This window comes from Sphaeramia orbicularis, chromosome 12, assembly GCF_902148855.1.
Source record: "Sphaeramia orbicularis chromosome 12, fSphaOr1.1, whole genome shotgun sequence".
In the NCBI taxonomy this organism is placed as follows: domain Eukaryota; kingdom Metazoa; phylum Chordata; class Actinopteri; order Kurtiformes; family Apogonidae; genus Sphaeramia; species Sphaeramia orbicularis.
In genome coordinates this window covers 20362116-20650473 of record NC_043968.1, presented here as the reverse complement: position 1 = coordinate 20650473, position 288358 = coordinate 20362116, and the positions used below count along the sequence as shown (strand labels likewise).

Genomic DNA, 288358 nt, shown 5'->3' with positions numbered 1-288358 from the left:
CATCTTAAAGCACCAAATGCCAGACATGTTCGTTTAAATGGACAGATCTGTTTTCCATATGGGATTCCTTCACTGCAAAAATCTAAATCTTACCAAGTGTATTTTTCTCATTTCTAGTCAAAAATATCTCATCACACTTAAAATAAGACATAATCATCTAAAGAGTAATTAGTAAGTGAGATATAAGAACTTATTTTTAGACAATAGATCTGCAAAATCTTATTTCAAAAAATTTTACCAAGATAATTTTCACTTCTTCCATTGGCAGATTTTTTTTCTTAATTCAAGATTTTTTTTTTTTTTTTTGCTTAAATGGACAGATCTGTTTTCTGTATGGGACTCCTTCACTGCAAAAATCTAAATCTTACCAAGTGTATTTTTCTAATTTCTAGTCAAAATATCTCATCACACTTAAAATAAGACATAATCATCTAAAGAGTAATGAGTAAGTGAGACATAAGAACTTATTTTTAGACAACAGATCTGGAAAATCTTATTTCAAAAAATTTTACCAAGATAATTTTCACTTCTTCCACTGGCATTTTTTTTTTTTTTTTTTTGCATAATTCAAGAGGTTTTTTTGCTTAAATGGACAGATCTGTTTTCCGTACAGGACTCCTTCACTGCAAAAATCAAAATCTCACCAAGTGTATTTTTCTCATTTCTAGTCAAAATATCTCATCACACTTAAAGTAAGACATAATCACCTAAAGAATAACTTTTCAGTGAGATATAAGTAAGATTTTGATTTTTGCAGTGTTGGATTGTATTTCACATCTTTACTGGTACCTGAGTAGACACACCCACTGATTTGTAGTTTTATGGGTGAATTTATCCATTATCACACTCCAGTATGTCCTCAGAGATTGTAATTGCCATATGCACTTTGTAAATTTTGAAAAGCTTGAGTGTTTTTAGCAGCTAAAATAACTGGAGAGCTGTAAGAGAGGTCAGTAATAACAAACTTTGTATCTGAGTAAGACAACAAAGAACAAAGCTTTCCAAACTGATTTTGTCTCACTTTGTGTCCTTGTTTTGTCCTCATACATAAAGAAACTCACACTCATGGCAACAAAACACACGGTGCATTTGCTTCACATTGTCTCTGAGTGAAGGTTTGTTCTTACATAAGTAGCTGCTCTGAAAAACAAGGAAGCCTGAGCGAGTGCAGGAGATAGTGTGATTCAGGCTGAGGGGCATTTTTCAGAGACAGAGGGCTTTCAGCTCAGGGGCCCTCACTGATGTTTGTCTGTGGGGGTGGGGGCCTCTGATGGTCGGGTAATGAGGCCATCTAACCCCCAACTCAGCTGCAGGGGGAGCCATTTTCGTTCCATTTTCCTTTCCTTTCCTTTCCTTTCCTTTCCTTTCCTTTCCTTTCCTTTCCTTTCCTTTCCTTTCCTTTCCTTTCCTTTCCTTTCCTTTCCTTTCCTTTCCTTTCCTTTCCTTTCCTGCTTTATTGATGGTATCAGAGCCTTTCAGACCACATGAAACATGAATCTACTTTCTGTTCTCGCTGATACACACATTATTTTATTAATACACATGGACATAAACCACTTCCCAAAATGCAGATGTTATATTTTCATTGTTTGACATCAGATTTAAGAACCCACAGTAAATCTACAGCAGATGGATAATTTTGTTCTTGCAGTGACAATGGTTATCTTTATGTAACACACCTATTCTCCCTTAGCAATTGACAAGGTAAGTTTATTACATCCCACAAGGTTATATTTTTACCCACATTTGTCTGCTTGTTTTTCTGTCTTTTAGCAGTATCCACAATTTTGCCCAAACAGACTTTTTTTTTTTTTTTTTTTTTTTTACACTGAGTACAAATAATTACATTTTGTCCGATGTAGATCAATGGTCAAGGTCTAGAAAAATTCTTCAAATTCCAATTTTCTAACACTGGGTGATGTTTTTAAAAAAAAATCCTTTCTTGACCAAAACTCATCTCATTTTATTATAATTTACCACATGCTGTGACTGACCTTAAAAAAATTGAATGTCAAGATCATAGGCAGTTTTCTAAAAGTCACACCAACTCCACATTTTGTTCACAAGTTTGATTTAAGTTTTGTTGGACCACTTTCTCCCAGAATGTTGAATGAAATCCGGAGCACAAGTTTGTTCTGATGTTTAGTTCTTTTTAGTTAATATTTAAATATACTGTTGATGAATAGTCTGATTTCTAATGTGATGTTTATAGTGTCTACTCTTAGCTAACGTGAACATTTTTAGCCAGTTCTATACACTATATGGACAAGAATACTGGGACATGTCACACCTTCAGATTGTAGGACAGTTCAGTCCTGTTGATTTCAAATATTATCATGATAAACATGTTCATATCAGCCAAGTGGCCTCTGTGTGTGTGCAAGCGTGTAAGTGTGTCTTGAGATTCAGACAAAATCTGGAAAGAGCTGACTGCTGCAGTTTGGCATACTTATGTATTTTTGGTCAAGAAACAGACTATCGAAAACAGTAAGCTGATAGGACCAGTATTTGAGGAGGTCAAGGTTATAATAGTTTTGGATTTTTCATTACAGTTTAGTTTTATTTAGTTTTGACTTTTTTTTTCTCTAATTCAGTTAGTTTTAATTAGTTTTAGAGCAGGTTTGCTAGTTTTTATTAGTTTTCATTTTTTTTTCTAAATGCTTAGTTTAGTTTTAGTATTAATTTTAGTTTTGTTGAATCTTCAATCTTCCTCGCCGTTGTATTCAAATAAATCCCAGACAGGACTCTGCTGCTTTCTCCCAACTTTAGTCTCCATGTTTCCAGGTAGAGTGGGGACCAGAAGATGACTCTAAACGACAAGTGACGAGAAGTGATGGACCGTGAAGTACCGTATGGTGGAGCAGCTAAAATTGCTAGAGCGAAATAAATCGCTTTCGTATCAATCCGACATTGACAAAGACGAAAAAGAAGGACATTTTATCCGTAATATTTATATGTTTTAGTTAGGTTTTTAGGCACACAATACAGTTTCAGTTAATTATCATTTTTTCTTTTAATTATAGTTTTTATTTAATTCAGTTAACAAAAATGTTTTTTCAATTCTAGTTTTCGTCATTTCGTTAGTTTTCGTTAATGATAATAACCTTGTAGGAGATATTAGTAATTTTGGAATACAATAGCCTTACAATCACCCTGCTATACCCAGAACGCTTTGGCGATGACTGCTGGACAAATGCGGTACAGCATTAATACACAACAGCATAAAAACTACCACATCTAGAACCTGTGGATCCCCACAGGTCAACGCGCTACTTATCATGATAATAATAATGTCAAATCAATATTTCCTTTCAGTTTAAAGCTGATATTTCTTCAGTTGAAGAAACCAGATGTTAATTATGGGTTAAAATGAGCATCCAGAGGTAGAACATTTAAAACAATTATAACAAGAGAGACAAATGCAAAGTTGAAATTAACCCTAAAAATTAAATAAAAACATTTATTGCCATGATCCCTCTCACCATATAAAACTACATTATAATATTGTTCATCATTACTTTACTGTCCAGCCTACTGTTAAAACACCTGAATTCAATGTGTTCCCATACCTTTTCCATATAGTGTAACTTTAAAGCCACTTACAGTCGGGTCCACATATATTTGGACAGTGACACTCATTTTGTAATTTCCCCTCTGTATGCCCCCACAGTGGATGAGAAATGAAAGAGTCAAAAAGTAACTGAAGTGTGGAAATATATTACATTAACCCTTTTGGAATTATAACCATTTTACAGTTGACTGACATGCAGCTTCACAACCAGTTGTGGCCTGTTTGCTGGTTATTCTATGACAGATGAAGCAGATAAAAGCTTTGTAGTTGAGGTTTGCTGTCCAAATACTTATGCATCTGATGGCAGAAACTGTATGAGTGAGAGTAGTTTAATTTTACTGTGATTTTAAATTTGTAACCCATTAAACTAAAACTGTAAGTTAGATGCATTAACACTCACTAGAGAAGGTGAACTGTAAGTTTTTCGGTTCTGTTTCTGGTCTGAGGTGTTACATTGTGTTGTCTGTAGTTCAGATATTTCAGGCTAGACACACGGAACTGTTGACTCTGCTATACCAAACATGGTATAAAATTAATTAGTGGAACATCAAACATAACACTGGTTACACTGGTTAGAAAAGGCAGACGATGTACTGCACTTATGAGCATTAAAAGGGAAAAAGTTGAAGCAGAAAAAGGAGACGTGAGAAGTATCTTTGGACGAAGTTAAGAAGTGGGATGAAAGAAGATGTTACAAAAGAAAAAAGGAATAATTTGAGCAGGAGTTTGTGGTGTTGATTTAGAGAGGGAGATTAACTCTGTCAGGTGAAGGAAAGCTGCAAGCAGTGTTACCTTGGGAACAACTCTTTCCTGCTCTCCTCTTTTACCGCTGGTGGGGCTCCATGACTTTTAATCCCCTTAATCTCAGCACATCCCATTGGAGTCATTTCAAACTGTGTTTTGATCTTGTGAGCACGTGCATATGTGTGTGCATGTGTATGTGTTTGTGTGTGAGAGAGAGAGCTTTTTGTCTGCACGGCTGCGTATGTACATGCAAATGAGGGTAATTCTGAGATTATGATAAAAAAAAAAAAAACCTCAATTATATGGAAACAGTATCAGGCCAAAAACGATGCTGTTTACCTAAACTTACTCAGCAGCTCAGTGGCAGTGAAGCAGGCTTCAGGAAACTCTATCTTTTTTCACATCTTTTTCTCTGCTTGTCTTTTAACTGCTTTCCAGTTGCCTCTCCTGGGGCTAGAGCTAAAGAGAACATGAAGGATGCTCAGTAAAACTTCCCACAGATGAGATAGAGAAACACTGAAACACACACACACACCTACACACACACACACACACGCACGCACGCACACACACACACTCACAGAAATTCTTTCATCTTGACACATTTCTTTCAGATGTCCCCGCTATCTGTTTCTATGTTTTGTTGAAGTTGCAGCAAATAGCTCTTCATCAAATGTATTTTCCTGTCTACCTTCAATATTCAAGATTTTTTTGGAGACACTAAATGATGAATAAAAAACGTCAAAGTCGCTGTATGAAAGAGTAATTATCAGAGAATGTTAGAATAAGTGAAAATGTATCTGAATGGTTTAACATTCTAATTAGCAACACGTGCTATTCCAACCAAGTGTCATCTTGGATGCCATAATTAAATCACATATTCTGTTTTTAAATCTGTTTTCAAGATACCTGTGCCCGTCCTGTAGTGACGAAAAACACATTTGAATTCAGTGTCAGTTCATTTAGACACATTTACATAAGTGTAATTTCATTGATTAAATTCAGAATAAAGCGATGCCTAAACTTTGAGTCGAATATCTCAAGTTAGACATGGCTGTACAAGTTTGACTGGGATTAGTGAAAAATTGGTGTTATCTTTCTACCATACACTAAAACATTACACAGCATTTTGTAATACCACAGGGAATCTCAGCTCAGCTCTGGAAAGTACACCGACCAGCTGAAAACTTTAGAAACAGTTCAGAGCCTTCCACTGGATAATTACTACTGTGAGTCATATATTTCAGCTGTAACAAGTTATTTAACCCTAATTAAGTTTGACAGAGGGCATGAAGATTGGACTGTGTCTCAATGGAAAAAGATAATGTGGTCTGATGAGTCCAGACTGACCCTGTTCCAGAGTGATGGATGGATCCAAGTAACAAAAGAGGCAGATGAAGTGATTACCCATCATGCCTAGTGCCTACAGTACAAGCCTGTGGGGGCAGTGTTATGATTTAGGGTTGGTTCAGTAGGTCAGGTCTAGGTTCAGTAACATTATATGTCCATAAAATGAGGTCAGCTGAACCTGAAGAAACTGACTGACCAGGTCTGAACATCAGACTCAAACGGCTAAAGAAAGTTGGTTCAGGGAACATGAGCTTGAGTCCAGGCCTGAATCCCATCAAGAATCTTTCGGATGTGATGGAGAGGACTTTACGCAGCGATCCGACCCTCCAATAATCAATAAAAGACCTTGGAGAAAAATTAACCCTCTGAAAGGGAAGAAATATTGTGGCTGTTGTGATGTTACACAAGCATTGCTTAACATAAACAAGGCCACAGAAAAATAAGTCCTGTAATCAGGGTTAGAAAATATATTATGTGACTGTTTTTTGTGCCGTGTATCCAGTCTTTATTAATGTACCAGTTAGAAGTTGACTTATAATTAGAATAAACTAGGGCTACAACTAACTGTTTTGTAATTGAACATCTTGATTATTAACAATCAATCACTCAGGATAAAAAATATCCAGTGTGCAACTCTGTCTCTTAGAGATGTTTTGTAACAGTAGTTTTCAACATTTGTTTTGCTTTCCTCACTGACAAGAGCTCTGTGTTCTGAGCGTTTGCCAGCAAAGCTAATCAATCATAGACAACAGCTTCTCTGGCCTCTCGAGCAGGCAGATATTTCACAAGCTATTTGACTGTTTTTCATATCATCGTTTTTATTTATACTAGACACTCTCCTTCCCAACTCATCATATAGGGATGCTTGGTCAGCGTGTCACAGTTTGTTGCATAGGGTTTGGTTTGGAAAAAAGGGTCACGGGGACGACTAAAGTAAGGAAGACAAAGAGAGAAGATGCAAAAAATAAACAGAGCATAAAAAAGGTCTGTGTTGTCATGGAAGTTTTCTAGCACTCTGGACACAATTTGAAGCGAAAACACAAAAGTCACTGAATCGACATTAAAGCAAGAATATTTTTACCTCCGCCAAGTGTAACAGCAGAGGTTATGTTTGTCTGTCTGTCTGTTTGTGTGTTTGCCTGTTAGCAAAAAAGTTATGGACGGATTTTATGAAATTTTCAGGGAATGTTGACACAGGCAGAAGGAACAAATGATAAAATTTTGGTGGTGATGGATGAGGGGGGAGTGGCTGATCTGCCTTACAAATGTAAAGATATAGTGAGACTGCAGACTGTGCTTCCAGATTATTACCGCTGATGCCTCCTTGGCTAAGAAATGCCAGGGTTTTTAAACACTAGGTCATCATCATGAAAGGTCAAATTATCAGTGGCTGGTTTTAAATTCCACTTGTGCATGCATTTTCCTTTTGCAGTGAGGTTGTAGTGATCACAACAGGTGGATTGTTAAAATGAAAATCTTAACATGCATCGTTGCAATTTCCTTGTCAGTGTGTAAATCTTTAAAACTATGGAACTACCCTCACCACCTAAAATTAAACTTTCTTTTTTGTAATTTTTAATCAAATTTTGTCTATTTTGTTTATATCATAGGACTTAGATTGACAACGAAAAAGACTATAATAGATCCAAGGGATTGAAAACACACATCTAGCACTGATGCGATGACTTTGCTGTGACTGTGGGTTCAGTTCAACAGGATTTACGTCCTCTAACTCATAAAATTCTTCTTTGGTCATTTCCACACCTATTCGTTTCTTAACAAGTTGGTCAACTTCATCCTTTATCTGGGTCACTTGTTCCCACCTCTAATTAATCAGGTGATTTTGTGCAAAATTAAAAATAGAAAGTACGTCCTGAAGAAGGTTCAGTCTGCGTCAAAATGGCGACATACCCGTTATGTTCTTTTGTTTTTGTTTTTTTTTTTTTTTCTGTCAGACCTTGATACACCTTTAGCTTCTACCTGGTGATCTCATTTACACACAAACCCCTTTCAACACGACCTCTGGCTACAGGAGAAATTTAGCTCGAACCTGTGCACTAAGTTTGTAACTGAATGTGATGAAAGTCAGACCGTATTCCTGCAGCGAGTGATCTACCCCACAGCTTCACCAAACAGTCAGACTAACACTGTTTAGTCCAGATGAACTGCATGCGGTTTGTTTCCTCCATGGAGTAGATATGGAAAACAGAAATTAAGCCAAAACAGCAACACTAAGACCTTTTGGAGGAAATTGTCTCAGTCTGCTTCCTATGGAGAAGATTGAGGTAAACAGCTGCTGTAGCCAGGTGTGCTTTGCAGACAAGAAAGAACGATAACACCCAAACAACAACACTGTGTAAAGATGGTTTAGGAACGAATGAAAGTCTGATGAGGAATAGCAACACGGACAGTTATCGTCTTCTATCTTATTATTTCTATCAAATGAATCATAACAGGAAGTCATGTCCAGCGTTGTGCAAGTTACTTTCAAACTGTAATCCATTACTGATTACTTGTTACTGTTATTTAAAAGTAATCCCTTACCTTACAATGTTACTGTCTCAGAATTGTAATGTGTTACATGACTCCTGTATTACTTTGGAGTTACAGACTCTCATCATAAATAGTGCATGTGCAGTAGAACGCCCCCCCCCCCCCCCCCCCCCCCCCCCAGTACAAGCGACATGAGAGCCTTGAGATGTATACATTTGATAAATTTCGAAGTACATGTGGACAGATAGCTCAGTAAGTAACATTACTGTCTACGATGTTTGAATCCCAGCAGGAACGCTTGCATTTTTTTCAACATTTTACATCAGTGTTTTTCAACCTTGGGGTCGGGACCCCATGTGGGGTCACCTGGAATTCAAATGGGTTTGCCTGACATTTCTAGTTATTGATAAAAATTAAAAAAAAAACCAACAACTTACAAATAAAAAATATATGGTGAGTTGAAAGAGACAATCACAATCCATAAAATACGACACAAACTGTGCAGCTGAAACTGAAGCACTGTGGTACTGTTTATCTGTCAAATGTTCATTGTGGTCGGTTTCAGATGCTGCAGCTCTTTCATAATTCATAGTTTGAGTTGTTGTTTGTTCAGTATTAACTGTCAGCCTTGTAAATCCAAACTGGACTGACTGTACATATCCTGACCAACAAAAATCAAATTCTCACTTTGTGCAATAATCTACACCTGGCTTTTCTGCCTCCATCCATAATAATATACATTACATAGACCAATTGTTGTCTGAAATTAATGTTTATTTGCAACATAATATAGCAAACTATTACAGGATCCAAAACAACTTAATTTTAACAAAAAATTTTGAATGTCTGGAGTCGTCAGAAATTTGTGATGTTAAAATGGGGTCAAAAAAGGTTGGGAACCACTGTTTTACATGTTCAAACAGGGGGCGTGTTACTGAGGATGCCCATAGATAAATCCGTAATTGATAAAAAATTCTAACTAGTCATAGAACCGTTAGCTTACCTTGTCATTGCTGATCACAGGGATCATGCTAACTAGCTTCTTGAAATCAGGGTTAGGGTTAATAATGAACATACAAACTTAGAACATAGAAGTTTCCTGCCGTATTTTTGATTCCTTAAGGTCTCACAGTCTCGCTGTTTTTTTTTTTTTTTTACATTTGAGCAACGAAATTATTGGTGAAAAGTGTACCATGCTATTGAACATGTACCGAGTAAAATAGTACTGAAAATTAATTAGTAATGCCTTACACTACTGCGTTACAGTAAAAGTAATCAATTACTGTAATGCATTACTTTTGTAACATGTTACAACACTGATCATGTCATGTTCATGCTAACAGATGTTTTCTTAGTGATTATTTGTTTTTATTGTCATTAACACAAAATCAACTACAAATTGGTACACAAACTCAACCAAACCATTGTTTCTGGTGGATTTAATAACAGTGTCAACACAGTGGGGAATACTGGATGTAGCAGATGCAGAGGCTTTAATCTGTCATGAAGGTGAGCAGCAACAACAAGTTAACTTATAACATTAAGTTGCCTTAAGTATTGGTGTGGAAATGATTCAATCCCAATGGTAATACACACCCTGAATGCACTCAAATAACACACACATACTAATGAATACCATTGTGTAATATTTTCATGTACAACATTGTATTTTTCATCATGGTCTTTTATCGTGCTCTTATTTATTATTTATTGTATTTATTATTGAGTGAAGTACACTGAGGGTGTGAGATAAATCAGAGAATGTGACACCATACCACTTTATATTTCATTGTGTTATTTTTAACAAAGTAATCACAGTAAAGACACTTTCACTATGTGTTGTCGAAAGGCTTTCTTTACAATATGCAGATTTGTCCTCAATGTTGCTCTGGTCTGTCTCCTAAAGGTACATACATTGATTTATACACCTGCATTTGAGGTTTTATGTGCATGTGCACAAAATGAAGGGTGATGCCATTGTTCTCCAATTTTATTTTATTTTCTATTTTACCTTTATTTTTAACAGGTAGGTCAATTGAGAACCAGTTCTCATTTATAGTGAGAACCTGGCCAATCTCTCCATAATCCCTGTCCACATGGATACAAACAAACTGGAATTTTTTAAATCTGGAAAGTGTTTTTAAAACATAATTTTTGCTGCCTAAAATGCCATTTAAATGTGGATCAGAAACCCAAACGGTGAAAAAAAAAAAGATCCAACACACCATGTTTACCTGTTTATTGACTGATTTGAATCTGTGCAAACAAACTTCAGGTAATCAATAGCTTCCATTTTCTGTACTTCTTAGTCTTATACAAATGAATAACTGTCACTCCTCTATGTTAGAAAGTAGCATTTTAAAACTGTAATATTTATGCAAACATGAACAAATCTTAAGTTATACTATACCTAGGTTTCTGCAGGTATCAGTAAATGTAATTTAATGCTTTTTAATGCCACTTTAAACAAATCTAATGCCCATGTCCAACTGCAGACACAGTTTTTAAATATATTCTTCTGAATAGTTCCTCCTCTCAATCACTTCTGCTGTAACTTACATTTTCCCATTTTTCTGACATTTGCTAATATTCCCTCTGCTCTTTTGCCACAGCATGAGCACACTCACAGCATGTTGCATTCCAAGCATCTGGTGTTGTGACTTTGTGCACCGGCCATAAACAATAGACAATTAAAGGGTTCTACCTGTCAATCATCACACTATATTTACGATCAAAATTATTAAATGTTTATATAATCAAAATAAATCGTGAATGAAAATGTGTTTTTTCTCTATCAAGTGTATTTAATTTTTTAATGCCTCTGGACATCAAATTTAATGCTTTTTAATGCCATTTAAGGCCTTAATTTTCACAAAATCTATTTTATGACATTACTTTTTAATGACCTGCAGAAACCCTGTATACTGGCCCCATTCTGTACATAATGCACAGGTAATGTTCTGATGTTTTTTGATAATTATTATGTTTGCCAACATTTAGACCACTGATTCAAATCAAAGTAATTTAATTTCATTGCATTTTAACATGAATTGCTCTATTTTTAGACATAAGCATAAGTCATGCAGTCATAGCCATTTAATATTAAGCTGTTTTCAAGCTCAGCTAAAAAATGTCACAGCACTATCTAAACAGGTCTGAACATGACACTATTTTAGGTTCAAGTGAGAAATTAGACTCTAAAATTCTTTATTTCCACAAAGTAAGGTGCTCCACATTGTTCTTGTGTGTAGTGAGCGGTATGAAAAAGAAAGATAAACAGTAAGAAAAGAAAACATGGCGGCACCAAAGGACAAAGTTGTGCTTTCCTGAGGGGCTGCATTTCACTTCAGGCTCATTAGATGGTGTCTGATGGTTTTGATTGATAATTTTCTCCCACCTACTCTATCTCTTTCCCTCTCCCTCCCCCAGTTGTTTTGCCCCTCTCTTTTTCACACACACGCACGCACGCACGCACGCACGCACACACACACACACACATATGCAACAAACAGGTGTGTGGACGCATACAGTGTGTACGATAAGGGAGCAGCAGGTTGGTGTTGATTCAATAAGAAAGCTATTTTCTCTCCTTCTGCATCTGGGCTGGAAACAATCAGTCTTCAGGGTGATGTTCCTCTTACCCCTATTGATTTTGTGTGTGTGTATGTGTGTGTGTTTGTGTGCACATACAACCACCAAATAATCCTCATCCATCCCCTCATTCCTCCCTCACTGGTCCAGCTGAGTTAACCCATACAATTGCAGAGGGGGAAATCAATGGCTATCCCTACCAGCACACACACACACACACACACACGCACACACACACACACCTACACACACACACACACACACACACACACACACACACACACACACACACACACACACATGCATACTGTACTCACATGGTCTAAACTATCAGAACAATAAGCTCAGCTTTGTAATAGCTCAACAGAATTGAGAATGGTCAGTGCTTGTATGTACGCCGCTGCCTGCTGGGTGCTAAAGATTTATAGCTGATGTAGTTCAGTTTTCCAAGCTTCCTTCAACTAACAGGACTGCACGATTTACACTGGGTTATACTAACGTCAGCAGAAGAAACTGTGGACACATTTTAGACCTGCTTATGATTGATTTTCACGTGTGATCAAAATGTTAAGTTAACAGCAACTTTAATTTGTAGGCAACTGATGTCGAAAAAATAATAATATACTACAGACACGTCTAGACTCATTCTGCAGCAGGATGAAAGTGTGGTTGGAGGCTATGAGCACAAATCCAAAACTCAGCCAAATCTGCTTTTTATAATTTGAGGGAATAACCATTTTTAGCCCGGTATATAAGATCCATGATCTTCAAATGGAGCAGAGTTAGCTTTGCAGCATAACTGCATCATAATCCTTAAGATTATCATAAAGTGAATTTTTTTTTTCTGATTCAGTGTGTTTAAAATGTGTAATATAGCTGAGAAGTGGAAAGAACACACTCATAAGCCTGTGATTTGATAATATGTGATAGTATTACATGACTGACCGTATAACTAAAATCCCAGTTAAATGATGGATTTAAATATCAACAACACATTCAACAACAATAAAATATCCTTGTTCTTAAATTAAAAAGGGATGGTTAACTAAGTGAGGTAAGATTCACTGCAATGCCTGACGCCTAAGTGGCATCTCAACCAGAAACATCCAATTAAAGAGAAATTCAGAAAATGCTGAAAACCCAATTTGGCTGTCAGAAACTCAGTCTGTTAGTTTTAAGAATTCAGTCCATTTTTAGACTAAAAATATTTGGACAGTGTAGATGAGAAATAAGAATTCAAATTTTTTATTTTACGTCTAAGTCCTTGAGTTAATGATGTTTTAAACCGTGTATGTGCATCAGTGCATCTGCATAAGATGGTCTGTCCACCACATTAAAAACATTATATCTCAGGGAGAGTTTGACTAAATGCTCCAAAATTTTGCACAAAATTTGACTTGGACTCAAGTACAAATTCAGTACATTTTGGTGGTCAAAGGTCAAAAGGGGGCTGTGACCCTGCAGATTGTGTTTCTGGCTATAACTCAAGTCTATATATGGAAATTATGATAACATTTTCTTAAAAAAAAAAAAAAAAATGTGGCAATAGAACAATATGATGATGTGATGACTTTTTATTTCCAAAAGGTCAAGGATCAACATCTCGCCTTGAGGATTTTTTTTTTTTTTTTTTTTTTTTTTTACTTTTGACACAAATATTCACATGGGTTTAAAATGGATTTGGATGGACGGAATGGCTAAAGGTCAAAGGTTGTCGTGACCTCACAGAACCCAATTCTGACCATAACTACTAGTAAGTGAGAAAACTGAATGGACAGAATATGAAGCAGACGGAGGGTGTATCTGGTTGATTTCTGCTTTTGAATAATTCACAGTTTAAGGTCAGGTTATGTCCACACATTTACTTTTCAGTTTTTGTGTAAAGATAAAACTTCTCTGTGCAGGCACTTCACACTGAAACTGGATTTAAAATAAATGCTACACAACTGGCTGAAGCATCACAGCCTGATAAAGATTCCAATTAAGCAAATACATTGAAATATTATTTTTAGACAGTTGAAGTCTTAAATTTAATCACATATTAGTTAGTAGTTAATATTTTAAGATAGGATTCCTTCACTAGTTAGTGGTAAAGTTCTTAGGATAGGATAGTATGGGTCACATCTTAGTCAACACAGGACTTAGGTTTTACCTTAGGCACACTTTTAAATACACATTCCCACAGAGGATTGTAGATCACAGGAGATAAGATGTAAACACACTGTCAGTATAGGCTTAAATAGAGGTGGGGTATCACATCTGTTTGACTTTAGAGTCAGGTAACACCAGCCCATTTTTGGTGACCCAACCCACCCAGCCCACGGGATCAGCCCATAGTTTGAAGATCAGTTTACAAGGATTATAAAAGTGATGTGTGTTGGAATGTCTGGATCCATTTCCTCCTTGGTGTGGATCCTTAGTACTAAGTAATACTTTGTTTGTGATCAGATCAAGTCAAATTAAATTTCTAAAAATGAGGCTGAGACAAATCCGGACTTATTCTTGGAGCTTCCAACAAAATAACACGCTAACAACATATAATAAAACTTCTACATAACTTTTAACACTTGCTGTTCAATATAATACTCTACAAACAGTACATTCACACTATACAGGGTGTATCAAAAAAAAACTATACATTTTAAAAATTAACCCCAGTTCCGCATTTGATAATTTTTGGAATTTTCTTTTATGGACATTGATAGGTAGGGGATTGGTGGATATTTGTCCAAATTTACAGACCCAGGTTTTCATGCATGAGTGAGCAGGGGCAAATTGCGCAATCCAAGTTAAAACTGGTTTGAGCAAAGTAGCGGTGGGATTTAAATCCAATCGAAGGTCATGGGAGGGGACAACGGGCATCCATCTCGTTTTCCACAAAATTGCCAAGTTACAGCATTAACACTTTGGCCACCATGTCAATTTTATTTCTTTACCCATAGCAGCTGTTAGGGTTAGGTTTAGGGCTAGGGTTAGGGTTAACCCTAACCCTAACCCTAACCCTACCTTGACCTGCCCTCAGTGACATTTTTAGGCCTAAACAAGTTGAATTAACTTCGAAAGGCAGGAACAGCTGCCATGGGTAAATAAATGAAATTGACATGGTGTTAATGCTGTAAGCTGGCAATTTAGTGGAAAACGAGATGGATGTCCATTAGGCCTGTAACAGTACACAAAATTTTCGGTTCAGTACGTTTTCAGTTTTGAAAGCCACGGTTCAGTTTTTTTCGGTTCGGTACGGGAAAAAAGAAAACCCTTCAAAATGTCTTTAATACATTTATGAATTTTTGAAAATTTTTCCCCCAATTTTTGGACACAATAGAATATAGAAAAACAGGAATATAATTCTGCTTCTGTAAATCAATTAGAAAATAAAATGAATTATTATTATTACTAAATGTATTTTAAACATTAGTATTGCACTTTTCCCTGACAGGTAGTTTTGAACAAACAACAAAAATCAAATCACAGTTCTGTCAGTTCACAATCTGCAGAAGAATACCAAAAAAATTCCACATGAAGTGCAACATTAACAAGAGGACAAACTGGTATTCTCTTTAAACAAACTGAAGAGCAACTTTGACAACAAAAAATTAACCAAGTTATTTATTTTAGGACAGAGAACAAACTGTTTAGGCCACTTTGTGTATGTGCGCACGCGTGCAGGGTGCGATTTGTTGGGGGGATGTTTTTGTTTGTTTTTTTTTTTTTTGGTCGGAGCTGGGGGGGTGGGAGGTGGGGGGGTCCATAATTAATGTAACTAACACTGGCGTGAAACGAAAGTGAAACTTTATATACTTTCAACGTCCAACTCCGGGTTCTATTCCTCTGTTATACAGCATGTGTGAGAGACAGAGAGACAGACAGAGCTAGTGTAAGTGTGTAAGAACTACCGTAGTTCATAGGCAGTAAACAACGTCCGTCTTATTAACGTCTCTTTCCCTGTTGTTGTCTTTCACTGGGACCTGAACTGATCCCAAACAGGATTGTATTGATGGCGGAGGGTCTCCAGTCTCTTCCTTCCAGGTTCACATCATATTTGTTAGGGTTTTTTTTGTTTTGTTTTTTTTTTACCTTATATCAGCTGCTATTTCATATTTCGGGTCAATGTGCGTGTCCTTCAATATGTCCGTGTGGAACTTGCACATATATAAAGTTCCGCATCAAACAGCGTCTTTCGTTCCTTTTTCTTTTTCTCAACATACTGTGCCGTTTCGGTACAGCTGTGTACTGAACTGAACAGGTGTGTACCGAAACGGTTCGGTACGTGTACCGTTACAGGCCTAATGTCCGTTGTCCCCTCCCATGACCTTTGATTGGATTTAAATCCCACCGCTACTTTGCGCAAACCAGTTTTAACTTGGATTGCGCAATTTGCCCCTGCTCACTCATGCATGAAAACCTGGGTCTGTAAATTTGGACAAATATCCACCCTACCCATATATCCCTACCTACCGACGTCCATTAAAGAAAATTCCAAAAATTATCAAATGCGGAACTGGGGGTAATTTTTCAAAATGTATAGTTTTTTTTTTTTTGATACACCCTGTAGTAGTTAAAGTCAGTGTTGTTGGCATAAAAACTTCCACAGACCTGTGTGTGCACATGTCTGCCTGCATGCTTGTGTTCCACTTCAGCTCCCATGAGTAACTAAAGAGGTGAGCGACTATTTAGAAGGACAGCCCTCATTACGGTCAACTACTGAGATATGCACAGCGCTCTGATCCTCTCTGTAATTCACAGTTTTAATCAGTCCAATCAATCTTCACCCCTGTCCCTGCTCTCCATATTAAACATACTCACAAATGCATACGCGCACACACACACATTTTCCTTCGCTCCTCTCCGCTGTGTAGTAGAACATTTATTTGTGGGTACTTGACTCCCCCCTTCAGATGAGCTGGTCTACAAGCAGGCTAATAAAGCGGCTAATTGTCTGGTTGTCAGGGCGGGATTGATTTGTCTGTTTCAACACTGATAACACAAGCAATCATCTCTCTCTGTGAAGCCTCCACACACTATGTTGCTCTACCGTAACTACTGACATTTGACAGCCGGTAGGAGTGTGTGTGTGTGTGCATGCTCAGGAGAGAGAGAAAGAGCGAGGAGGACGGTACAAAGAGGACTTCTGCAACAAACTTACGACAACTACAAGGACAAATGAAGGTTTTCACTGCTTTTTGTTTGCTTCCCAATAGAATCAGCAACCGAATGACAGGCAGCGCGATGAGAAACCAGAAATAAACACATGGAAGAATCACGAAGAGAAGGATGAAAATGATAGTAAACAGCATAAACGGCAGAGGCAGGGACAAATGAGAGGGATGTTGTTTACTGAAGTATATTTGAGCTCATTTGGCAGCTGTAGATTGATCTACATTTGCAGAAAAAGGATTACTGACTGTTAAGAGAAAGCACATCCCACATGATACATTGTGAAGCCCCGTTCCATGTGTTCACCCCCACAGAGAAGGTGCTTGTTTGGTACCTTACCTATAGGCTGCTAGTGCAATGCATTCCCTCTCAGTAATATGAGCCTTAAACTAGACGATCCAGCGGGAAAAACTGAGTGGCAGCAGAACGTCTAGTTTACTGGAAGTGAGGCAGAGACATCCGCCCTCTGAGAAGGTCTCTGCCCTCAAGTAATGTTGGTGGTCAGGGTTATGACCTTGAAATCAAGCTCTTGGAAGCGATTGAGATATTTTGGCTTTGAGGTAACGCTTAGGATGTCAGTCCTTGTTGTAATAGCAGAATGATAGAGACCAACAATGGAAACAGCATGATATTTATGGTTTTTCTGTAAGAACACAAAAGGGGTTTTTTTGTGCTTATGATGCTATTAGTAAGACCAACAAACACAGTCCCCTGCAAAGGTTCTACATTTTTTAATTAATCAATTTGTGAAGTTGTCATATGGGTGCTTCTTTGAAACTTGGCCATGCCATGCCATGCCATGTCATGTCTGGATCTCCCTTGACCTTCTCCTGGTCCTCTGTGCTGCTTGTTACACTTTGTAAGTCTTTTGATTCCACGGTTGTGAAATTTTTTTGTTATATTTTTTGATACCTCGGCTGAGAAGATTTTTGTGTTAAATTTTTTTATACCATGTTTGTGAAGATCTTTTTGAAACCATGTTCGTGAAGATCTTTTTGTTAGAATTTTTGATACCTCGATTGAGAAGATTTTTTTTTTTTGTGTTAAATTTTTGATTCAACTGTTGTGAAGATATATTTTGTTGTTTCAATATTTTGAGTAAATAAATACTCAAACTAAATTGTTCTGTGTCAGTCTCGTGCATTTGGGTCCAAGCCTCTTGTATTCGTAACAAAAGCACCCAGGATATGTCTACCATTTCTTCTGTATCTACATGTTTTCTGTCTCATGGTGCCAGTTTGGGGCCTTAGTGGCCTGTTGCCCTTGAGGAGATCAGGCCATAGGGTAGGTGGGAGAAGTGTGCAAATGCAGTCACTACACCCATGCATCAGTGTTTTGGATACCTAAGCCAATGGTGAACTGGATCAACGTCATTATATTTGGACCAATGGTTGTATTATCCATTTTCTTTCATAAGAGCTTAGACTTCCTGGTGTTAGGCAGTCAACTGCTGCATCTTGTTGAATGTACTTGACTCAAAGTTCATGATCGTTACGCTCGGTCTAGGGGTTGCCGAGACGCAACATGTTGTGAGACTCCCCTCCCTCCATGTCCCTTAACAAACAGGAGCAAATTAACAAAATGACCAGCAACCACGCCACTGCAATATGAAGTATTTATTTACAAAAAAAGAAAAATTAAACCAGGTAGGGAATCATAATGGTCTACAAACACAAACGAAGGAAACCAAAATACATCAATCTTACCTAACAAAAAACTTAAAAAGATTCCCTCCTTCTATAGCTGATTTCACAACGTTCTAACAAATATTACATTAGGCTGGTCTGCACAGAGGGGAGGATGGAATGAGAGGAGTCTCTTTGGAGGAAGGAAGATCTGGTCTTTAAATTTCCCAGCTCATCTCTGAAGCGCCAATCAGTTGCAGCCAGCAGACCAACAGCACACCTGCAGCTCATCCTCCATTATCCACTATCTGTTGGAGGGAAAGACAGAACACACCCACCCAAGGAAGAGAACAGAAAAAAACTACAAAAATATAACAATCACAAATGACATAGCACACTACAGAATCAACAAAATACTAACCCTTAACAATGATCATCATGTATGCTCATTACTTTCCTACTCATTCTATTAAGTGATTAGACTGTGGTTAACGATAGAACACAAACATGTAACCTGTGTCCCAATAGCTCAGTCTTTGTCAAACATATCACTGGAAGTTGATGGTATTAGATCTCTGGTATTACCCAGTGTTCTCCTAATGTTTCCAGAAGGTCATCTTTAACAACAGACTAAATTTCTTATTCATGGTGGGTGTTGGTAGTGGACAGGACCCTTCTATTCTCATCCAAACCTTCAGTCACTGGACTCACAAATACTGCCTCCTGTCCAACCCCTCCAAGGCCAAACAAATAGCGGTGGATTTTCACTAGTCTAAACACCCTCTTCAGCCAGTGACCATTTATGTATCTACGGTACAAATATGTTTGTGTGCATCTGGACAACATGATGTACTGGTCCCTGGACACAATGCAGTCCATCTGAAAAGACTATTATTCTTAAGGAATCTCAAGTCTGCACTAAGATGCTACACATGTTTTACACATCAGTGGTGGCTAGTGTGCTGCTCAGTGCTGTCGTCTACTAGAGAGGCAGCACTGGATTATCGAACTGTATGGTGTGACCATTTTAAATGATGTATAATTTATATACATTATATTTTTATGCATGGTATGATCGTGTTAAATTAGGTATATTTTATACTTGGACTGCAATGTTGTGGGAGAGTCCAACCGGGGACTGGAGTTGAGAATTAGCACTAGCTATAAACTCTATATGCATCACATCAGCTGCAAACTTATAACTATGTTTGACTGCATTGTCCCTGTCAAATAAATAACACTGGGTTACAAAACAGTGTTTTTTGCAAGTTGTCTAGGTTTTTTCAACTGAATTAGGACCATTTTGCACCGCTAAATCCAAAAATGACATCTGTTTTTCTCAATCAGGTCAGGTTTTTTTGCTAATTTGATTTTGAAAAATTTGATCTTCTCACAATCTGCGCCCAAACTTTATCTTGGTCACCAAGTTTAATACCAAAATAAGATTGGTAAGCACACTTTATGAAACTTGTGACTTGATTCCTGTTAGGTACAATGGTGTATTCACCGCAGGCTTATTTTTGCAAGATCTTCTAGTCGAAGCCATTTCATTCAGCTGTAATATTAAAAAAACCATTAATCATAAATTGGCAAAAGTACAATCTTCAGAACTCATTTATTGCAAGAAATATGAAAGAATTTTGTATCATATGATGTGAAAATGCCCATAAATGTAAGCAAAAATGTTACAAAGGCAATATGTAGCATAGTTCAGAAAGTTGACCTGATTGAGCAAAATGAATGTGATTTTTGGATTCAGCACACCAAAATTATCCTTAATCAGCTCAAAAAACTTAAACAATAAATTTGTTGTTGATCTGTGTAATCAAACCAAAAGATGCAAGATGGCTACACAAAGTGGAGGAAAAAGTTGGCTCACCTTGTCAATAGAGGGCGCTAGGGTGCTGCCCCACCTGTCTCACATAAAGAAGATGATAGGAATCACCTAAAATAATTTTACAAAAACATTAATATTTAAATAAACGAGCTCTACATGATGCAGTCCATGAGTACCATGTATAATCTGCACCCAAGAGTAGTTTAAAAATGCTTTTGGTCGTTTAGTGAGCAGTCAAGTCACATGTTTCCTGTTTTGGCAGCGAAAATCTGTGTCCAAGGCTCTCCTTTTACCATAATACAGGCTGTTTCTCAATATGTGTTCTTGTCTGTTTTTCCATTCTCCGCCACCACTACTCAGTGATCAAAAAAATAATCTGGACAAACTCACTGGTGAAAAAATATGAGGACATCTTGGAGGACTTGGATCATATTCTTCACCCCATTCTGACCAGAGAAGCAGCTACAGGGGACGACTCACCTCACTGTGATGGAGGACTGGATGTTACAGAAGATCTGTCATCCATAGACTGTGCCATATTTATCAATGGAAAATCTGGAGACTAAGCTGATGGACTAAATGTTTTGTAATGTATTCACAGAGTAAGGTTTTTTTGGTGGAATTTTCTTTTCTTTTCTTTTCTTTTCCTTTCGCTGATGGACGATGAGTTTCCCCCCCAGGGATAAATAAAGTAAGTCTGTATCTGTGTTTTTCTGTGTTGGCCGATGTCCTACCCTTCCACCGAGTTTCATGAAAATGCAGTAGTGTTGCATCATCCAGTTTATGGACAGACAAATGAGGACGATCACATAATCCACTTGGCGGAGATAATAAGCATTGGAGTTGATGTATCCTCTATGCATCATTCTCAACATTTCTCAGACATCCTCAGATGCATGTGAGACTGAAGTCTTGTGTGTTCACAGGTAAGGCAATAGGTATATGTTCATAAATACCATTGGTTAACATGATGAAAATGTCTGTGTATGTGTGTCTGTTATGTGAGCCATTCACACTTCAGACTATGTCCTCTCACCCTGAAGTAATTATTCTTTATCACATCAATTCATCTTCCTTCTACTTACTATACAACACTTTTATTGATCACAATATGAGGCAAAGTGTACAGAAATGCCCTTGCCAATCTTTATTACTTCTCCTTTTCTCCATCTGTCTCTGTGTATTTTTGATTTCTTTCCTTTTTTCAGGCTTATCTAAGCTTGACAGGTGCTTCCACAGTACAACGCTAAATTGTTATGCGCCACAATCAAATAAATCACACTACAGTGTAAACAGCTTATGCACAGTCCCTCACTCTCACAGAGGAGCTCAAATATAGGAATGTTTTAGAACATTGTGTCAAATTTGTTAAAAGTATTGTAAAAGTAGGCAGGGTGAAGTGGAGACAAACACAAAGACAATCTTTTAATTAATTCATTTGTGAAAATCATGCATTCAGTAGTTCAAAAACTGATTTCATTCAGTACTTTTGAATATGTTGCTTTTGATTTTATTTGTGCCTGACTGGCCTATAATATGATTTTTGTTTGAAACTCTGGCTAATTAAATCAGAAGGAACCAGGAACCAACAAACTGCACTGACACAGAAATACTTGAAACACTTCAATTTCCTTTTTCATCCTTGAACAGTAATTAACCCTCAAAATCCCTTCATTACAGTGTTCAAAACATCAGATACACAGACATGTTCAACAAAAAAAGCTTGTCTTTTCTCTTCAAAAATTCCCAGGATCTGTGGATGTGTCTGTGGATGTAGCCAGACACATCAGGTGAAAAAACATGCACCCCCTGCTGCATAGCTTCCAGCATTTGGCGCAACTGTAGACTCTGAAGAGTCGGACCAGTGCCAAAGCTCAGACCCCAGTGGAAGATCTCAAACCCCATCAAGATAAATGCTTTACAGTTTGTCTGTGATAGTAGGTCTTTTGATCATTGTGATACATGGTAAATAATTGTAGCTCTGAGACAGACTCATCACTAGGATGAACTGTTTCCACATGTTTGACGTGGAGTTTGACGTGTGTGTTGCTGTTAATGAATATGATCAGTGTGATTTGGCTGAGAGTGTTGTGTTGACGTTGTGCCCTTACACACCTACCTTTAGCCTGGTGCTACATACAAGCCCAGGGATCTGCAACCCACAGCTGGTGAACCAGACACATCTATTGTCCTGTCTCCATTGGCTAGCGATGGCTGTGTGAACCCCCCACCCCCCAAAAAAAGGGAAAAAAAAAAAACACATTCAAAACATTTTACTGTACAGTTGTAGCTGTATAGTCATTCTTAAAGTCGCCCATCTGTAGAAATTTGCAGTTTATGCAAATCAGTTTAAATGTGTCTCCCCCCCCGCCTTTTTATTTTATTTTATTATTATTATTTTTTTTTAACAAACTCAATATGATAAACTCAGTAGTCAGCTTGTCACATTATCTGACATATGCCTGTGGATTTTTCTTCTCCATAATGCAATGAATTGGATCTGTGTTTTGGTTATTTAAACCATGGAAATGAAAAAATCTGGTTGTCTTTACTGTCTTTACTTACTAACATGGATTAATCCATCATCATGAATAATTCGATTAAAAATTTTAACACAATTAACCCATCTGCAGTGCACAATGACTCTGAATATTTCTAGCAATGCATTTGGGGTAGTTTGTCTAAGTAGAGTTACCGTCACACATGCACAAATGGGCAGATGATCCGGTAGTGACAGACAGCAGAACCAACCCAAAAAGATGGAAGACGCTAAACAGCACGTTTGCCCTCTGGATGGAAATATAAGGACAATAAAAACCAAGATGGAACAGCTGTTTCAAGTTGTTTTGTTGAAACTCTTGAAGATGTTTAATAAACACAAATGCATGCATATATATATATATATATATATATATATATATATATATATATATATATATATATATATATATTCCCCTCTGTCTTGAGTCTGTTCGCTCATGCAAAATGAAACGTGATTAATATAGATTAAAAATGAATGATATTTAATTGCGATTAATTGAAATGAATCCACAGCAACCCTGTGATTATTCTGATTGAAAATATTAATCGTTTGACAGCACTAATACTTTCATAAACATACATTATATTATTGTAATGGAAATGCATTGTGAAAGTACCAAATGATTAAATCAAATGATAGGCTATGCTACCACTGAGTAGTACTTATACTACTGAGGATGCAGTTCCCACAACAATATGCTGCTTTACCGATATCCACATCATCTTGGGCCATTACCTGCTGATGTCATATCCCTTACATAACAGACTGAATGTATGACTCACAGGATGTAGTCTGATGGAATAAACCTGATGATGCCAATTGATTCTCCTCCCTCTGTCCATGTCAAACTCTTTTAAAGCAATACAAGCAGGTCAGAGTCATTGGTCTTATGCTAGGATAAACACTGGTCCAGTCAGATCTTTTCAGCAGGTGGAAATGCAGGTCTAACTAACTCTTGAAAGCAGCGGGGTGTCTGGATGGTGGTGCTTTACAGACTGTATGGTCTTTACCTCATCATGCTGCTCTGATCACTACAGTCAACTAGACGCCTTCTTTCCATCAGCGCTACTTGTGAGTTGATGTCTCTGATCCCACTACATCTGGAGGTTAGTATGGACATGAGAGGCCCCCTGCTGTTCCACACCACACACTCTGCACCGTGGAGCTGTGAATCAATGTAAGGTGTATAACCGTGGCCACAGGAGGTTGTTGTAAGACCTTCTGACTGACAAGAGAGGTCAGTTCTGAACATGTCTCAGATTACAGAGTGTCTTTGTGGATAGTTTGTAACTCTATACACCCCTGGCTCTTCAAGTCATCTCACCTTGCATGCACAAAATACATGCTTAAGGCTCAACTGATACAGCAACCTCATTTGCACCTATAAAAAGCATCCTCTCATCCCCTCTGACATGGGTCACAATTCAAGTCCAATCTTCTGTCTACTAAGTCCCCCAAGACTGTGTAGGGACTGAAATAAAGCCCTGACTGTAAAGCCTTCACTGTTATACAGTCATTACATTACCGAGCCACACAGAAACAGATGGCTACATCACTGACTCATTAACTTTTCCAGCAAAGCATTGAAATCCAATTTTGATATGAGAGCCTTATTAGAAGAAGAAAGCATGCTATTCTGCTGGCAATTATTTGAAAGAGGACACAAATAGAGCCTGATGATGCTAAATCACATTTCAGCACAGAAAATAAAAGGAGCAAAATTAGTAAAGATATTAAAGACAGGGGAGAACAACAGCATCACAGCACACAGGCTTTGTAGCTCACATAACAAACCCTAAATCCTCTTTACAGTATTTGTGCTTGTGTATTTTGTCCGCAATCAGGAATCTCTTGCGGGATTCAGAGTTTGTGTTTTAATCTAGGTTTTCAATATCGGTGTTATTTTGAGATGATGGCAGACAGGGGATTTGAGCCCGAAATTTGGTCGGAGGCATTACTGCATAGCTCCGTAGTGAATGAAGAGTGTGTGTGTGTGTGTGTGTGTGTGTGTGTGTGTGTGTGAGGACCTTTTACTGCCTCTGCTACATAATCTCACTGCAGCACACCTGACACACCCTCCCTAAGCCAGTATTATACCTCCCATGGAGAGGAGAGGATGAGGATAGGAGGATGGAGAAGAGCGGAGAAGAAAGGAGATTTTGGCTGATACTGGCTCATGCAGACCCAGTCCCCTTGTATCTGCTTCAGCTCTTTTCTTCCCCTGAGTGGGATCTATATAAGTGCCCCAAATCTATTATTTTCTGCATGTATTCAACTGAAAGTCTAAGTAATAATTAGCTTCTTCTTCATAATTCTTCCTCTGGCCCATCTGTCCCTCCTCCTCCTCCTCCTTCCTATTTACCCACTCTGTTGGTTTCTTAACTCCCTGCGGAGGAGCCGAGCTCAAGGTAATCACACAGGTAAAGTAAATGTTTATTGAACAGCATCTTTTTCAAACCTCTGAGGAAGTGCCAGTGAGATTGACAGACTGCACCAACCATTTTCATGTTTCCTGAGGAACTTTGAAAGTGACATTCTTAAAAGCATTTCACCCTAACTGAGTATGGGAATTTCACATCTATTAAAACTGTTGCTAGGAAACAGCTTCATTCTCTTCTCATACATATGGCATCCGAGATATATTCAAGATGAATCGACAATGGCATTCCTGCGGAAATACCCAAGTATGGAATTATGGTAGCGTTTGGAAAGTGGCTGAGCTATATTCTCCAGAACGTATTTTGTGACAATGATACTTAAGAGGGAGATCTGATGTGAGGCTGAAGAAAGGAAATAGATCACTGCAAATGTAGTGGTAGATGAAAATAACACAGTCAGCACAATCTGCATAATTTCTCATATCGAATCCATGTTGTCCTCTAGTGACACTTAGAACCTACAACAGTTATGTATTCTCATGCTGTTCAGGCCCAGAGACGTCAAATACACAGCGACCTGTAACTGGTTGTGTATTTGGACCCAAGTGCAGACACACACATGAGTAACTGTTCCAAAAGTCTTCATTAGTTATTACACAGATCAATAACATGTTGAGGGAGGGCTCAGGTGACTGGATGCATGTACCAGACTCGAACACTGGTGACCCACATGGCAGGCTAGACAACTGCCACTAAGCCAACCTGGCAGGCTGGTTTGAGACTCTTGTAGAGCAGTCTTTGGACAAAGGCAAAGGCTGAGTACAGGATTTACCAAACAATCAGTCGGATGAGATCCAGGAAACAAAAAGACAGATCCCGTAGTCTGGGGCAGAATGTTGACTTTACCAGGGCAGGGATGAGAAGATGTGGTTGTGGCAGAGGGTCAGAAAAAACAGAAAGGTGAAGGAAGCAGGTAGCACTCTCACCGCGGGAATGTCAATGTAACAGAAGGCTTCGATGGCCACAGACGATACAGAGCTCACTCTTAAGGAAGCCAAGAGCGGGAAACCCCAAACAGCCACATTCGGATGAGTACCAGAGAACAAACAGGCAGGTATCAGTCAGAAACTAGTGATGTTACCTGTGACACCAAAGCTTCGAAGCATCTGTTGAAAAAACAAACCAATTTTCAGTGGAGCTTGTATCAGAGCTTGATTTTTTTTTTTTTTTTTTGCTGATCATGTGACCCATGACGTCTGAAGTTTCATTTGACTCATATACCATGTGAGTGGTTCGAACGCTGATCCAATGGTAGTGGTTCACACTCCACTGCTGATAAATCTGTATGGATGATTTGATAAGAACATGAACAAAACTAATTAATTAATTAATTAATGTATGATTTGTCCACATCACTAAAACCCAATGAAGTAAACGGATGTGAAATGGATGTAAATGTGTGTGTGTGTGTATATAGATATAAGTTGTTAGTATTTTAGCGTCTACCTGGACGTCAGACAGACAGATGAGGGTTTTCTCCACACTGGTCACTTTATTGGAAGAACAGTATTGGTTACTGTCAGCTGTATCCACGTCCAAACAACAGACAGAAAAATTACTGTGAACCTTAACTGATGGGTTGGTCTCACTCATCTGCACTCTCTCTGCTCACACCTCTTGCACACACTGGCTCCGCCCCCATACCTTTCTCATCCACTCACCTGTCCATCATAGTCCTGTACACACTCAATGCATTAGACCAGTGGTTCTCAAATCCAGTCCTTGAGGACCAGTGTCCTGTGTGTTTTAGATATTTCCCTCTTCTAGCACACCTGGAAGCCATTACATCATTATCAGGCTTCTACAGAGCTTAGTGATGAGCTGATCATCAGTTGAACCAGGTGTGCTGGAAGAAGGAAATATCTAAAACATATAGGATACTGGTCCTCGAAGACCGGATTTGAGAACCTCTGCATTAGACAATAACTGACAGACAATCAAACAGTAACATTAACAGAATAATTACTGCAGGGTCCATAATATTAATGTACTTCCTTGGTTTCAGCGATGTGTATAAATCATGCATTGATTTATTAATTCATTTATTTGTTTTATTCATGTTCTTGCCAAATCATCCATACAGATTTATCAGCAGTGAAGAGTGAACCACTACCATTGAATCAGCGTTTGAACCAGTAACATGGTGTATGTGTCAAATGAAACTTCAGACGTCATGGGTCACATGATTGAAACAAGCTTTGAGTAGTGAATTTTTTTCAATACAGTTGTGATGAAAAGGTTCATTGTTTCAGAAAGCTTCACTTCCCCCATCACTAACAGAAACAGGAGGCAGGTGGGTTTACTGGGGCAGAGACCAGGAGATGTCATCAGGACCAGACTGTGTCAAAACCAAGGACTCAAACCAAAGACAAATGTTCTACAAAATTCTCCGTGGGTCTGCTCCTGTCTACTTAGGTGCACTAATAAAAGCTTATGTTGCCCCACGACCACTCCGCTTGTCTGGGGAACGTAGTCTGGTGGTCCCCAGACCTTGTACAAGACAATCCAGGCTCTTTTCATGGGTCGTTCCATGTTGGTGGAACGCTCTACCAAGTGCTACAAGAACAGAGTCATCCCTGCCTATCTTCAAGAAGCTCCTGAAGACCCAGCTCTTCCGAGAGCACCTCCTGTCCTAGCACTTTCAAACATTCCATTTTAAATATTCTAATAAGGTTTTTCCCAGGATTATCACAGATTCTTTCACGATTATCTCTGGACCTGCTGCGGTGGTCCGGCCTCTTCCCTGCCCTCATCATCACCACTCACTTATCCTCAACCGCCTCCATGTGTCTCCCCCCTACTCCCCCCTTCTCCCCCTCTCCCCCAGTCCCTATCTCTATCGCTCTCTCTTTTTCCCCTTCTCTACTCTCTCTCTTTAACCCCAACTGGTCAAGGCAGACGGCCATCCTCCAGGAGTCTGGGTCTGCTCGAGGTTTCTGCCTGTTAAAGGGAAGTTTTTCCTCGCCACTGTCACCAGTCACAAGTGTTTGCTCCTGGAGGATTCTGTTGGGTTTCTGTAAATTGACTTAGAGTCTGGTTTTGACCAACTCTATATATAAAATGTCAAGAGATAACTTTCTTGTGATCTGGCGCTATATAAATAAAATTTGATTGATTGAGTGATTTAATTGGTTTTCCCCTGTAAGTCGCTTTGGAAAAAAGCGTCTGCCAAATGCGTAAACATAAACATAAATGTTAAAGTCAAACATACTGCTAGGACAATCTGGAAATGATCAACTGACCCAGAGCTGCTTCTATGCTGAGCAGCTGATTAGACACACCTGTGAGCAACAGGTGGACCTGATGTTCCTGATGAGGTGTGGAAAGGTGAGGGAGAGGGCAGCAGCTGGAAGACCGAGCAACGGAATCAGTTATTTACAACGCTTAAGAAACTGAGGCATTCATTACAGGGTCTTCTTGGGAAACTGGTTGGAAGTACTTACAGGTATATAATTAATTTAAGGGATGTAGGTATTGTAGGAAGGATTTAGGTTTTGTTTTTTGTTTTTTCCTGCCAAGCTTATGTTCCACACTCCAGTCCAGTTGGTGGCGATAATGCACCAATAAACTGGCTTGACAACCACCAATGAACTAAAAGAAGAAAAGGTTGGGAGTTCCAGGTGAAACTGATGTGGCTGATGAGGTGCAGCAAGGTGAGGAAGAGACAGCAGCGAAGCAAACTGAACCTAAAGTATGACCACCAGGAACATCTGAATGTGCCAGAAGTTAAACCCAAATACAACAGTTCCAGTTGGATGGACCACTGAACAAGAGGGATGGAAAACCCAGGTATGAACTTATTTTATTTATTTATTTAACCTTCATTTAACCCGGCCAAGAAGTCAGTAACACACATCATAATAATCAGTCCAAGTTAAAAAGACAGATTGGAGAATTGGAAGTGAAATAAACAATAGCCTCCTGAGACCCAGCAATGCATTTTTGTCCTCTGTAGGGGACGAGAGTTTCACAGTTTTTCTAAAAAAAAAAAAAAAAAAAAAAAGATGTCCACTGCAAAGGATATTCCATTAAAAAATACAAAAAAAAAAGTATTTGAAAAAATTGTTGCATCATATCATTTCCAATCGAGACAATTATTTAATGTAAAAAACCCAAAACTTTTAATCTGCTGGGTCTCAGGAGGATAGATTAGATTAAATTGTTCAGGTTGCAGTAACAATTAAAAACACATGAACTGTTCAACAGACTGTCGTGTGTAGTTTAAGGTTCAAGTGACATAAGTTCAGATGTTTTCAGTTCAGTTTTTCCTGTTTGTTTTGAATATAAGAAACAAACTAGTGGTAAGTGTCACAAAACTGTAATGCATAATGGCTGCTGGTTTATTGTAGAAGACAGCATAAATACGACAGAACCAGGCCAAGAAGAGCCTTATCTATCAGTGCCATCCAGTGAGTATATACTCAAAGAGAGACATTCAGCATTTAGAACAGTTCTCATATGTGGATGGAATATGTTTTGGAAACAAAAACAGATTGCAGTATGACAATAAGATCTCACTTCAGTTGTCTTTTTGTGAAATCTCTTGGATTTCACAAAAATAAGTAACAGAAAAAAACAAAACAATAAAAACTGAAATCAAGTTAGAAATTACAGTTAACTTGTCAAAATGAAATGGTCTTCTGACATCATTTTGCTGAAAATCATTCGTTGCTTCTTGTGTGGAGCCAAGCACACAGTGTTAACCCTTTAATTGCAACACTAACATATAATTAGATGGGACGGTCAAAGCCTTCGGTGCACATAAATTATTTCCACTCAACATGGTGCAGACTGATGTAACAAGGTCAGACTATACAGCACAATGCCACATAGTCACTTCTCATATTCCCTTTTTATTTTAAATATAATTTTTGCATGAAGTACTGCTGCTTGTTACTCTAATTTTGGGTGAAATATTAAACATCATGGTCATGGTTCATAGTCAGTACCCTTAAACATTCAAGGTCACTTCTACAAGAATATCTAAATGACATAATCTCAAAAATTCAGTCTTAAAAAGAATAATCGGGTGTGTAAAATTTTGGGCAAACTCATGAAAACCAAATGTTACTTTGAACAACACAAAAAACAAAACAAAAAAGTTAACAACCCCCACAATTTACCACTAAAACGGGATTATTGAGCGATTTTTGTCGGGAGGTGCCCAATTGTCAGAGCACCTTTTAGTCAGAAAATGGTTAGGGTTAGATTTATCAACTAAATCCAAACTAATTTTGTGACTAAAGGGCCTTCTGACAATGAGGTGGGCACCATTTTTGTCAACTAGTAGTAAAACGGACCATTTATGTCCACCATTAGATAACAACCATTACATACGTTCAAAAAATGTTCAACGTGCACAAGTAAGAGTCACTGTATTAAAAGAACTACAAAACTCTCATTATCGTTATTAAATGGAAAGTGAAACAGATATTATCCCTAAACCAGTCATGAAGTCTTCATCCTTAAAGTCCTTTTTTTTTTTTTTGTTTAAAACAGTGACAAATACATGTTGCATGTGAAGCCCATTCGATACTTTCCAGAGTACACTATGATGTGATGACTGGGTTTTTGATTTATTGGATTCACACTTGATCACTTCCTTTTTTTTTTTTTTTTATTTCCCAAAGCAAAACATACATGATTTTAGGAAAAGAATTGGTGATTTTATTTAAGAGTGACAGAGTGGGAAAGCTGTGAGACTTCTATTTTGTGCTTGACATTCTTTATGTTCTTATGGGAGGATACACTATGTTGATTAAGGATAAGAATCAGTATTGTAGAAATTCTTTTTGCAAATATCCATTATTAGCAAATATTAGTACACTGAAATGCTGCATTTGGATTGAATCAACTTGGAGCTCAGTTCAATGTCTTAATATTGATTTATGTCACACACATTTCTTCAGCAGTTTGAACTCTCCACCAGATTCAGTCTGATAAAGGTGACTCCGAAACAACTTGATGCAAGTTTGTATAGTTCCTTTCCCAGTGTTTCCTGTGAGGACTTTTTCTTGCCCTTTTATTTTTTTCCCCCAACTTTCTTATTTTTAATTTCAGATTCGGCAGACTCAAGCATAATGGCATATATTCCCTTGTTTCCCAGTTTGAGGGTGAAGAGAACTACATTATACATGATGTTAAATTATATATCGCAGTGTTTTGGCGATAGTGAAGTGGGTTAAAGCTGCAATCATAAGCAATTACTTCTTTTCTTTTTACAACGGAACCGTGACAGTAAAGATGGGGTTATTTAGAAATACCCACAGGAGTACATTGTTCTACATTTTGTTAAATATAAACCAGAGGGCATGGATGCAAAAAACATCTATCTAACATGACTATTACAGGCTTCCCCATTCCATTTCATTCTATTCCAAGAAATGGCATTTTCTTTTAAATTCTTAACTTATTTGTCATTGTTGCAAATGTCATATCATGCAGAAGTCAATATATTCCAATTACCTGTTGCAATTTTCAAAAATAGCAGGAATTTAAAGGTAATTTCATGGACCTTGAAAGATCATCACTTGTCATTTATTTGCGGGGTTGAATGTGCTTCACTATGACATTATGCATGTTATCGCAACACAAGTCAAAGAAAGAAAATATTTTGGTGAGATTGAGTTTAACTAGAACTACTGAATATTGTGACACGGTGGTGCAGTGGTTAGCACTCGTGCCTCACAGCAAGAAGGTCCTGGGTTCGATTCCAACACCAGTCGATTGGGGGGAGTTTGCATGTTCTCCCTGTGTCTGCGTGGGTTCTCTTCGGGTACTCCGGCTTCTTCCCACCATCCACACTGTAAGCCCGGATAAGTAGAGTTTACTCAAAAAATTTGAGGCAAGTGATCGCACTTAAATGATTTGAGTAATGGTCGACTAATCAGTTGGTTTAAGTAGGTTCAACTTTAATGCTAAAAGTATTTAACTTAAACTATTAAGTAGAAAACACTAAAAGACAAGTTATTTGTACTTTAAATCTGTTGTAAAATCAACCCCACTATCCAACCATTCAACTCAGCATTTTAGGTTACACTGACTAATTTTCTCAATTGCAGCCAGATTATTTTATCATTAATATAACAACTTTTTTTTAAGATAATCAAACTCAAAATCCTTTTCCTACTTAAAAAAAGTTATAAAATTATTCAACTTAATATATAGTGGCATGAATAGAAATTAGCTAAATTCCATTTACCAGTACAGGAAGCGCTTTTAATTTGTCGAGATATTAAGATTTCTATTGCATAATAATATTCATACATGAACAGGAAAGTCATTGTTCTTCCTATGGCTCTGACTCATGGTGCAGCTCTACAAAAATACAAAAACAAACACAAAAAGGCCAATAAACACTGCCATACACACATTAAATCCAAATTAACACTAACACCACAACCCCGCTGAACCCCTGCACATAAAAATAACACATTTTCAACAACATGCCCAATACCCACAATGCAATGTGAAGATAAAAAGGTGTGGTCATGACTAAAATTTAGTGATTTAATTCCATTCAACTTAAACTTTTTCGTACTTTCAACTATGTCTACAAATTAGTAGAATATACTTAACATTTTATAGTAACATCATAAAACTTAAATCATTTAAGTGCATTGTAATTAAAGCATTTTAGTAAATACAAATTCTGGGCTTACAGCGCAAAGACATGCACTGATAGATTAATTGGTTAATCTAAATTGTCCATAGGTGTGAATGTGAGAGTGATTGTCTCTATATGTCAGCCCTGCGATGAACTGGTGACATGTCCAGGGTGTACCCCGCCTTCGCCCATAAGTAGCCGGGATAGGCTCCAAATGACCCCTGTGACCCTAGTGAGGATAAAGCGGGTTCAGAAAATGAATAAATGAATGAATGATTATGTTTTAAAGCATGTTGTACTAACACTTCACATGATTATTTTTTACACATTTTTAAAACATGTAATACAACATTAACAGAGACAGGACTGGAGGATAAAAAATGTAGCGAAACCTGCAGGAAACACAGATGGATATTTTACTTGCATCAAATTAAATCTTTTTTTTTTTTTTACCCTTGGTGAATGTATGCCGCCAAGACTACTGTCTAATTTGTTTTGTTTTGCCCCTAAGTGTGGATTAATGTTAAGACTGAATGTCAATATGGCAGTTTACCTCAGCATTTGAATGTTTTTTGTTTTTGTTTTTCTCATCAGTTTATATAAACGAGGTTTGACATTAAACTGTTGGTTCTATTCAACTTAGCAGTAAGTATTATGGATCATTTCACTTACTTTCAAGAGTAACAATCAGTATTTACTGTGTGTCGCCCTTCTAACTTACAGCTAAATTCTGCGTCTAAAACGGCCTGTAAACTTAGTCGAATAAAACACAGCACGAGAAATGTATGATTACTTCTGGTACCCATTGGCAGGGCGGTAGGATAAAGAATAAACAATCCCTGTCTGCTGGGGGGATTATGTTCTCTGCTTCCGTCCTGTCGAAACATCAAAATAAATAAGTAAGTAAACAGCATATATTGCATTCCCTATCTAAAACAATGTGTCACATTTAGCCTTTGTGTACACAGGAATGCTAACATATGCTAAGAGATGCATGACGACCTTGCTCACAATGTGTGTCAGTGACATTGAGGAAGAAAAGAGTTGGTTAAAAGCAGCTGACTCAAATCCTATTAAAATTCACCAGGATGTCACTATTCTTTGTTTTCCTCTTTGTCTGTTTCTTTGATTTCTGCTGAGTTTCCTTTTGCAGAGTGGAAGTATTCTTCTTTGTTTGCTGCGTCGCCTCTAGTTCTAGTTTTATAAATGAAGGCCCGCCTACCCCTAAGTCCCATTTTGTTCTCTTTAAACAGGCAGCCGAGAATTGCTTTGAACATATCCAGACATATAGGCCATGAGCGCATCTGCTATTATTAACATGTGAGAGTTCTTCAAGCGAACACCCGTCCACAACAACACAACACAAAGGTCATTTCAGGACTTTCATTTTTAGACAGATTGTGTGAAAACTGGCATTTAAGTCAGGAATCAGTATTTATGAGTATGTATATACATGCATGAATGTGCATCAGAGAGCTGTAAGGTCAAACCGGGATCATCTTCCACTCAAGGAAAGACTTGATGTGCTGAGGGAAAAGGGCTCGTCCTGTGTAGCGATGGTATGTGTGTCTGTATGCGTCAGTATGTTCCTAATTTGAGTCAGTGGGGAGGTGGAAAGATGAAAGGAGAGTGCTGCTTCCAATTTCCTTCTCATGCAGAGATCTCGACATGACAAAATACAAAGTGTGTGCTCGCGGAAACCGTCGCTCAGTTGAAAGGATTGCAGACTTTCTGGAGTCCATTTTTGTTTACAGTTATTTAACTTAATGCACAAGGAATTGACTTAAGTCTTTAACAAAAATCTGTGTCAGGAAGCTAATAAGACAGAGTGAGAGGGGGAAATGGAATAGATGAGATGCTACGAAGAGACAAAAATACGTTTACCGGCTGTTTGATTGAGCACATCAGTATCCGCAGGTAGAAAAAACAGCTTCAGCAAAGTGGCAAAAGAATGGGAGGGATCTTAATCGCCACTTTCCGCCGCGCAAAGGACAAGTGTGCGGTGTTGTCAGGTTTTAAAACGAGAATGTAATATTTGGAAAGCGTTATCATCTTCAGACCACTATCTGTATACGTCCGGAGGGAGGGGAAATGTCTGACATTACGACAAAGACAAAGAAATGTCCGGGGATTTAAACGAAGGTCGTCATACACGCATGCACACTCAACCGGCTGCTATCTTCCTGCCATTTTCTAAAAGGAATGTAATTTCTCCAGAAATCAAAACAAAAGCCCAAACAAATCTCTTCTAAGGCAATTTCCAGCTATTTACTTGTCAGGCTGAGCTTTTAAAGATGCCAGGCTGATCAGACTCAAATGCAGGCAGCAGCTGACATTCACAGATGTAAACAAATTACAGATGGACACTTGGAGAGAGAGAGAGAGCAATGACAAACACGAGTACAAAGTATTCAGATACAAACCATCATATCTATCGCATCTTCAGCCAGAGTACGGACTATACTACACTCATGTTTCAATGATTGTTCTTATTTGTATTAAAAATAATACCTTTAACATGAAATCTTCAGATCTTACATCACATGACTGACAGGAACTTAACAGCTCTTAAGTCTTAATCCTGACTCTATCGTTGTCATAGTTAGGAAAGCAGAGTAAAGTCTTTTATATTTAGTCTTTTAATTTGGACTGAGAAGAGAGAGCTGCAGAAGGTGTGTATTCTCAGATTCTGATCATTTTTTTCTCCCTGGTTTCTGTTCTTGCAGCTTTAACCCTCATTCTACCAACATGCACTACAAACAAAAAGTTAAGGATATTTCGGTAACACTTGAAGGTCTAGCTTATAATGCATTAAGCGCACATTCATAAGACATTATAATGCATTATAAAAGTCATTACAACAGTTTATGATCATGTAAAACAACTTATACCAAGGTTAATAAAGTATTATAAATGTAGGCATAATGTATTATAAATTCAGCTTTCATAATGTTTTATACATCCATACCAAAGTGACAACAGTGTTTGTAGGAAGAATCTCAAGTCCTGGGATATATAACACATTATCAATTGTGTGATATTATAACACAAGTATGATGATGTATGAGCAGTATCTGCTGGCTCTAAGTAAAGTGTAACTAAAAAATTATACATCAAAGTGTTCTTAATAACTTTATTTTGCAAAAACAAAACATTAAAAGAGCAGAGACAGTAAATAGACGTGTCACATGTTGCTTTATACATAAATAAAAAATAATGTGGCAGCTCTAAATCTTTGTAAATTCAAACACACTTTTTTTTTTTTTTTAAATAAATATGAACTCCCTAAAATAGATGGGTATAGGGACCAGTGACAAAACCTAACAAAAGTTCCCCACCTAAAAAAAAAATATTCCTTCACACTGATTTGGTATGGATGTATAAAACATTATGAAAGCTGAATTTATAATACATTATGCCTACACTTATAATACTTTATTAACCTTGGTATAAGTTGTTGTACATGATCATAGACTGTTGTAATGACTTTTATAATGTATTATAAATGCATTATAATGTCTTATGAATGTGCACTTAATGTATTATAAACTAGACCTTCAGGTAAAGTGTTACTGATATATACAGTTAAGCCCAAAATTATTCATACCCCACGGAAAAATTGATTATTTCATAGTTTTTGTATGAAATGAAGGACAGAGAAAAGGTTTGTATAATTTCATTTTATTTATGGTAGATTACGAAGCAATACAGCAAATTTGGTTTCTTTGTTGTTGACCTATAGGTTACATAATCAACATTTTGGATTTGTATGCATGTCCATAATTATTCATACCCCTGAATGGTCATGGAATTTAGGCTTTTTTGGGTGCCAAAACTAGGGCTAATCATTATGAATGCCATCCCTGGAACTCACTAACCATGTGCAATCCCTCATGCAACCTGTCATGTAATAAACTGAAATAAATTCAGTGAGTGAGTGCATTCATTCTCACTTTATGGTCAACAGTCAAACCAATGGCATGGCAAAGACGAAAGAACTGAGTGAAGACCTTCGATCGCGTATTGTAAATGCACACAAGGATGGCAAAGGCTATAAAGCTATAGCAAAGCAATTTCATGTGCCAGTCGCCACTGTACAGAGCATTATCACCAAGTTCAAATGGTTCCACACTGTACAGAATCTCAAGGGGCGTGGCCGGAAGCCAAAGATGACGTCAAGACTATCACGAAAAGTTGTGAGAGAGGTCAGCAAAAACCCCCGGATCACCACCAAGGCTATCCTGAAAAATTTGAGTGAAACTGGAACCAACATATCGAGGCAGACACTGCAGCGGACATTGCACAAAGAGGGCTTCCGTGGATGCCGGCCAAGGAAGACTCCACTGCTCCAGCCCAGGCATGTAAAAGCCAGACTAGCCTTTGCAAAAGCACATCTAGACAAGGACCCAAGCTTTTGGTTATCAATGTTGTGGCCTGATGAGACAAAAATGGAGCTTTTTGGCCACAGGGATGTGGCCTTTGTTTGGAGAAGGAAAGGTGAAGCATTCCAACCCAAGAACACGGTTTCAACAGTCAAGCACAGCGGTGGAAGCATTATGCTTTGGGGATGCTTCTCTGCAAGTGGGCCTGGGAATCTCGTCAAAGTGAATGGCATCATGAGAAAGGAACAATACATTGAGATATTGGAAGAAAATATTAAGCAGTCGGCAGAAAAACTAGATCTGGGTCAGCAGCGGATGTTTCAACAGGACAACGATCCTAAACACACAGCGAAAGCTGTCAAGAAATGGTTCAAGGATAATGATGTGAATGTCTTGGAGTGGCCAAGCCAAAGCTCAGACCTGAACCCGATCGAAAATCTGTGGAGGGAGGTAAAGACACGAGTTTCGGCAAGAAGACCTTCTAACCTCAAGGATTTGGAACACCTTTGCAAAAGAGGAGTGGGCAAAAATCCCTGCTGGAGTCTGCAGAAACCTGATCAGCAACTATCGGAACCGTTTGCAAGCTGTTATAGCAAATAAAGGCTATGCCATTGATTATTAATCATGGGGTATGAATAATTATGGACATGCATACAAACCCAAAATGTTGATTATGTAACCTTTAGGTCAACAACAAAGAAAGCAAATTTGCTGTATTGCTTTGTAATCTACCATAAATTAAATTGCATTAAACAAGCGTTTTCTCTGTCCTTCATTCCATACCTAAAACTATGAAATAATCAATTTTTGCGTGGGGTATGAATAATTTTGGGCTTAACTGTATCTTTTTTTTTGTCATTTTTGCCTTTTGTAAATATAACTGTCTGGTCATTTAAAAAAATGTGTTTCAATTCACACACAAAAAAGTGAAAAGCACTGTGCAAGAATCCCAACTGAAAAAATAGCCCAAAAATTAAAAATATCCTTAACTTTTTGTTTGTAGTGTATTTGCCAACTGGGGTCCACTGTAAGAAGCAACTGTCAGGAATATATTAATGTATTTCTGCTTAAAATATTTGTACTTAAGGATTTTTGTCATCTGCAACAAAAATGAATTTACAATGACAATTACACTTGACTTGCGTATTATGTGTAAGAAAGGTGTAAGTTTTTCTTTCATACCAGTTTCACCTTTTTTTTTATTTAATGCAATCCACATGAAAACATAAATTCTTATCGAGTATCCTTTTGATTCTGGTATGGTTTTATTTTCAAAAGTTTCAAGTAAGCATTAGGGGAGTTATGTTCTTATGGTTAAAGTAAACAATGGTATTTTTATCGTGGGGGCCCTTGATACCAATTCTTACTTCAAAAGCTCTGAAAAAAAAAAAAAAGATCATAATGTGAAAGTTCCTATTAATTTCAGGAGATGTTGGAAAGGCTTTATGATGTCTTTAGGCTTTACTCCAAATCATTTTTAGTTGGAAATGTTTGGTTTGGTTCTTGAGCTAAATGCCATCATTAGTATTTGGTGCATTGGAGGCGTCACCAAAAAGTTTACTGGACTGGGTTAAAATTGCTGCTCATGAAGGCAGGATCATTTGCAACATGCATATTCATATTATTTATTTTTTCAGTATTTAAAATTTGTACATATTGATCATTGGTTGTAAGGTTGTGTCAGGTGGTTTTACATATTTGCACTTTGTGAAATCAGGTCTTATTTTGTAAAGTTATAACTTGGAATGTGTTTGTTGGTTTGTTCCATGTGCCTGGACAAAATAATAATCTTAAGTCATTCACTCAACACATGAAAATGAAGTAATTTCATCATCATCTAGTCGCTTTACGAAACAAGAAAGATATGTCTGAATGCCAGGTGAGTTGGTGCAGATCAATCTTTCATTATAAAGTAATTGAAATAAACCTACAAACAGTCAAATGTCAAAATTTTTTAATATGTCCCTTTCAACACCCTGTCAAATAAAGGCTGAAAACTGTAATTAAAACAGATTTTATACACAATGTAAAATAAATAATGTTTGACAGAACTGAGCATACACAACAGTCAGGTCTTGTAAATAATCTTGTTCATGCTATGCTCAGGGTATGTTGGCATGCTGTTGTGTAGTACTTTAAATCAGGACCCATGGTACATATGGACCCAGTAAATGGCTCTAGTCAAACTATACAAGCACAGTCGAGTGCTTTTCAGTTTGGTCCCTGATGACTAGAATATATTATTGTTCTTAAAAGCCACAAACTGCAAAACAAACAGACACAATGATATGAAACCATTAGGACCAAAATGATTGACAAAGTCATAAAAATAAGAGCAATAGGGATGGCTGTGGCTTAAAAGGCTGGAGAGTCGGTTGAGATTTTTTGGCTGGCGTACCCTTGAGCAAGGCACCTGAAATGGTGAGCCCTCTGCTCCTAGTATGCAGTGTGATGATCTAGTGATGGGTTGATTTTTGATTGATTTAGTGATTTATTCTAAACAAGCAAACAATACAAATATCAACAATCAAAACAATCTTACACAGAAGAACAGTACAATAGTTCCACTTACATGGCTGAAAAGGGGTGGGAAGAAGTGATGGGTGAAATGCAGAAGACCATTCTCGGTGTGTGGTGCATGTCTACGTGTGTGAACTGAACCCTACTGACAAATAAATCTTCTTAATTCTTAATCAATAAAGGTTCAATAATTGAGATTGACTTTTTGTTGAAATTAAGTTAACCAGTGACTGGGTCGAACCGTCAACACACAAGCCTGTGTGAATGTCACATGTTGTACCTTTACTGTAACAGTGTCATGCGTGTTATTAGTAATAGATTATAAGGACTATAGTCTATTAAAGTCTAATATTCTAAATGATCAGTCTTATTCACTCTCTGATTTAACTTTATTGTGCCCTGAGTAACAATGAAAAAAATTAACATGATTTTGGCGGAGTATCTCATTTTGTAGATATGCATTTCTAAATTTTATCATTTATATAACTAACTCTTGGCCATTGTTCATGAATGCCTAGTCTTACATCTCAGTGTATTCTGACATTGGTGTTTTTGTTCTGTTTTCATGTTTGTATGAATCACTTTGGTGCAACAGCTTAAACACTGAAAAGTACATGAACACAGACTGACAAACATCTGTAGACAATCTGATCAGTGCAGTCTATTTAGTTTTTTTTTTGGGCTACAGCTTTTGCCTGAGAACAGGAGAAAGTAGTACATCTGCAGCTTGTTCCTTCTCACTTTATACAATATGACTTCCTCTAATTTGGCTTCAGGTGTCAGAGACAGCTCTAATCAAAACAAAAATTACCTTCCATTAGTCCTGGCTCTGTGCCCCTTTATGTTCTCCTTCACTGACCTAAGTGCTGCCTTCAGTTACATGCCTTGTCTTTTGTAGACATATTTAGAAGGTGTTTAGAAGCTGCCATGATCCTGTTTCAAACACATTATAGATAATTTGTCTAAAGTAGAAAAAAATGTATTAAAGTTTTAAATCCTGGAGATGCACATACACCCTGAATTTTTACCCTGTGTACCAGTGAAGCATGGCATTGTTGTCATCATAATTCACAAACAAATGCATTGATATTTATGAAACTTATCCAGTATCTTGACTGAGTGAGGGGATGAAATGTTGGTGCAAGTTTAAGAATTAGCTAAACAGTGTGCAAAAAACTAGTTAAAAGATATGTTTTTCACTGTGCAGCTGGGTTTGCTTCCTCTCTCAAATGCATTTCATTTCAATTTAAATGACTCGATTCTCTGCACATCAGTAAGACACTATATAGACTGTAAACAAAAATGGATGGAAACAGCTCCCACACAGTGAATCTGAATTATTTCCATCACCTCCTGGTGACAGGCTGCCCTATAGGGCACAAAACCTGCCCCTCAATGTTAGTCAATGGGACTTGGGCCAAACTAAAAGGTAGACACCCAGGGGTTTTCTTCACCAAGGGTAATCTCAGTTATCAAGTGGAGTTTTTTTCTTCGCAGATTTCAGAGTTGGTAGGAAAGTAGGTAAATGTCCTTCTGTCACATCTCTGCATAGACCAGGGGTGTCAAAGTCATTTTAGTTCTGGGGCCACATACAGCGTAATATGAAATAAAGTGGGCCGGACCAGTAAAATAATGTAAATAATAGGATAAGAACTCAGAAATAAGATCAACTCCAAAGTTTTCTCTGTTTTTGAGTGAAAAAAGTAAAATTCCGTAAATAAAATGTTTACATCTATGAACCGTACTTGAATGTAACATGAAAAAATATGAACAACCTGAAAATTCTTAAGAAAAATAAGTGTAATTTTAACAATATTACACCTCAGTTTATCATTTATACACGTGCATCACAACTTACAGATCACAGTGGATCTACAAATACACAAAACATTTGATAATAGGCATTAAGACATTTCAGGTTGTTTATATTTTTTGTGAAAAGCCAGTCTGTAATTGTAAACATTTTTGTGTAATTTTACTTTTTTGACACTAAAACAAAAAGAAAAAAATTGTTTATTTTTCATTATTTATAGGTTATTATGATAATATTTTATGGGTCTGACCCACTTTAGATTGAACATCCTTGATTGATAATATCATCAGTGTAATTTTTACATTTCACAAATTCATCCCGGGGGCCGGATTGGACCCTTTGGTGGGCCGGTTTTGGCCCCCGGGCCGTGTGTTTGACACCTGTGGCATAGACTGTAGTTGGGTGCTTCTATGAAACTGGTCCTTTAAAAACAGGACATGGGGGCTAAAAATTCAAACCAGATGTAGACTAATGTTAGGAAACAAGTTGGAAGCACTTTGGGTCTGTTTTAAAAATAAATACTGAGATAAAAGAGAAACTATTTTTTAAGAAAAAACACATTTTTATTTTATTTTACATTATATTTAATATAAAAATCTGCATGTAACACAGTCAAAAGGACACGGAAATTATACACCACTAGTTTTTTAAATATCTCTGTTCTCACATTTTGGAAATTGAATGAATTATGCAAGGCAGAGTGTTTCACAAATATGACCGCTGTTGCAAAATCATTTGCCATTTATATGCGTTTAACTGGGCAGGTTCTGAATGTAACGCAAGTGGACACAATGGGTTACATATGAAACCTGGAATGAGACTGAGATTCATGAAAAACCTGCATGTCTGGATTAGAAAAATGCTCTTCTCAGTCTGTGCATTTAGATACAATCTGGATTTAAGAGAGTATTTAAGTATGCGCAGCAGTAAAAAATAAAGGTTTCAGGGAAAAAAAACAGCCTCTACAAACCAAAGTGGTAGTAGTGTGACCCACGTCTTTAACTCTTTTGTTCAGACAATATGAGATTTATTGCATTAATTTTCTGTTTTTTACCAGGTTTCATTTAACACGTATCAGATGTTTCTCACTGTGCTTCCTCTTGTCATGGAATCAGGGGTCACACTAAATAGTGACTTTAACATTTAGAACCCATTTAGTTGAGTTTATTGTGTGTGTTTGTGTGGGTTTTTTTTTTTTTTTTAAGGCGGGGCACATATTTCCTGTATTTTCTTGTTGTACATGGAGAAGAGAATGAAGAATAACAGTGTGCTCATTTCAACCCTATTAAAACAACAGCGTTAGAGGTGGCCTAAGGCTTTTACACAGTACTGTATGTAGCATTAGATAATGAGCTTTACACTTTATTCCATGGCTGATACAATCTGTGTGGATGTAGTGTTACTTCATTGATGGTTCTAGTAGCTGTAGGTGTGTTCTGGTACAAACTCCCCCCTGCTGTTGAGAGTTTGGAATACCAGTTCTATATATAACCCACTCAAGGGCTCCTGTAACAGTGATAGTGTGTCGAGACTGTCCGAAACATGAGGTATATTTATTATATTGTTGATTATATGCTTATGGACATGTTTTTATTTAACCCTATAATGCCAAACGTATCATATTTCATACATGAGTTTTGAAGCCCTCTACATGATCAGTGTGATATTTTTTTTTTCTTGAAAAACCTGATGTATACAATCAGATACATGTAATACACAGATAATCCACCAGGGGGGAGGAATTCGTTCATTAGAGGCCTTTCCAGTGACACTACAAGACTGTCATTAATGAGGAAGGGGGCAGAACTTTGGCAATTTTGAAAAGGAATTACCAATTTGTTAGACATGTTTGTGTTATATTCTGTTTTTTTTTTGTTTTTGTTCAGAGCATTGACACCTGATGTATCAAATATGATACAAAATTGAAACTCATACATGGAAATTGATATTTGAAGGAAAAAAAAAGGGTTGTTCAGCAGGATGAATAAAAGCTCTAGTTTCAAAGAACTGGAATTTTCTGTCAATAATTTAATGGTTCAGGCTTTACAGTGTTAATTTAAATTTTTTTAAAAATTATTTATTTATGCTAGTTTGTACTCTGTGCAGCACTTTGGAGGCTTTGTGTTGGTAAAATATGCTATACAAATAAAAGTGGTATGGTATGAAGTGATGATGAGAGATTCAAAGATGATGATAGTAGATGTAGATTATGCAGCCTCAGATCCTCAGGCAGGAAGGTTCAAAGCTGAAGGTTTGTGACTGGTCATCCTCACTCTTTAACAGGGATTTCAAAACAGCCTTGAGAAACCTACCTGAGGATCTGAGGCTCTGGATTACTGGTGAACAGCAGGTCAGGAATAGAGCGAACACATACCTTATTACGTGCTTTATCTTAAAATCCATTCTAAAGCCCACTGGTAACCGGTGCAGAGGGAGAGGAGAAGAGGTTTATTCTCTATACTTGTCTTATTTTAGAAAAAAAAAAAAGAAGCCAAAGACATAAATCTATTCTTGGCTTACACTGCATATAACAAATTACATATTATTATTGAAGCTATGAAAGCATATATTAAACAGCCTATGTAATGAAAACTTGTTTGAAAATTTTGAAAGAGCTCAACAGAGTCGGAGAGACATCCAAGAGAATAAACAAACTGCCATATGCCTCCCTATTAATTTAAAAAACTGCTTTCTGCCACAGATGCTCGGGCTGCTTTTCCTCCCACAGAGAAAGAATGTGACAATTTATTTGCCAAATATGACTTTAAGCAGCAATCACAAAAGCACCACAAAAATTTTAATGAAATGAACCTGCACATTAAGAAGCTGCAATTAATCATCAGTGTTTTCAACTCGGCTCTTTTAAACTGAGAATGCACTGATAACACTGCCTGCGTCGCTGTATTCGACTGCGGTGGGTAGTGTCACTGTGGAAGCTTAACGTGCCACATCAAGAAATAATCAAAAAGACTGCCACCAAGTCCTGTCCTTTCCTCGTTTCACAGCATTTTAAACCCACATTTTACAACCTATGTTTTGCTCTTTTTTTTTTTTTTTATCAGTTGGTTAGTTTGACTGGCTGTTACTATGGAAACAAAAGCCTAGTTTAATGCCCTGTCAACGCTAATGCAGATATTGGATATTTTTTCTCTACATTTTGGCCCCTCATCCATTCATAAACAGCATTTTAGGTCATAAAAGTAGATGTTTTAAAAAAATCCTTGACATGGAATTCATACACATCAGAAAATAATGGCAGCATGTCCCATGTTGTATGTGTCTATTATTGCTTTGCATAAACTCCTAAACCTGAAACATTACGAGGGCCGTTCAATAAGTTCATGGCCTCACCCAGAAATACTGGTTGTTATAATACAGGATGTTACATTCTTTCGTGATGGGATGGTGATGCTTGAACATCGATGGACCAAGTGCATTGCTGTAAATGGAGATTATGTTGAAAAATAAAATATAAATTATCAGTCTGTGTTGTTCTGTTCTGGGTGAGGCCATGAACTTATTGAACGGCCCTCGTACATCCAGGTGTTTACATCAGTGTATGAACTACGGGAGATGAACAAAATATACAACAAAGATCTAGTCTAGTTTAAAGTGGACCTGAAACACTGGAAAATATAGGTCTGGTTTATTTTCTTTGTACCTTATGAATGTGTTATTCACTTGCATTTATCATAACACTATATTGTTTTTCACTTTGTCACCACCAGTGCACAATTCTTATCTGCTGTTATCTTTTTCACCAGTAGGAGTCACTAAAGCAAACACATATTTATTGAGATCGCTGTAGGTCTTAATAACTCATATTACAGGGTGGGGAAGCAAAATTTACAATATTTTGAGGCAGCGATTGAAAGACAGTGTATGACCAATTAGTTTATTGAAAGTCATGAGAATTTATTTGCCACAAGAAAATGTACATAATAGAAAATGTTTTTATTCTATGTGTCCTCCTTCTTTCTCAATAACTGCCTTCACACGCTTCCTGAAACTTGCACAAGTGTTCCTCAAATATTCGGGTGACAACTTCTCCCATTCTTCTTTAATAGTATCTTCCAGACTTTCTCGTAATAGTTTTGCTCATAGTCATTCTCTTCTTTCCATTATAAACAGTCTTTATGGACACTCCAACTATTTTTGAAATCTCCTTTGGTGTGACGAGTGCATTCAGCAAATCACACACTCTTAGACGTTTGCTTTCCTGATTACTCATATGGGCAAAAGTTTCTGAAAAGGTATGGATAATAGTGTTAGGTATGATTATGACATCAACATCAATATATGTTTGGTTTCAAAGCAACTGACGTAGTGCCTGCTGAGAAAAAACAACTAAATGTTCATTATAAATTTTGCTTCCCCACCCTGTATATGGGTGCTTCTATGAAACTGGGTTCATTTTGGTCCCTGGCACTTTGGCAGATTTTTAGACCCAATAATAAAAGACAAATTTAGACATATTTCCCCCTAGGATGTACCTAATGATGTCAGATAAATGCAAAAAATTTATGTTCTTGCTCTGAGCCATCCCAAAATTAATGAATTTTTAATAAAATATGTTGGCCAAAAATAGGACCAAAATTGGGACAGGGAAAGCTACCTAGGTGTTAGTGCATTTAATCTGGAAAACATAGCTTGAAATGGTTTTATATACCGCTATAAATAAAGACACTGTGTTAAATTTGATGGTCCTAATGGTTTTTCTAACCCAGACATGCAGGTTTTTCATGAATCTCAGTCTCATTCCAGGTTTCTTGTGTAACCCTTTGTGTCCACTAGCGTTACATACAGATCCTGCCCATTTAAACACATATAAATTGTGAGTGATTTTGCAACTGTGGTAATTTTGTGAAACACTCTGCCTTGCATAATTAGTTTGATTCCCATAAGGTACCTGTGAGAGAATAACAAGATATTAAAAAAAATAGTAGCGCGTAATTTTCATGTCCTTTTTAACGTGTTATATACAGATTTTTATATAATTAAGAAAAAAGTTTTATCTGAAAAATAGTTTCTCTTTCATCTCAGTAAATATTTATTTGTAAAATAGACCCAAAGTGCTGAAGTACTGAAAGAGTAGTTCATAATTTTTGTGTCCTTTTTAAGGTGTTTCATGCAGATTTTTGTATAATAATAATAATATAAAAATCTATTTTATCTTAAAAATAGTTTCTCTTTTATCTCAGTAAATATTTATTTGTAAAATAGACCCAAAGTGCTTCCAAACTTGCTTCATAACATTAGTCTAGATCTTGTTTGAATCGTTAGCCCCTCTGTCCTGTTTTTAGGGACCAGTTTTATAGAAGCACCCATATGTCATTATAACATGCTCATAGTATAGGAGTGATACAACATTAAATATGATCACAGTTAATGTGACACATCTGAGCAGATCAGGTTTGGATTATCTAAACGCTGCCGTTTGATCACATTACAGCCTTTTTTATTTGGCCATTTGTGTGAAGATTTAAAAAAAACAAAAACAAAAACAAAAAAACAGTCTGTAACAGAGCAGGAAAGACGAGTCCTGAGAGAAGCCTGAGGTGTACCTGTGTGTAAAACTGTGTGTAAAAGAGCGAAATACAATCTAGTTTTCTAAAAGATCCATATGAATTGCTTGATTAATTGCAGTGCCATATATTACCCTAGACACAGAAAACCATAGTAATATTATTTATGGTTTCATGTCCTCTACATATTATCCGTTTTTATCTTGTTACCTTTACACTACTTACATAATTTTCTTGTTCATCATGTGCAATAACTTGATGGTTTATTGCACTCTGTGAGTAGATGAAGCATGCAAAACATGTTTCACTATATGCTCTTCGTTTAACTATTTTATGAGAGCACAAGAGAAATTGCGAGAGAGGCTGAAAAGGAGAGCGAGGTAAACATGGTTGGAAGCAGCAATAGGCCAGGAGGTTATTGAGTTAGTGAAGTGTGCAGACATCCTCCTCTACTAATGAGTACAGAACAGTGATTAGACTAATAGTTGATCTGCCCTGGTTAATGTAAATCAATTGACTGACATGTCAATGGGTCTTGCATGCACCGCTGCTCACGCATGCATCACTGCTTGCATACACACCGAGGAAACCCCCACACACAGCGCACACGCACACACATTTAGAGCACACTTGATCCCACTCCTCTTCCTCTGTGCTGACAAATAGCCTGGAGCTGCTCTTTTAAGCAAATACACCAGGGAGTGCAGTACCACTTATCAGTCGAACGGGACAGCTGCTATCCTACCGCACTGTCAGAGGGATTTGCAAATGTGTTTGTGAAATACTGTAATCATGAATGGCGGCAAGGACATAACGGGATAAGAGCCACATCCGGTGTGCACCAAAAAAGAAGTACATGTTCGTCGCTGTCGTTAAATTTCTACCTAATGATATACGTGAATGAACACATCCTCTAATAGTCCGACTATTTCAGCTGAGATATGGGTTCACGCAGCGTGCTCAGCCCTAAGCTCTGTCTGTATTTGTTTCTTTGAGAGAAAACGGATCTATTGTACTGTTCTGCTTGGGATCTTTGCCTTAGGTTCTGATGCTGTGTCTGGGCTGTGAAGGAGACAGGAGGGCAGCTGAGAAAGAGAGGTGCATCGTTCTGATGAGCTTTCAAGAAGCTGTGCTGGCCTCTCTCAGGTTGGCATCCTGCAGTGAAGCTATTAGAGTGCTTACTGCTCCCCACAGCAGCACTACAGTCACACTGGCTGCTTTCTTCTTCTGCGCTCCACTGCCCTACACTTTACCCTGCACCTTCTCCCTCTCCGTATTTTGCCTTTTTCTTGTCTTTTTTTTCTTTACCTTTTGACTGTGATTATCTTCTCTCTGGTGACATTGAGCATCTGAGAGCTGGATGTGTTTATAGCAGCAGTGCCGCCATCATCTGCCGTGGCCCCCCTGTGCCCCTGTGTTTAGACACAGTGGGAGCTGCTCTTTGGTATTCCGACGCGGTAGCTTCAGAAGTTTGGTCGGTGGGCTGGTCGCAGCTGTCATTTCACTTCAGTCACACTGGCTGTATCTTCCTCACAGAGGCACTGACCGCACAAACAGGGTGACATAGCTGACATGTATTAAGTTCACGGATAACGTTTGCAAGTAGGGGAACGTGGTGCAGAACTTACAGTGATTTATTTTTTATTTTTTGATTCATTGTGTGTGTACATGCTGACAGCAGGCACAGCGTTTGATGTGCAGCATGTTCTACAATATCAGCAGGGGGGAGAGAAGGCTTGCAGTGTTTGTTGAGTGCATGTGTGTGTCTGTCATGACATTGAAACAGGTGGAGACACTGGAGTAAAGCCACTGTCAGGTAAATTTAGTTTAAATGTTTCCAATACTATCATTATTATCTTGTTGCAGATATATAGTAAAGACTGATAACTGAAAATGGGTGCTTCTATGAAACTGGTCCATAAAAACAGAACAGAGGGGCTAACGATTCAAACAAGATGTAGACTGATGTTATAAAGCAAGTTTGGAAGCACTTTGGGTCTATTTTGAAAATAAATATTTACTGAGATAAAAGAGAAACTATTTTTAAGATAAAATAGATTTTTATATTATTTTTATATAAAAATCTGGACGTAACACCTTAAAAAGGACACAAAAATTATGTACTACTATTTCAGACGAATCAGAGTATCAGAGTCAGAATCGCCTTTACTGTCATTTGACAGTACAGAGTACATCAAACAAAATTGAGTTCGATGATTAGGGACATCGGGCCGCAGCTCCTAGTACAGAGTACAACTAGAGCGCTACCACAAAACCCTTCCTTCGAAAATTGCTGTGACGAACAGAAGATAATGCAAAGCTCAAATATAAGACGACATACAGTTTTCACACAGTACACGTGGACACATGCTGGAATTTTTTCATGGATTTGAAGGGAATTGGGGGACAGCATGAACATTAGGCAGATAGACGTGAAGACGTCTGAAAAATCACGTGAAGACGTGATTTTTTTTCTAGTATCTTTTTATTCTCTCACTGGTACATTTTGGGAATCAAACTAATTATGCAAGGCAGAGTGTTTCACAAATATGACCGCTGTTGCAAAATCACTTGCAATTTATTTGTGTTTAAATGGGCAGTTTCCGCATGTAACACAAGTGGACACAATGGGTTACATGCGAAACCTGGAATGAGACTGCCGATTCATGAAAAACCCACATGTCTGGATTAGAAAAACCACTAGGATCATCAAATTTAACACAGTGTCTTTATTTATAGTGGTATATAAGACCATTTCAAGCCATGTTTTCAAAATAAAACACACTGACACCTAGGTAGCTTTTCAAGTCCCAGTTTTGGTCCTATTTTTGGCCCCAGTATTTGACTAAAAATTCATACATTTTGGGAAGGCTCAGAGCAAGAGTATAATTTTTTTTGGCATTTATCTGAGGTCATCATTAGGTACATCCTGGGGGAAATATGTCTGAATTTCTCTTTTATTATCGGGTGTAAAAATGCTGGCATAGTGCTAGATATCAAAATAAATCCAATTTCATAAAAACACCCAGGTGGCAATGATTATTTGGACAGTTTTACAAGTAAAGGGGAGATAAATAGAAGATAAAATATTCTCTGTAGGACCTGATCATTCTAAAGGTTCAGTGTGTTTTGGAGGGTTGAGATTGTCAAGTGATATCAAGTGGTCATTGTGTCTAATACATCTACAGATAGTTTAGGAACTTACACAGGCTGTTGCATTAAATCACAGTGCTGCTTCTCTTTGTACAAAAATGAAAATAAAATGTCAGTTGCTATCACTTTTTTTCCCACTCCAAACCCTTAGGAATCAAGTGCTGCAGAAAGGAGTCTTAACACAAAGAGGTGACTAAGCATTTTCCATGTCTGGGTCGCTCCTCTCAAAGTCAGTGAATTTGTTGAATGAACACTTGAAATATGACCATTTTAGTGAAAGAAATGTTCACACTGTTCTATGACATATAATACACATGGTACAGGGGTGAATGCTCTGAACTTCCCCTAACATATCATGAAATGAATGGGCAGAATTGTACTGTTGAATATACAATAAAGATACGAAATACGTATACATTACAGTAAAATTCTGCAAGTATGAACTTCATTTTATGGCTATGTTGTTCTGGTCAGCTGTTTGTCATTTGCTTTACGTTGCAAATTCCCAGATACGTTCTCGTATTCAGTAGCCTTCACTGTTGAATTCCCCATTGATGTTGAGCATCAATGGGTCGTCCATGAGGCAGCACCGAGCTGTTTTTTTCTCTGCAGGGAAGCATGGTGGTTATTGGCTAAATGCATAAAATCATCCCACCCAAAACCCTCCCATGGACGTTCAGCATCTCTGGGGGTGAATGGGTCAGTAGGTGGGCCAGGACGCTGGACTTTGGACGTTGGATTGGATGAACTGTTGGAAAGAGTAAGTATTGGTCTGAAAGGCTGAACCTGTTTTGATGGACAGCGATGTTGAAACATACCAGCATCGGAGCCTGCGGATATCAGTGGAAGAGAGGTCATTTACAAAAAGTGCCGTGACTACATCAGCTGAAGAGAAAAAAGGTCAAGTCATACACTTGTAAGTGTGTGTTGCTGTGGCTTTATGGTATAGATGAAGCTTAACAGCCTAAGTTAAGCATTCCTTTTATTTTTAATTGCTTTGCTATAATACAAACATTTTTTATGATGGAGCCATAAGACAAGCTTCCCCTGTGTTAAAGATCAGCAGCTGCCACTGACATGGTAATACCCCATTTGGGGGGGGGGGGGGTTGCAAACATGGAGCAGGGTGTAGTGACTGTTCCAACCAAAATTCTACTGAGGGAGAACTTAATTTGTTGGGATATTTGCATGTGGGAATGGTGCCATGGTATTAAAATAACTAAATCCCTGTAAAAGAAAACACCACATGTCAAAATTTGTAGTTTTCAGCAAGTAGTAGCTGGAAGTCATGGGTTTATTTAATTTACACTTTATTTAAACACTTTTACAAATGAATTGATGTCAGAACTTAACTTTTTATAACACAGAATATGTGGTCAAACACAGATGAGTAATGATGCAGTAGAATCCTACTTCCTCCGGTATTTTTCACTAGTATTTCAGTTTACAGTATTTTTCTTTTCCAGGGTAAATAGTTGACAATCCCTATAAAGAGATCCTTCAAGCTATCATTCAGAGACAGCTGTTTTACTTGCAACCTGAAAAATCTTCAGAAGTCACATGTCTTTCATATGACACGTCTGTTTCAAAGCCCAAAAACCCTCAATATTAGATGCCCTACATTTTGACTGAAGGTTTGGATATGTGGATATCACCAAAATATGTGGGCACAGTCTACCTGTATTGATCCGCTTTCCCTCCAGCAAGGTTGTGAGTCCCATTTAATCTGGAATTCTGCTATGGTGTTACAAAGAATTGAATTAACCTCTTCCAACAAAAAGTCCCTTCAGGTCAATGAGGTAGTGGTGTTTCCCAGGCGTGTAGTCATTTGGATGACATTTGAAATGATATTGATCTGATATTTCTACTTTCATAGCTTTTCCCCAAAACTGCCTCACTGCTGAGTTTTGGTTCATTGAGGTGATGGTGCTGTTTAGCCTATCTATGCCTCTGACATGGATCCTGACCAATGTTCATCCAAAGGCAGGATTATTCCAACAGATGAGCCAGAAACTTTTTTTTTTTTTTTTTTTTTTAGCTTCCAAGGTTATTTGAATTATGTAATAATCCAAAATCTAATGGAAAAATCTTATTTTAGTTGAAAGAACTGGGGAGATGCTCACATCCTAGTTGGCCTGCCAGTGTCAGTGGAGCCTGACCACAGGTCATTCTGGTATAATGGTCAAAGTGGGATACTGCAGCTTCCATAGCTCTCAGGTACTGAACATTGACCCAGAAAACACATGTCCTGCACATCTGATAGTTTCGACAGTAGTCTGCCATGCCAAAGTGCACCATAATTATAATAAAGTCATCTGAAAACTACCCCAGAAGACACCTTTAAGGCCCATGGGTAAATGTTCCACAGACATATACACACTGAATATGAAAAAACCTTGACCATTTTAAGCTTTATCTGTTGTATTATCAAGTTGAAGTTTATTTGTTTCAAACAATTTAGACTCAAGCAAGATGCTCTTAATTATTAATGCTGACATATTTGCAATTATCCCACTGCCACTTAATTTTATGTGTTGAGGCCACTGTATATCCCAGAGCCAACTAATATTGAGTACAACCAATTAGTTTCTGCTGGTGGTGACGGTTTATTAGGTGATATGGACAATGTACCGTGTGTGTATTTGTGTTTGAGTGCTGAATTAGTGTGTATGACTATTGCATTAAAACCTTGGGGAGGTATGAAGTCATGAGGATCAATATGTGGGATTTTTGCCTGAAACCGTAAAACTACCTGAGAGTCACACGACTAATTGTCAGTATGTACAAAAGCAGATGCTTTTTAATTATGTTCTGGCAGTTGCTTTCATTTTCACCTCCGCACACCAGTAAATTTAGTATATTTACATGAAAACACACTGTAGCTGTCCTGGTTCTTGATGAAAGGACACAATTTTAATTGCTTTTGTTTTTATGCAGTTTTTCCTTTTTTGTCTCATTTGAGACTAAACACAAACACACTGTCAGATGTTTTGGCACAGTGTAGGTGTACCTTAAGAATACAGTACCTGCAAGAAATGAAAATTCAGATTTCTGTCTTTTTTTGTTTTTTATTTTTTCTAAGACAATATATTTTTGTAGAAAATGTAAAAGGCATCAGCATGTAAATCCATGTCTGTGTTTCAGTGTGGAGTTGACAGTTTGGAGATAAACAATGAATAATGTAGTCATGTAATGTAGTTGCAGTTGTAGGTCATGTTCAGATTTGCTTGATAATACAAATCCTCACCTAAAATCAAATCAGCGGTTTGGGTTTGCTTGTTCTTGAACAAATGACTCCTGAATTCCTTCACACTTTTTTGTAAATGAATACATTTAACCAACATCTTCCAGTTTTCTAACTACTTTTACAGTTTTGGTTGTAAAAGCTCATAAAGGGCACTGGCCTGCATATACTTTAACAAGAACCATACACTCAACCTCAGATGCCCCACCATCCATGATCCTTTTATCATCATCTTAAGCCTTGAATTATATCCCAAAAATATATTTTTGAGGTCAGAGCGACCTTGAGCTTTGACCAACTCATTCTAAGCAGTTTATCGTTGAGTCAATTATATTAAATGTGTAAAAATACCTCTGATTGTTCCTGTGGTACTGCACTGACAAGACAAGAAGCAAAGTTATAACCTCCTGGACATAAAATTCTCTTCACACATTAAAATCTTGAGTTGCAAACACAAATAGGATTTGTGACATTACAGCAGGTTTTATGACATTAGCGGCCAAAGTTTGACCATTGACCTTTGGCCAATACATTCCAATTACTTCAACCCTGAGTCCAAGTGAATATTTGTGCCAAATTCCTTGAGGTTGTTCCTCAGATGTTGAATTTGTAACAAAGTTATTCTGACTACACACGTGTATCACTGGGAACCGGTGTATTCAGGTGTCTGATATCACTGACTCTCCCCCTAGAAACACACCAGTTAGTTTTATGGTTCAGCAGAGTGGATTTCTTAGCCATAATGGAAGCAATTAGCTACATTTTTAGTCAGTTTTTAACTCTGGTTTTGATGATTATAAAGAAGAAAAGAGCAAGAAAAACACATATCACAATACCTCAAACTTCCACTTGTCTCACAAAATGATTTAATTTTCAATGTATGATCTTATCGGGGAGCATCATGGTTTTCTGGTCTGTGGATAAGACGTTAAAAACCAGCACATAGTTTTCTGTCTTGAAACAAACAGTTTTCAATAAATAGCTGTTTATTCTGTGAACAGTCACTTCTTTCAGACAGATCAGACTCTGGCTCCCCTTTGAAGATCCCAAGGCGATGACATTTCCACCTGGAGATTGGAATCGGTCTTCTTTAGTCAGGATGTCTTTGGTTCATAAGGTATGATTTTACAGTGACTTTGACCTTTGACCATTTAGTAAAAGTAAACATCTGTACCAAACTCTGACACATTCTATCAAGCCATTCTTGAGATGCATACTAAATACTACAACAGACAGACTGTCCTAAGAAAAGTCCCGTGGGAACATCTAAACACTGCTGGGTGTTGTAAATATGATTATCAAATGCTCCTGAATGAAATGCAACAATGAAATTAAGTAAAGTGAGTTTAACTAGAAATGAATAAGCAAACTGATGGTTGTGCGCTATTAATGGCTAAAGAAAAATCACAAGATAAAATCCATTCCACTTTCATTTGTTTTAGTACATTTTGACCTATTCTACACGTGGCATTAAAAGATCAGCAGCCAGAGAGGACTGTAGCTGTTGAAAGTAAAAAGGGTCCATTCATGACCAGCCTATAAACAGAGTAAACATGGTAAATGTTCTTCCAGCAGAACAACAGCGTTCGAACAATTCATGTTATATTACACTGTAAACATGGTGACATTTGCATTTGGCTAAAAGACCTGGTTATCTGCTTGGCTTTCATGGCTGCAGAACAGGTACTGTGTCTGATTCTTTGAGGGGAAAAAAAAAACTTTTTATAGTTAAATCTAGACTGATGTTTAATTTACAGTCTATTAAATTTTTTTACGATTATGTTAAATCTTGCATGTTTGCAGATTCAAGGGTTAAGAACCTCATTATCTGCAGCTCTACGAAGAGCCCACCTTTAATAAACTTTTTAACCTTTACAGCCGGATGCAGTGAGATACAGACTTTGACCCCATGAGGGTTCAGGTGCGCTTACCCCTATAGCTATTCTGACTAAAACTAAAGGTCTGAGAGTTCAGAATTATAGACTACTCAACTGAGGGAGGTCTCTTCAGAGATCTAGTGGATGTATTTGAAGTATTCATAGATAAAAGCCGTAGCACAGCAATTGCTTTTATTCCCTTCCAGTGTATGCCTCCTCTCTGTCAACTATAATTATATAGCAGTCATAGCATCAGTCCTGAGAGCTCAGAAACACATTTAAAAGCTGGACTGTATCCATAACTACCACACAGATGGCTACAAATATGTCAAGACACATTTGTGTGTGTGTGTGGTTATGATGTTCGCTGTTGTCGGAGCGAAATGGCTCCTGTCAGAACTAGGGTTGAGATAAAGGTGAAAAATAATGTGCATTTGAAGAAGAGACAGATAGATGACTAGACAGACTATCAATCAAAAAGATGGACATAGGGACAGGCAGACACAGTGATAAACCGATAGACAGTGAGACAGGTAGACAGTCTTCACAGGTCTAACTTTGCATAAATGCTGCAGGATTATAAGGGTAGCGTTAAAAAAGTTAAAAGAGAAAACCTAATTAATGTTATCTGAATGTCCCTGTGGAGGAGAGTTGAAATTAAATTAAATTAAATCACTGTCTGCTAGACAGTAGGAGTGAGAAAGTCCCCAATTACAGCTTTGAGCTTTGTTACCTAACTAACATGGCTCACATAGATTATGGCTCAGAGGTGTGTGTGTGTGTTTGCTTTATAATATGTGTGTACCTTAAGAAAATGACAAAAGAAGAAAAAAAAAAAACTAAAGGAAAGAATGCCAGGTTGTCAAGAAAAAGCTGTGAAGTTTGTTTCACATGGTAAAATTGTCACTGCTCTTGCAAATAAATAATTATGGAAAAGGTTTGTGTTACTGTGTGTGTGTGTGTGTGTGTGTGTGTGTGTGTGTGTGTTAAGCTGTTGTATGTGGTTGTGCTTTGTGGAATGAGCCTTGCAGTTGGTTAGTGGAGGTAAGATAAACCAATTAATGCTCGTCGGCAGCTGTGATTGCCAGGAGTCAAAACCACCTTAAGGCATCGATCAGCGCAGGTGACCTCCAGTCACCCACACACTGACCCTCCCACCCACAGGGGTCACAGGACTCGGAGCCTATTTAGACTCAATATGATAATGTTTAGCAAAACCAATCAGAGTTTGTCAAAGAGAGTGAAGCCTTCAGCTCTGACGGTATCTGTCTGGATAATGTAGGTGTGGAGGTAATTATGTTCATAGCTCAATCATGCTGAAACCTGTTTTTATAGCAATAGTCTGTGCATGCAATAGTAACTCCACTGTTAAGAAACACTGTGCATAATTAATCCACTCCTCTGCTGTATGGAGCTGGATGTCAGCTGAAGTACAACTGCCAGAGTCGGGTGAATTAAATGTAATACGCCTTACACTGTCGAACAAAGCCACCTACTAACACTAGAGCTATTTGCATATCACATCTGATTTTACCAGACATATCCACATCAAATTAAGCAGACATTTAAAGGTTTGTGTTGCTGTTGTTTCTTGCATGCAGACAAAGTGTGGTGTGACTAAAGCATAGAACATATGGCATTTTTTTCCCCCACAAAATTCATTTTTAGAACAAAAGCAAGTTTTTTTTCTTGTACAAGGACCTTAAATTACAACAAAGACAAAAATGCTGCAAACAGTGACTTTCCTCAGTGAACAGAACAACAAGGATTATCTGGACTTGACTATCTGAAGTGATCTAGATAAAAGGTATTTTACTGAAGAAACCTCTAGACCAGGGGTGCTCAGTCCTGGTCCTCAAGATCTACTATAGATGAGTTTCAATGTTTACTAACAACAGTGATGCGCGCGCAACTCGGAGCCAAAAACACAAGTACCAGCTACCAGCCACGTACACCTCCAGGCTCTGCCCCGGAACTCGTGAACGAGCCGATATGTTAGCTCTAAAACGGTCCATTAACTGTCTCTGTCCAAAAGCCGATCCCATCTTCTCTTTCACGGCCGCATAATTTGACTTGACCGCATGGGGAAGGCCGTCCCATAGTAGAAAAGCAGACTTGCACAGACGGGTGGGGAGTTTTCTCACCAGCTCCCCGCTGAACTCACCGGTGTTGCCCGCTGTAGCTCTGACTGCCACTTCCATCTGCTTCACCCAGCTGAGGAAACTCTGGCTGCCATCGCTGGCAAAGGGAGCAGGTACATCCACAGTCACTCTGTCTCTATTGGGTGGTAGGCCAGGGGAAGCCCTCCTGGTAGGTTTAAAGGGGTCTTCATCACCGTACCACATGATGACAATTCTTTTTTTCCACGTCGCTAAAGCGCAACAGGCACGCAGGCAAACTATACTGAGAAGCTACGCTAACTGCGGTAATAACTATAAACAGCGGTCGGCAGAACAGAACCACCGCTGACACCAGTGGAACCGAGCGGTCTTTCTGCCTAACTTATAATTGGTGAAAGCTAAGTAATAAACGGCACACAGGAGTTTAGCAGGTCCATTGTTTAACTCGGCATGACTTCCGCCTCCAAGACTTAATGTATGCATACGTCACATGAAACTCATCTATCCTGCATGTTTTAGATGTTTCCCTCTTCCTGCACAGCTGACGGTTGTTATCAGGCTTCTGCAGAGCTTGATGATAGGCTTATCATTTGAATCAGGTGTGCTGGAAGAGGGATACATCTAAAACATGCAGGATAGTAGCTCTCGAGGACCAGGATTGGGCACCCCTGCTCGAGACAGTGAACAACCAAACTCACTAAACTTGCATATTACACAATTGGTCAAAAGATGCATAAATTGAGGATTCAAATTTGATTTAACTTGATCCTAGATTTAATTTTAGTATTAATTTCAACATGATTTGATTTAGCCTGCCTGAGGGGATATGAGCGGATATTATGCCTGCAGAGAACTCCCCACTATGGTACTAGGTGAGATATAATCTCCCTATATAATTACATCATCTTTTTATGAACAGAATTGCAAGCAAATGGGACTGACATTTACTGTAGAAAAAAGGGCTTTTGCATGGATAGACATTCATGTCACCTGAAGTTGCTCTGTGATTTGTGGAGTAATCGTCTGAACCACAAGAACCATACCCTTTTGTTAAGTGTCAGCTACATTATGGTGATACAAGGTTCAATACATTATTAGTCTTGATAAGACAAAGGCAATTTGGAAAACCCCCTGCTGTAAAATAAGAGTTGGTTGAAGGTAGGAGGATGTGTGCATATGTGCCTGTAGCACTTTACTGAGAGTATAAGCTCTGACTTCTGTGCTTAAAGGAAAAAGCTTAAGGTAGCATTCTCCAGTAGAAATTCCATCATGCTGATGTATAGCAAATGATGTTTATCATTTACTTACATTCTTAATTTAACGTCAGCAGTTTGTCAGTTGGTAGCTGTAGGTGTGTTCTGGTACGTGGCTTCACTCTGCTGTTGAGAGTTTGGAATATCAGTGCCACATGTAACCCCATTAAACAGGAAGCAGATCTGAATCCAAAATGTTATCACTGCTGAATAACAATGTGTTCCTCCCATAGCAGCTGGTTTTGTGGAAACACAAACATGTGAACACTAAATGGAGTAACACTAGCCTGGCCAGCCATCCGTCTTTCTCAATGAGAAATCCATCAGAAATCGCTGAGCTTGAATCCAAATATGAAGGCGGGACAAACAGGCGCAGAGTAAACCAATCACAGATAAGATGGACGTGACGCTTTTGTCAGAGAAATTTAAGAATACAGAGTGTAATCTGTAATTCATCCTTATTTTTGAATCAAACAACCAACAACAGTTGAAAAGAGATTTGCAGACTTGGAAATGACTTTGTCTTCTGACAAAAAAAAAACAGTATGACGCTTTGCAAAACACCCGCCCCCAGACTTGTGACTGGTTCAGTATAGAATAGATCGGGCATATTTCACTGCGATCAGCCCAACTCCAGACTGTTTTCTCAGTGTTGAATACACTGAGAAACCCGGATGGTTGGTCAGGCTAGAGAAATACAGGAATGGCTACATATGTTGATAAAATGTACGAATAGTTCGGTTGTCAAAATAAATTCTGGTGAAGTTTAAACCAAAAAACAACTGACTATATTTAAGAGCTAGACATGTAGTCATCAAATTTCAAAAAGAAGAAAAAGAAAAAAAAATTTTTTTTTTTTTTTTTTCATTTTTGGAACATCAGACTTGTAGGTCTGATGAGGATCTAATTGATGAACTTTAATCTCCTCTTAAAATGGAGTGAGAGAATCAGTTCCATGGTGTTGAATGAATGCTATGTTGGCCAAACCACCAACCAGAACCACATCAACACCTTTTTGTTCAGTGAGGTCTATCTAGTCAGTTAATGTGAAAATATGTCCATCTGATGTACAAGTGTTAAAGCTTCATTAGGGAATATTTTTTAAGCATCATTGAGGGAAAAAAAATCAACATTTACCACTTTATCAGCATATTATAATTCAAGTGATTGAAGAGGAAAGGACTTCTGCACCTCTTCTTGACTCCTGAGGATGGAAGACTGTTGTAAGATGTTCAGTGTAGATAGGTGATCATAGGACTTTTCTAAGAAACAGGGGGTTAAATATGCAGTTGACAGCTTTAATTACAGCTTAGTTGACTCTGTGGATTAACGCAGACGTAAACAGAAACATGGCACCATATTTTGGCTTAATTTTTCTAGTGGAATGAAACTGCATTCGTCACCTATCTTTATATTTAGTCTTTTGATTTGGAAGCTGCAGAATGACAAGATGTGTTTTTAATTCGTTGTTTTGTTCGCTGATTTCTGCCTCTTGCAGTTCAAAGTACTCCTGTATGTAGCTGGGTTGTAAGCAGGCGGCTCAAATGACCTATGAGCACTTCTTCAACAGGTCAGACTCACTGTATCTGCTGGAAAGTTAATGTTTGCATGTATTTAGACACAAACCAAGGCAAAGATAAACTACAGAATTAAGTTGTTAACAGTAAAAATAGAACACTTTCTCCTAAGGAATTCAACAACTTCATGGTGCTGGATTTAAAGGGGTCTAAAAATGTTATTGGTGTTTATCACCTGAAAATTATCCCAGGATCCCAATTTGAATCAACTCATTCAATATAATAAAACATAATTTTGTTCTGCAGTGCATCTATGATGTAATGTCTGAATGACAACAAAGAAATCTGAATATAGCTAATAATAGAGATAATTATAAATGATAAAGTGAGTTATCCTTTAACCTTTACCTTTTCAGTGAGTTTTGATTTACCCCACTTTCACCTGCTTGCAGTGTGGTGTGTAATGAGTTATAAAGTAACACGTTACAGTAACGTAACTACTTTTTTCAGGTAAAAAGTAGTATAACGCATTACTACTGAACATTTTTAACAACATTGGTAATGAAAGGTAGTTCCTTTTTCAATTTGGCACAATGTCCCTTTTTTTAGGGACAGATTTGACAAGTGACATGTACAATTTTTTTCCCCAGAATTTTTTTTAAGCCCTGAGAATTATATGCATGCTCCAAACCATCACACATGTGCAAACGCATTCTTTTCAGTATAAACATCCAGTAGTGAAACAGCTGCACCTGCGCAATTGTCACGGGCTCTCATTTCACCTCGTTTCACTAGTTTAACTAAACAAGAGCTGGACAAAATGATAAGCCCTTATGTATTTTGTGTTCACCTCTATGCCCATAAGATGTGTGGAGGCTATGTTATTTCATATTGTTTGATAGGGCTTAGTGGTGGTGTTGAAGCCTACAGTAGTCCAATGTTTTCTTGTGAAGTGCTCTGTTTGTGGCATTTTTTTATAACAAAGAGCACAAAATAAACACCTGTTATGTCCTCAATAGTACAACTTTATGTAGCCCTACACATTTAGGAACAGATATGTGGTTCTGCCCAAAGTTCAGCAACATAAAAGTAATGTAGAAGTAACGAGTAACATAAAAAGTTACTTTCCATAAAGGGCAACTAAGTAAAGTAATAGATTACTTTTGACAACAGTAACAAGCAAATGTTACTTTTTAAACGTAACTTCCCCAACACTGCCTGATTGTTGCCCTGTATCCAATTCAATTCAACGTTATTTATAGAGCCCAACATCACAACAAAGTCTCCTCACAGGGTTTTACGGTATTAACAGGGGATATCAAAGTCATTAGGATTTTTCCTCCAGGGACCATCAATATCTTTACAAATTACATTTTAGAGCAACGAATGAAGAAGAGCCTGCATATTTAAATCTAAAATCTTGGAAGAATAGACTCATTAACCAACATAATCACCCTGAGAGCACAGCGGCTTCCAGTATGGTAAAAACAAATCTCACATATACACTCAGAGGTAGAATAAACAGTGAAAAACACCAGTGTAGGATTAAATGGGGCAGTAGTAGGGGGCTGTGTGGTAGTAAATGACACATGAATACAAGGTTACATAAAGTTCTTTCCTGACAAATTCATGAAGTTCATTATGAGCCGTCTTAGTCACTGCACCTCAGAGACACGTGAGTCGACTTTGTGAACAGAATGATGACTATAGATATTAAAAATATTCCCTACGTAGCCTTCAAATATATATTAAAATATATAAACTCTGCAATTTAATTTCCAGTCATTTGTGAATGCAGCATCTCAGCAAAGAAAATGTCATCAATAATCAAGCTTGTTCATTTTATTAGCTGTATTACTTTTATTTAGTGGTTAGTTTCCTCAGACAGAGAGAATATGCACCTGTCAGAGCACAAAAGTCAATATTCTATTTCTTTAGATGCCTGGAATGTCAGTTTAATAAAGTGAGCTCTATATCATTAGCAGTAGATTATAGTGTGAGAATATCTTTACCCTTTCTGTTAACTTTGTGGATGTTTTACTTTACTGAATATTACCTATTCAATAACATCATGTCCCTGCTGTTCAGTCCTTGACCTAAACATACTGTCCTTCATTTGCTGATGTTTTCTGTACTGACTGAACAAGAACTATGAGCCATATTTCATCTGCAAACTGGATTTAATGCAGCTATATCAAAGGGAGCCTATATGATTGTTAATGCAGCCTCTGTAGCCATGTACTTAGTAATGATAGGGTTTGGCTTTTGGTTGTCAGGAAAAGGCAGGGAAAGGACAGTTGACATTTTTTAATTCCATATCCATCAGTCACATACACAGTATTTGCTTGGACCAGCTATAGCCTTGATTATGGGATTCATATGCTGTTGTGTCATTTTTGCCATGCAACACTTACCTAATGTCTCAATAAATGTCCATCCAGAGTTGCACTAATTTTTCACCAAGATCTTGTGCGTCAATATATAATTGAGAGACTTTTTGAGTTACCTTTACAAGGTAACATAGTTGACAGGAATAGTTGACATTTTGGCTGTTTTCAGGCCTAAAATCAACATAACCATAACACCACATGGGATTTTTCCAGAAAGATTCTTCTAAATGTCATATATACAATTGAGTAAAATTGAAAGTTATTTGTAAAGATATTGTAGACACTGTTGACATGAGTATGGTAAATCCACATTTGACTCACACACTACTGTATATTAAATAACTAAGAAAGAGGAGAAAGAACATATCTTGGAGTCTTGCTAGTGTTTTCTTCAGGAGGAAATGACATCATGTGATTTGGAATAAACACACCTCCTTGAGAGGTGTTTTTGTAATGGGTAACTTAGGTGAAAGTGATTTCTCGAAAACATACAATTTATTTTCCAAATAAAATTAGATATATTGGCAAAAAAATAAATATGTTATTATTATCCCAACTTAATAAACAGAACACAATCAAAACCATTTTTAAACAAGCTCATTTTATTATTTTTTAGCTGATTAGAAGACAGAAGAAAATTCGGGTGATTATTTAGTTGATATTTTAGTATATCCAGTCATTTATTAATTATTTATTGATCATTTATTAATAAGTGATTGTTTCCATAATTAAATAATTATGGAATTTTTAAAGACATGATCATAATGAACATAAAAAAAAAATAGTTTTTTTTTTTTTTTTTTTTAACTTTTAATAAAGATGTAAGCAAGATATGTCCCATGGATTTCAAAAGTACCTGAATTATACAGGGTGGGGAAGCAAAATTTACAATATTTGGAGACAGGGATTGAAAGACAGTGTATGACCAATTCGTTTATTGAAAGTCATGAGAATTTATTTGCCACAAGAAAATGTACATAATAGAAAATGTTTTTATTCTATGTGTCCTCCTTCTTTCTCAATAACTGCCTTCACACGCTTCCTGAAACTTGCGCAAGTGTTCCTCAAATATTCGGGTGACAACTTCTCCCATTCTTCTTTAATAGTATCTTCCAGACTTTCTCGTAACAGTTTTGCTCATAGTCATTCTCTTCTTTCCATTATAAACAGTCTTTATGGACACTCCAGCTATTTTTGAAATCTCCTTTGGTGTGACGAGTGCATTCAGCAAATCACACACTCTTTGACGTTTGCTTTCCTGATTACTCATATGGGCAAAAGTTTCTGAAAAGGTATGGATAATAGTGTTAGGTATGAGTATGACATCAATATATGTTTGGTTTCAAAACAATTGACGTAGTGCCTGCTGAGAAAAAACAACTAAATGTTCATTGTAAATTTTGCTTCCCCACCCTGTATATTGACCCAAGTATTGATGACGGGAGAGTCGGACCTCTGTTTTCTACAGTGCATCCCAAAGATTCTCATTTGGGTTAAGGTCTGGACTCTGTGGTGGCCAATCCACAAGTGAAAATGATGTCTCATGCTCCCTGAACAACTATTTCACAATCTGATCCTGATGAATCCTGACATTTTCATCTTGGAATATATGTGTCATCAGCAAAGAAAAAAATATACTGATGTTCAGACCTCATTGTTCAGTATATTCAGGTTCAGATGACCTCATTTTATGGACCCATAGCATTCCTGAACCTAGACCTGACCCAATGAAACAACCAAACATCATAACACTGCCCCCACAGGCTTGTCCTGTAGGCACTAGGCATGATGGGTAATCACTTCATCCTCCTCTCTCCTCATCCAGATGCATCCATCATTCTAGAACGGAGTGAATCTGGACTCATCAGACCACATGACCTGTTCCCATTGAAACACAGTCCAGTCTTTATGCTACCTATAAAGTTGATGATTGTTTAAGAACTGAGAGTCTGCTAATTCCATCAGTTACAGTGAAGTTAGAGCTAGAACATATTAATCAGTGATGGAAGGCTTTTACCCAGTGGAGCCTCTTTTCTATAATATCACATCATTTTAAACCATTATTATTACTTCATTATAACACCATATTTGAGAAAAGACTAGAGCAGGTAATAAGTAAATAAATGAGGTCCAAAATGCTTCAAACACACTGCATCCATTTGATTTGGGAAAAAACAGTGTTAGTTTTTATGTTTATATGACATTCATTCAGTTTTGGTGTTGTCCAATATCTTAAGTACAGTGCTGAAGTCTTATAAGGATACAAAAAAAAAAAAAAAAAAAAAAAAAAAAATATATATATATATATATATATATATATATATATATGTGTTATACAATATAAAAAATGACTCATAGGACAGTGATAATTTCCAAATATAGGAGATATTGAAGGTTTTCGAATAAAATCTTACTCGTAATTCCTATTTTATGAACTTTGTGTTTGTGCTTTACGTTAAAAGGTTCATGTGGGTTGAGTTCAAAGAAGTGAACACACTAAAGTAATCACCCACTGTTATTCCTGTATTTATCTACTACTTTCCTTTCCATTAAGTCAGTGAGAGGTACTTCCTGCTGTAGCTCCCAGGTGTTTAGAGTCTACAAAGTGCTCTTTTTGGCTGAATTTAATGGGTCTTCGATGAAGCTATTCAGTCATAACAGGAAATCTTTGTCATTTACATTTATTAATAGTATTACATGAATTGCTCACTATTCTTTCATTCCATTTCCAGTTTTGCTTTTTTGCCACCATTAACTGGTAAATTTCATAAAACAAACATATTGCATTATTGTTTTCATTTTTCTGGCTGAAATAGACTTCCATAGATTATTGCATACAATATAACACACTAATGTTCATCTGAATGTTACATCTAAGGGTTTTACTGTGTGATTTATCTAAAGTATGGTGCACAAAATATCTTGCAGAGTTAAATTAAATTTCCACACACTTCCCTCAGACGTACTCCCACTGGTTCTGCTGAAAAGGCTGATACTTTTGACTTGATTTCGAGTGCCGTTTAGCAGAATTTTAACCTCTGGCCCATCTTTCCTTACAACGAGCACTGATTCCTCTAATGATTGTGGGTGTGATTCATTTCATTCCACAGCACAGTAATTGTCCCTGCCTAATGTTGTCCAATCACTCTATCACTGATGTATCCTCTGACTTCACCTCATTAATCAGTGTTAATTATAATTGCCTTTTCTAGTGGTTGTTGTAATTGAATTAGTGCTAAGAGACCAAGGTAAAAGAGGTCAGCTTTGCAGGAAGTTCAGGTTTGCGATAGATAAAGAGAGTAGGCGGAGAGAGAATAGTAATCAGGGAGGGGGATAAAGTCTGAACCAGAAATGGGACTGAAAGAGTGGACGTGCAGAGGACAAGTAACAGGGAGGATGATGAGAAGAAAAAAATCATGACAGACTAATCCTGGAGCTGTCTCACAGTCTGCTGTTCATTGTGTTGTAAAAGTGATTTCCCAGCAGACTGCATCTGCATTAACCTGACCTTTTTTTTTTTTTTTTTTTTCCAACTTAATTTTCACATTCAGAAAGAATTTCTAGGAAACATTCTGTTTTTTTTGGTCTCCATTTTATGCATTTCATTTTTTCCTTTAACATTCACTTGTGAATTTCAACCATGGCCTAATCTCTGTTTAGATACTGTAATAATGCTCTATGCTTTTCCATATTATTTCTATTTTCCCATGCAAAAATAAGACGTAAAGTGCTTTCTTAAGAGCTATTATCTCAAACGCTTTCTGTGTGCTTGTGATGTAGGCATGATTGTTTTACAGCCAAAGCACCGTGACTGTATCCGTCTCACAGTGTTTGCATTTGAAATCTGGCAACAGATGACACTGTGCTGCAGGCTACGATTTCAAGCAGACCCAGGCAGAATATGCAGAAAACTTATATAAACCAGCTTTTAAAACACACTGAATTATAATGAGCTCACATGTTCGTGCCAGTTGGTTGCTTTAGGTGCAGCTGTTAATTAAGCCAAATGCATGTGCTGCAAATGGTAAATATGAAAATTCACTCCAACACATATAGGAACAAATATGGACAGGTTATATGAATTATTCTTTTGGATCAAGTAAGTACATTTGTCACAGCTTGTATCAATGCCACTACCAGTACACCACTGCTAACGCATGTTCCATCAATCGCTTTTATATAACCAACATTATTTTGCATGAAACTTTTGCAACATAACATAGATCAAATAGACATGTGCACATTTCCTGAAGGAAATGTAGTCCTGTGTGTTTGCCTACTGCATATATTTTGATGAAAGTTATGTTGCTCCACATTGCATTTGTACGTACAAGTTATTTATCACAAAAAACATTTGCTATAACTGTAGCAGCACAACAGGAAAGAGAAACATATGGATCAGCTGAATTATGAACACTGTTTTTCAACACCTGAATTTACAAATCACAAAAGATTAACAGCAGAATTTGTAAATTGCATGAAAAAATTTGAAAAGATTAATGTAATGTTACATTTCTCCCATAATAGTACCTTGTGCCTTGCATTGGATGCAAGCAGTAAATATGCCGTTGCACCATTCATAAAAATTCATCAGTTTCTCCACTGTTGACAGTGTTGATTTTAATTGGTCTGTGACACAAGAGTGTCTCAAAAGTTGAATGATTTACAACTCAATGCTCCATGAGTACAGCTGGAAAAAACGCTGTATGCTGTGGGTATATACACTTTCGAGGCTTGATCAACCTCCATTGCTGCAGAACTGCTTTAAGTTTTTAACCCATTTCTTGTTCACCTTTTTGTATAATTCTGAAATGTACATTATTTTTCAGTTTTGTTTAACCTTACCTTTTTTTTTTCTTTTTTTTTTAACCTCTGGCAGTTCATCGCTTACCTTTGTACCATTTCAAGCTGTTCATTGGACTTGAACTGCTTGAATTTCAATACAAAACTGGAAAAATTGGGGTGTTCTAAAACTTTTGACCGGTAGTGTATGTGCTGAGGACGCTGACCATGTCAATGCTGAACTTCAATGGATTTGCACAGAAAATAGACGCCGCCAGTAGAAAAACAGCTGCCTCTGGACACAAGCCCCAAAGCTCATAACAACAAAAAAATGAGTTTAAAGCTGCATCAGCCAATATAATGATATATTTTTAAAGGAGCTCATTATTAGACTGGGAATCCAATGTCTGGTCTCTGATATGATTCTTTCCATACAATATTTCTTATTTCTTGCCATTTATTCACTCATTTAAGCTCTACGCTGGCAGATACATTTTGTGTGTCTTAATGGCTCATTGCCCAGGGGTTCCTGACCATTAGTGGCCTTGTTCTCTCATTGGCTGCCTTCATTAGCCCCATCAGTAATCAATCTTTGACCATCAGCCAGGACAACTGGACTGACAAACTCTGATTCTGATTAACAGAACCTCTCCCACTGAGAGCCCCTTTAAGATTTTCCCTCCTGCCATGACCACTTCTGAATGAGTCAGTTTGTATTGATGGTTTTACAGTTGTTCATCAGGAGGTACCTGATTACTGTTGAAAATGTGTCATACAGCATGGGTCCTTGTCATGCTCTGGTCTGTGTTTACAATCCTTCATTTGGTTTCTGACATATTGACTGAATGTGTGTGTCAACTTTATGCACAAAAAAACCAGAAAAGCCATGCACTTATTAATTAAATGACTTGTGTTTTATATTTTGTTATTCCATAACTCAACACAGTGTACATTACAATGTGCGTAAGATTTGAAGGCCAAACATGTCAGACTTGTAGATGGGATGCCAGTGATGTCACAGTCAGCAAAAGTCAACGCCAATGATGGACGCCAGATGCTGACAAAAAAACCTGGTTCTCAGCCACGTATTTTTCCAGTCTCTTTTTTTCTTATTTTATTTTGCACACTGTAATACATGATCTTGTGGTTCATCTTCAAGTTACTGCAAATTGTCTGCTTGTTAAATCTGACATCCTGGAGCTGTAAAACATGTTTCTGGGTAAAAACAGTAAATGATGTTTGTTTACTACAACTTCTTTCTTTAAGGTTCAGGGGGCGCAAAATTCATTTATTATTCATTTATTTAATTCAAGTACACTTATTAGTGTGATTTTCCGGATTCAGTGTTTTCAGTCCACAGGGACACATTTAGGAGACGGACGCAGCAGAATTACAAGTGAATAAAATTCTGAACATAACCTGAATATAGTGAGAAGTGAAAGACTGATTTTTTTTATTCTTTTTACGTGATTTAGAACACTACTTTAGCTCCTGGTCCATTTACACCAGTGCATCACCTCATTTTGTGCTCAGCTGTGAGTGGTAACATACATTTAGTTATTTTATTTACCCTCTGAACCATAGTACATACTGATCGAAGACTGAGAAGTGAAACATGATGTTACACATCCAGTGGGATCTAATGGTGTCTAACACTAATGTTAGCCTGTGCCAAGCTTCATTTTTTTCCTCTTTCATGTAAGAACTGTAACTTTACTTATCGGCTTCATCCAATTCCTCTGCTCTATATCATTACGTTGAAAGTACTAGAATGACATCAGAATGTGTTTTATTGACTCATGGACACAGAACTGCATCACAGGACACTGCATCTGTAAATGTCACTCATTTGCACTCTTATAAATGTCACCTATTGCACACTTGCTACTTTATTTTTATTTATATTATTTGTCACTTTTAGTCACTTTAACCTTTTTTTTTACATTTTCTATTGTATTTGATGCATATCATCTTGTGCTGCAGAACATTTGAATTTCCGTCTTGGGGGATCAATAAAGTATAGCTTATCTTAACTGCAGTAGATTGAATACAGACTAATGAACAGAAGTGGACAACAACACTAACAGTAAATGTAAAGTAACAGTAAATGATGTCCAGGTCAGCTGTGTCAGGGTTTGAATGACAGGTGTGATTGACAGATCTCTCGTGTGCAGAGTCTGACTTCCAGTTTCTCTGTTTATTGATGTATTTTTTTCCTGACAGATCACTCAACCGTAGTAATGGTTAATAAGTTACACTATCAAAGCTTTAGAATGACTATCAGAAACGTGGGTGTTCACTGGGGAATCTGCATTAGTTCTGATTGGCAGCACTGTATCCAGTTCTTGTGATGCATGTGTTTGTGCATCTAAAACATAATTTTACAGGTCAGGAAGGTCATAGTTTGTGGTGAATATAGTTATGTAACATTGAGTTTAGTGTGGAAACAGCTCAGTGAACTGCATCCCTTGTTGCATGTGATACAGACTGTGAACTCATCTTCACCTTGCTCTCAGAGAGGGAGATGGAAAAAGTGTTAAAGACGTTAAAATAAACACAATTCTGGTCATACTGAAGCTGCAGAGAAATCTTCAGTGACTTTGAGCAGACCGGGGAGACGGAGAGAGTTACGAAGACATCCCCTCCATGAGTTGCAGTTTATGTGCCAGACTGAAAATGCATAAATACAAAAACAGTTTCACAGCAAAATGCATCTTTTTTAACTTGCAAAATGTCTTTTAACTGACAAATGTCACATGTGTAAATAATAGCAGAATTCAAGTAAAAAAATATTTCTCTTTCATCACTGACTGTAAAGGGGTTTACACAGCAGGGGTGTAGTGAAAAAGCAACCTGAAAGAGTAAACTATCCAACCACAAATATTTAGCATCAAAACTATTCACACTTGCAGCAATACAAGCTTGTGACACTTGCAAAATATTTTCTTGCCAGGACATGTGACAGAAATAGTAATTAATTCAACATCACCTGGAACCTTAGCATGTGTGTCTCCATCTGTCTGATCCAGTGGTCCTCTGATCCTCTGGGTTCATGTCAGGTAAAAGACACACACCATGCTAACTGAATTTGATTCATTTGATTCTAACTCTACCAAAACTTCTCATTATCCTGATTGTCTAGTTGTTTGGTGATGTTGCTCCACATTCATTATCTTTATCATTTTCATCTTTCATACTAAACTACAAGAAGCTTGAAATCAACAGGTTCAGCTCCGTCATTGTCACATGACACCTGGTGAACACGAATGGTTTGTGTTGCTGCAAAATAATGCACATCCTGTGTGAAAACGTTCATAACTTAAACAACTGTTCAAAAAAAAAAAGGACATACAAATTATTTGGGCCTGTGTAAAGGCCTTAAAGCTATTTTTTTCTGACATAAAATTGAATGAGACACAGCCCAAAAGGAGCGAGTCATTGGCTCCCGATAGCTCCAGCCCTTTGTCCGAATATGGTCATCTCTAACACAAAGATGTCAGCAGATAAAATGCATCAACCCAAAAACCACCGAGACACTACAGTAGGGCTCTACAGCTGTCCACTTCTGAGTTAAACATACAGCTGCAGAAAAAATTATTAGACCACCCCTTGTTTTCTTCAATTTCTTGTTCATTTTAATGCCTGGTACAACTAAAGGTACCTTTATTTGGACAAATATAATGATAACAACAAAAGTAGCTCACAAGAGTTTAATTTCAGAGCTGATATCTATCCATTTTCCATGGTTTTTATGATAAAAACCAAAATCACTTCAGTTCTTACATCAATATCTATGGGATTGTACTGACAAAAACAGTGCTTTTAGGCATTCCATGTTTTCTTTTCTATCTGTTTTAGTCACATGATACACACAGGGGTTAGTACTTTATTGCATAATGTTTTTGATGACTTTTGATGATTTGATAATTTTTTCTGCAACTGTAGTTACTATGTAGAAATACTGCTCTTTAGTCTGTTGTACAGCTGTAAATTACGTCACATCTTCATTTAAATATAATATTTGTCATTTTGTCCTGCATTTTTAACTAATCAACATGACTGTGTAATGTTACCTGTTAGTGTACTACCTAAATTACTGGCTAATACGTTTTAGCAAAACTTTGTTGTATTTGTTACCTCTACCAAGGAGGTTATGTTTTTGCCGGCGTCTGTCTGTCTGTCTGTCTGTCTGTGTGCCTGTCTGTGTGCCTGTCTGTGTGCCTGTCTGTCTGTCTGTCTGTCTGTGTGCCTGTCTGTGTGCCTGTCTGTCTGTCTGTCTGTGTGCCTGTCTGTGTGCCTGTCTGTGTGCCTGTCTGTGTGCCTGTCTGTCTGTCTGTCTGTCTGTGTGCCTGTCTGTCTGTCTGTCTGTGTGCCTGTCTGTGTGCCTGTCTGTGTGCCTGTCTGTCTGTCTGTCTGTCTGTGTGCCTGTCTGTGTGCCTGTCTGTCTGTCTGTCTGTGTGCCTGTCTGTGTGCCTGTCTGTCTGTGTGCCTGTCTGTGTGCCTGTCTGTCTGTCTGTCTGTCTGTGTGCCTGTCTGTCTGTCTGTCTGTGTGCCTGTCTGTCTGTCTGTCTGTCTGTGTGCCTGTCTGTCTGTCTGTCTGTGTGCCTGTCTGTCTGTGTGCCTGTCTGTGTGCCTGTCTGTGTGCCTGTCTGTCTGTCTGTCTGTGTGCCTGTCTGTCTGTCTGTCTGTCTGTGTGCCTGTCTGTCTGTCTGTCTGTGTGCCAGATAACTCAAAAAGTTATGGACGGATTTGGATGAAAATTTCAGGAAATGTTTATACTGGCACAAGGACCAAATGATTACATTTTGGTGGTGATCTGGATGGGGGGGCACTGATCTGCCTTGGAGGAGGTCTGCACTCTCCGAGTGCTTTTCTAGTTGTACTTTGTTATATTACTTTACCTACATGTAATGACCACAGCCATCAACACAATATACGATGTGCCATACAGTCGCAGAATAAATTATTAGACCAGGGACAATTCTAGGATCAGAGGTTTAGGGGTGCTGAATTTCACTGTTTTGTACATTTAAACACAATTTCAGACCATCATTCATTGTGAAAGAAAAGCATATATTGTGTAGGGGAAACTGTGACAAAACCATCAAATCTGATAAAAGTTATTTAAATGCTGAGCCACAGTAAAAGAGGAATGGACTGACATCATAAAAGAAACATACCCTAAACCTAATTTCTGGTGGAAGACAATCCTCCATTTTTGATACAGCAGCTCCTCAACATGTACATGTACGAGAGAATGGGTTTAACTCCAAAGGAATATTAGTCTCAGAGCTACCAGATCTACTTCAAAACACTGTCTGCACATGACAATACATTCATTTTACAGGTTCTATCAGTGGAACATTTATAAATCTGTTGTATAAATGTACATACACCAATACACTTCATCAGACACCTTCAAAACATCAGCAAACCAGCACTTTGGTCATTTGTTGTCCAATTAATCTGATTAAATACGTAGCACTTAGCACATTTATTCTCTGAGGCAGATAATTTCAAAAAAATGGTAGACCAGTGTATATGTTAAAGGAGTCGTATTTTGCTAAACCCACTTTTATCTTTGGTTCATTTATTTGTGTATTTGGGGAATCTAATAGTTCTAAAAGTTTGAATTTGAACCCTCCAGGTGCTGCAAAGATATCTTTATATTCATTTTGGCAAAAATCAAGTGGATTTCTACAACCTGTTTCAGTTCCTTCTTAATTTGTTGTGTCTATAACTAGTTACGTCATGGCATTTGCACATATAAGGTCAAGACCTTCGACAAACATTTCTCTGAGTACAACATAATTGTTTATCAGCAGCGGCGGTTGTAGTCCATTCTGAAAATATGTCCAAACTTTGAGCTGATTACCTAAAATGCTCAGTCACTGGTTGAACGGGACAGAGCAGCACAGCCAACAACCTGGAGGGGGTGGGGCATAAAGTGGCTCATTTGCATTTAAAGGGCCAACGCTCAGAACAACCTTTCTGGTGTCATTACTCAGAAATAGGGTTGAAGATGGACCTGTGGAGTTGAATTAATGAAGAATTCAGACCCAAGCATAGGATTTACAGTTTTTGTAGACCACAGGGAAATGTTTTAAAATGCATAATTCCATAAAAAAAAAATTAAAAAAAAACTCCTTTAAGAGTCTCTCTGTTCCCCTCTCTCTCTTTGTGCTTTAATCAAAAGACAAATAATCAATGTGTTTTATATCTAATAAGAGATATAAACTGGTACATCCAACTTAGAACATCACTCTAGTAGAATATTTGGTTGCTGTGGAAAATAAGGTTACATGAGTTGATCTTACATTCCTAGCTGAATCTGGCTCTTTCTAAAAAAACAAACAAACAAACAAACAAAACCACTCTATGTCCATGATGAGGCTGTCTGTCTATGCACGCACGCATGCACACACGCACGCAACAGGCATCCAGTCAGTTGTCCAGTCAGATGAAGACAGTAGCCCTTTGTCTTTAATATGAACACATGCAAATGACAAAACAACTAGTTTCTCTCAGTCTAATTCAAACAGAGGACAGAGGTGGACTGAACCACATGGAATGTTTCCTAGACAGAACAAACATCAGCTGACTCCCACCTAATAACATAAACAGTGATCTACGTTTCAATGCAGCAAAAATAGGGACTGGTGATGATAATAATATGTTGGTATTAAGTGGTAGAAGTAAAGACAGCAGCGCCACCGCACATTACAGTACACTGTACATGTGGAGCACTCAGAGGCTGAGTCAGGGAAAGGGGGGAGGGATGGGGTGGATTGAACCATTTACAAGACAAGGGGGGGGTGTGGGTGGGTGGGTGGGGGGTTACTGTATTTTTGTTGTTAAAATACTATGTTTCAACCTTGTACTGTAAATGGTTTTGACATTTTTCTAGTATGTTAAGAATGGACATAAAGTAAACAAGAAAAAAGAAAAAATTCAGCTTCCTTAAAATATTTTAGGGGCCCAAAAATTGGTTAAAAACACCCATGTATTAGACCATCAAAAGTCATCAAAAACAATGGTTATGCAATCAAGTACTAACTCCTGTGTGTATCATGTGACTAAAACAGACAGAAAAGAAAACATGGAATGCCTAAAAGCACTGTTTTTGACAGTATGATGCCATAGTTATTGATGTAAAAACTGAAGTAGTTTTGGTTATTGTCAAGAAAACCTGCAAAATGGATAGAAATCAGCTCTGAAATTAAACTCTTATGCGCTGTTTTTGTTGTTATCCTTATATTTGTCCAAACAAATGTACCTTTAGTTGTACCAGGCATTAAAATGAACAAGAAATTGAAGAAAACAAGGGTGGTCTGATAATTTTTTTCCGTGACTGTATATCTATCACTGTCACTGCTGCTGCTACCTCATGCATAACTACCTCAACATTCATTCATCCTGTGCAATACAATCATTCCCACATGTAATATCCACCTATGAATATTAATCACCCTGTGCACTATAATTATTCTGTATATGTTCAATAATTGTGTGCAATACATTTTTACCTTTTTTATATTCTCAATTTTATCCTTTCATCTTCATATTTGTATGTAAAGCTAACTGCACTGTCTTGTAGGACTTTATCTTGTATATATTTTGCACCTTATATTTTATTATCTGTTTGCACTGGAAAAAGAGAAGCTCTCCAATCTCCTTGTACATTCAGTATAATGACAATAAAGGGCATTCTCTACTTAAAGATTTATTGTGCAGTATTTCCAGGTGATTGGTGGCTTTCAACAGGTGATTGTTTTACTGCCAGATTCATACCTGACACAGATTCTGGTAGGAAAGTAAGGTCAGTGCAAACTCTCTGAAAATGCACTGTATGTCAGAGCACCATTAATACATTTTATTGCTGTTTAGAAGCAGCAGCATGATTTATGTTTTAGCCAAACTGCTAATTTTTGCAAACGCAATTAATACAATTATCGTTAACTCATAATGTATCTGTGTATATGTACTGTCATTTTAGCTCAGAAGAAGGTGGTCTATAAGTCTATTCTGCTTCTACTTTGTCTCTTTGTTATTAGCATTAATTGTGCAACAGTTTTATTTTTGTTTTTTTAATTAAGTAATTATCTTTTTTTTTTTTTAACCCCAAAACAGCTACTTGTTACAAATTAACCCTTTCATGCGTACTGGTCACTACAGTGGACATCTATTCTTCTCTTGTTAAATTCATGGGTTTTGTTGTTTTAGTTTCATATCATCCAACACAGTGGACACTTACTGCATCATCCCATACACTGCAATTCATACCATTACTGTGACTTTGTTGTTCTTGATAAATCTGATCTGCAGTAATATGTTTTAGTGTAAATCAATTGTTATAAGACTAATAATAAAAGTTGTCTTAATCAAAAAGTTGTTTTTTTTTTTTTGCATATCATCTCCATGAAGTGAGTGATAACTAGTATTAAAGTATGTTAAAATGTGAGAAAACATCAGCTACATGAAAAATGTTTTTATTTCATAGTTTTCACACAGTATATCACTTTCAGATGATGGGTTTAAAATACATGTTTCTTTGCTTCAAAAATTAAATGGATGGCATTCAGCAGAGTGGACATTTTTGTACTCCATGAAAAATAAGTTAATTAAAAAAAAAAAAAAAAAAATCAATCACATCGTTTTTCATGCCTAAAGAGGAATAAAAACAGTAAAAAGAAAAAAAAAAAAAAATCTCAACTAAGGATCTCATAATTCATGCATGAAATGATTAAAATGGTAACAGTGGTACAAGTCATTAGTGAAGTTAAACATTTGCCATCAAGACATTTAAGATGAGGGAAATTGTACAATTCACACTAAATGTATAAATATGGAAAAACTGTATATCAATTGTTCCAGTGATAAAAAAAAAAAAAACTAACTTAATTACTGCATTGAATGCTTATCTTTCTTATGACTCTGTAATCTATGGTACTATAAATCCTGCTTTACAATCCAAAGTTCCCCAACCACAGGCAGACTCACCTCCGGAGCCTAATCAGTGACTTCCTCTCTCTGTATGAGGAAGTGACTTAATTTCAGCATAGTCTTCCTGGGGGTGACTTTATATGGTTCTGTGACACATCACCTTCCTCATGATGAGATTCATATATTGTGACAGGAAGGAAATGTTTGTGTTACAGGAAGTCAGTTAATTGCTATAATCCTCCCTCCAGGCTAAAGGCTGCAATTATAAATGCTGGCTCTGCATGTTTAGATCACATCACCTGGGTTTCACTATGGATGGATGGATGGATGGATGGCAGTTGCATTTAATAGTCTCCAATGCAGTTTCAGTGGATTATTGAACAGTATAAAAAAAAGCACAGACATGACAATATGTCCATCTGATGTACAAGTGTTAAAGCTTCATTAGGTGATATTTTTCAAGCATCACTGAGGGGAAAAAAATCAGCATTTACCACCTCATCAGCATATTATAATTCAAGTGATTGAAGAGGAAAGGACTTCTGCACCTCTTCTTGACTCCTGAGGATGGAAGACTGTGGGAGGATGGGTAAGAAACCAAATATGGTAACTTTATTGACCTTGGTTTTCTACATAACAATAACAAATTTTGAAAAAATTTTACAGAACTAATACATTCTTGTTATGTCCTCCAATAACACACAAAGGTTGAAAATTTGAATTTCACAGTATTTCTGAGTGCCCTATAAAGGATTAAAATAGAGTGAGAGAGTCTGTTCCATGGTGTTGAATGAATGCTATGTTGACAAAACCATCAACCAGAACCACATCACCACCTTTTCATTCAGTGAGCTCTATCTTGTCGGTCAGCATTAGTCGTTTTTCCATTGACCCTCAAATTGCACAAATATAACTTGCGCATAAAAATGTACCCAATGGAAAACCGTCAATTTCACCAAAAGTCTAATTTTTTTATTAAAAGTTTTTGCGCCGGTTTCTCAGGCATAGCGCAAATGGTATATCTCAAATGGTATATCTTGCAAAACTGCAATGGAAACACCTTTTTCGCAACTAGTCAGGTGAATTAAAAAAATGGATGTTGACAGACGTTACAACAAGCGAAGAAGAAGAAACATGCCGTGGTATGTGTGGACACACCAGGAAACCCAATTATTTTTTAATTTAGTACGAGATAGAGGGGTAATATATAATAATAATAATAATAATAATAATAATAATAATAATAATAATAATAATGAATATATCTGTAAATCAACACACCTTAATGTTCGTCGCCATGTTTATGGAATGACTTCTTGTGTCATCTCGTGATAATAAATTAACAAATCATTGCATTTGTGATTTAATGGAAAAACCGACATTATGCACTTTTGTTTTTTTGACATTTAGTAAATATCAGCTAAATTTTGTGCAGATGTCCAATGGAAAGTGAATACGGATGGATGGATGGATGGATGGATAGATAGATAGTACAGCTAGTATACATATTATAATATGAGAACTGAGACATTGTATTCTGTCTTTAGATCCAAATGAGCTTTATTTTTACCATTGGTGACGCACATCCCTGTGAGAGGGCCTGCTTCAACTCTTTGATCTTTGCTGGCAAATTTGACATAATGAGGGGGCTGTGTGGTGCCCTTTGTTGCAATCTGCTGGTTGGATGAACACATCTCAAATTGAATATATCATCCTGTTTATTAGAAGGAGGAAGGTCCTGCCAGTTCAGGAACTCAGGCTTACAGCAAAACACTTTCACATTTAAATATTTTGGATACTAAAGTGTATTTGACCTTCCTGATTAAAACATTCATTCTACCCTTAATCACTTGAGGTTATATTGATTTGAATATTAGAGGCATTATTCAACATTGTAAACTGGATCAACTGAAAATCTTGGCAACGCAAGCAGATCCTGATATTGTATGATTAGCAGAAATTTGGTTGAGATGCACTGTGACTCTGTGATAGTATTCTTTGTATGTTGGTGTGTCATGAGTCTGTATTGCTTAACAAAATGCTGCTTGCAGTTTCAGTGTTAGAATTAACAAGTTTCCACTGCTTCTAACTTTCTAAGTGATTATTTAAATTGCAATAAAACATAAAGAAATGCTGTCATTAACATGTATGGTTTGTCAGACAACATCTTTTATTTGTGCACTGGTGGATTGAAATACTCTAATACAGTGCTGGGCCATGGATTTCACACCTAAGCCTTCAATGGTCTCTGACTTTTAATATCAATGATTTACAACACCCAAAAACCAATATTATAGCATTTAAGTGTCAGGTCGGTGATTCTGATTCTTTAGTATGGTGGTCGACAAGGGTCAAAAACATTGCAACGGCCCAGTGCGTCTCATTTAGAGACAACAGCTGCAGCTACAGAAACGATGCAAATTCCCAAACTCAAACACAAGTCTAAAGGAGGTACAAAAACAGGAACGTGGTGCAAATAAAAAAATGTGCTGCAAGAAAAAAAAAAAACATGAATAATCATCAAATGCTCTGCAAATAAAAAAAACGATGCAAACCATGAAAACATCTGCAAATGAAAAACGCTGCATAACCAGTCACTACAACAGAAGTGCTCCAAACCTGTAGGGGGCAGCATTTATAGACAACAGACTAGAGTCAAATAGAATCAAATAAAAGTCACATGACCGCACTACACTGTAACTTCAATTTGTTCCCGCTGTAGTTTGAAACACTGTCAGTCAGCTGTTCTCTGTCTCTCTCTCCATCCTGTGCGTCTCTGCATTGAGCTGTTCTGCTGACAGCGCCCCCTACAGGTTTGGAGCACTTCTGTTGTACTGACTGGTTATGCAGCGTTTTTTGTTTGCAGATGTTTTCTAAGTTTGAATCAGTTCTCTATTTGCAGAACATTTGATGATTATTCATGTGATTTGTGTCTTGCGGCACATTTTTTCATTTGCACCACGTTCCTCTTTTTGTACCTCCTTTAGACTTGTGTTTGAGTTTGTGAATTTGCATCGTTTCTACACCTGCAGCTGTTTTCTCTAACTGAGACGCACTGGACCGTGGCAATGTGTTTGGCCCTTGTCGGCTACCATACTTTAGGCCAACGATGCTTTAATTTAGGTCCACATTGATTCAATTTGGTCCCAGATAGAAAACATAGCAATATTTGGTTATGTCTACAGTGGCACAACGTTACATCTTGAGGGAGATTCAAAAATGGGTGTCGTCACAGTCTTGGAAGATGACACAACCAACAATAGAAATTTTGAATGAAATGTTTATGTATGCTAAAAGATATTGTCAAGCTTTCGTTACATTAGTCCAAGTTTGCCTCTTATTCTGAGTCACAAATTGGTCCACATTCTTTTATTCCTGCTCATTTTGGATTTTATTCCATATATATATATATATAAATACCATGTTTTAACAATGTGATTGCTATGTCAGTCACATCTGCTGATGTACTTTGATTTGTGTTGTCACCTGAGATTCAGTCGCTTTATCAAGACCCAAGTACCTATGTTTAAACATCCATGTCATACCATGGGGCTGATAAACTTGTAAAACTGTGGAAATCTGATAATCTGTAGGCTGCATTTTAACATGTAGTCTCTATATGCTCTGATCAAATATAACTACTTCATTCCCATTCAGTTATCTGATGACAGAAGAAAATATCACTGAAAAGAGCTTTATAGTGAATTCACAGGAATAACATTCTGACACCAGACAGTGAAGGAGGAAACCCTTGTGGATGATCTCTGGGGAAGTGACCTTCATGATAAGCACTGCGATAAACTGGCAGCCTGTTCAGGGAATACAGTTGGCTCTTCTCATTCCCTATTTTTCACTTCCTTGTCCTTGATTGTGACCCGGAAATTGATCTTGGGGCACCATCTTGAAGGATGTCTCAATTCCCTATAACACACATCAAGGAGTGAGGACTGAGGAGGCTGGAAAAAAGAGACATGGCCAGGCATATACAAGTGGAAGTCTTTTCAGAGATAGCACCCATGACATCAAAAAATCTTATTATGAATTGAATTTAAAGTCAACAGTTACATGAACACTCACTTGAAATACATATATCATTAAAAACAGGGGTCTTTTGTAACAAAGACAGATGATGCACACTTCAAATGTAACCAATATTTAATGAACATGATCCCTCTAAAGCAAGAATATCTCGTTTAGTTAAATGCCTGTTGCCTTTGCTGCTCTCTTCTCAGGTCCTTGACTCTTTCCTTCACATCTCTGGTGGGAGGGACTTGAGGAGTTGAGGTGAAAACCTGACAAGTTATTACTTGAGAAGTGAGAAAAGCCAGTCTTCAACCAGTGTCAGCTAACATCCAGCCCTATGAAGAAAAAACAAATTCAGGAACTAGATGCTTGGATGTTCATGATGATACTAAAATATCTTATGTTGATTTAGCTCTTTTTTTCAGAACTTAATGTACACCCATCTTTAAAAAAAAAAAAAAAAAAAAAAAAAGAGAGCAGAAGAAGGTTGTGTTCCTCATTCTCAGCAGAAGCTTCATCCTTACCGAAAGAGAGAAATAAACCCTAGACTCTTGCCAGGCATGCCAAAGACCAGCTCAGAAACAAATGCACATCTTCAATAAGAAAGGCTAAATCTAATTATTATTTTCTTTTAATTCCTAAATCCAGTTCAAATCCATCATAATTTTGGAACAGTGAACTCCCTTAAGTTTCTGCTTTCACTTCTTTCTTTTGTCACAGTTGATAGGTGTCAAATGTCAGACCATAATGAAATCTTGTAGCACTTAAGAAATATTTTACATTTGTTCTGAACCTGTTTGATGAACTATATAGGCCCCTTCTGTCTGCTACTGATTATGATATTATATTAAAACAGTTTTTTTTTTCTATTTTTTGTATAATTAGTTTGCTTTGAGAAGATAAACTTACTTAGATCCCTACTTTAAAAAATCACTGCTCCAGTGGTAATAGGAGGTGGAATATTCAACTTCAGCAATTATAGAATTACTTTGTCTTGCAAAATATGAAAATGAATAAGTCACTAGTATGCTGTTGGCTTAAAGCATTCCTTCAAAAACATTCTCGTCTAAGCATGCATCAAGCTCGTTTCAGATAAAAACTGAACACTTTTAATGCTGTCATTATTGTTTTGGCTTTGGATGGGAAGAGACATTTTTCAGCCATTTTATTGATTTGTAAAAGGTGTTCATTACAGTTGATTTGTTTTACTTGTAGGAACATGAAATGATGAAAATGTGTTTAAAGGATTTCAGCATCATCTCATTAGACAGTGGTTTGTGGGTATTGGAAACATTCAACATGAGTTTGGGCAAATTACAGAAGGTGTCCCACATTGCTCAATCTTGAGTCGTTTTATTCAGTCAAGGTTAAAGTAATATTATTAATGTTGTAACTGGGTGTAAAATACTCCTTTATGCCGATGACACAATGTTGTACTGTAAAGTAGATGCAGTATCCTCAGCTGTTAAATCCCCTCAGACTTACTTTTCTGATCAACAGTTTACACTCAAATATAGCGAACCGGTTCTTAATGAAGATATTTTTGCTTTTCTTTAAAGGAAAAAAAAAAAAAGATTATGATAATCTCAGAATTGCTTCCAACCCTTTCCAGTATCTTGGGATTTCGATAAATGAGACGCTAACTAAAATAATATGTCTAAACTGATGAAGCAGAAAATTGTTTTCATTTCTAGGCATAAATAAGGTTTCTACTTCATTTTAGTGGATACATATTAATGCAATTTTATCAATTCTGAATTATGGAGACATTTTATACTTGTATGCTTAAGCAATTGGATTCTCTTTATCACTCTTCACAAAGATACTGTACCGTACTGGTGATAATTCAAACACTCAGGTGAGGTTTAGGCTGAGGTCTCTCTAAGATGTAATACACACTGTCCTGTAATGCGTTTCCCCTCATATATCTACACTGGTGTCTTTTAATTCAGGCCCTTATCATACAAACTGGAAACTTAAAAATGTAATTTTACTCACCATACATCTATCACATCAAATAATATGAAGAACATTTTAACTTCCAACCTTCTTCAGTTTTTAAGGTTTTATTATTTTACTGAATCATGTTTCATTATTTTATTCCCCGCTGTGTATTTTATTGAATAGGGTTTTGCTTTTTATTCAACTGTACTGAATGATGAGGCCTTCACCCCTGTGTATTGTGAGTGAAAATACAGTTTGACTGAATTGGAATAATGAACATCTGAAATCCACTCCAGAACATTCAGCAAAAAATTCAAAGAATGTGTAAAAACTGAGATACACATAACATCAACACTCCCTTGCCTATACATAACCCCTCCTCCTGGTGCTTCCAATACTCTGTGAAAACTCTACGAAGAAAAATATGCTGACTAAAATCATCTTTCATCTAGTTACAGTTACACAGGCTTGCATATGATGTTATATCATTCTCCTCTTCAAAGGAATTGTACTACAACCACTTCTAGCTTGCTCTCAAGTTATTCTAAATCCAACAGTGAGACAGCAACAAGCTGAATCAAGCACTCACTGATCAAAGAATCATTATCAAAAAGGACATTGAGTCAGTTTATATAGAACATCAATGCACACAAATGTGCCTCAAGAATTTGAAAATCTGTACAATATATGCAACAATTTCTCATTTTCTCTCCTTGGATCTTGGGTTGGACCAAGGTGAGGAAAACCTCTGGAGGAGCTGCATCGTTCCTCAAGGACAGGCAGACGGTGCAATAGGTTTCACAAGTACATATTACATGTAATATTGCCCAGGAGTCAAGAGAAGTAATTTTTCACTGTCGTATATACATTTATACATGGTAACCTGTTTAATGCTTATAGGTACACCTTTGATGCAAGGAGGGAAGTAAATGCCCCAAAGATATGGAAGTTGTAGTATATTACATTCATCATATGTCAGTGTTAAAGTAGGCACACTTTAAAGACAGGACACAATACACTGACTGTAGATTTTAATCTTTGACAGTCAGACAGGAGCACAAGTCAAATGACTGAGTCCGTCCACTACACAACACACTAACAGCTGGACTGCAATAACTGGGCAGTCTGTCAGTGGGTGACCACATCTTGTGATAACTGTCAACTGTCAACATGGATGTCAACTGACAGATTATTTGCAGTGCAATTTGTGCTGACAATAAAAACTAACACACAAAAGCAGAACAGAGCACAGCCCCAGATGGAGAGGTGTGGATTGTTTACTCTTCAGTAGTAGTAGTTTTATGTATACATAATAGTCTTTCTATTGAAACCTGGGGTAAATGAGGTAGTGTTTGTTTTTTTCATTGCAGTGTTGCACCGCCAGTAATCCTCCTGCCACACCTCTATAATTTCACATCACATCACACACCTTCCAGCCTGTCTCACTCTGGTTATAGTGTGCCCACACCTTTGCACAACACTATGGGAAGGTTCTGAGTGAATACAGCTGACATGCACACTTCATCTCTCTGCGGTCACTGACACATTTTTGTAGCTCTTTGTGTGTCTCCAGTTTTGTTCTTATTTCTCTGATAGACACTTATTTTTACCTTCAGGGCATATATATTAATTTGTATTCTCTGTCCAATTTCATTTTCATTATATATTCTCCTACTTGGAAACATCAGTAACCATCATCATTACCATTTTTATGGAGATGATGGGAATCATTTCTGTGCTGCCAAATGTTCCCAGTAGAGTGCATTCTCTCATTACCTGTCTCACCAATATTTTTTTTCAAACTACAGGGACAAGGCATATTAAATGGCATGACATGAAATTTAATTATTTACAGAATTCAGAGAAGTCAAAGTATGATTTGCAAGGTAGCCGGCTACACTGTAATAAATTTTTACCGTTAAATAACAGTAAAATACTGGCAGCTAGAGTTGCCAGCATGCTACTGTTGTTCTACAGTATCTCTACTGTAATCTACAACTACAGTTTCTTACTGTAAAAAGTATTACGGTACTGGGCTGTAAATAATGTTCCTTTTACAGTAAAATACTGTTAGCCACAGTCGCTGCATTTTACAGTAACTACTGTACTCCAAGAAACAATATATTACTGTAAAATGTATTTAATGTAATATTTACAGTATAACACAGTAAAAAGCTAGGATTTTAACATTTCAAATTACATTTTAAAATACAAAATCATGAACATTGCTAGAAAAAGCTCAAACAAGAGATGATCTTATAACACTGAGCTTTTATTAAATTCACTGCAACAGCAGCAACATTGTGATGAAGCTTGGTTGGAGGCCTTCACAGACAACATGGCTTTCAATGCTCATCATCCAACTTCCAGAAGTGACTTCATCACCTGCAGCTGATGGAGACAAGAACTGAGGTTAATGTCCCAAAATAGTGTCAAATATATTGTTTACCAAGAACCTATGTAGTCACTGTAAGGTATGAAATTGGTTATGATGAACCCAAGATTCTGAGTGATACATTTATTCTATACTTTTTTTGTACTTTATTTAAATTTGGTATCATAAGTTATACTGCTACCACTTATGGCTATTCTTGTCTTACAGTGGTAGACACTGTCATGGAAGGGCAAAAGCAGTTATTTTATTACACAGATATAGACAGACAGCTAATAGGCAGACTGAATGACAGACAGACACAGACTGACACGCATCCTCACATAAACACATACATACAGACACTTACAGGAGTATTAGTCTAGGACTGGCTGGAGGGTCAGGGTGAGCTCAGTATCAGCTGCAGTGGAAGACATTTGGACAATGGTAGATCAGTTATGAATGACACTGTGTTTATGGAGCTGTAAAGCATACAGACATTCAATAATGCTACACATCCTATACAACCTGCCCAACAAAGAGGGAAAAATTATCCTTAGTCACTTACTTTTATGAAAACAGTGGTTAATTATCTCCGTTAATATGGATGTCCAAGTTAGTAAATTCCACTTTACAGATTTAATGTCTTAGAAATGTAACCCTGGGGCAGCAAAAACCGCGCAAATTGACACACTGTTTAGTTTAGCTGTGTCCACTTCACAGCTAGCTAGTATGCTTCAACTTAAATTAGCTGCATGTTAGCTACATAAGGCTAACACCCCCAAATATGAAGCAGTATTACACCGCCTGTTACACCGCGTAAGTTGCGTCCAGTGTGAACATGGTTTATGGAGGCAATTTAATGTTTAATGAACCCAAAATGCCACAGCATGGTGACAGTTCCACTGATAAAATCACATTTACCTGATAAATGACCAACTGGAGCAGGATGGAGCGATGGCAGTGTAGGTAGAAGGATGAAAGCATCAGGTGGCCTCTGTTCCACTGCTGGATGGTCCGGGGGAAAATAGTCGTTTTTTCTTTATTTATTTTTTTCCTCCTGTTTTGTAAAAGAACCACTAACCTTTGATGCAGCAAGTCTATAGTTAACATTCATTTGATTGAATCTTTTTCGAAATGAGCTGGTGGGACTTGATGCCAGATGACTTTGTTCAGAGCAGTTCTGGGCGGACAGCAGTGGAGGAACTGAAGAAAATACTGGAGAATACTGTACAATTTTGCAGTAGCTTACTGTTTTAAACGTCCTCCTTAAAGACCTCATTATTTACAGCGTTATACTGTATTTACAAATAACAGTATGATACTGTACAAAATTTACTGTTTTTTTACAGTAATTTGTTACAGTGTAGTACTAGCTAAAATTAGCAGGCCTTGTTTTTAGGTGGGTCCTAGTCAAGTCTTGAGAGGTCAGCATCCTTTTAAATACTGGTAAAGGAGAGCTGAGTGAATCTTTAGGCAGTGAGTTAATGATCTTTAGTTTTTATATCTTCAGGTCAAGGTGTATAAGAAAATTCTCTCATTCTTTAATAAAAATGATAGCTTTGGCCTTGTCCCCAGTCTGGAGGTTAGTAGTGTAAGTGTTAGGTGGTTTAGGAGAGATTCATAGTGACGGAATATTTTATCGTTTCTGAAATACCTGCAGGTTTAATTGAAATATTTATTACCTCTTTTGTTTGACCGTTTCAGACCATAAAGGTATGGAAATGATGATCAGGCTGTTAAATGCTGATGATCTGATGAAGCAAGTACAGATAAGGGAATAGTCTAACAATAATAATAATGATGACAATAATAATATTAATAAAAATGAATGAAATAAAATTGTGGCGGCCAAAGGTCAAGGTTGCTGTGACCTCATATGTGTCCATTTGTATGAATGTGACATCTCGGGGAAAGCTTGAGGGATTTTCTTCTAATTTTGATGAACTGATTAGACTTTGGTGGTCAAAGGTCAAACTTGTTAAGACATTACAGTCAGCGGAGTTTGCGAAGACAGGAGATACTTCGTCTTGATAGACAACTCTCATGAGGTCTGTCAGAAAGTATTCATTTCTAAAGTTTGGCAAGTTCGAGTAACTTACCTTTATTAGCTGAATATAGGATTCATTTTATAGGATTTTTGCCATGTACATTGCTGAACCTGAGTACTGATTTCGTTTCATGTACACACTACATGTAAGGACAATTAAGAGAACCTTGAACCTTGAAGTTAGCATGAATTCCCATCAAAAAATATTCTGTGGTGTTAAACATAACAGTGTTAGTCAGTGCATCTGTATTTATATATGGATATGGGCAATAGTTTACAAAGTTACACCCCTCACTCTTCCCTAGTGGCACCTTCTGATCCAAATATGGCCACTTATGTTTCTAAAAAAACAGGTGACAATGGGCCACAAGCCAACCCAGGGTTCCAGTAGTTCACAGTGTGTGAAGGCTTTGTCTGCTTCTTTTATATGAGTTTTATACTCAGTGTGTGGTGTCTACACTGCCACAAACTTGATTAATATCATGTAAGTCTCCACATTGTGTATATCTGACCTTTATGTTTTTGCCCGTCATCATGGATTTAAATGAAATACCCCAGACGTGAGGAGCTTCATCCAACATGGCAGTGGCTTAGTGAATACTGAGACACAGTACAGATACAGAGACAGGACTGAATGTTCCAAGGATAAATTCTGGCAATCAGATATCAAATTAATTCTTTGGAAAGGAAAATACAATCTTTGCAATAAAATGTTTACCCCTTGTTACTTTGGTCCTACTGGACAGAAGTGCTGATTCAGTTTTATATAGCTAGTTGTCCAAATCACATCCATTTGGATAAATTAATGAAACACATTTTGATGAATAACTAAAAAAGTAGTGTTTTACATGTTTACATTTGTCTATGATGTTAATTGTAGTGGAAAGGTCACATTATTTAGGGGGACGTGAATGTCTAAACCAAATGTAATGTCAGTCTATACAATTTGAAGCATTTTCTGAAATAAGTGTGTAATTGTAGCTCTAAAGACAATCTCTTATAATCTTGTTACTCCTTATGATTCATCATCTGTGGATCATGATGTAAAGAACTGAGCAGAGGATGAGTTATTTCCACTGGAGACTTGGTACCAGCATTAATAAAGGATTTCAGTCAGAGGTGGGAGACATGTTGATATGAATTGAAATAATGAACTCCAGGACTGTCTATTTTTATGTACAGGGTGGGGAAGCAAAATTTACAATGAACATTTAGTTGTTTTTTCTCAACAGGCACTACGTGAGTTGATTTGAAACCAAACATATATTGATGTCATAATCATACCTAACACTATTATCCATACCTTTTCAGAAACTTTTGCCCATATGAGTAATCAGGAAAGCAAACGTCAAAGAGTGTGTGATTTGCTGAATGCACTCGTCACACCAAAGGAGATTTCAAAAATAGTTGGAGTGTCCATAAAGACTGTTTATAATGTAAAGAAGAGAATGACTATGAGCAAAACTATTACGAGAAAGTCTGGAAGATACTATTAAAGAATGGGAGAAGTTGTCACCTGAATATTTGAGGAACACTTGCGCAAGTTTCAGGAGGCGTGTGAAGGCAGTTATTGAGAAAGAAGGAGGACACATAGAATAAAAACATTTTCTATGATGTCAATTTTCTTGTGGCAAATAAATTCTCATGACTTTCAATAAACTAATTGGTCATACACTGTCTTTCAATCCCTGCCTCAAAATATTGTAATTTTTGCTTCCCCACCCTGTATATGTGTACTAGCAGTTACTATCCCAGTCAATTATGATCACTTAAACTTTTTTTTTTGTTTGTTTACTACTAATCAATATGTTAGTCGGTAGTAAACTTTACTTGCTGTCACACATTATTGATCAGTGTGTGGAATGACTTGACAGGCTGTTGATGAGGACAGACACATGTAGTTAGCCTTGAGGTGAACTAGCATTTCAACCTGACAGAATCAGCTCCTTTTATCCAGATTTCACATAATGAGGAGATGTTTCTTCACCATCAACAAATAATCAGCCTTTGGCAGCATAATAAATTGATGAATTTCCTGTTTGAAATAATAACATTGGTGATATATACCAAAGTAGGTCTGATGTTATCAAATGTAATACCGAATAGTTAAAAAAGCTATAATGCAGCTTAAAAATAACTATGGAGACTCAGTAGGACCCCTTCTACTGTTTGTCTCATATTTAGTTTCCTGATCTTTACACATTTATCTTGATGCTCTGACTCTGTGGTGTAAACTGTTGAAGAAGCTTTCTTGGACTAAAATGTCCATGTTAAACCAGCAAACAGTAAAACATCCATTTTCATTTACTCTGACTGACCTTATATTGACTGGTTTGCTGATGGTAGCTTATTGAAATCTTTGCGGCATAATTAAACGTAGTTGTAAGCTTGTCACATTCAGTATTGGTTGAATATAAGTGCTTGAGTTATTCTCTGAGGAGTTATTGGTAAATTTAATTAAACACTGAACTCATGTAAAACAGCGAGGCACATGTTGACTTTGTCTTTCTCTATTTACTGCAGAATATCTGCTGTGGTTAACACAGGATCGGGATCTTTTGCTTTTCATCTAGTAAAAGAAGAAGTTTCTGTGTACTCATATAAAATCTGAGTTTAGCGTATGTACTAAGGAGCATAATTTCTCACAACAGATATTTTGGAGCCCTTTGTAAATGAATATAAAACACTTAAAGGTGCGATGTGAAAACAAGCCTTACTGCGCATACACTGAGTGGATTTTAAAGCATAGGAAACATCTTGTGCCCACGAGTTATAATTCTTAAATGAACAAAAATATAAAAGATATTCTCAACTTTGCAGTGAAATGAGTGTAGGAGATACTTTAACAGTTCTTCAATGAGGTAATTCAACATTCAGTGAAAATCATGAGACACAAAAGCAAGTCTAGAGATTTTCAGCTTGAACTAGTTACTTCTATTCAACGAGGCTTTTGAGGACATATTTTGCTCCACTACAGTCCTTCACAGCTAATAACCTTGGCAGACAATTTTAAGTCATCATGTTAAATGTTATCCATTAGACATTTCTGGACCAGTTGAGAAAGAAGTCCTGAACTTATATTGTACATGACTATTTGTAATACTTTAAAGTTTGTGTAACACTTTTGGTCCTGCCTGCTTTGCTTTTATATATTTTTCCCATTTTACACAGAGCAGGTGGGAGGTATTTATTCACATTAACATTTGTTTTTGTTGAGATGAAATAAGGAAATCACTACTGAAAAAAAACGAAAAGAATGTGGCAACTGTGTGTTCGTTTGCAGAATGTTTGTATAAAATGTGTGCTGTTGTTGCAAGACAAAACAAATCAAGTGGAACTTTTACTTTTAATAGTGTAGCTTATTTTTATGGATAACATTGAATGAAACATATCCTTATTTACTCAAAGTAAAGTAGAAGAAAGAGCAAGAAACAGCAGATTCATATGCTGATGTTTACCTTTTGATGATATAATTTAGTAGCTTAAGTTAGATTTTGTTTTTTACATTGTAAAATTTTGCTCAAATAAATGATCTTAACACTTTGTTGACCTTGGTCATTTTGTGAAGACTCTTTTACTAAGAAGATACTGCTGTCAGTCCATATGTGATGTCTGTTTACATCCCTGTCTGTGCTTCTGTGCTGATGTATTATGAGAGATATTGTATGTGCTGCTTTTCTATGTTTGGATTATATGCGCTGTCTCTATATGATTGTACTGATACTTCACTGTTCTCTTAAATTTTTTTTTTTTTTTATCTTTATTGATTTATCTTGTCTCTTAGCTGTCTTAACTCTCTGTCTTTAATTAATGTGCTGTAATATATTGTTTTTTTAGGGTGCCAGCTGTCATCAAGCTGGGGACTACAGCAGGATACTAGCCATGTTGGCTAAAGCTGCCCCTTTTTACTGTTATTGATACAGTAAATTAATTGGGATTGTTCACGACACAATAAAATCATAAATTAAATGAAAGATCTGTGAAAATTGGTGAATAACTTTTATGTGCAATTCCTGATGACAGAAAGACAAATGAAACAAATGTTACCCTTCATCTGAGGTGGTTAACAGGTAAAACATGTGGATCATTAGGATTGCAACAAGTGTCCAGAGACAAAACAGTGTTTAATATTATTCTCACGTCTCAAAGATAAGGACATGAGGCACAGGTTTATGAATATGACCTAGAACAAAAATTTTGTCCATAAAGTTGGAAAAAAATATTTTTACCTTTTCTTATGACACAATTGAGACAATGTGATTTCTTCTTGATAAAGTGTAACTGGGACTCATTCTGTAATCATTGCACCTGGTTAAAGGTGATTATTGGTGTAGAAATGGGAATAAAAACCAATAAGTGTCTGAAAACAAAATTACTCCAACTTTATGGGCAAGTGTATTTTTGTGGCATCTTCCAAATTACTTTTTTTCTACATTTAACCATTCCAGAGTTATTCATTACAATTTATTACAATTATCCTCTGAATTTTGCATTTTTCAGTGAAAATCTGGTATTTTCCTGTATTCAATTTACTGGTCATGCAGATGTCTATCAAACCTCAGAGTAAATTCATAGGTTATTATATCAAAATAGAGAAAAATTAATAAAGGTAACTTTTTCAGCAAAGTACACAATTAACTCAATATAAAAACAAGTGTCTACAACCACTGCTATTTATCAGATTATATGAGTTTTACTGGTGAATCAGTGTTGCATTAGATTATATTTCCACGTTCACTATGGAGCCATCCAAAGAAGACATAAGTTTTGCTAAGAAACTGTTTTATGAAAATTATTTACATGTATTAATGGGATTAGTGGTTTAGAAATCATTAAGTATTTTAAATCAGTAGATAGAATAGAATAGACTTTATTTGCCATTTGCACAGATACATAGCAGTATAGGTGCATTGGAATTCTTGTGTGTTTCCCTGAGTCAGAAAAGGGAGCTGGAAAGAAAAAGTAAAGACAGACAGATACAAAACATAAACACAGCTAAAACATACTAAAAAAAACCAGTTATTGCACATACAGCTCAGATACACATTTGTAAAAAAAAAAAAGAAAAAAAAGAAAAAAAAAAGTGTTATAAAAAAGAGCAATAGTAATAATAATAAGAGTCCTGAAAGGTAGCAAACAAGTTATTGCACATTTGAATTAAAGTACTGTGACGTGTAGCAGGTTATTGCACATTCAAAGATGCTTTTTGGACTGGTTAGGTCTTTGAGGTTTAATGGTACGACAATCTGTGGGGTAGTCACCAGGACAACCATCAAAACAAACATAGCTCAAATATTTGTTATAAACCTCCACGGTAGCCTATATGTACACACTGTAAGCCCAGAATTTGTATTTACTAAAATGCTTTAATTACAATGCACTTAAATGATTTAAGTTTTATGATGTTACTATAAAATGTTAAGTATATTCTACTAATTTGTAGACATAGTTGAAAGTACGAAAAAGTTTAAGGTGAATGGAATTAAATCACTAAGTTTTAGTCATGACCACACGTTTTTGTCTTCGCATTGCATTGTGGGTATTGGCCATGTTGTTGAAAATGTGTTATTCTTATGTGCAGGGGTTCAGCGGGGTTGTGGTGTTAGTGTTAATTTGGATTTAATGTGTGTATGGCAGTGTTTATTGGCCTTTTTGTGTTTTTGTATTTTTGTAGAGCTGCACCATGAGTCAGAGCCATAGGAAGAACAATGGCTTTCCTGTTCATCTGGAAATATAAATGTACAATAAAAATTTAAATGTCTTGTGAAATTAAATGCATTACTTGTATACATAAAAAGTGTTGGACCACCTTTCATCCATGCTGCAGTATACTAAGTTGAATAATTTCATAACTATTTTGGTCAAAAATAGGTATACGAGTTTGATGAATTTAAAAAAAGTTGTTTAATCAATGATAAATTAATCTGGCTGCAATTGAGAAAATTAGTCAGTGTAACCTAAAATGCTGAGTTGAATGGTTGGATAGTGGGGTTGATTTTACAACAGATTTAAAGTACACATAACTTGTCTTTTAGTGTTTTCTACTTAATAGTTTAAGTTCAATACTTTTAGCAGTAAAGTTGAACCTACTTAAACCAATTGATTAGTCGACCATTACTCAAATCATTTAAGTGCAATCACTTGCCTCAAATTTTTTGAGTAAACTCTACTCATCCGGGCTTACAGTGCAGAACAAGTAATATAAATAGAATATTACTTTTATATTCCCTGTTTCACTCTTAAATGTCCCTGCCTGTCTTTCTGCTCTTTGTTTTGTGTATTTTTGCTGCTGTAAACACTGCAGTATCCCAAACAAGGGATTAATGAAGTCATATCTTAGTTTATGTGTGTATTAATCCTAGACTAAATAGGTCTAACAAGTCCAATCTGCTCACTCTGGTTGGGAGGTTTTAAAATGAAACTAAACTGCTTCTTTTTCCTCAGGAGCACACATGGTAACCTCTGGAAGCTGTGTGAAATTTCTGGGGTTCCTGCATATAAGCGTGTGTACGTTCATGTAAGTCCATAGAATGAATTAGAAGGGGGTCTTATCCGCTTGTGGTGCACCTCCGCTCCGCACCCCGGGTCATGCGGTGAGAGAGCACGCGCCTTAGAACTTCATTTTAGACACCTGGAGAAAAGCAAAGCGCGAGACCGAGAGAGAGAGAGAGAGAGAGAGAGAGAGAGAGAGAGAGAGACTTGACAACAGCTGTAGTGTCTGCGCGTGTTTGTTGAGGAGTCGTCCACATTCATTGCGGGAAGAGGGACGAGGAGTGGGGGACGTTTTCGAGGTTTTCCTCAGTGGACGCACGCGCTGGAGACACGAGCGAACGCACGAGGCTTTTGGAGTGGACGGCGCGCTGTTACTGTCTCGCGCCCTCGGGAAACGCGCGTGCCATTACGCACCAGGCTGCCTCTGCGTGGAGTAAATCTGTTAAAGTAGCCCGCTTAGGGATATTATTCGAGTTATTACCATTAATGTGAACACACGGGGGAAAAAAAAGGAATAAAAGAAGTGCGTTAAGTAACCACGGAAGCGCCTCGGTCTGACGTGCTCCGTTTGTGGCAGCTTTGGTTCCAAACTACATCAGCCACGGCCAGGGGAATCTGGAAAGTTGGAGTTAACGCTGAAGGACGATTCAAGGGGTTCGCCTCAATGTTAAACGCTCGTTAACCGCCAAAACAAACAATAAGGAACATATTTTTGCCTTTAATGGACGATATTCTTCGGATACAACCTGGATACTCCGACATGACTCCCCGGAATATGCGGTTGTTGACGGACTCTAGGTGCACTAGTCCCTCGGTGCTGGTCTGAGTGGGGCCACTCTCTCCCAGGGGGACCCAGACTATTGCTAAGACTGTCTCTAGGGATTTGAACCTGCTTCAGCATGTCGGTGGCAGTTTTACACTCTTCTGGTTTACCGGTTTACAGCGGAGAAAAGGAGTGAGAGACGGAAAGAGACCGGAGTGAAACAGCGCGGGAACCCGAACCCTTTCTATCCTCAGGAGTTGTGGGATTACTGCTCGACGCGAAATGAGCCTCATTAATATCATCACTTTGGTGTTTTTGTTAGGTAAGTAACCTGCACCTTATTGCTACAGCACATCCACCCACTTGCGCAAACGCACCAGCGCAGGGACGTATTCCAAAAGAGGGCAAAGGGGTCTGCATGAAATCCGCTTGGCCCTCAGGGGATCATTAAACTGTCACCTTGCCGAAGTCCCCTATTGAGCCCCTGTCCTCCTCAGCAGAGCACAGGGGCCAGACTGGAATAAAAGGGGTGAGTGTTAGGGAAGCATCTGGAGTTCAGAGATGGAGGTTACTTCCGAAAACACTTGAGTAATGCTCTTTAAATTGGGCTAGAGCCTACACCCACACACACTGTCCTGCTGTGAAGTGTACAGTGCTTTATGAGCAGTGATTTGTCCTGTTATAAATGATCAGTGTTATCCCTCCGCGCTCATTTAGTCTAAATGTGCGCGCGCCATGGTCCGGGATGTGGTGCTGTCCTTGGTCCTGAAATCAGTCGTCTCCAGAGGGAGCGCCTGGTTCATCCTTCAGCCTCATCCTGTAGTTCCCTCTCTCCTTGTCACAAGACTGTCAGAGCGCAGCAGTAGACAGGTAAACACTCATATCGGAGTCTGCAAAGTAGTCTTATCTTGTCCCTCTGACGCTTAGTTAATTGGTTTCCACCTTTATGCTATTGTCCACGTAAGGGAAGCTGTTGACCTGCCTGGCAGAGGCCACATTTGTAATTGCATCTGCATCTGATTTCAATTAATTTCAGTTCAGTCTATTCATTTATTAGACCATTATTCTATTTGTACTTCTTTGCATTTCTGTCTTGTGATGGAAATTACTTTAAGATGAATTCTCAAGGACATTTCCAAAAAGCTAGGGGGACATATTCAACAGCCAAAAGCAATTCAGCACAGCATATAAACCCTGGATTTCAGTCCATATTATGGGCTTATTTAGACAGAATAACATGCTGCATTCAACAACTCCACTAATATTGGATTAAGATGTCTACCACCATCTACCACAAGCTTGTCTTTCCAAACTTTCAACCTTCAAGTCAGATGTGAGACAGCAATGATGAGGGCTGACATCATCATGGTTATCTCACATTTGGCTGGGATTTGACTTGGATTATGTCATTCGGGTTATTTTCTCATATGTGACAAAATTCCTTCAGGAAGAAGAAGACAATGTACGACCAGTTTCACCAGCTGATCAGTTTCCCAATGTTATGTAACCTTGTCATCATGTGCAAAGACAGAACACATTAGCAGTGCTGAGGTCACAAGCCTCAGTTCCCAAAAGCAATCTCCCCTGATACTTTTCCCAGTTATTGGCCATAATTTTTTTTTTAGGTTTTATTTATTTTATCTGTTCAATTACAATATTTTGACATTTTGTTTTCAAATATTAAAAAGCCTAAAGTCTGTTTCAAAGCATGCATATTACCAATAGGAAATAGGTTGCAAAAATATGTTGTCAATTTATTCATTAATTCATTACATTTGCCCTAAAGGCTGTCAAGTCTCAGTACTCTAAATCTACAACTTCAGAGCAATTTCAATGAAAATCGAGCATTTATCACTTTTTAAATGTGGAATGTGAACTCTGCCGAGGTTTCTGAAAACCAAAACATGTCCAAAACAATACAGGAAATAAATATTTGCAGTTGCACTTGAAAAATCCTATAAGCATAACTGAACTTGACTGAATTATTGTTTGGACATTTACCCAGAAGCACATCATGAATAGTGACTAAATAAATGCTCATATTCAGTTAAAATGTGAGCGAAACTTTTTTTTTTTTTTGACAGTGGCTACAGTACTGAGTGTTGGTAAAGCATTATTGTTGCATTTGTAAGGAAAGCTCTGATATGGGTCCATTAAATTGGTCTTGGCTTTAAGCTGAAAGAAGCCTGGCAATGATGGTAGCTTCTGGAGCAACAGTGAGTCTTTAAGATACAGAAGGAAAGAATGAGCCTCTACCAGGGAAATCCCAGGGTTCAACACTCACTGTAGTGTGAAGGGGCCCTGGCAAACAAAATAATTAGTTACTGTTACTCAGGCATAAAAGCCCCCTCATAAAAACACTTATTTCTCATTTGTTTTTCCATTATTTTTCCCATCCAGATGTGTGTGTCTGTGATTCGGAGCTGGCGCCCCCTGGATGGCGGGAACCTCTGGATTGTGTCCGAGCCTCTGAACTGTGCAACCAGAACAGTCAGTGTAGCTCACGTTACCGGATCATGCGCCAATGCTTGTCTGGCGGGGACAAGGAGCGCAGCACCATGCTAGCCTCTAAGGAATGCCAAGGGGCACTGGAGGTCCTGCAGGACTCACCACTGTACGACTGCCGCTGCAAGAGAGGCATGAAGAAAGAACTGCAGTGCCTCCAGAACTACTGGAGCATTCACATGGGTCTGACTGAGGGTAAGCCTCCAAGAATGAACATGTTGAGAGTTAATTAAGCCTCCTGTTGCCTCTTGATTTCTCTTTCTGAGTTGGCATACTGGCAAGTGAAAAGAACAACTTTCATGTCAGAACTTCATATATGCCAGGATTAAGGATGCCATTGATTATTGTGTGGTGCCTGTTGAAGTTGCACTCAAGAGTAGGATGTGCAAAGGGGTAAAGTAGAAGAGGCAGGAATATGTTGTTGATTGTAGTCCTATTTTAACAGCAACTTGTGCTGTTTTCTGGAATGAGCAGTGGGGATTTTAATCGAACAAATGAGTAAGGGACTATGGAACAGAGAGCCCACAGCACATCAAATGAAACATTCTCTTACTGCAGAGGGGAGCTGCTGCGTTTTGAGTCACCCCAGACACCTGGCTAACGGCTTTGGTTGGTACGGGTCCCACTGCTGGTCCTGCACTGTGTTCTGTGTGTGTCAGCACTGCCGATAAGCACAAACGTGCACACACACACACACACACACACACACTTACACACACGGCTCGCTGGCTGGCCTAGTTTGGGTCTCAGCAGTGGCAGAGCTCATTAAGAGCCTCTTTCTTTGTTCTCCATTCCACTAAGGATGTCTCTATAGTGCCAGCAATGCTTGCAAAGCCCCTGCATTACACACACGCACACACACACACACACAACACACACAAACACTAGCTTGGTGACCACACACAGAACAACATTTAAGCCAGACAAAGTTGCAGTCTAACAAACACACATGAACAAACTAACACACATTGTCACAGACATCTGTAACACGCCACATGATCAGAGGGATAACAGACTTCAAGGGCATGTAGTGTGGGGTGTTTGTGTGGAGTTGTTAGTACAGAGAAAAAGCGATTAGAGAGGGGAGCTGATTTGTCACGAGGAAGGTGGTTAGCAGAGGGAAAAGATATGTTATAAAACATTTAAAGTAGTGCTTCTTAAATTTTCTTTGGCTCATTACGTTTGTACACAAAAGGCTGCTGTGTGAGGCCCTCCTGATGTGAGCTCTTCTATTATAAATTTTGTTTTCCTTGTATGTGTTTTTTATATATATATATAGTCACATTTGATTACACAATTATATCGCACTGTTATATCGCACTGGCCATGAATATCTTAACATTTTTTCATACACATATGAAGTCTGTGGACAGTGCTGGAAGTCAAGCACTGTCTCTTGCTTTGGATTTTCTAGTGTCATGTTTGTAAATGTAGATTCATTGTTAATTACTGTATTATTTTGTGTAGCTGCTTTCTCTACTTCAACATTAATCTTAATGGATATATTTGGGATATGAATACACAAAACCCTGAAAAATGTTGCATTAATAATGTCCACCACATCAACTAGCTCAATTTTGCCAGGAAAGACAATTTTAGAGTTCCTCTACACCTAACCTGCTTGAAGTGATTCACATTGATTCTGGTGGAAATTTGGTATGGATGCATATTTCAATGCACGGGATTTGTCAGGGCTTTCAGTCAAACTTTGGTGAGAACATGAACTGGTGTAGAACAGTGGAAAAGGTGCAGTTTATTTTTAGTGTGAAAGGAATGCAGATTGCAGCATTGTGAGATGGTAAATATATGATCTTGCCATAAATACAGAAGCTAAACAACTGTGGCATTGAATGTAAGTCGTACGGTGAGAGTGATAAATCATTCTCACAAACACATATGCAGGTATTAACTACCATTCAGCTAAATTCAACATCAACAGGTTTTGTAGGGTGCTAGGACAGAGAAGCCTGAGAGAATGACAGCAGTAATGTGTGCAACTCAGCTTCACTTGCACAAGGCAGCCTCCAAGCATCAGTCAGCCTCTGCTTGGTGAGCGCTGCAGAACATGCATGTTCTCACAGGTTTACTCTGCTTTTGAAGCTAAATCCTGCTTGTGCAAATCAACCTGATTTTATAATTTGGCTGATGAAAACAAGAGAGGAACCTGCATTTTATGATTTGCTATTTTCAAACACCATTTTGAACATTGATTGACAGCTGTCATCAATACAGGAAGCCAGAGGAGGAAGTCAAAGAGGAGTTCATGTGAGAAGAGAATGTTAGTCTGACTTAGAGTATTAATGGTTCAACTTCTGATCTACAAAATAAATATTTGTGAAAGAAGCCACTTTTGTAAAGTAACATATTTTAAAATCAAAAGATTTTCCCCCCAAATATATGTGGTTTTAATTGGTAATTCTATAGAAATTCAGAATCATTTTATGTTTATTTCATAAAAATAGACTTACATGATGAATTTTCTCCTCTGGTGGTAGTTGAAATCTGAGGACCCTGAGGATGTGAGGCTCATGGGCAAACTGGGAGCATCTTGGTTCTCAGGATGGACTATAAGCTAGTGTTGGAGTGAAAATGACTATTTCACTCACTCAGTGGTAGGATTGGCACTATTCTGCCTTTTGTTATCTGCATTTTACTGTTTGGAAGTCCCGCTCACTATGCAAAGGAAGAATAAGCTCTGATCTGCATGCTGAAAATGGCAAGATTTGACAGAGACACATCTTTTATATGTGGCATTTTCTTTTGTGGGTATTTACCCATTAAAATGGGTAAAAAACAGTCTCTCTCCATGCTATTTTGCAAAGGCACTGCATCTGTGTGCCATGTTCAGCACTGCCCAAGACAACTGTGAGTCTTTGAACTCTACTCCAGAATGATAATGGATATGAACATCTGCCTATGTGAGACAAAACTCACTGAAGAGCTGTCAGTTAGCTGATAAGTAAACAAGTCATTGGAATTTTGTAAGTGGCTTGAACTACCAGAGTGGAAATCCGTACCATAAATAATCAGTGAATTAGTCAGTAACCAGTGTAAGGCCAGCTTGGAAGCTTTTAAGGAAAATACAGCAGGGATACTTTAAAATTAGCATATTCCTAATGAAGCTCAGTATTAGTTCTTAATGAAATGTAAATTCAGAGTGGAAACTAACGTACCACTCATTAATATTATTTACTGTGAACACAAAACACTGGATGCTACACAGTTCATACACAGAAACACCAACAAACTACAATGACAGTATGTTCATTTTAACACTGTAAGCCAAGGGGCAAGAACTTTGGCTCCACAATGATGCCAGTGTGTAAGTATCTTAAGTGTAATGCCACTTATGGCCACTAGTTGCTGGCTCCAAAAAGCCTTGGCTCCCATAGACATATATTGAACTTCCTTCTAAATACAAATAGATAGAAGAACCACTCACCAAGAAGATTCAGTACTCACACAGAGATCCAGAGATTCAGTTACTCACCGGATCCACTGTATTGTGAGTCCTTTGATTCAGATTCTTTCTTTTGGGTGTGATTGGGCAATTTTGGCTCAAATGACTTAAGTAACTCATACAACCCAGACCCTATCAGTGAGTGATTCACAGTGATCCAGATCCTTGTTCCTTGTCCGATAATTGTGTAACGCTGGCTATCAATCAAGAATCAGAGAGGTTGTTGACAGTGAAGGAAGCCCAGTGCCTTATTTAGTTTCTCCTCCAACAGTCAAAATTCAGGTTGATTTGCACAAGTAGAATTTTGTTTTGAGATCACAGTAAATCTGTGAAAGCATGAAAGTTCTGCAACAGTCGCCAAGCAGCGACTGACTTACGTGCATTCTCTGTTTTGCGTACACTGGCTCAGTTCTGCTGGTGCAGGTGTTGTTTCTGCATCTCCTTCTGTTTTGACTCTCATTCAGAGCATCCTATACAGTACAACTCTCAGCAGCTAAATTTGTACACAGTGACATTACATTGTGTGAATGGTAGTTATCATCTGTGTGTATGATATCATATTGTATTCATGAACATATTTGATCTCTCTCCTATAAATAACATGCATTAAATACGATAAACTTCTAATAAATCTATCTAATTATAAACTGACAATATACATATTGATGCAAGACCCCCTCGTAACCATGGGAACATGCATGCATACTGACACAAAGTATGCAAATACTCTCCTACATATGCCAGAAAATGTAAAGTTAAAATATCGGTGTAGGCAGATCCTGTAAAAAAAACAAAAAAACAGTGAGTAAAACCTAAATGTCACAAAGTAAATGTGTCCTTTAGTTTCACAGTAAGCAAATATTCTTCTCCTGTTTTATTCCAATTGATTGTTATGACATATGAGGTGTAGCTGCAGTCTCAGCTAATAATGGTTGGGATCTTTTATTCCTTTCTGAATAGAATCTGCTGTCATTGCATGATTTTCTTCTTTTTTGCTGAAGCTGGATGACAGCCACCAAACTTGTCTGATGAATGAGTAACCCATAAGTTTGTATGTCTTTGTGTTTACTCCCCATTGTTCGTCTGTAATAAGCCAGTGTGAACACAAACCAGAACTAAAATGTAATGTTATATCTTTTGTTCCCTACCAAACCACTGGTGTAAAATAAAATTCAAGATATTAGAGGCTCTTTCAACATTAGTAACTTGCTTCTAATGGTGCTAGCTCCCCAAGCAAACTTAAGCCATATAGTCAAATCATACAAAAGAAGAAATTTTTGGTTGCAGTTAAATTTTTTAATGAATATTTTGCACATGTGAGGATATGCTGGTCTTACACCCTTTGCATTGCTGTAAGGACTGCCATTAAATAAATAATTCATGAGGATATTATCTGGAAACCTGAGTAATACAGTATATCAGAAAAATCTGAGAATATTGACTGAAACTTGAGAAAACGATATGAAAGTTGCTGAATATGAAATGAAACCATTTGGCAAAAAGCGAAGCAAATGATCTCCTCAATATGTTTTGTCCCAGTGGTGTTCAAACATGAGCCAACCGCCACTCATAAATCCATCTAAGTGAGTTACATTCCCCACCAAAACCTTGGACATGATATAACCCTGAGATCAGGTTTGTGGGGAAAAATAAATTTATGTGGACAATATTAATCATAGACTAAATTAATAAATACTGTGGAAAAGAGAAAAACATTTCAAACCATTTCCTGAGTATTTTAGTGAGCAGATTTTCAAGGGCACAGGTAAATGGCTTTATCTTGGATACAGCCTTGAGTCATGAGTCTCAAGACATCAAACAAGTGATTCTGGCACTGCAGCAATCTGCGTGGAGATGGGTACAGTATGTCTCAGGCTGTGAGGGTGATACTTCATTTTTTTTCCCAACAGTAGCAATTTTGATTACAAAGAAATCATCTTAATTTCTCTGAGGAAGTTTCTGGTTTCTGCTGGTGCTTGGCAGTGCATCGGCTAATTAAACTGCACATGATTTTATATAATTCTGATAAAAATGTGCTCTTCCTGTTTTGACATCCAACTATGTTTTCTTTCAATATGACAGAGAGCAAAGGAGTTTTTTTCCCCACTCCCTTTCTTCTTTCTCACACTCATGCATGAATATTTAACAAGGCAGAGAGGATTTGTTAGCTTTTCAGCTTAAAAGTTTTAATAGAATCCAGAATGAAGAAACAGGTGAAATTGAAATAATTCACAAGTTTTCTTCATTCAAGGTGAGGGATCTGTTCAAGCAAGGGGGATGGAAACAGAAGTTGGATTTAGGAGTGGGATTATACATTCAGGAGTTACAAAGTTTTTGACCATAGTAAGAAATACATCAACTATAACTAAGGCTATTTGAAGTCATACCATTTCTTCAATTTATCCGCACTATAGTTATATAGAGGGAGCAGCATCAAATAAAATATACAGTAATTATACCTCCATGTCAGATTTATAATTACAGATTTAATTTAAAATAGTTATTTTTATTTAATACTGGAAGGGTACAAACTAAACTGAACTAAAACTAAAAGTGTAAACACTACAGTGCAGTGACCTTGGGTATCTCTCTCCCACAGGAAAACTTTAAGCAACACTTTAGCTGAATTTTAACTTTCTCTGAAACTTGCATGGACCTAAATATGTCAGAACTACATTTTAACAACTCTGATGAACTGAATACACTTTGTGGTGCTTCCTGAAGGTCAGAACTGGGCTTCTCAAGCTGTTTTCAGACTGGCCAGCCCGGTGTCAAAGTGGGATCCCACACCAGTTACACTGGGAACCGAAGTGCTTGGCCCGTGTTCATACCGTTATGTGAGACTATGACAGGTCATCGACAGAGGGCGTTGCTTTGCCACCAAAAAAAAAAGGGAGATGTCGTGTTGCTACTGTTTTTTCCCTCAACACTTACCGTAGATGTAGTAGGACTGATGCATGATGGGACAGGTTGTAGGAGAAAACGCGCAGGTCTGCAATTGAATGTATGAGTGGCAATGAAGATGACACAGAACTCTCAAAAGATGTTTTTATTTAATGTGACATCGAACATTACACCTCGGCTTCTCGGCCATTTTCCATGCTCACGTTTTCTTGGTTTGTTTATTTTTCTGCTTCTGACCCATATTGACCCGGTGACGTACGCTCGTGTCGTCACAGTTCGCTTTTAGAAAAAAACAAGTTCTACTTGGTGCCTGTCAGGAACTATATTTTAGGTTCCCAAATGCTCTAATTTTTGGTGTGAACACATCGGCTGGTTCGAGATTAGGTGTAGGAACTGGCACGGTACTCTGTCGGCCTGAAAACGGCTTCAGTCACTGCACAGCTAGAGGGTTCCAGGTTTGAGTCTGTGCAAGTTTCCTCTGGCTCCTGCAGTTTCGTGCATGTGCTCTGTGAATTCTCCTGGCCTTGATCAAGTTTCCGTTTAGTACTGGAGTCCACGGCCACCTTCAGTGGCAGCCCACCCCTCTGACTGAATGAGGAGGGGTCAGATGCAAAGTTCAAGTTTTCCAATGGGAGCAATAAAGTAAATTAAAAAAAGAAGAAATGCTTGATCAATCCAGTCACAAATCCAAAACCTTTGTTGTCAAAATGTAAGATTAGAACAACTTGCACACAGCACACATACAAAAATGGAAGTTTCCTGTTTATTGACTGTTAAACAGACTTAGGTTTATAAAAAAAAAAAAAACACCTAACTTTTCAGCACATAAAATTTAGGGGGATTTAGGCCGTTCTAATTGCAGAAATTTAATGTAACATTCCTTAATATGTTTTCATTTGTGCATAATTACCTGAATGAAAGAACTGTTACATTTTCATTACCTAAGAAAGAGCTGTTTGTCCTCTTCTTCACGTCTGCCATCTTGCCATTTTTTCAGTAGTGGCTCACAACAGTTTTTTGCCTTAGTTTTTCTGTGTTATAGCAGTCAGCATCGAGCATTAAGGTGCATTACTAGTGTGGCCAAGAATAAATATCTTTGTTTTAATCTTTTTGGTTACTTCAAGGAAAATGAAACAAAAAAGCTGAAAATTATATACACTTTCAGCACTATCGCATATTTCACAGTATTAACCCAAATCATAACAGCAATAAACAGAAAGAAAGACAAATTTTTTTTTTTTTTTTCTCATTGCATTATGAAACAGCTTTTTTTGGTAAAAGTTATTGTTTTAATTGTACCTCTAATACAGCTGTTGTTCAGATGTGGTCAAAGCACAAACTAGGTGAAAATGAACTTACACTTCCTAGTTCAGATTGAGTGTGTAGTTCTACTTAATACCTTTTTATTCAACACAATAGGAATGTAACAAAGTTTGTTTGGGCAGAGAGGACTAAGTTGTATGTTATCACAGACATGGAAGAAACAGTGATGACCCAGATAATATATATCATATAAAAAGGGTTAATCTCATTGTTATTATTGATGTCAGTCAACTGTAAACAAAAATAGGATGACTGTTGGTCATGATAATATTCTGTATGATGTGAGATCTCTCATCGGTGATTCAACAGCCTTAAAGTTAATTAAAGAACTGTTGATTGACAACAGCGTCCAGGTTTCACACAGTGGTGTTTCCAATGAATCTGTGATAACCCAGCAAATCCACAGAGAACACTTGAGAAGGTGTTGAAGGAGAGGGTGGAGATGACTAATGAGCAGAGAGGAAAGAAATTGGTTGTGGGTGGAGAGATCTGGGCCTGGAGACAGAGAGCTGGAGCTGCTCTTACAATATTGTCTGCAGTTCTTTCTTTTAGGACCAGCAGTCCCAATCTGAGACACAGAATGGATGCAATGCACCAGCTGAAAGAAAAAGGTGGTGTGACACATACGTCAGGCTGCTAGAAACTAATTAATTCTCTTTCACCTCTTTTTTCACTTTTTTAATGCAGTCTCCGTATATGTGAAAAAGCGGAAAACACAACTTTTCATACTTTGCTGCAGTCTAAGTAGTTGGCGTATAATTAAAACACACACACACACACACACGACAATGAATGATTAGTTCACCAAATGTATGGAAATATATTCCCTCACTTCTATAGTTATGACAATCAAAATGAAAGAAATGTCAGTACACATCATCAAACCAGGATACTTCTTATCAATGAGATGTTTCAAAAAGGATGATTTACATCTTTAGAAAGAAATCAATATCTGATTTATACAAACAGACACATGTTAATGTTTTGATGACAGTGGTGAATAAGATATGGTGGTGGTGTGGCCACATAAAGTCTTCCATGAAATAGAAAAGGATATTGTAATCTCTGGTGATAAACTGTGCCCATAATGACTGCAAACACCTAAGCTATCACCGATGCCATTCACAGAAATATGCAGATACATGAGTACAAAGGTCCAGTTACCAGCAATTAGACCCCATCTGTTAAACACCCCGAAAAGCCTCAAACTCTCCCACAATGGACTACAGCATTGGTTTGGGTGTGTATGGCTGTCCTATGACAGAAAAAAACAAACCAAAAAGAGGTACACAACAACTAAATATATATATTTTAAATACATAAATAAATAAATAAGTGTTCAGACTGGTAGTACCATTTGATAAAAAAACTTTGTAAAGTCATGGTCTGACAACATAATGTGAACCTGATCCAGCTGGGAAACACATACGGAGAATCAGTCATTCTATGTCATGTAGTGACATAGTGGATAATTCCGACAGAAAATCTAGCATGTCTAAATGTTCCAAAACAGGTTGTGACACTTCTATTATATCCACCAATAGGATAACAGATAAACATGGTGCATAGCTGTAAACATGGACAAGACATGGTTAGTTTTATCTCTAGTTTTCTTTGAAGGACTGACAGTCAACACTTTTTTTTCATGTGACCTAAAATACTTTATTTTTGGGTTTTCTCACCACAAAACAACCAGTATCAAAGCATCATGGAGGGCACAGTCTGAGCCGGGACCATGGTTTAATCACTTCACACACTCGCTTCAGTGAAATCCTTGGAATCAACGCTGTTGGTCTGTAAATGTTTTGATGATTGTTTTGTGTGTGTGTGTGTGTGTGTGTGTTTGCAAATACCTTTATTGTAGAGTGTAATGATGTGACTATATTGCTGCCATCTTGGCCAGGTTTCCCCTTGAAATAGAGATCCCCTATCTCAATGGGACCAACTCGGTTAAATTAAGGTTAAATAAAATAGATAAATATAATAAATACATAAAATATATATATAAATAAATAAAAACACTGTCAGCACTGGTTCTCTTTCACAATAACAACTATAGACATCAATAGCTACTTTTACATACTGTTTACAGTTGTTTGCATAATACCTCTTTAATTATGTCACAAAATATTCAATTTTGTAATTTCTGAAAAATAACAAAATCCCTAATGACCTGTTCACACGGCAAAGAAATATTTATATTCCTCTAATATTCTGGTTTACATGTATTAAAAATATTTTTTTTCTCCAAAGTTTTCCACTGATAGCAAATGATTCCCTGTGTAAACTCGGGCTCTTATGTTCTTTTGCTTCATCTTCTGGAAAATGGTGTTTTTTTGATATTTAGTTGCATCCATAAACCTGCTGATATCCCCTGTCATTATGTTTAACAGTAGGTGTGTTTCCTTCCATCCAGAAATGTGGACTTTTCTTGTGGATTTATCCTTCTTTACCAGAGAGGATCTTTGTCTTTACTCCAGTTATGCATAAACAGGGGCAGTAAAACACACATTTTCTGAATGTGCTGTAGACGTGTCTGAAGAATCCATACAAAAACCATAAATAATACTGTCATATCCCATTGGTCTGAATTGGAAAATGCTGCTTAATTCAGAATTACGTTGTATAATGACATCTTTAGAATATATATCCAGTACATTTAGTATATAGTGTTATTTGGAGTAATAGTGGACCAATAATATGTATGTAAACACACTCATTGATTGGAGTGATCATTTAATCTGTTGGTCCCAAAACAACTGTGATGTAGAGCACACAGTCACCTAATCTGACAGAATGACCATCCTATCTGTCAAAAATGAAAATGGAGTCATGGAGTCTGATGGCAGTCTATCTCCTTATCATTCTTTTTGTTAATTCTCACCATAGCTCAACCTACTGTCAACCTGAGCAGGTGTTTGATTAGTTTGAATCGTGAAAACATCTGCATGGGAGTGACGTCTCATTAATGCAAACACATTATCTTTTGCAAACATTTTGATGGTTTTCTGGACTTTTCAAGACACATTCATATTAAATACTGGCTTTTCATCACATCAGGCATTGCATTAAATGGATTTTCCAAGCCGGTAGTTCACGGAATGCCTTTTTTTTTTTTTTTTTAAATAAATGTGTTTATTGTTTTTTTTTTTCTTTTTTAAACACACACACATAAAACAAAATAATGAAACAAAACACAGCCTGAGAGTGGTCAGAAAATAAATAAACAAAATTTTATATATATATGTATATATGTATATATGTATATATGTATATATATGTATATATATATATATATATATATATATATATATATATATATATATATATATACACACACACACACACACACACACACACACAGAGTGGGGAAGCAAAATTTACAATGAACATTTAGTTGTTTTTTTTCTCAGCAGGCACTACGTCAATTGTTTTGAAACCAAACATATACTGATGTCATACTCATACCTAACACTATTATCCATACCTTTTCAGAAACTTTTGCCCATATGAGTAATCAGGAAAGCAAACGTCAAAGAGTGTGTGATTTGCTGAATGCACTCGTCACACCAAAGGAGATTTCAAAAATAGTTGGAGTGTCCATAAAGACTGTTTATAATGGAAAGAAGAGAATGACTATGAGCAAAACTATTACGAGAAAGTCTGGAAGATACTATTAAAGAAGAATGGGAGAAGTTGTCACCCGAATATTTGAGGAACACTTGTGCAAGTTTCAGGAAGCGTGTGAAGGCAGTTATTGAGAAAGAAGGAGGACACATAGAATAAAAACATTTTCTATGATGTAAATTTTCTTGTGGCAAATAAATTCTCATGACTTTCAATAAACTAATTGGTCATACACACTGTCTTTCAATCCCTGCCTCAAAATATTGTAAATTTTGCTTCCCCACCCTGTATGCATTTACACACTTATAAATGCACACACACATATACATATGCACATACAAATACCTTCTAGGCTATACGTATGAAAGGTAGAGTACAGTATTAAATACAATGGAAGCTGGGTAGAAAAAAAGGACATAATTTTTATACAAATGCTTTTGTCATTGTCATGAAGCAGATATGTTCACATTAATGTAGTCAAGGAATGGTTTCCATATTCTTTCAAAGGCACTGGTCTTGTGGTGCATGAGACAGGTCAGAAAGTCCAGGGGGATGAATTCCATTAGTATCCTATGCCACCCCGCAACTGACAGGGTTTTATCTGAAATCCAGTGCTGTAGAGTATTTTTCCTAGCACAAAAAGCCATGACATTATACAGTTTTTTGTGATATACATCAGGTACACGGACACTAGGAAGGCCCAGAAGTAGAGAAACTGGGTTGAGTTTAAGCTCCATTTTGAGAACTTTTTGTATTTCAAATAATACGTCATTCTAATATTTTTATATTTTAACACAGGACCAGAGACAGTGAGTAAGATCACCAATTTCTGTCCTACATTTAAGACAAACTGGAGACACCTGAATGCCTTTTTATCACTGCATTATATTGCTGAAAATATCCCTTATAGATTTCTGATCACTCTGAACTGTAGTTGCACTGTAATCTCTTGTCCGTGAACATGTATGGTGCTCTGGCATACATTCCCTCTTTGTGTTAAAGAGCTGAAGGTGTTGAAGCGGTGTAGGTGTAGTAATTTTACTTCCTGTTTGCAAATGACAGAAAGCTACCCCATCCTCACACAGGAAATTTTTTAATTTTCACTTCTTATTATTTTTTGATTCATCACTTCCTGTGTGCCAAAAAGATTTTCCACCCTTCTGCAGTACATCCTCAACAGCAGAGTTTCATTTAGGTAAACAGGGTGAATCTATGACATCTCAATTAGGAGGCGTGAGATGCTCGTCTCTCATCTCTCTTGCCCTAGTTTATGGTTCAGCCGAATAAAATGGATGTATTCTTAAATATAAACCTTGCCTGATGTAGCTTTATGCCCTCATGCTAGAGAGCTCTGCGCTATCATCCATCCTAATTTCTGTTTGTGTGTCTTCAACATAATAATTTCAAACATTATTCAGCAGCCTGCAGGAGGATATAAGAGAAATAGCACAGATGTAAGGAGAGGCCTCAGAGAGTAGAAAAGCAATATTCTGCAGAACTCATTGATGATGTGTTATTTATCATTTTAGCATGTATACTGGCTGGTAGCACATAACAGATAGCCCAGAGTTGCGAGCGAGCTCTCAGGAGCAACAGCAAATTATAGACCAGGAAACGGTGGAGTGACTGAACAACTGGGCTCTACACATAAAACAGTCTGCGGTGAATCTGAAAGGCAAGTGTGAAAGCAAATGGCAAAAAGGATCGTAGCAGCAATTGTAACATGTTTGGCAACACTCTGTTTGAGCGCCTCTTTTTAGCAGTTATCATTTAATAACACATTAACTGGAACTGCACTGCAGAGCATAGTCCTCTGCCAAGGCCCCACAGTCCTGTAAATTAAATAAAACACCCTATCGTATGGAAGAGGATCTAACTGGAGAGGGAAGATGCCAAACGTAGTTGTTTGAGGAAAGCATAACGGCTAACCTGAGGCTAGCTAGCTTATTAAACTTTGGTCACGTGTTAACCGGTGGTAACTGATGTCACTGAGTGTTGTTCTAATGTGTACAACAGTTAGTCCTGTGGTTCAGCAACGCAGAGCAATTATTACAGTAAAGACTGGTGGTATGTTTAGAGAGTTTAGCTTCTTTTTAATTTTTGTTTCAAAGGTTGCTTACAGACAGTAGACCTGCTGTCAATGGGCCTTTGTTGTCGCAAACTCTGTTCATGTTATATCTTATCAGGCGGCATCATAATGTTCTCTTCCATAAGTAGTAGCTATATTAAAGGTTGTCATATTTTGCTAAACCCACTTTTATTAGTCTTTTGGACATTTATTTGTGTATTTGGACCCTAATAGTTCATAAAGTTTGAATTTGAACCCTCCAGGTGCTGCAAAGCTATCTTTATATTAATTTTGGCAAAAATCGAGTGGATTTCTACAACCTGTTTTAATTCCTTCGTAATTTGTTACGTCTATAACTAGTTACGTCACAACATTTGCACATCTAAGGTCTAGACTTCCAATAAACATTTCTCTGAGTACGGCATAATTATTTGTCAGCAGCAGCGGTTGTAGTCCATACTGAAAATATGTCCAAACTTCAAGCCGATTAGCTAAAATGTTCAGTTGATGGCTGTATTAACGAACACAAGCGGCTGAACGGGACAGAGCAGCACAGCACAGCCAACAACCTGGAGGAGGTGGTGCATGAAGTGGCTCATTTGCATTTAAAGGGCCAGCGCTGAAAACAACCTTTCTGGTGTCATTACTCAGAAATAGGGTTGAAGATGGACCTGTGGAGTTGATTTAATGAAGAATTCAGACCCAAGCAGAGCATTTACAGTTTATGTAGACCACAGGGAAATGTTTGAAAATGCATAATTCCATTTAAAAAGAGCAAATGTCACTCCTTTAAAGATCATGACAGAAGTTGTCTGACTGGTATGAAAACCATGTCACTTTACCTCTATATTGTAAAAACAACCAAACTCACCAAACATGTCATTAATCTATGTCTTCACAGGCAAGAAATCTGCTGAACCAAAAGATCAGCTGTTGTCAACATTACAACATGGAGCTGATCCCATTGGCTCACAGTGATGTGCATTATTGAAGCTTCAGTGAATTAGCCACACATGGGCGGCTGTGGCTCAGTTGGTAGAGTGGGTCGTCCAATGACTGAAGGGTCGGCGGTTCGATTCCTGGCTCCGACTGTCCATGTGTCGAAGTGCCCTTGGGCAAGACACTGAACCCTAAATTGCTCCCAGTAGGGTGCGCACTGGTGTATGAGTGTGTATGTGAATGTAAGGAATTGTAAAGCGCTCTGGGCACCATGAAGGTGTAGAAAATGTGCTATATAAGTTCAGTCCATTTACATTCGCCGTTGTATTTGCATCAGCTGTTGACCTGGTCAGATTGGAATCTTTCATCCTTAGTCCCAACTATCTTCTGCTTTAAGGTGGTAAGGTGCTGGTAAGGTTAGGCTAAACCCTTGCCGCCACACCATACATTTCATACAAAAAATCATCACTGTCGCATTACACTTTTTATACATATGTATAACATATAACAGGCCAGGACAAACATCCTGGCCCCTCATATGAAAGTTTGCGAAGCTTCAGGAGGTAGGGAAAAGATAAAAGAGCGTGAAGTTTCATTTCCACTTCCTCGGGCAGCACGGTCTGCAACACTCTGTACCCCCATAGTATTATAAGTAGGACGGACCCCCCCCCCAACACACACACATCACACAGACACACACACACACACACACACACACAAACACACAACCAACTGACTGACCAAAATGCACGTGCACGTGTACACCACCACACCAACAGATCAATTCCACTGGAAATACTGTTGCCAGGAGTTTACTTACACTTTAAGTTTGATGTTTTTTAATCATAAATCACATCATGTTTACTAGCTGACCCTTGCTTGGCCATGACACTGCTCATGCTGAAACTCCACTGTTCTGAAGACTTAAAATATAAGTATTATGTTGACATAAAGGTTGAGCTTGACTATTGGCCTTGAAAATAGCAGCTTAAAAAAAAGTAGTACCACCTACACGTAATAAGTTCCAGTATAATTAATACTTATTACAGTGAAGAATTAAGACATGCTTTTGTCAAGTTGTCGTGTTATGGTGCACAGTATGGTATTAGATTTTTCACAGCATAAATGATCAGTTATATATGGTAGTAATTCTTTTAAAAAGGAGCTGCATATTGGCTATTCAGAGAAGCTGACCAGAAGTCGGCTAAACAACAGTTTTATTATGAATTACAGATGACAGAGGAACTGGGAGCAACAAAGAAGGATCAGTGTAGATAAAAGAGGGATATCCAGGGAATTGGATGAAAGTATGATGACAGCAGATGACGAAGAAAGATGCAATTTCAGGATGAGGAACAGAAAAGAAGGAAATGGAGTACAGTGTGGAAAGATCAGACAGATGAGATCAGACAGGCAAAGGTGGCAGAGTGAGGGTACGCAGGATCAAACCCCCATTTATCGGTTTTCTGAAATATTTTCCATCCATTAAAGGACAGAGAAAGATACGGGGATAGATTCTTGGACAGAGGTTAATCCAGTGTCTCGCCGTTAAACAGCCCATTTCAAGTTTGTTTGTTATCACGCCATGTCAGAAGATTAAACTCTGTCTGGCAAATGTTTGACTTGATGGTACGGAATTATGGGCTGTTTGATGGCAAAAAATAGTAACATGGAAAATAAATCACTGTCTGAGTCTTTCATTATGGCTCATTGGCGTGATGTTGAACACATCTGTGGAGATATATGAAGATTTGATTTTTGATTGTCTTATAAGATCCATCACTTTGCCACTGATGTGTTTATGGTATTTGGTGTAATGTTTGTTGTTTGCCGGCCCATTAAACTATGCTTGAGAGTGGCGATCATTACCCTATTAACTATGAGAGTGTGTTTGTGTCTGCCCACCCTCGAGACTGAAACAGAGACTCTGGTAAAAGACGGACAACCATGACAGTTTTTAAAGTAGGAAAAAAAACTCTGAAATATAATTTGTCAAACCTTAGTATTTAATGAAAACATTACACGTGTCAATATTCAGAGCACTCTAAGGACTTTTTGTCTGTGTGTTACAAAACGTTGTTTCTTACTTTTGCTATTGACTTTGTAAAAAGCAGCTCAAATATATTATCACTCAAGGTAAATTTACTTCTCTGAAATTAAAATCATGATTCATTTTGGCCGCCACCTCTTCCACTAAAATTTTTAGCAGCTAAAAGGGAAAGGAGAAAGGATTATACCAAGGAAAAATGGTTTTACAGTTCATATCTGGCTTAAGAAAATGATTTTCAGTTGTTTTGACATCTAAAAAGAGTCTTAGTGCCAACATAGGTCAGTTAACAATAACCTGTCATTATATTTCCTGACAAATTAGTAACTATGAGTACTTCCTGTTAACAGAAACATCCATTTGTTTGTATTCACCAAAAAAGATCTGATATTCATTCTCTTTTTAGCTCTGTGGGAAATGTCTTGTTTCTTGATCTGATGCTCTGCCATATTTATCAAGTCTTTGCCAACTGTGTGCTCAGTTTGGTACCAGAACTTAAATCTACAGTGGGTTTTAGAGCTACCATTATACACTACTGAAAATAACAAAACATATTTCATTTTGTCTGCCAAGATATTGGAAGTGGCAGTGTTTTGAATAGCTACTTGAATAAAAAAAAAAAAAAAGAAAATTATATATAAACATAAAAAGTTTATGCCCAGATATGAGGGGAAAAAAAGCACTATGTTTTCACATTAGAAAATCTGTAACCTGTGAAATTTTAGAATTCACTTTGGGAAATAAGACTAAAACAATTAAAAACAAATTCTCAAAGTAGTTGTCAATTATGTCAATTATTTTCAAGCAGTTCATTTAAAAACTGAGTAGTTCATTAACTAATTCAATTTGTTTGCTGGAAATTGATGCCTGCGATGACAGGGGAACAGAAAAAAACCCATCAAATTTGCATCTGCAGGCCCTTGAACCAAAACAATTGTGCTTAAAGAGCTCTGCAAAGACACTTCAGTGTGGATTTGTTTTGACATTCAGCCCCTTTTGGACTGCACATAATTTTGGTTTCTGGGGTTTTAATCATTACGTCTGAACTGTTGAACAATGTTTTCTGGTTTGTTTGGGCTGAAATAGATCCTATGTAGCTAGGAATGTAACACATTACAGAAATATGTAGACAAGATAGGTTCAGACAAATAGTAAAACCAATTACCAGTTGTATCACAGCATCTAAAGGTTGTATTGTATAACTCTAATAACTTCCTCACATATGACTTAAACAAAAAGCTGCATGAAGTGGGTTTTAGGAGTTATTTTTTCTTCCCCCCTTATCAACACAGAGCAGATCAGACATGGCAGATCAGGGCGAAATCGAGCCTGTGCCTTTTTCACAACTGCAGTTAACTCTTGGAGAACTGAAAGATACAGGTGATCGAACCAAAACTGCAAAGACTGGTTGGAAGTTGGAGTGCAAAGATAATTCACTTATCCTTAAATTGATTTGACACGCTCCACCTTATTTAGGCTTTGCGTTTAGAAAACTCAGTCTTCGTTGATTTGTCATTCGTCATAGATATAACAGCCACAACAACAGATTGAAACGACACATCAGAAGATGACAGATAATCACACTGCACACATTTGTTCACAGAAAAATAAACCCTTTGTGAGGCTATGGCACTGAATAAGAACAACTAAACAATAAGAAATATATGATTATTAATTTATCTTAATGAGATGTCTGGATATGACTTGAGGGAGGATTGTGTGTGGAGATTCTGGCGTAATCTGTGCAGGGATTCGTCTAAGCTGTCTCTGGAGGGAGTAATATAGTAGAGGGCAGGCTGCCGGCAGCAGCATTAGTCATGGGTACCTCTCTACATGGTTAGCTGATTTCTTAACCTCTGCTCTGTGCTCCTGGTGGGACCAAAGCACACTGAGAAGCCTGCCAGAGAAATGGCTCTATTGCCTGCTGTTACTGCTGCAGATTCTACAGAGTGTAATGTCCAGTGTAGAGTGGATGATGTGAGACAACCTCTGGAGACCACAGTGGAAGTAGTAAACACAAAGACTGTATTTTGTAAACAACATGCTTCTCATCAGAAAACCACCGGTAGTTTTCTGCAGTTTTTTTTTTTTTTTTTTTACACAGGAGTTTTATATTGCCGTCAGGTGGCTCTAGGTCTTTGGTGCAGACTTAGGGAAAAATCTTGACAGCTATTCCCTGGGTTATCATGTCCATGGAATGTAAATATGATGCCCAGAGGATGAGCCCTAATGATGACTTTTAGCATGATGCCAGTAGCACAAAGGTTTGACTGATTCGTGCACATATCCAGTCATCTACTGGATATTTTGTCACAAAAACAAAGCATGATATGCACAGCTTGGCCAAAAAAGAGTCCTGCACTCTAATATCTCTTTGGACCACCTTCAACTTTGATTACAGAATATATGTCTCATGCGTTAAAGGAAAAAAAAAATCCAGTCATGTTCAAACCTTCAGTCTATTCAGGTTGAGCTTACCACAATTTTTAGGCACGTAACGTGACTGAACCTAGAAATGACCGACTGAATCAACCCCAGATCATAACACTGCCCCCACAGCCTTGTCCTGTAGGCACTAGGCATCGCTTAATTTGCCTCTCTCCTCACCCTAATTCATCCATCACTGTGGTACAGGGTCAATCTAGACTTGGACCACATGACTTTTTTTCCGTTGAAACGCAGCTCAATTATGCTCTATCTCAAACTGATGGTTATTTAAGAAATGAGAAGATACTCAATGCATCAGGTAGAGTTAAGGAACTTGTTTTAGTTGAAACATATTAATCACTGTAGTTTTCATCCAGTAGAAGAATATTACCGATATGCTTAGTTAAATCCAGGTGTGGACTTTTATTATGGCTAGGCCAGGCCTGGAGTGGCTATTCAAGAGATTCAGGAGGATTCCCCATGGGCCGGCTCATGTCAGTTTTGAGTTTGGGCCGGTTGGATGGGAAAAATAATTTTGACACTTATTTGTCACTTCTCTAATCTTCTTGCATTCATTCTCCATTCATCTGACAGCGCAGCCCCTACATTCCAGTAGATTAGATGGGTTCTACCATCTGAGGGAATTCTTCCCTCCCAAATGTTTAAGTTATTCGGGCCCACGAGTCATCTTTTCTGAAGCGGTAAAATTAAATATAGCAACAGAATAGCGCGAAGTGTCAGTCGGTGGTGATGGATGGCAGGAAGAGGCCAAGTAGAGCTGAAAAATCCAGGTTAACGAAAAGTGAAGCTACTGAAGGGTTTAGTGTAAACCTGGTGGATTTACCTACCAGTGCCCTTGGCGCCGTGGCACCCCCATTTCAGAATCTGCTGAAAAAATTGCTGCTCTGACCGTGAATTGAACCCCGATCTTCCACCTTGCAGTCCAAAGCATTACCTGTTGAGCTAGATTTCTGTTGGACAAAAGTGACCTATTTGCTCTCTGATTGTCTTGGTACTTTTCAGGCTGTGATGTTTAGGCCTACATCTAAGCTTCAGTTCAGATTAAAGTGTACATTGTGTTGTGAAATATGACCGTAATGCACAGTATGTTCTGTAAACAAAGCAAGCAGTCCTGTTGAGCAGAAATATGATAATTCGGAGAAGGATATTATATATGTATATATACCCCCCTTCATTTTTTCTGGATCTCCCACTACCTAACAACAGAGCACCTCTCTTTTGGGAAGAAAAATTCCATTTTAATTTCTAATTATTTTAATTTCAATTTATTGCTCCTGTGCAAAGGTAAACACATTTTCATCTTTATCATATTTTTTAATTTATCTGATTTAAATTTGAATTAAACATACTGTTAAAGTGAAGTGTTTTCTGTTAACCTACCAACATAAACTTGAACATATACCCAATAAAAAGACATTGGAAGAACTGGCTGTAGTTTAATTTATTCAAATTCCTCCTCCATGGAAAAAGTGGGCTGGTTTGGGCATGAAACTCACTGGCTGAAAAAGGGGCCCACTCCAGCCCTGGGCTAGGCTGTGTATTTGAGTAAGTAAACCCTCAAATATACTGTGTTCAGTATATCCTTGGAGACCACCCTCTATAGGTTAAAGCAGACATATTACAAATAATTTTTCCTTTTGGCTAAAGTATATGGTGGCAGTTTCCTCCATTGTCACATCCTGGGTATCCACTAAAGGTCACACCGCAATAGAACTCAGACAGTGGGTGTTTCTTAAAGTCAAGGAAGGGTCCTTCAAAGCTTTATTTACTTGATGCTGCATCATCAGTCTTAACTGAAGGACTGTTCTAATGTCCAGAATCAGGATCCCACTGAAGACTGAATCCTTTGTAGAATTTTCATGGCTGCTTCTGAAAATCCTTTGTGGTCTTTAAGCACCTACAAACTTTTTATGCTGCTATTTGAAAAAGAGTTGAAAGCTTCACCAGTCCAATAAGTATTTAAATATATGTACCCTATCTCAGTGGGCAAGGCAAGTTTATTTACCATATAAATAAATTGTGCACTTCAGACACAAAAGCAATTTACAATGCTCATAAGTAAATGGAAAATGAAGAACAAAACAATGCCTAGGAATAATCTAATTAAATAATTATTGAAATAATTAACATTCAGTGCAATAATGAGCAACTGCAATAATTGAGCATAACAGTCCAATAATGCTTCACTTCACCCTTATTAACATCCTTTTAAACACATTTATCAGTAGCCTACTAAAGACTACTCTGGCTGTAAATTGGAATAATATTTATTAGTTTCATCTTGGCAAGGTGGGATGACTTGTTGACATGGCTTGGGGGCAGGATGTTTACATTGAGACAACCTGCACACTCACTAGACTGTTCTATCATGGATGTATGAATTGGTAGGAAGAGCTCACGATTCGATGATGAAGATCCCAACCACTGAGGAAGGAACCTTAACTTTGAGAAACAGCAACAGTAAAACATAGAGCTAATTCTGAGATCATGGCTGAAAAAGCAACACCAGTGTGGCTGGTTTACACACCAGCACATTGGATCTGTCACTGTAAGGAATAGATTATTTTCAAATGCCTGAATGTTTGATCATTTGCTCACACACAGTCAATAGCTAAGCCTTTTCTGCCCCTGCTGTCCATGTGCATATTGTGTCTTGCAGATAATTTAGCATTAATTTTTGAGGACGTGCAGAACCAGTGTTCCCCATAGACACATGATACATAAGGCAGCCATCATGCACAGTTAAATGCATAGCTAATAGTAAGTATATCTGTGGCCCTGTGCTCTCCAGATGATACATCTTAATTATCAATTAGTGCCACCTATGTGTTAACAGATTTGGTTTCAGTGAATGTCCTCACATGTATACACAAAGGACAGATTGCCTGGTGTAAGCATGCATTCCTTAGAGATGCACGCTGCTCTCGACAACATGGAGTTACTCTATAGAGACAGCAAAACAGAGAAATGAGCCCCATGTGACCAGCCATGTCAGAGCAAGAACACATTACAAGTTTGTTTGAGGGTCATGTGAGTGTACAGAGGCAATTTGGAGACAGCGCTTTGCTAGCAGCAGTTTCCATCATCTGTGGGGTCTGTGCTGGACGCGTTAGTTGAGTTGTAATACTGCTGTGTACATCACAAATGTTTAGCCCAATATACTCTCACCATGCTATAATATGTGTGAGTACAGTAGCTGCTATAGCACATTTCTATAACATTTAGCTTACAGTGATTATAGACACTAAACAAATGGACCCAACATAAAAGAACCCAAGTAAATTATGGCCTGCAACATAAATCATATCTCATTTATAAATCACAAATATAGCCTAACTTGTATTGAGGCATTTTTAACAAATCAGGCTGTCTAATGGACCTCATCTGCTAAATGTGACCATGGGGAAATCTGTGACCTGCCTGTAAACACTCTGAAGTGTATTTTATTATCTTTGTTACAGGGTCAGGACACATTCTCGTCCTTCTCCCATGCTGATTTCTGTTCACCATGATGCGAGTTTTGAAACTTTGGGCTGAGATCATCCAAGTTTACATCAAAATGCAATTATAAACTCATTAAAACAATAATGTGGGAAAGGCAAAACCCAAGTAAACAGCATACTCCAATTATGTTAATGTGATTAAGGTCTGGAGCAGGGTAAACATAAACACAGTATCGCATGTGGAGTACTTTCATCATACTGTCTGTTCATACTGAACAGACAGCAGTTGCCACAGTGACTGTAAAATGGCTGTAATGATGGCTGACTCATGAATTAACTTTGATCTTAGGTCCTGTTCATCATTTATTGTTCTCAGTGTAAATACTGTCAAATGAGTTCATTCTAGTTTGGTTTAGGCCTATTTTGTTCATTGTTCTGGCTTGAAGTCAAAGGACAGGAGTATTTAAAATGTTTTTATGTTAAGTTATTTGATGATGAGAATGGGGGTGGGATTAAATAAGTTTTTCTTCTTCCCACTCCTTTTCAAGTATAGATGAACAATTTTTGGAATTTTGAATTTGCATGTATTCTGTAAATGCTCAAAATAAACAAACAAATGAAATGAATAAATGATCAAGAATAAACATCTGATGAAGATAATTTGTTTCTCTAGCTGATGCCTAAGTATAATGATGTATTAATGATCTTAAATTCCCCAGTAATAATGGAATTCCACCATTAACAAGTTTGCTGTGTACTAGTATTCGTATATTAGCATATGGGTCAAATATGGTAACAATATATAACTCTTACTTAATTCTCTTACTCCTTCAAAGGGAACCACAGTTGAAATACTCCTTATGGGCTTCATTCAGCTTTAGTATTGCACACAACTATATTTACCAGTAAACTGCATCTCTGCTGTTAGATGTCAGTGAATACAACGCGCTAAAACCATGTGGCCTTTTGTTGATTACAAGAAATGGACATAGATTTATCAGGAAAGTTTATAATCAAAGTTGTTTATATCAAAAGCTTCTTCTCAGTTTCTTATTTTTCCTCACTGCTCGATGGTGACCCAGAAATTGATCTCAGTTTGCCATCTCGAAGGATGGTTCAATTCCCTTAAATGCACATCGAGGACCAAGGATCAAAAACAATGGGCCAAGGGTGACTGGAGGAGGTTGAACTTTTTACGCAGGTGTCGGCTAAAGCTTCGCAGAAGTATTGTGGAAGTCTATTTTGCAGTTGGACTCGTGATGCTTAAAAGAGGCATGGTGTGTTTGGATTATACTGACTACAGCGGGAGCAGGACATGAAAGTTTTCTTCAATCTGAAATTTCATTAGTTAATTGGGTGCTTCTATGAAACTCGTCCCTAAAAACAGGACAGAGGGGCTTAAAATTCAAACAAGATATAGACTAATGTTATGATGCAACTTTGGAAGTACTTTGGATCTATTTTAAAATAAATATTTACTGAGCTAAAAGAGAAACTATTTTTCAGAAATAACATTTTTATCTTATTTTTATATTATTTTCATACAAAAATCTGCATGGAACACAGTAAGAAGGACACAAAAATTACACGCTAGAATTTTTTGTAGGGATACACCGATACCACTTTTTTCCAGACCGAGTACGAGTACTTACATTTGAGTACTTGCTGATACTGAGTACCGATACGAGTACTTAGTTCCTTTTGCAAATGTGCTTTATTGTCGTTATCATTAGTCTGACAGGAAAAAAGTGCTGCTACTGACATTTAATGTGTTGGAATGAGCGTTTCTCAATTAATCCACCAGGGGGCGCCGCTCTTAATTAACCATACTGGACAAATACCACGAAGAAGAGTAAAGTTTTTTTGAGAAGAAGAAGAAGAAAGTCAGTAATAACAAAAATGGAGACGACAGAGGTAACACTAATGTGATACTAATATTACAGCGTTTTCACTGGTAAGGTTTAAAAGCTTAACTTCAGCAGGTGGAGAAAAGAGAAATGAGCCATAAGTTTCGTTTTCACTTCTGTTGGCGGCACGGTCCGCTCCGTACACCTGCTGGCATTCTCATTCTGTTTATGCATCCGCGAGCACCTGGTAAACGGATGGAATGTACGCAGAAGATGGACAGAACGCTGCGTCCGTATCTGTCTGTGTCTTTAACATTACTTGCAGTCAGCGTTACTTTTATCACCATCATTTATTTTGAAAAATCTCCACTCTTCACACTCCCCACACATTATTCCACCTGCTGCACTGAACTGTGAATGTCACACAGCCCTAAGTGGTATCGGTGCATTTGTATCAGATGTCTTTTACGAGTACGAGTACGAGTACACACACTGAGTATTGGAGCTGATGCCGATACTCGTATCGGTATCGGTGCATCCCTAATTTTTTGAATATCTTTTCATTCTCTCACATGCACATTTTGGGAATGTACGTGAGTGGACACGATGGGTTACACATGAAACCTGGAATGTGACTGCCAATTCATGAAAAACCTGCAAGTCTGGATTGAAAAAGATCCTTAAATTTAACACATTGTCTTCATTTATAGCAGTATATAAGACCATTTCAAGTCATGTGGTCCAGATCAAATGCACTGAAACCTAGGTAGCTTTTCTTCTTCCCAGTTTTGGTCCTATTTTTGGCCCAAATATTTTATTAAAAATTAATTAATTTTGGGATGTTTCAGAGCAAGAGTCAAAATTTTTTTTGCATTTATCTGAGGTCATCCTTAGGTACATCCTGGGGGGAATTATATCTACATTTCTCTTTTATTATTGGGTCTAAAAAGCTGGCAAAGTGCCAGACACCAAAAAAGACCCAGTTTCATGGAAAGACCCATTTATAATGATCAGATGTGTGATGAAACATGTTTGTATCAAATAACAAAAAAGGCATGATATTCTTACATCATATATTGACACATTATGCCACTTTGCAAATTGAATTAAAAGTTGATCATAAGTTTCCATGAACACTCATCTGACTGATCATAAAATACAGTTATGCATTACAACAAAATAACAGCTGTTCCACACATCATATTAAAAGTAATGGCTCTGAGCTGTGGGTGTCTCATGTTGTCAAATGCTCGATGTCTCAGCTCTTCCACTTGCATCTCTGGTGGGAGGGTAGTGAAAGTGAACAAGTCGGCTGTTATATCCATAGCAGATGTTTAAATTGTGTCATTTTTGTCATGCACTGATCAGCTCAGATCCTTCTCTGCTCTGCAAACTTGAAATTGCAAATTACACACAGTCACCTGGTGTTTAAGCGTTCTGCCCAGTGCCAACTAAGGTGTTACTATTAAGATTATAGTAGCAGGAAATTCACGATGTTGGACTTCAAATTAGTTCAGCTGTCTGACCATGTGGTGAGTCTGGGTCCTGAGTGGACATGTTGGAGAAGCAAAGCCGTGACACTGAGTGAAATGCCCCATGTCCACAGAGACAGGGTGGGAATAGAACAGTGGAGACATGTTCTGCTCTGCTTGTAAACTTAAAGGAGCAAGTCATCCCCTGCTGCAATTTCTTATTATGAGGTAACCTGCTGTTCCTGTTGGCCACTGGTGGAACAGCATTAATAATGTACTGTCCTCTTCTACCACTGTACTGCAGCACCAAACTTAGCCCTCCAACAAGAGGGAGCTAAGACAATGTGCTTCCATCAACAGAGAACTAAGCTAGTTTGTTTTCCGTTGTGCTAAGTTAATGGAGGTGACAAACCCAATACTAAGTTTAAGGGTCACTCTGATTCTGTCTAAAGCTGTTGAAACCCAGGATATGAAACAGCACTGTGAACAAAATGGAACAGGAACTCTGTGTTACTGTTTGACAGAACATGCAGATGTTTCTGCAACCTGCTCTACAGCTTCCATGACACGTCCTTTGGCACTATCCCCATGAGTCCAAATAATGACAGTTTAAAACCAGGTGTGGAATTAGCTCCACTCATGGAGCTCTTTAACACTGCAGAAATATTAGATCAACACCCATCAATTCAACAATGGAAACGTAACACCCCTGAATTTTATGGGTGATATAACATTCGGGTGAAGTGAAAGAGGTGCTGCAAATTAATGACACTCTGTGATCCTGTTCACAGTTTTTACTAGTTCCTCCACTAAAATAATCACTTTTTCTTTTCACTTTCAGTCAAGAATATTAATACAGTCTTTATAGACTATATTAATATTCTATGATTTTTCAGAAAATCCAAACAGCACCTCCACTGCTCTATGGGCCCCCCACAAATGCTGGGCCCCATGAATTTGTCATGTTTACCCCCCCTTTATGGTGCCCTAGTGGATGGGGACGTTCGCAAATTCTGAAACTGTCGACAGTTCGGTTCAGGTGAATGTTTGTGCCAGTAATGTAGGATATAGGCATTAGAAAACCGTCACAATGTTCCTGTTATTTACATTGGTTGGTTGCCCCCCCCCCCCCTCCCAAGGATGACATTCATTGAGCAGAAGTAAGGATGCAAAAACCAGAGGGGGGGTTCATCCCCACCCCACCCCCCAACAAATCACACCCTGTGTGTGTGTATGTATATATATGTGTGTGTGTGTGTATATATATATATATATATATATATATATATATATATATATATATAATATGTGTGTGTGTGTATGTATAAATCTAACTCTTTTTTTTTTTTTTTTTACATAACCTTTTGGAGATTGTAAAAATTGCAATCAGGCTTCGTGAGGATTAACAAAAAGGCAGATGAATGCATGATGTAAGTTCTGTGTTGAAACACTGGCATTAACCCAGAGTACTGAATAAAACATAAGTCATTTACAATTAAAATTATCATATGGGATAAAAGAACATTTTTAAAAATCGCACAATTTCATTCATAGCTGTAGATAATATGGAAGGGCAGTGTGGTGCTCCTTCGATTCAGACCTGACTGACTGTGGGCGATGTCACTGCTTCAGATTTAGCAGTTCTACTGCTGCTGCCTCCCATAATTCCAAACAGAACAAAGTAATTTAGTTAAATTCAAGATGGTCTTGTGGTGGTCAGTGGTTTTCTAAGGAACCTGGTGCAGTGCCACCGTTCTGCTCTCATGCTCCATGTCCACTTTCCCAAACACCTGCCATTTGCTTGCATACAGCTGGTGTTTGTTAACACACACCAACACCTGGTGTGCCAACAAAGATGGCAGAGTGGGTGCAGAATCAAACATCATGATCAACATGCTATCAGACTGTCAACCATCCAGTGTCTCTGGATGTTGAGGAGGAGGAGGGCTTTCAATTAAACCCATAATGCATTGTGGTTGTTACTACCAGTCACTCACATTTTGGAACAGAGACGTGTAAACAAGCAGACTGAGCTTCTCCAAGTGCTGTGCAGGCACACGATGAATAATCAGTGTTTAAGTAATTACAAAGACTGAGCCTACGTACATTGCTAAATCCTTTAGTCGGAGCTAATAGATCAGGGCACTTAGTATTGAACAAAGCTATTTAGCATGCGTGCTAATATTTCAGGCTTTAAGTATTCTGTCCAGTAACTGGCCTATGCAAGCACCTAATCACAGAGGTGCTTAGAGTTCAGTCTGGTAAATTACACATTTAACACTGACATTGGCATTTAGCATGCAGTCAAATAAATGGCTAATTTACCAGTCTAACTAATGACTGATGTGTTTAGCATGCAGGCTAATGAGCAAGGTATTTAGCATGCAGGCTAATGAGTGAGCTGGAGGCTGATTAGTATTGCTCCACATAGAGATGCCACTGTTCACTGCTTACTCATCTCATTCTCAGCTGCCTGACAGATGCACACACACACACACACACACACACACACACACACACATGCAAATAAACAGTTACAGGAAGTCTGGCAAGCATGAGCACAGATATGAATGTGGACAGCGTGTGTTTTTGAATGTATGAGGGCCAATGTGCATGTTTGATGAAGAAGAAAGTCCAATACATGCTGGCTGCATAAAAAAGAAATAAAATTCAGAATCAGATCTCACACTGTCACGGCCCATTTATTTTTCTCATATGGGAAGTGTTTGACGTGAGAGAGACCGGAGAAGTCTGTCGGCGTAATGACTGCTGATAATTACACATAGAAAGGAGAATTTTCTATTTCCTAAACTGCTGAACTTATTTGATCTCTATAAGACATGGAACGTTTATAATATGGAGGATGCTCTTAAAGAAACTTCAGAGAGACGTGTGAGAATGCTTTAAGGATCAAATCAGAATTATTTCAAAAGGCCACAAATGTATTGAAAAGAACCCTCTTGGTTTTTCCGTCACTGTTCCTTACATAATTATATGCCTCTATAGTGGCCAGTAATTTATGAATCAGGACCTTTGTCTTCACATTAGTAATTACTGCACTGGAGCACATAACTTGTTTCAGTAAGACAGTTTCCAAAAATTCATACATATACCGCCACAAGTTATCTAAATTACATATTGTCTTTTGTATGTCCTCATCTGCCTTAGATTGAACTGTAGTAATTTATTAATTTTGGTTTAATTAAAATGATAGTATGTAAATTGTGACTTGCATGTAAATCTATTTGTTTGTTGAATTTTGTTTTGTACTTTGATTTAACTGCATCAGAGAAGTATGTATTATCTCAGTTGTGCCAGATATATAAGAAACTGATTTGGAGACATTTATAGCGAATAAACAAAAGTACATATAAGAGTTTTGGTATTTATAAAGGATCAGATTCCCAAACTTAAAATTTTATGTCTTCCTGCAACCCAGATTAACAAAAATATGCAATGAGTTGCTGTAATGTCTGCACTTTTACTGACTCTTCAAATATCAAAATTATGTTGACTTAGATGTACTTTGCTGGAATGTCAGTATGTCATACAGGGATATCAGCATAACATCAACAATCACTTCTAACACTGAAAGTAGCACCAACTAGTACCGATAGAGAATTGAAATGCTAACGTATAGAAACCAACAGAAAACTTGTTGAATTTTGCAATGTTAAAACACTCATGTTGCATCTTTTACGTCATTTTTGTCACAGGATTTCCAGACACTCTCCTTCTACTTAGTCAAGAAAAAGAATTATCATATTATTGTATTACTATATTTTTACTGAAACAATTGGCTATCCAAAAAAAACAGCTCTGTTTGGCATGCGAAGACCAAGATTACCAAGTTATTAGTAAAAAAAAAGAAAAAAAAGGTGTTGAATATTGAAGAAAGCTATGTTATGATGCACTACCATTAATGCAGCCAAAATACACAATGTTTTAACTAACAGAATATTTATAAGGACACAAAAATGAAGGACAAACTGAGGAAAAACGAAATGAAATGTTACAGAACATAAGGTCATGAAAGGTGTAAAATATGCTGTAAAGTCATTATTAATAATAATATAAAAAACCAAATTCAACACAATAAGTCGTGTAGAGTCTGACTTTAAGAGACATAAGTTGATTCATAGTAAACCTGTTTGCTGGATTTGGCTGTGGCTGTAGTACAGTGTACTTAAAGAGAAAATGTAAATGCAGAAGTTTTTCATATTATTATCTGAATACTGTATCTAGATTCCCATTAGACACTGGCTCTTCAGGCCATACTATGAGAAAGGTGTGTAAAGTTATTCACACACACAGTAAATGGAGCTGATTTGAGATACTAGGAGTTTCCTGTTAGGCACTATTCACACAGGACTAGTATTATAGTATCACTTGTGGACTTGTGGTAATTTATAGTATTTGCGGTGGTCGCCAGTGGTCTGAACTTCTCGTGAGTCCATCTGTAATTTGTAAAGTAAAAATTCCGCCACAAATGATCTACATTTTTATGCAAACACAGAGGCCCGGTGATAAAAATTAGTCCTGTGCAAATCCATATATTTTACAGAGCCAGACTGATATGGGATTTTTGGGGCCAATGCCGATACCAATACTGAGTGCTAAAAAAGATATATAAAATAAGAACATTGATATACACAGGATATAATAGTCCTATATTAGATAATGGTGGACATGTGAATTAACAGTTGCATTTTTGTTTATCTCACAAAGATAATTTACCTAACTTTAAAATGCTGCTTAATAGTCTTATTTTAGGTTAGTAGCCTATGTGACCCATGGGGAACCATGGGTTGCAGATGTGGTAGTTTTCATGCTGGGGAGAGCAGACTTTGGGAAAAGATGTGAGTCTATATTTAATAAGTAGTGCTCTAATATTTGAAATATTTGCAAAATGTGTTTATTTTTTGCCACAAATTTATCCAGCCTATTTCCTGGTTGGTGATGATAAATGAAAGTGTTTTGGGAGCAAACTTAAGTCATTGAGAAGAGCAGATAATGAGATGGATGACATGCATGAAAGGATAGATACAGTGAGGAATTTGTTTATATATAAGTGGTGAACCTGCTCTTGACATCAGATCCAAGGAATAATGTCAGAAAATTGGAGCAAAAGCAGACATATCCCATGTGAATGCATTGTATGAAACACAGACATGGGAGGTTAATGTCCAAATCACTAAAGGTCCACAGGCTATTCTTGTCCCACTCTAATCAGGCTTTAGATTCTATATGCCACTATGTCAGTCCTCATTTCTGTGAATTTTACTGAAAGCAATAGGTGCAAAATTAGTACACTAGTACAGACACATACAGTTAGGCCCAGAAATATTTGGACAGTGAAACAAGTTTTGTTATTTTTGCTGTTTACCAAAAAATATGCAAGATACAGTTGTATAATCAATATGGGCTTAAAGTGCTGACTCTCAGCTTTAAATTGAGGATATTCACATCCACATTGGACAAAGGGTTTAGGTATTATAGCTTTACAATATGTAGTTGCCTCTTTTCAAGGAACCAAATGTAATTGGACAACTGACTCAAAAGCTGTTTAATGGGCTGTTCGTTCATTAATCCATCACCAGTTAAGCAGATTAAAGGTCTGGATTGGATTCCAGGTGTGGCATTTGCTTTTGGAAGCTGTTGCTGTGAACCCACAACATGTGGTCAAAGGAGCTCTCAATGGAAGTGAAACAAACTATTCTTCGGCTGAAACAAAAGAACAAATCTATCAGTGAGACAGTGGAAATGTTAGGAGTGGACAAATCAACAGTTTGGTACATTCTGAGAAAAAAAAAAAAAGACTGAACTGTTGAGTTCAGGAACGCAAAAATGCCTGGATATCCATGGAAGACATGGTGGATGATCACAGAATCCTTCCCATGGTAAAAAAAAAAAAAACTCTTCACAACATCCTATCCAAGTGAAAAACCCTCCAGGAGGTCGGTGTATCAGTACCTAAGTTGACTATAAAGATAGGCTTCATGAGAACAAATCCACAAGGTTCACCATGAGGTGCAAACCACTGATCAGCCTCAAAAATAGAAAGGCCAGATTAGACTTAACTAAAAGACATGTAAAGATGCCAGCCCAGTTTGGAACAGCATTGTTTGGACAGATGAAACAAAGATCAACCTGTACCACATCTACTGTAAAACATGGTGGAGGCAGTGTGATGGCATGGGCTTGCTTGGCTTCCAATGGCACTGGGTCTCTAGCGTTTATGGATGATGTGACAGAGGACAGAAACAACTGGATGAATTCTGAAGTATGTAGGGATGTAGTTTCTGCTCAGATTCAGCCAAATGCATTAAAGCTGATTGGATGGCGTTTCTCAGTAAAGATGGACAATGACCCAAAATGTACTGCAAATGCAAACCAGGCATTTTTTTTTAAGGCAAAGAAGTGGAATGCTCTTCAATGGCAGAGTCCATCACCAGATCTGAACCTGACTGAGCATCCATTTCACTTACTTAAGACTGAACTTAAGCCAGAAAGAGCCACAAACAAACAATTGAAGACAGCTGGACCAAAGATCTGGAAAAACATCACAAAAGAGGAAACTCAGTGTTTGGTGATGTCCATGGGTTCTAAACTTTAGGCAGTCATTGCCTGCAAAGGATTCTCAACAAAGTATTAAAAATGAACATTTTATTTATGGTAATGTTAACTTGTCCAATTATTTTTGATCCCTTGAAATGAGGAGACTTTGTATAAAAATGATGGCAATTCTGAATATTTTTGTTCAACCGCTTGAATTAAACTGGAAAGGCCGCACTTTAATTGCAGCTCAGTTGTTTCATTTCAAATCCATTGTGGTGGCATGCAGAACCAAAATCATGAAGATTGTGTCACTGTCCAAATATTTCTGGGCCCAACTGTAAAATGAGAAATATCAGTTTCCTTTTAATCCAACGAAAAAAGAACCTGGGAAAAAAACCTGCTTACTCCCTGTTGTGTAAATTCCCAGTGTTGATATCATACTCATGCACGCACGCACGCACGCACACACACACAAACACACGCACACACGCACACACGCACACACACACACACACACACACATACACACACACACACACACACACAACCAGCAGTCACATTACTGTAGTTCCCACCTCAAAGGCCATCATGATTATATTGATTACCTGAAAGCAAAGACACTTAAATGGTCAAATTTCTGTGTTCACTGGGTCATTTTGCCCAGCGCTGACTATGCAACACAATAGAGGAATCTGTGTGGTTTGAGCAGCTCCTCTAAAACCTCCTCAAAGACTCAGACACTTCAATATGAGCCATTTTCAAACCTCATTTAAAGCGTGTTGCCAGTTTTATTGGAGAGTTAGGAGGATGACAGGTGTAAACTGTTGGAGGACATTTAGGTAATAAGTGCCTTTATGAGCCCTCTTGGGTACGTGACACTGGAATACTGTATAAACCCCATTTTATCTAAACCAGGGCTACTGTTCTATGAGACACAGACTCACAAACTAATTACAGTAATTAGTGCTGAAATTATTCTCAGGTTCTTCTTTGGCAATGCTCAGCTAAGGCTGTGTGCACTCATTAAGGACTAAGAAAACAAATGTCCTTCCCCCCTCCCCCTCATCCCCTCTCCATTGCACACACCTCCACTCATTTAGCGGTGAACTGGTTTGACTGGTTCAACTCCTGTGGCTTCACACATACTGAAACAAGTGGTGCCAGGCACAACAAACCCCGCCCCTCGCATGTATTGTATCTTATTTTGGCATAGATCCAGCTGATGTCATCATGCGTATGCGTGTGCTGATGTCAGCATATCAGTTGCCTTTATATATGTGTCAAGTTTGAAGTAAATGGAAACAAAATTGCAGTTTTTATAGACATGTGAAATGTCACCCATTATACGTAAATGGGGGGAAAAAAAAGATTTAAAAATGGGTCACTGGCAATCTATAAACCCAAATTGATATGAATTCAACCAATTGTTTTGCTAGAGTGTTAACAAACAAACAAACAAATAAACAAACCCCCTTGCCTTCCCTTCAGGGGGCGAGGTAATAACACTGATTCATAAAAGTGCTGCAACCTCTTAGTTTTAAATCAAACCATATGAATAGTCTCTTAACATCAGCACTAACCACACATGGACACACCAATATAGTAATTTGACCTGAAGGATGTGATTATTTGACCTGAAGTGAATAATGTGTTTTAAAAACAAACCAGAAGCTATTGTTGTGATAGAAAAAAATACATTTTTCAACCAGCAGTTGATGAAAAATTCAAGAGCAAATTAATGTAGCTTGGTTTGTGGAAGGAAGGTATTTGTATTCTTTCAGAAAAGAAAAAAAATGAATGAGTTGAAATGCTACAGAATCAAAAACACCAAAACCTAATGCAAAATAACTTGGTCAGGAGGAAAGCTCTATCAACTGAAGGTAAATGTGCAAGAGAAACAGATTTAGTAAATCTGTGTCTATTATGCCATGTTCACAATATACTGTATTTCTACAACACCTCTGTTTTTAAAAGTTTTGTCCACACAACTTTTTAAAAAATATCTCTCTATATACAAACGCTTGCACAAACCGTAGTTTCTCAAGACCACAGTTTCTGGACTTGGAATTGTGGACAGTTCTGCAGGAAACAGACATCATTTGGATTTTACCACAACACTGGTACATGACCGTCCAGTCTAACTCCCAAAGGTGTCTGTACTGGCCTTGATCTGCTGCACATCATACACTGACTTACATAAATGACCTGGATTTGATGTTTATTTACATTTTAGGAAACAAATTAACATTTTAGGAAACAAATCTGCAAAATATTAAACACTTGTACAAGCGCTGAGACAAATCTACAAGTGGCAAAACACAAATACAAATCCCGAAACAAATTAACAAAAGAGCTCATAACAGAAAGGGAATGTCCTACACACCGGAAATGAGGACAGAAACTGTTGTGATTGGTCCAATCAAGCAAGCAATCAAAACAGAGGAGAAGACGTAAGTGCTAAGCAGTGCTTAAGCTAACTGTATTAGCATTAGCAGGCATGCTACTGATTAAAGAAAATATTTACACACAGAAATTTACAGTGGCTTTTCCTGTTAACTGAGCACTTCCACACTATTTTATTCCACACTATTATGTCACTGGAAAATAAACTTACCTTCCTGTGATGAAGAACACAGGGCCTTCAATCCATAATGATGAGGATCCTAGCGAGAACTGTTAGCTGCTTAGCGCTCCCTTCTCCCACCTCTCCTCTGTTTTGATTGGTTGCTTGAATGGACCAATCACAACAGTCTCTGCCCTCACTTCCAGTGTTTAGGACATTCCCTTTCCGTTCAGAGCTGTCTTTTGTTAATTTGTTTCAGGATTTGTATTTGTGTTTTGCCACTTGTAGATTTGTTTGGACATTTGCACTTCTGGGCCACTGTAGGTATCAGTAGTTTATAATCTGTCCATTTTCACTGTCCACATATCCACACAAACTAGAGTTTTTCACAGTTCTTCACTTTGGAAACCAACAAAACATTTTTCTAACCTTTAATAGAATTTATGTGTGGATGAAATGTTCAAATACAGAAAAAAAAAAAAAATCTGTTTTGCAAAGTGTAGTGTTGACAGGGGCATTAGTTAATGATTTTGTGTGTGCATATGGTGACCAATAAGGAGACCACTGTCGTCGCATAATTAATATAAGAAATAAACACAAATATGATAAAAATGAGAAATAAATGCACAAATGAATATTGACAAACAAATTCTGTGAAGCAAGTGGAGGAGAAACATTGTGTGATCCAAAGACAGTGTTTTTGCAAAGTACCTTTTATGTCTATGAGATAATGGACATAAAATAATATATATTACTATAATGTTGTAGAAAATATTCAACTGGAAAAAATTATAAATATATTTAAACCATACTGACAATGACGATGATGAGGAACAACTCTTAGTATTGACATAACAAAAGTGTCACAGTTCATTTGTATGGAAAACTAAGGAAGTCTAATGTTTGAATATTTTTATTATTATTATATTAGTCTAAGTAGCATCTTGGCATCAACCACAATAGTCTGTGAAAGTGGCATAAATAGAGTAAAAGAGTGAAGATAAAGAATAGAGAGAGGAAACAGAATGTAGGAGGAAGGAATCAAAGTAGTATTATTTAATTTGTTAAACAGTTTAGATAATTCTTTTTATTCTCTTGATTATCTATTGGATTTATAAATATAATAATGACAGAAAAAGGTGTAAAAGGTGTTTGTGTAACACAAACAGAAATTATAACTGACATTTTGTACAATGTTCTGGCATTTCTTAAATTAAACAGTTTAACTGAATGTGACAAAGGAAGAGATGAGTCATTAGACAAGTACAACTTTAACAACTGATGTGTTGTTTAGAGATTACAATAAATATTATAAAGTTTAATTATTTTAATAAAAAAATCAAAAAAATGAAACCAAGTTTTTCCTAAAATAGATTCAGTATCAAGGTGGTAAACTGACACTGGGACATATGACAAAAACACTCATGACATGAGAGACAATAGAAGAAGATATCTGTGAATGACAGCACTTGAAGAATCGGTGTCTGATGGATCAGCAAGACCTGATCCACTGTCAGTAATAATTAAAAGGAGGCAGTGAAAGCGTGTGAAAGCTGAGAGGAGCACGAAGGAGGAGTGCAACTAAGCACTTTCGGATTTCTCAAATTCAGCTTATTACACATACCTTGACACACACACACACACACACACACACACAAGATCACAGATGCGAGGTACATACAAGCAGGCAGAATGCATGTACACAGCTGTGACTCATACGGACCACACGCTTTAGCAAACCAGCTGCACAGCTTTGTCAAATCAAACATCTAATGCTTCTCATAAACTCATCATTCCATATCATGTCAGTCACTTCTCGTAAAATGTGTGGATGGTTGTGTACTGGCCGTGCAATTAGTTGGTAAATGGATGTCATCTTAAAGCAGCTCTTCTCCTAAATCATGTACTGCAATCAACGCAATTCAAAACAAACTGGAACATTTCATTATACTCAAATTGATCCAAATCATCTGCTCTAAGTGCCGACAAACAGGTCTCCTTAAAACACTTACTGTATAAACTGTAGGAATTGTGTGTGTGAAGAAACATCATTGCTGAATCTTTATATTCACAAGCAACATTTTTTTCATTCACAGATCTAGAGCTGCAACAAACTATTCTGTTCATTATTAATGTTACTTACTGTCTTGATGAATCACTGCAGTTTAAAAGATAATTCTAAAATAGGGAAAAGTGTAGTGAAAAAATCTTTCTGAAGTGTGTTTTTTAAACCAGTGGCTCAAAGCCTACAGTGTGTTACATTCACTACCATCAATCCAATATAAATGTAGTTAACAGATTAAAAAGGGGTTCAATACTCCATGGTCAGCTTTAAACCCAGTGTCTGTAATAGGGTGGCTGGAGCTTAGGAGGCAGAGCAGGTTGACGGTTTAATTCCTAGCTTCCGTTCACTGGTATTGTTGTTTGTATTTTGTAAAGCTTACCGTCCAATTCATCATTCAGACTTCTTTGCATTCGCATCATACTGATTGTGTCATTCCATAAATAAATAATCCAATCTAAACTTTCCTTCTCATTTAACGTCACTTTAAATGAACCATGTACCAGTGAAATTATGGTATTTTACAGAGCATTGCATTATGGGTTGTTGCTAAGATAGCAAATTTGTAGTGATTCTCTAGAATGTGTCCACGCTGAGCAGGGTGACTGAGTCTGCTTTAGTTTGTAATGTTTGTGTTATGTGCTGTTTTGCTTCTGCTGGAAAAATAATAACTTCAAACAACAAAGAATGATCATAAATAAGTGATCTGCTGGTCCAACTTCTGAACTCCACCATGGAATGAGTCCATGATTTATGCACATGCTTTTGTGTTAATTATGCTAGTGTACAAGCATGTTTGATTCATTATAAAACTCAAAATAAATAAATCAAAATTAAAAAATAAACCACCAAAGTCTGATTTATAGAGGCACTGTCACACAGGTGTGTACGGTCAGGAAAATATGGACACATGTTCACATCTGAACACTGTCAAAATATATTTAAATAAAATCCAAAATTATACAAAGGTGCAAAAGTTTCTAGTCTAACATTCAAGATTCAAAATGTTTTATTGTCATGTGTACAGTAAACAAACAGGTTTCCCTGAAGAATTAAAATGTTACTTTGCCGTCCACACTGAACGCCAAGAGAGTTTAACCCAGTGTTTTTCAGCCATGGGGTCGGGACCTCACGTGGGGTCGCCTGGAATTCAAATGGGGTCACCTGAAATTTCTAGTAATTGATTTAAAAAAAAACAAAAAAACAACTTACTAATAAAAAAAAATTATATGGTGAGTTGAGAGAGACAATGACAATACATAAAAGACATGACAAACTGTGAAGCTGAAATTGAAGCACTGTGGTACTGTTCATCTTTCAAATGTTCATTGTGGTCAGTTTCAGATGCTGCAGCTCTTTTATAATTCATAGTTTGAATTATTGCTTGTTCAGTATTAATTGTCAGCCTTGTAAATCCAAGCTGGACTGACTGTACATATCCTGACCAAGGAAAATAAAATTCTCACTTTGTGCAGTAATCTACACCTGGCTTTTCTGCCTCCGTCCATAATAATATACATCATATAGCCTAAATGTCATCTAAAATTAATGTTTATTTGCAAGATAGTATAGCAAACTATTACATGATCAAAAACAAATTAATTTTAGAAAAAAAAAAAGTCTCTGTTTTGAATGTCTGGGGTCGCCAGAAATTTGTGATGTTAAAATGGGGTCACGAGACAATAAAGGTTGGGAACCACTGGTTTAACCCATAAAGACCCAAACAGCTACCGGCAACCAAAGCCTACTACTGATCAAAACTATGTAATACCTGTTGATCCACTAATCTTATCAATCCAGGCAAATAATTGGTGTATAATACAGTTATTCATTTTTTCATGGTCATCAGATATGACCCATTTGGACTTTCAGGGGCTTCGAAGTTACCGTGGACACACAGTCATCTACAACATTGATTCACCACTAAAACCCATGGAGTTTAATCAGTGAAAGTGGATGGACACACTGGGTTTATGTTGAGTTAATGATATATTTTTCTAAAAAAAAAAAAAAAAAACTTTTTCTTCAGTTTTCTCTGTTTTGGATATAATAACTTTCAAATCTACATTATCAATCCATTAAATATAGGAAAAATGCCAGGTTTCCACTTAAAAATGCAAAATACAGAGCATAATATTAGAGTAAATGGTGATAAATCATTTGAGAAAGGTTAAAAATAGAGAAAAAAATCATATGAGAATCACGACAAAAGCACCACTGGGTCTTTATGGATTAAGATGTATAAAAATTTAAACAGAATAATTTAAATAGGAAATTAAAACCAACAAAACAAAGTGGCATTTAAGAATAGCATGCAAAAGAAAATTAGCATTAAAAAAAATATATTAAAAAAGTAAACTACTATTACTAAGTGAAAAAATATGTTTTTACATAAATGCGCAATATCTGAGTAATTGTGCAAACTGTCTGAGGTAAATGGTAAATAACATGTGCAAAACTGCCTGAGATAAATAAGATGATAAATGTGCAAGACTGTCAGAGATGAACAACATGATATAACAACAACAAATAGCCATTACACACAGCCTAAGCCTCCAGAAAACCTGTTGAAATCGTGATTCAGATTATGGATCATGATTCTACCCCAAAAGATCATCACATGATCAGCCTGTGAGATCACCCAGCCCTGGTATAGAGTCAATGTGACTATCAACAGATCTTTTTTTATTCTGTTTTGGCTGAGAACTGTTTCTCCCTCATGTGGCTCGAGGCTTGTCCCAGATGCACCAAAATAAAAATCCAACAGTTCAGTGACTGTCACACACAGGTGGGGTAAACAGGAGCCACACTTCCAGTTTGGGGTAAAAGGTAACTGTGGCACACGATGCAGGCGTAGTGGGTTATAGAGTATTTTTCACAGTTCATTGTTACTGGTGGGTGTGGATTAGAGCTGCACAATATATCGTTTGAGCATCGACATCGCAATGTACATGTGCACGATAGCTGCAATGTAGGAGGCAAATGAACTCAACGTGTTCTCATCTAATTTCAAGGGCATGTGACACACACTGCAGACAGCGATCCACCAATCACAGTCATTCTTAATCAGTTTGGAGTGAATCGCTGGTAACAACATTGAAAAATGAGCAACGAACAAGAGAAAATCATCGTAAATGAAGACTTGGTGCCAAAAAGAAAAGCAACATTAGTTATCTGGAATTATTTCAGCTGCAAGAAGGATGATTTTGAAACACATATTCTGTGTTGACAGTGCCTTGCACCTGTTGCCACAACGAGAGGGAACACAATTGATTTGTTTGACCATTTACGTCAGCACCACACAACTATTATATTCTCCTAAGTATTTTTTCATATCGCAATAAATATTGCAGGGTTAAAAAAAAACGCAATGTCAGTTTTTTCCAATATCGTGCAGCCCTAGTGTGGATTTGGGAATAATCATTATGAATGCTTTTAATTTCAATGTATTCATCTCAATTTAACAAACTCAAAACAAATGGAATATTTTAATTCATTTCAGAAAAGGACATTTACACCACAGAGTTTTTTTCTTGTATTCTTGTATTTTCTTTCTTCTAAATACATTTCTTGTAGGTTCTGTGTACAACGTGTATTAAATGTTATATGACCAGAGATCATCTACACTGAATGTGCTGTATACATGACCTGCATGAAATCTGAAATACTGACGTATTTGGGATAACAGTTGTCAATGATTTACCGTACATTACAAGAGACTGTGCACACACTTCATGTGCACAGAAGCCCTGACTACAGTGGCTGCACAAAAAAGCTGCTCTCGGTGCCAAGATGCCACTGGACTGGGAATCACCTTTTGCTCTCGCTCTCCTCCCACTGTGACCCACAACAAGTCACTAAAATGTCAAACTAGAACAGAAGAGGAAGGAACTATGCTGGACTTCTACAGTTATTTTAAGCCTATTTCCTTACTTACAGTTAATCTCCTTCAACTAGTGTTTGGGATGTACTTTAACCCATAAGGACCCAGCACTACTTTGGTGCCAGTTCCCAAATGATATTTTCTCTGTATTTAATCTTTCTGAAGTGATTTTTCACCATTTATTATAATACTATCCTCTGCATGTTGCGTTTTTCACTAGTTGCTTTGCCACTGACCCTCAAATTTAAATAAAAAATTTTGCGTGCCAATATAACTTATGCACAAAAATGTACCTGATGGAAAAACAACAATTTCGACAAAACTCTTGTTTTTTGATTAAAAGTTTTTGCACTGGCAAGAGGTGGTTTTTCGGGCATAGTGCAATTGGTATATTACTCAAAACTGCAATGGAAAGACCTTTTTCCTCAACTAGAGGAATAAAAAACGTGAATAAAAAAATAAAAAACGGATATTGATGGATGTTACAAGAAGTGAAGAAGAAGAGTTTTAAAAGAAACATGGCACGGTACGTGAGGGCAAACAAGGAAGCCCAGTCATTCTTTAATTTACTACGGGATGGAGAGGTAATATTTAATAATAATGAATATATCTGTAAATCAATACAATATTTATGCTCGTGGCCATGATTATGGAATGACTTCCTATGTCATCTCGCAATAATAAATAAACAAATCATTGCATTTGTTATTTAATGGAAAAACATTACAAACATTACAGTGTTTGGGTCTTTATGGGTTAAACAAATGTACAAAGTATCCGGGTGTCAAAATAAGTTGTATTTTGATCCTAAAATAATGAGACAAACAAAAGAATAAAACCACCAGTCATTTGGAATATTGAATTTGGCAACATTATTCCATTGTGATATAAAGAACAATCGTTAACTGCTTTGGGATAGTACAGAAAAACACTGAATCTCTGTTGAAGAATTGTAATCTAGCTTTAGGCAAACAGGAGGGGGGTCACTGTGAGGACATGCAGATAGATAATTTATGCTAAGTCACATCAGCTATAATAATGTGTTGTGCTCTGAGCATGTGCCACTGTGAGTGCATCAGAGCATTATCAGGTATAATCAGTCAGACATTGTGAAGATCTGAGAGATGTAATCTGACAAGAACGTATTCTTCCCACTTATTGGCTTCATCTTGTGGAGATACGACACAAGGGGGAACATGGCGCTGTGGTGCATAAACACCCCTAAAAGTACAGAGAATATTGCAATGAGAAAGACTCATGGCAAGAAATGACAATAAGTGTTATTCTCACATTTTTATTAGATTGAACAGAGCATTGGCAGATGTACACCGGGCATCAGTAAGCAGAGGGAGTCCAGGGCTTCGGGTAAAATCACAGCCAACGACAGAAACACTGTTACAGCTTCATACATAAACATCTGCCCTGTTTATCTGCACCACGGCCTCATAACCCCCCCCCCCCCCACACACACACACACACACACACACACACACCTACACACCTACACACACACACACACACACACACACACACACACACTCACTCCCTCAGGCTGGATTACCTGTACACTGACACGCCGCCTCTCTCACCCCCACCACTATTTACACACACACTCTTCTCCTCCTGTCACACTCTTATGGTTTCAAGGTTGCTCATAATTCAAGAACATGTCTTTGATAATTAACCTTCAGGTGAAACAGCGAGTGTGATATCATTAAACGTACGGGTGAGCAGAAAATTTAAATGAGTACATCCAAAATAGTCGGAGTTACATTTGCCTCCTACACAGCATTTCCACTAAAATTAAAGCTATTATAGTTGAACTGCTTATTATTTTTGCGTCATCTATCTATTTTCTAAATGCATTTGGCATTTCTTAGTCCCTGTATTTCTGTTTTTTAAAATGATTTTCACTCGCATCCATCCTTAAATGATCATTTCATATAAAATACATTCACTGCTGGTCCAATTCAACAAAAACAAGTAACTCACAGAAAGTAAAGAAACAAGGTAAAAAAAACCCCAATAAAACATGAATATAAATTGTTTTTAATTTAGTGTTGAATTTGTGCTGTCGTGCCTCCATTAAGACTATACTTATATTGAACTACAGTATTAGAGTAAGCCACATTCATTAGTCCAAGTACATTCATTAGTCCAAGATGACTAACTCAACTTAGTCTACGCCTGGTGCATTTTTAAGGACGTAGCATCTAATTATCATGAGCACAAAACAGCATCAACACTAATGACAACGGCTTGTTTAGGCTTTACTCAGAAACAAACGCTAACATGCTCACGATCGACAGGTAAAATGCTTGCAGCACTTTATGGTCCTGTATCATCCTGAGTTTTTTCTTTTTTTTTATCAGCGTTATGGAACAAAAAGTCATACACAAGGTTATTTTAATGATTAGAGATGCATTGATCAATTGGCCAGCGTTCAGTTTGATTGGCCATGACCAGCTGATCGGTCTCAGATAATATGTGATTCTGTGACGGGCTGCACAGTGGTTCACCTTATGCACATACTGACACAAAGCCACACACTAACTAATATGGCATCACTCTACAAATTAATCAGCCAGACTGATAATTGGTCTTAGTCTCTACGGCTGTAGTATCAGGATGCTACATTCAGTGTAGACTAATTTGGGAGTTGCCTGGTGCATTTTAGGAGAATCTGTTAATTTACTGTTAATGACTTATTTTGATTGAATCGTGAACATGCACATTTTCCATGTATGAAAAGTTGCATAAATGTTTGCGTATGCCATCAATTATAGTTCTAAGAAAAACAGAGACCAGAATTGACCAGAATTAGCAGATCAGACTTTTAAAATTTGGACACGACTGTGGAAAAACATTTGGTTTTATAGACATTTTTGTAGTAAAAAACAAATGCCAACTTTGACTGTGTTTCAAGACAGCCAGATTATCTCTTTAATTTCAGTCAGACAGAGGGGTCAAAATAATTTAGTTAGTTTAGTTAGTTAATTTAATTTAGTTTTATATTGTTATTGACTGTGTCATGCTGCTGCTACACTGTAATTTTCTACTTTGGGATAAATAAAGTACATCTATCTATCTATCTATCTATCTATCTATCTATCTATCTATCTATCTATCTATCTATCTATCTATCTATCTATCTCTCTCTCTCTCTCTCTCTCTCTCTCTCTCTCTCTCTCTCTCTCTCTCTCTCTCTCTCTCTCTCTCTCTCTCTCTCTCTCTCTCTCTCTCTCTCTCTCTCTCTCTCTCTCTCTCATCCACTCTGAGTGAATCTGAGCAGCAGCTAATTCTGTGTTTCATAGCTGCAGTTATGAACATCACAAACCTAAAATTATCTTTAGGTTTCAAAAGCAAATGTAACCAATCCAAGCTAGTTAGATGTTTTCTACTCACAACACTGTAACCATACATTATCCCATAAAGACCCAAACAGCTACTGACAACCATAATCATCTACTGTTCTAAACTGTTTAATATTTGTTGATTCACTAATCCTATCAATCCATGTAAATAATTGGTGTAAAATGCAGTTTGTCATCTTTTCATGGTCATCAGATATGACCCATTTGGATGTTCAGAGGCTCCGTAGTAAATGTGGAAACACCATCATCTTCTACAACATTGATTCACCAGTAAAACCCATAGACTTGGATCAGTAGTCGCTTTTCCATTGGGCATCTGCGTAAAACTTTACCAAAATTTACTAAATGTCGAAAAAAACAGAAATGCGTAATGTCGGGTTTTCCATTAAATCACAAATGCGATGATTTGTTTATTTATTATCGTGAGATGACACAAGAAGTCCTTCCATAAACATGGCAACGAATGTAAATATGGTGTTGATTTACAGATATATTCATTATTATTATATATTACCCCTCTGTCTCGTACTAAATTAAAAAATGATTGGGTTTCCTGGTGTCCACACATAACGCGACATGTTTCTTCTTCTTCACTTCTTGTAACGTTCATCAACATCCGTTTTTTTTTAATTCACCTGACTCCAGTTGCGAAAAAAGGTCTTTCCATTGCAGTTTTGCGTGATATACCATTTGTGCTACACCTGAAAAACCACCTCTTGCCAGCACAAGAAGTTTTAAAAAATGAGTCTTTCGTCAAAATTGTTGGTTTTCCATCAGGTAAATTTTTATACGCAAGTTATATTTGCGTAATTTGAGGGTCAATGGAAAACCGACTAATGACAGTGGATGGAGACACTTGGTTTATGATCAGCTAATGCTTTATTTCACTGAAAAAGTCACTTTTTCTTCAGTTTTCTCTGTTTTTGACGTAACACTCAATGTTAATATAAGCTTTTATGAACATCTACATGATCAGTGAATTCAATACAAGAAAATACCTGATTTACACTGAAAAAATGAAGAAGAAAAGTTAAATGGAGAGAAAAATTCATTTGGGAACCACCACAAAAGTAGCATTGGGTTTTTATGGGTTAAACTGTGACTTCTATACTGACAGTTTAAGTGGGAGAGGTCTAACTGTTAGCATCATCTGCAAAAATAACTCATATGCTTACCACTTTAATTTAGTATGGTGGCATGCTAACATTTATTTATCAGTCTTAGACACTAAGGTATTTACAGCAGGGGATGAACAGATCAATTACCTTTTTCACAGCAGACATTTTTGCTTGTAAATGAGGTGATAACAGTAACAGTGTCTCTGGTCCATTTAGTGGCTGTAGGAGTCCATTCCTGTGAATCAGCATGTGCAGTTCTAGTGGATATAACCTAAATGAGATACAGCGATTTCGTATTAAACAAATCAAACCTGTGTATTTTCTCCCTTAATAAATCAAAATGTTCGGGGGGAAAAAGGGTCTATTCTCATAAGAGGATTACAGGACAAAGCAGTGGAGATTTTCTTCATCTAATATTTAGCTACATGAGGAAAGCGAATATGTTTTAGGTCGTCAGGCTCATGGGATGTACTCTACTGCGGACTATTTCAGTCAGATACATACCTTTTTAAATGCGTCGTCCTCTTGAGCACATGTTCAAGCACAACTTCTCTCCTGAAAGTGATTTGTCTTAAGAAATACAAACTACTCAAATTACTGAGATAACCTTTACCTGTATTACTGTAATATAACGGAGGGTGTCAGACCTATCTCCGGTGTGGAACTTGTATGTCAGTAGAGTCTTGAACGTCGAGCACATTTATAAATATATTCCATAGCACATTCCCAACAGAGCCTTTAAAACCTGAATATAAGAAACGTATATATATATATATATATATATTCATATATATATATATATATATATATATATGGTGTTCATATCCAAACTTCTTCTAGAGCAGATTATTAGACCATTTATAGTATAAAAAATAATCTTATTTATTGAGACAATATGCGGATCATGACCCTTTAACTTTGATTCTGAGATCTTATGAAACATGTCATTTACGTATATGTGAATTTGTCAGCAGTGACCATTCCAGTCACTGCATTGTTGTCATGTTTTGGGCGGAGTAGGCTTCTTCCAAATGTCGGTAAATTGCAGTCACAGAGCTGTACTTTAACCACTACCTCCCTTTTCTTTAGGATCCCTTTCATCTGTCCTCCAATCTATGGATATCACCCAGACTGCCAAAGGTAGACACGAGCAGTTTCATCCACATCCAGCACTTATTTATAGAGCTCTCCACCTTAAAACCTCAGGAAGGAATCCCTTTCCTGGTAATCAACATTCATCTTTTTCAACATCTGCAGACTGAGCCTGAGCATGAAAAGAGATCATTTTTTATCTCTGTAAAGTTTGAGCAGGCAGGTGTAACGCAGAGGGAGTTTTGCTCATTGATCTTTTTATTTGGTGCTGTAGCAGCCTTGTTTGTTCTCATGAAGTATTATCTTACCCTGTAAAAGTTCTCAGTAAATTAGTTGCAACTCCCCAGGATACGATGATCTCAACTCCGTAACTATAGGCAGGAGTCGAGCCAGTTGAGCAGTGGGAGGGGACATCACTGGTGAATGCCAGACAAATGCTCATGGGTGGCAAATGATTGCACAGACATTTAGGGTAGTGTTGAAATCAGAATGAAGTACATCAGCGCTGGAGTTTTCTGGCATACTCGTGTGTGGTGCAAAGATTAGAGACAAAATACCAAATGAACAGAAGTTGTTAGTACCCAGATCCTGGCATAGCACAGAGTGTTCCAGGAGATGCCAATGAAAATGTCAAGCCTCTGAATAGAGTGTGAATAAGCTACTCTTTGCTGAGTGTTTACCTGAAGGATAAAGAGAAATGTTGGCTGTTGCGAGCAATGTTCCATAATCCTCCGTCCATTTCCTGTTAAAGGTACAAAGAAAACAAGCTCTTTGATCAAGTGCTTTTGAGGGGATGCTAAGCTTATACATCAATAGCACATTTGGAATTTCTAGAGTCACTTTCTAGAGTCATATTCAGAATATTTCACTGCATTACAGCCTGAGTAGAGTAAAGTTTGGAAAGGTGAGAGTCATACTCGATTTTCAACTTCATCACGAGGAGTTCTGAGACGCCCCAGGCCTCTCCTGCTCCCACAATATCGAGTGAGAGTATTTTCTTGGTTCGCAGATTAACTACAGTCCACAACCTTAGTAATTTGGTAGATACACATTTTTTTGTGCTTCAACACTTTCCATTTCTAATAAAATAAAACTATAACTGAAAGAGCCAAGTAATGGATTTAATGCGATTAGGTTTATATGAATAAAGAATGAGCTGTGAGGGAAATACAATACAGTCTTTGTAACCCACAGAGTGCGCTAACACATGTGGATAATGAGTGGATTGAAAGTTATTATTTAGTATTTATGAGGAAGGAACAGCTGCAAACCATAATGAATACTACATCCACTGGTCATTTACCACAAAATTTGGCAACAAGGTGACATGTAATATTACAGAGTAGATTTAAAATGGTCATTTTATGAAATAACAATGTTAAACATTAGTCTACACTTAGCCACTACAACTATAATTCAAGTAAAATTTAGATTTAACCAGAAAAAAAACAAAAACAAATTTTTTGGGAGCCAGAGAAATGGGAGTGGAGGCTGTCAATCTTGTCCTTGAAAAAGTTAGTAAAAACTCTAAATAAAAACTGGTCATCTACACTGAACAAAAATATAAATACTGCACTTTTGTTTTTGCTCCCATTTTTCATGAGCTGAACTCAAAGATCTAAAACTTTTTCTGTGTACACACAAGGTTTATTTCTCTCAAATATTGTTCACAAATCTGTCTAAATTTGTGTTAGTGAACACTCCTCCTTTGCTGGGATAATCCATCCACCTCACAGGTGTGGCAGATCCAGATGCTGGTTAGACAGCATGATTATTGCACAGGTGTGCCTTAGGCTGGTCACGATAAAAGGCCACTCTAAAATGTGCAGTTTTATCACACAGCACAATGCCACAGATGTCACAAGTTTTGAGGGAATATGCAATTGGCATACTGACTTCAGGAATGTCCACCAGAGCTTTTGCCTGTGAATTGAATGTTCATTTTGCTACCATAAGCCATCTCCAAAGCTGTTTCAGAGAATTCATGAAGAAGACTGCATGAGGAAAATGGTGGTCACACCAAATACTGACTGGTTTTCTGACCCCCCCTGGACCACCCAATACAGTAAAAGTGCACATTTTAGAGTGGCCTTTTATTGTGGCCAGCCTAAGGCACACCTGTGCAATAATCCTGCTGTCTAATCAGCATCTTGATATGCCACACCTGTGAGGTGGATGGATTATCTCAGCAAAGGACAAAGGAGAAGTGCTCACCAACACAAATTTCGACAAATTTATGAACAATATTTGAGAGAAAAAGGCCTTTTGTGTACATAGAAAAAGTTTTAGATTGTTGAGTTCAGCTCATGAAAAATGGGAGCAAAAACAAAACTGTTGCATTTATATTTTTGTTCAGTGTACTAATATTCCATAGAAATTGATGATTTCCATTCATCAAAATCTAAAGATGCTTATATGTTTCATCCACTGTTTCTCAACTTCTCTGGGCTTTCATAACACATTCACAGGAGAATATGCGTGTGACTACTGAATGCTGAAAATGTTACTTGAATTCCACTGAAATCATGCTGAATTGCTGCTGAATTACTGTAAACAAGCTTTAATGATGGGTTAAATATCAACAAGGACTCAATTAAACAATGAATGCAGTATATTTTCTGATGCTTGAAAACTACAATTTAAAATTCACGGTGGTTCATCTAAGAGGAAGTTGAATGTGCTTTGACCTGTTTAAAGACTGAAGGGGGTCTTTACTTGAAAGTATGTGGAAGTAGTCCAAGCCCATTCATTTCAATAGGAAAAAAGCTGATCATATTAAAAAAGTTGAAATATGAAAAATATGAAAAGCACAAAGTATACAGAAATAATTAGGTGCAAAATTCAGAATGAAGAAGAATAACTGTGTTGGAAAAAGAGAGAAAAGATCTTTTTGAGTGATTTGCTGATTCAATCATTATACATGAAACTCAAATGTAGCCAAAATTTGAGGATTAGCATATTATGGAAAAAAAAGGACGAAAATTTCATTCATGTAATTTATTTGTCATTTATAAGAAAACTTATGTCCAGTCCACATTAATGTAGATAATTTGCAAAATGGATATTTTTCTGTACAATTTGACCCCTCATCCACATGTTAATAAAGTTTTAGGTTACAAAAGCAGAGCTCATAAAAATGTTTTCAAAAATGAAGGGTTTTCAAGACTCCAGTTTACGTGTATCCGCGTGAACAGGGACAGAGACAGATTAGTAGGGGTGTCCTGATTCTCGATGAGTCGGAGGAGAAGGGCTAAGGGGCAGGGCTGTTTAGCCCTCGAAACGGAGATTTTTCAGGACCACGCTACAAACAGAGGGGTATGAGAAATCTCCCATAATTCTGTTTGAATCATCAGCAAGATGGAGGTACATACAGCAAAAAAGTGCAGCAGTGTGATGAAAGAAACACACAGATGTACGTATTTTCTAAACAACTTAATCATTTGATCAACCATTCAATGCAGTTTCAATCTGTTATAAATCGCATTTCTGCAGTTTATAGTTGATAGCTGCTAAAAAGATGCCCAAAGCCCACGTAACAGAGACGGTTACAGCTGCTGAAGGCATGGTGAATTCTTTCAGGAACAAAGTTGTCATGTGTTCATAGCGGCATTGATGACTGCTGATGACGTAACAGGTCTCGAAGGGTTGTCCTGTTTCATAGGGGAATGTTTCAACCCCTACCCCTTGCAACTCCATTTCAAGGGGTAGTGCCAAGTGCAAGGGCCAAAGGGTAGGGCTAAGGGGTGATTTGGGATTGGGCCTTTGTGTCATTAACACCTGAAATGTCAAATTCAGGTGTATGAATCAGTGTGCGACCTGCAGTAGATCGAGGTCAGCATGGATGACCTCCATATAATGTAAAGAATACACTTCAACAACTCAAACCAACACTTGGGATGTTTTCACACCCAATAGTCTGGTTGACTTTGCTCATTGGAATTGCAAGATTCAGTTGATCCGAGTTTTCTTTCACACTTTACTTTGTCAAACAAAACCTTTTTGGGTAACATATTCATCTTATCACCTGTGGTGGTGCTGCATCAGTAATTACAGAAGGAGAAACCAAGACACATACTGAACAACAAACCTTCTCATCTATTGGTTAATGCAGATCAACTCCCATTTATGCGACATGAATACTAAACATGGAGGTTTTACCCACAATGCCCTACAATATAGTCTGCTTCCTGCGTTTCGTTTACTTGAAGCAAACCCAGACCTACATTTTGAGGTGGATCAAAGTTCCCTCCTTTGATCTGCGTCAGAGTTCACTTGTACACTCACAGTTTCCTAAACAAACCAAATGAACTAGAGTTTGGTCAAACAGGACTGGTGTGAATACAACCTTAACCCTTTATAGGACACTCAGAAATACTCTAAAATTCAACATTTCAACCTCAGTGTGTTATTGGAGGACCTAACGAGACTTTATTACTTTTGTGAAATTGTTCACATTTTTTTATTGTTATATAGAAAACCAAGGTCAATGAAGTTACCATATTTGGTTCCTTGCCCGAATGGTAGACAAAAAAATTCTAAGAAGTGAATATAAAAACTATAAGAAAACATATGTAAGGTGAAAGGAATGTGTAGAACATTAGAACATCCCTTTTAGAACATTCCAACATCATAAGTGCTGATCCAGACCCCTGTCCACATCCACATTCTCCCTTTGAACATTATTCCTTCCATTAGTACCATTACTTCATGGTACCTAACAAAGCAGGTACACTCACTGTTCATGCACAGGTGGACCTTACAGACCCTGTAGACCACATGTTGACTCACTGTCCTCACTGTAACTGCTGCTGTCACTGTCTTGTAAAGTATGCGGAAGTTACCAAAAATAGTCACTTGCCTGATAAAGGGTTAAGGTAGCTTCAGTTCAGAACAGAACTTGTTGTTGGTGCTGTTCACCTTCATGACAATTCAAAACTCTGCATCTGCTAAATCCAGGCGTATCCATGGTGTCCACATTTGAATGTCCTAGTGTTTGTCAAGTGTTTATACCATTCTGTAGTTGTTTTCGCGTTGTCATGTGGACGTGATACTTTGTAAAATGAAGGTCGTGTGGACTAAATTTAAAAAAAAAAAATTCTTTATTAGATGATTATGCATGTTAGCATAGACAGGCTGTTAATGAAAATGACAGGAGAATAATGATAATAATAAGAACAATTTTTCCCCTTAGCGCCACTTTACATCATATTACAAAAATAAAAATAGAAACTACAAATGTATAAATTGAACCATTAGGTGTTTTCTGTACCGACGGGGTATGTTTAATGCTAAAGTTCAGCCTGTGATGTGGGATACAGAGCCATTAAGCTCATATCATACCAGCTGCAGGCGCACATGCTGGACATCGTGATATAAACAGCATGTAATATGTCAAAGGCAACAGACTATTTTGGTTATCCTCACCCACACACACAAACACGCTGTGAACGCTGAAGGGAACTGTTGGCCTCGGTATGAAATTGAGTTGAGCTGGTTATCAGACTGTCATTAAAGTGTCTTTAGATGTTTAATTTAGGCTGGATACAACCTGTCCAAAAACATACCCCAATACACATACACACAGGGCACACACAATGCAGCATACTGCTAAAATTTAACACTAACACATTCAGCTACTGTAGCTACTATATAGATACTAAAGAATAAAAAATACATTCCTTAACCCTTTAGCAGGCAAATGACTATTTTTGGTAAGTTACGCATACATTACAAGACAGTGACAGCAACAGTCACAGTGAGGACAGTGAGTCAACAATCTCAGGTCCTATGTGGTCCACCTCTGCATGAACAGTGAGTGTACCTGCTTTGTTAGGTACCATGAAGTAATGGTACTAATGTGAGGAATGATGTTCAAAAGGATCAGGTGGATGTGGACAGGGGTCTGGATCAGCACTTATGTTGGTGTAATGTTCTGAAAGTGATGTTCTAATGTTCTAAAATATATGTTACTTTAATCTTACGTGTTTTTCTTGTATTTTTTATATTTACTTCTTGGATTTTTTTCTTTTTTTTTTTTTTGCCTCGTATGGGTAAGGAACCAGATATGGTAACTTCATTGACCTTGATTTTCTACATAACAATAAAAAACATTTGAGTAATAAAGTCTTGTTAGGTCCTCCAATAACACATTAAGGTTGAAATTTTGTATTTTAGAGTATTTCTATGAATGCCCTATAAAGGGTTAATGACTAATTCAGCCTGATTCTATTAGGTTCCTTATACTGCATGAGTGGATGTTTTCCTGTGCGACACTTTCAGTAGATCAGATGTGGGTGGCATGCAGATTGCCAAACATGTTTAAAAAGAAGAAATACATATGCATCATTACAATGTGGCATCTGCTGCCTGCCAGATCCCATATGTACCATATCGCACACACATTTTGTGTGCAGCTTCACTTTGAGACATACATTAGGAAATAGAGCCAAGGCCTGCAGTGTATGATGGTGATGTTCGACATGCAAAGCAGAACATCAATCCTGTTGAGCGAACACAGGCAACGTAAACATTCATGAAAACGATAAGAAATGATGAACAAGCTCTGACACATAGTGCACTTGTTCTCGACTAAATTTCAACATCCTCACATGCATTCATTCAGACAGCTGTGCGATGACTATTTTGATCTACTAGATATAAAAAAAAAAGCATAGAGAAGTTTGTCTTGTTGTCGCTGTGTGCTTGTTTATTGGTACTGCAGCCACAGTGGAAAGACAGTGAAGTTGATAAGCTCACTGTGACTTTCCCTGCTGTGTCCTTCTGTTTGTCTTCTATTGTCCTGAAGTGACATTTAGCCATTTGTACGTGCTGTTTGTCTTCTCACTGCAGTACAACAGCAGGCAGCCATCGCTGTAATATGAATATTAGACGGTCTGTAAATTGACATCATTACTGAGGAAATGTTCACAATGTGGAATGGACAGTGCAGAATGACAAGATTTGGATGGAAGGCACTGAATCCAGGAGGGGTGACTTTTAATGCAGCACACGGGGTTTATTGGATCATATGCTATTTCATCTTTGAAGTTTGTGTATTACGTGAAAATGTATGTAGCTTTGGTTTCATAGGATTGAACTATAGTGTTAATATACAGTATGGATTCTGTCTTCATTGAAAACAGTAGTGACATATTTTTAGTGTAAATATATTTTAGCCCTTTGTCACCGGTTCTGTTCATAATTTTTATGGACAGAATTTCTAGGCGCAGCCAAGGGCCGGAGGGGGTCCGGTTTGGGGGCCACAGGATTTCATCTCTGCTTTTTGCAGATGATGTTGTCCTGTTGGCCTCATCGAACCTGGACCTTCAGCGTGCCCTGGGGCGGTTTGCAGCCGAGTGTGAAGCGAGTGGGATGAGGATCAGCACCTCCAAATCCGAGGCCATGGTTCTCCACCGGAAAAAGGTGGTCTGCCCTCTCCGGGTCGGTGGGGAGTCTTTGCCCCAAGTGGAGGAGTTTAAGTATCTCGGGGTCTTGTTCACGAGTGAGGGAAGGATGGAGCGTGAGATTGACAGACGGATCGGTGCAGCGTCTGCAGTGATGCAGTCGCTGTACCGATCAGTTGTGGTGAAGAAGGAGCTGAGCCGAGAGGCGAAGCTCTCGATTTACCGGTCAATCTACGTTCCTACCCTCACCTATGGTCATGAGCTTTGGGTCATGACCGAAAGGACAAGATCCCGGATACAAGCGGTCGAAATGAGTTTCCTCCGCAGGGTGGCTGGGCGCACCCTTAGGGATAGGGTGAGGAGCTCAGTCACCAGGGAGGAGCTCGGAGTAGAGCCGCTGCTCCTCCGCGTCGAGAGGGGCCAGCTGAGGTGGCTCGGGCATCTGTTTCGGATGCCTCCTGGACGCCTCCCTGGGGAGGTGTTCCGGGCATGTCCCACCGGGAGGAGACCTCGGGGAAGACCCAGGACACGTTGGAGAGACTATGTCTCTCGGCTGGCCTGGGAATGCCTCGGGGTCCCCCCAGGAAGAGCTGGAAGAAGTGTCTGGGGAGAGGGAAGTCTGGGCATCCCTGCTTAGACTGTTACCCCCGCGACCCGGCCCCGGATAAGCAGAAGATAATGGATGGATGGATGGAAATATATTTTATCTATTAAATGCATGCTGTGACCATAAGACCCTAGAGAAATAATATTAGACCATTCCCTGTAAATGTTAGGTGTACAGAGCACGAGTCATGGATGGGTGGTGATGACATGTCCTGTAAGAAAACACCCAGGATATGTCTGTTATCCATATCCTTTCACAAGAACTTAGACATCCTGGTGTTAGTCGGTCAACTGCTGCATCTTGACTCTTTGCCGCAAGTAATTCCTCTGATTCCAGAATCCAGTGACTGTCTTGATTCTTAGAGAAAAATTCTGAGATACCATCTAAGACCCAAAGAAAACAAGCACAAGAGACAGCTAGCTAAAGGCTAATAGGCTGCAAAACCCAAACTCTTGGCTGAAATGGGTTAAAAGAAACCTCCTTAACTCCTTAATCCTTAAAGACTATTTTTGCAGTGAATTCCAAGTGTATTTTTGCTCTACATTTATCCTTTCCAAAGTGATTTATCACCATTTGTTATAATAATTTCCTCTGCATTCTGTTTTTTTTCCATATGAAAATCCTTATCCTATATTTAATCTACTGATCATGTCGGTGTTGATAGAAAGTCAGGGTAGATCCCTAGGTTATTATGTTAGAACAATGAAAACTGAAGAAAACATTACTTTTTAAGCAAAGCATATTATTAACTGAGCATAAAAACAACATGTACAACCACTGTCATTTAGCAAACTGCATGAATTCTACTGGCGAGTCAAAGTTACAGGGTGGGGAAGCAAAATTTACAATATTTTGAGGCAGGGATTAAAAGACAGTGTATGACCAATTAGTTTATTGAAAGTCATGAGAATTTATTTGCCACAAGAAAATGTGCATAATAGAAAATGTTTTTATTCTATGTGTCCTCCTTCTTTCTCAATAACTGCCTTCACACGCTTCCTGAAACTTGCGCAAGTGTTCCTCAAATATTCGGGTGACAACTTCTCCCATTCTTCTTTAATAGTATCTTCCAGACTTTCTCGTAATAGTTTTGCTCATAGTCATTCTCTTCTTGACATTATAAACAGTCTTTATGAACACTCCAACTATTTTTGAAATCTCCTTTGGTGTGACGAGTGCATTCAGCAAATCACACACTCTTTGACGTTTGCTTTCCTGATTACTCATATGGGCAAAAGTTTCTGAAAAGGTATGGATAATAGTGTTAGGTATGAGTATGACATCAATATATGTTTGGTTTCAAAACAATTGACGTAGTGCCTGCTGAGAAAAAACAACTAAATGTTCATTGTAAATTTTGCTTCCCCACCCTGTACAGAAGATGATGGTGTTTCCATGTTTATGAAAAGCTCAGAAACAGCTTTTTACCTGAATTATTAACATGTATTGATAGGATTAGTGTTTCAGAAGTTATAAAACATTCATCAGTAGATGCTTTTGGTCTCCAGTGGCTGTTTAGACGTTTAAGGGTTAAGGGTGATCAACACTGCAGTAGGTGGATAAGTTCTACTAGAACCTGAACAACTGTTGGTTGAAATATGATTGGCCAAACACTTCTGGAGGCAGTACAACCAAGTGAAAAGCTGTGAAATGAAGAGAATAGACTAGTGGGAATAATTTAATACATCTTCATGGAGCAAGTATAAAAATATAGGGTGTAAATGTGTCTCTTTAGGCCAGTAAGAAAGGCCTTACTGGCCCCACTGGGACCTCTCACATTCAACATTTTTCATCTATTGTCAATTTTCAAGTATTAAGTAAGTGATTTTTTTTTTTTTTTTTTTTTTTTGCTGGAAGGCTTCACTGAAAGCCCAGCCTAAACTCAAATTCTGTTCTTCCCCTTTTCCATTTCCATTTGAGAGCAGCGTCTCCATTACTCTGCTCACATGTGGTAGGCTTTTACTGCACACACAGCTGTGTTGGCACAAGTACAATCAACTCAACATTGTCACTGTGTTTGCTGTTTTTTCAGTCAGTGTTGCTAAACCTTAATAAGTAGCTAGTTGTTGGTATTGCTTCTGAGCACTGAATGTGATGTACAACTGTCATTTTCATGGAAGATTGTGATGACATGTTGGCTGCCACTTCAGAGAGTCCCTCATTGACAAGGACGAGCAAAACAATCTTATTATTTGCATAACTTATTCAGGCATCTCTGCCTCATGTTTACAAGAAATTTATGAACAGGTGTGAGAGACCAAGCTATTAGGACACAGAGTGGTATTTTACAAATAAGGGGTTTTATTTAACCCAAAAAAGTGGAAAAAACAAAAAAAAACAATTTTTAAAAGCCAAAATTCATAAAAGTGCTCAAACAGAACTGAACTCAGGTCAATACAAAGAAAAATAAGAAAAACACATACTGAACACAGACACATAGCACAACTAGACATGTGAACATTTCCTGAAGGTAATGTAATCCATGTGCTTGCCTCTTGCCGGATCTGTGGACTTGTGGCTAGGTGCGATATGAAAGCAAGAAACAGTACCAAAGAAAGACTGTTTATGGGTGTATGAATAAGCTGTTTATTATAAAAAATGTTTGTCATAACTGTGTAACGGCACAACAGGAAAGAAAAAATAAAGATCAGTTCAATTATTGACGGTGTTTTTCATTGGCTGATGTTCTGTGATGGTGCGCTCTTACTGGCCGACTTTCTGTGACGCTGCGCTCTCATTGGCTGACGTTCTATGATGCTGCGCTCTCATTGGTCGACATTTCTGTGGCGCTGCGATCTAATTGGCTGACATTCTATGACACTGCGCTCTCACTGGCTGACGTTCTGTGACGCTGCGTTCTCATTGGACGACGTTCTGTGACGCTGTGCTCTCATTGGCTGAGGTTCTGTGACGCTGCACTCTCATTGGTCGACGTTCTGTGACACTGCGTTTTCATTGGCTGACGTTGTGTGACGCTGCACTCTCACTGGATGACATTCTGTGACACTGCAATCTAATTGGCTAATGTTCTGTGACGCCGCGCTCTCATTGGTTGATGTTCTGTGACACTGCGTTCTCATTGGCTGACGTTCTTTGATGCTGCGCTCTCATTGGTTGACTGGTTGACGTTCTGTGATGCTGCGCTGTCATTGGTTAATAATAATAATAATAATAATAATAATAATAATAATAATAATAATATCTTTATTTATATAGCACCTTTTAAAAACGAAGTTTACAAAGTGCTTTGACAGACAAAGCAGAGGGCACAACAGCAGGATACAAGATGCAAGTGAAGACATTAAAACAGAAGCAACACAGTAAAAGAGATTTGGACAGCAAATGCAAAAACATGACACTTCCAATAAATTACGTGAATTGGAGTAAAGAGGGCAGGGATAACATGATGCTGTCAAATCAATGTAAAAATGAAGGAGTGAGATAAAACAGCATGTACGAGAATATAAATTAATAACTCAAGAGGATAAAATTAAATTTTAAACTATTAGAATTAAAATAAAAAAAATTAAAAGGGACAGACATCACATAAAGGCAAGTCTATAAAAATGTGGTCGACGTTCTGCGGCGCTGCGCTGTCATTGGCTGACGTTCTGTGATGCTGCATTCTCATTGGCTGATGTTCTGTGACACTGCACTCTCATTAGTTGATGTTCTGTGACACTGCGCTCTCATTGGTTGACGTTCTGTAATGCTGTGTTGTCACTGGCTGATGTTCTGTGACGTTGCTCTCTCATTGGTTGACGTTCTGTGACGCTGCGTTCTCATTGGCTGACATTCTGTGATGCTACGCTGTCATTGGCTGGCGTTCTGTGATGCTCTGCTCTCATTGGCTGACGTTCTCTGGCTCTCAATGGGCGAAGGTGGGGTTCAGGGTTAATTAGACTGACCAGTTTACCTGTTAAGGTGCATGTCTGTGGACGGTGGGAGGAGCCTACACACACTCAGGTAGAACAACATATAAAATTAAAGAATGGTCTTGTTACCAACTTGCAGAAAAAAATGAATCTACAACAGAAAAATAATATTTCCATTAAGCGAACCATGGAGCTTGTTCATTTCATTTTCATGACTGTTTCTTTTTTTTTTTTTTTTTTTTTGTGATTTACTCTTACTGCTGTTTGTTTGTTGTCCTCGATGCACACAGAGCACACAACAATTTCTAGCAGTCAAACAGAAACATTCACTGAGTGAGAAAAATGAGAAATGTTGACAAGTGGGTCTCACGCAGGTCGTGGCTCATTGTGGATGTGTCACACAAAAGTGATGTTTAAGGAATTTAGGGGGGGGAATCTTTTGAAATCGTACCTTTTAGATAATCAAAACTGTCAGACTGTAAGGAGTTGACAGTTTTTAAGAGCGGGATTCACTTGTCAAAACATACTGTTGCATCAAACACTGTAGACGGAACCCCTTGTGGCGAAAAAAAAAAAAAAAGGTTCAATTCTGTTCATTTCAGTTCAATTTATATAGTAAAAAATCATAACAAAAATAATGGTAAGGCAGCTAAATACTAATGCCAAGACCCTGGAAAAAAAGGTTTGATTGGATATTTTCTTGTTTTTCATATACTGTACTTTGAATTAAATACTCCCAAAAGATCATTGACAAATAACACATTTTGAAATTTTATATAATTCAATGTGCTTTGTAAACTCTTAGTTTTTACCTGGTAGTGTGGACAATCTGACTTTGAAGCTAGTTTTGAGGTGGAACCAGATGGTTAGGACTGAATCTGGCATCACAGACAAAGCTGCTTTTTGTGTGTGTTTGTGCTTAACGCTCTCATCTGTTTTGTTTTTCAGGGGAAGAGTTTTACGAGACATCTCCCTACGAGCCGATCCATTTCTCAGAGGAATTCCAGCTCGCCTCCATCATCTCAGGTACAGCTACGGCCTTGAAGAGTTTGTTGTTGTATACTCCTCTCTCGTGTTTGCGAGGGTTTTTTTTTTTTTTTCCCAAGCAGCTTGAGCAAACTGACACACACTTATCAAGGTTGCAGCAGCAGAGAGCGATAGTCTCTGGGATGTGGTGGGGATTACCAAGAGGAATACAAATCTCCAATGCTCCCCTGCTGATTAAGATGAACTGAGCAGCTCCGTCCACTCTTTTCGTCTGTGAATGAATGTGTCTTTGTAATTATTGTGTTTGGGAGACAGAGACTTTCAGTGTGACTGAAGCATTTCTTCTCACAAAAACCTATTTTCTCTCCCAAATTCTTATGTTCCACAAGACGTTTCTCATTATGCAAAGGGCAACAGGATAACCTTTCTTATTTTTTTATTATATATTTTAGATGGACTGAGCCCGACCAGTCAGTTTTTGTGTACAGGTGTTGTACATCTACCAGTGTGTGTGTCAGTGGGTGAAAAACATGACATAAACAAATGAAATGAATTGACAGAGTGCGTTAAAACACAGTTTGAATTGATTTAGGATAATCTAGGGCTGGCATTTTAAAGGGTCATTTTACCAATTTTACTCAGGCGAAGTACTACCAGGGCTCAAAATTAACTTTTTGACCTAGGAGCACTGTGCTCCTAACCCTAAAAAGTTAGGAGCACAGGCTAAAATCTAGGCGCACCACTATTATATAAAAAATTTGGAGAACAAGCAAAACTCTTGGCCATACCAAGTAATATTCCTATATGTATTTAAGCAATGTTAACAACCTAGAATAAAGTATTTGAATAGAGTATGAAAGAAAAAGCTTACATTGACACAGGTGCAAAACAATTGTCAATGTGTGGTATATACTTTAGTTGGTTCTTGGAGAAGAAAGACGAATCACACCATTATTTGCAACAACCAACTTTTTTATTTCATGGCCTAAAGGCCCTTAGTCACTGTGGTCTACACCACGCCTGAAGTCAAGTCAAACTTTTGACGAATCATGTACACGTCTAGATACCGCTTGTTGTTTATTCATTAGCCCCTCGATTCGCTGGTTACGGTCAGCTGATCGTGTAGCAAGTTGATTCGCGCAACATGATCATCTGACTTGCAGGATACATTACGTCATGGGAAAATACTTGGAACAACGCCAGCGCTACTAACCGGGTTTGGCGGGAGATTGTTTCAAACGTCGGTGGAGTTATTTGATCCCTTTGTTTATGCCGCCTGCGCACGCGAGGGGGCGGGGACTAGATTTTCCGCTTCAGTCAGCGGGGCGTGGAGCTTGTTTATTTTCAGCTGACGAGTTACTTCTGCAGCCATTATTCTAGGCGCACATATTAATTTTCGCTCATTTTTTTATTGGCGCACCGTGGGATCGTAATCTCAAAAACAGTCGCACTACCGAAATTCTCAGGCGCATGCGACCGTAATTCAGTCGCAGTCACGAGCCCTGACTACTCAGACTATGAAAACAGATGTGTGTGTTGTGTGGTTTCTAAGGTGAGAGGAAACAAGTTTCATGCTGATACCAGGGTGGGTTGAGTCAACAAATATCCGGTCTTTCCTTTATATGTAGCTTCTAGTGCACATTCACATTGAGTATGGGTCTCAGTTTTGGGGTCATGTTTACAGCAAAGCAGGGAAATGCTCTATTTAGAACTACAATTTCCCAGAAAGAACAATGTAATTTAATCCTTGAATTTGAGTTTCTCGTGTTGTATTTAAAAGATAATAATAGAGTAAGGGACTGCAAACAATGAAAAGTCAAAACTCTTATACATTTAGCCAAATAAAAAAAGGATTCATGGTGGTTTGGGGACTTCCTGTTTCATAAGTCATGTGGTTTCTCCACTGCCCCGCCCACTCAGGCGACTAGCAAGACAAGGCAAGTTCATTTATATAATGCATTTCATACACTAAACCAATTTAATGAGCTGTACATGAATAAACAACAAAAACAAAAAATCTGCTTATTAAAATGTACAATGATAAGAAAGTATAGGATAAATAAAATCATAATAAATCTATAAATGAAATAAATCTATATTAAAATACTTAAAAGAATACACACAACAGAGTTTACAGTCCTCCAGACTGGCAGCAGATCCAGCCCTTTCATTGAAATGGAAGAAGTGAATGTAATTTACAGATTTTGACTGATTCTTTTGTCAAACTGAATACATTTATTACCAGTCACATTTCCTCTGAACGTTCTGATATTAAAATGATATTTTTTAGACACACAGAATAACAAAATAACAAAATAAATGAAATGATAATTCTGATAAAGTAATATTGGCGTACTATTGCCGCGTTTCCACTACGTGGAACCGGCTCGGCTCAACTCGACTCGACTCTGTATTCCTGCAGACCGTTTCCATTACAGGATACTACTGACTTTACAGTACCTGGACGTCATAGCAATGCGGCGCATTGTTTCTGTGTCGTCTGCTCAGAGTTGCTGAAAACTGGCTCGTTGCGTGTTGTCTCGTCTGAATTTTTACGTCGGCCACCAAAGACTGAATCTCCTCGACCGACTGTGGTGTAGTTTTGGGCTGTTATCATGTGGATTAATGTATCGCTATATTTACTGTCCACTTCCGCATCTGTTTTTTGTAAAACGGCGGGTCACAGAGAAAACTGTCTGACCAATCAGTGGTCTGCAGTGTTATACTTCATGGTTTAGTGTCACTTGGAACCTCTGCGGAGTTGATACCAAAAAACTAGTACCGGGTACCAGATTCCAGGTCCTTTTTTGTAATGGAAGCGCAAAAAGGCTGAGCCGAGTCGAGTCGAGCCGGTACCATGCAGTGGAAATGCAGCATATTATTGTATCTATATCTTATTTAGATGATTCTAAACATGACAAGATGTTTTCGCATCTGTGAACAGAATCATATAACTCACTTGTAAAGAAACAATTAATCCTGTTGATAATGTACATAAATATCAATAAATAGGTTAAAATTTCCATGTTGTAGGTGAAAATGGTTTGTATTTGTGAACACGTTTATTGGTTTGAATCTGACGTAACATATTAAAACACAACAGTGTTTTAAGCCAAAGATGGTTCTATAACAGTGTCTTATGATTCTCTGTTGTACGAATGTCCCTGAACTCCTCCTGTCAAACATCCACCTGCACGTTCAGACACTAATCCCCACACGCTCAGCCTCTTTCAGACTTTGTAGCCGTTTTCAGAATCATGCAAAAGGTGGAGTCAAACTCAGACTAAAGTTATACATTAAGCCACATTGATCCATTTACAGCGTGTTTTCAACCGTTCTGGCCACGCCCATTTAGGAGACAGGAAGTGAAACATGCCACATCATTGGCATGCTGCACAATTTATGTAAAAGATACACTTGGATGCAGCTCATGACCTCACAAATTCATGAATTCTTCTCATACATATTCTAGGAAATGCAGTGTCAGACTGCCTAACAATGCCTGGTTAAATACACGTATTCTGTCTGTAAACAGTTAAATTCCACATCTCCTGTTGTCGTAAAGACACACAAATGCAAGCACGCTCACTCGCACACATCCAGCTCCATATTCACAAATACTCTGTCACGCATAGCCTTTCCCTCCAATCAATTTGAGACACTCCTGTCTGAAACATACTTTAATGTTCCAGTCCTCTTTCTTGTGCCACTGCTATTTAACACACTGCTATATTATCCTCTTATCTCTCACTCCCTCCATCTGCCCCCCTGCTCTCCTTTTCTTTCTTTTCTGCCGCTTTGCTTTTTATCTACTCTGAGCATTCGGAGGCTTTCTGAGTGTGGATCTTCACAGCATGCCTTCAGATTCCAGTAGACAGGTGATTTGAGAGACAGAGACACACTCCCAGCAGCTTTAACAATCAACAGTGACTGCTCAAATTAATGCAAAGGAATCTAGCATGCACATATCCTCAAGTGTGTGGATATGTGTGTGTATATGTGTGGAAAATGATGCCATATTTCCTGCTGTATTATAGGTCAGATATTGGAAATAACTGAACTATTACACACTGCATGCACCGTTGCATTGTATGCTTGTGTGTGTGTATTTGTGTGTATGTGTGTGTGCATGAGACACAGAGATAGGCAGAGAAAGAAAGAAAGAAAGCGCTTTTGAAGTTGCATTGGTCGCAGCTTTCCTGCTTTGACCATGTTTGTACTTGTGTTGTGTTAATCTGAAAGAGCAGAACCCAATTTACAGAGCTTCGAGTCTATTTCACAGCTGTTTGACCACACACACACACACACACACACACACACACACACACACACACACACACAGATATGCACACACAAAGTGTAAATGACGATGTACTGCTTGGGGCTTCTGACATTTAAACACTCCTCAGAAACATGTGTAGAGCAGACACAGAGTCAGACAAAGTGAGTGTGCTCTGTTGCAGGTCTGAAGTAGTATGTCCAATCACTAGATTACTGATAAAATGAGAGAAAGTGAGGAAATTGCTTAAAAATATTGGGCTCAAAGTCAGGCATAGCTGTGGCATTATAACAAAAACCAAGCAAAAAATAGATGTTTTCTGACTGAGCTTAATTTAAAAAGATTTTAACCAATACATTCTAAATCACCAAAACTGTGCCTCAATTTGAGTAATATGGGACATACGCTGTTGTCCAGAAAGTCTGAATAAAATATTCTTACCTCTTTTCATGAAATGATTATGATAATGGGATTTATTCTGGATAGATAAAGTGTAACTGGGACTCAGTCTGTAATCACTGAACATGGTTAAAGGTGATTACTGATGTGTGTAAATAGGAATAAAAAGAGGAATGTGTCTGGAAACAAAAAATATTCCAACTTTATGGTCAACTGTGCATAAACTAATTCAAGCTTTTAAAAGCAAATGAAAAACCTCATATTTAATACTGTGTTGATTTTCCAGTCACCGTCCTACTGTGAAGACTGACCTCACGCTGTAGGTCACTTGCACCACCTGCTTATCATGACTAATTTCTATTAGTCACATGTAGAAGGTGCAAATCAAAACAAAATAGTGAACAGGGAGGTGATGATAATCGTAACAGGTAGCAAAGGTGGTTGAAAAACCAAAACCATGTCTTGGTTCTAACTCTGATGACAGAGGTCCTTCAACCTTATGCTCACAAAGTTTTAACCCCAGTGATCCCTGAACTTAATCATGTTGTTTTTCCTTGTATGTTGACCTGTGCTGTCATTCAGTCTGAAAGACTTCTGGGATTGGTTACTGTTTAGTTTAGGATTGTTGTTCTGGTGAATGATGAAATGCTGTCAAGTATATTTCTATACATTTCACTCTGATTGCTTCTATATGCATCTGCAATGTCTATCTTGCTCCCATCAGCAGTGAAATCATCAATAAATACTAGCGTGCTACCTTCACTGACAGCATTAACAGGGGTATCACCACTTTTGATAGAGGGGATGGTGCTCAATGGTGGACATATGTAGTTTTACTTTTTGATAAAAGGCCCCAAGGGTTATTCATAAGTATAAGAAACAGATGTGATGTCTTAGGTTTAGTTCAGACTGCAAGAAAATGTGGCCCATATCTTATATTTTCACTCATATATGGTTCTGATCAGATACAGTACTGATCAGCCTGAACTGTCAGATCTGGATGTGAGTGGTTTGTTATGAGTCTGCATTCTACACTCAGTCAATGAAAACTTTGAGACCATATTTTTCGGCATGATTTTTATTTTGAAACCCTAAACTGGAATTTTTTCATATGAATCATTTGTTTAGGATATTGGCATACAGAAACAAAAATCTTAAGTTTCAAGAATAATTTCAAAACAAAAAACTTAACAAAAGAAAATGGCACCTGCCAAACACAAAGCCACAACAGTCACCAACCGTTTGCTTCGATGCAGGCGGCGATCTGTTGGCGTAGGCTTCGGACTAGGTGTCGTGTTGTGGCGTTCAACCAGGTTTCTGACTGGGGGTTGGGAACAGCCCATACGCCTGGCTATATCACTGTAGCTCGAACTGGCCTCCACCATACCCAGTGCCTGGAGATGTTGTTCACGTGATAGACGTGGCATGATGCCGTTCACTGGACTAACAATGGTGGCCTTTTTTGGGCCTTTATATAGGCCTTCAAAACCAATCCTCAAATTGTGCAGATATCCACTGAGTATTGCTCAATTTGTATTTGGTCCACTTTTGCAAAAAGACCAACCCCTGTGCAATGAACCGTGACAACATGACAACTCATCATTATCTCAACTACCCGAGCACTAAGTCATCAATAAATCCACAATGAATAATTACAACCCCCCTACAGGTAGAAATATGCATACATTTCTACCTCAAAGTTTCTATTGACTGTCAGTATATATATGTATAATAGTAAAAAGTTAAATATGGACTCATTTTGTTATCGTGGTGATCCGTGATCCTCGAGGTTCAGTTCCTGCATTTTACCCATAATACACACATCACCTAGCATTAGCATTAGCAACTCTTTTTTTTTTTTAGTAATTTTTTTGATATTTAGCAGAAACTAAGTCATCAGCCTTGGTCACGGGCATTGACAGGAGAAACAAAATATGTATATATCTGTTTGGGCGCAGCGTGGAGGGAACAGGCAAACTCAACACAGAATGGTTCATAATGTGACGGGGAATAAAACAAGGATTTTCTAGTTGTGAGGTTAAAGTGTGAACCACTCTGCCAGTACAGCAGTGTAATATGAGCACTGAAAGGGACCAATTTACTGCACAATGAGTATTTGTAGTACCACCGTTTTATTTAGCTCAGGCATTTTAGATCATTTCGAAAAACAATATGAAAAGCAAAACAAAACAAATCCAATCTGAGCAATAAATAAGAATTGAGCACGAAGGTCCCACACTCCACCAACGAATAATGTCATCAAAACATTTTCAGTTGCTAGTTTTCCATTACCCTCAGAAATGCGCGAAATGTAAATTGCACAATAGAAAACATAATGGAAACAGCAAAATGTCGCAAAAACTGTCAAAGAAAAAAAGTTTTTACCCTCTCACAAGGTGGTTTTTGAGACGTTTCGATACAGAAGTATAGCACAAAAATGTAATGGAAACACATTTTGTGGATTTTCATATATCTGTGCATGGTTGTTTTGCTCACGCCAAACTTCTCCTTTATTAACCTGTACTCAGAACAGGTGCTACTTTGTATAAGGCAGCGGTTCTCAACCGGGGGGACGTGAACGACATCATCATGCATGAGTGCGGGTTCGTTAGTGACTATTGTTGTAGATCACTACAGTATAAATTGCTCAGCGAATACCCCCCCCACGGATTGAGGTCCGTGAGGGAGCGGGGTCTATATTGTGAGGCATATCACGCCACCCGGTCACAAATGTGTTTTCGGGGGGCAGCAGAAGGGAGCTTACTTTCACTTTCTCACAGCTTTACCTACAGAGCTATATAACATGTCACGTCCGTCCTCCTCATATGGGTCCATCGCATTACTTTTAAATTAATTACGGGGGGCATATCGTTAGGCACATTATCCCCACCCACCCCTCCACCTGTTGCAAATTTGTATTTGGGGGGCAGCAGGTAGTTAATAGTCGCTTTTCCATCGAACATCTGTGCAAAACTTTACCAATATTTACGAAATGTCGAAAAACAGAAGTGCGTTATGTCGGTTTTTCCATCAAATCACAAATGTGATGATTTTTACCTCCGCCAAGGAGGTTATGTTTTTGTCAGCGTTGGTTTGTCTGTCTGTTTGTTTGTCTGTCTGTGTGCAAGATAACTCAAAAAGTTATGGACAGATTTGGATGAAAATTTCAGGAAATGTTGATACTGGCACGAGGAACAAATGATTAAATTTTGGTGGTGATCGGGGGTGGTGGGGGCCACTGATCTGCCTTGGCAGAGGTCTGCACTCTACAAGTGCTTTTCTAGTTTGTTTATTTATTATCGTGAGATGATAACAAGAAGTCATTCCATAAACATGGCGACGAATGTAAAAATGGTGTTAATTTACAGATTTATTCATTATTATATATTACCCCTCTGTCTCGTACTAAATAAAAAAATGATTGGGTTTCCTGGTGTGTCCACACATACCGACACATTTCTTCTTCTTCTTTGCTTGATGTAACGTACGTCAACATCCAGTTTTTTAATTCACTTGATTCTAGTTGCAAAAAAAGGTCTTTCCATTGCAGTTTTGCATGATATACCATTTGTGCTATGCCCAAAAAACCACCTCTTACCAGTGCAAAAACTTTTAATCGAAAAATGAGACTCTTGGCGAAATTGCCGTTTTTCCATCAGGTAAATTTTTATGCGCAAGTTATATTTGTGCAATTTGAGGGTTAATGGAAAAGCAACTACTGATAAAGTGAGGGGAGCTCACTTTCACTTTCTCACAGCTTTATCTACAGAGCTATATAACCCATGGTGTCCTGCTCATATAGGTCCATCGTGTTACTTTTAGAATTACGTCCCTTAAAGGAGCGTCTTGTGAGAACTTTACAGTGTTTTACAAGACTTACGACATGTAACGAGACAGGACTTTACTAGAATCGTGCATCAGAAGCCGAACACTCTTAAATGGAAACACCTACAAGTTGTCGAAATTGTAGAAATATCATTTTTACGTTGTGGAAAACTATAATAGAAACCCAGATAGTTTCCTTCATCTTCTCTCTGCTATGAACAAATGCTAAATTCAACCACAAGTGTTGCAATAGCTGTGGGCAGTTCTTTTAGTTTTGATGCAAACCTGTGTCAGAACATGCTGCATCCATTGCATTATTTTTACATCAGATTGAATGTAGCGAAGAACAGAAAAAAAATCAACTGGCCAGATACGTCTAGTCTTTCTTCTGTCTAGACATTGCTGCAAACCTGCAGAAAAACTAAGTTATGAGTATGTTGCCAGTTTACTAAGACATTTTATTTGTATAGCGCTTTTCATCGAACTCAAAGACACTTTACATACGGTAGATAAAAACCGAAACCAGACACATTAAAAACAGATACAAAAAAGCAGGTGCAAAAGGCAGGTATGCGAATATACAACAATTAAACATTAAAAGCAATCTTAAACTAGAAAAGCACTCGGAGAGCGCAGACCTCCGCCAAGGGAGATCAGTGCCCCCCCCCCCCCCCCCATGTTTGTTTGTCTGTCTGTCTGTTTGTCTGTCTGTGTGCAAGATAACTCAAAAAGTTATGGACAGATTTGGATGAAAATTTCAGGAAATCTTGATACTGGCACAAGGAACAAATGATTAAATTTTGGTAGTGATCGGGGGTGGGGGGGCCACGGGGGCCCACTGATCTGCCTTGGCGGAGGTCTACGCTCTCTTTTCTAGAAAAGCACTCAAGAGAGTGCAGACCTCCGCCAAGGCAGATCAGTGGGTCCCCGTGGCCCCCCCACCCCCCAACATTTCCTGAAATTTTCATCCAAATCCATCCATAACTTTTTGAGTTATCTTGCACACGGACAGACAGACAGACAGACAGACACAGACAGACACAGACAGACAGACAGACAGACAGACAGACAGACAGACAAACCAATGCTGGCAAAAACATAACCTCCTTGGCGAAGGTAACTAGAAAAGCACTCGGAAAGTGCAGATCTCTGCCAAGGCAGATCGGTGACCCCCCCCCAAATTTCAGGAAATGTTGGGGGGGCCACGGGGGCCCACTGATCTGCCTTGGCGGAGGTCTGTGCTCTCTTTTCTGGAAAAGCACTTGGAGAGCGCAGACCTCCGCCAAGGCAGATCAGCCCCCACCGATTACCACCAAAATTTAATCATTTGTTTCTTGTGCCAGTATCAACATTTCCTGAAATTTTCATCCAAATCAGTCCACAACTTTTTGAGTTATCTTGCACACGGACAGACAAACAGACAGACAAACCAACGCCGGCAAAAACATAACCTCCTTGGCGAAGGTAATAAATGAGTTTTTAAAAGGGATTTAAAGGTGTTGAGGTCAGAGCAGTGTCAGATAGAAGGTGGGAGGGAGTTCCAGGGGGTTGGAGCAGCAATGGAAAAAGCTCTGTCCCCCCATGTTCAGTGCCCCCCCAGTTTAGAACAACTCTTTCACATGGCAGGGTGTGGTGGCCATCACAGCTTTGTTCTAAATTCAGCCTCAGACACGACAAATCACTCCCACTTGATGATGGCGCTCATCACTCCTCTCGTCTAAATAAATGGCTCTTGTCTTTCATTTTTCTATCTCTTCCCCATCTTTATCTTTTTGAGGTTTCATCAAATCTGCATTCATTAGATCCCTCTGTGTGTTTTCAGCCTCGGTGCACAAATGACGTTGTCCTGAATATCTTTCTCTGCTCAGTTGTCCAAGTAGGTAATGAAAGTCTGTCTGTAGCTCTGAGACCGTCTTACCGGGACTTTACTTTTTTTTTTTTTTTCCTGCTCAGATATGATCAACCGAGTATCTGTGAGATCGCTGTATTTCAAAGTAGAGAGGAGACAAGGGCAGAGGGTAGGAGACAAAGGAAGAGGAGAGGAGAAAAGAGAAAAGGAAATGTGAGACAAGAGCCTGGAAAAGCAAAAAAAAGTAGAGGAGGGCAGGTTTGAGGGAAGCGAAAAGGATAGTGCAGCAGATAATCTAACCACAGGGGACTGCACACGGAGACACTTCGTACTGACACAGCTTCATTTGTCTGAGTGGGAGCTCATTTGCTTCAGGTTTGAGATGTTATAGATTCCATATTGTATCTATAACTATGTACATTTTCTTGTCTTGAGCTGAAACATTATTTATCATTACAGCGATTTCTAGCTTTTCCAGGATTAACTCTTTGGCCATTTCTCAATACATGTTCTTGTCTGTTCTTCCGTTCTTGTGAAATGTCATCAGTCGCGGCCCAAGTACTGTTGCATTTGAAAGTTCGCATAAACTAAGAACGTATGGAATACCTGGATTTTGAGCTGAAACATTTTTTTTATCATTATAGCGATTTCTAGCTTTTCCGGGATTAACTCTTGGGCCATTTTTCAATGCGCGTCCTTGTCTGTTCTTCCGTTCTCGTGAAACGTCATCACTCGTGGACCAAGTACTGTTCCATTTGAAAGTTCGCAAAAACCAAGAACGCATGGAATACCCGGATGTTGTTCTTGTCTGCTAGCTTAAACCAAGGATGCACTGGTTGGTGACTCACGTAGACTTAGCTGGCAAATATCCCAAGATGCATTTTGTGCTACTCTCGAATGCAACAGCGGCTTCTGTGAAAACTTAATCCAGAAATGTTTTTTGACTAGATAACTGTAAAGAGATGATGTGATATGCAGTCACGAAAAAAAATATTAGACCACCCCCTGTTTTCTTCAATTTCTTGTTCATTTTAATGCCTGGTACAACTAAAGGTACATTTGTTTGGACAAATATAATGATAACAACAAAAATAGCTCATAAGAGTTTAATTTCAGAGCTGATATTTATCCATTTTCCACAGTTTTCTTGATAATAATCAAAATCACTTCAGTTCTTACATCAATATCTATGGCATTGTACTGACAAAAACAGTGTTTTTAGGCATTCCATGTTTTCTTTTCTGTCTGTTTCAGCCACATGATACACACAGGAGTTAGTACTTGATTGCATAACCATTGTTTTTGATGGCCTAATAATTTTTTCAGTGACTGTAATGTTAGAACATGAGCGAGAGGCAGAATAGCAAGAAATAGCCTACGTCTTTATTTTATACAAAATGTATTAATGACATGTAAATAGTTGTACAAATTAAATCGAGGGACACTGTGGTGATTTGAGGGAAATACATGAGGGAACAGATGGCAGAAATACAGCAGAGACAGGGAGCAAAGTTCACAAGTACGCAGCCGTTCCAATTACAGAGACACTGGCGTTCTTAGGAAGTCCATTCTCACCGAGTTCACAAGACCGTACTCTGTGTTCTTGATATTGAGAAACAGCCTTTAAAACCTGATGTGTCATTGCTGACACACCTTGTTCATATACAGGTTGGATGGCTGTAACTCTTTCACTGTTTGTGCAATTGTAAAATACCAACGGTTTCTGAAACCTGATACATTTATAGGCTTTATTGGGTCATTACAGTAATTTCACTCATGCCAGTACTAGAAGCTGGAGAAGAAGCCATTTTAGCAGAATTATAACATGCAGTAAACTGTAAATGACTGCTAGATTTTGAAAGTTCTAAGTGCTCTGGAAAAATGAGCAAAAGGACTCACTCATAGCACATTTTCTAACCTTTTTATAGTCAATATAAGAAAAAAGTTCAGACAGACCATTTTAAACTTAGGGTTTAAAGCAGTGTTTTTCAACCTTGGGGTCAGGACCTTACGTGGGGTTGCCTGGAATTCAAATGAGGTCTCCTGAAATTTCTAGTAATTGATAAAATTGAAAAAAAAAAATTTACAAATAAAAATATATGGTGAGTTGACAGAGACAATCCCAATCTATGAAAGACATGACAAACTGAAGCTGAAACTGAAGCACTGTGGTTCTGTTTATCTGTCAAATGTTCATTGTGGTCGGTTTCAGATGCTGCAGCTCTTTCATTATTCGTAGTTTAAATTGTTGTTTGTTCAATATTAATTGTCAGCCTTGTAAATCCAAGCTGGACTGACTACATATCCTGACCAAGGAAAATAAAATTCTCACTTTGTGCAGTAATCTACACCTGGCTTTTCTGCCTCCATCCATAATAATATACTTTATATAGCCTAAGTATTGTCTAAAATTAATATTAATTTGGAACATAGTATAGTAAACTATTACATGATCAAAAACAAATTAATTTTAGCAAAAAAAAAAAAAAAGCCTTTGTTTTGAATGTCTGGGGTTGCCAGAAATTTGTGATGTTAAAATGGGGTCACGCCCTGCGATGAACTGGCGACTTGTCCAGGGTGTACCCCGCCTTCGCCCCCATGTAGCTGGGATAGGCTCCAAGCGACCTCCGTGACCCTAGTGAGGATAAAGCGGGTCAGATAATGAATGAATGAATGAATGAAAATGGGGTCACGAGACAACAAAGGTTGGGAACCACTGGTTTAAAGGGCTAATAGTGACAGAGAGCTGACAACAGGTGGAAAAACATACACACCTTCCTTCCATTTCTCTCTACTGTCATTTCAAATCAAAAAATTAAATATACAGACTTGGAAATGTATAGAAAAGTAGAGCCACCTTAAAAGGCATCTGTGTTGGGATCCAGAGTAGAGCTGTAGAGTCACGTCCAGGTCTGACAGAATTTGATCTGTGACTGGTTGTCACAGCTGTCAATCACATATTTAATCCCCCATACCTGTCTGAAAACTCCTGTGATCAATCCAAATCTGTGTCAAAAGCCCTACTCGCATGGAACTAGCACTACGTGTGGACATAATTTGGTGGGATATGGTTGAGGATGATGGAGGATCCACTGGTGATGTTAAATGAAAGTTTTAAAAATGTTTTAGGAGGAAATCTAGGAGGCTCATGTCGCAATATAGCAAGAATGTTCACTGATACAGCAAACTTGAATCTTTCAGCTGAGCGATGTCTGAAAGGATAGATGGATGACATGACAGCTGCTGTAAGGAACATGATTCTGTCTTTCAGCAGGTCTCTATATGTGGTGAACCTGCCCTTGACATCAGAACGAAAAAATCAAATACGAATGAAACAGTCATGGGGGGGCATCATCATCATCATTACACTAGTTCTGTGCAAATAGGGCTAAAAAGTTGATTTTTTACATCCTGAAAATATTATAGTGATAAACTTTAAAACTAAAAATACATTATTTAGGCTAATTAGCATACATCGGTATAAAGACATGACTAATTTGCATATGCTTATGCCCGTTAACACTTAACATATAAATAAAAAGTTGCTGTCTAAAGAATCCTAATATTCACAATTACAAATAACCAGTGTTTTATTGCTTTGAAGGGGTTTTCTCTCCCCGTCCCCCCACCACCACTGAAAAGGGGGAAAAAGTATTTAGTTTATGTAATTTTCCTAATATATGCACTTACTTCTTTTCAGCTCAGTGTTAGAGTTTCAACACGTTTGGCTGTCATTTACGATCGCAGTAGTTCCTCTCTTCATTCAGCTCTCCTGCTGATAACGTTACAGCCGCAACAGCTGACAAGCACAGGAGGACAGGCTTTGACCAAACTTGGCTGTCAGACAGGAAATACTCGTCCTGACTCACAAGACCTGTTTTTTTATTAATGTTGGCTGTAAAAATAAATAAACAATGTGCACTTAATTCAATTCCATACAGACTTGTACTTAAACCGAAAGAACAGATTGAATACAACAATACAATGTTCTTTCTTTCTTTCTTTCTGTCACAAAAAACACCACTCAAACACATCTGTAAATAAAATCTTCACCTACTCAGATAACCTTTAATCTTTTTAGAAATTCCAATCCAAAAATACTCTTGACTGTCACTGATTGTAGATGCTTGTCTGAGATGCCCTGCAGATTTATTTATTTTTTTTATCCAATACAGTTTCATGACTTTCTGTTCCTGTTTGAGGACACAGTTCTCATTCCCAGGATAATGGAAATAGATTAAGTGGAAAATAATTCTCACCAAAATGTTTAATTTTGACTTTAATGAGATACATTAGGATTAGCATCATGATGAGGATTAGGAATAAGACTCACAATATTATTCGCTTTGTTAATCTGATCCAGTTAGACAACTTCATGATTGCAGTTTTATTGAATTATTCAAGAGTTTATGCATTTGGTAACATTTATCATTAAGACTAACTTTGTTTACTTTAATTCTCAGGCTTAAAAGGATTTGCCCGGAAATAATATATATTAGATCAAGTATCTTGCTCTGACAACTTGTCTTCATTTGCAGGAGACGAAGGTTAAAGGAGCAGCGTTGCAGATTCCCAACAGCTAGTTTTAGGATAGGCTTATCCTTTTTGAGTTCACTGTTTGCATGCATTTCACAGCTTTATGCTGTAAGTTGGGATATGTTCGAAACAAACCAGTCTGAAGTTTACATCTATTCCAAATGATCAAACCCAAAGGCAATCTGAGTCTTACAAATCAGGATGAAAATCGCGCACAGTCTTTCTTCAAAGGCATTTTTGATTTTACATTCAGTTTTTAGCCTCTGGACACAGCAGTAATGTCCTCAATAACATTCTGGGAATTTGGATTGGTTTAATCAAGTGAGTGTACATTATAAGATTACACAAACACTGCATGCGTTTGGTCTTTAGCAGACTACCATTGCTTACTTTAAAGTGTATGTTTTAAGATAAGTAAAAAGTAGACTAAAAAAAGAAATAAAATATGTTGTTTTTCCTATTTTTACTAATGGGGAGGAAACTGTATAACAAGATAATATAGTGCATGTACAGAGATACAATATATTGGCCATTTTTGCAGAGTAAATGCACATCTGTATGTGTTGGAGTGAGTTCATGTCAGTATTTATAAATGTCTGGCAATAGCACAGCCCTGTATGTATGTAGGAAATACATAGTATACAATGGTGGCCAAAATTATTAGAACATTTGGCATATTTAAACGGTTTCATCTGTTTTTGGCTTGAATTGACTATTAAAATACACACAAAACAAATGAAATGTCTACAAAGTCATCATTATGCTCTGTAAACCATGGAATAAAGCCATCATAAGAAGATTTAGGTTATTTTCCTCATAAAAAAAAAACCAATCTTTGTCTATTTCACTGTCAATATCACACTATCGTGTTCCTTTACAGAAGAATGCAGATTCCTTGTGTTATCATTATGAGGTGTGATTGTGGTTGAACTCATAAAGTAAATATTAAAGTTAAAAATAGATGAAACAGTAGGACTCACGTCATCTGATTGGTTATTTGTTGTGCTCAAATCAACCATCTGCATATTTTATGAAGGTTATGAAATGAAATCATGTTTTGGAGGCAAAAAAAGATCACTATATTCAGATCTGACTGGTGGTCTAATATTTTAACCACCACTGTATAACCCAGCTGGGGGTAAAACCAAGTGTTTGCTTCATTGCATACATTTGGTCCTATTAGTTTTACATTTGCACTGGAATTTGGAAGGGGATTTGTGCATCTTTCTGTTGCTAACTGCATCTGCTGCATCATGCTTTATGTTGGCTATTGTTAAATCTTGTAGTTTTGTACTTTTTCGGTCTTCTGTTCAGGTTTCAGTCATGTACATTTGATCAGAATCAAACTGTAAAGTCAGAAAATCTGCACGAAATGAGGTGTGAAAGAGCCTTAAGAGGGAAGTTCAGAGATACTTATCTTTCCTTGCCACTTTTAGAAAAAAAAAATCTATTGAATATGAGAATCTTGAAACTAGTTCTACTGTTAGAAAAGTATAGGGATTTGATGTTTCACAGTGCTCCATAATCCAACACACTCTTTGTTTAAGGCAGACCGACATCTTCACAGCAAAGTTAGATTATTCAAATTGTTCATGTTCAAAACTGAATTAATATAGGATTCACACTTGGTTTTCTATTTAATATATGAGTCAAAAGTATACATACAAATTACATAACAGCTCAGTTTTTCCTCTGATATCATATTTAATTTAATCATTTCTAGTTAGATGTTTTAAAGGATTAGTAATTCGGCATCAGTGGACTTCTTTGAAAATCAAACATGACTCATCTATCAGAGAGTGTATCAGAGTCATTTGAAAAACTTAATATTACAAAGTGTGAAAAGTTGGAGTTTCTTGATCTTAAAAAGAATAGGGCGTAACATGTGTAATAGAAGGGTGGTTTTAGGATAGTATCATGAAATACTATGAAATACTGCAGCACAGAGTAGAAAACTGTGTAACAGTGTAAAGATTAAGTTGCACAGGGGTCTTTTCAGGATCAACATGAAAAGAAAATATGCTTAAAATGAGCTGGAAAACTAAAATAAAAACAAAAACACCAACAGGAGACATTTTGATTTAAGTAGGAAAACAACCAGGGTTATTATTAATAACAGTAATGATAACACTGTTCTAGTTTGTGACACAGTAAGTAAATAAGATGCTGTGATCATTAATACCATTATATGCACCTGTGCCAGAATGTCTGCTGTGAGAAACGTCTATAAATCAGATGCAGTGACAACAGAGTGTTTTCGCTCTACTGTGGGTGGAGTTTAACTATTCACCCATAAATAAGAATACATATCACATATTCCAGGCATGGGGGAGAGGAACACTGATGTCAGAACAGAAGCCATAAGAGCGCCGGCACCCGCCTGACATTAACACTCACATTATGAGTCATTAAACTGGATGTTGTGCTGCTACATTGGCATTTAGCATGTCTGTAGTGTGTCACTACTAAATGGAGGAGACCATATTTCATGCCTTGTCACCAAGAATTAGTTTTCATTTCATCAGGCCCATAACACAGTTCTATCCTAAACCTATTCATACCTTGGAATAATTCACCTGCCTGGAAAACATGTTTCATCAAGAGATAAAAGTCATCACTGTTGTCTTCACAAAAGAAAGAAACATAATGCCTGTAAATAGATAGCACAACTTTGTAAGTGAATTAAGTCAAAGTTTATTGAAAGCTGCAATGTAGTTCATATATGCATCCCCAATTCTAAAAAAAAATGTGGGATGTTGTGTAAAAATGTAAATCAAAACAGAATGCAGTGATTTTATTCACAAGAGACCATATTAAACACATATTTTTAAAATGAGAAAATGTTCTATTTTTTGGAAAAAAAAAAAAAAAAAAAAGAAAGAAAGAAAAGAAGATAGTGTTGGATTTAATGGTGGCAGCACATGTCCCAAAAGTTCAGACACTGCATCAAAAGGCAGAAAAATCTTACCAAGATAATTTTCACTTGTTCCTTTTTTTTTTTTTGCTTAATTCAATAATTTTTTTTTTGCTTAATTTTAGCAAAAAATCTGCCAATGGAACAAGTGAAAATTATCTTGGTAAGATTTCTTGAAGAAGATTTTCAAGGTCTATTGTCTAAAAGTAAGTTCTCATATCTCACTGAAAAGTTATTCTTTAGGTGATTATGTCTTATTTTAAATGTGATGAGATATTTTGAGTAGAAATGAGAAAAATACACTTTGTAAGATTTGGATTTTTTCCAGTGTAAATGGTGCTAAAAGAAGAAGATGAAGGAACATTTTACTTCTAAGAGAGGCAGAGTCTCAGAGGTAAAGATGGACAGATTCAGCAGTCTGTCAAAAACTGTGTCTACAAATTTCAGGACTATGTTCTTCGGCATAAAGTTGTGCAGACTTTGAATATCTCACTATCTATAGCACATAACATAGAAAAACTGAAAATCTGGAGAAATCTCTGTGCATGAGAGATGAGGATGAACATCAGTATTGGATGCCTGTAATCTTCAGGCCCTCAGGCCACACTGCATTAAAACCAGACATGATACTGTGAGGGAAATCACTGCCTGGACTCACTGTCTGTGAACACAGCCTGCCATGTCATCCACAAATGCAGGTTTGAGTTGCATCACACAAGGAAGTAGTCATATGTGACAAGGATCCACCCTCTGTCCTGAACCAGGTCTAATGATGCATTCCAGGCAACCTGTAACTTGTGTTTTTCCAACCTTCTACCGGTGAAAATGCACTGGAATGGCAGTCAAACCTGTGCCTTCCCACCCGTGAACTCGTACTAGATCGATGTACTCCCAGTTCTGAGTTCTGACGTCACGTAGCAATGGCGGCCCCCATGGATGCGGTGTTTATGCAGATTGTTTATTAAAACAAGATATTGCTCTGATATTTATCTGCAAATGTTCTGCATACTCAGTGGCTACTCTAGCGTTAGCTAGTTTTCAGTCCAATGAGTGCAAGAATAAATTAATACCAAATACGTATCCAAATATACAAATAACATAACATAAAAGATAACAGCTTGTTTTGCCTTATGCGCTGTTTTTCCTTCTCTGTTTCGCTCAAATAAGCAAAGAGCAAACACCTCTGACAATAGAAATGATTGTAAATGAACATAACATACGGTCCGCTATGCTGGTTTGTTTACATCTAGCTCCCACAATTCCTTGCGCTCAGGCAGTTTGGTGTGACTTGCCCGGAACATTACAAAGTCGTGAGTCGTGGTTTGAAGTCATGACTAACGGGCTCAAAAACCTGCCTGGAACAAAGCATTAGTCAAGAAGAACTGAGGTACAGTGGAAAACTCCTTTGTGGTCACATGAGTAGAAATTTGATTTTTTTTAAGAAACTGTATCAACCACATTTTGTAAAATAAAGATGAGAGGGACCACTAATCCAGTCTGCATCTCTGATGGTATGGGGACGCATTAGTGGAAATGACAGTTTACAAGACTTCAATAAACTATGAATTCTGACTCACCTTCATATAATGTGTAGACATAATTAAAGTGACAAAGTAAAAGACACAGAGGGACACACATTGAATGCACTGTTTTCAATATAGCAACACTGGTAAAAGTTGCATATTCTGCAATTTTTTTGGCATGACTTTTCGCAAAACATGCAGGATGAGCCAGTGGTATTTAGGTTGTAAGAGCATTCATTGGATATTTATATGACAGACAGATAGACAGACAGACAGACAGACAGACAGATAGATAGATGTACTTTATTCATCCAAAACTGGGAAATTACAGTGTAGCAGCAGCATGATACCCATACAATAACAATAGAGTACCATAGCAAGCATGAATAAAAAAGAAATATAACAACAAACACTGAAGTGGCTAAAGGAATGACAGAGGGAGTCTGTGTTCACATAGTCCATCAAATGAACACTAATGACTTAGGAAAAAAATGGATGCAAAGATGCAAAATGGCACATCCAGCCTCAGCTGTTGCACTTTTCTATATTTTCAGTGATAAACAACATGTCGGGCCCCGGTCTAACACAGCTGTAAATATGAATAGGTGCGACTGCAGGTAAATACAGTGGGATTATTGAAATATTTCTTTTCATGACTCATCTTAACAGTTTATGAGTAATATTGTCTTTTTGGAATAAGAGGAAGTCGTGATATTTTGTGCATGTAAATGTAGCCACAGGTGTACAAGTTAAGGCTGTGAGGATCACTGGTCATACACTAACCCATGAGGGATAAAGGCTGTGACCTGAATACCAATGCATCTTCTTTTATTTGTGGGTGTGATATTTTCCCAAATGACTTCCTTTTAAAGGCTGGATGTAAACAGATGTGACTCCTAGAGTACAGGCTATAGATCAACCCCTCCAGAAATCCATAAATATGTAACAATAAGGCTCTGTGTTTTCATTTTAAAGGAAAATCCAGCAGAATCTCTGTCCCTGATGCTGAACTACAAACATTTGTGTTTGTGTGCTTGTTTCAGAGCAGTCTATCTGGACTAGAGCGTAGTTTCCAGTGTCTTACTAACCAGAGAGAGCATCTGGCCCCCCTTCAGTGCCTTCGGTTGTTCTTCACGTCTTCCCTCGTTCTTTTCATTTTCTCTCTTTCTGTCACATCTCAGCCTCTTTTCCTCTTTCCCCACTCTTCTCCGATTCCCTGAGTCTTTCTCTCACGCCCACTTCCTCCATCCAGTTCTGCTTTTGACCTTGTTAGATCATGTCTCTGTGGTATATGTGTGTGCGGCATATGTGTGTTTGCAGAGTTTGAGTGTGTGATAGAAAACGGACACTTGAGCGCACTGTGTTTTAATAAAACATTATGTGAGTGAGTGGTTTGTACGTGTGCATATACAGTATGTGTGTGTTGTGCACACACCCAGGGGCAGTGCTTTGTGTGTATATCCTGTTGAGGCTGTGTGTGAGAAAGATAACAGGACAACCTAGGGCATCTCTCTAATTGGCCCGCACTCTTGCCCCGGATACTTGCTCTCTTTTTCTCTATATATATCTGCTCCCTTTCAAATACAGCTCTCCTATTGCTGCTTTCCTAGTCTAACTCTCACCACGGAGTTAGTGCGAGCCAGGCGATGCATTAAAGGGAGAAAGAAAGGAGGGAGTGAGGAAGAGGAGGAGTTCAGAGATGAGAGAAGGTGCCTCAGGTTTTGAGGGTTAAACTGACTCAAATGAATATATCACGTTGAAAAGGGTATATGTCTATTTAAAGACGGTTAAATACCAAGCTCTGACCGATACATGACTACTGCGGGGCTAGAGTCGTTAACAACACTCAAATGGTTTGTTTTTCACCACACAGGTTTTAGATGTCAATTATATAGCCTACTTATATCTATTATCAATACAGTATATTCAGGCCATTGCATAAGCGGGATTCTGTTGTTTCTACACAGTTAAGATTAAATTATAATCAAATAAAAACACTATACATGGGATTTCACTCCACTACCGCAGCCTACTTATCTGGCATCTGTACTTATCTTTACTTACTAGTGTCTATGCATATTGATATACTTCATACAACATTTACAACGATCTTTAAAAATGCATTTTATGACTTAAAATATACAGCAGTGTATATAACATTGGCTATAACTTGACTACCTTCAACATTAAAATGCTGCTTAGATATTCATGCATTATAAGTAATGATCCTGCACTACAATATAAAAACGAATATTGCAAGAATGAACTGTGCAAGTGTTTCTACTATTTCATACCATAAAGCTGTTCTAATATTATTTTACATACAGTGAAGCAGCAGAATCATCATTTCCCCCTTGATAACAATGTGAAAATGGACCTTTTATGGTGTAGCTTTATAAGGCTTTGGTTTTAATGCCTGCAATTTCAATATTTTGATTCACTCCCACAGCTCTCATTAGAATCTCCAAAGGCAGCAGAGAGTTGTTTTCAGTAAATATAAAGTTTGTTCACTTCCTCTTCACTGGACCTATGAAGCTTATGCAGTGCCGTGCTTATTATACACCAGTTAGAGTGCATACACTGCATCATCTTATCTACTTATGAACATCGGTATATCAAGGAATTTTTAACTACCATAACAGCAACACATTTAGTCCATCTTTCACCCTCTGCAGTTCACAGCTTCAGTCTCATTATTTCATTTTGAAGATGTAAACATTTATATCACAGATAAGTTAAACTCCAGTCACATGTATCACTGCAAACCAATGGTTTTTCTCCGCCTGCACAGAATCCCAGTGTTTACACCAGCAGTCATGTGGTTAGTGAGTTTAACTTCTTTTTTTTAACAATTGTTTCGATGGTATAAAGAAGAAAAACGGCATAAAAAGTGTATGTGGTCAGCTACATGACAGACTGTGGAAGAGCTGTAACTAAGTCTCACTTGTCTCAAAATAATAAATAAATAAATAAATAATAGATTTGATTAGACTTTATTGATCCCACAAACAAATTCAATGTTTAAGGCAGAAACAGAATACACTGCAAGAAAAAAGTGTACATGTATAAAGATAGTGCAAAAACATAAAATATATAATAAAAAATAATAATAGAAATAAGAAGCTATAAAAGCAGTACTTTGTTGAGCTGATCAATTGGCATTATAATTTTGTAATAAGTTTAGTAATAATAAGATTATAAAGATCATGGCAGAATTGGCCTGATTGATATGAACATGTCTGTTTCCCAAAATAACAGTTTATGGGCATTTTCACACAGTGTACCTGAGTCCATATCCGAGTACATTTGACCCCAAAGTCTGCTTAATTTTATCAATGTGAATGCAAACGTGCCATGCTAGAGTACCGTACCCGAGTCCAGCTGAGAAGGTAATCCTGGGTACGGTCTGTGTGGACTCCAGTTGCAGTGTGAAAGCAATCCGTGCCCGAGAACAGAAGTGACCTCATCACCACTCCGACAATGGAAGTGACTTAATCACCTCAAGACCATAGACGGTGCTCCTGTTGTCTCCTGAAAAAGCCTTGGATCTGTGTGGCACGGGCTCACCTTATCGACCGAACCACTCTGTGATATATCAGGGACAACGAAGGCTGCTCTTCTTCGCTTTGACAAATGAACAGAACAGTCACTCAGTTGATGACGTAAGGGTTTGTCTTTTGTTGGATAGCGACAGAATTCCTTCCACACCGCCACCTACTGTTTCAGCTCTGTAACACCCACTCGCACTCGGGCATGGGCTGCGTTATGTGCTTGTGAATGCAACATCTGCAGGAAAAAAGGTGTGAATGTATCCAAGTACAGTACGGTCTCGGGTACGCAGTGTGAAAACGCCCTAAGGCAGGGGTCACCAACCCTGGTCCTTGAGAGCTACTGTCCTGCATGTTTTAGATGTATCCCTCTTCCAGCACATGTGACGGGTCATTATCTGGCTTCTGCAGAGCTTGATGATAGGCTTATCATTTGAATTAGGTGTGTTGGAAGAGGAATACATCTAAAACATACAGGATAGTAGCTCTGGAGGACCAGGGTTGGTGACTCCTGGTTTAAGGGAACTGAGTGGCCTCTGCTGTTGAACCTTCACATAGAGCAGCCTCTTGTGTCACTTTCAGACCCCAACACCATGACATGTTTACACCCAGAGTTTAGACCAGAGATTGCTTTAGTTATATCCTATTTGTATGTATATTTAAAAACAAAGTGTAATTTTTTTCTCCAAAATCAGATCAGAACTGTAATGGTTCTTAAATGACACTTAACATGACTTAGCGATACAGGAGGTTTATTGTCAGATAAATATCGATGTAATACTTTATTTATACCACGGTCCTGTGCTGTTTTGTGTGGGATAACAAAACCTATACACTGTAGTTTATAGTTTGATAGGTTATAGTAATGTATGAACATGTTTCCCAGTGCTTGTTCATGTGTTGTGAATATTTTTGGACAACACTGGAGCTCCATGTCACAGTGGAGTCATCTGTGACCATGGACACCCACACTACCATGAAATCACTATATTTTATATGTATTCATTGATTTTTATTTGGTTTTTTTTGGACAATCAGAAAAAAATAAACTGTATATTCTATAAAACCTCAGGATGCATTGAAACTCACCACCATTTCCTGTTTATGACACTGAAATACCCCCCTTAAGTTGGTTATTTATTGTCTCTATTCCACGTCAAAAGCAATTTATTCTGTAAAAATGTATCACTTGAGAACACTACTCTGAAATATATCCATTACACAAGTCAAGCTGTAAAAGATATCATATAGTTTTTTTAAAAAAAAAAAATGTTTTACTGTAACACACAGAAAAAACAATCGATTTCATACTTGTTCTGCTGCTGTAGCATTCTAGGTCATTTCAGCTGCTGGAAGCTAATGCTTTATGCCAAAATGATTGTACACTTACTAACCTGTGCAAACAAGGGAATCTGGGGTGGATGTGAGGTCTTCATTGTGGAGTCATTAAGACATGCCTCTGACTGTAGTGCTTCAGAGTTGCATTAACCCAGCTGTGCTTCCAGCAGTTGAAGGCCGCTTAGTTTCACAGAATCAGTAGGTTTAATGTGATGAGATGTGTGAGCTGCTCCTTTAAAGCAACACAACAGACTTTTTCAGCCTATAAACGATATTTTCAAGGGCATTTTGGTGGTACATCAACTCACAATAGGTTCAGTTACACTTCCGTCATCACTCCAGAGCGTCTGTATCGCCTGCACTGGCACTATGTAACTTCTGGTTTTGGGTAGGAACCCCTGCACAAAAAGAACAACAAAATGTGACTGCTTTACGGCATACATCCCATCCGACCTCCACCTCCAGAAGACGAGGCAGGTAAACGAAGTTACAAGTGGAGGAAAGCTACAAATAGGCTAACAGTCATGGCTGAAACAGCAAGAAAAGCAAAGAGGGTAAGGGTGTTGTCTGAAGAGACAAAGAAAAGAAAGCGTGAGAGTGATAAAAAAAGAGGCCAAACTAGGGTGAATATTGGCCCAGCTTTCACTGGATGGTGTAAGCTGAGAGGAGGAGGGATGCCCCACCCATGGAGATCTGGACCTGTTACTGTTGGACTAAGAAGTGTAAAGCTTCCTATGTTTCAGGCTAATGTAAAAATAATTTACAACATTACAAATCCATCTTTGATTTTTTGTATGGCAACATGAATATGATGACCACGCAAACAGCATTGTATAACAGTAAAACTATGTTCCCACAATGAGCAATCAGTTATAAGCTGTTCTATAGTATGACTGTGTATTAGGGCCTCATAAGAAAATAAAAACACTTGTCACTACAAGAATAAAGTCATAAAATATTGAGATAAAACCCAAATAAAGTCTAATACAAAAAGAGTCATAATATTACAAGAATAAAGTCGTACCCACTTGTTGCATAATGTAGAACTTGGAACATTTTGTGAGGTTATACTTTCATTTGGGGTTTACGCACAGCGAAATACTGAGCCTATTAGTCCATCATCAACACACTAGCATTAGTCTAAGGACTTTGAAGTGAGTTTGCACATGTTTGGGTTTGTTTCATCTTAAGAACCAAAGGGATTTGGAGCAAATTGCCTCTTTTGTGGAGAAGGAACTGACTGGAATTTTTAAAATTACAATCTTATTCTTGTAATATCATGGCTTTATTCTCATAAAATTATGACTCTTTGTTTTCGACTTTATTCTCAAAACATTATGACTTTATTCTCGTAGTGACAAGTGTTTTCATTTTTCCTCTGTGGCCCTAATACGCTGTCATAATATAGATCTCTTCATTGGTCATTTTTTAAAGTTTCTGATATTTTAAAAAAATAAAGCAATAATGTTTGTATAAAATGCTGTCAGGCTACTTCACCGGACCGGTTGACGTGGTTGAACGCACATTAATTGTCTTGCCTCAGGAAGTTTGCCGGCATCAATGGCTTGTCAACAAATCCGCGAGTATTACGGAAATATCAATTTTATGACAGTTGTTACAGACGATACCGTTTCTTGACTTGGCAGGAAACAATCAAGAGGTTAAAGGTTGAGGAGTTTTTTTTTACAGTTTTGAGCTACATGTTCTTGTCTCTGTATGAGATGTTCTACATGACAAGTCGTTGCAAACCAGCAATCACCATCATTTTAGATTTTTTAACATATGTAAGTAAATCATTGAGTCCATTTCTGCATTTCTCTGTTTGGATGCAAATGTCAGATGTGCACAGTGAACATGTTGTTTGCCTTGTGTCAAAGATGGCGCTGAAACAGGAACTGTGGACATGCCTTCATATTTACATTAATGCATGTGACTCAGTTTAACTATAGCACAGCTGCTGCCACATTGTGACCCTTGATCTTTTGTCTTTTTTAGGACACTGAGCTGTTTTCACTCATTTAAAGTGGCGTCAATCTCTTCTCGTGTCAGACAAACATTTAAAGGAAGTTTCCTGATGCTTTTTATACGTTTGGTTAAAGGTGATAATTGCTTTTTCCCCTCTGAATTGCTTCCCACATACACATTTGTTCCAGTTTTCATGAGCCTGCTGTTGTGCAAATTGAATGCTGTTTCCCCCAGCTGCAGAAACAGCTAGATAAAGCCCAGAGACAGGAGTAACAAAGGGCACGTCATCTTTGTACTGTACAGTACATAGCTGATTATGACAGTGACATTAAGGTCCAGTGTAGACTACAGGACTCTTGATTAGTTTGTCACAGATTAGTTCCGACAAAAAATGCTTGGGAGCTGTATAATGCTGTAATGACTTCGATGCATATTTTAATTTAATATATCTAGTTTAAACTTTGCCATTGTTAAAATTAACATGTTTTTTTTGCGGTTATAACATGAATCTGAGATGAGCTTAAATGGCTAAAAATGCTTTAAAAAACAGTGAGGTTTATATATCACTTTACACAAACAACAAAAAACATTAACATAATTGCTTTTAGGGCCTTTAAATGCAAACTACTGCAGTGTTCACTGTATTTTTCAGCCCTTTCAGGAAAGAAAAAAATAAAAACAAACACAAATGAAAAGTAGTTTTTTTAATTGTGGTCAAGGGTAGCACATTTATGTCCTCGATCGGAAAGCAATGTGCTAATTAAAGCTTTGGCCAAAGACAAAACTAAAGTTGCCTTTCAGACTCTATATCATGTTAACATGAACAAATGACAGCTCATCTTTCAACAGATATAATTTAGTTGCCTCCCCTGTCTATTCTTCCACTCTTTCTGTCTCTTCCTGTCAAATATTTTCTGCACTGGTGGATAAAGTGAAAAGTTTTCTGGAGTGGATGGCTTCAGCATCAGCCACCCGGCAGAACAAACTTTTCTTGCACAGGAGTTGGAAAACACAAGCTTTTCCAATATGAATATAAAGTTCCTGTAGATGATTAATGTAAACAATCCACCTGCTGTCCAGAAATAAGTGAAATTTCATACAGTACTAAAACTCGCTGACCTTGACTTATGTTCCTGAGTATTTGGTGCCCGTGCATTTCAGCGGCATGGAGTCAGTCTGGCTGGACTAGGTGATCAGAAAGAAACATAATCTCCTGGTGCAAAGTAGAGGATTTGGTTCATTTAAACCAGAAAAGTGTCAAATTTACATATCATTAAACAAGACGTCTGTGAATCACACACTGACTGTGTTGCATCTTTTGATAGACATGAGGTGCAGCAGCAAAACCAGATTACAAACACAGCGGCCTGTAAGTGAAATCCTGTAGGTGTAAGTGCCAGGTGTTGCTTTTACTGGACAGGTGACAGCTTCGACATTAGAAAAGGACAGGACAGTATGTGCAGATGGTTGTTAACAGACAGCCAAAGCCACAGGAGCTGGTGTAGAAGTAAAGAAAAACAAATGTAAGCATCAGTGAAAGAAAAAAATCTACAAAACAGGTGAAATGCTAATCAATCAATCGAATTTATATATATTATATTATAATATATATAGCGTCACATCAAAACAAAAGTTATCTGACACTTCACATTTAGACCTGGTCTAAACCAGACTCCCAAGCCATTTTACAGAACCCAACAGAATCCTCCAGGAGTAAACACTTGGTGACAGTGGAAGGAAAAACTTCCTTTTTACAGACAAAAACCTGGAACGGACCCCGACTCCTGGACAGGGTTCCCAAGCATCCTGGAAAACCTGGAAAATGATTGACCACTTTTCCAGTCATGGAAAACATATGGAAAATGAGAAAAAAAGTCCTGGAAACGGTTAATTTATCCTGGAAAATGTTTTATCCTCCCCATGCCTTGTGACCTTGTGCGTCTAAACTGAGATGAAACAAAGGCAATTGTTGTAAAGGGATTTACTGAAAATATACAAATATTTTTAGAGGAAGTGCAAGAGAGAAAGTAAGAGAGAAGAGAAAGTTGAGTTGGGAATGGTCCAGTTGAACATCATAACTCCAGTTTGTCATGTTAATGAAGTACTAAGCTCTAATCTGTGGGTGTGTTTGCATTATTCTATGATACATTTGTCCTAATTATTTTTCATAGATAAATTATAGCCATAGACTGCACATCAAATGTCTGAGTAATAAACAGAAACAATCTGGGTAAATGTAAGTTACAAGTGTAGAAAAGAACACTTCCAAAGAATGAGGGGGAATGGATTAGTGTATGACGTGATAACTTGTCTCTGTAGCTGCAGAAAATGTCCTGGAAAATAATTTCAGGGAAAGACTGGGAACCCTGCTGGAGGATGGTCATCTGCCTTGACCAGTTAGAGAGAGAGAGAGAGAGAGAGAGAGAGAGAGAGAGAGAGAGAGAGAGAGAGAGAGAGAGAGAGAGAGAGAGAGAGAGAGAGAGAGAGAGAGAGAGAGAGAGAGAGAGAGAGAGAGAGAGAGAGAGAGAGAGAGAGAGGAGAGAGATAGAGAGAGAGAGAGAGAGAGAAGAGAGAGAGAGAGAGAGAGAGGAGAGAGAGAGAGGAGAGAGAGAGAGAGGAGAGAGAGAGAGAGAGAGAGAGAGAGAGAGAGAGGAGAGAGAGAGAGAGAGGAGAGAGAGAGGAGAGAGAGAGAGAGAGATGGTGTTAGTAGCTACAACAAATGTTCATATCTGTTAATACTACTACTACAAATACAAGTATTACCAGTGGATGTCCTACTACTGCAACTGTTAGTACAAATAATAGAAACCTCTACCATCTATGATACTATATAATAAACACTATCACAACTATATACAGTCGTGGAAAAAAATTATTAAACTACCCTTGTTTTCTTCAGTTTCTTGTTCATTTTAATGCCTGGTACAACTAAAGGTACGTTTGTTTAGAGAAATATAACGATAACAAGAAAAATAGCTCATAATAGTTTGATTTCAGAGCTGATATCTAGCCATTTTCCCTGTTTTCGTGATAATAACCAAAATCTCTTCTTTTCTTACATCAATATCTGTGGCATTGTACTGACAAAAACAGTGCTTTTAGGCATTCCATGTTTTCTTTTCTGTCTGTTTTAGTCACATGATACACACAGGAGTTAGTACTTGATTGCATAACCATTCTTTTTGATGACTTTTGATGGTCTAATAATTTTTTTCCGCAATTGTATGTGACAGTGATAATTAATGTACTAACACTGACCAAAACTGATCCGTTTAATGTGTTATCATAAAGAAAGAGAGATGGAATGTCATTAGTATTTGGTCATAAATGACAATATTTTTCAACACTGAATAATAATTTGATGGTATTGTTTGCTGCCAACTTTTGCTTTTAGTGTGAGTCACCAGTTTTCAGTTTATCATGTGCTCTCATGCCTCCCAAATAAATCTTGAGCCAAATAAAGAAAGATCCAGACACAGATCAATGCACATACGTATAAGTGTTCACATAGAGTGGTAGTGGGCATTTGATCAGAGTTGGCAGTCCAGGGAAAATGATAAAAGGGCGATTTTAAAAATAGGAATGGAATTAGTCCACAGACTGAGCACTCTGAGGCAGCGGTGTTAAAATTATTGAATTATTTGTCTTTGATGAAGGGACTCAATAGCAATAAAATCCAACATCCCAGCGCAATGAAGGGGGATAAAACAATGTAAGCATTTAGGAAAAAAAACAGAAGAAAACATGTAAGCATTTAGAGGCATTTATTGTGGTCTTTTGTTTACAATCTGAATTGGTTTTACTCCTGCACATTTTTATGTTTTATCATTAGAATTGTTTTGAATGTTCTAGATCTAGATTTGTGAAATACTGTGAAATGCAAGTTTTCGTCATGTTTCATAGTGAAAGTTTAAAAACACCAGTTACCCATAATCACATTTATGTCATTTTTGTTTAGCTGATTAAGAATTACAGTCATTTTATTCACTTTGATTGCCAGCACAAAAATCACAAAACCAGAGATTACAGGTTGCGCTTCCACAGTTTTTTATTATTAAATTACAGTCATGCCATTTTCCTCTTACGTCTTTTACATTCTCATCTTTCATTTCTTTTTTGCCAGAAAGAAAAATAAGGTTCAGGGTTCAATCCATAGGCCTTTCTGTGTGTTTTCCTTCTAGATTCCTTGTACTGTCCAAAGACATGCTTTTTTTTTTTTTTTTTTTAACTTCGTTTTTATTCAATTTCCTTTTTTTTAAAATCAGTACAATACAATGTATACATTTAAATACAGTTCAGTTAGTTTCTTTTCCTTTTTCTCAGCTGCATGTGTATTCCTACAAACCTCCATAGACAACATAGGATGGAAATGAAAGAAAACAATAACATTCACAGCAAACAAATAATGTCCACTTCCAAAAATAAAGGCTGTTAGTATAAACCTTCGTCAGAAGCAGGATGACATCACCTTGATTAACAACATGGGGTTTTGCATCACCAATAAATATTATTGCAGCAACAAAGATAACATTGGTTCCCATCCTTTAGTAAAGGTGGTTTTCTGAAGCCTTAGTGAGAATGTGAAGACATGCATTTTAATAGGTTTATTGTTCAATTAGGGCTGCATGATTAATCAATTTTAAATCAAAATTGGATTTTTTAATTAGAACAATTTTTTTTAAAAAAAGCGAAATTGTCAAATCGATTTCATCTCTCGTGCCACCGAGCCGTGCACCTGTGGGCTACTGTAGGCTCCTCCTCCTATCTGTGAGAGCGGTCTTTCACAGAAGTCCGTGTAATGACCACGGATGTTAAATCTGTTAATGAGCCCGCAGCAGTAATACCAATAGAAGCCGTGGTTTCACGTATGGATCCCGTAATTGAAATACAGCTGCATGGGGATCACTCATCTTACTTTGTCCTGGATCCATACCGTACCATCTTCTTCTGATCCGGGTCTGGGTTGCAGGGTCAGCAGCCTCAGCAGAGTACCCCGACAGCCCTTTCCTCAACCACATCCACCAGCTCCAGGGATATTATCCCTCCAGCGTGTCCTGGGTCGGTCTCTTCCACGCACAGATCCCCCAATTTAAATTTAACCATATGGGGATCACTCATATTATGTGGTCCATGCACGCACGACTGATGCCTGTCACTGACTAACATTGGTATCACTTCTGAGGGCCCATCACGTGATACCATCACAGATTTGAGGTAGGGAGCAGTGCCTTGTGTTGTAGGCTGCTCAAGAAAATGACACGCTGACTTCTGTTGTCTTTTGCAGTTTTACCTAAAAATCAAAATCGAAAATTAAGTTTTTAGAGGAAAAAAATCGGGATTTTATTTTTTGCCAAATTTTGCAGCCCTATGTTCAATCTAAGTTGACTACAGGAGTGAATAATTGCTCATTTGTATATTTCAATGTATTTCACTGGTGACCTATTCAGACTAAAACCATGCCTTTGCCCACTGGTATTAGGGATAGACTCCAGCACCCCCACAACCCTCAGAAAATGAATGAATGAATGAAGCAGAAGAAGCGGAGATACTTGATGGTTATAATATACGTTTCATTAACTACCCCAGTTCCATAAAGGCACTGTATATGTGTGTGTGTGTGTGTGTGTGTGTGTGTGTGTGTGTTTGTATTCAGAGACATGTGTGGCAAGGTTATCCCCAGGGGAAACAGTATAGTGTGAAGCACTGACTAAACACACTGATAATGCACACAAACGCCTTGATGCTTGCAAACACACAACCACAGGGATGATAATTGTGGCAATATTCCTATTTAATTAGATTTGACATGACAGAGGTGATGGCAGTTCACAGCAGTGGCCTCTCTGTCACCTCCTCTGTTTCCCTTTGATCACTTTGTTGAATTCAAGGAGCTTTCTTGTGGTTATATGGTAGTAGTTCAAATGGTCAAAAATATATTCTGTTTACTGCTGCAGTGCTTTGAAAAACCAATGCAGGCTTTACGGCGAGTTAAAAATGTAAATACACTTTGTTTTGTTTTGTGCCTTCTTGGACTTAAATAACAACATTGATTCTACTTTTCAGTTTATCACAGTCTCAGAGAGGATTGAAATAGGGTGGTCATGATGCAAAAATACTGAAGTGTTCATCAAATATAAAACAAAACCTAACCTTGATCCATGGCTGCCATATTGTATGACCTTGTATAAAGAATGGTTGATGGAGTGAAAGCACCTCACTGACATATTCATAAAATATCTCTCAGAAATATTGCATGAAAAGAATGAACCCTCCAAACTAAACAACGGCTCCTTTTAATTCTAACCATGTGATGTGACCTATGTGAGGATGTCAATGCCACCGTGGTCTGTGATGCATTTGGCGCCTTATCCATTCAGTGTATAAACTAGCGCATAATAGGAAAATAAATGCAGGACGTGGTGGTTGTTAACTGTGGGACGAGGTTTGGAAAATTTGAGAAGAGTGCGATTATTCACTTTCAAGATTTGATTTGCAGCTGCAGCGGGGGAACCCTTCAATCACAAGTGACGTAGACGGTAATAAATTCTGAACATAAGCGGTCAGCTGTCCACCTTGGAGATGTATGATAGATGCCGGTGTGAATTGAGATTTCTCTGTTCAGATGCACTTTAAAACCAAGCATCAACAGGATCTGTGAAATGAATATATATATATATATATATATATATATATATATATATATATATATATATATATATATGTATATATATGTATATATGTATATATGTATATGTATGTATATGTATATGTATATATATGTATATGTATATATATATATATATGTATATATATATATATATATATATATATGTATATATATATATATATGTATATATATATATATATATATATATGTATGTATGTATGTATATGTATGTATATGTATATATATATGTATATATATTCATATACTATATGAATAGTATAGAGGTGCAGCAAGTTTATGGAGGAATTTTGTAGACATTGCAATTGCTTAATTTTTCTTGTTTAATTTTTCATGTATATTGCATTGATATTGTATATGATACTTTAGATCACTGCTGTTCTAAACTCCAATGCAAATCTTTTTTTTTTTTTTTTCCCACAGAGACATTTTCAAACATTTGTGTATTTAACCCTGTAAAGCCTGAACCATTAAATTATTGACAGAAAATTTTCTTCCATCTGAACAACCCATTTTTTTCAGATATCAATTTCCATTTATGAGTTTCAATTTTGTATCATATTTGATACATCAGGTATCAATGCTCAAATATTATTATTTTTGAAACAAAAACGTAACACAAACATGTCTAACAAATTGTTAATTCCTTTGCATAATTGGCAAAGTTCTGCCACCTGACAATCTTGTAGTGTCACTGGAAAGGGCTCTGGTGAACGAATTCCTCCCCCCTGGTGGATTATTCATGTATTGCATGTATCTAATTGTATACATCAGGTTTTTCAAGAAAAAAAAAATCACACTGATCATGTAGAGGGCTTGTATCAAATGACTCATGTATCAAATATGATACGTTCAGCGTTACAGGGTTAATATTTTATACAGGTTGAGAACTCCAGCCGCACATTTAATGTAGAACCACTTTATACAAGATAGACCAACACATTTCAGCCAGTGGCTTTCATCAGGGTCATCGTAACTAGCTGCTTTTAAAAAAAGGATATGAAACAGGGGGGAAAAAATTGAAAAGGTTAAAAAATATGCAGGGAAATAACAAATACAAAGATAGGCCGGGCAGATGAATAGGTGGCTCCAGGCTGATCATTGTCCCAGGTTGGCAGACATGGTAAAGGGAGAGTCCCATTAGAGATGTGGCTGATGATGACACATTAGGACCACAAACACAGAGGGGGCAGGTGGGAAGAGGGACTTGTATCTGTAGAAGAAGGGAGAACATATTTGTATTTGGTATGATCTACTTAACAACACACCTACAGCACTGAACAAAAGTCACCTTTAGTTTTGTTGTATTTGCAGGGTTGAAATGAACATACATATTTATTTCACATTCTGTTTTCTTCAGATACAACAAGAAAATACAGGAAATATGTGCACAGCCTTAAAGGGGTTATATTTTGCTAAATCCACTTTTATTAGTCTTTGGTACATTTATTTGTGTATTTGGGGACTCTAATAGTTCAAAAAGTTTGAATTTGAACCCTCCAGGTGCTGCAAAGCTATCTACGTATATATTCACTGTGGTGAAAATCGAGTGGATTTGTACAACAGGTTTAAATTCCTTCTTAATTTGTTGCGTCTATAACTAGTACGTCACGACATTTGCAAATATAAGGTCAATACCTCCGACGAACATTTCTCAGAGTACGACATAATTGTTTGTCAGCAGCAGCAGTTGTAGTCCATACTGAAAATATGTCCAAACTTCAAGCTGATTATCTAAAGTGTTCAGTTGTTGGTTGAACGGGACAGAGCAGCACAGCCAACAACCTGGAGGGGGTGGGGCATGAAGTAGATCATTTGCATTTAAAGGGCCAGTGCTCAAAACGACCTTTCTGGTGTCATTAGTCAGAAATAGTTTGAAGATGGACCTGAGGAGTTGAATTAATGAAGAATTCAGACCCAAGCATAGCATTTACAGTTTATGTAGACCACAGGGAAATGTTTTAAAATGCATAATTCCATTAAAAAAAGCAAAATATCATTCATTTAACAACACACATACAGTACTGAGCAAAAGTCCACCTTTAGCTTTGTTATATTTGCAGGGTTGAAATGAACATACATATTTATTTCACATTCTGTTTTCTTCAGATACAACAAGAAAATACAGGAAATATGTGCACAGCCTTAAAAGACACAAAAAACTGAAATGAAAAGGGGTTGTAAAGGTTAAAGTAACTATTTAGTATGACCCCTGACCCCATGACAAGAAGCAACACAAACAGAAACATCTGACGTGTGGAATGAAACCTGGTAGAAAACATCAGAAAATTAATGCAATAAATCCCATATTGTCTGAACAAAAAGGTTAAAGACCAAAGTGTAAAGGGGGGGTCACACTAAATATGACCACTTTGGTTTATAGAAGCTGTTTTTTCCCTGAAACTTGATAGAGAGCAACATATATTTTGTAATATTGATCATTTCTTTCCTGCCACTTTTTCTTATACCAATATGGTGCAACTGTAACACACAACAGTTTCCTTTAGGATTAATAAAGTATTCTGAATCTGAAAATTTAATGTTGGACAAGGACTTTTACCCAGTACTGCACATTTAAAGCCAAATAAACAGAATTAAATATTTTATGTAACACAGCAGCACAGTGCAGCACCATGATACTAGGCTTTAAAGGTCTTATCATGGCAGAGGCGACATAAAACTGAATTTGATAATTAAAGTTCAGCACTCAAACGTGTGTTCACACTTGACACTGTGGTGTGAAATTCATGCACTTGTGGTCGGATCTTTGTAGCATCCCACAGCAAGCCTCAGCAAATATGGCACTTAATACACCAAGGATTTCTTTTCCTTTATATTTAGATGGTCCACACAGCCATCACTGTGAGGTTTAAGCACAGTCAGTCTCAGTTAGCGGAATAGAAAATCAACAATCGGCAAATATGTTGTGTAAGGCCGCAAAAGCACACAGTCAAGGTTAGAAGAGGCATTGGTTTGGTTTAATGATGAAAAACCAAATGTGGCCACAGAGGAATGAGATGCGGTTTAACAAAACTGCATCACTATCAATCCACTCTGAGCTTGTTAGATGTTAATATGCCAAACCAGCATTTAGCTCAAAGCACCTCTGTGCTCTGTGTCTGCTGGATGAGTAGACATATGTTTAAAAGATGGGCAACATGTAACCCATTTTTGTTTGTTCCACTGCCTCTAAGTGGCCATAATAGCCACCGCTTTAGAAAACATCAACATTTACCTAAATTTAATGTGCTGTAAATGCCTAAGCATGGCACTGGCAAACTCAGTTCCCGCTGTTAATGTTGGTATATGAATGCAGAATTTCTTGGCTAATTAATACGTACACAAACACTGTGTGAGTGAGATAACTGACTTCCTGATGCCAAGGCCTTTCCCTAAATATTTAACCGAAAAGGTTCTCTGACGCTTAACTAATCTTGTCAATCAACCATTCATTTATTGCATATTTATTATCTGACACTTATAATACTACTGTGTATATCACCAGATTTTTAGGTTTTTCAATGAATGAAATGGCCACATAGAAAAGGAAGTTAGAGATGAAATATTCCGCATGTTCCAAAGGGACTTAATGAGAATCAAGAATGTGAACATAATGCTTCATATTTACATTTTGCTAATCCATTCAGACTCATCCTTTCCAGCCTTACTCGTGATCTTGTTGCATCTCAGTCAGCTGAGCTTATTCAGATGTGTTTTCTTCTCTTATCTCTGTTTAGATTCATCTTTGATAAAGGTGAGTCCCTGCTCTGAGGCGGGGAAGCCCTGTAACCCCTGTTTGGATGCAGCAAAGGCTTGCAATCTCAACGATACGTGTAAACGACTACGTTCCAGCTACACCACCATCTGCTCAAAGGCAACACCCCCTCAGCCTTCTCTGGCCAATCATGAGCCCTGCAGCCGGAAAAGGTGTCAAAAGGTGGGTGTGGTGCTGTCACATATCATTTTTATTATAGTAACGTCACATTGCATTACATTACACTGCTCTATGACTTTAACAAGACCTCTTTCATTACATAGATTACCTCAGGGAACAGGGTCTGGCTTACATTGTTCTCTGAAGGAAATACACACTGACTTTATTTGAAAAATAATCATTGTCCAGTAAAAACAATCTAACACTCCAGGCAATGAGATGATGGATGGGTACATGTGTTTACCTTGAGTTGTTCAGGTATGAATGTTTTGATTAAAATAATTCTCATGGCTTACTACTGTTTTGTAGAGCACATTATAGTTTTTCAAGTTAAATATAGGGTCTATGCAATATACTGCTGTAAAAACAACTAAAGCTATGACGTAAGGTGACAAGTACACTTTATTATAACCCCTCTTGGGACATGTAATATGTACCCTGCCCCCTGAGGGGAGGCAAGGAGAATTGTTTTTGGTTTGGTTAGTTTGTTTATTTTATTTTATTTTATTTTATTTTATTTATTTATTTGTTTATTTAGCAGGGACAGTACGCATTAATGAACATTTCTGTAAATGTGCCAGTATTTGCATAAAAGCTATTTTTCAACTGCTGTCACCTGTTTGTTTGTTTGTTTGTTTGTTTGTTTGTTTGTTTGTTAACTCTCTAGCAGCAAAACCACTGGTTGAATTCATACCAAATTGGGTTTATAGATTGCCAGTGACCCAGAATAGATGTCATTATGTTTTGGGAAAAGTAGGTCGACGTTTAAATTTCTTAGGAATTTTTAAAATCTTTGTTTTTCCCCATTTAATGGGCGAAATTTTACATGTCTACAAAAACATCAATTTTGTTTCAATTTACTTCAAATTTGGCACATATATAGAGGCATTTGATATGCTGACATTAGCACATGCATAGACATGATGACATCATGTGGATCGATGCCAAAATAAGCTACAATACGTGCAAGGGGCGGGGTTTGTTGTTCCTGGCACCACTTGTTTGTAAATGTTTCAGAAATGTCATATGTTGTTGGATCAACTATAGCTCTTCCAAAATATGAGGTACTGGAAAGAGCCAGTGGCAATTGGGTAAAACACAGCTATTATAATGCAAAATATATAGATACTTTATATTTCATCTGAGAATATATTGAGATGTAGATGAAAACCAAGAAAACAGAAAAATAATGATAGTAATAATGAAAAGAATGATCGTTTCCTAACAAAAACAATTAGAATGTTATTATGCCCAGAGCATAGGTAGTCAGGGGTGATGAAAATAAAACAGAATACAGACATTCAATAAAACCATAAGAAATTAAAAAAAAAGAAAAAAAAAAAAAGAAATTGTTTACATGAGCTAAAACAAGTACAATTATTCATAAAATACAGTGAAATGAAACATTTGAATTGCCCTAGAGATGCAGATGATGCACAATGAGTAAAAGTAGATTTTCCCAGATTATTGAAAACAGGAGGTCCTTGCAACATAACCATTACACAACCATTTGAGTAGATTTTATGGGTGCCCATATCAAAAAATGGTAATGCAGTGGTATACAGAAGTAAAAGACCTGTAGGTGCTTTATAAATAAATAAAATCCAGTGTTTATAATGCTTTAAAAAGAGAGATTGACATACAGTTATGTAGTGTAATATTGAATCTAAAAGGAGAATGGTAAACAGCATTCGGTAGGTTGAGTACTGCAACTGCATAGAATATCTACAAAATATAAAACTGATAAAAAAAAAAAAAAAATCATCTTTCTACAATGCGGCAAAAAACTCCAATTTTCTGTGTCTGTTTGGTCACCAGCTCTTTCACATGATATTTAAAGGTTAGCTTCTCATCAGTTTACAATCCTAGATACATATATTGTGTCATTCTTTAAATTTTTGAACCATTTTATTGGAGTTAGTTTTGTTATCATTGTCACTATTTCTGGTTTAGGAGAAGAACATGAATTTAAATTTAAAACTAGCTTGTAGTTACCGAGGTCACATTCCAAATCAGCCAAATAGCACTGAAGAGGCATAATCGCTGACTGAGCAGATTCTGCCATACTGTAGAGAACTGTGTCATCTGCATAAAAATGAATTTTATACCCAGTAACACATAAGACAGGTCCCAGTACTGAGCCTTGCGGGACACCTTTGTTGATTTCAAGTCAGACTGGGGATCTGATATGGTTCTGGATCCATTTTATAGGCCATTCAATTAAAGCAAATACTCTGAAGCTCTTTAAAAATCAGTTTTAAACATGTATGTAATATAAATGCCTCTTTGTTCTTTTTCATCCGCATATTCACCATGCTGGTAACAACTATCGTCCGTTCAACACTGTCACTGTCCTGTGTTTTTTAGGCCCTGCGTCAGTTTTTCGAGCGGGTGTCATGGGAGCTCAGTTACCCCCTGCTGTTCTGCTCCTGTCGGGACCAGGCCTGCGCTGAACGGCGTAGGCGCACTATCGTTCCTGACTGCTCCCATCAAGAAAAGCACAAACCGACATGTCTGGAGCTACAGCACATCTGCCGCTCCGACGCTCTCTGCAGGTCAGAAGACATCTGTAGTGTTCTGCTCATTGGCTGTGATTGTGTCTCATGACTGTGTTTTGTATGCACATGCACTTCTGGAAGCCTCTGCAGTTTGACGCAGCTTGCTACACTGATTTTCAACCACAAGTGTGAACTAATCAGAGAAATCAACAGCTGAAGTGTTTAATTAGGAAGAAATCTTGCAGACCCTCGGGTCAAAATTGCATGTTTGATTGGTAACCAGTGGCTTTAAAGGTTAGAGGAGCTTGAAGTGTGGGAAGTGGATGAGTAATATTTTCATCTCCCTTGGTGTCTACGGTTTAGATGCCCTTGAAATGAGCAGTTCGGCACAAAGCACAGGCGTGGATAAATGCATATAAAGTACAGTGATGGACACAGATAAAGAAAACAAAGGAAAAGGTTTCTGGGGAGGTAGAACTGGGGAGAAGCTTAAAGAGGGTAAAACATAAAAGAGGGGAAGCAGAGGCTCAAGTGGAAGGAATGAGTAGACGGAAAAATGAGATTTTGTTCGTCAAGTCTGGTAAGGCTGAATGTGTCTCTAAAATCACCTGTTGTACATGCTGTTGTCGCATCACACTGTGGGTTTTCATTTACATTACATACAGAATTTTCATTTATTCAGTCAGCAGCTGGCTTTCCATTACCCTCAGAAATGTGCAAAATGTAAATTGCATAATAGAAAACTGGTAGTGGAAACACCGAAATGTTGCAAAAACTGTCCAAGATCGCAAAAAAGTTTTTACACTCTCATGAGGTGGTTTTTTAGATGTTTCAATATAGAAGTATACTGCAAAAGTGTAATGGAAACACATTTTGCGCATTTTCACACATCTGTGCACAGTGGTTTTGCTCACGTCAAACGTCTCCCCTATGACCCTGTACTCAGAACAGGTGGTTTTAGTTCGCACAGGGTTATACTCACTCGCTTTTGTGTAGGACCTGCTTCCCGAAGACATGACAAGTCTGGTGCCACAAGAGATTCAATTACATCACACACTTCATTAAACGTTGCCTGGGTCATTCGGAAATTCTGGATCCACAGCTCATTGGTGAATTCCTCATGTACAATTCTCTGCCTGAAATCCATTCTGTGTGGCCTCTGCCATAAATAAGGATTTTGCCGTGGGACGATTATACGTTCCTAGCGTTTCCGCTGGTAAATCCATGTCGCCACACCAAACATTTCATACAAAAAAAAATCATCACCATTGCATTAGACTTATTATACATATGTATAATATATAAAAGGCCAGGAAAAATGTCCTGGCCCCTCAAATGAAAGTTTGCGAAGCTTCAGGAAGTAGGGAAAAGATAAATCAGCATGAAGTTTCACTTCCGTGGGGGCGGCACGGACTGCGCCGCCCCATACCCTCATAGTATTATAAGCAGGGAGGAAAACGACACACGTGCACAGTTACTGACCGAAAACCACGTGTGTGCACCAACACCCCCCCCCCCCGCCGAACCGAAACGCTACGTTCCCCTCTTCTTTTGTTTAAGACGGTCACTACAACAGCAGTAGATGAACCGACACCACAGTGCCAACACTGTGGAGGTTTTGCATGAAACTTAGTGCACCCCTCTTCCAAGCCAGCGTCCTGTGAGAACTATACACTATTTTATGAGAATTACAACATGTAGCAAGACAGGACTTTGCTAAAATCACACATCAGAAGCCAAACACTCTTCAAAGGAAACACCTGCAAGAAGCAAATGTACTTTGTCAAAATTGTAGAAATATCGCTTCTGTTTTGCTGAAAACTGTAGTGGAAACCCAGCTACTGTAATGGTACTCATTTTGAGTATTTTCAGTCTGGCCAATGCTGAATGTACTTACTCTTTTTATTTTTTGTACCAGGCACTTCCAGTAATTAGAGAGCTAAGTAGTGTTGTTTCTATGACAGCACACAGTCATTTTTTTAAACACGTCTTGCTCCTTGAGTGAAAACAATTGTGTCTCATCCCGTCTATAACAGCACAAATGAACCTATGGAAATGACTTCATTGATTTCCCTTTGTAAGATATTCCTCTTTTATGGAAAGGTGGACATGGTTTTATGTGAGTGGGTGTTGGAGGTCAAACTGCATATGTTTAAGTGTGTAAATATGTTTCTCTGAGTGCAAAGTGTTATTAGTGCAAACCTGCTGCTGCTCTCACAGATATCTTTCAGGCTTTGACTTCAAGCTACCTGCAATCAGCAGCAGAGTTCTTTGAGTGAGGGGCAACCACCATGGCTCTGATGGGCCCTGATGGCTGTTAGAGGCTGAAAATCCTGACTCATTTGACTTGAGTTCAAATACGTTTTGATGATAAATTATAAAATATGTAACAGATTAAGAAGATTGCACAACAGTTGCATTTCTTCCCACCCTTTTTCGGGCATGTAAATAGAACTATTGTGCTGTTCTTCTGTCTAAGATTGTTATGATTCTTGATATTTATCATGTATGTTTTGCTAGTTCACACATATGTTAAATTTCATTGCATGTTCAGAATAAATCACTAAATCAAAAAATCAGTCAAAAAATCAGTGGTAGCTGACGGTTGTGTGAAAGTACAGTTGTGTTTTAGAACATAACTGCTGTGAAACAATTAGAAAAAAATCATGCTTGATCTCTTCTTTCTCTCTTTCTCTCTCTTTCTGTGAGTATGAGTAACTTATATGCCACCATCAAACACATGCATACATCGCAACAGCCTAACCCTAACCCAACATGTCAAAGTGCTTATTTAAAGAACCCAGTAGAAGAGCCCAGCAGTTTCTATTAGGTCAAAAAGGTGGGACTTAGCAGGTACTAGGAACACATTTATACTTATTAAATATCATTTAGTAGTGTATTTAAGAAACCACTGCCTTTGAAGCTAATTTCTAATTGAAATGTCACTGAAGGTTTGTAATTCAAAGAGCACTTTGACGTACAGCTCTGGGTTTTGCTATCATTGCTCGAATGCAGATAAGAAATATGCTTAAGCTGACAGACAGTCTTGATGACCTTGTAGATTTTGCTGAAACATTTGTGGTTCACAGTAGAAAACCTGTCTTTAAAGGTAAAAAGTTGATATGAAATTATAATGTTGGCCTTTAAATATACTGTATTTCCTTTGCATTGATTCTATTAATTATTCGTTCTCACATTTGAATATTTTAATAATCATGAATTTTAAGACGAAAACACAATTGATATTATTTAGATACATTTTTTAATCCACTGACAGCCCTAAAATTAAGTCAACTAATCTCTAAAAATAGCAGGTTTTACCAAGCCCTCTAAGACTCTTTGTGCTCTTTGGTGCTTTAGGTGTACCCTTTACTAATTGCACTGGCAGTAATTTTGTAAATGATTGTTGTGCTATTGTATTAGGGCTATTAGCGGACTTTTATATGTGATTGACAGGTGTGCCTGCTGTTCTCATTAGCTTTATACACACAAGTGTACATTAACATTTAGAAAGTGCCACCTGAAATTAGCCTGGCAATGTTTAACATAGCAGTTGTATTTAGTAGGGGATATATTGTATTGATTCATTAAGCCAGAAGTAGCCTGGAGTTTCCAGAGCCTAGCAGAAAACATCCGGAACTCTTTATTTGGAACATCCCCTCCCATTAAAGTTAGCATCGACTGTAACTGGTGTAACCCCATGATCCATTACGTCCCATTTTATAACAGTGTATTATTCTGACCAGAGGTTAAAGGTTAAAATCATAAAGCCTGTGAGATGAAGAACCAGTAGGCTAAAATCTGTTATAATAAGCATCTAGATAGTAACTTCGATTGAAAAATTTGAAATTTTGTATCAAATTTTAAGAAAGATTTGTAGGTGTTACATCTCAAGATCTACTCAAAATTATTTGGACAACAGACTACAATTGCACACCAGGCATCTTGCTCATTTTGGCACATTGATAGTAATAATGATTAACAAAAAAAACTTAAATTAGCACATTAAAAAAGAACTACAATAGTTAAAATGTATGACTAAATGAGCAAAAAATCAGGACTGTGTGGTTGTGGTTTAATCAAATTTGATTCACAGTGACCACATTAGCTGTAATGAGATTCTCATTCAAGTGTTGGTAAATTCTTAGTGGTGACCATTGTGCATCAAAATTTTCACTCTCCTGAAAAACAAACAAACAAACAAAAAAAACATAGAAAGCAGCATGTTTTGTCCAAGCAAGACCTAAATGTCAGAAAATAATCTAAACTAATTCAAAATTTTGCAGAACACCACTTGTGGGAGGCAGTACACTGAAGAAAAATAAAATAAAATAAAATAAAATAAAATAAAATAAAATAAAATAAACTTCATGCAGCTTTTCATACATTTATACATTTTACACATCATTTAGGTTTTACCTCCAAATAAAGTCATAAACTCCTTGTTTACAACCTGTCTGATTCTGAACTCCTATTTCTTCCCTTTTATTATAAGGCTGAACATTAAAAATTATGATCAAAACTATGAAAATTAGATCTCCTGCGTAATGAATCATCACTTTCCTTCTACCCTTGTCGCCTTGGTTGCCCCATTTACATTAAAAGATGTTTATAAAAACACGGAGGAGCTCCCTCAGTCAGATGAAACACTTTAAAGTGTGTGCCAGAGTGAGATGTAGCAATAACTGTCCTACAGCGACGATGACGCTCAAAACAAATTTATTTAAATGTCAGTGTTGGATTAAGCTGTGAGATACAGTTTCATCAGGGCTTTCAGAAGGAGGTTATTTCTTAAATTCATTTTAAAACGATGATTTCTGCTATAGAAAAATCCCGCGTTTGGTCTGCTTTGTCACTACTCACTGGAATGAGAAACATCATTTATTGTACTGTCAGTGTTAATGTGCGGCTGTATGTGAATGACAGCTTTCAAAGCAGCTTTAGTGAGAACAAGCAAAGAGAAAATGGCATCACACTATTGAGAAGTTGAGTCAAGTACAATGGTAATACTGCTGCTTGTCCTCCATGTCAATCATGAACGTATTCCTACTTGTAAACACTGACACATGTTAACAACAAGTCTCTCTGCTGTGTGAGTCTGGCTTTGGCCACAGACAACAAAGGCTTAGAGGAAAATGAGTGAAGTGGAGCCTGGACCAGCTCAAGCTCTTGAACGGTGATTCCACGATGATCGCTCCACAGTGATCATAGCTTAGTTTAGCTGCCTGTTGGTTTCAGCTGCACAGAAACACTGTGATGTTAGAAAAGAATATATGTACAGTTTTGTTGTTGTTGTTGTTGTTTTTACAGTTTATAGAAAACCTGGTCTTCTGGGGGTATACAAGTGTGTGCAAAAATGTGGGAATCCTTTGAAAAATAAAAATACTTTGGGGATATATTTTTTTGTAACTAAAGATGTAAACTCAGTCTCTGTTGTATATGAAAAAAGGACAATATTTCAAGCTATTTACTAAATGCATAAGTCTTATTTAAGAAACTGAACATAAATACATGTGCAGAGGTCTGGTGCACCCTACACACTAAACCAGACCCCCTTGGGTCTTATTATAGCCAGATACAACATTTGCCTTCTATAGCCAGATATTGGAGATTTTCTTCCATTCCTCCTCGCAAAAGACGTGTAGTTCTGCAAAATTCTTGGTCCATCTTGCATGCACAGCTCCTGTAAGATGTACCCACACATTTTCAATGATGGTTCAGTTTGGGGACTGTGAGGGCCACTCCAAAAACTCTCAGCATGTGTCTCTTGAGGTAGTCTATAGTGGATTCCAATGTGTATTAGATGATTATCCTGTGATATAATTCATTATCTTCAAGCTTCTTTTTTTTTTTTTTTTTTTTTTACACAAATAGTGTGATGTTTGCTTCCAGAATTTGCTGGTATTTAGTGGAGTGTGTTCTTCTCTCTACTTGTTCAGTCTTTGCTGTGCCACTGGCTGCAACGCCACCCCAAAGCAGGATGGATCCAGCTTATGCTCAGCAGTTGGGAAGGTGTTCTTTTTATGAAATGCTACGTCTTTTTCTTTTTGAACTTCATCAATCCATAGCATTTGCTCTCAAAACTCATCAGGCTTCTGCTGATGTTCCATCGCCTTTAATGATGAGGATTCACAAAGGTTTTCTCCTACATGAGTGTCTGGTTTGTTCATGTATTGCTGCACAATAGAACGGTGCATCATCACTCCTGAATTTGCTAAATCTTCTTGCATAATATTTGTAGTGATATGGGTTTTTGATATGCCATAATGAACATCTTATGAGCAGTTCTCTCCAAGAGTTTTCTGACTCTTCCTGATCTCATTTTAACCTCCACTGTTCCCCTCAACTGCCATCTCTTAATTATATTTCACACTGTGGAACCTGCAAACTGAAAACACTTCACTATCTTCTCGCAGCCTTCCCCTGCTCTGTGGGCATCAACGACTTTCATTTTCAGAGTCTTACACAGCTGCTTAGTGGAACGCATGGAATATTTGCACAAGGTCTGAAGTATCAAAGTATTTAACAGCTTTGAAACTGGCACGAGCTAACACTTCCTTGTGACCATTGTTAACATGCTTAGTGAGCTGATTAAAATCTTAAACCTGTAAAAACTTGCACAAAGAATCTGCGACTCTGGAATACTTAACACCAAAACACAAACTTAACTTGTCTCCAGTATTTCCCTAAAGAAGTTTGATTATGATGATTTAAAGGCAAGTCTAAGTGTTGCTGAAATCAAGTCGAGATCAAGATCAAAAGCATCCTCATACTCGTTCAGTTACTGTTTCATATAACTAGAGCATCTCCTTTTATTGGCAGTGTCAGACCTTCATGAGGCAAGGTTTGCAGAGGGTGTGGAGTGTGTGTTGTTCGTGGTTAAATGAGTATCTGGTGTGCAGTCCAGCCTGGAAATTGATGCCAAAGAGCAGAGTGGCACTGAATTGAAGCCAGTCTTTGTTATTTGACAATATTGTGGATTCATTCTCAGTGACACTAAACAGAAACAGGGACTGTGTAAAACAAGTACAATGAAAGTCACAACTTGTTCTCATCAACCAAGCAGGCAGCCTGACTTATTACAGCGCTGTTGCATTCACAATATTTTCCACAGTAATTGCAATATAAATCTTTGACCAAAACCCACATGGTAAAATAATTTCAGAAGATAAGTTCTCTATGTGCAAAGTACATGAATATGCATTTGTGTGTCTATTTCAGTCTGTGCATTTTTGTATTTATCGGACTGTCAGGACTTGTTATTTCAGCACTACCTTCTTTCTGCGTAAAAGGGGCTGAATTCAGTGTAAGTCGGTGGTGAAAGAGCTGCTTTTAGATAATCAGCCTTGTCCCTTCAGAGGATTCACTCTGCCCTGTTGTTAGAACTGCAAAGAACACACATACTAACTTAAACCACTGATGTCGGATAAAAGTATCACAGGCTCCCTGCTTGTCATTGCTTTTGCTGGTGCGAGGGGCTGTGCACAATATGGGAGCCTTCTCTTTTTGTTTATGTTGCCTTTGTGTTGCTTGTAGCAAGTAGGTGTCTCTCTCAACAAGCATATGTGACTTCCAGAACAGACGGAACAACACAGATAAATCAATATGTGTAAGACAAACTACAGAGGAACAGCACTGCACAACCAACTGCAAAATCCTGCTGTAACAAACTCTGCCCCAGCTTCCTCAAACCTCCACTATTTACGTTTCACCCTCAGTTAGACAACAATAGGCTTGGTGGCAGGTAATGGCTTCACCTGAACGTCAGGCTTGGTGTATGAATCATATTTAATTTTCTATAGAAGGAATTCAAAGTAGGTTCGGTCTTTTCGTTTTAGCCTCCATTAACCTCAGATGGAGACTAGAGAGCTGCATAATCACAGGAATCCTGCAGGTCCTTTGGGTCTTGACAGCCTCAGTGGGTGTCGCGTCCCCCCGCTGTGCACAGAAGCAGGAAGGGAGAAGTGACTGCTCGGGGACTGCTCTGATTGACAGAGAGCGTAATTAAATATGGTCTTTGCCACAAGTAATGCATGAGTAACCTACAGACAGAGAGCGCTAAAAGGTTTTGGACCAAACCGGTCATTTAGAGAATAAAAAATCTACTTGTACTTCAAATAATAATTCAGATCAAGATCAATCACACCTATACAGTCATGAATAAATGTTTTCTTTGTTGTTCACCCTCTTAAAGTCCCACTACTCTGATTTGTCACATTCAGTTGAGCTATAGAGGCGGAGCGAGACCAAAGACAGAACATTAACACAGGAGAAACCCTATTGAGACCTATGATTCTGAAGATTTGGGACATGAGCATCTCCATGTTGGTTTAATGGAAACAAGTGTGTGGAGTTGGACAACAGTGTAATAATACATTGAGTGATTTCAGCAACTCAATGAATGTGAACACATATAGTTGAGTTTACTAACAGCTACCTGATCTAATTAGCAGGCTAGCCTAGAGACCATATAGTTCAGTACCTATTCATGTAAACATCGGCTAATGCAGCTAACAAACAATGGTTATTGTAAATAAGCACCAATAAAGTTCATGACAGAATCCTTTGCTGGTATTGTTAGTGTAACTCCTACAACACAACAACAGACTAGCTTTCTGTCAGGGAGAAAAGTAGGTTTTATTCAATAAACAAAAGCTCTGAATAACTGAAACGAACAGGACAGAACACACTGACGGACTCAGCACTCCCTTATGTAAATGATAAAATCTAAATGGGTGAGTTACACATATAATGCACAGTTATCACAGATGGGGATATGGACTGTAGAGACCCAGACTGTTGTTTGTATCAGACTGTGAACATGTTTATTTCTGCTGTAAAGCTGCCCATTTAAACATGGGATTCAATGGGGATTGACTGGTTTTTGGAGCCAGTGCCCAGCGGCCATTCAGTTTACTGCAGATTTTGGCCCCTCCACATTGGCTTCACTTTTTAACCCTGGAGGGTGAAACTTGAGTTGCATACACTGCAGTCTGAACCATGCCATATTTGTAACCCACTAAAAACGCACATTTTAGAATGTCACTGAATCTATATTACAAAAGCCAAGTGGCCTCTGTGTGTGTATGCATATGTCTGCTTTATAACTGACAAACTGGACAGAGCTAGCCTTTGTCTTTTAAAATACTTATGTATGTATTTTGGGTCAAGGATCAGACTGGGGAAAACGGCTTATTGATACAATCAATACTTATTGAGTTATTAGATGTTTTTAAAATTACACTGGGCTCCCACGGGTCAACAGGCTATTTGCGGTAGAAACTTATATTTACCAATGTGGAAAAACTCTTGAAAATGTGGTAAATATGATTTATTGGTCCTCCTCTTACACACACATACAGAGTGAGATAAAGACTAAAGTGGAATGATGTATTCTGTGCAAAATCGTTTACCTCTAGGGTCGGTAAAATTACCATTAAATAGGGGTGCAGGGTAACTGAACCATGGTGAAGGTATATGCAAAAACAACAAGAGCTGTTTTTCCATAAAATGTCAAATAAATTTGAAATAAACTTTAAAAAGTCACAATAATACAAATGCAAAATGCATTTCCATAAACTGTTTTGGAGCAAATAATCAAGGCTACATTGAGTTGTCAGCAGGTCACACTGTAGGCTATGTTACACATGACTCTAATAAACAGAAGGAGAGTATTATAATGATATTTTCCATCTAAAAGGACTGTGATGGTTTTTAATGGATGAGACAATGGAATAATTCTGTCACTTGTACCAGACATCGAACATTCTCATTATAACAAAAAATCAACTACAACAAAAACATACTGTATCTACCATCTCAGCTTAATATTCCTGAATGATTTTATACTTAAGGCATATTTTAAACTTTGTCAAAGAAGTGAGCAACCTAAATTCATGAAGTCCATTCTATAATTTCACCCACACAACTCAAATACATCTAGACTTCACATTAAAAATTGTAATTACTCTCTCTTATTTGATTTAAAGGAAAGTGGGTTTTTTTTGTTGTTTTTTTGCAAAATTATGAGAGTTTTTCAAAATTTCCTGTTTCCAGAACTTTTTTCCAGTGCAGTATTTCAATATGTACATTGCCCTCATTCGTGGCAAATGATACAATGTCTAATGTGTTGTTAAACTGCATAGCTGTCTATCTGCATGCATCCGCTGCTGTGGCCACTTAAGTTATGTTGTATTATAATTTAGATTCATTTATGATTTGTTTATCACTTCTGTTGAGTGGAGCAGTAGAGCCCCATCTGTGGAACCTTAACAGCGATCAGTAATTACAAGTGTCAATCATACATGATGGTACATTACTGTGTTTTATCTGAAAAAGTGGATGTAACCTCTTTGATATGAATATATCTAACTTTCCAACAGTCTCATCTGTTCTGTGGATAGAATAGAATAGAATAGAATAGAATAGAATAGAATAGAATAGAATAGAATAGAATAGAATAGGCTTTACTGTCATTACACCAGTTGTGCAACAAAATTGCAGGTGGTCTCTGCCAGTGACACTGCACTTACATCTAAGTAACAATACAATAAGATACAGACATCTTTTAAAAAGTATAAAAATATAAGTGTGCTGTTCCAAAAATATGTACAAAATGGAAGTATATTATATGAAAGGCTAAGACACAGGTGTCAAACATGAGGCCTGGGGGCCAAATCCGGCCCGCCAAAGGGTCCAATCTGGCCTGCAGGATGAAATTTGTGAAATGCAAAAATTGCACTGAAGATATTAACAATCGATGATGTCAAAATCATTTTAATTCAGGTTCCACGTACAGACACATACAGTCCAATTAGATTTCAAGTGGGTCAGACCAGTAAAATATTATCATAATAACCTATAAATAATGAAAACCCCAAATTTTCATTTTGTTTTTTTGGTGTAAAAAAGTTTAATTACCTGAAAATGTTTACCTTAACAAACTATACTTTTACAAAAAATGCGAATAACCTGAACAAATTTGAACAAATGGAAATGTCTTAAGAAAAGTAAATGCAATTTTGCAAATATTCTGCCTGTTACTAAATGTTTTGTGTGATCGTAATGCACATGTGTAAATGATAAACTGATAAACCGAGGCATAATATTGTTAAAATTGCACTTTTTTTTCTTAAGACAATTCAAGTTGTTCATGCTATTCACATTTTTACGGGAACTTTGTAGATGCCAACCTGATCATAATATAATTTTACTTTTTTTACTGTTATTATTTTACTGCTCTGGCCCACTTGAGATCAAATTTGGCTGAAAGTGGCCCCTGAACTAAAATGAGTTTGACTCCCCTGGGCTAAAATTTAAAAATTTAACGTAGTATAAAATGTGTTAGCTGATGTGGTGTTCATCTAAGACTGACTCCATGTATTTCTAATGAAGCAGAGCCCTGAGCTGGATCTTGGTCATCTGTGACACATGCAGTGGTGTGTCTGGAGGAAACACAAGCACTGTGTAGGGTGACCGCGATCAGCTCCAGTGGATGCTGCTATAATGTGATGCAGCCGTCCCCAGGAGAATGCAGAAGTTAGAGAAATACATCTGCCTAACTGACACCGAGAGATGTCATCTAGTGGTGATCAAATGCTTGTTGCACATGTCAGCACATGGAGTGTCAGGATCCCACAGTTAGTCGTCCCATTCTTCTTACAGATGTCTCACAGTACGTCTACTTTTGTTTCCATAAAGACTCAGTTTTAGATATTTTTGTAACGTCTGGTGGTAAGGCTGGTAGTGGGAAAAGGCAGATTGTCCCCAATTCAAACTCCTCTTATTGTGGCCGCAAAAACATGAAGTCTGGATTTTTTATATGAGGGAATATACAGTTGCGGAAATAATTATTAGACCATCAAATGTCATCAAAAACAATGGTTATGCAATCAAGTACTAACTCCTGTGTGTATCATGTCACTAAAAAAGACAAAAAAGAAAACATGGAATGCCTAAAAGCACTGTTTTTGTCAGTACAATGCCATAGATATTCATGTAAGAACTGAAGTGATTTTGGTTATTATCAAGAAAACCATGAAGAATGAATAGATATCAGCTCTGAAATTAAACTCTTTTGAGCTATTTTTGTTGTTATTATATTTGTCCAAACAAATGTACCTTTAGCTGTCCCTCAGAGAATAGACTTTAAAATTCTCTTGCTAGCATGTAAAGCACTGAATGGTTTAGGCCCAAAATACATCAGAGACCTTCTAGTCCAGTATGAACCATCCAGACCACTCAGGTCGTCTGGTGCAGGTCTGCTCTGTGTTCCAAAAGTCAGAACTAAACATGGAGAATCAGCGTTCAGTTACTATGCTCCGTATATCTGGAACAAACTACCAGAAAATATCAGGTCTGCTGAGAGTCGGAGTTCTTTTAAGTCAAGGTTAAAGACTCACCTGTTCACTGCTGCCTTTGACTAAAAGGCTTTTGACTTTTTAAATTTTATATTCTCTTTTGAAACTCTGCACTGCAACTCTTACTTTAATATGTGTTTTTTGTTTTTTGGGGGGGGGGGGGATTTTATGTGTTGTTTTCTTACTTGCTGTTTTTAATCACCTTTTACCTGTTTCTTTTATAATGTTTTAAATGTGTTTCTTTTTATTTCAATGTCCTGTGTGAAGCACCTTGAATTGCGTTGTTGCTGAAATGTGCTATACAAATAAATTCTCCTTCCCTTGCCTTACCAGGCATTAAAATGAACAAGAAACTGAAGAAAACAAGGGTGGTCTAATAATTTTTTCCATGACTGTAAAATCTGGTCCACACTCAAGCATGGAGGTGATGGTAATGAGGGATAACACTGGATGACGAATGCTATAAAACAAGACAAAGAGAAGACAAGAAAAGGAAAAGAAGAACTCACTTATGAGCATCTGTGCTAACATTGTAGTGAAGTCATAACCTGAATCAAAGCTAATAATCAATCAATCAATATTTATTTATTTGTAGAGCCCTTTACAACACTTCAAGTGACTAAAGTGCTTTCCAATATAATCAAAGCATATGAAAATAAATAATAGTCATTAATAAAACAATATAAAAACAATAAGAACAAATGACAACAATAAACAAATAATATTAACCCTATAACACCAAACATATCATATGTGATGCATGAGTTTTGAAGCCCTCTACATGATCAGTGTGATATTAAACGTCTTGAAAAACCTGATGTACACAGTTAGATACATACAATACATGGATAATCCACCAGGGGGGAGGAATTCGTTCATCAGAGGCCTTTCCAGTGACACTACAAGATTGTCATCAATGAGGAAGGAGGCAGGACTTTAGCAGTTTTGAAAAAGAATTGCCAATTTGTTAGACATGTTTGTGTTATATTATGTTTTTGTTTGTTCAAAGATAATATTTGAGCATTGAGACCTGATGTATCAAATATGTTACAAAACTGAAACTCATACATGGAAATTGATATAGAAAAAAAAAAGAAAAGAAAGAAAGTTTGTTCAGAAGGGCCAATTAAGGCTCCAGTTTCAAAGAACTGGAATTTTCTCTCAGTGATTTAATGGTTCAGGCTTTACAGGGTTAATAATAATATTAATAATAAGTAAAAAAAAAAAAAAACATGATTTTTATTTTCACACAATCCTACATGAATGAAAACATAGATATTAAATACATTCTATTTCTGCAGTTAGATCCTCCTAAATCCCCCTAAATCGTAAACACTGGACGATTAAAATAACCAGTCCAACAGGGTGGCAGAGTACGAGGGGTCATAATAGAAGGTTAATGGACAGAGAACCATTGGAGTCACATCAATACAAAGTAATGTGGACTCAAGGGTAAATCCTGTGGGACAGTTCTGGCAGCTGTGAGTCTGTACATTACACACTATGTGAACTTGTCAGTAAATGCTGCAACTGGGTGTTACTATAAGGAGAAACACAAATAAATATTAAACTGTCCTGAGTTTTACACTGATTTACACATTTTTGATTCGTCAGTCTGTGATTACAATGACAGGTTACATGTTTTGAGTGAATGAATTGCCACATGTGGATGTTTGTTCCGACACTAGGGACCGGATTTTACATCTTGAGTCTCGTATGAGGTTAAGTAAGAGAAGCACTGGTGGAGTCAAGGCAAGAAAACATGAATAAACAAGATTGGGTCGAAGAAAAGCCCCAAAAATATGTTGTCAGTTCATATTTTTCTGATGAGTTCAAATTTGCAATTTTCCAAATATGTTAATTAGCAGCATTTGCAAAATATGTATAAAAAGGGTCCTTTCATAGTTTCCCATGGCTGAATAACATGTCTTTCCAAGGGTTTTGTGTCTTTGATATTTTGATGGAATAAATAATTTTAATAAGAAGCAAGAGTTTCCTTTTCCAGATCGTGTCTTTGTTTAAAACGTAAATCCAGTAGCTACTATGTTCCTCTCTACATCAGTCAAGCTGCGACCAGTTTCCTTGTTTCTTTGAAGTGATGACTCCCAGCCTGTCTCCCATTTGTTTCTTTTATCCCTGCTTTATTTTGCAGAAAATCAGGCAGGTTAGACACTGATGAAGAGCTGACAGTTTGCTGTTTGTGACGACAGAAAATTGCCTCTGACAGTTCCCCATGATAAAAACATAGACTGCATGAATGGAAAAATGATTTGACAATCTTACTAATGTCACATACTTAATATCACGTAGTTCTGTGGTTGGTATTTCTGCGCCATAAATGAACTGAATGAATGAATTTGAATGATTGCGTAGAAAAAACAAAATAGGTGCATCCAAAGAAGACAATTTTGAGCTGAATGTTTTATGAGATGCACACAAAAAAATTGTGCCATTCAAAAGTGCCTGAATTGAAATGTTTTTTGTGTTGGTTATTTCAGCCATTCACATCACACTGTTTCTATCAGTATAAGAATGCAGACTATGGCTGCCTCAAGGCTCCGGCCTTCATACTCCCATTCAGCAGCTTACACTTTGCATATTTTTAAAGACACCCCATGGAGATTATTGTTATTAGTATTTTTTTTATTTTTTTAAATAAACAACCATAGTTAAGTTGACTGATTCTCATGAACAATAGTGAGCATCCTTGACAACAAAAAAATAGACTAAATACATTTTCTTCCTTCTTGAACAAAAACTCTGAATCCTACATTATTCAGAGCATTGTCTCCCAACTGGTCTCACTTCAGAGTCTGGCATTTCTTCTTAGATTTCATTTACCGTCTACAATTGGAGAAACTTAGCTTCCCTTTATTTCCATCAGCTCTGTCTGAGACGGTGCTAACCACTGAGCTGATGGTACATTCATGTACTGAAGTGAAGGTAGAAAGGATTCCAAGTTTGAGTTTTAGTATTAGAGCCAAATCATGAATATTGTCAGCAATAAATACTAACATATGTTCAGAGAATTATAAAAATAGAACAGTATCTGAGTGCTGCTGATGCCAGGTGGATCCAGACTCTGGTTATTTGATGCTTTAAGCTCTGTCTAGAGTCTTATAAATGAATATTCTTGCTTAAAACCCTCAAAGACCTCAACATTCATCAGTGACCAAAAGCATCTGCTGATCTAAACTGTTTAATAACCTTTGAACCGCTAATCCTATCAATGCATTCAGACTATTCAGGTGAAATACAGTTTTCCATTTTTTAATCTGCATTAGTTATGACCTGTTGTGATGTTCAGAGGCTTTGTAGTGAACATGGAAATGTCGCCGTGTTCTGATTCACCAATAAAACCCATGGAGTTTGACAAAGGACACTGTTTGTCGCCACTTGTTTTTACGTTCAGTTAATGATATATTTTGCTTCAGTTTTCTTGGTTTTGATTTAACCTTTGAATTTAGTCAGAGCTTTAATGGACATCTACACAAGTACTAAACTAAATTTAAAAAAATCCCTCATTTCCGCTGAAAAATGCAGCATACATTGGATAATATTGTAATATGTGGTGATTAGGGCTGCACAATATTGGAAAAAACTGATATTGCAAATTTTTTAACCCTGCAATATACACTGAACAAAAATATAAATGGACCACTTTTGTTTTTGCTCCCATTTTTCATGAGCTGAACTCAAAGATCTAAAACTTTTTCTATGTGCGCAAAAGGCCTATTTCTCTCAAATATTGTTCATAAATTTGTGTAAATCTGTGTTAGTGAGCACTTCTCCTTTGTCCTTTGCTGAGATAATCCATCCACCTCACAGGTGTGGCATATCAAGATGCTGATTAGACAGCAGGATTATTGCACAGGTGTGACTTAGGCTGGCCACAATAAAAGGCCACTCTAAAATGTGCACTTTTACTGTATTGGGTGGTCCAGGGGTGTCAGAAAATCAGTCAGTATTTGGTGTGACCACCATTTTCCTCGCACAGTCTTCTTCATGAATTCTCTGAAACAGCTTTGGAGATGGCTTATGGTAGAGAAATGAACATTCAATTCACAGGCAAAAGCTCTGGTGGAGATTCCTGAAGTCAGCATGCCAACTGCATATTCCCTCAAAACTTGTGACATCTGTGGTATTGTGCTGTGTTATAAAACTGCACATTTTGGAGTGGCCTTTTATTGTGGCCAGCCTAAGGCACACCTGAGCAAAAATCATGCTGTCTAATCAGCATCTTGATATGCCACACCTGTGAGGTGGATGGATTATCTCAGCACAGAAGAAGTGTTCACTAACACAAATTTAGACAGATTTGTGAACAATTTTTGAGAGAAATAAACCTTGTGTGTACACAGAAAAAGTTTTAGATCTTTGAGTTCAGCTCATGACAAATGGGAGCAAAAACAAAAGTGGTGCGTTTATATTTTTGTTGAGTGTATATAGCGAGATGAAAAAAAATACTCAGGAGGATATAATAGCTGTGTGGTGCTGACGTAAATGGTCAAACAAATTAGTTGTGTTTCCTCTCGTTGTGGCAACAGGTGCAAGGCACTGTCGACACAGAACATGTGTTTCAGTATCATCCTTCTTGTCGCTGAAATTCCAGATAACTGACGTTGCTTTTCTTTTTGGCAACAAGTCTTCATTTTCTGTGATTTTCTTGTTCATTGCTTATTTTTCAACATTATTTGGGCGACATGGTGATGCAGTGGTTAGCACTCGTGCCTCACAGCAAGAAGGGTCCTGGGTTCGATTCCGACACCAGTCGATGGGGGTGGGACCTTTCTGTGTGGAGTCTGCATGTTCTCCCCGTGTCTGCGTGGGTTCTCTCCGGGTACTCTGGCTTCCTCCCACCATCCAAACACATGCACTGATAGGTTAATTGGTTAATCTAAATTGCCCATAGGTGTGAATGTGAGAGTGATTGTTTGTCTCTATATGTTCAGCCCTGCGATGAACTGGTGACATGTCCAGGGTGTACCCCGCCTTCACCCCTTATGTAGCTGGGATAGGCTCCAAGCGACCCCCGTGACCCTAGTGAGGATAAAGCAGGTTCAGAAAATGAATGAATGCTTGTTTTTCAGTGTTGTTACCAGCGACTCCCTCTATGTGCAGGGGCGTGGTCTGCTTCGGCAAAGTGATTAAGAACGATTGTGATTGGTGGATTGTTGCGCACAGTATGTGTCAGGTACCCTTGAAATTAGATGAGAACACGTTGAGTTCATTTGCCTCCTACATCGCAGGACCTGTAATGTGACTATTGCGCACACGGGCATCATGATGACGATGCTCAAACGATACATTGTGCAGCTCTAGTTGTGATAATAGGAAAGGTTTAATGTAGAGGAAAAGCCATCACAATAATTGTTTTATGTATTTTAAGGGCTAAACATTACATTCCTGTGAGGACACACATAAAATCAGATGGACACACAGTAAACCCCGTAGAGTTCACAGAGTGCACACATCACATGTCTCTTCACTTGATTGCTGTGTGATTATGAGCTTCCTGAAATCATCAGTGTCCTGACACTTTGCTCAGGTTGCTAAACCTGCAGGAGTGGCTGCAGTAGAACACGAGGCAGATCATGTTCCACTCATGTATGTTCTTTGTATAAAAGGTCACTCTTTTGTTTTTATTGGCACTGTAATAGAGAGGTAAAATGCTGCTAACTCAAGTGTGAAATATAGCTGATGAGACTCTTGTCTTTCTAATGGAACTGATAATGTGCAGACACTGATGGACTGTGTGCATTCGACAAGATGGTTGGACTGAAATACCAAATATAAATCAAACACTAGATCCATTTAGGCCTAACAACAAGATATTAGGCAAAGATAATCACTGCAAATAAAGTTGTTTAGGTGTTCACAATGGTACACACAACTCATTTCACTCAGTTTTAGCAATACTTTGTCAATTCCTATTAGCTGCATTAGGTTCATGCTCATCCTTAAAACTGCATCAGCCCATCTGTGTTGACCGCCCTGTCATCACAGATTCATCTCTAAGAAGCTGAGTTTGGTGTTTGCATAGGATCCACTGAGCTGAATGATCTAATTAGCCTGTATCTATTAAATTCAGAACAAAAATAAACATTCAGAATTCTCTTCTTTTCATCCATTTCCTTTCGAAACATGCTTCTTTCCGGATATATCCTAATAATTACTGCTAATTTGATTTCTTATCGTACTTGCTCAGCTTGAAGTTAATTTTTACTGGGCATTTATAACAGGAGTTAAAAGGTGAAAGAAACTGTTTCAGCATGAAGTCTGTAAACACTATTGGCTCATCTGGAGGGCATTAAAGTCACAGATGCACTCGTAATAATCAAACGTCATCTCCTCCAGTAAAATATCTCCTGCCTGGGTTTTACAAGCTGTTGAAGGACAGCATTCATCTAGGGATAGTACTTCAGATGCTGTTCTGCAAGATGAAACTTTATGAATCACCAGAAGCCTAGTATTGTATCTTCTTTGTACGATGCTCCATTCTACATAGACATAAGCACTTTCTGCTTTCATTGGCTCATGTAAGATAAGCTCGTGTATCCAGTCATTTTTCAGTTTCTGGTAAACCTTTCATAAACTTTTTCTTTTTTAACAAATGTTCGTTGTGTGGCGCCAATCAGAAAGTTTATTCACACTAAATCATAAACACATGTCTGTATTCTACCAGGTTATTGTGTGTCTTGAGGCCTGTTCACTATTCACACTAGTGGCATTTTAAGATTATTTATGTCCAGTGTCCAGGTAAAAAGACAAACAATGCAAACTGATTCATATCACATTTATATCACAAAAACTCCTCACTCTCCTGATAGTCTCATTGTTTGTATATGCTGCCCCACATGTTGTTCTTTGTTTCATGTCAATTGTGTGTTTCATATAAAATACTGTGGCCAGAAACCCACAGGTTCAGCTCCATTATTGTTGTCACATGGCATCAATTTCACAAATGTTTGGTTGAAGCCTATATTTGCCCCATGAAACCTTGTTCTAAAAAAATAAAACTGCCTGTTTGCCGTGTAATACATGTGTTCTGTGTGAAGGCACCCATGAGGTAAACAATGGTTAGAAAATATCTATAATGTCATAAATACTTACCCTTAAAGGGGTCATATTTTGTTAAACCCACTTTTATTAGTCTTTGGTTCATTTATTTGTGTATTTGGACCCTAATAGTTCTTAAAGTTGGAATTTGAACCCTCCAGGTGCTGCAAAGCTATCTTTATATTCATTTTGGCAAAAATTGAGTGGATTTCTACAACCTATTTTAATTCCATCTTAATTTGTTACATTTTATAACTAGCTACGTCACGACATTTGCACATATAAGGTCAAGACTTCCAACGAACATTTCTCAGAGAATGGAGAAACGGGACAGATCAGCACGGTCAACAACCTGGAAGGGGTGGGGTGCAGAGTGGCTCATTTGCATTTAAAGGGCCAGCGCTCAAAACGACCTTTCTGGTGTCATTACTCAGAAATAGGGTTGAAGATGGACCTGTGGAGTTGAATTAACCCATAAAGACCCAAACATCCACCTAAACCATCTACTGATCTAAACTGTTTAATTCAGTGGTTCCTAACCTTTTTTGGCTCGTGACCCTATTTTAACATCACAAATTTCTGGTGACCCCAGACACTCAAAACAGATAATTTTTTTTGCTAAAATTAATTTGTTTATGATTATGTATTGTTGTGTCTATAACTAGTTATGTCATGACATTTGCACATATAAGGTCAAGACTTCCGACAAACATTTTTCTGAGTACGACATAATTGTCAGCAGCAGCGGTTGTAGTCCATACTGAAAATATGTCCAAACTTTACTTTAATTTCCTAAAATGCTCAGTTGTTGGTTGTATTAACGAACACAAGTGGCTGAACGGGACAGAGTAGCACAGTCAACACCCCTGGAAGGGGTGGGGTCATGTGCATTTAAAGGGCCAGCGCTGAAAACAACCTTTCTGGTGTCATTACTCAGAAATAGGGCTGAAGATGGACCTGTGGAGTTGACTTAATGAAGAATTTAGGCCCAAGCAGAGCATTTACAGTTTATGTAGACCACAGGGAAATGTTTTAAAATGTAGAATTCCATTTAAAAAAGCAAAATATCACTCCTTTAGATTAAATGAGCATCTGTCTCAAAACAAGTACAACATCATATAGTGTAATAATTATAACTGCACATGTATGTACAGGTAAATATTATTCACATCCAAGGATCATGCTCCAAAGAATAACTAACCAAGTCAAGAGACAACTATTATAGCCTCCATCGCTAGAGAGGAAACAGTCTTAGCGCTAGTTTTCCCTTTTGTACTGATTTGTCGAAGCATGTCTGTAACTGTAAATGTCTCACATGCTGCAGTGTTGTTTGGGTTAAAGTCTGCAGTCTGCCTTTCTGCACAATCCTGACCTTCTCCTTAAACATCCTCAGAGAAAATGGTTAGGACCCATACAGTCAGTTCATTACTGTGTGCCTGAAAGCAACACTGGAAAAGTTGTGGGTCATTAAACCAAAACAACCAGCTCAAAGACACTAAACCATTACTTAAAAATGGGGGAAAATGCAAAGTAAGGTGATCATATTTAGTGGCTTCATTACTATGAGTGACTCCGTTCTCATTACACGAGAAAATATAGTTTAGTGCAGCTTTAAGTGGCAACAGTGGGAGTAGTTTGACATTGTTTGCAGTGTACAGAGCTTTTGACTTCAGAGGCTGTTGTTTATATTGAAGCTTCTGCCAACATTGACGGCTGGTTTCTTTTCTTTTTCAGTGACTGGAGTCTTTCTGGAAATCACTCCGATATAGTTTTGGACAGAAAAGGACAGTGATTTAGATTTTCTTGAGGGTTGGCAGATGGAAAAACACATCAAAGTAGATCTGCATGTAAATCAAAATTACTTTCTCCTAATGGTATTTACCTATATACAATTGCGGAAAAAGTTATTAGACAAAGGTCCAAATCTATTAATACTACTACTACAAATATAAGTATTACCAGTGGCTGTACTACTACTGCAACTGGGAGTACAAATAATAGAAACCTCTACCATTGATTTAACTACAGAATAAACACTAACACAACTATATACAGGGAGGGGAAGCAAAATTTACAATATTTTGAGGCAGGGATTGAAAGACAGTGTATGACCAATTAGTTTATTGAAAGTCATGAGAATTTATTTGCCACAAGAAAATTGACATAATAGAAAATGTTTTTATTCTATGTGTCCTCCTTCTCTCTCAATAACTGCCTTCACACGCTTCCTGAAACTTGCGCAAGTGTTCCTCAAATATTCGGGTGACAACTTCTCCCATTCTTCTTTAATAGTATCTTCCAGACTTTCTCGTAATAGTTTTGCTCATAGTCATTCTCTTCTTTACATTCTAAACAGTCTTTATGGACACTCCAACTATTTTTGAAATCTCCTTTGGTGTGACGAGTGCATTCAGCAAATCACACACTCTTTGACGTTTGCTTTCCTGATTACTCATATGTGCAAAAGTTTCTGAAAAGGTATGGATAATAGTGTTAGGTATGATTATGACATCAATATATGTTTGGTTTCAAAACAATTGACGTAGTGCCTGCTGAGAAAAAACAACTAAATGTTCATTGTAAATTTTGCTTCCCCACCCTGTACAGTCGTGGGAAAAATTATTAGACCACCCTTGTTTTATTCAGTTTCTTGTTCATTTTACTGCCTGGTACAACTAAAGGTACATTTGTTTGGACAACAACAAAAATAGCTCATAAGAATTTAATTTCAGAGCTGATATCTAGCCATTTTCCATGTTTTTTTGATTATAACCAAAATCACTTCTTTTCTTACATCAATATCTATGGCATTGTACTGACAAAAACAGTGCTTTTTAGGCATTCCATGTTTTCTTTTCTGTCTATTTTAGTCACATAATACACACAGGAGTTAGTACTTGATTGCATAACCATTGTTTTTGATGACTTATATATAATTTCATTGAGTATGTATTTTTTTCTGCAAACATATACATATTTTCATGGCAACACAAACGGAGGCTTTAAGACCTTCAGACAGGGATCATAGAACTTAACTTTTAACAGAGTTGTTTGAGGTTTAATATCAAGCAAGGACCCATATGGTGGATATGAAGATTTATGTGTATCAGCTTTCTTATGACCCCCATCAAACAGAGAACACTTCCACTAATGACAGTGGTATGTATGCAAACACACACGCCTGTGCACCGATGCGTGGTGTGCTAAACTGCTTTTCCAAACTGAGCAGCAGCAGCTCAGTGGTGTTTTAAGGCGAGGAAGCCAATCTAGCAACGGCATCGCTCCATTACACGGTCAGTGAGGTGAGGTTGTGGCATGATGGAAATAGCTGCCTCTATTCTCTAGGTCACAGAGGACACTGCAATGCAACAGGCCCCCTTCACTTATTCTCATTGTGACTGAGTGTGTGAGCGCATTTAAACAAAAGCATTCCCTGATTCATCTCATTTCCTCTACGCTGCTGAATATGTCTGGTTGGTTTACAGGAAGTGAGCAATGATGAGGAGCGAGAGATGAGTCTTTGAGGAAAAATAGGCGACGTAACCCTAAGGAGATTGAGCAGAAAGCAATATAACCAGAGGTGTAACCAAGGGCAATCTCTCCTGATGCTGATTGGGAGCGGCAACCAGGAACTCATAAGCTATGCAAATATGTAAATATGCAAATAAGCATTCCCACTCAGGGACTGTTAATTAAAGAGAACATCAAGACAAAAGCAGCTAATCACCAAACACAGCCATAAGGACACACACAGATGTACACACACAAACCCACTTACATAATTTCACAGATAGAATCGAAATGAGGAAACTAAGCACATGCTCACTGAGGTTAAAGACATCTAAACAAATATATTATGTGATAGTAGTGTCATCCTTCACATAATTTCCAGCACAATTACATTACAAATCAAAGATGAGGTCCACGGCAGTCTGCAGGCTGCAGATGATCTTCATATTCACAACCATATAAACTTTCACAATTGTGTTTGCACATCATAATTAGATCTAAACCTTAGAGATGTATTATCCACACAAATAGAAGAAAAACTACGCAGAAGTGATGCCGGTGCTGTGCAGCTTTAGTTTGCAGCTACAAAAGTTACACTCTCAGTCATCCGTCTTTACTTATTGCGTATTACCTTCGACATCACATAAGAAGGATGTCTATTTCTTTGTTCAGTTGTCAAAGTGATCTGTGGAATTGCAGATGGCCTCATAGTTTGTTTTTTTTTTTTACTTTATGTCTTTGTTTAGATATTGTAAGACCTCTTCAAATTGAATTCAAATGAGAATATACTGTATGTACTTCTATCTTCAAGGTGTAATGTCTTGTAAAAGATGCGATGCAACTGTCACAACAAATTTAGTGTCATAACTTTGACCTGGGTAATTAAGATAAATGTGCAACTATCAAAAGTGTGACTTGATTTTTTTTTTTTTTTTTTTGCCATTACATATTCTTTGAGCCAGTTTGACTCCAGCATCTTACAGTGAAAAAAGGTATTCTAAAGTAAAAAAACAAAACAAAAACAAAACAAAAAAGCTTTAAAGAAGAGTTTTCCAAAGAATGGGACTGAAGACTGAGCAAACAGAGAAAGTTGCTGATATTTTAAATTAAATCATCAAAAACCTGACTCATGCAATAAAAGCCTTATACATTACTTAAGCTAACGTGAAATAAAACTATGACTAGTGTTCATTCAGGGCGGCCATGGCTCAGGAGGTAGAGCGGGTCGTCCAATAACCAGCGGTTCGAATCCTGCTCTCTCCTAGTCATGTGCCACTGTGTCCCTTCACCCACCTTCACACTGGTGTATGAAGATGAATGTGCATGTTTGGTGGTGGTCGGAGGGGCCATTTAGCTGTGGCGACAAATGTAGTTTACCACCACCAGTGAGAGGGAATGAATAATGGATCAACAATGTAAAGCACTTTGGACGCCTTGAAAAGCACCATAGAAATCTAATCCATTATTACTCAAAAAAGCAGACGTTTATAACCTTAGTTAAAATTAGTCTTAAAAACTCAATATTCCTATAGTCCACAAACAAATGCCTTATTACAGCATATGTTTGGTTAGTTTGACTGTATTAAACATTTATTAGGTTATGTTCTTTCTGTGACAGTACATTATTGCATATATCAAACACTGAAGAACATTACTTCTAAGTTAAAGCCTTGAATTTCATTTCAGGTTTGGAGTTAATGTAAACCACTAAGATGCATATGTATCCACTCCAGCACACACATTAAAGTATGTGTGTTTTGTTTATCCTTTTTCATGCAGATATGATAATTGAAAACCTCCTGAGGGTCCTCTCTGAGTTTGTTATACCGTGACTGACAAGTCAGGGTCAAACGCAGTAAGAGAGAGATTTCTTTCCACAGGATGTGCATCTCTGACAGCTAACCCCTCATATATACAGTATACGAGTGAGTGAATGCAAGCTATTACCAAGCATACAGTATATGATTTGAATGTTTTTATTTACACTGGAGATAATTGCGCTGCACTGGTATGTATGCAGCTGTCATTCAGAATGTGCAGTGCCTGCCAGTCAGTAATAAGGCCATTTGGACTCACTCAGCCTTGGTGTAATTTGATTTTAATATTCTTCACCTTCTCTTGCACACACACACACACACACACACACACACAGTGCCAACACACTGGCATAATTGAGTGCATCACATGCTGCAAAGAGACATCACAGCTACACAGGGACCATTTCACAGACATGAAGACCTCATGAGATTAAATAACTTGGTGTAGGAGTAGATTTAGGTCAATGAAGAAAAGATGATGCTGGGCTGGTCATAAACAACTGATATTGATGTAATGCATTGAAGGGGTCACATTTTGCGAAACCCACTTTTGTTAGTCTTTGGTACATTTATTTGTGTATTTGGGGAGCGTTTACCCTGGAAATGTAGTTCTTTTGTATTTGGATTGAGAAGGACAGTACACACTTAGAACTACAACTCCCATGAAGCATTGTTCCAACAACTGACGAATAGGACAAGACGGTTATATAGCCTCGTTTTCCCACTATTTTATTTTTATTTATTTATTTTTTTTAACTTATCTTGTCCAGCATCATAACAGCAGAATGGTAGTCTGGCTGCCTTTTGGTGCTGAAACTTCATAAAGTATATAAAGTTCCCCTTGATATTCGACTGTCTTTATTATGAGTTTTGTTGAACCACATTTCGATAACGGACCTGACATGGGGGGGGGGGCAAGAAAGAAGAAGGTGGCAAAGACCCTCACAAGAAAATATCAACAATACAAACAATAACAACCATGGTGATAATTAGAATGGTAACAATAACCACAACCAGAACTGAGTAAACTGGGCAGAAGAGAAAGAAAAAAAAAAACCCAAACACACAAAATTACAATAAAACAAAATAAAATACATAAGACCTATTAAATGATGAATATAAGAAAAGAAAGCATGAACAGAATATCATAAACAATGTCCACCCGAGTAATACCAGCAACAAATCCACACATCAGATGTTCACATCAATCTCCTGCGACTATTTTAGACATGATACCAGCGCAGCTCCTTTGCACTTGTGCTAGTGGATGCATATTTCTCTTCACCCAGAATGATTTTTAGTAGCAAATGCAACAGAAATTGTCGCACTGTAGCACCCTGAATGACATAAATACTTAGCCTTAAAGGGGTCATATTTTCCTAAACTCACTTTTATTAGTCTTTGGTTCATTTATTTGTGTATTTGGACCCTAATAGTTCAAAAACTTTTAATTTGAACCCTCCAGGTGCTGCAAAGCTATCTTTATATTCATTTTAGCAAAAATTCTCCTATTTATTTTAATTCCTTCTTAATTTGTTGCGATTATAACCTAGTTATGTCACGACATTTGCACATACAAGCTCAAGACTTCTGACAAACATTTCTCAAAAAATGGGGAAACGGGACAGAGCAGCAAGGTCAACAACCTGGAAGGGGTGGGGCGTGAAGTGGCTCATTTGCTTTTAAAGGGCCAGCGCTCAAAATGACCTTTCTGGTGTCATTACTCAGAAATAGGGTTGAAAATGGACCTGTGGAGTTGAATTAACCCATAAAGACCCAAACATCCACCTAAACCAGGGGTGTCAAACTCATTTTAGTTCAGGGGCCACATTCAGCTAAATTTCATCCGAAGTGGGCCGGACCAGTAAAATAATACCACAATAATATATAAATAATGTCAACTCCAAACTTTTCTCTATGGTTTAGAGCAAAAAAAATACATTTACAGTATGAAAAGGTTTACATCTATAAACTATCCTTTCAAAAGATGTGAATAACATGAACAAACTGAAAAAATAAGTGTAATTTTAACAATATTATGCCTCAGTTTATCATTTACACATGTACATTAGAACTAACAGATCACAGTGGATTTACAAACATACAAAACATTTAGTAACAGGCAGAATATTGTTAAAATTGTACTTACTTCTCTTAAGACATTTCAGGTTATTCATATTTGTTCAGGTTATTCACATTTTTTGCAAAATTATATTTTGTTTTAGTGTAAATACATGAAAAATATTTACATTTGCAAAGAGAAAAATTTGGAGTTGTCATTATTTATATGTTATTATGATCGTATTTTACTGGTCCTGCCCACTTTACATCGAATTAGTCTGAATGTGGAACCTGAACTAAAAGGATTGTTCATATCTTAGTGTAATTTTTGCATTTCACAAATTCACCCCAGGGGCCGGACTGGACCCTTTGGCGGGGCGGATTTGGCCCCCAGGCCGCACGTTTGACACCTGTGACCTAAACCATCTACTGATCTAACTGTCGACCCACTAATCCTATCAATCCAGGTAAATAATTAGTATAAAATGCACTTTGTTATTATTTCATAATCATCAGATATGACCCATTTGGACATTCGGAGGCACTGTAGTTACCATGGAAACACCGTCATCTTCTATAACATTGATTCCCCAGTAAAACCCATGGAGTTGGATCAATAACAGTGGATGGACACACTTGGTTTATATTAAGTTAATCATATATTTGCTGAAAAAGTCACTTTTCTCAGTTTTGATATAAAAACATTTGAATTTATGCATAATTCCATTTTTAAAAAAAGCTAAATATGACCCTTTTTAACTCATATAATAAGACAATGGATTGGTGCTTATGCTTCAAGTCTTCTAGAGCCAACCTGCTGCTGCTTAACACAACTGAAGATCAGAAACACACAATAACGGTGGCAGCCAAAGACATCAGAGGAGGTTACAGATGACGTCTAGTGGTTCAGTCGGCTGCCTTTTAAACCACTTGATCAAATCCTGGCTGAACTTTCTCATTTCCCCACAGGGCTCATTAAAGATTCATCTAAACTAATCATCAACCGCGGGAGACAGAAAATATACTGTACTTTCACTGACCTAAGATGTTTCCGTAGACTTATGCTCTCATAATAAGAGAACTTTGGATGAAAACACATAAAAAAATAAACATGTCTAAATAAGACATGAATAAAGGTTTTGAAAGTATTCACCAGACTCAGATTCAAGGTTTATTTCATTAAAGAAGAAGCGAACGCAGAAGTGAAGGCATGAAAGACATTATGTCGTGTATAAGGGATGCATGTACTCAAGGCAGGGTTCATTTCGATATGTTCATACATCGCAAGGTTGGTGTAGGCGTGTCCTTTTTTATTGATAATAATTCTCTTTGTAAGCATAAGGTTCAACTAGCTAACAGCTATTCAGAAACCGACGCAAACACATGGATGGATGAGTGAGTCTGGCAAAAGCTTTGGTTGACTCTCATTTAGACCCTGCTGTTTCATCCACATGGATCAGCCAGTAGTTGATGTGATTAAGATGGCGCAAAAATACTGCCTGAATGTGTGTGTTGAAATGAGTGGAGCTGCCTCTGTCTTACTCGGAAATAATTATGTGTTATTTCAGTTACCATTACCACAGGTCCCTGAAGGCTCCTACATACAGGTGTACATTAAACCTGTTAACATCTGGTCAGAATGAGTTCAAACCACTACTCAGCTTGGCGTTAACGTGTTCTTTTATTGGAAGCTCTAAGGACGAGTCTGGATTCAGATCGGTCACAAAGTTGACAAAATTTATTCGGATCACAGATAAGGTGGACACTCAGTGCTGACGACTCAAAGACAATGAGCCCCGAACATTACATAAAATGTACATTTATTGACCCTATGGACGGGCTCACCCGTACAAATGGGTTGGTCTTTAACTTAGCGTTATCTAAAAGATCAAACAGATGTGGGGCCTTAACTCCAAGTAAGCTTATGCCAACAATAAGTTTACCCTTATCACCTATATTTGACAACACTATGTGTATGAATGTGTGTGTTCAGATGTGTATCTAGAACAGGGGTGTCAAACATGCGGCCCAGGGGCCAAATGCAGCCCGCCAAAGGTTCCAATACAGCCTGTGGGATGAAATTGCAAAGTGCAAAAATTCTACAGACTCATTTTAGTTCAGGTTCCACATACAGACCAATATGATCTGAAGTAAAAATAACAACACAATAACCCATAAATAATGACAACTACAAATTTTCTTTGTGAAAAATTATGTAGAAAAAAAAATTATTTGAAGAAAATAACATTACACTGTGAAAATATTTACATTTACAAAACTATTCTTTCACAATAAAATGCAAATAAATACATAAACAAAAACAAAGATGAACAACTCGAAATGTGCAATTTTACCAATAGTCTGCCTGTTACTAAATGTTTTGTGCATTTATGGATCCACTGTGATCTGTAGTTGTGTTAATAACAGATGGAATATTGGAGAAAATGTTCAAATTTTAGTTCCGAACTCCAAAATTTTAACAATATTCTGCCTGTTACCAAATGTTTGTGTAACATTGTGTGAAATGTACATGTATAAATAATGAGTCGAGGCATAATATCGTTAAAATTGCACTAATTTTTCAAATGAAATTTCATTTTTTTCAGGTTATTCACATCTTTTTGTAAAATGTAAATATTTTCATAATTTAATTGGGGGGTTTTTTTGTACTAAAACCAAAACAAAAACTTGGATTTGTCATTATTTATAGGTTATTAAGTCATTATTTTACTGGTCTGGCCCGCTTGAGATCCAATCGGGCAAAATATGGCCCCTGAACCAAAATGAGTTTGACACCCCTGATCTAGAAGAACAGACCCTACTTAACTCTTGTGCAGACAGATGTTTCCTATCTTAACAAGCTCAAACTAGTGAAAACATACTTAAACTACAACAGAGTACTACATAAATCCTGGTCACAAAGACCTCACTATTGACATTATTAAAATAAAACAGATTAAACAAAAGAATCCTATGTTAAAACAATAACTACTTAATACTAAAACAATTCATCCTAAAACTTCAATATCTAAAGTACAACATGTTTCATTGGTCTATCAGATAAACAACTCAGGTGCAAAACCAAGCTGAGTTTAGCATCGAGTCAACATGACGTCATTTAAAAAGCATATTCTGTTGGTCACATCTGGGTCCCATCAAGTGAAAGTGAACATCAACATGAAAGAGTACATTTGCACACATCATTTATCAAGTGGGCTCATTTTTTAGCTAAAGATCTCTATTTTATGGAACTGTTATCCTTTTTAAAATACCACTTGTAGAAAAAAAGTTACAACTGATTTTATTGATTGTACTTTTTACAGCAGACATAAAAATATAGCTCGAATTTGACGCTAGAAATGAAATCTCAAAAATTTGAAAATTTATTCAATCTGTCATATTTAAAAAGACTATCTGTGAACTGTTACTGTGAACTATATCAGTATGGACCACCACAAGTTGTAAATTACACTGTGTTAGTATTAAATACATTCAGTAAATCATTGTGATTATATCCGGATTGTTGTTTTAAAAAATAAGTCAACATTTTGGGTAATGCATACAATGCTAAACAGAGACTTTTCAATATTTTGTTCCAAAATGTATTTTCATCATAGTTGAACATAATATCTAAAAGCTTTTGTCTTACTTGATATCAATTTCTGTTGAGAACCACATGTTTTGAATGTTTGCGTAAAGCTTAAAAAAAATTGATGTCCATTTCAAGTCCACGTGTTAAGGAAAGATTAATTTGACATTTTTCACCTAAAAATGTTATGTCCGCAAATGTTGTTATAAATAATGCTATAAGTGCTTATAAATACCTGCTCAAATATGTATAATACATGCATATAAGTTGCTCTGCTTACATGACAGAGACTGTTGAACGCTAAATGTGTCGACGTGTTACCGCTTGATCAGACCCATCTGTGGATCCTGCCATGCAGACAGTTTGGGATTTTTCTCTTTCATAGAAGTGTTTTTCTTCTCTATTCTAATACACTGGAGGTGAATCAAATTTCATATATTCTCTCAGCAATTAAATTTAAATTACACAACAGTGTTTTCTGTAATCGGACCATTTCATGAGGCTCTTTGCATCTTTTGTTAATGATTTGTTTAATTCACAGATACGTTTTGTTCAGTTTTAAATTCATACCAGGCCTTTGCTGAGCAATTTGCAGGACATACTTTAATGTTTCAGTATATAACTGCTGCTTTTAAGTTTAGCCTTCAGAAAACACTTCAAACTACACACTTCAACTCAGGTAATTATCTTTGGAAACACCAGTCTGAATTACTGCTGGACACTCGCCACTAGCATGTCTATCCTTAACCACAGCGACAGGTTCATTAACAGTTTAGTCACTCATTCATTTATTCAAGGCTTTAGAAATCATAGCACTGAAAGCAGGGGTGGCTGGTGCTAAACTAGACTGGAGGGGCGCAAGAGCACAGTAGTTATGACTGAGTGAGCAAACTTTTAATGCTTTGGTTAGCTTATCATTGCTTGTCATAAGACGTTGACTCTGTTGTTTGATTCAAGTCTATCTGCATAATTTTCTTTCTTTTTTTTTGGTGTAAAGCATAGAGATGTAACAGGTGGAGACGGTAGAATGACTCCCTACTCAGATCTCTTACTCATAGACAGGATCTGCTGCAATGCAACTCCTCTGATTCAGATCCAGAGGACATAGATGGTCCACTACACTCCGTGCATTTACATGACAACATTTATTCCTGGTTTAATCTGAATAAACGTTAGATCCTGTTTAAGATGACCGTGTAAACACCTTAATCCAGTTGAAAAAGAATAGTTCGGAATAAATTTAAATCCGAATAAAGTCACTGGTTTAATCCCCTTTTAATTTCAAACTAAATTATTCCTCGGACATGTAAACCCTTTATTCTGTTTGGACTTCATTCCTTGACACACACATTCTGCGCTGGCGGAAGAATATGCAATGCAGTCTAGTCTTACCAAACCGCTCCAGTGGGCTATTCTGATGGGATGTACCAGCCTGGAAAACCCTGAAGGAAGAGTTCACCACTTGTTTTTTATTTAATTCATTTGTCATGCACTGATGAGTTCGATAAGTGGGCATATCAGTTTGCACCGCAGTGCGCCGATTGCCTTGTTCTCGCAGCCCCTCTGTTAGCTTATCTTAGCCTAGTTTAGCATAATCGCTTCATTCCTATGGTCAGACATAACCAGGCTTTTATAGGTGATTTGTAGTATTTTATGAGTTATTTTGTGAAATTCAGTTCTCCCTAATTATTACTTTAGTCCGGTGGGGTCAATATGATCCCAAATTGAGGCTCAAATCATGGTGATGTGACTTACTGCACTAATAAAATCTTGGGAAATAAAAACTAATGCAAAGCTAAAACAGTAAAGCAAAACTAGTTCAGCGCATGCATGCCTTCCAACAAAAAGATTTTCCAACTTCCGTCAACACAACAGTCCCAAGATTGTATGAGTGCAGTAAGTTGCAGATATAAAGAAATAATTAGGGAGACTCGGATTTCACAAAATCGCTAACAAAAGACAACAAATCACCTTTCAAAAACTGGCTATGTGTGACCATGGAAATGCAGTGACTATGCTAAGCTAAGTTAACAGAAGGGCTGCGAGAACCGAATAAACGTTTCTCATGTAAACCTTTATTCGGGTTTAACATTTCCATGTAAACAGAGGAGAAAATACTTTAGTTCCGAATTAATTTCTCCTGGAAAAATAAATCATTTAAAAAAACATGTAACTGTAACATGTAACACTGAGGGTACGTTTACACGGCAACACTCCGCAAAGATTTCTCCTTTGTGTTATAAAATCATACCGCGTTAAGACGAAGCCGCTATGATAACGATCTGCGTTAACATGAGTCCGCGAGGACGGCTGAATACACTGTAGTGGCCATGCCAGACCAGTAGCTGGCGATGTAGAGCTGTAGTGAAACAGTGGCAGTAAAACACGCGCCTGCGCACAAACGATTTCCGGTTTAGACAGCCTTTAAATGAGGAGAAGAAGAAGACGAAGAAGAGGCGGACAACACTATTTACAAACAACAATGGCGAGTGGTCGTACAAAGACGCAGGACTTCTTTGTCTGGTCAGACGAGCTGAGCACAGTTAGCAGCACGTATGTTGTTCTGAAACCGGCCATTGTTGTTGTGGTTGTTCCTTCTTTTTCTGCAGCTGTATTGTGTCATAGAGGCTGGCAAACCAGCTTGGAGGCGCATTACCGCCACCAACTGGCCTGGAGTGGGTTAACTGGCGGTTCTTGGCTGCGCGCGCATGCGGTGACGTCATATTTTAACCTGGAACGTTCCGATTCGCGTTAACACGGAGCTGAAATGCGGAGCGTATCGATAACATTCCACCCTGGACCCTGGTATCAAAAGTTTCCGGATTCAGGCACTCTAGGCACCGTTTCCATGTTAACAGAAGGCTAATCCGCGATGAAATCTTCCCGGAGTCGACTGAATCCTACGCCGTGTAAACGGCCCCTGAGTCCTCTGATTCAGATCCAGAGGACATAGATGATCCACTACACTGAGTCCTCTGATTCAGATTCATCCTTTCGGGTGTAATTGGGCAGTTTTGGCTCAAATTACTCAAGTGGCTCGTACGACCCGGATCCTATCAATGAGAATGATCCAGGTCCTTAAAATGATTCGAGTTTCTCATTGCTGGTATCAGGCTGAAAAGAGAAAACCTTCATTACCTCTGACATCTGGAGTGGATAATCATGTACTTCAACCTTCTTCTAGAGTCCTGAATGCATCTGTATCTCACTCGAGGCGACTAGGCAATCCAGTGAAAATCATCCAATCACGTAAAGACAAACAGATCTAAACAATTCTGATTGGCTATGAGCACCAATAATTATATCCAGGAGTGATTCTTTAATCATCCAATGAAAACACAGCCTCATGTCACCTGCTTTGGAACGGTTTTAGAAGCCACAAACAAAGTAAATAGTCACACAAAAATTGATATAATTTATTTATTTACTTGTTTATTTAGCAGGGACAGTACACATTAATGAATATTTCTATAAATGTGCCATTATTAGCAAAAATCTATTTTTCAGCTGTTGTCCCTGGGTAAGAAGTAAAGTGCCAGCATTCATAAAATTAGAAACATTTTAAAAAATTAAGACTACATCCACACATTACATAGCATTAGTTTACATATACAATACATACAGTAATACAGTTAAAAACGACTTCAGTTAATGCTGACATGAGCTACAGGACACAGGACAAGCATAGTATAACAATATAAATATAGTTTTATTTCAGTGACATTTTAGCTAAAATTAAACCTCCTGCTGCTTTTATTTGTGTGTTTTATATAAAATTTTATATATGATGTACAGATTGGATGGTACTTGTAAATTATGTACTTGTTACAATGACAATAAATATATTCTATTCTATTCTATTTTATTCTATTCTATCGAACAAGTAATATTAAAGGAGTGATATTTTGCTTTTTTAAATGGAATTACGCATTTTAAAACATTTCCCCGTGGTCTACATAAACTGTAAATGCTATGCTTGGGTCTGAATTCTTCATTAATTCAACTCCACAGGTCCATCTTCAACCCTATTTCTGAGTAATGACACCAGAAAGGTCGTTTTGAGCTCTGGCCCTTTAAATGCACATGAGCCACTTCACACCCCACCCCCTGCAGGTTGTTGGCTGTGCCGCTCTGTTCCATTCAACCAACAACTGAACATTTTAGGTAATCAGCTCAAAGTTTGGCCATATTTTCAGTATGGACTACAACCGCTGCTGCTGACGAACAATTATGTCGTACTCTGAGAAATGTTCGTCAAAAGTCTTGACCTTATCTGTGTAAATGTCATGACGTCGCTAGTTATAGACGTAACAAATTAAGAAGGAATGGAAATGTGTTGTAGAAATCCACTTGATTTTTGCCAAAATGAATGTAAAGATAGCTTTGCAGCACCTGGAGGGTTCAAATTCAAACTTTATGAACTATTAGGGTCCAAATACACAAATAAATGAACCAAAGACTAATAAAAATATGACCCCTTTAATGCAGCAGGAGTGCTCCTTTGTGCCTCCTACGAACCAACTACCACTGATTCAGAGATATTATATAGAACATGCAGTGAAACTCAGACCATGAAAAGTTCAAACGAGTCTAAATTACAGCTTTCACTGAAATAGCTACCTCTTAAACTATTCCATAACATGACTTGAGTGTGAACCAATCTCTTCTCTCATATTTTCTAGTGTAATGTTTTCAGTGTTGAGTATGTGTCTTTTTGAAACATGCCCTGCAGACATTCTTTGCACTTTTCACATACCATAAAATACACTCATTTTATTTTTCTTCAGAGATTTAGTTCTGCCTTTCAACTAAGAATTCTGCTTTTTTTTTAATAATCTGATCACATCTATATTGGCCAGATGGGAAGTCAGTCAAAACAACCAGCAATAATTAACCACTGAACATCACACAAAAGAGGGATACTGTTGACCTTATTCCTTGTAGTAAAGCTGATCAAATGTTTGAGATGTTTATATGGCAGCTGGTTATTTGGGTTCATGGCAGGACATTTCCTGTTAGATGATGGGCTCACATTCATGACCTCTACTCACATAAACACCATCACAGGTGCCCTGATGTGAAAACTTCAATAAAACAGAGCTGAATCGCTGGAAAATGTCACAAATCTCTACAAAGAATGAAAGCCATTTACTAAACTTTAAAAATATAAACACTGGAAGCATGGAGAGACCTTTGTAAGAGTGAAGTGATTCAGATCATGTTGTAAAATAGTTCAATGCTATGCTTGATTGACTTTTAATCTTTACTCAAACTCGCGACCCCCAAAATAACGGTGCAAGAGACTGGCAACCCCCACTATCCTGAAGTGACTGAAACATAAAAAACATGCACACAGGAGTCAAGCAATGATACTGTAGCATATTTGCCACATTGCATTGTGAGTACTTGACATTTTACGCATTGTATTCTGTTTTATGAACAGGGGTTCAATGGTGGTGGTGGGGGGGTTATGTTAATATTTATTTAGGTTAATGTGTCTGTTTTAAAACTTGATTGGCCTTTTTTATTTTTATTTTCATTAACCCTTTCATGCATAGTGGTCACTACAGTGAACAGCTATTCTCCAGCTTTTCTCTTGTATATTCAGGGGTTTTGTTGTTTTAATTCCCTATCAGTCAACACAGTGGATGCTTATGCACCATCCTATACACTGACATTACTATAACTTTGCTGTTCTTGATAAACCTGATCTGCACTAACATGTTTTAGTATAAATCAACTGCTAGTTGTTATTAGATGTAATTAACAGATTTCTTAAACAAAAAGGGATTTTTTGACATATTATTGCCATGAAGTGAGTAATAACTAGTATTAGAGTATGCATAATTGTGTGACAACATCAGATTGGCTGCATTAAAAATGGTTTTATCTCATAGTTTTCACACAGTATATCACTTTCTGATATTGTGTTTTAAAGACATGTTTCTTTGCTTCAAAAATTAAACACATGGTGTCCAGCGGAGTTTTTGAAACCGAATAAAAAAAATAGGTTCATTAAAAAATTTTCAATCACATTGTTTTTTCATGCCTAAAGAGGAATAAAAACACTGAGGAAAAAAAAAATCTTTACTAAGGTTCTCATAATTCATGCATCAAAGGGTTAATGTGACACCATTAGTCGAACCTGTAGGCCCAACAAGGAATTACCTGTTAGTCTCTGTTCAGTTGCTCTTCTTGCCTTATTGATGAAACCTTGACTCTTTCAAAATAGAATTACTTCTTAGGCACTTTGAAACTCACAATATCAATATCTTTCCTGAAAAGTGCAGGCTCCCCACTTTGGAAACCCCTGTTCTAGTGCACAGGTGTCAAACATGTGGCTCGTGGGCCTAAACTGGCCCTCCAAAGGTTCCAATCCGGCCCATGGCATGATTTTATGAAGTGCAAACATTCACTGAAGACATTAACAGTCAAAGGTGTTGAGCTCATTTTAGTTCAGGTTCCACATACACAGGGTGCAATTTGTTGGGTGGGGTTTTTACATCCCTACTTCTGCCCAATGAATTTCATCCTCGGGGGACAACCAACCAATAGATATAACAGGCAGGTTGTGGCAGTTTTCTTACACCTATATCCTACATTACTGGCACTAACGTTCACCTGAACCAAACTGTTGGCAGTCTCAGAATTCATAAATGTCCCCACGCACTGGGGCGCCGTAAAGGGGGGCTAAACAAGGCAAATTCATGGGGCCCAGCATTTGTGGGTGGGCCATAGAGCAGTGGAGGGGGTCCAGTGGATACAGGTTAGAAGTTGTGAAAATTTCATGTAAGATTAACTGAATAAGAGAAGAATAGAACCCAGGAGTTGGACGTCGAAAGTATGTAAAGTTTCATTTTTGTTTCACACCAGCGTTAGTTACGTTACTTATGAACCGCACCCCCACGTATATAATTGCTGCCCCGCCCCCAACCCCCCTCCAAAAAAAAAAAAAAAAAAAAAAAAAACCTACTCTGTTTTCTTGACAAATCGCACCCTGCACATACACACCAATGAGATCTAAAGTAAAATAATAGCATGATAACCTTTTAACAATAAAATGTGAACAACCTGAAGATTAAGCACAATTTTAACAATATTCTGGCAGTTACTAAATGTTTTGTGCATATGTAGATCTGGTTTGTCAGTTGTGTTAATGATAAGTTGACACATACTGTAATATTGTAGAAATTATTCTTATTGAAGTTCCAAACTGAAGACCCTGGTGCGAAAAGTACTGAAGTCACTTTTTGGACAGTTCAAGTTGAGCAGATAAACATGTTGTATTTGTAGGTCCACCCAATAAATGTTTTAAACACTTTTTTTTGTGTGACTTCAGTACTTTTAGCACCAGGGTCTTCAATTCCAAACTCCAACATTTTAACAATATGCCTGTTACCAAATGTTTTTTGTGACATTGTGTGTAATGCACATGTACAAATGATAATTTGAGGCATAATATTGTTCAAATTGCACTTTTTCTGAAGAAATTTCAGTTTTTTTTGTGGTTATTCACATCTTTTTTTGTGAAAGGATAATTTGTAAATGTAAATATTTTCATAATTTCATGTTTTTATTGCACTAAAACAAAAAGGAAAACTTGGAGTTGTCATTATTTATAGATTATTATGCTATTATTTTAATGGTTTAGCCTGCTTGAGATGGAATTGGGCAGAATGTGGCCCCTGAACTAAACTGAGTTTGACACCCCTGTCCTAGTGTGTTGATTTCTAAACAAAGGGTTAACAGATGGAAGCAGTGTTATTGTGCTTTGTCCTAAAAACCATCCCCCTGCGTTCCACTGAAATAAATGGCTGGCAAACGCAAACATAAATCCACAGTGGTTGGCTCTTCAACCAAGGCGTCTGAGTCACTTTCTCACACAACAATCTGCCCTGACAAGCCAAGGGTGAAGGTGTCACTGTGTGTGTGTGTGTGTGTGTGTGTGTGTGTGTGTGTGTGTGTGTGTGTGTGTTTGTGTGTACATCATGAAAAGAAACACAAAGTGACAGAGAGACAGGAGGAAAGTGTGTGAGTGTTTTTATCTGTGAATTATGGCTGAGGCTTTTGTCTTGAGTTGACATCGTTGGCAGGATTACTCAACCCAACCAACACGCAACACACACACACACACACACAAACACAAACACACACATTACTGCTACATAGGACCCTCAGATATAACACACTGCCTGAGTTCTTACTAAGATTTACAATGTCCAATTATGTTTTTATTCAGAGTCGTGTTTTTCTTACTACAAAATGACTGTTTACTCATTCAGTTTTATTTTAAAGAGTAGGTTACTTAAGTCCCAAGGATTTCTTGTTAGAGCTGGACTCTTTTCCTCAAAGCAATACCCATTCACTTTTTTAAAAAATAATAATTTTTCTCCCCAGAGAGAAATGTGACCGAGGACCAGTTCCATACGTAAATACAAACAATACATCAATTCATAAATATATGCCTTCATTAGTCCCACAAGGGGAAAGTCCAGGTTTACAGCAGCAAAGTACAAAAGCACACAAGAGCAAAAGAAGTGCAAAATCAAGATAAACACAAATCAAAAAAGCTATATCTACTATTTACAGCTGTGCACATCCTTATCATGCCACAGGTTTATTGCACGGTTTATTGTCCTGTTTATTGCACGCTTATTGCACAGAAATTGCCCATAAATAGAAACAATGCAATATATCCATCAATACAACAGACAATATAGTGCAATATATATGGAAAAGTGGTGACGTGTTGGAATTTAATCAATTCCATTAATCAGTTTGACTAAGGAATGAATTAATGTTTGTACCTGGTATGCCTACACAGACAGAGGTACAGGGTGAGGAAGCAAAATTTACAATGAACATTTAGTTGTTTTTTCTCAGCAGGCACTACGTCAATTGTTTTGAAACCAAACATATATTGATGTCATAATCATACCTAACACTATTATCCATACCTTTTCAGAAACTTTTGCCCATATGAGTAATCAGGAAAGCAAACGTCAAAGAGTGTGTGATTTGCTGAATGCACTCGTCACACCAAAGGAGATTTCAAAAATAGTTGGAGTGTCCATAAAGACTGTTTATAATGTAAAGAAGAGAATGACTATGAGCAAAACTATTACGAGAAAGTCTGGAAGATACTATTAAAGAAGAATGGGAGAAGTTGTCACCCGAATATTTGAGGAACACTTGCACAAGTTTCAGGAAGCGTGTGAAGGCAGTTATTGAGAAAGAAGGAGGACACATAGAATAAAAACATTTTCTATTATGTCAATTTTCTTGTGGCAAATAAATTCTCATGACTTTCAATAAACTAATTGGTCATACACTGTCTTTCAATCCCTGCCTCAAAATATTGTAAATTTTGCTTCCCCACCCTGTACACTGTATCTCCTACTCGATTGTAATAGTTCATACTCTGAGTTCAGCACATCAGAAGGGTCAGATAACATTTTACAAGCTTGTCTTATAGTTGTTTGTTCAGAGATGACTTGGGTTTGATTGGAGGTGTGGACCTACCCTTAATCTACCAGCCTAAGAATGTGTGATTTGCACCTTAATCTGGTTTCCAAACCAGCTGCTGATTCCATATCTTAGGATGGACTCTACACCAGCTCTAACTACTAGCTACCAACCCCAAATACCCTGAGTCTTTGAAGGAAATGTAAGTGTTGTTGTATCTTCGTACACATACTTGTTACATGCCAGGGCCAGTTCATTCCCTCTTCATTTTGTTCTCCTAAATATTTATAGAAGTTGAGTCCAGTGTTATGTGGTCCTTTGCACATCAGCAGTAGTGTTTCACACACAGATGTTAAACAGATAAAGTCTATTTATTGGGTGTTTATGTGATTTTAACCATTTCAATCAAAAAATGTTAATAAAGAGTCATGCCCATCCTTTTCTGTGTATATGCATGTTCTTTCATCAGTTTTACAGAGGCTGGTTGCAGTACTGTAAAAGGCCACTGGTGGAATTGGCCTCAAGTCTAAACAACTGTTGGGTGTCCAGTTTTAAGTAACACATCCATCATGCTCCACTGTCATGTTCCTACAGTTGAACATACTGCCTCTTCCTCTTTCCTTTGTTTTACTGCAAATGTGTGAGCATTAAACACTACAGCATGGTTTTGATCTCATGACTCAACCATCATCAGCCATATTATGTGTCTGATGTATCTGACCTACTTATATGTTGTTAGTCTCTAGACCATTTAGGGTTTTAGTTTGAGGTTTATAGGTAAAAAAAAAAACCTCATCTTGTCATTTCCTGTTTCTTCTTCATCTTCCCACTTAAGAGACGCAGTTGGACTCTACTTCATGAAAATTGTGTAAAAAAAAAAAAAAATAGAAAAGCACTCGGAGAGCGCAGACCTCCGCCAAGGCAGATCAGTGCCCCTCCATGTTTGTCTGTCTGTCTGTTTGTCTGTCTGTCTGTCTGTCTGTCTGTGTGCAAGATAACTCAAAAAGTTATGGATGGATTTGGATGAAAATTTCAGAAAATGTTAATACTGGCACAAGGAACAAATGATTAAATTTTGGTGGTGATCGGGGGGGCACTCGTAGAGCACAGACCCCTGCCAAGGCAGATCAGTGCCCCACACCCCCACCCCCGATTGCCAAAATTTAATCATTTGTTCTTTGTGCCAGTGTCAACATTTCCTGAAATTTTTATCCAAATCCGTCCATAATTTTTTTAGTTATCTTGCACACGGACAGACAGACAAACCAACGCCGGCAAAAACATAACCTCCTTGGTGGAGGTAATAATCAATGTTACTGCCTCTAATCAGAGGTGTTCAGCCCACCTGTCCTTCAATCAGCTTCTATCAAATCTCATTCTTTTCCTGATGGGTTGAACTGAAGTTGTTTTTTGCTCTGCTCTGAACCACCAGACTCACACAGGGGGACTCATAAACCCACTGCCTTGATGAGTTCATTTGTTTGTCAGATTCAATATGAAATATGTTTTGAAACACCTCAGTGACACAACACAGGCTGCAGAAGTGCACTTCATGTCAGGGAAATTCGGTAGGTTTAAGAGTACTTCAAGAGGGCTTCAGTTCTCCGTGGGAAAAGACTGTATGAACAGAAAAAAGCAATGAAAATATTTTAAACTTAGCACATACTTAAATGAACATCGATTTTTTTTTGGCAGGACTTTCTCAGGTTGTAATAAGCATGCCAGAACTAAACTCAAATTGTTCCTTTCAGAGCCTCATGCTGCTCTGCATAAGTGTCTTCCCTCTGTTGTACAGACGTCCCTGAACTACTCCTGTCTCACATTCACATCTGGACAGTCACACATTGTTCACATCCATCTCAGCTTTCTCACTTTGTAGTAATTTTCAAAAACATGCAGTGGAATTGTGGAGTTCACTTACACTTTACGGTTCATTACCATCCCCTACTATGTCTGAGTGTCACCCAGAGTTTATATCTGCCCAGAACGAACAAGAAAACACTGGCTCTATTAAGGGCCTTTTGCATTTTTTCATCTCAGGGGAGGTGAGAGGTTCAACAACTTCAGCACCACATGTCACTTAATACTGCACGCTGAACCTTAACTGTCAAATATTAGGATTTACACTATGGAGACTTGGTCCTTAAAAGGAAGACAAATCCGCACAATTGACTGTGTAAACTGATTTACGTCCCAATAACCAAACAAGTAACACACACACTGACTGACCTCTGTGTGAAAGTCAAATGCACAGCACTCCAGCCTGTCAAACTACTTTATATCATCCACAGCAGACAGCCATGCGAAGACAAGCACATTCACAGGAGTAGGTTCATGAGAATGGAGTGTCCTGTGCACAGCAACCATCCAACCCACACACACACACACACACACACACACACACACAAAGGTGGGCGGTGTCTGTCACGCAGTCTCACCGTGTGACGGGCTCATGCGTTTTTTGTTGTCACCCCGCTGATCCGACCATATGACAGCTTTCACCTAACTTTCTCTCAATTCCCCTTTCCGCTGTTCTCAAATGTGCTGCAATTACATTAATCAAGAGGAAAAACAGCAGGATTGTGTGAGAGTAATAAAAAAGAACATGAAAAGAACTCTTCCTCTTCATGTTGAAACAAAGACAGCTAAAAGAACAGACGGGATGGTGAAAAACAAAACTAGGACAGGCAGTAGATTAAGCTAAGCAGCTGTACAGTTATTTCCTGTGACAGTTTGTTGTGAATTAACATATGCATACTGCGCTGGATACTGCAGGACGTGTATATGGAAAATGCAGAGATAATCTCCAAAACTACAGTCTGTCTTTTCCAGCAGTTTTTCTCACTTTCATGAGTATTTTCGGTGCATGGCTTTGCTGTGATGCTCACATTTGTTCTTGCTGTGTTGCTAGGTCTCGGCTAGCTGATTTCCACACAAACTGCCAGATGACACCTCACACTGTCACCGGCTGCCCACATGACAACTACTACGGCTGTCTGATGTCCTATGTTGGCCTCATCGGTGAGTTTAATAATCCGTTTTTGTTTTTTTTTTGCAAAATCAAAGTTGCCTTGAAGGAGCCTTTTTGAAGCAGGCTATTATTACATTTGTGCAACACTTCAATATTAATAATGATGTGAAAACTTGCACTTTTTGTTTGCCTTCTACAGATGAAAGCAAATCAATGACACAGAGCCCTTCTACAAATGTGTGAATGCCCAAAACTTTATTGTATTGTATTTATTGTGAAACTGTGAATGTGGTTGCTGACTCTAAGTTCTCAAAGGGTCTATTGAGTCTTGTTATGATGTTACTTTCTGGAAAACATCCCTTTTTCAAGCGCTTTCTTCTGAGGTGAATACAATAGAGCCACATGTTAAAACTCCCATGCCTCTTCAAACACCAAACTTCCTCACTGTTTATTTCATACGCAGTTCCCTCAGTGCATGCAACATAAATGGCATAGAACATAAAGTTGCTGTTCTTACAGCTCCGTTGTCTTAAAACTGCTGAAGCTGAAATCAGGTGGAAACAGTGCACACCTTCCTTCTGCAGCTCTCTCCTCTCAGTCCAAATCACAAGACTAGATCTACAGATGGATAACTTCTTGTGTCTTTCTGTTATGAAAAAGTGGAGCTACTTGTCTAAGATTTTATGTTGAAACATAGAGTAATATAATTCTACTAGTGTGTTCAAGATCCTGGACTTCATCATTGTTAATACTGAGAGTGGGATGCGAAAAGGGGGGTTGTTTTTAAAATCCACATCCTGACCCTGACGGGCAACATCCCGGTTCCCAGCACAGATATTTGTTGTGTATTTCCATATGCTGTACCACATTTGTCCAGCAGTCACTGCCAAAGTGTTCACGTGATTCTGGTCATAGCAACGTGATTGTAAGGCTATTGTATTCCAAAATTACTAATATTTCCCAAAACATTGGTCCTATCAACTTGCCCTTTTTTAGTAATGATAATAATAACAGTAAAAGTTGACAATTTAAAAAGCAAAAAGGAGGTACGTAACTACTTTTGTCCTACGTTACATGCCGTTGTTCTGCCGTTGCAACTACTCGCAACTGCTTAGCAACGTGAATTAAATAAGTCCCTCCTGACTTTAGAAAAGGGAATTTTAAAGAAAAAAAAGATATTTAATGTCGAAATGGACTATTCCTCAACTGTAGGTACCAAATTGGCCAGATAAAAACATCTCAAATTCTCAGAAATACACAGACAGACAGACGCTGTGAGACCTTCTAGTATTATGGTAAAGATGTCTGGTCTCATCTGAGAGAATCTGATCAGTAATTACAGCTGTAACACTCGTATATATCTGAGAAAACAGCTGTGATTGGACAAAATTTGGGTGTCAAGGGGTAGATTTTCTTCCACCTGAAAACACCAGGAAGGAGAAGTAGAGGTCTCGAGTCCCCTCAGACCACTTGAATTACAGTGGAGTGGTGAATTCCCTCGTCTCCAGGGTGACCCATGGGACCTAACCTCAGAAAAAAAAAAAAGAACACCAGTCATGAAAGACACATAATTATCACAGAAAGTCACAGTCTGTGATAAAGATAGTACAGTAACATCTAGTTTCATGTGAAAGGACTCAGAACACTGCATTACTTGTCACTCATGACACATGTAACCGTTCCTGTTATCTGTTACCTTGCCATATTCCATATTTTAAAAGAAGTGACAGTCACTACAAATCTGGTCATGTCGAAGCTGCAGAGAAATACCCAGTGACTTAGAACACACTGGGAAAAAAACAAAAACAAAAAAAAAACAGTTACAGTGATGTCCCCTCCATGATCTTTGGGTATGTCGTTTTTTTCACAGTATGTCAACAGTTTTACCTCAAACAGTGACTTTCTTGGCCTGTAACATTATCTTTTAAACTGACAAACATCAAAACGTTAGCCTCATAGCATAACTGCCTCAGTCATATTTCTAAATCACAATTTGGCCAAAAATGTTTACTCTCCTAACACTGCTGCTTCATTTTGCATCATTGGTTATGTCCTGAAAAAATATGACTCATGCAATTATGCTACAAAGCTTATGATATATGTAAATGATGGCAGAATTCACACAGGATCAAAAATTTCCTATTTCTCACCACTGACTGTAAAGCAATTTTTTTGTTTATTTATTTTTTACCATAGGACGCAACTGGAAGGGGTGGGATTTGCTGACGATAATAATTAATACTTTTGCCCAGTGACTACATTATCAAACACTTTGGCTTTATCTTAATATCCACAGGTTTAGTATTTTGTCAGTATTTCTCTCTATCATTTCTTCCATTGTTCAAAATCCGTGTGCTTAGTTTGGTGCATTTTGGCTTATAAACCTAGGATGAAATTATCATGATGTCACCATGGTTACTTTTTCAGACTTCTGAAAGCTCTTTCTCATGTTAAGAAGATGAAGAGTTGTTTCACAAGCTGAATGATACTAAAGTATTTATTTCTGGTAGACTGAAGTGTTAGATATAGAAGTAAATCCCCTGCAATTTTAATCCTGCACACAATACTGTTGCACTGACTTGAGCCTGATCACATAATGAGTGATGTGTGAGTAAGAAGTGAAACAACAGGAGGTCCTTAAATGTGCACGAATGCAGAAATATGCAGATTTGGATTTTTTATACTTCATGCTGGTATTGGTGTTGGTGTATCCATACTGACAACTGGTCCGTTGGTGTGTTACCCCAAACATTTAACATATTCTTTTCCACATCTTTAAAGTAACAGTCATGTCTAAGCTACTTAGACTTTTAAAGAAGATAAAATAAGATGCAAATGCAGGAGGAATGTTGTAACATGCACATTATCTCTATTATTTTTCTCAACATGAGAGCTTTCGTCATGGTACAGTTGCCTTTTTTAAGCCATTATTTAAGACCCCACCAGTATTTAAATAGCAGCTCATTTGAGAATTTACACTGGTTGGGGTTATTTTGTAAGCAGTACGCCTTTGTTTGAGAAATACACTGCAGGTGACTCGCTTCTTCTCTGGAAATCATCCAGTGATTCAATTTTACAATTTGCAAAAATCCTCTTTGGCTTTCTTCCCTGCTAATCTCCATCCTAATTCTTATTCCTCCCCAACATTAACTCCTTCCCTCTTTCTAATATTTTTTCTTTGTCGGGATCAGGCTCAGATGTAACACCTAACTATAGCGACAGCAGTCCTTCCAACATTACCATCAGCCTGTGGTGTACCTGCAGGGGCACTGGCAATCAGGAGCGGGTTTGTGATGCTTTTCACCGGGACTTCACGCACAACACCTGCCTCAGTGAGTTTCCATATGCATGTGTATGTGTGTTTTTGTGATACTTCTGTACTTAATAAGGGCCAAAGTCACAGAGACATTGATGGAGATTAATATGTGTATGTAGATGGAGAGCACCAGGGCATGTCAATGGTGTCAGGTTTACGTCAGAGATGAAGAAGTAAGGTACTCATCAGGATGTAACTTAAAAGCATATGTGAAGTGTACACACAGAGAGCAAGACTGATAATTGAGGAGAAAGGTTAGGCAGCAGAGGAGGAGGAACAGAGAAGCGTGAGACAATGTTCTGAAGATCCCAAGACACTCTCTTTAAATAACACTGACCCAGCGACAACATCACCTCTGCACCTCCTCCTTCAAACAAACACTCTCTTACTTTTTGCCTGGAGGTTCACATATGCATGCACAACCATATATATAATGTGCTTGGAGATATGAATAAACACATGAATGCACTTTATAATATGAGTTTTACTTTAAGGCATTTATTATTCATTTGCAATTTAATATCATACAATACATGGAGAGTGTATGACCTAAAAATAAATGTTTACTGCACATAGTCTAGACATGCATCTGTACTACATATAGCCTTTTTAGCAGATACTTCCTCGCTAATCCCAGAGGACATTTAAGAAATGTTAGAAATCTGCAAATCTAGAATCTTCCAGTCTTTCAACTTGAGGACAAGTTGCTCATCAAAAGAAAAACCCTGTCTAGTGGTGACAGCTGCTCCTTCACCACCTATATACAGTCGCAGAAAAAAATATTAGACCACCCTTGTTTTCTTCAATTTCTTGTTCATTTTAATGCCTGATACAACTAAAGGTACATTTGTTTGGACAACAACAAAAATAGCTCATAAGAGTTTAATTTCAGAGCTGATATCTATCCATTTTCCATGTTTTCTTGATAGTAACCAAAATCACTTCAGTTCGTACATCACTATCTATGGCATTGTACTGAGAAAAACAGTGCTTTTAGGCATTCCATGTCGTCGGCTTCCTGATAAAATCTGCTATGTCACTTTTGGCGAATTTTACAGGAGAAACAAAAAACTGTTTATATAACGGGAAGCTGTGAAATATGACAAAAAAATATCTGTTCCTTCAATATTTGTACTTATGATGGAATGTAAACAACTTTCACAGGAGACTGAAATTTGAAGCTAATAATAGGGGAGATAGCAGGTTTTTATTCCCAACCAAAAATGTCACTTAGCAGGTTTTATCAGGAAGCCGACGATGTTTTCTTTTCTGTATGTTTCAGTCACATGATACACACAAGAGTTAGTACTTGATTGCATAACCATTGTTTTTGATGACTTTTGATGGTCTATTAATTTTTTTTCGCAACTGTAGGTATTTGATTGCTACAACAATGAGGCTAAAGGTTCCTGACATAAATAAAAAGTCAGGATCCTCTCCTACTGATGATTTAAACAGCAATACAAGAGAAGATTTGTTATTACAGATACAGATAGATATGACTTGTCAAACACTACAGTTTTTTTTCCCTCCTTACGTCTATTGTAATGCTTAGCTTGCACACCTTTTCATATTAAAATGGATGTATTTTTCCTTCTATTATTATGGAAAAAAACACTGAATGAAGACTCACAGTTGTGTTAGGCCATCTCAAACAGTGCTGGATGGAGTTGGAATGTAACATTAATTCACAGATTGACTAAAGAACACGGAGTTCTTTGCACAATTTAATAGCATCCAGGAACACACACAACATAATAGTGAAATATGATGTCAATTTCATGTGCTGAAGTTTTAGAGCGTGCTTATATAACATGTTTGTTAGCTTTAGTGTTAAAGACTTTCAAAGCGTTGAACCTCAATTGAAATTACAGTACAATACAAGTATTGTTCTAGTCTTTAGTCCTTTTCTGTTGTCTTTTTGCTATTGTTGGTGATGTTGTTGATTGTTGTGCATATGACAGTGATGGAGTTTATGTTGCATGTGCAGAAATAAAAAGCTTGACAGAGCTGACATACGTTTGTAAGCTATAACTGGATAAAAATGGTTTAGACTTAAGGTTGAGCAAAGCTTTTAAAAGATATAAAAATGGTTAATTTTATTAACCTTGCAGCATACATTCCTTCTAGTTCCTCTATCTTCTGCAATTCTTCCTCGTTGATTCTCCCTGTCCTGCTTTTTATCTCTTGTTGCAGAAAATGCCATCCAAGCATTTGGTTATGGCTCAGAAGGGGGGACTCATCTTGTGACTGAGCCGTCATCCACCTTCTTACCCCCTGCCCAGCCTCCAATCATCTCCAAGCCTGCTCCCTCTCTACACGGCAATGCAATCAAACCCATGGACAGTGCTTGTATGTTTTCCACTTGTGCCAACCTGCAGGTGAGCATAGACCACAGACAATATTTTTAGTCAGAAAAGTTTTGGATTATGTTTATTAAAAAAAAAAAAAAAAAAAAACCTGTGTGTAGCGAACTGTAGCAGCAGTGTTATAACCAGACACAACATATGCAGACAAGAGGGAAGAGGAATGAGCAGAAAAGGTTTATGTGCATTGCTCTTTTTCACCTTCATACACATTAGCGTCATTTTACCATTCCAGGGAGAGTAAAAAAAAAAAAAAAAACATCCATTATGTACAGGGAGGAGGTGTTAAGGCTGTAGGTTAAAGGCCAGTAAAAATTGCTATCCATTATGTAAAGGGCTTAAATTATAGAATGCATCGACATATAATGGACTGGAAAAGACATTTAACCAAAGAGTTTCAAATGGAACTCCATTTAAAGGTTCTGCATAATATTAATATTCTAATATTTAGTGACATCACATGGTGAAGTGGCAGATTACAGCAAATTGAATACCCTCCCTCACCCTCCCCTATGGTGGAACCCAAAAGATTCTAGGTTAGGCTAGAGTGTTTGTTTTTTTCAGTTAAGGGGATATTAATTATGTACTCCCACATTGTAGCTAACAATAATGCACCGTTCCAGGGGATGCCACCTGCCATAAATCAGAAAAAAGAAGTCAGTTCTACCACAGAAACATGGTGGTATCTGTGGAATAATATTATGTTCCATTCTTGTATTTAACCCTATAACACCAAACGTATCGTATTTGATACATGAGTTTTGAAACCCTCTATATCAGGGCTGTCAAACTCATTTTACTTCAGGGGCCACATTCAGCTAAATTTGACCTGAAATGGGCCGGACCGGTAAAATAATAACATAATATATAAATAATGTCAACTCCAAACTTTTTTCTATGTTTAAGAGCAAAAAAAGTAAATTTACATTATGAAAAGGTTTACATCTACAAACTATCCTTTCAAAAGATATGAATAACATGAACAAACTGAAAAAATAAGTGTAATTTTAACAATATTATGCCTCAATTTATCATTTACACGTGTACGTTACAGATCACAGTGGATCTACAAACACACAAAACATTTAATAACAGGCAGAATATTGTTTAAATTGTACTTACTTCTCTCAAGACATTTCACGTTGTTCATATTTGTTCAGGTTATTCACATTTTTTTGCGAAATTAAACTTTGTTTTTGTGTAAATACATGAAAATATTTACATTTACAAAGAGAAAAATTTGGAGTTGTCATTATTTATATGTTATTATGAAAGCATTTTACTGGTCTGACCCACTTGAGATTGAATTGGTCTGAATGTGGAACCTGAACTAAAATGATTGTTAATATCTTAGTGTAATTTTTGCATTTCACAGCTTCACCCAAAGGGCCAGACTTGGACCCTTTGGCGGGCCGGATTTGGCCCCCGGGCCACATGTTTGACACCTGTGCTCTATATGATCAATGTGATTTTTTTTTCTTGTAAAACCTGATGTATACAATTAGATACAAGAAATACACAGATAATCCAAATGGGGGGAGGAATTCATTCACCAGAGGCCTTTCCAGTTACACTACGAGATTGTCATAAATGAGGAAGGAGGCAGAACTTTGCCAGTTTTAAAAAGAAATTACCAATTTGTTAGACATGTTTGTGTTATATTATTATTATTATTATTATTATTATTATTATTATTATTATTATTATTATTATTACTCATACATGGAAATTGATATCTGACAAAAAATTTGGGGGGCTGTTCAGAAGGACCAAGAAAGGCTCCAGTTTCAAAGAACTGGAATTGTTTGACAATGATTTAATGGTTCAGGCTTTATGGGGTTAAATAGACCTAAATCTTACACACTGGATCTTTAAGGGAACAAAAAAGGTGACTATTAAGAATACAGTTTAACAGTCACACAAACAATATTCCATTATCTCATCTTTAGGGTTAATTAAAGGATGCATTTGATATGGTATAAACAATGCCATGCATGAAGGTCACAATGAATACCACAATATTAGCATCAAGCTAGTTTAGCAATACTTTTAAACTATAATCTTGTATTGATGGTTTGAGTGGGACCGCTGTGTAAAGTCTTCACCATCACATCCCAAAGGTTCTCAGTGTGGTTCAGGTTTGGACTCTGTGGTGTCCTATCCATGAGTGAAAATAATGTCTCATGCTCTCTGAACCAAAACAATTGGATCCTGATGAAAATCCACTGATGTTCAGACCTGGTCATTCAGTATATTCTGGTTCAGCTGACCTTTTAGACACATAACATTACTGAACCTAGACCTGACCGACTGAACCAACCCCAGATCATATCACTGCCCCCACAGGTTTGTACTGTAAGCACTAGGCATGATGGGTAATCACTTCATCTACCACTTTTCTCACCCTGATACACCCATCACTCTGGAACAGGGTCAATCTGGACTAGGGCTGCTCAATATTGGTTAAAACTGACATTGCGATTTTTTTTTAATCCTGCGATATATATTGCGATATGGAAAAACTACTCGGCAGGATATAATAGCTGTGTAGTCCTGATGTAAATGATCAAACTAATTAGTTGTGTTACCTCTCATTGTGGCAACAGGTGCAAGGCACTGTCCACACAGAATGTTTCAGTATCATCCTTCTTGTAGCTGAAACAATTCCAGATAACTGACGTTGCTTTTCTTTTGGCACCAAGTCTTAGTTTTCTGTGATTTTCTCTTGTTTGTGTCTCATTTTTCAATGTTGTTACGAGCAACTCACTCCATGGGCAGGGGCATGGTCTGTTTCAGTAAACTGATTAAGAAAGATTGTGATTGGTGGATCACTGCGCACCGTGTGTGTCAAGTAACCCTGAAATTAGATGAGAACATGTTGAGTTCATTTGCTTTCTACATCGCAGGACCTGCGATGTGACTATTGCGCACATGTACATTATGATGATGATGATGCTCAAATGATATATTGTGCCGCTCTAATCTGGACTCATCTGACCACATCAGACCTTTTTCCATTGAAACACAGTCCAATCTTTATTCTCTATCAAAGTAATGGTTGTTAAAGATATGAGAAGTTGTGGTTAAAAAACCTGTTGCAGCTGAAACATATCACTAGTAATTATCCAGTGGAAGGATCTGAATCATTTGCTTAGTTAATTCCAGGGGGTAATCTCTTATTTGACCAATTAATGATGAATGACAACAAAAAGTGACCTAGGATTTACAAATACAGCAAAATAAAACTGAGGTTTGAATTGTAAATGAATGATGATGAATTATGTAAAACAATCTGTTTTGGTTTTTCTTCTACCAAGACATTTTCGCTAACATTAGTTTAAGAGTCATGCTCATGCTAATGTTTTTTTAAAATACATTTTTTGTACTGATCAAGTTGTCTTAACTGAAGAGGACACTGTTTTACCAAATTGAAGTATATTGTACCGTCTCTACTCCTGCCTCTTCTTTGCTTATTGTAAATCCTGCCTAAACTCAGGCTCCCGCCTCAGGGTCACTGCTGCATCCCTTTATGCCAAGCCAGCAGACAGCCTTTGAGCTCCGAGGTGGCGTGTTGTGGCAGGTTTGGTGCCAGTGCCTTGTTCAGTTTATACAGCAGGTTTTTGGGGGGATTTGGAAATCCTCCATTCAGCTGACATAACTGAGCCAGTACAGATGTTGCTATGACAGGAGTGCATAGATTTTGTAGGGTGCACTTGTTGGAGGACATCTGTGTTGGCTGCTTTAATGTGAATTCTCTAGAGACCGCACACATGAACAGAGTTAAAACAACATGAAGACCTGCACACATCCAACCTCTATATAGTATACACACTCACAAACATCTGGCATCTTTGGGTCTGCACAATAAGTAATGCATCAGTTTTAAAATCTGTCAGATCGTTTGACACCAAGTGAGGCTTGAGCTACGTGTATGTTTAGCGATGGCCTTTGTGGGGTTTATAAGACTTGGTTTTTAGTTGTGTAATTCTGGACGTGATTCATGAGGCTGCTTTGAATATTTTATCATCAAATTTGTTTGCTTAATTAATGAGATCTAGGAACAAATGACACTGCTTAAAGTGAGTCAGAAAAGCTAAAATGAGCAGTTAAACACTCAGAGTGAGGTTTTTAATAATTCCTTAAATTACTCAAGGATTTTTGGCTAATATGTACTTAACCCTTTATAATTCACTCATAAAAATACTCTGAAATGAAAAAAATCAACCTTGGTGTGCTATTGGAAGACATAAAAAAAACTTTATTACTTTTTTATTGTCTTGTAGAATGTCAAAATCAGTGAAATTACCATATGTGGTTCCTTGTACAAATATACCAAAAAAAAAAAATCAAGAAGTCAATATAAATAATGCAAGAAAAATACATGTAAAGTGAAAGTAACATGTATTTTAGAACATTAGACCAACAGAAGTGCTGATCCAGACCCCTGTCCACATCCACATTATCCCTTTGAAGATCATTTTCTTACATTAGTACCATTACTTCATGGTACCTAACAAAGCAGGTACACTCAGGTGGACTTTGCAGACTCTGTAGACCACATTGGACCTGAGATTGCTGTCTCACTGGAACTGGTTCTGTCACCATCTTGTAATGTGTGTGGAAATGACCAAAAATAGTCAATTGCTCGATAAAGGGTTAATTATATGCCTTTACAGATATTTGTCCTCTATGTTTACAGTAACTCACCTACAGTGGGTAGTATTACCTGCAGTAGTGACCTACAGTCACTGCTAAAAATGCGAAATACTCTTTCTACGGCCAGTGTTTGGTTTGTTTGTTTGTTCTGAGCTTCTGTGGAAATATTATGTTCCAATGCGACAGATTCTGTGGAAGAGGATCTGCTCCCTTTGTACCTTCAAAGCTCTTTCTAAAGTGACAAAAACAGGTGATAGACCAACAAACACACGACTATGAATACTACATACAGTAATGTTACAATCCTCCTAAATCCTAAACATGTGGGGCTTTAATGCACCTCCTAGTCCTCTGTGGTTGCTCATAAAACAAAATGACAGTGATGCAAACTGCTGTCCCTCAGCACTTTCAAAGCCATTTCCCAATATCTGTAATGCCAGTGCACATTACTGTATGTATTTCCAGTAAATATGCTCACGCAGTGGAGATGAAGTTACATTTGGAAAGAAGCAGACAGTGAAAGAGACAGACAAATACAGAGGGACTGCTGAAGAGACAGAGATCTGATATTAAAAATGTGAGATATGGATAAAAACATATAATGTTGCTTTACACAGTCCTCCTTTGGATGCAGTATGGCACATGCTACTGTGAATTTGCTTTCTGAATTGTTGCATTTTCCCAGAGCACATGAATATAGCTATCCTTCTTGTGTAAGCCATGCAGAGCTGTATTTTATAAGAAACAGACCTGCAGAGGCGTATAGTGTCAGAGGAGGTTACCGCAGTAATAGTCAATATGATAATCATTCATCCACATAGTTTAATGATCACTATAACAAACTAGTGTATGTGCACATGGTTATATATTTGTGAATTTGAGCATTTCAGAGAAAATGATAATGATCCAGCATGACGCGTTTCCAGGCTTCTTTTTCTGCTCTCGATTATTTCCCGTCACTGAAAAGCCTTTTCTTCCTTCTCATTGAGCGATAAGATCTGATTGGCTCTCCCACCCAGGCAACGGGAGGAGATATGCTAATGAAGCGCTGACAAAGAAGCTGATGGAAGACAGAGATAAATGGAAACTGTGATGCTGTGTGTGTATGTGTGTGTGTATCTTTGTTTACACTTATATTACTGCGGCTCCTTTCACTGATAGTAAAGTTACTGAGCCCTACTTAGCAGTTTCCTGTTCTTCTTAAGAAACTCGAATGTCACTTAAACGCTGCTGAGCCAATCACAGGATTTTTGAGTTTAAGATTGGTTGGAGAACAACATCCTGCAATTATGCCCTGAAAGTCACAAAAATACACCATTAATTAATCTGGACTAATCAGAGTTCATTATCTTGAATGTGAGTGGGCAGACAATGAAAAGTATGAAACAACACTCATAAAGGAGAGTAATTATGGGTTTCTGATACTTTCTCATAATGAGTTCTTGTATTACAGGATGGAGGCCAGAAGTGCATCCCCTCAGATGAATTCAAGTGTGAGGAGGTGAGCAGATTTGATTGCATACTTTTAGATGTTTTTAGCACTTCTAATTATGGACCTAACATTTTGGGTTTTTAAAAAGATGTTTTCCTTTACATCCACTCTGCCTCATCTTCTGTTTTCATACTCATTGCATGCAGTTATTTCATGTGTATGTAATTTTAGTTTGTGTTAAATTTTTGTTTTATATTTGCTCCTCAAAAGATAAAACTAACTAAACTAAATTTCTTAATTTATAAGACATACACTACCAGTCAGAAGTTTGGACTCACTTGTTTTTTCTTTATTTTCATGACTATTTACATTATAGATTTTCACTGAAGGCATCAAAACTATGAATGAATACATATGGAATTACAGAGTTTAAAAAAAGTGTGACATAACTCAAAGCCTGTTTTATATTGTAGATTCTTCAAAATAGCCACATTTTGCTTTTATTACAGCTTTGCACATTCTTGGCATTCTCTCGATGAGCTTCATGAGGTAGTCACCTGAAACAGTTTCAAAAAAAGTCTTGAAGGAGTTCCCAGTGATGTTGAGCACTTGTTGGTCATCTGTGGTCCATTTAAATGAGAAGTTGATCCAAACTTTTGACTGGTAGTGTAATAATTCCCGATTACAGATTAATATTAAAAAATAGTTGCTGTGTTATTAAGAAAACTTGTAAAAAAAAAAATCTACACAATTTCCTGGATTCAACACCTGTAAGGCATTTTTATACTAATAAATAAATAACTAGACTTGAGCAGGTGTGAAAAACATATGCTGAGTGTGAATTCTGGTAAGTTATATTCCATGGCAGAAGAACTCTTCTTGTTCTCTTGCTCGGTTTTCTTCCTGGCAGGTAAAAGTCAAGTGTCATCTGTACGCTATCATTTTATTACATGGCTCCCCCATGCCATATGTGCTGGGGGTGGACGGGTGGGAATGCGAATGGTATTTCTGAGAATATTTATGAAAAATAAGCCATAAGGGTCACCGGAATAATCAAATTTTTAATGCTGTTATACATAGTGTTGTTTGCAGTGTACCGGATGTTTACTTACACTCATATAAAGAAATAGTTTTACCGGTATGTATAAATTCTCACTAAGTTTTGGATGATGAAGTTGAGGAGCTCCGTTGAGTCCCATTTCATGTGTAATTGCACCACATTTTTGTGATGATTTGCAGTAAACTCTTTTTCTCTCTATTCATGATCACATTTTAAGACATTTTTCAATCATTATGACTCTTTTAAGACCTAAAAAAAAATTGTGAAGATCTGTTTGCGTTCGTAACTGGCTCCACTCAGCTTGATAAGTGGTTAGTATGTGTTGCCTCTGGGCTACAGGAGTTTTATTATAGTTAAAAAATCTGGTTATGACTTGGTTGAAAAATGAAGCCAATGCACAAGTACCTCAATGTTGTAATTCTACTGATTATCACTAGAACTGGCTTCAAAAGGCCCTGGTTCCCATTTGTGTTCTCTCTAAATGTATTAGGTCAATATTTTTTCTCCCAGGAGTCATTGTGGACTCATCTGTTTTATTTGGACCCTGTAATAAGTGATCTGGTCCATCTTCAAATTCTCCCCCATTATCAGCTCTCAGGTGAAACAGAAGTGTTGGTATCTGCCATGTCAAGATTGGATTGGTAGATCTGGATGAGAAAATGTAAGATGTAAAATGACTTTGTCAGTGTTTGAGTCAGTAAGCTAGTGTTTAGCGTTAGCTCGACTCCGACTCCTTGGGCTCCTATAGTTACACCCCGTTTTGTCCAAAATATGGTCACTTCTGGCTCCAAAAAGCCGACATGGTGGCAGCCAAACTGCAAATTACTGGCAGTTCAGAAACCAATGAATGACGTCAAAGTTCCTCCCTAAATATCCCAAAATACTAATGCAGTCTATGACCTTGTAGAACACACCTGCATTTCCCAACAGAGCTACACAGATAATGAAGCCAAGTCCTAATTTTCATTATCATTTTCTGTTTTTCCTTTTTTTTTTTTTTTTTCCCAGAACATTAATGTAGTCTGTCTTACTTGACATCAGTCCATTTAACATTAGTTTCTGGTCTTACTATAGTGGACATTATTTTACTCTTTGTATTGATTCCACCTTTATTATCTTTATGAAAATTTGGTTTGAAGTGTTTTTAACTAATGCCCTTTTCTCTTTTTCTACCCCTTTTACCTCTTTTCCATCTCCCTTTTTCCCCTCATCTCTTCCTTTCTTTTCTGTCTTTCTGTTTGTCTGTCCTCCTGTCTGTCTGTCCTCCTGTCGGTCTTTCTTTCTTTCTTTTTCTGTCCTTCCGTCTGTCTGTCCTTCTGTTGGTCCTCCTGTCTGTCTGTCTGTCCTCCTGTCCATCTGTCTGTCTGTCCTCCTGTCCATCTGTTCTCCTGTCTGTCCATCTGCCTGTCCTCCTGTCTGTCTGTCCTCCTGTCCATCTGTCTGTCCTCCTGTCTGTTTTTCCTTTGGTCTGCCTATCCTCTTGTCTATCTATCCTTCTGTCCATCCTCCTGTCTGTCTGTCTGTCCTCCTGTCTGTCTGTTATTCTGCCTGTCTGTCCTCCTGTCTGTCTGTCTGTCCTCTTGTCTGTCTGTCCTTCTGTCCATCCTCCTGTCTGTCTGTTATTCTGCCTGTCTGTCCTCCTGTCTGTCTGTCTGTCTGTCCTCTTGTCTGTCTGTCCTTCTGTCCATCCTCCTGTCTGTCTGTTATTCTGCCTGTCTGTCCTCCTGTCTGTCTGTCTTTCCTTCTGTCTGTCTGTCCTCCTGTTTGTCTGTCTGTCCTTCTGCCTGTCTGTCTGTCCTCCTACCTGTCTTTCCTCCTGTCTGTCTGTCCTCTTGTCTATCTGTCCTTCTGTCCATCCTCCTATCTGTCTGTTCTTCTGTCTGTCCTCCTGTCTGTCCATCTGTCTGTCCATCCTCCTGTCTGTCTGTCCTCTTGTCCGTCTGTCCTCCTGTTCTTCTGTCCTCCTACCTGTCTCTCCTCCTGTCTGTCTGTCTGTCTGTCTGTCTGTCTGTGTGTTCAGGCTCTGTTGGCCCAGGGGTCCATAGACTCTCAGGACCCTACAGGACCCAAGAGCAGCAGCCGGCAGTCTCCACCTGTCCTTTACCACCTTTCTGTGACTGTCTGTGTCTCTGCTCTAGTAAAGTTTCTACTCTCATAAATGTGAACACACACACACACATCCATGCACATAACCGCCCGACCACGCACACATTCACAAACACACAGACACACACACTACACATACACACACCGAGGATACACGCGGTGATTTCTCTCATTTCCCTTGTAAATGGCAAGACCCAGAGAAAGTCATGTGACACACGCCCTTCGCTACAGGAAAATGTCAACCAACAGACATCCAAAACATCAACAAGGGCCTTTTGTGGAGAGGGGAAAGTATTTTGGAGGACGTTCAGCTCGGCCGTCTCTCTCCACCACACACACAGACAATGAAGAAGAAGAATGGGAGAAGAAGCAGCGCTGTGTACATGCGAGAGCGGACGAGAAACTGAAAGACAGAGACTGAGAGACTCTGGGGATTTTGGATCATAGTGACTTCATTTTCAATGCTCCGTGTCTGGAGGGTTTGTGTGCTTTTGTGCAGCCCTGCTCGGACTCATTCCCTGACAGCTGGGCTAAAACACAGGGACTTTGGCTCCAGCACAAAGCCACACACATACACACAGAAAACAACATACACTCACACACACTGACACACACACACATAGGCTCGACAAGTCTTAAAACCATGAGAGAGAGATGACACCACTGCAGAGACTGGGGCTTTCCAGGCTGGACAGATGGGACAGATCTTTCCACGGTGTTTGTCAGCTCAATTTATCACTCCCCTGGACCTCTGTTGTGGCAAGAAATCTATACTGCATACATACAAAATACACAACAAACACTGGCACACACACACACACACACACATACACATACATATCATCATCCTCCCCTTAGATCTCGTTAGCGGGTAAACAGGGTCCCCACACTGACACAAACACTCATGCTGTACACCAGTGTGCTTTTGCGGGTCTTTATCTTAATTTTGTTGTCAACATACCTGTAAAAACTTCATTTAACGTGGAATCTGAAAAAAAGTCCATCCAAATGAAAGAGTGTATATTTCTCATTCTGTAAGTGTATAGTTGTGCGGGTGTCGGAGTGTGTGTTCCTTTTATGTGAGTGTGATTGTTGAGGTGCGTGCATGTGTGTTTCTGCTGAATGTGCCTGTATCTGTGTGTGAATGCTCTATGTTTTAAACCTCTGTGTGTGCGTGTGGGTCCTTTGGTGTGTACTATACCTCTGGCCAGTCTGTGGGGTATTTTTTATGTTTCATAGACGCTGCCAGGATGTGGGACGTCTTGTGCTGTAAGGACGGTCACCAGGTCAGTGGCTCAAGTGGGTCATCACCTCCTGCCCTCCATAAGCTGAAATAGAAAACGCAGAAGTCGAAGAGAGATCAGTTTCTGTGACTACGGTGTGGCCTTACTTTACTGTTCTTTCTTACAGACTCGACAGAAGGGGAATGATTATTACGGCCCTGCTAGCGATGGGAAAAAGGATTAAAACATCAGTCAATGAATCAGCAGAACTTACTGTAATCCAATTTTCACTTTATATCAAAATCTTCAAGCAGATTTTACAGAGATCTACTAAGCACATTCATTTTCTCCAGTGGCTCCAGTGACATTTTTACGTAGGACACTTTTTTGTGCCACTGCATGCCAAAATGTGAACTTTGTACACACAGCTGACGTAAAAGTCTTTTTTTTTATTATTTTGTTTGACATTTCTCATGAGTATTTACTCCCTCTAAAAGATTTGGTTGATTACACAATCTGTGCAAATTCACATTCCGCATTGGATGAATGTATTACAGACTGTAAGTGCCACAATAAGCAAAATACATTAAAGCAGTGTTTTTCAACCTTGGGGTCGGGACCCCATGTGGGGTCGCCTGGAATTCAAATGGAGTCGCCTGAAATTTCTTGTAATTGATAAAAATAAAAACTTACTTAATAAAAAGTATATGGTGAGTTGAGAGAGACAATCCCAATCCATAAAAGACATGACAAACTGCGCAGCTGAAACTGAAGCACTGTGGTACTGTTTATCTGTCAAATGTTCATTGTGGTCAGTTTCAGATGCGCAGCTCTTTCATAATTCATAGTTTGAGTTCTTGTTTGTTCAGTATTAATTGTCAGCCTTGTAAATCCAAACTGGACTGACTGTACATATCCTGACCAAGGAAAATCAAATTCTCACTTTGTGCAGTAATCTACACCTGGCTTTTCTGCGTCTGTCCATAATAATATACATTATATAGACTAAATGTCATCTAAAATTAACATTTATTTGCAACATAGTATAGCAAACTATTATGTATTCAAAAACAAATCCGTTCTAGCAAAAAAATAAAATAGGCTCACTTTTGAATGTCTGGGGTCACCAGAAATTTGTGATGTTAAAATGGGGTCACGAGCCAAAAAAGGTTGGGAATCACTGCTTTAAAGAAATTTGATCAGTCTTATACATACTTGACACATGATAAGCACACGTATGTTCTCCAGATGATGGGCTCTTTCCTACATTAGTCCAACTTCTTTCATTCAGAAAAAGTCAAGGCTAAAATATTGAGAATTTACACTAAACAGTAAATTCTGCATTTTTATCAAACTTCATGTGGATCTTTATGATATTTATGACAAATTTCCACTATTTCACAAGAACCATCACAGCGTAACTTGCAGATTCACATAAAATTTACTGAGGATATGATCATTTTCCAGATCATCAACCTTTTCTTTGAACCATTCGTCAAACATCATCTTTTGCCCAGAAGGTATTTCACAATCTACTAATTATATTACCAATCCCCTGACGGTAGTCTCAGTGAATTACCCATTTTAAGATCCTCTTTAGCACTGGTTCACAACCTTGTTAAATTAAAGTCAGTTTGTGGCACCTTGTCATAGTCAGTATGCCAAAGATCATTTATTTCTACTCATACTGATTATTAAGTATTATTATGTCAAGTTCTCAACTCGAGGAAGTGGCTTAACGATGCATTTTGTGTATTTTCCTTCTCTCTTTTTGTGTAAACACATCTTATTACCTGGCAATCTCAAAATCTACAATCTTAAAACCCCTTGGTATTATAATGATCCTTTGGCGCCCTAGACATGTGTAGGTTTGTAGTCGACTCAACTGATGATACATGTCTAAATCGAGCAAAACTATGAGTGTTTCGTTCTTTCTGGTGAAGATCTTTATTCTTCTATGCAGAAGATGGAGGCTGCTAGCAGGGTTTCACACTTAATGTTCTGTTCTGATAATCTGGAGGGAAGAGAGAAATGAGTAAATAAGTGGAGGGAAAAGGTGAGAGAGAAGTTGTAAATTTGCTGATATATTTGTAAAATTTCAAAGCGCTACAGCAGTGTAACTGAAATATGTGTCTGGAGATCTAAATAAAAGTAACATCTGTAATGACAGCTCTAGTGTCTTCTGTGTGTGCTGCTGCGTTGGGAGGCTTTGTACTGTTTGTGCTCTGAGTGAGAAATGTGACCTCTGCCTTGACTTTTTTTTCATTTCATGTCTTTTCTCCCCGCGTAACTAAGAGTGATGAATAAATTATGGATGATTCAAGTTCCTCTAGAGGCAGCCATGAGAAAAGCCACCACCGCTGCTGATGATATACTATAAAACTGATTACAACCTGAGCTTAATAACACACTGACTCACAGTTAAACACACATCAGTGAAGATTCGGACTTCCTGCTCAGTGTAATTTGGCATAAATTGCACGGCAGCGAGTCACATTTCTGTGAGTAGAAGTGCAGTCTCTCCTGAAGCCTACTGGACATGACACTTCCTCAGCTCTGACTGTCTCAGCTCCACCATTGTGTTCAAGGTCTTTGTGCTCTTCATATGAAGACATTGAAGCAATATTAAAAGCTAAGCTTCAAGCAGCGCCAGCCAGTAATCTTTTGTATGTTAAGTCTGAAGTGCTGACCATGAAAACTGAATTATCCATCACTGAATCAACCATCAAACTAAATGATCGACTCAAGGGCAGTGTCACACAAATGGAACATTCAACCTGTACTGACAATGTCTCAGAGGATGATCCAGGTGCTGTATCTACCGGCTGTATGTCTTAACTCCAGGTGGAGGCCGGTGGCGGCTGCTCGTCTTTCAGAGAGGGGAAGCTCATTGTCGGCTTACATCAAAAAAAATGTCAAGTTATTTAAACATAAATTCGGCCCTCCGTTCCTTTTTCAGACAATGGTCAGTTACCTTATTGTACCAAGTTTACAGTGCAAGAAATGAACAAGTAATTTCGTCATGGTTTCTCTCTTGATTTCACAGCAGAATGTGCGACGGTATTAAACTGAACTCTGTCAAGTGAAGGAGAATATCTCAAACTAGCTGTCAATCAAACGGGATTCAGCCTTTCGACTGATCCTCCAATCAGCACGTGGAATCCCGGCATCCAGCCTGGCCGAGCTCCGCCCACAGCTCCATTCACCCCCAGACACGCCGGGCGTCCAGGGGCTGGACAACATCGTGGCATTTATCCAATTACCGTCCAGTTTTGAGGCAATGAAAAAAACTGTTCCACTCAGTCCCATAGAAGTGCATGGACGCTGGGTGTCTACGGGCAAATGCACTGAACAGAGATCATATGAGAAAACAGCGCAACGGGAATGTATGAGAAGTGAACAACATCGAGTCCGTTGATTTGTGATAAAGCTGATTCTGAACGAACTGGCCTAGGAGATGAACGTGTTCTAACACATTTGTAGTCAATAAAATGTCAACACAACCGTACATATTTAACCATTTAATTTTCGTAATTTCAGGGGAAGCCGGGCTTCCCTTGCAGTCTATGAGAAATCGCCACTGGTGGAGGCTTATGAACCACTTGTGGACAGAGCTCAATGTGCTTTGGACCCAAAACCCAGACAAGCTCTTTGTCCTTCTGGATCATTCCATTACAACGGCACGGGCCTGTGCTGCTTTCAACAATGGTCTGGAACTTGCTACGCCTTATCAAAGACATCAGGACTGAACTTCACTCCAGCACAGTTGCATGTCATTCATAAAAGTGTGCAATGAGATGTTGAGGTGTTCATTAAAGGCACTTTTACACAGAGATCTGAGAAAAAAGGTGAGATGGTGATTCTACCTTTTTTCCACTGTTTTTGACTGATTTCCACAGCCAAGCTAAAGGAGTAACAGAGGTGAGACAGGCTGGACTTTTCCACAGTGGACCTGCGTTCTGGAATCAAAGGAGCGGTGACACAGCACAGCGTATATTGTGATGTCTACTTGCACGTCATGAATACCCCGAGCATAGCGGTGTTGCTAACCTTTCCAGAGTCTTTCACCATACCGCAAATGTTCGCATGGATAGAGTCCTACGCCCGAAGTGACAACCCGAGGATCTCGGTGTCTCCCCTGTTTGAGATCTTTCTGGTCGTGTTGATATGTTTCTTAACTGTACACGGTTCACACTCATTTTTAAATCTCCCCGGCGAAAGGGGTTGCACACATAATACGTCATCAAAACATCACACCTTGGTTGCGGAACAACAGGTGTTCCTTTTACACAGCGGTCCAGAATCATTCCACCTTTATCACGGCTCTGTTACTACCTCCAGAGGCGGGACCAAATTATCCCACCATTTTGTTTAGACAGACATCATTCCAGAATAAAGGTGAAATATTCCCGTAACAGAAGAGCTGTGTAAAAGGGGCTTAAGATCTGAATTGACTGAATTCAATGTAGCATTGCTTCTTGTGAAACTTAGTGTAGTTATGAGTAAAAAAAAAAAAAAAAAAACAAGAGACGAATGACTTCATGGAACAGTGTCCCTGATTGGCTCTAGTCCAAATGCTAACATTTGATTGGTCTGTGTCAATAGACAAACCGATATTTTGTGCCGCTGTACTGTTGCAGTAGCCATTGCCTAAAATAAAAGATAAATCGATTAAGAAAGATTAAATATGGAGAAAAATTCATTTGGGAACTACCACAAAAGTAGCTCTAGGTCTTAATGGGTTAAGAGGAATAGACAGATAGCCTTTATTACCCCATAGGGAAATTAGTTTTAACAGTCCGTCACAATATGAAGTTTATAACACACAGTGGACAAACTCCACAAAACAACTAAACAGAAGAACATACATAACCACACACAGTTACAAATTATTGAGTACAGCATTAGCAGAGGGGACAAAGCTCCAGTGGAAACGTGCTGCTTCCACCTTAAAGTTCTGTACCTGCAGTCTGATGGAGACAGTATATGAGGAGTGGGTTTAGGGGCTGGTCTAAGTCATTACGTATTATCTGTGTGAGCCATGTGACAGCTCTGTGGTAGAGTTAGAAAAGGTCTGGAATGGGTTGGCTGATCATTTTGGATGCAGTGTGTGATATTTGTGAGAGTTTTTGGGTTTTTTTTTTAAGTGAATGTTTTGTCACTTAAATCTGAATTTATGGCACAAGGTATGAAAGGACATAGAATTAATATGTCAACATCATGTTTACCTGAATCTATACTGAGATAATAGATCTGTTTGTTACTCAATAATTTTCATGATTTTAACCTTATTAAAAATGCCTCAATAGCTTACATTGAAACAACATTTTTTTTTTTTTTATCTCACATAAAAAATGCAATGAAATAAATGTTGCTGCTTCTTTTATTAGAATAGGTAGTTGCCACTTTATGTACAAAAACCTCAGCTCAGGTATTCAGATGGTGGAAGCTGCCCCAAAGCCATGCTAGTTTTTCTTTTATTACCTCCACCAAGGAGGTTATGTTTTTGCCAGGGTTTGTTTGTCTGTCTGTTTGTTTGTCCGTTAGTGTGCAACATAACTCAAAAAGTTATGGCCAGATTTTGATGAAATTTTCAGGGTTTGTTGGAAATGGGATAAGGAAGAAATGATTACCTTTTGGGGGTGATCTGGAAGAAATCCTGGATTCTGGATCACTTTGAAATTTTCGTTAACATTGTGGTAAATGGGGCCAAAATTTTTGTTTCCCAATATCTCGCTTAATTATTGACCAAAACTCATGAAATTTTACTCAGGAATTGACAATGGGGTCCTCTATCACATTTCAAAGGCTGATCCGGATCTGATCCAGAAGGTGGATTTTATTTTAAAAAATAAATGTAGGATTTGTATCACCGATTATGAGGGGAATTTTTGCGCTTGGCGGAGGTCTGCGCTCTGAGTGCTTTTCTAGTTGATTTTTTTTTTTTCCAACAACAACCATCCTGACGTGCTCTGTTTGTTGTAATTAATGTTTCTACATCATGTTTATCTGAATCTATATGGTGAAAATAGATCTGTTTGATACATGTCACTAAAATCCTTACAACCTCAACCATATGTTTCATTCTTGTATAAATCCAGGGCTGATTTCTCTATGATTTTGAGTCCAGTGCCTTTATAACTTTACTTGGAGTCCCAGGTGTTGGTTTCCTGGTTAACTTTATACAATCACACATAATGGCTTTTACCTTCCTTCTGACATGATGCAGTATATCACACCTTTGAAAGTTTGCTGAAGCTCCATCGAACTCTCTGTGGTTCAGGGATATTGTGTCTTTTCTTAAGATGGAAAAGATGCTTCTTTTCATAAACCGGGCTCTTTTATACGATATTGCAAATTCAAACCAGTTTTGTCTCCGGACTAATTTTCCTACGTATTCATCCTCTCTTCTATTGAATCCATCCTCAATTATTTAGCTGATGCTTCTTTCTTAATTCATTTATTAAGTTGGAACATTAATAACCCATTTAGTACAAGTTGAGACGTGAATGTGATTTACTGTTAAAAGTCTTCCAAGAAAAAATTGGACCGGTTTTTCACAAGCTACATATCTTTTAAACATTCTGACTTTAAAATGGCATGTACTAGACATACAGACCCAGAGGAAATGGGCTTTGTTTAAAGTCTATCAGTAGTCACTTTCCCATTGGACATATGTGCAAAACTTTACCAATATTTACTAAATGTGGAATAAACAGAAGTGCGTTATGTCAGTTTTTCCGTTAAATCACAAATGCGACCATTTGTTTGTTTTTTATCGCAAGATGACACGAGAAGTCATTCCATAAACATGCTGACAAATTTAACCCTTTCATGCATAGTGGTCACTACAGTGGACAGCAATTCTACAGCTGTTCTCCAGTATATTCATGGATTTTTTTTTTTTTTTTTTTTACACATATCTTTATCAAAGTTTTAAGGCACTACAAATCTTTTCTGACATGAATTGGTAACCTTGTGTAGCTCTCCCCTGAGCATAAGCCCCCAGAACCACAAGCCCCCCCCGACCCATACTTTTCACACAATGTATCAGTAAATACATGTTTCTTTGCTTCAAAAATTAAACGCATGGTGTCCAGCTTCTTCTTCTTCTTCTTCTTCTTATTATTATTATTATTATTATTATTATTATTGTTTTTGTTATTATTATTATTATTATTATTATTATTATTATTATTATTATTATTATTATTATATATATATTTATTTTTTTTTTTACTTTTTTCTTTTTTTTAACTTTTTATTTATTTATCTATTTATTTATTATTTATTTATTTATTTTCATAAGAAATTTTTCAATCACATTGTTTTTTCATGTTTAGAGAGAAATGAAAACACTCAGGGAAAAAATCTTGATTAGGGTTCTCATAATTCGTGCATGAAAGGGTTAAATATGGTGTTGATTTACAGATATATTCATTACTATTATTATATATTACCCCTCTATCCCGTACTAAATAAAAAATGATTCAGTTTCCTGGTGTGTCCACACTATGTTTCTTTTAAAACTCTTCTCCTTCGCTTGTTGTAACGTCCATCAACATCCGGTGACTCTGGTTGCAGAAAACGGTCTTTCCATTGCAGTTTTGCGTAATATACCAGTTGTGATACACTCAAACAACCACCTCTTGCCAGCACAAAAACTTTTAATCGAAAAACAAGAGTTTTGGAGAAATTGTTATTTTTCCATCAGGTAAATTTTTATGCACAAGTTATATTCACGCAGTTTGAGGGTCAATGGAAAAGCAGCTTCTGTCTCAACAACAAACTCCTGCAAGTTCTCACAACACAAATCTCAGCTGAAGGAGATGGAAATGAGCAGGAAAATGAAGCAGCTGATGTGATTGTGATAAAATACTGCCTTAGTGCATTATTATTTCATTTACACCATCCACACAACATCCTCAACCCCTCTGACAATAGGTAGTTAATCAGTTCATATAATCAGCTAAACATACATTGCATCTTCTTTGTAAATGGAGGATCTTTGGCACTATTAACCTTTAAGTCTGGGATTTAGTACACTACCAGTCAAACGTTTAGACTCATCTTTTCATTTAAATGACATGAGATGGACCACAGATGACCAACAAGTGCTCAGCATCACTGGGAACTCTTTCAAGACTGTTGGAAAACATTTCAGGTGACTACCTCATGAAGCTCATTGAGAGAATGCCAAGAATGTGCAAAGCAGTAATAAAAGCAAAGGGTGGTTATTTGGAAGAATCTAAAATAAAAAACATGTTTTGAGTTATGTCACACTTTTTTAAAACTACGTAATTCTATAGGTGTTCATTCATAGTTGTGATGCCTTCAGTGAGAATCTACGAGGGCTGTTCAATAAGTTCATGGCCTCACCCAGAAATACTGGTTGTTATAATACAGGATGTTACATTCTTTCATGATGGGATAATGAGGCTTGAACATCGATGGACCAATTGCATTGCTGTAAATGGAGATTATGTTGAAAAATAAAATATAAATTATCAGTCTGTGTTGTTCTGTTCTGGGTGAGGCCATGAACTTATTGAACGGCCCTCATACAATGTAAATAGTCATGAAAATAACAACCAAGTAAGTCCAAACTTTTAACCGATATATGGGATTACAGTAATGAGAAAAAGTATGAAAATCCTTTGACATTTCTTAGTTTTTATATGAATTGTTCATAAACAAAAAAGCTCTTGGTCGAGGTTATTTACTTACTTTTTCCTGCAGTACTCTGAGTATTTAATAGCTGCGTTTAATGAAGACATGAAAAATAAATAAATAAATAAATAAATATATACAGGGTGGGGAAGCAAAATTTACAATATTTTGAGGCAGGGATTGAAAGACAGTGTATGACCAATTAGTTTATTGAAAGTCATGAGAATTTATTTGTCACAAGAAAATTTACATAATAGAAAATGTTTTTATTCTATGTGTCCTCCTTCTTTCTCAATAACTGCCTTCACACGCTTCCTGAAACTTGCGCAAGTGTTCCTCAAATATTCGGGTGACAACTTCTCCCATTCTTCTTTAATAGTATCTTTAAGAAAGTCGACATTGCTGTGGGATGTTCTATTGGTAGCATGTTCTAAAACGCCCCAAATAGCAGAATCCAGAGGGTTTAGATCTGGGCTAGAAGGCGGCCATAAACATGATTCCCAAAAATTGTTAAAGTTGGATTTGTTGCTGTTGTCAACAAGTGTTTTGGTGTTCTTGTGTAAGATTTTAACTTCAAATCATATTTTACTGCATTTCTAACGGTCTTGTTGTCTACCTCAAGTTCAATTGCCATTTTTCTCATGGATTTGGTTGGATCCTTTAGGATTTTGGATTTGAGAGCTTTAATAAAAGCTTTGGTACGTTTTTTGTTGCTTCCTCCACTTCCAGACTTTCTCGTAATAGTTTTGCTCATAGTCATTCTCTTCTTTCCATTATAAACAGTCTTTATGGACACTCCAACTATTTTTGAAATCTCCTTTGGTGTGACGAGTGCATTCAGCAAATCACACACTCTTTGACGTTTGCTTTCCTGATTACTCATATGGGCAAAAGTTTCTGAAAAGGTATGGATAATAGTGTTAGGTATGATTATGACATCAATATATGTTTGGTTTCAAAACAACTGACGTAGTACCTGCTGAGAAAAAACAACTAAATGTTCATTGTAAATTTTGCTTCCCCACCCTGTATATATATATATATATATATATATATACTTATGTGTGTGTGTCAGGGTAGAGACTGCGATCTGGTAGGATCGGCGATTCTACCAGTAGAGACTCCGATCGTAGTCTCTACCAGTAGAAACTCCGATCAGAGTCTCTGACCCTAACCCTAACCCTAACCCGATCGGAGTTTCTACTGGCAGGATCGGAGTTTCTACCAGTAGAGACTATGATCGGAGTCTCTACTGGTAGAATCGCCGATCCAACCAGATCGCAGTCTCTACCCTGATATATATATATATATATATATATGTATATATATATATATATATATATATATATATATATATATATATATATATATATATATATATATATGTATATATATATACATATATATATATGTATATATATATGTATATGTATATATATGTATATGTGTGTATTTTATTTTATTTTTTTAATACTTCGCAGGATCTGACGTTGCCATCATTTTTGACGAAAAGCATCAGAAGAAAAGACATAAAAAATCATAATTTTGTTAGATGTGAGGTAAAGAACACTGAATTTGTACTCACATCAAATCACTTTTATGACCAGTTCATACAGGAAACTGTACATTTCAAAGGGTTTCCATCCTTATTCTAGTCAGTGTTGTACAGTGCACACACTACCTGCCTTATTCACTCATTCATGTGCTGTAGGATGGTGTTTTTCTGTACTCCTTAAATGGAGACATTGTTCAGTTTGTGATGTTCTTGTGGAAAAGTGAGGGGATTTAGCGAGGGTCCCTGGTGAGAACTGGATGCACTGACAAGCAGACAGAATGCACTGTTTAGATAATCAGGCATCAAAAGGCCAGTTAAATATGAAGAACACAGTATTTGGCACAATCTACCAGTTGTACATACATGTGGGCATACGTCTGCAAAGGGAGACACATTCCATAGCTCCTTATCTCGGTATTTCACACAGCTCTGTCACACTGTTATTCCTTTACATCTCCTCCCTTTTTTCCTTTGCGTTGCTCTCCCTAATCCGCACACTTATTCTCTTTTTTTTATTCTGTTTTATTCAGGCGACGCTGACAGCAGGTTGGATGAAATCACACCTTATCTATCCATCTCTATTTCCCTCTTTTCCACACTGAATTTCTCTGTCAGATCTATTTCATCCTCCTTTACATCTTCATTTTTACCATCCATCTGCCTGCACCTTTCCTTCTCACTTTGTCTACCTGACTCATTTTTCTCTCATGACTCACTTCACTTTACTGTCTATTATAACAGTTGCTTTACATGTGCAGAAAAGATGCATGAAAAATAATAATAACACCTTTGAAACTTAATGTATTCCATCACAGTGACAGTAAAACGTTTACAGTGAGTGTGTTGTGATTTATTGGCTTTGGTTCTTTTTTTTTTTTAATCTATATATCACATTTTCGCAACAAAATGTACAAGGCTTTTATAAATCATGAAGAGGCAGATGTAAATCATACAGTTAGAATACCACTATTTGCTCTATTATGTGTTTCCCATCATGCGATAGAACTAAGTGCTAACTCTGTATGTCCTTACAAATGAAAGCTACACATCCATACAATTCTACATGAGTGATATGATGCAGTAAGTAAAAGGTCTGCAATGCAAAAAAGTAAAAAGTTTACAAAAAAAGAAACAAAAACCCCTGATTTTAAAGATCCACTGAGCAATACTTAGTAATGTCTGTTATCAAGTTGCTGAATCTTAACAGAGTGAAGACCCCTTGTCTCACCTTCCCCTTTGGTGGCCTCTTAAAGGAGTGATATTTAGCTTTTTTAAATGGAAATATGTATTTTAAAACATCTCCCTGTGGTCTACATAAACTGTAAATGCTATGCTTGGGTTTGAATTCTTCATTAATTCAACTCCACAGGTCCACAGTAATGACACCAGAGGTTGTTTTCAGCGCTGGCCCTTTAAATGCACATGAGCCACTTCATGCCCCCACCCCCTCCAGGTTGTTGACCGTGCTTTCTGTCTCATTCAACCAACAACTGATTATTTAGGTCATCGGCTCAGAGTTTGGACATATTTTCAGTTTTTACTACAACCGCTGCTGCTGACAAACAGTTATGGGGTACTCAGAGGAATGTTGGTCAGAAATCTTGACCTTATATGTGCAAATATTGTGATGTAACTAGTTATAAAAATGTAACAATTTAACCCTTTCATGCATAGTGGTCGCTACAGTGGACAGCCTTTCTCCAGCTGGTCTCTTGTATATTCATGGGTTTTGTTGTTTTAGTTCCATCAGCCAACACAGTGGATACTTCTGCACCATCCCATACACTGACATTCAGACCATTACTGTAACTTTTCTGTTCTTGCTAAACCTGATCTCCAATAACATGTTTGAGTGTAAATCACTTACTAATTGTTATTAGACCGTAATTAACAGTTTTCTTAAACAAAAAGTGTTTTTTTTGTTGTTGTTTTTTTTTGTTTTTTTTGCATATTATCACCGTAAAGTGAGTAATAACTAGTATTAGGATATGTTAAAATGTGAGAAAACATCAGATTAGCAGCATTAAAAAAATTTATTTCATAGTTTTCACACAGTATATCACTCTCTGATGTTGGGTTTTAAATATGTGGTTCTTTGCTTCAAAAATAAATGCATGCTGTCCAGATGAGTGGGCATTTTTGTAACTCCGTGAAAAATAGGTTCATAAAAAAAATTTCAATCGCATTTTTTTTTTTTTTATGCCTAAAGAGAAATAAAATCACTCAAGAAAAAAAATATTGACTAAGGTTCTCATAATTTATGCATGAAAGGGTGAAGCAGGAATTAAAACGGGTTGTGGAAATCCACTCGATTTTTGCCAAAATGAACATAACGATAGTTTTGCAGCACCTGGAGGGTTCAAATTCAAAATTTTTGAACTGTTATGATCCCCAAATACACAAATAAATGAACCAAAAACTAATAAAAATGGGTTAAGCAAAATATGACCCCTTTAAAAAAATGCAAAATGTCCTCATAGTAGCGTCTGGTTTGTTTTATTTGAGGCTATAATAATTCTGGTTGATACTGCGATGATGGCAAATAGGTCCTTTCTGAGCTGCTATAGAAACATGGTGGTGCAACAGGAGGCTGACTCTTCCCTCTGTTTTTATAAAAGGCTCATTCTTCAGTAAGAGAAACACAATTCTCATTTTCAGGTTATTATGCACAAAGGAAACATAATTAGAATCATTCCTGTTGTATGCTATTTCAGCTTCACATCCAACCTTTTAAGTATGATAGATATATAATTGATTTGACCCTTATGGACCACTCACGCTTTCAGTCTTTTTTGATATGTAGATCATTATGGCATGAATTTCTGTCAGAATGTGTCTTTTTTTTTTTTTTTTTTTAGATAGGTTCACTGAATATAAGGTCTTTTACTCTTACAGGTCTATTATACACTACACACATTTTTTGCACCCTCTGGGGACCCTCGTACCAGAAATGTACACGTAAAAACACAGCTAGGTGCTTCTATGAAACTGGGTTCATTTTGGTACCTGGCACTTTGCCAGCTTTTTAGAGACATTAATAAATGAGAAATTTAGACATATTTCCCCCCAGGATGTACCCAATGATGACCTCAGATAAACGCAAAAAAAAAATTATACTCTTGCTCTGAGCCTTCCCAAAATTAATGAATTTTTAGTAAAATATGGGGCAAAAAAGAGGACTAAAACTGGGACAGGAAAAGCTACTGAGGTGTCAGTGTATTTGATCTGGAAAACATGGCTGTAAATGGTCTTATATACCGCTATAAATAAAGACACTGTTAAATTTGAGGATCTTAGTGGTTTTTCTAATCTAGACACGCAGGTTTTTCATGAATCGGCAGTCTCATTCCAGGTTTTGTGTGAAACCCATTGTGTCCACATGTGGAACCTGCCCATTTAAACACAAATAAATCATTAGTGATTTTGCAACAGTGGTCATTTTTATGAAACACTCTGCTGTGCATAATTAGTTTGATTCCCAAAATGGACCTGTGGGAGAATAAAGAGATATTTGAAAAAAATGGTTGCGTGGAATTTTTGTGTCCTTTTTACCGTGTTACATGTGGATTTTTGTATAAAACTAACATAAAAATAATATAAAAATGTGATTTATCTGAAAAATATTTTCTTTTTTATCTCACTAAATATTTATTTTTAAAATAGACCCAAAGTGCTTCCAAACTTGCTTCATAACATTTTCTACATCTGGTTTGAATTTTTAGACCCCATGTCCTGTTTTTAGGGACCAGTTTCATAGAAGCACCCACCTATAAAATTATCATATATCTTTTTTTTCTGTATAAATCACATAATCTTAAATCACTTCAGCTCTGCTCAAAATTACCAAATCCTCAATAATTTTCAGGATTTTAACCTCATTAAAAATGCCTCAATAGCTTAACCTGAATCCACTTCTTTTTTTTAATCTCACATACAAAATGCAATGAAATAAATGTTGCTGCTTCTTTTATTGGACTACAACTTAAATTATTATTTGTATATTTGAACAGAGCAGAGTCTGGTAGTTGCACGTTTATGTACAAAAGCCTCAGCTCAGGTGTTCACGTGGTGGAAGCTGCTGGCTGCCCCAAAGCCATACTAGTTTTTTCTTTTATTGATTTTTTTTCCCAACAACAACCATCCTGAACTGCTCTGTTTTGTTGTAAAAAAAAATAAATAAATGCACACACATATAAGCAGACTGAGGGTTAGTCCTACCGGTGTGTTCCCTCCGTTCTACTCAGTCAGTCCTTTACAGAGGCAGTCCAGGAGCCTCTGAGTTCCTGAAGAAAAGAAAATTAAGAAAGTTAAAAGAGAACTTAGAAATATAATTTCACATGTAATCACTATAAATGGTTTGAAAAAAACTGTGGTTTCGAGTTTCAATAAAAGAAAGCGTGTGAGGATGTTTACAAGAACATTTCTGGATGTTAATTATGTAAGTTACAATATAGCAGTGGTTCTCAATCTTTTTCTCTCGGGCCCCCCTTTAGAGGATGAAAAATCTCCAGGCCCCCCCTCAACCCCAACAACATTGTAACAGTGGTGAAATTATAACTTTTATTGAAAGAAACGTCCATATTGTAACAATACTTTTTGCTTTTCCTTGAATAATTTGTTGTACAAATAAAAAATAACTTAGATTTTTTTCTTGAACAATACAAATAAACTCAACAAGACTGCCACCGAAACAATATTTTTCCAAATAAAAATAGGAAATGCACAATTATCTTACAACTATGACAAGAAAGTTACTTTTTAGAACAACAAACAAATTTTGGAAACAAAGATGAACATTTTAACAATATCTGTTGCTGTAATGAACCCGTTTACGTTACACACTTAAGAACGTTCAAGTGCAAACTGTACAAACTGTGCAAAAACAGAAACATTGCACATTCTTCTTTTCCAGTCCAGTCCTTGTCCATTCTCCAAACCTAAAAAAAATCCCTGAAATGATTCCATGCCCCCCCTGGCAACCCCGCAAACATGATTGTATAAATATCAGCCATTGGTTATATTTGTGGATTGTAGAGCATTATGGTTTAAGTTAATACAATACAAAAAAGAAACCCCCCTCATCTGTTTCTTTAGGAAATAAGAAAGACAAGGAGTCAAAGGAGATGCCAGTTATTGTTGCTGGAAGGACAAGAAATAAACAATTTAACAAGATCCAAATATGTTCCCTCTGGACAATGCATTTTCCAAAAGACTGTAAAAGTAGTTGAGTTGTATTTCTTGCATGTCCCTTCTGGGCCTTCTTTTTTCACATCTCCCCTCTCTTCTCCCACAGTGCACACAGGGTTGTAAGCGAGGTAAGAGTCTAACTACGTTGGACATTTACTGTAATGATTAATGTCAGCTGGGCTTGCAGCGACAGTGTTGCTGCTCCACCTTGTTTCCATCAGGACACAGTGGCCAGAGACGGACTGGGGAAGAAGCCATAATCAGCCACCAGATGAGGTTAGGTGAGCGCGGGCAAAGCTGCAGGGAGGAAGTGTGACTGACGGTTAACAAGAGCCGACACACCCGACAAACGGCCCACCTCCAAACAGAATAATGAAGTTTAAATCTGTGTGAAAAGAGAGCCAACACTGGTGAAGATCTCTCCACTGACTCATGTAGTGACTAAACAAGCCCTGCAGCTGGGCTGATAGCCTTTGGCTTTCACACATTTAATCATGTTTATATATATATATATATATATATATATATATATATATGTCTGTGTGTGTGTGTGTGTGGCTGCATGCTCATGTCAAAGAGCCCTTTCAGAATCATTTAAAAAAGCAAATCCCCAACCAAAATGTCAGCCTGCTTTTGCAATTATACTCCTGTTTGTGTGTGTGTTTGTGCTGCTCTCCTTGTGAGACCTGGCTGGACTGCAGACCTTTAGAGTGCACACACCTTTTATAGATAATGACATTTAGCACAGTCCTCACTCATTAAGGTTTAATTTGTGTTATGATTTGGTACATGATGTGAGATCATTGGAGGGAAGTGCAAGTGAAGGTAACTGTTAAAGGCACCTGTGGGCGCCCCTTACACTCAATATTTCTCACAGAAACCTATTATAGATATCCTTGGGGCCATGTTGACTTTTGTAACGCTACATTGGGAGTGCTTCTGCTCCCACCTGCTGATCAATGCAACCAAGTATGCCATACATTTGGATGTATTAAGCTGTGGCCACACCAGGCAGCAGTGCAGCGAACACACTGATGGTAGCAGAGGGGAAAACAAACCAAAAACACAAAGTCTTTAACATTTTTTTGCAGCTCCACTAATAACTCCACAGGGTCTTTTGAAAGTCTGCTGGACTCTGAATGCCCTTCTAGTTAGTGTCGTCCTTATTAACACAGCACTGGGAACCAGAAGATGAGAACATTACATAACACTAGATAAAAGGTTGCCATCTCCACATGTATAGAGACATAAGTGTGTGACTGAGTAGGCGCATGAAGCCCACAATGGTATGTAATGTCTCTGACAAAAAGGACACTGTCTCTGTCAGTCACTATAGCAACAAGTTTTTTTTTTCTCTTTTTAAACATTATAAAACAACAGAGGGAAGGAGGGCAGAGGTTCTTGAGGAGGCAGATACGATTAAAAAGGAGAGGACTGACACAGGAGCTGCACAAAGAGAATCCCTAAAACTCTCATCTTCTCATCCTCAGCGTGCTTCATTAACTCTCGGTCCAGTGGTACTGTTAGTCCATCTGTTTCCTGCGTCCTCTGTGTTCTACATGGGATGATGTGCCAATCAAAGAGGCAATTAGAATGGGATGCAAATGAGCATGTGCAGAGTAAAGACATATGAAAAGTCTGCATCAAAATGATAAATATAGACATAGCAGCTCAGTTATGTTTCAGTCAGTGGGTGTTGAAAACTGTTGATTGGCCAATCCTCGTGTCCAAGAAAAACCAAAGTCTGTATGACACGACTGTGTGACTGAATTTGGAAAGTGGTCAAACACGTAGAAAATTTAAAGGGACTGGAGATCAAGTTTAATGCATGCAATGAAATGAAAGTAATAATAACTAGAAAAGCACTTGGAGAGTGCAGACCTCCACCAAGCCAGATCAGTCCCACCCCCCCTCCCATCGCCACCAAAATTTAATCATTTGTTCCTTGTGCCAGTATCAACATTTCCTGAAAATTTCATCCAAATCCGTCCTCAACTTTTTGAGTTATCTTGCTAACAGACAAACAGACAGACAAACTTCGATGAAAACATTACCTCCTCCGTTCCACTTGGCAGAGGTAATAATCTGAACTGATGAAGTCTCTTGGATGAGGGATTACATGTTTTCAAGGAAAAAAAAAACAAAAAAACAGCCCAGTTGAACTCTGAAAACATTCTAAGGATGAAGATGACCCCACCTGATAAATGAGAATTTATAGAGACATAATGATCGACCTCACTAAAACTACATAGAAAAAAGACTCACATTAAAGTTTAACTGGACTCCCATTCTGAGTCTAACTTCACCACTGGACAAAGCTGGATGAACTGTTCCAAAGGTGATCAGTGTCTGATCGTCCACATGTGGATGTTGGACAGGAATAGTTCAGGGATATCAGAGAATCACAAGAACCATATGAGGCTCTGAAAGGGTTAGGTTAATTCCATTGTATTGGTGTAACCACTGACAAAGGTTCACCTAAAAACAATATTTATGTGGACATCACATTTAGAATAGTTTTGCTGCTTTTTCTTGCCGGTTATGATTAGGCTCATGAATTCATACAGTCTTTTTCCAAAAAAAAAAAAAAAGAAACCCTACAGCCTTTTATACCTACCAGACATCCCCAACAAAAAGAGCACTTCTTCAGCCTGTTTTGGATGTTTTATTTATTATTTTATTATTTATTTTATTATTTTATTTATTTATATATAATCAAAATCTGTCCACAACTTTTTGAGTTATGTTGCACACTAACGGACAGACAAACAGACAGACAGACAAACAAACAAACCCTGGCAAAAACATAACCTCCTTGGCGTGGGGGGGCCCACAGGGGGGGGGGGGGGGGGGGGGGGGGGGGCACTGATCAGCCTTGGCGGAGGTCTGCACTCTCTGAGTGCTTCTAGTTTTTTTTTTAATTTTATTTTTTTTTATCTCATTTACTTATAATTGGCGAAATTTCAAATGTCTATAAAAGCATCAATTTTGTCTCAATTTACTCAAAACTTGACACATATAAAGAGGCAATTGATATGATAACATCAGCTGGATCGATGCCAAAATAAGCTACAATATGTGCGAGGGGCGGGGTTTGTTGGGCCTGGCACCACTTGTTATTTTTATTTTGGACGCCGACCAACAGAAAAATCAACCAGTCAAGGCAGTGGTTTAACAAGACAAAATTCTTGCATTCCTGTGAGCCAAGTGATTCAGAACAAAGCCACATAATGGCCTCATAAGAAAATAAAAGTAGTTTGGCTGGTAACGTGGATTATTTATTATACAAATGTCATGATGTACAGTAGAGTCCTACTAAAAAATAGTACAAGTATGACTCATATCATGTGGTGTCATCTTGATATAAATCACAGATCAGGAGAGCAGTCCAATGCAAATCAAATCTCATTTTGACCAGATACAATCCAAGACAGAGTACTGTATGTCCTTATGCCTTGCATCCATGGGACCAGCAAACAATATTAAAAACATACATAAATAAATCATCTCATATCTGCATCTGGATTACTTCAAGTTTCTGTAACACCATTAGGGTCAGCTAAATGTAGTAGTGGAAAGAGGAGTTACACACTGATAGATAATATAAAAAATAAATAATGGCACACAGAAACATATACCATCAAGGATGAAAGCAGGAAATTCTTACTTTCCAAATCTGCAATTACTTATGAAAAGTGACTGTGAGTTGCAACTTCTCAGCACCAGTAACAACAGGAAGGTGAAAACATGAAGTGTGAAATCCGAGCTATAGAACCACTTGACTCCCGCGGGTTGTAGGTTTATCTTTGATCTCTTTAGCAAATCCTGAATAACACGGCTTGATAATCTATATGTTCTGGTAAGACCTTCATCTACATATACAGGGTGGGGAAGCAAAATTTACAATGAACATTTAGTTGTTTTTTCTCAGCAGGTACTACGTCAGTTGTTTTGAAACCAAACATATATTGATGTCATAATCATACCTAACACTATTATCCATACTTTTTCAGAAACTTTTGCCCATATGAGTAATCAGGAAAGCAAACGTCAAAGAGTGTGTGATTTGCTGAATGCACTCGTCACACCAAAGGAGATTTCAACAATAGTTGGAGTGTCCATAAAGACTGTTTATAATGTAAAGAAGAGAATGACTATGAGCAAAACTATTATGAGAAAGTCTGGAAGATACTATTAAAGAAGAATGGGAGAAGTTGTCACCCGAATATTTGAGGAACACTTGCGCAAGTTTCAGGAAGTGTGTGAAGGCAGTTATTGAGAAAGAAGGAGGACACATAGAATAAAAACATTTTCTATTATGTACATTTTCTTGTGGCAAATAAATTCTCATGACTTTGAATAAACTAATTGGTCATACATTGTCTTTTAGGGCTGCACGATTTTGGCAAAAAAAAGAAATCCCGATTTTTTCCTCTAAAAACTCGATTTTCGATTTCAATTTCGATTTTTGGGTATAACTAGAAAAGGCAACAGCAGTCAGCATGTCGTTTTCGTGAGCAGCCCACAATGCAAGCCACTGCTCTGACCTCAAAGCTGTGATGGGATCACGTGATGAACCCACAGTTTTGTTTTGTTTTTTCTCTTCATTAAATCTTTGAAATGAAGTAAAGTATACAAACAATGTATACAACAAGAAAATAACATAAGTTTGTCAGGGGGAATACACTATAAGAAAATGTCCAAATCAGAGCAAATACTGATAGTTGTTACAGCCTTTTTGTTTCCACATTTATCGAACAGCTTTCAATAAATTTCAACATCTTACAAAACATAAATAATATTTGGTTTTGTGTTACAGAACTTACATTTGTGAATGAAAAATTTAGCAAGTAAGAGGACTAAATTAATATTTTTTTTTTATAGTTTTTTTTTTTCTTTCTTTTCTGGGTATCTGGTCCACAGCAGTGATACCAGTGTCAGTCAGTGACAGGCATCAGTCGTGCGTGCGTGGACCAGGTTAATATGAGTGATCCACATGCGGTTCTGTTTAAACTGGAGGATCTGTGCGTGGAACAGACCGACCCAGGACACACTGGAGGGATTCTATCCTGGAGCTGGTGGATGTGTGTGGGCACAGGGCTGTGTGGGCCCCTCTGCTGAGGCTGATGACCCCGAGACCCGGACCCGGTTCGGAAGACAGTACGGTACTGATCCGGGACAACGTAAGATGAGTGATCCGCTTGCAGTTATATTTCAATTGCGGGATCCGTGCGTGAAGCCACGGCTTATATAGGTATAAGTACTGTGGGTTCATTAACAGATTTAACGTCCGGTCATTACACGGACTTCTGTGACAGGCCGCTGTCACAGGAAGAGCCTACGGTAGCCCGCGGGCACGCGGAGGCGCGCGGCCCGGAGGCGCGCGGCCCGGAGGCACGAGAGAGATGAAATCGATTTAACGATTTCCCTTTTTTAAAAATTGTCCTAATTAAAAAATCCGATTTCGATTTAAAATCGATTAATCGTGCAGCCCTACTGTCTTTCAATCCCTGCCTCAAAATATTGTAAATTTTGCTTCCCCACCCTGTATAATTAAACACAGGAGCACAATGCACAACTATCTCAGCCATGTCAAGGACAAGATACTTTCTTTTTTCTGGTGTTACACTGCAAAAATCCAAATCTTACCAAGTGTATTTTTCTCATTTCTAGTCAAAATATCTCATCACACTTAAAATAAAACATAATCACATAAAGAGTAAGTTTTCAGTGAGATATAAGAACTTATTTTTAGACAAAAGTTGTGTGGATTTATTACTGGTATTATTTGGGCGGATGTTTATGACGCTGTTCATGCTTTCTTTTCTTATATTTATCATTTAATAGGTCTTATGTATTTTATTGTAATTTTGTTTGTTTGTTTATTCTGGGGTTTTTTTTCTTTCTCTTCTGCCCAGTTTACTCACTTCTGGTTCTAGTTATTGGTACCATTATAATTATCACCATGGTTGTTATTGTTTGTATTGTTGATATTTTCTTGTGAGGGTCTTCACCACCTTCTTCTTTCTTGATTTATTCAAGCAAAAAAAATCTGCCAATGGAACAAGCGAAAATTATCTTTGTAAGATTTGTTGAAATAAGATTTTCCAGATCTATTGTCTAAAAATAAGTTCTTATATCTCACTGAAAAGTTACTCTTTAGGTGATTAGGTCTTATTTTAAGTGTGATGAGATATTTTGGATAGAAATGAGAAAAATGCACTTTGTAAGATTTTGATTTTTGCAGTGTAACAGAAATGCACAAATGCAGTAAGATTAGCTGTAACATGAGACTGAATGACATCAGTACATCCTGATAGTAGGGGAGGGTTTGCATTGGCATAAAGCCTAAATAAATGTACCCTCAACGTGTGTGCTCTGGCAGCCTTCAGTACCTTCAGTTGGGCCGCAATCTCCTCAAGGAATATCCAAGTTTTGATGTATTCTGCTCTAAAGACCAGACTACTCATCATCAATTAGAGTATTTTACTACAGAAAACATCAGATGCACATTCATATGTGGCAGTAACACGTGGATGATGTTGACACTGTGAAATTGGAAAGGAGGAAGTGAGAGGTGGCAGAAAGGATTAAGGGATGGAAATAGAAACTAGACAGGAAAGGGGTGATGGGAGGTGGAAATATTCTTGACATTAGATCATATTGAGCCAAACATGAAATTACACATACAAACAGACACGCTGGTGTAGCATGCACCAAAGGAAGTGACCTGTGAAAAAAAAGAGGAAATCACACAGGGAGCTGTCAGGGACAAACTGGTGCTCAAAATTGTGAATTACGCTTCACTTCTTGAACGCGAGACAGTCTGGGAGATACACTAGTCTGCATGTAGCTCCATTCAACACACACACACACACACACACACACACACACACACACACACACACACACACACACACACACACACATACATACATACATATACTGCACAGCTGAAGTGACAGGGCTATGAAAGCACTCCGAAGATGTCAGCGGTAATCATAGCGGCCCCGGTGACAAACGCACACACATGTACATGCACTGGGCTGGTCGTGTGTGTCACAAAGAGCCAAAGCAGTCAGTCGATCACTTATTTCAGCTGACACGCCACTCATCACACCAAAGGCAAAATGTGGATGGCGGAAGGTCATCATTTATATATACATATATGAAAAAGCACAAGTGAAGATGTGTGCAGGAGAGTGTCATTACCCACTTTCACTCCCCACTGTGAAATGTGATGTGGGAGCAGTCCCTAAAAATAACTGCAATAAATGAAACCCTTGAAATATAAAATATGATAAACGAACATGGTGAGACATGGAAAGTGTAAGAGCATCTGTGTTGCAGCGTGCAGAGCCTGGAGGGCAGACAGGAAGCTGTAATCACTGTCGAGTCTCTCTCCGTGGCTGTGTCGCTCTCGGTGGCAGAGGCCGAGGACCCTGGAATTAGTCAGGTGTTAATGAGACAGGCCGGGATCCTCAGGAGGTGACCTGCCTTAACACGGAGCGCCGAGCCCAGATCCTCTCCCACTGAAGGGCACTGCAGGAACTGTTAAGTAGCTGGAACATGGAGACAGAAGGGACACGGCTGTAGAAAAACCAGCACAGAGGCACCGCTGAAGACTGACCACTTAAGGGTGTTATGTGTCGGCTTTGACCACCGCTGCTGCAGACTGATGCTTTTATGAGCTCTTTCTTGTACTGTTTATTTCAGGCGGTTGTATTTATGGCAAACAATTCAGCTGCAGTTTACCGCCACGGTTAACACTTAGCATCAATGCACAAATTAGTCTCCTTCCTCCTTCATAAAACATACATTCAGAGCTGGAGAATCAGGGTAAAGATGCAGCTCAGTTGAACAGTTTATGCTGAACAGTTTCAAACCATTGCATCAGAATTTGATGGACTCTTCACTCACTTGAGCCGGCAACCGCCACATACATGCCTCCAAACTGGCACACATATTGATGTGCACAATTGGCTCCAGATTTTGATAATTTTTCTTCCAGACACATCTTCCGCAGAGAAGGAAATTGCTGCCCTTCAAAATGATGTTCAGATGAAACCAGGGCAAACGATCAGTAATCGTGTGAGGACCTCTCAGTTATTTGGCATTTGCTGTAACCATTTGGCTACCAAGGGGCTACTCCAAACAATTGCTTTCTGCTACTGGAAAAACAGTTGATGGAAAACGATGAGAGTGAATCAAATCAGTAATTGTGTGCCCTGTAAAAGCAAATCAAAACAATGAACACAAAGATGACAGTGTGGGCCTGCTGCAAACAACAATCGGGCTGAAATTGTTTCTGTGGATTTCTGATTAAACCTTTGGGATAATACTTACTGATTTGATATCCTGTTAACATATAAATACTGATTTCTACAGCTTTAATCAGACCTTCAGAATGAACCGAACTGGCAAACTCTCTCTGAACACTTTCTAACTTTTTGATCCTAGCAATTTCTACTGCCAACAAGTACATCTAAAAAAAAACTGGTCACAAAATAATAGTTCTTAAAAATGTGTTTATAGAAAAATATTTGTAATTTCCTGAAACACCCCCACAAAGTAGTTCTGCTGGGTATGACTAAAGACAGAAGGACTGTTTTTGTTGGGGAAGGGGAGGCAAGGGCTAGTATTTTTGGTTCGGTTTGTTTGTTTGTTAACACTCTAGCAGCAAAACTATTGGTTGCATTCATACCAAATTTGGTTTATAAATTTTAAATTATAAATTTTTTGGTTTAGAAATTTGGTTTACCAGTGACCCAGAATAGATGTGATTACATTTTTGGGAAAAGTAGGTCAAAGTTAAAATTTTTTAAATCTTTTTTTTTTCTCCCATTTACTTATAATGAATGAAATTTTAAATACCTATAAAAACATCAATTTTATTTTAATTTACTTCAAGCTTGGCACTTGCAAAGAGTATATAAAAAGACAAATAGATAATAAGATAAGATAATGGATAAATAAGCTACAATACATGCGAGGGGCGGGGTTTGTTGTGCCTGGCACTACTTGTTTATTATGGGTTCACATGGATGTAGTGTGGAGTGAGACGTATTAGAACAATTTGTTGTTTGTTTTGCACTGAATATGCTATTTATAATAGTGAGAGAAAAGTAGAATATAACCATTTGTCATTTAAGAAAAATCTCCATGTTATTTAAAGGTAATTTCTGTTATTCACACACACACATAAGGAAGTGTTTGCAGAGTATGAGCACAGATACAATATACAGTACATATCAGGTAGCTGCAGAGACCACAGTGCTTCCCACACATATAGTGGATGCCCAGGTATATTAACGGCTGTCTACTCATATTTGCCATGCCTTTTGACATTTTTACCACCCCTACCATTTAGGTTATGTACTCCTACACATAACAGTGTAATTTGTAAAAGGCATCAACCATCCAAAAGAACGGCTTAGAGAGTGATGACCTGTGATTAACACAAGCTGCATTCCTTCATATGAAGCTTTTAGTTTTAGCAGTAAGCAGAGCACCACTTTATTACCCCACCCACCGAAGGGGAGGCAGGGGGCATTGTTCTTGGTTCTTTTTTTTTTTTTTTGCTTTTTTGTTTGTTTGTTTGTTGACACTCTAGCAGCAAAACTACTGGTTGAATTCATACAAAACTGGGTTTATAGATTGCCAGTGACCCAGAATAGATCTGATCACATTTTGGGAACAGTAGGTCAAAGTTCCAATTTTTTTTAATGAATTTTATTTTATTCAATTTTTTTTTTTCTTCATTTATTTATAATTGGTGAAATTTCAAATGTCTGTAGCAGCAAAACAACTGGTTTAATTCATACCAAACTGGGTTTATAGATTGCCAGTGGTCCAGAATAGATCTGATGACATTTTGGGAAAAGTAGGTCAAAGTTCCAGTTTCTTTTGAATTTTTAAAATCTTCTTTTTTCTTCTCCCATTTACTTATAATGGGTGAAATTTCAAATGTCTATAAAACATCAATTTTGTTTCAATTTACTTCAAACTTTGCACATATATAGAGGCAACTAATATGCTGACATCAGCACATGCATAGACATGATGACATCAGCTGGATCGAGGCCAAAATAAGCTACAGGTGCGGAGGGCGGGGGTTTGTTGTGCCTGGACCACTTGCTCTATCTGTACTAACCCAGGCTACAGTTTCCTCCAGGTTCTCCAGTTTCCCATGCTATTTCAAACAGGTACATATTGTTTAATTCTCCTGTCAGTGTCTTAACCACAGTGATGATAAAGATCTGGAGTTGGTCCCTGAGAGCCTCCAGTGGCAGCTCACTGCTCCTGATGTACTATGTGCTAATGCTAATGTTAGGTAGTGTGTGTACGTGCGTGCGTGCGTGCGTGCGTGTGTGTGTGTGTGTGTGTATTAGGATGGTAAAAATGCAGAGAACAAATTTCCCTATGTGAATAATCAAGTGAATTAACCATTAATGTTTTATTCAGCCTAGTATTGAATCTGAGTGATCTGAGTAATCTGTGTGATTTAAATGCACACTGGACATTTATTAGTGGTCGGATCAGGCCTTACTTTGGGGCAGCTTTGAAAGATGAAGTCTTTTTTTAACTATAAAGTGAAATTCAACTGCAAAACCAGTCTTGTTACGTTCATCATTACCTCCGCCAAGGAACAGCGGAGGTTATGTTTTCATTGGGGTTTGTTTGTTTGTCTGTTTGCAAGATACCTCAAAAAGTTATGGACGAATTTGGATGAAATTTTCAGGAAATGTTGATACTGGCACAAGGAACAAATGGTTACATTTTGGTGGTGATCAGGTGGTGGTGGGGGATTCAAATTGAAATGAGATGAGATGAAAATCCATCCATAGCTTTTTCAGTTATCTTGCTAACAGACAAACCCCGATGAAAACATAACCTCCGCCGTTACACTTGGCAGAGGTAATAACACATAATCACCTAAAGAGTAAGTTTTCAGTGAGATGTAGGAGCTTATTTTTAGAAAATAGATCTTGAAAATCTTATTTCAATAAATTTTCACTTGTTCCTTTCGCAGATTTTTTTTTTTTTTGCTTAATTTAAGATTTTTTTGCTTAATTCAAGCAAAATGCCAATAGAGCAAATGAAAATTACATTGATAAGATTTCTTGAAATAAGATTTTCAAGATCTGTTGTCTAAAAATAAGCTGTTGTATCTCACTGGAAAATTACTCTTTAGGTGATTATGTCTTATTTTAAGTGTGATGGGATATTTTGACTAGAAATCAGAAAAATACACTTGGTTTGGATTTTTGCAATGCAAGGTAATAACACCAGTCATCTGCATGGTATGACTTCAGAAGTGGAAGGATTACAGCACCAAGTATTCGCTCTGTATGGGCCACATCTGTGGAGAGGCCTACCCAAACAGTTTTGGTACAGGTGTGTTACCCCCACATACAGCACACGGTATCAACAGAGTCCCACCTGTCCCAGTTGTTCCATATGGGACCTTATTTTGAGGAAAAAAACAAACAAAAAAACAACATTATTACATTCAATGTCAACAAGCAAGTAATTTTCATTGCTGTTTGAATTACACCATCATTTACACATGTTTAGTTTAAAACATAATTTTACAAATAAGGAAAGTTATAGTTTGTGGTAAAATTATTGAACCAACAGACTGTGAAAATACACAAATAAAAAAACTACAGACCAGAAAGTCTCAGTGGTGATGCATCATAACTGCCTCTCTCGCGATTTATTCAGAGCTGAGGATGTGTGAAGAGGTGTCTGCAGCTTTAATGTGACCGTCCACCCAGTGATTTATGCCACTTTTTCACTTTGCTCTGAAAGATTGAGTAGCACTTGTGTATCTTGTATGATGAAAAGTACAGTCTAATGAACACAAACCAGCTCAGTGGATAGTATTTTTACAGGCTTTGGCCACAAATGTGACTTACAGTACAGTATTTGTAAAATTATGAATTCTATAATTAGACTCACAAATCAAAACGGATGAAAAAAATATGTCTCTTCTCTTTGAGCGTTGTTTCCAAAGTTAGTTCCCATGAGGCACAGCAGAACAGATTCAGAAAACATTTTACAAAACAAACACATAATTATCTGAACACTTTGAGGGCTGACAGACTCTGAAGAATCGGTATATACGGACTTAAACAAACTCACTAACCTAGCAACAGCTGCGGTTACAAGAATCCATAATACACTGCTTTCTGAAAAACAGTCACACAAACACACACACAAACCAACACACAAACACACATATGTCCCTGAGCCGCAGATAAAATCTAACGCTGTGGGAAACACTGGAGCGGTAATGCACATCAACAGTAATGGGCTATAAAAGGTAGCAACACTTCATTAAAGAGGAAAGGAAGTCATTTTTATAGGTCGCATTATGAGATCTCACCAATTAAGTTGATGAGTACAATATTAGTGATAGCAATGATGGTCAAAACTATAAAATTACATCCCATGCTTTTACAAAGACTAAAGATTATGATTCTGAATGCATCGGGCTTAATCCTGCATGTGTTTTATGGTCATCATTTGGTGGTTAAATTCTGGCACCTCCTCCAACAGCAATGTTAACCGATACATTTTCTTTATTTTCTCATAAACCACATACGTACAGATACTAAAAACCTGTTATCCCCATGTTTTCCAGTGTGTGTGTTGCTTTCATACGCATTGCTACATTTCTAGATCCAATTGCGTGTGAATCAGTGTTTAAAAGAGAAACAGACTATGTGTTTTCTATTTTTTTTTTTCCTGTTCAGCTCGTCATTGATTAGAACTGGATGTAACAAATCCAATACTTCCCTCTTTCTATCAATACCGACACACTCCGCTAGACCGCAATCATTATTTGCGGAAACAAGAAAAGTTTATGTCTGCAGGGTCTAAGATTGCACTTACTGCCGAGTGGATAAATGCAGGCAAACAGCCATGCTCCTCTTTCATTTGAGCATTCTTTGTTCTTTTTTCATTTCAACACATGCTTTATTTTTACTATTTTTTCTCATTTGTGGCTGCAGACATCAAGGCTCGTTTTATAGTGTCGTCGCTTCAGGACAGGTGAACATCTTCACATTGTTTAAAGGTGACATTTTCTACAAAGACAAAAGGAAAAACAAAGAATAATACTGGTGTTTCTGCTGACAGACTTTCGTCGTCCTTCGGCTGATAATATTTTTTTGTTTCAGGAGGTGTAATCTGTCTTTTCCTCTTTGTACATGCAACGTGTAGCTTGTTGCTCTTTGAGTGGTGTTACCACTGTGATAAGTTGCTGTGTTTAAAGGTGACAGTATCGGCTGATCTGTAGTACTGGAAGAAAGAATAAGAAAGTGTCACCCACATGATACATATCTCCTGGATAAGAGCAGAGCGAAAAGAAAAAGGAGGCGAGAGGGGTGAAAAAACCATAGGTGGTGTAGAAAAAAGGTTAGAAGAGCAAAATTAAGGAAGACTTAAGGAAGCAAAAGGTTGGAGAGTAATTGTACATGGAAAACACACAAAATTTACCATAAAAAAGCTGATTATGTGCCTCACCAAGTTCTTTTTTTTCTCCATATTAACACAATATTTCCCACAATTCCCACTACTGCCTGTCGTAAAATGCATGCCACCCTAGTCCTCCCTTCCAGGTGTTGCTCCATATGTTTGTTATCTCTCAGGTTAGATTAAGGACAATGGAAATGGACTTCCTGTTTTTACACCAGCTGCCATTGCAGGAACTATGTCTTTCCTCTGATTTTGCACCATAATCTCCAAGACATTGAGGATTAAATGATGCTTATTTGAATTTCATTTCATCATTGACTGTACAACAACCCACTTGGATCGACTATCTGAGATATCTCTGGTTGAAGGAGGATGCTTGAACACCAAAGGACTTTAGCGTTTGTCATTCTGGTCTGTAATGGAAATTTAACTTCTTTATCTAATTCCCCTCTCTGTTCCCATATCCTTTCCCAAATACCTCCCCACTGCATCCCAACTTTCCCGAATACCCCCTACTGCATCCTAACTTTCCAGTACCTTTACCCAAATCCGCCTACTGTGTGTGTTAATTTTCTTGGAAGGTAACAAAAGGTGACTGTTTGGTAAAACCTGAGGCTCATCACTCAATCAAAAGGCCCCTTGAAGAGACTGGAGGTGTCATTTGCAAGTGGGATTCACCCTATAAAAGGTGGATCTTGTGAGAACGTCTTTGTCTTTTCTTCACAATCGCCACTCGTGTGCAGAACTGACCTTTCTTGACGAAGAAATAAAGTCTTGTCAGCCGGCAGACGTCTCTATTTCATTTTTCATCAGCAGCAGAGCAAAAATTTTCGTTACAGGTCTGCCGTGGGTTTTGTTGGATCTGCTTAAACCAGTAAAGATAGAAGCTATTTACTTGTGTTGTCTATGTTCTAGACCACTAAGACCTCACTAAGACCACATCAGTCCAGTTCTGGGGTCTCTACACTGGCTCCCTGGCTCTTAGAGAATAGACTTTAAAATTCTCTTGCTAGCATATAAAGCACTGAATGGTTTAGGCCCAAAATACAACAGAGACCTTCTAGTCCAGTATGAACCATCCAGACCACTCAGGTCTTCTGGTGCAGGTCTGCTCTGTGTTCCCAAAGTCAGAACTAAACATGAAGAATCAGCGTTCAGTTTCTATGCTCCGTATATCTGGAACAAACTACCAGAAAATATCAGGTCTGCTGAGAGTCTGAGTTCTTTTAAGTGCAGGTTAAAGACTCACCTGTTCACTGCTGCCTTTGACTAAAAGGCTTTTGACTTTTTAAATTCTATATTCTCCTTCAAAACTCTGCACTGCAACTCTTATTTTAATATATGTGTGTTTTTATATTTTTGGGTTTTATGTGTTGTTTTCTTACTTGCTGTTTTTAATCACCTTTTACATGTTTCTTTTATAATGTTTTAAATGTGTTTCTTTTTCCCTTGTCGTTGTATTTCAGTGTCCTGGGTGAAGCACCTTGAATTGCCTTGTTGCTGAAATGTGCAATACAAATAAACTTGCCTTGCCTTCTAATATCTTTGGATACTGATACTGCTGAAAATAACATTAGGAATTGCACAATGTCTCCTGATGTTTCAATGGAATTGGACACAAGACATCTGCTCAACTCGGCTGCCAGGTCAGAGCGACCCAGCAGATCACCAACCAAACAAACAGGACGATCCCACACTTGTGTCCAGCAAAGATTAGAGAGATCAGCAATTAATAATAGTCCCTGAGATCCTGGTAACACCAATATTTTGGCCGAAATACTTGTCACGTATAAACCAGATGACTAACAGTTTAGCTCCATTTTTGGTCATGACTTCTGCTTATTACATGTATTAAAAGGCTAGAATTTAAGGGGACTCTGAGAATTTTCCTCAGACTGCAAGACTCCTGCGTCTTTATCTTTGTTCTTTCAATATTCCACAACAGTTGCTTCCAATGTCTGTTGTAGGTTTTCCAGGTTGAGCATGTACGATGATGCAAGCCTGGTAGATGTGCAGTTTGGTGTTCACTGTCAGATATCCACTCTGCCATATTCTGTCGTCCAGTCTGACCATGACAGCTGCATTGGCCTTCCTGTTTGGAACCTCACCATCCAAGGTCAAGTCACTGATGTGGATTCCAGGTAAGTGGAGCTGTCCAACATGTCATCAGTGGTGATGGATGGGGCTTTGCCAGGCAGATATGCCATGATATTACTGTACTTTCTGGACTGTAAGCTGCACCTGACTATAAGCCGCACTCACCCCATCTCCAATGTCTCACCATCGCTTCATTGATGCCAAGCATACATGCAGCAGCTCTATTTCCTTCTTCATCAGCCAAATCAATCGTTAGCCACGAAGACATAAATTAGCTGCATCATTTTAGAGCCGCGGGTTCACAGTGCGTGGAAAAAAGTAACGGTTTATATCCCGGAAATTACAGTTCCAATTCCAAAAGTGGGAACACTGTGGAAAACCACAGTGCAATGATTTGCAAATTTCATAAACTCATATTTGATTCAAAACAGAACATAAAAAACACAGAAACTGGGAAAATGTGCCATTTTGAGAAGAAAAAAAAAAAGTAAATTGGATATTATGACAGACAGACATCTCCAAAAAGTTGGGATGAGGCTAAAAAAAAATAAAAAAAAAAAAAACAAGAAAAACTAAGCAGTTAACCAGTATTAAAAATAGTAGGAATAAAAATAACTATTTTGAGGAACTGATTCTGAATTTATTCATTTTATTGACAACAGGTCATTAAAATGATGATAAAAGAGGTTGAGTCTCTAAGAAAAAAAATTGTGAAAAACCGCATCAATAAACAACAATTTCAGAGTAATGTTCCACAATGTTTAACTTTCCTTCTATTCTTTTCTGAGTATCTTATAATCTACAGTACATAAAATAATAAAAACAGAGTCTGAAAAAAACTCAGAACGGATAAGGCTTAAAATCAGAATTGTATGCCCATGGTCCTCAGGCCCTCAGGAAATACTATAATGAAACCAGGCATGACTCTATAATGGATGTAACTGCATGTTGAGGAACACTTCCACAGACCACTGTCATGCATGAAATAGCCAAACATAAACATGATCCACGAACGCAGCTGTCTAAAAATGGACTGAGGCAAGGTGGAAAACTATTCGGTGGTCAGATGAAATGAAATTTGAAATTTTTTGGGAGACCATGGACCCCATGTCCTCCAGACTAAAGACAAACCTGTTATCAGTGCTTAATTTAATCCTACATCTCTGACAGTATGGGGGTGCATTACTAGATTACACATCTAGGATGTGACATCAGTGATGAAAAGTATTGTTACACAGTGGTAAATGTGGCACTGTCCCAACTTTTTGGAGATCTGTTCTGCCACAAAATTCAAAAGTAACTTGTTTTGTGTCTTTAAATGTTACATTTTCTCAAGTTAAAGATTTCATAGATGTTCTATGTCCTACTGTGAATGTGCATCATTAATCATCACATCCTGTTTTTACTTTAATTTTACACCTGACTTTTTTGGAATCAGGGTTATTTGTCAGACTCTTTGCAGACATACAGTCACGGAAAAAATTATTAGACCATGAAAAGTCATAAAACATAATGATTATACAATTAAGTACTAACTCCTGTGTGTATCATGTGACTAAAACAGACAGAAAAGAAAACATGGAATGTCTAAAAGCACTGTTTTTGTCAGTACAATGCCATAGATATTGATGCAAGAACTGAAGTGATTTTGGTTATTATCAAGAAAACATGGAAAATGGATAGATATCAGCTCTGAAATTAAACTCTTATGAGCTATTTTTGTTGTTATCATTATATTTGTCCAAACAAATGTACCTTTAGTTGTACCAGGCATTAAAATGAACAAGAAATTGAAGAAAACAAGGGTGGTCTAATAATTTTTTCTGTGACTGTATAAGAGGTGGTCCTTAATGGCAGTACAGATACTTCCTGACTTTGGTCATGCACCTAAGATGAAGAAAGATAAATATTTTGCCGTGGGCCGTGGTGTGTAGATGATGTCTTCAGTGCAGTCTCTGGGGGTGTACTTCAGGAGCATATCAAAGAGGACGGAAGTTCACAAGAAAGGCTAGTGACGATGCTCCATTGATGCGGTGCGTGTTGTGCATGTCGACACCGACGGAGATGGCCATATCCAGTAGCTTAAGGAAACAGCCAATCTTCCAGAACAGTTTGTAAAAGTCCACCTGTGCTAACCAGGTCAAAGGCTTTGGGAAGGTTAATGAAGGCAGTAGAGAATGGCTTCTGGTGCTTGCTCTCTTCTCCTGCAGCTGGCATAGTGAGAAGATCAAATCCACTTGCGAATGGCCGACTCTAAATCTGCAGAAGAGTAGATCAGGACCTGAGGCTCTGCAGGCGTGCCAGACCTGAACACTTTCCCAAAAGTCCCCTTATTCATATATAGAGCAGTGATGTTTGCATCATGTGTGCAGCTTTTAGAACAGAGGCCGAGGTTTTCAGGTTCATCACCATTTAGGGCATATCACATGGGAGGCATTAAATGGTTTTGTTGAAATCTATCACTTTAGGCTAGACGTTGAACTCCTCCATGACTGGAAACTCCAAGAGGGTGTCAAGAGCATATATACGACACATTATGCCCAATGTGTACTTGCTCTGGGCAAATCTGGAAATTGAAATCCAGGCTTGAAAATGTTTCCTTCACAAACTTCTTGGTGACACTGTACATTTTATGGACATGTTTCCACATTCTATATGATATGCAACAATACAGTGGATTACCTTTCACTTTTGCATCTGTGGGCTGATGCAGATCCATAGGTCCAGAAATAATCTGTAAGCGTTTACTGACTTTGTGGGTAGACAGAGTGAATGGGATTTTCTAATGACTGTAACTTGCTGATCATAAATCCACATAAGTGATCAGCTCAACTTGATTATTTTTTTTAGTTATAAAAATACTCATAAAAGTAAACTTTCTAACTCTACTGTCATACAATAAGAATGAAAACACCTTTGAGGGATTGTCATTTCTGCTACACAACCTGGCATCAAAACATAATGACACTTTCCCAACTTGAGAAGTGGAAGATAATACTGATGGAGAAGACGGTGCAGTGCTTGTATACAGAAGCCACTCAACATCAGAATTAAAGAAGGTACAGGAGTCGAAGAGCTGACAAGAACCAAGGTAGAAGACGGCTGTACTGTTGTGAAAAGCAAAGAAAGACAAGACGAGGAGAAGTTGTGAGTGTGTTTACTCTGTGAACAACATTAGACTCCTGCTCTTGTTTCAGGAAATGAACAGAGAGAACAATTCCTCTAAGTCACTTTATCTGATCCCCTCTTCACACACATACACAGTCCCAAGAGCACACACACAAAATGGATTTTCACTACCTTCTCAAAGACCTGCTTCTTCTACTTTAAATAGCTGACTCTGGTGCAGCAAATGTATTATGT

At 37.7% G+C, this 288358-nt stretch overlaps 1 protein-coding gene across 1 annotated transcript; it reads left to right on the top strand.

Moving 5' to 3' along the window:
• The first annotated feature begins 93586 nt into the window (after window positions 1–93586).
• gfra2b (GDNF family receptor alpha 2b) lies at window positions 93587–256170 on the top strand. Its single transcript, XM_030150505.1, has 11 exons — window positions 93587–94435; window positions 96514–96813; window positions 155680–155757; window positions 192317–192516; window positions 194881–195068; window positions 237783–237892; window positions 241034–241174; window positions 243355–243539; window positions 249634–249681; window positions 252693–254597; window positions 255193–256170. Exons 1-10 carry the CDS (start codon window positions 94396–94398, stop codon window positions 252828–252830), a joined length of 1428 nt encoding a protein of 475 aa, XP_030006365.1. The 5' UTR covers window positions 93587–94395; the 3' UTR covers window positions 252831–254597; window positions 255193–256170.
• The last annotated feature ends 32188 nt before the right edge of the window (window positions 256171–288358 follow it).

What these genes read in the sequence shown, in the direction of transcription:
- gfra2b (XM_030150505.1), top strand. Translation starts at nt 94,396, where the DNA reads ATGAGCCTCATTAATATCATCACTTTGGTGTTTTTGTTAG. An exon ending in TCACATGGGTCTGACTGAGG is followed by an intron (nt 96,814 to 155,679) that starts GTAAGCCTCCAA and finishes TTTGTTTTTCAG; the next exon opens with GGGAAGAGTTTTACGAGACA. An exon ending in CGCTCCGACGCTCTCTGCAG is followed by an intron (nt 195,069 to 237,782) that starts GTCAGAAGACAT and finishes CTGTGTTGCTAG; the next exon opens with GTCTCGGCTAGCTGATTTCC.